The sequence below is a fragment of the Rhineura floridana genome, chromosome 22, assembly GCF_030035675.1.
Source record: "Rhineura floridana isolate rRhiFlo1 chromosome 22, rRhiFlo1.hap2, whole genome shotgun sequence".
Classification (NCBI taxonomy): domain Eukaryota; kingdom Metazoa; phylum Chordata; class Lepidosauria; order Squamata; family Rhineuridae; genus Rhineura; species Rhineura floridana.
Window position 1 is genome coordinate 17,211,513 of NC_084501.1, and position 272,524 is coordinate 17,484,036.

General features: G+C 48.6%; 10 protein-coding genes and 1 pseudogene across 26 annotated transcripts; 8 read left to right on the plus strand and 3 right to left on the minus strand.

Moving 5' to 3' along the window:
• Positions 1-5,185: 5,185 nt before the first annotated feature.
• Positions 5,186-12,425, minus strand: C22H1orf43 (chromosome 22 C1orf43 homolog). 3 transcript variants are annotated; one of them, XM_061606377.1, is made up of 7 exons: positions 12,260-12,421; positions 10,898-10,999; positions 9,418-9,535; positions 9,236-9,289; positions 8,149-8,315; positions 7,242-7,300; positions 5,186-5,647 (listed from the first exon to the last, which is right to left on the minus strand). In XM_061606377.1, the coding sequence occupies exons 1-7, from the start codon at positions 12,338-12,340 to the stop codon at positions 5,449-5,451; spliced, it is 780 nt and encodes a 259-aa protein (XP_061462361.1). In that variant the 5' UTR covers positions 12,341-12,421; the 3' UTR covers positions 5,186-5,448. The 3 variants fall into 3 exon arrangements, with proteins under 3 accessions (XP_061462361.1, XP_061462360.1, XP_061462362.1); XM_061606376.1 differs by lacking the exon at positions 12,260-12,421 and adding an exon at positions 12,207-12,229; XM_061606378.1 differs by lacking the exon at positions 10,898-10,999 and having other exon boundaries at positions 12,260-12,425.
• A 943-nt stretch (positions 12,426-13,368) lies between these two features.
• Positions 13,369-61,698, plus strand: UBAP2L (ubiquitin associated protein 2 like). Of its 10 annotated transcripts, none has more exons than XM_061605541.1 (29): positions 13,369-13,444; positions 22,301-22,424; positions 24,122-24,199; positions 24,493-24,603; positions 25,882-26,050; positions 27,271-27,366; positions 28,813-28,858; positions 29,579-29,694; positions 31,011-31,085; positions 35,522-35,574; positions 35,692-35,777; positions 36,349-36,520; positions 37,358-37,592; positions 39,240-39,517; positions 41,012-41,184; positions 42,367-42,556; positions 43,543-43,597; positions 44,831-45,008; positions 46,683-46,755; positions 48,101-48,296; positions 50,731-50,819; positions 51,945-51,998; positions 53,033-53,114; positions 54,572-54,789; positions 54,889-54,994; positions 57,265-57,332; positions 58,472-58,669; positions 59,022-59,057; positions 61,002-61,698. In XM_061605541.1, the coding sequence occupies exons 2-29, from the start codon at positions 22,341-22,343 to the stop codon at positions 61,095-61,097; spliced, it is 3,411 nt and encodes a 1,136-aa protein (XP_061461525.1). In that variant the 5' UTR covers positions 13,369-13,444; positions 22,301-22,340; the 3' UTR covers positions 61,098-61,698. The 10 variants fall into 10 exon arrangements, with proteins under 10 accessions (XP_061461525.1, XP_061461529.1, XP_061461532.1 ...); XM_061605545.1 differs by having other exon boundaries at positions 31,011-31,070; XM_061605548.1 differs by having other exon boundaries at positions 31,011-31,028.
• A 1,353-nt stretch (positions 61,699-63,051) lies between these two features.
• Positions 63,052-74,634, plus strand: HAX1 (HCLS1 associated protein X-1). Its single transcript, XM_061605813.1, has 8 exons — positions 63,052-63,174; positions 64,167-64,384; positions 66,011-66,174; positions 67,494-67,551; positions 68,634-68,743; positions 72,118-72,235; positions 73,290-73,396; positions 74,438-74,634. The coding sequence occupies exons 1-7, from the start codon at positions 63,122-63,124 to the stop codon at positions 73,385-73,387; spliced, it is 819 nt and encodes a 272-aa protein (XP_061461797.1). The 5' UTR covers positions 63,052-63,121; the 3' UTR covers positions 73,388-73,396; positions 74,438-74,634.
• Positions 74,635-76,615: 1,981 nt separating this feature from the next.
• Positions 76,616-86,972, plus strand: AQP10 (aquaporin 10). Its single transcript, XM_061605876.1, has 6 exons — positions 76,616-76,720; positions 78,591-78,717; positions 82,047-82,184; positions 84,393-84,511; positions 85,320-85,537; positions 86,485-86,972. The coding sequence occupies exons 1-6, from the start codon at positions 76,616-76,618 to the stop codon at positions 86,774-86,776; spliced, it is 999 nt and encodes a 332-aa protein (XP_061461860.1). The 3' UTR covers positions 86,777-86,972.
• Positions 86,973-91,074: 4,102 nt separating this feature from the next.
• ATP8B2 (ATPase phospholipid transporting 8B2) lies at positions 91,075-141,752 on the plus strand. 4 transcript variants are annotated; one of them, XM_061605810.1, is made up of 28 exons: positions 91,075-91,203; positions 101,690-101,757; positions 104,026-104,084; positions 105,741-105,854; positions 106,119-106,217; positions 111,074-111,135; positions 111,729-111,801; positions 112,727-112,797; positions 115,667-115,746; positions 118,080-118,238; positions 118,662-118,750; positions 120,599-120,795; positions 121,493-121,701; positions 122,552-122,595; positions 123,356-123,521; positions 124,351-124,539; positions 127,469-127,584; positions 128,340-128,504; positions 130,179-130,290; positions 131,113-131,218; positions 132,145-132,289; positions 133,491-133,674; positions 134,359-134,582; positions 135,159-135,242; positions 136,212-136,442; positions 136,848-136,986; positions 137,525-137,655; positions 138,446-141,752. In XM_061605810.1, exons 2-28 carry the CDS (start codon positions 101,727-101,729, stop codon positions 138,740-138,742), a joined length of 3,576 nt encoding a protein of 1,191 aa, XP_061461794.1. In that variant the 5' UTR covers positions 91,075-91,203; positions 101,690-101,726; the 3' UTR covers positions 138,743-141,752. The 4 variants fall into 4 exon arrangements, with proteins under 4 accessions (XP_061461794.1, XP_061461795.1, XP_061461793.1 ...); XM_061605811.1 differs by lacking the exon at positions 91,075-91,203 and adding an exon at positions 92,742-92,764; XM_061605809.1 differs by lacking the exon at positions 91,075-91,203 and adding an exon at positions 92,835-93,204.
• Positions 141,753-145,433: 3,681 nt separating this feature from the next.
• IL6R (interleukin 6 receptor) lies at positions 145,434-171,693 on the plus strand. Of its 2 annotated transcripts, XM_061606296.1 has the most exons (11): positions 145,572-145,657; positions 145,762-145,910; positions 156,206-156,454; positions 156,785-156,908; positions 158,749-158,927; positions 159,485-159,642; positions 161,035-161,182; positions 162,961-163,004; positions 165,475-165,556; positions 166,223-166,319; positions 167,348-171,693. In XM_061606296.1, the coding sequence occupies exons 3-11, from the start codon at positions 156,241-156,243 to the stop codon at positions 167,565-167,567; spliced, it is 1,266 nt and encodes a 421-aa protein (XP_061462280.1). In that variant the 5' UTR covers positions 145,572-145,657; positions 145,762-145,910; positions 156,206-156,240; the 3' UTR covers positions 167,568-171,693. The 2 variants fall into 2 exon arrangements, with proteins under 2 accessions (XP_061462279.1, XP_061462280.1); XM_061606295.1 differs by lacking the exon at positions 145,762-145,910 and having other exon boundaries at positions 145,434-145,657.
• Positions 171,694-180,745: 9,052 nt separating this feature from the next.
• Positions 180,746-197,758, minus strand: SHE (Src homology 2 domain containing E). Its single transcript, XM_061606429.1, has 6 exons — positions 196,152-197,758; positions 194,747-194,873; positions 190,545-190,820; positions 188,453-188,633; positions 184,910-185,029; positions 180,746-182,674 (listed from the first exon to the last, which is right to left on the minus strand). The coding sequence occupies exons 1-6, from the start codon at positions 196,635-196,637 to the stop codon at positions 182,482-182,484; spliced, it is 1,383 nt and encodes a 460-aa protein (XP_061462413.1). The 5' UTR covers positions 196,638-197,758; the 3' UTR covers positions 180,746-182,481.
• A 2,581-nt stretch (positions 197,759-200,339) lies between these two features.
• On the plus strand, positions 200,340-220,348 carry TDRD10 (tudor domain containing 10). 2 transcript variants are annotated; one of them, XM_061605965.1, is made up of 14 exons: positions 200,340-200,483; positions 201,273-201,487; positions 203,945-203,973; positions 206,832-206,902; positions 209,463-209,524; positions 210,512-210,582; positions 210,840-210,990; positions 211,616-211,658; positions 213,039-213,117; positions 214,403-214,550; positions 215,010-215,155; positions 215,581-215,735; positions 217,601-217,671; positions 219,935-220,348. In XM_061605965.1, exons 2-14 carry the CDS (start codon positions 201,371-201,373, stop codon positions 219,968-219,970), a joined length of 1,179 nt encoding a protein of 392 aa, XP_061461949.1. In that variant the 5' UTR covers positions 200,340-200,483; positions 201,273-201,370; the 3' UTR covers positions 219,971-220,348. The 2 variants fall into 2 exon arrangements, with proteins under 2 accessions (XP_061461949.1, XP_061461950.1); XM_061605966.1 differs by lacking the exon at positions 201,273-201,487.
• Positions 220,349-221,363: 1,015 nt separating this feature from the next.
• UBE2Q1 (ubiquitin conjugating enzyme E2 Q1) lies at positions 221,364-240,797 on the minus strand. Its single transcript, XM_061605964.1, has 13 exons — positions 240,029-240,797; positions 237,964-238,068; positions 237,592-237,696; positions 233,258-233,308; positions 229,708-229,848; positions 229,228-229,312; positions 228,328-228,388; positions 226,513-226,603; positions 226,347-226,405; positions 225,717-225,765; positions 225,497-225,592; positions 223,875-223,941; positions 221,364-221,898 (listed from the first exon to the last, which is right to left on the minus strand). The coding sequence occupies exons 1-13, from the start codon at positions 240,575-240,577 to the stop codon at positions 221,867-221,869; spliced, it is 1,491 nt and encodes a 496-aa protein (XP_061461948.1). The 5' UTR covers positions 240,578-240,797; the 3' UTR covers positions 221,364-221,866.
• LOC133375289 (5S ribosomal RNA) lies at positions 222,944-223,052 on the plus strand (annotated as a pseudogene).
• A 9,117-nt stretch (positions 240,798-249,914) lies between the features above and the next one.
• Positions 249,915-269,943, plus strand: CHRNB2 (cholinergic receptor nicotinic beta 2 subunit). The gene is made up of 6 exons (XM_061606759.1): positions 249,915-249,957; positions 257,266-257,411; positions 259,496-259,540; positions 261,079-261,188; positions 263,152-264,178; positions 269,767-269,943. The coding sequence occupies exons 1-6, from the start codon at positions 249,915-249,917 to the stop codon at positions 269,941-269,943; spliced, it is 1,548 nt and encodes a 515-aa protein (XP_061462743.1).
• The last annotated feature ends 2,581 nt before the right edge of the window (positions 269,944-272,524 follow it).

Consider the following 272,524-nt stretch of genomic DNA (forward strand, 5'->3'; position numbering starts at 1 on the left):
GGCAAACTTACCTAATTTGCACATTCCAAAACAAAGCGGAAACTGAAACACAGCCATCCTTCGAAATGTGCATTTCTCCAAATTATGCAATGCAGAATCCTCCAGCATGTGTAAATGTGTACAAAAAGTCAGGGTAAAGGGTACGTAGAAATGCCTATTTTGATGGCGGAAAATACATAAATGCATTACATTGGGGCTTGCAAACATGTGTTTATTTGTCAAAAGGGCATCCAAAAATGTGTTGATCGGGAGACATGGACACCAAAACATTGATGGATTTTCATTAAGATTTTAAAACTCAAATCACAGGTTGCTGCAGAAATGTGGAGAACTGAATTTTAAGACTGGAAAAATGAGAAGCGGAGAGAAATGGATAGATCTTTCCATCCCTGCTTCCAAGCCAGTGTGTATAGGATTGCAGTTTCAGCCTCATCCCAATCCTGAAAGGAAAGGAACAAATATTGCACGTTTTTCAGCATTCAGACATCCCATTACTGCACACCAAGTTTCCTCCAAACACTCTGACGGCTATATTCTGCTGGTTCACATTAGCATATCGATCCCTCTGCTGATGGAGATTCCCCTGGAGCGATGGGGCATGCTTTGGTGAGTACACAGTTAACCTTGAGAAGGGGGCAGCTAGCTGGGGAAAGTGAGGGGAACCTGAGCGACAGCCACTAACAGCGGGGAACTGCCCTCTTTCTGGGCATGTTTGCTCTGTGTGTTTGCGTGTTGGCATGGGTGTATGTTTAGGATGAAGTATGGACAAATATGGGTGAGCAATTCGATCCAGTGTGCATTTCAAGCCAAATCTATCCTATCCACGCTTTCCAAAACAACTTGGGAACTGAAACCTGGCCATCCTTCAAAATTCGCACTTATTTGAGTGTTGCGATGCAGTTCGCTGGCCTGTTTACAACAAAGTATATGTTAGGGGAAAGTAAGCATCATAATGACTATATGAGTGAAAATAATATGGGAAAAATGCATCGTACAATGAGAAATGGCTTGCAGAAATGTGTGCATTCGTCAAAACTGCCTACAAAAATGTGTTTATTAGGAGACATTTGCATTAAAATGCTGGAGAATTTTCATGATGGTTTTATTTTAAATCACAGATTGCTATAGAAATGTGGAGAACTGAAATTAAGATTGGAAAAATGGGAAACTGAACCAAAATTGACAGATCTTTCCATCCCTCCTATTTCTTGACAGGCGTGTATTTTAGAAGTAGACCTCTCATAGGAACACAGGAAGCTGGTTTCTACCAAGTTGGACAATTGGTCTGTCTAGTTCAGCGCTGTCTACACTGACTGGCAGCGGCTCTTTCAGGCAGGAACCATTCCCTCCCCTGAAGTATTAGACAGGCGCCATCTCTGCTATCTTTTCAGCACCTACTGAAGACCTTCCTCTTTCAACAAGCCTTTTAAGTAGAGACCTTATCCCAGTCTGTCGGAACTACTTTTTAAGATGTTTTAAAAGTTGTTTTATTTATATATGTTCTCAAGTCTTTGTTTTTAAGACGTTTTAAAGTGCTTTTAGTGTTTCTTTGTTTGCCGCCCTGGGCTCCTTTTGGGAGGAAGGACAGGATATAAATGTAGTAAGTAAATAAATAAATACGCAGCCCTGGAGATGGCAGGGATTGAACCTGGGACCTTCAGCATGCAAAGCAGATGCTGCAACTGAGTGGCAACCTTTCCCCATGAATGAAAAATGGATGAGAAATAGACATTGATATGCTACCACTGAGCTAAGGCTTTATGGGCAGTCCAGCAAGAACTGAGGATCTGATCTCTGGGCTTGACGGCCTGATCCGGTGCCATAGCGCTGCCTTGCTTGCTGTACATGGCAGGCTGATGTGATCCAAGGCGACAGGCTGGGTAATGAGCAATGGAGCTGCCCCCATTCCGCCCAGCCTTGTCAATATCCAGAAACATCCTGGGTGCTGATAGGCCCTAGGGCTGGGAAGCGTCAAGGTTAATGGGGAAGGCTGAGATATGGGGGGGACAGGGAAAACGGATACAGGGGGCATGTGGAGCATCTCAGAGGGGATGGGCGTGTCTGATCCACTCTACAACAGCTACAACTTCCAACCTGTCTTTAAAATAATCAAACAGAAGACGACAAAAATACCAAAGTGAAACGTCACAAACAAAACCACCCACCTTGAAAGCAGCACCATTAGCCACAAAAAGTTTGCTTATTTATGATGCAAAGATCTGTCAATTACGCTCCTCTTGGTTTGTTATTTATTCTAGTCATAAATTCAGTTCACATTTCTGCAGCAATTTGCGATTTTTAAAAAACAAGTCCTGAAAATTCCTCAGCGTTTTAGTGTGAATTTCTCCTAATAAACAAATGTTTGTAGGCGTTTTGACTAAAGCACACATTTTTGCAAGCCATTTCTTGACACATGATGCATTTTTGCACGTTATTTTCACTCACGTATTCATTTCTAGACATACTTTCCCCTAACATACACATGTCTGTAAACTTTGTTTGGTTGGCGAACTGCATTGCAAAGTTAAAATAAGCGTGAATTTCAAAGGATGGCTGTGTTTCCGTTCTCATATTGTTTCGGAGAGTGCGAATTTGATAGATTTGGCTTGAAATGTGAACTGAATCAAAATTCTCAGCCACCCCTAGCACTTACACATTTTTTTAAAATCAAATGCACAATTTCAGTAAGAAATCCACAAACATCATCAGCGACTGAAGAAAATAAATGGAACAGACGCTCTGCCCCTGAGCCCAGGCCTTCGCTTGTAGCAGTTATCCCCGATCACTGGCCACGCTGGCTGGGATGACGGGAGTCATCATCCCACAACACCTGGGGACTCAAGGTTGAAGAACTCTGCCCTGCCCTCCTACAGCTGGACCCATTGCTGTAGAGGTGAACTCCCTCCAGCATTTCTCAGGGAACACTGCCATCTGCTGGCCGCTGAAAGGACGGCAGCTCAAGTCCAAACCCCTGCAACAGAAACAAATCATGCCGGTTTGTCAAAACACACGAGAACCAGTGTGGTGTAGTGGTTAAGGTGCTGGACTACGACCTGGGAGACCAGGGTTCGAATCCCCGCATAGCCATGAAGCTCACTGGGTGACCTTGGGCTAGTCACTGCCTCTCAGCCTCGTGAAACTGTAAGTCGGAATCGACTTGAAGGCAGTACATTTACATTTATTGTTGGAACACACAGAAACATAGGGTGGTATTCAGTAACGCCCTGCTTGGAGATCCACTGAAAAGCATGAACCCGAGTTCATTAACTCTAGTACGTCTGCTTTGAAATTGACAGACTGGGACAGACTCATTTGGCCCCCGCTATTTAGACCCAATGGAGTGGGGGAACCTGTGGGGCCCTCCGGTTGTTGTTGGACTCTCCGGGAGTGGGAACCCCACAAAGCTCCCCAGAGGTATTTGCTTGGGTCCTGCACACAAGCAGAGAACATGGCTGTGAAGAAGTCCAACACTTTCCCTCTCCCCTGCAGATCTCAAGCACTCTGGGTGGCATCCATGGGTAAACCCCTCTCTCCCAGCAGTGGGGAGGAGAGCCTGGCTGGGAGTGTAGTCTGTGAGTTCCAATCCCCGCTCATGTCTCCTGGGCGTCAAGGGCCAACTAAAGATCACCCCCACAGTGAGTGGCTCAGGGGTTACGTGCCCTGCCACCTGTGCAGCCATGGGCAAGCTGCACAGTCCCAAGGATCCCAGTTGCCCCCCAGCTGGCAGTTGCGGACAAGGAAGGGGCTGGCTTGTACAGCTGTGGCAAGCTGAGCAGGCCCTCGCCAGCTGGGGAGGACTAGCCTCAGAGGGAGGCAATGGAAAAACCCCTCTGAATACCGCTTACCATGAACACCCTATTCGTAGGGTCGCCATAAGTCAGGATCAACTTGAAGGCAGGCCATGCTCTCCTTGCTGACCTCCTCTCTCCTTGGAGCAGGAACCAGCCAACAGCTGGCACCCTAAAACACATCAGACTAGGATGCCCCTCACTGCAAGTACGACTCCAAGCACCTGGAGACAGGTGAGAGAATGACCTGGCCGGTGACCTGGGCCCTAACACTCAGCAAGGCTCTTTTGCAGAGTCAGAGCATGGTAATGGTTAGGGTATTCAACTATGACCTGGGAGACCAGGGTTCAAGTCCCCATTCAGCCACAAAACTCCCTGGGTGTGATCTTGGGCCAACCGCTGCCTCTCTGACTAATCTGCAGTTGTTCAACCGCAGGTGCCCAGTTGATGATGAAGGACTACAACTTCCATCATCCCCGACCATTGATCATGCTGTCTGGGGATGGGGGGCGTTATGGTCCAACAGCTGTGACCCAGGGTTGAACAACACTGCTCTAGCCTGCCCTCACATGGTTGTTGTGAGGATAAAGTGGAGAAAAGGAGAACCACGTACACCTCCGAGCTCCTTGGAGGAAAGGCGAGCTATAAAGGTAAGAAACAGACGTGAGAAGAGACAACCAGGAGTCTGTGGCTGGGCAAGCATCTGTTTAATTAATGAGCCATTTTGGAGAAGAGACGCAGAGGCCTAGCAATATCCGTCTTGCCTCTTCCCCCAAGACACAAAAGGGGAGAGGCTTGTTGTGTTGGGATCCGATCTGGCAAGGGGACACCCCCCCTGGGTGGGTTGGTGCCACTCCTGTTTCGATTCAGCAGGCGCTCCCTGCCGTTTTGGCTCAGCAGCAGCAAGAGGGCGAAGGAGAGAAGTCCAGGGTCATCCACAGCAACCGGCAGCCTTCTCATGGCAACGCTCCGAGATGGCAGACTGCAGAAAAGCAGCTAACCTGCCTGATGGGGCTATTTTACAACCTGATCCATCTCTCGCTGCTTGTGGCTGAGGATTTGACCTTCTTCCTCGCTGCTTGGGCAGGTTGGAAGGGAAAGCACCGAAGACAGAATTCAGAGGGAGAGAGAGGAGGCCAGAAATAATGTTGGATGGAAGGAATACAGAGGAAGAAAAAGAGGAGAGGACAGAAACAGTGCTGGGTAGAAAGGAAGACAGAAATAACGCTGGGTGGGAAGTGAAGAGGTTTTAGTCTCCGTTGGGAAAGAGGGCAGGGGATGAGTTCCCAGAGTTAAAAAAGGACAAAGTGAAGTCCCTCTGCTCACTTTTGGCTCCTTCTGCAGGTGGTGGGAAGAGAGGAGCATGCCCAAAGGATTTCAGTCTTTTTATAAATAAATTAAAAGAGGTAACTGAATTGTTTATTTACAAAACTGCAAGGGTGGGGGTGGGTGGGGCCGGGAAGGGAGAATTCAAGACATTCCCCAGCTCAAAGCAGCAACATGCTCCACATCAAATGGTCCCTGGAAAGGCGCCTGCTGGCAGCAACCGCCAGCCAATAAAACCCAGTCTTCTTGGTCCCGGCAGGCAAACCAACAGCTGGCCAGGGCTGCCCATAAGGGGCAAAGGCCTCGAGCCATTTTGTGCGTCAAAGGTAGGAGATCACAGGGTGCTCTCCAAGGTGTTGTAGTTGTCCTTAAAGCTCTTGAGCTCCAAGAAGTGCTTGGCTCGCTTGCTCTTCTGGCTGGAGGGCAGGTAGGTGACCTGGATGGTGGTCGGGCCAGAAAGGTCCGGCGAGAGGGTCAGGTCCTTGGCTGCAGACTGATGCTGCCGCTGGCTGCTCCCTCCTCGGGCCTTGATGCTGCAGAGAGAGAGAGAGACGCACAATTGCCGGGCCAGAGAATGGCCAGCCCACCTGCACAAGGGTTGTGTCCGGTTCTAGCCCTGCTCAAAGTAGACCCGTTGAAGTGAACGGGCGTGACTCACGTCTAACTAACTTCTACAGGTTCTACTCCTGCCGATGGGACTTGTTAGGTTGCTGACAAGGCTTCCTACGGCTGCATGGGGGCATTTGGTCCTTTTATTCTTATAGTATATTTGTTTTTGTTTTTAACCGCGCTGCAAGTTGCTTCGAGACATGCTGGTAACAAGCGACTACTAAATATAATGATAATAAATAATTACCTATTTATTAGGTTTATTATAGTATCTAATTATTTATTATCGTATATATACTTATTTTTATAATAGAAGTGACAAGACTTCGGAGCATGGAAAGCCAGGATCGACTTCCTGCTCGGTAGCCTTCAAGATTCTTGGGTGACCTCCTGCCACACTCTCTCTCACACAGCCTAGCCTACCTCACAGGGATGGTGGGAGGATTACAAAAAAAGGGCAGGAGAACAGAGGATCATGCATGCCTTTCTTGAGAAAAGGTGGGATAAACATGAATAAAAGAATGCATGTTATGAACTTAAATTGGCTACTAGCCACAATGGCTATAGGCTACCTATAGGTGGGGTCCCCCGAATGTGGGACTTGTGAGCACTATGGCAAAGTCAGGCACACCCCCAACCCCCCGGGCAGCTGCCAAGTCTGCCCAAAATAATATTGTCTGGTTTACAAACTAGGAAGGAACATGCAGAGTCAGATCATTGATCTATCTAGCTCAGAACAGTCTAAATGCAGGGTTTCCTAAAGTGGTTGATATTGAGCCCTCTGGGGTTGATGGGACTGTGCAGGGGGTGAAGAAAGACACAGGGGTCGGAAGTGGGTCAAAAAGGAGTTTAGGTGTTTGTGAGGTATAGGGCCAAAAATTTAATTGGGAACGATGAATCTAAAGGGCGTGAGCATGTACAGAATGCACGTCCCTTGCCAATGAGGAACCTCAGTAGTTAATAAGATGATTTTCCACAATATAACAGTATTTTCAGACCATGTTGCTTCATTGCTAAAAAAACTCCATACAGGTGCAGAGTTTCACTTTTCAGACAACTGTTTTTTTACAACATCAAAAGAATAATTCTCACGACCCTCTTAGAGACTGGTATTTCTTGACTTTTTTTCATTTACATTCCAAGGAATTTGGGTTGGGGTCGATGACCCTTTGGAAGCTCATCAAGGGGTCAATTGACTCACCTGTTTGGGAAACCCGGGTCAAACACAAACTGGCCGTGACCCTCCAGGGCTTCACGCGGGGGCCTCTTCCCTGTCCTACCTGGAAACAGATGCTGGGGATTGAACTAGGGGCCTTCTGCATGCAAAGCAGGTGTTCTGCCACTGAACTACGGCCCTTCTACGCTGCTGGTGTCTCTTTGGGTTGGGGGGGAGGCCTCCCAGCATGTAATCGCTTGACTCCTACCTGCGTAGCCCTCCCAGTTCTAAGGCGGCTACCGAAAGGAAGATGAACCCCCCCACAATTGGCCGCCCTCCTTTGCCTCAGTCCCCTGACTCACATTGCTGCCAGCTCGTACAAAGCTTCCTGGTACTTGAGAAATTCTATCTTGCCGAAAGTCTACGGAGCAAACACAAAAAAAGAAAAGCAGGTCAAGTGTGGCTTAGCACTCTGGGCCGTGCCTGCCTTGGATCACCCCAACCCCACCCCACTTCCTCCCACCTAATTAAGCATCGAAGCAAAACTAGGAGGCAAAGACTACATCCACACCAGACATTTATTCCACTATTATTCCACTTTAAACAGTCATGGCTTCCCCCAAAGAATCCTGGGAAGTGTAGCTTCTGAAGAGTGCTGAGATCTGTTGGGAGACCCCTAATCCCCCTCACGGAGCTACAATTCCTGGAGCAGTACTGGCCCACAGAGGCTGGCCCATAAGGGCAAGTGAGGCACTGCCCCACCAAACTCAGTCTACCCTCAGCTGGCCCTCTCTCGCTTGCCCTTCTCGCTTGCGGCAACCCGTCCAGCGGTTGACACTGCCTGTCAACTTCCTCCTCCTCCTATCTCAGTGTTGCCCTTGTGGGGCAGAGGATGGAGACAAACCCAGAATGAGTTGGCTCCTCCTCTCACTGGCTCTGCCTCCACCTCCTGGTGGGCTCGCTGCCTTCCGCCCCACCAGCTGCCACTGTCCCGATGCAAAAGGAAAAGGGGGCAGAGCCGAACCTAAGGCTGTCTGTTACAGAAAAAATTAAAAAAGGAGAGAGAGCTGGATGCTTTCAGCGTTGGCATACCAGCCTTCCCTAACCCAGCGCCCTCCAGACGTTGTTGGCCTCTCATCTCCCATCAGCCCCAGACAGCACAGCCAATGGTCAGATATGATGGGTATTGGGGGCTGAGCAACAGTCCTATGGATGCTTTTGAACTCCCAGCTCTGTCCTGCAGTCCACCCAGGGCAAGAGAACACTCACCCCCGTGCCGTAGCGGGCACTCTCGTACCCGTCCAGGAGAGTGTCAATCAGCGTCTTCCGGATGCCTTTGAAAGGAGTGCTGGAGTTCCGCAGGTCCACCAGGTAGGTGCGGAAGTTCTTCCCTATCAAGGATTTGGGGTGTCTGCCTTCGGCGGAGAATGGGATCTCTATGGGGAGTGGGGGGGGGGAGTGAGAATGAGCAAGAAAGAGATTGAGCAGGCCGGACGGCTTAGCCAAGGGCCTCGACAGCTTGGTGCTAAAAGAAACATTCCAACATTCCAGACTGCAGCCCATCCTGGTGACAGGAGCAGATGGGAACTGGGCTCCAACATTGTCTGGGGAGGCTGCAGATTCCCCACGACTGCAATAGTTTCCTCATGAGAAAGCTTCATCCACATCTCTTGATTTCCACGTGGCAAGTAAATCAGCTTTAATTAGAGCTGCAGAGTTAACAGCTGGCTAATCGGTTAACTCAACCCTTCTCCCAGTCTGAGGCCTCCAGAGGTTGCTGGACTACAGCTCAGAGCTGTGGAGTCGGTACGCCAAACCTTCGACTCCGACTCCTCTATTTTTCTACTGTCCGACTCCGACTCCACCCAAAATTGCTTCCAACTCCACAGCCCTGGAAAGTGCTGTAAATGTCTTTTTAAATTGGAAGCTCTCATAGGAGCATTTTTATCGCTGCCTGAATATGCGCTGATCTTGGTGTCACAGCACTTGTCTTCATCTGGGTCCTGTGTCATGCACTGACACACAAAATGCTTTCCATCTTGAGTTATGGTGAAATGCTCAACCACAGCTGACGTCACGGGAAGCTTCTTTGACATTGTGAATTTATATTTTAAAAAAAGTGTCAATCAAAATTTATTTTGAAGCCAGAGTCGGAACATTTCTACTGACTCCGACTCCACCCAAGATTGCTTCCGGCTCTGACTCCACAGCCCTGCTACAGCTCCCACCATCTCTGTCTGCTGGCCATGCTGGCTGCGGGCTGATGGAAACTGGAGTCCAACCACATGGGGAGGGACACATCTATTCTCCAGCCCTTGCCCTGCTAAGTGTTCCATGGTGACGTCATTTTTTTTACCTGAATCTCTAATAGCATCCAAGGCCTTCATCCTGTACACGTAGTTATAGCAAACTGCAAGAAAGCAGATGGCCCAGAGGTGTGAGTCAGTGCAACATCCCATGCTCTGAGGCAAGACACCATAGGAGGAGCCCCACACCCATGCCCTCCCCCCCCCAAACATATATTTAGAGAGACCATACATGGGCTTCGAGGTGACTCCAGTTGAAGGAGGCGGACGTCGTTGTGGGACAACAGCCGGGGCTCATACTTGATGTCCTGAACCCGTGACAGCCGGATGTCAATCTCCTCCTTCAGGGCCTGAATGGGTAAAAGAGAAGGCACAGAGCTTAGTGCTAACAGCAGAGGCTTTGCACACAGAAAAATTCCACAAGCATCTGCAAAAAAAGTATCTGGCTAGCTACATGCAATAATAATAACAGCTAACCAATTTGCTGCCCTTTCAACAAAACAGAAAAGTGCCTGCCTGAGGCTGCCTCGCTCTACCTAATGGCAGGGCCGGCCCCGATTTGGAGGGCCATGAGTATCGGTAATAGTACAGCTGGGAAAAATCCTTGCTCGAGACCTGGGGGAGAGCATCAATCAAAGTTGGCAGTTCTGCGGTAGGTGGGCTAAGGACCTGCCTGGATATAAGGCAGTTTCGTTTTTATTTTCTTTTTCAATGTAGCTTCATGAATGACACAACAGGACCCCGAATCTCTCTTCCCCCAAAATCTCCAAGCTCTAACAGACATAAGGCAACAGCTTTGGTTCATGTTTAAAGATAGCCACTTACGGGCAGGAACTCAGAAAATCCTATATTCTCATTCTCCAATATATCAATATATGCTCCCAGGGCGGCCAACAAATGCTTCCACCGAGGGCTGGAGAATCCCTTTGAGCCCAAGGGCTGCCCTCCCTTTTGTGCAACCTTTCGGGGGCCACATGCCAGTGGCACGCCGGGCCAGAAGCAAAAGCGGATAGAGGAATGAATAGAAATGTTGCTTTTGGTACAATAAGCTAGTTTCTGTACACGCTCCCACAAACTGGAACAGGTTCAGAGGAGGGCAACAAGGATGATCAGGGGACTGGAAACAAAGCCCTATGACAAGAGACTGAAAGAACTGTGCATGGTTAGCCTGGAGAAGAGAAGACTGAGGGGACATATGATAGTACTCTGCAAGTACATGAAAGGTTGTCACACAGAAGAGGGCCGGGATCTCTTCTTGATCGTCCCAGAGCGCAGAACATGTAATAATGGGCTCAAGTTGCAGAAAGCCAGATTTCGACTGGACATCAGGAAAAACTTCCTGTTAGAGCGGTACGACAATGGAACCAATGACCTAGAGAGGTAGTGGGCTCTCTGACACTGGAGGCCTTCAAGAGGCAGCTGGACAGCCATCTGTCGGGAATGCTTTGATTTGGATTCCTGCATTGAGCAGGGGGTTGGACTTGATGGCCTTATAGGCCCCTTCCAACTCTACGATTCTATGACTCTTCTGGCATGATCAGAGTTCCAGGACACATTCCAGCCAGGAAGAAACACTCAAGGTTATAAAGCAAGGCTGGTGAGGGGTGTGTCCTAGGAAGAGAGGGCAGGGCTGTGGAGGGTGTGCAGCCTGGGAAGAGTCCCCACGCCTCTCTCCTTATCCTTAAAAAAAAAAAAGTTGCTTGCTGACAAACCTTTGGTGCATGTTGGCCAACTGGCACATGGGGGCCACGGCGGGACTTCATGGCAAAGCGCATGATCTGTCTCTTGACGAAAATGAAGAGGAGCACAAAGACCTCGAGAAAGGAGCAAAGAATGAGGTGCTGTCAGTCTTCACGAGGGAAAAAAAAAGCTGAAACAGGCTCACAGACCTGTCATGACCCCTTCCCCCAATCCATCCACAGGTACCTTCTCAAGACTAAAATATAGCCAGCATGCACTGTACATGAGCCAGGAACGTGATGCTGCAACGCAAGAGGCTAATATCATTGTAACTACTGCCATTCCCAAGACTTGAGACATTGAAAAAGGTATGACTCTATTGAACACTGGCACAACTTTCATCTGCAAGTAGTCAGTTCTGGCCAGTAAGGACCATTTAAGGAGAAATAGAAAGAGCAAGCTGGAAAGGACTCAACAGAGAACTCTGAGCAACAGCTTCACCCCTCTTGGATCTTCCCCTCCCGCTCCATAAAATCTGCAGAAGGATCCCTTCTGGGGATCTTTCATGGAGTTGGTGGAGTTGTTGGTGCAACCCGCTTAACCTACCTCACAGGTAAACCTACCAAACAGTCTTGAAGTACTTTAAAAGATTAACAAATCTGATTCTGCCATAGGTTTTTGGGGACTAGAGTCTACTTCTCTTGCCCAAGAATGCTTATCCCACAACAGAATTCTGGAAGCCTTTGCAAAGGGGCTGCAAGACTCCTTGATTGCTTTTTCCTGCAACAGACTAACACAACAATTTTTCCATTTGGATACTGGTGCCCCACAGGGCTGTTGTGAGGATGGCACTTGGCAAGTGCTACCCCACAGGGCTGTTGCGAGAATAAAATAGAGCAATCGTTACCCCACAGGGCTGTTGCGAGGATGACACTTGGCAAGGGCTACACTACAGGGCAGTTGTGAGGATAAAATAGCGCAACTGCTACCCCACAGGGCTGCTGCGAGGATAAAACAGACCACCTGCTACCCCACAGGGCTGTTGTGAGAGCGACACTCGGCAACGGCTAACTTACAGGGCTGTTGCGAGGATAAAATTCAGCAAGTGCTACCCTACAGGACTGTTGTGATAAAGCAGACACGGCTTAGAGGAAAAGCGGGCTATAAATACGGCACCCACGAGCGACGAGCAAAGGTATAAATAAACAGATGGGAAAGGGGAAGAGGGAAAGGGGCGCTTGTTGCCATGGCGACGCTGCGCGCCCTCGCTCAAGGGCCCGTAGCGGACCCCCAACCCCTCACTGCCCCCCCATCAGACGAGGCCACAGTTCCCAGCCGTGCCTTTCTCCGGCGCTTGCTTTGGCGCCTTCTCTTTCTCAGGCGCTTGTCCTCACCAGGCTCCCGTAGGCCATCACCAGCACCACGTTCACCCCCGAGAGCCACTTGCTGGACTCCGGGGAGGAGGAGGACGCCATCCCCGGCCCGACCACCCAAAGGGCCACGCAACATGGCGGCCGCCGAAGCCGAGCTGCGCCCCTGTCACGTGACGCCCGCGGGGTAGACGACGGTCTCTATGGTCCACGGAGGGCGGAAGAGAACCGTGGAGGAGAGGGAGGGAAGAGAAGGCGTGTCAGGTGATAGGAAGAAGGGGCAAAAGGGGTGGGAGGAGACATAGAAAGAGCGGTGTGAGGGAAATCTTTGGCGCGCCACATGTTTTGCTGAACTACAACTCCCATTATCCCTTGCCATTGGCCATGCTTGCTAAAGCTCATAGGAGTTGTAGTTCAACAGCATATAGAGGGCCAAAGAGGTCCTGCATCTGCCTGTGAAATGTTGGGGGCGGGGAAAAGAGGCTGCGTGCACCTCTGAGGACAAAATAATAATAATGCTAAACATAGTAGTGAAATGTAAGGGTTGTTTTTGGGGAGGGGGAAAGTGAGGGCCACGTGACTGTAGCTCTAAGAGCGAATGAAGGACTGGGATCACCCACTCAGTGGAATGCGAGCGACATTTCCGGGTCTTAATTGAACGACCCAAGCCAAGAAACAGGAAGGGTCCCGTACAGAGAGAGAGACTCACGCACGGTGTGTGAATTGGGACTGAGATCGCTTTCTTGTATTACGGGTGGGGAGCCGTTGCTCCTTCAGATGATGTGGAAAATCAGGAACCTTTCTTAATAAACTCCATCGAGAATAGAATTCGCAATAAAATACAAATAAAATCAGCACAAGGTTCCCCCCCAAATTACAGATAATTAACTCATATTTCGACACCGCTTTCCTCGCTAATGTCGTCTGCCACACGTTTACCCGCCATACGTTTAAAGCACCCCCCTCCCCAGGAATCCTGAGAATCGTAGTTTACCCTTACAAGCAGAGAGAGAGTTGACAGAGAAAGGGGGCGTTGCCCTCCCCATCCGTCACGTGAGACGAGGCGCCCGTGAAGCCTCGCCGGGGCCACGCCCCCTCCTCCCCCGCGCGTCACGTGGTGGGGGCAGAGGGGCGGTCGCGGCCGCGCTGGGTTAGTTGTCAGTGTGTGTGGCGGCGGCGGAGGAGGAGGAGGAGGTGGAGGAGACTCAGGTAATAAAGTTCGGCGGCCGCGCCGGGAATTGCGCGCGGGCCCTTTAAGCGGCGGGCCCCGCCCCCTTTCCCCCCCTTTCCTGCATATCATCATAATAAATTCCTCCTTTATATAAATATATAATTTTATTACGTTTTGTGAGGGGAAGTTTTTTTTTTGTGCGGCTGAAAGGTTTTGTGTGGAGGGTGAGTAGAGAAAGAAAAAAAGGAAAAGTTCGGCCGGGGTTACATTTATGTATATATATATGTTTATAGATATATGTACATATAATTTGTGGTGGTGTTAGTAGTTGTGGGGGGGGCGCTGGAGAGCTGGGCCTGAGGAAGAGGAGGAGGAAGAAGAAGGGGGCGTGAGGAGGGGGAGGGGGGAGAGTTCCGGTCTCGGACGCCACCGCGGCCTAGTCGGCCGGAGCGAAGCCGGGGACTTGCGTATCGCGCCTCGCTGGGCCAGGGAGGGTCTGAGTCGAGCTTAACCTTTTCCTTCGAGGTGAATCCTCTTTTTCTTCTCCTTGTTAGGTAGGCCGCTTTCTCCTACTCCTCCTTATATATATTTTTAAAAGCATTCCTTCTCGCCCCCACTGTGAAGGCCTTTGCTGGCTGTTTCCGCTTCTAGACCTTCTCTTCTTTCTCCACAATTCTCTCTCTCTCCCCCCACACACTTTCTTCCTCCTCTTCCAGCAAACAACCCCACCCTTTCCAAGCTGGTAACCGCCGATCCCTCTTCCCTGCCAGGCCTTTGGGCTTCCTGCGTTGAAGGAGGAGGTAGGGGTGGAGAAGATACTCTCTTTCCTTTCTAGGAACCGAATCCATTGTTTTTTTACTCCCTCAAGACCCGTTTCTTTCTCCCCCTCTTCCTACATTGTGTCATGATTGGGGGGGGCGAAGCTGGTAAGTTTGAAGGGGGGGAGAACAGATGGATTCCTTCCCCTCCCTACAAATCTGTAAGCATTCTCCCAAACTACACGTGGGAAAGCCTCCTTTTAAAATATATATATCTTGATCTCCAGGGTTTGCAAATGAAACAACGATTTGTGCCAAGGTCACAGAGCAAGCTTGCCCCTGCAAGTTTAGCGTGTCAAGGATCAGGCTGTTGGCTGCCATCCTTTGCATGCTTAGCTAGGAGGTTACTTCATCGTCCGATATCCCACATTGCGTAATGGAGCCTTTCGGTGGCTAGTAGTCATAATGGCTCTATATTGCCTCCGGTGCACCTCTGAAGACCAGTTGCCTGGGGACCAAGAGTGAAAGAGGACCATTGTGCTCAAGCCTTCCTTGCGGGCTTCCCATAGGCATCTGGTTGGCCATTGTGAGAATAGGATACTGGACTAGAAGGGCCTTTCGGCCTGATCCACCAGCCAGGCTCTTCTTATGTTCTTATTTCTGAGTAACTGTTCCAAGGATTGGGCTGCTAGGGTTCAGTGCATGTTTACTAGGGTGTAGGTGCCATGGTGCAAAGTGGGTCTTTTTGCTTCTGAGCAATGAAGTGGGCTGGTCTGCTAGGCTGCAGTCCTGTGCACACTTTCTATACAGTAAGCCCACTGCAGGCAGTGGTACTTCTGAAAGAACACAAATAGGATTGGCCTGTTAATTGGCCCATATGATAGCATCCATAAATCATTTTCTAAACCGCTATGGTGGATATTTTTCCCAAGTGTTTTCTTCTTTTTTAGTTTGCTTTTAAACTCTTTGCTTTGTTTGTAGGTTTTAATATTTTTGGTTGTGTCTTTTATTTAAGCAGGATGGGATACCCAGGTGTGTATGGGCTTACCCTGTTTTTTATTCTTATGCAAAAACTTGGGAGGGTTAGACTGAGGGGGTGACTGGCCTCGATGAGCGGCGTGACAGCACAGGGTTTCAAGTCTGGGTCTCCAAGTCCAGCTACATGCCGCATTGGTGCCAAAGTTTCCATCAAATCTCTATGCTGTAGGTTCGGCTGAAAGAAGGTGGTCAGTGAGCTACGTTAGCAGAACAGGCATACACCCTACTGCCGTTTGGACCTGATGTGAAGTCCTCTAGTGTCGTGCAGTCCCCCTGTGGCAAGTGGGGTGCTGAAAGAATTCCCTCGGAGCATTGGAAACTTTTGACCCAGAGGGTGTGGCATTTACTGAAAGAGGCACCAGGAATAACTTCAAACAGCTCTTGCTGTCCTGCCTTAAAAAGTCATCCGCCATTGTTCTCCAGGGGATTTGGTATCTAAATGGGGTCTTCATAAAGGTGTTCTGCTTGTCTTGCAGGACATCCAGCTTGGCTTTTCCTCCTCAAACTTTGTAGTTTGTGTTGGTTTTTCTATTTATCTCTGTCACTTGTCCTCCCCATGCAATCTCCTCCAGGTAGCCAATATGATTTTTAGGTCCTCTGTTTTCTATGTGGTTATTTCAGTTAGGATTTGGCAGCTGTGAGAGAGCTGGGCACCTGCAATTCCATTTCTAGCCCTCACCTGTCGTGTTGCTTCTACTTCCCACCCATGGGAAGTTCCTCTCCTTGCACCAGAGAACTTGGACCGGCCCAACACAACGAATGTGATTCTCCTGTTCTTGTTGGGCAGTGTCGTCTCTTGTGCCACAGTGCAACTGGCCTTTTCAATCTTACTTTGCAGGAAGGAGCTCAATAGCTTTCAGTGCAATCCTAACCATGTTTCCTGAGAAATAAGTCCTATTGAATTCTGTGTGGCTTGCCCCGACTTAAGTGGGGTTAGGATTGCAGCCTCAGTGCTTAGGCAATAGTCAATCCCTTTAACAACTCCTCCCTGAAGTGGACTGTTGTTAATTCCTGTTTTAGAGGCAAGGAACAGAAGCTATGAGCAGGGCTGTGGAGTCGGAGTCGGAAGCAATTTTGGGTGGAGTTGGAGTCGGTAGAAATGTACCGACTCCGGCTTCAAAATAAATTTTGATTGACAAATTTTTTAAAATATAAATTCAAAATGTCAAAGAAGCTTCCCATGAAGTCAGCTGTAGTTGAGCATTTCACCATAACTCAAGATGGAAAGCATTTTGTGTGTCAGGACCCAGATGAAGACAAATGCTGTGATGCCAAGATCAGCGCATATTCAGGCAGCGATAAAAATGCTCCTACGAGAGCTTCCAGTTTAAAAAGACATTTACAGCCCTTTCCAGGGCTGTAGAGTTGGAAGCAATTTTGGGTGGAGTCGGAGTCGGACAGTAGAAAAATAGAGGAGTCAGAGTTGAAGGTTTGGCGTACTGACTACACAGCCCTGGCTATGTGACTACGCCATTGCTTAGTTTTGAGGGTTCGAAGCTTCTTTCTCCTTTTTAAGGCTTGGAATTTTTGTTAATGTTCTGTTTGTCTCCCTCACTCTTTAGGGGCATGGATGGGTCAGCTGCGACCCTTTAGAAGTTGTTGGACTCCAACTCCCAAGAGCCCCAGCCAGCATAGATAATGGTGAAGGAAGAGGAGAATTGCAGTCCAGCAACATCTGGAGTGTCCCAGGTTCCCCACCTTTGTTTAGGGGTTTGAGGACTCAGGCCTCACGCAGCGAAAGTCAACACATTTGATAGTATTTGTGGTTCTTGCAGCTAATTAAAATAACATGGCAAACTTTTTCACTTTAAGAAGATAAAACTGAGCCCTTAAGAACCTTACCAGGTTTGATTGCAGCAGTAGTAGCAGCGATGGTAATAATAATAATGATAATAAATCTGAATAAATATAATTAACTGAATATATATATCACTTTGCACCCAAAACGAGTTTTAAGGTCTGTCTTTCTGAAAACTTCTTGGAGAACTCTGGCTAGAGGGTGGTATGCAAGTTTTATAAATAAACCTAAGGTCTGTTGTGGAGCATTTTAGTAAAGTACGTTTGTGTTGTAATTTCCTACGCAGTCTGGTCCTCGTGCATGTTGACTCCAAAGCAAATCTCTTTGACGTCAGTGGGAATAACTCCCAGATAACTATGCAGAGAATTGCAGCCTTAGAGAAAAAAAAATCCTCTTCTATTAAAAGCAGATCAGCTTTGTCTTTTGCATGTACCTGGGCTTTTCCGTCCATAGCTGTGAAGCCTTGCCTGCTTAGGTTGCCAAAAGCATAAATGCGCTGTCAGCATCTCTGGCTTCTGCCAGCGTTTATTCTCTCCAACAAAGAATAATCTTTCTTACTGCTTTGCTCATGGCATCTTGGAGACTTGGAAGATGCTGTGTGGGCCCAGCCCTCTTCTTTGACTATCCATCCCTAAAGGGTCTCTGGTAGACAAGTTGACAGCCTTTTCCTTCAAACTTTCAAAAAGGAGAAGACTGCCTATTCTTGGGCTGCTCGTTAGGAACATAATAAGGTGCCTTGTATGAAGTCAGGCCTTAGCCCATCTAGCTCAGTACTGTCTCCGCTGACTGGCAGTGGCTCTCTACAGCGGGACTGGGGAACCTTTGCTTCTCTAGATGGAGCTGAGCTACAACTCACATTATCCCTGGAAGTTGGAGTTCAACAATAACTGGAGGGCCAAACGTTCCCCAGACCTGCTCTAGAATTTTAGACGGGGATCTCTACCAGCCCTGCTTGGGATTAAACCTGGGACCTTCCACATGGACAAGATGCGGAGCTGGGCTCGTAAGCCATCTCTGGAAGCTTTGCTTGAACTGGCTTAGTGTGATGGTTAAGAATTCAAATCACGAGCTGGACATCTCTAGTTAAAATCTCAGCAGTGCTCTCGTTTGGATAATATCAAAACCCTAGAAATAATAAACAAAAAACTACTGTTCCTCTCCAATAGTAATATGAGAATAGTAACACTGACCTAGCTTACTGGATTAAGGATTCTTGAAATGGTGTTGGTGAAATGCTTTGAGGTTTAGGAGAATCGTATACATACCATTACTTCTAATGCTTAAATATTCTGACTAAACGGAAACCCATAGCTTTTCATCCTGATCTCAGAGAAGAACCCCCGTTTTCCTTTAAAGAAACTCTTATCGTGTTATGTCTCCTTTTCCAGCTGTATCACTGTTTTCAGAGTTTTTCCTCATATGGCTGTATCTTCAAATGTTGTTGCATTCCTTCTGAGTTTTTCGTTTGTCTCTGTAAAACCCTTTCCAATTTTGTCAGTATCCATCTTGAAATTTGGCATCCCGCCCTGAAGGTTGCTCATGGTAGTTTTCCAGACTGGCACACTGGGTTTCAGTGGTGTCCATTCTGGTGTGAAAACACCCAGATACCTCTGTTCTTGATGCTGTAGTTGAGACAGTGACTGAGAAATCTAGTAGAATTCTCCCTAAATTCCCAGTTGTGGGTTCTGGAGGGGGCTGAATCAATCCTAAAAGCCCCAGACCTGTGTGAACATTGGATCTTCTACTGTGAAACCAATGGAGACAACTCTAGATTTCAGTATCATTGACTCGAAGGCCTACTCATGTATAAACAGGAAGTTTCTTCCACCCATGAGATGGAAGTCACTGAGGTTGTGATACAGGAAGTACACTGAGGTTCTTTTCTTATGCTAACTGAGTGATGTGTTTATGGTCGGGACTTGACCAGGAGAATAAATAGCCCCATAGTGCTAGGTGGGGAGGGGAGGGAACAGTGTCATGTGATTCTGTCAAAGCTATGTTGTACAGAGTCAAGTGGTGGAGCCATCTGGTCCACTTCATAATTTACGGAATTTGCTGCCACAAGGTGTGCTGAAGGCCCTGGCTCAGATGGCTTTAGAAGAGGAGGTCCATTATTTGTGATGGTTAATTTGGAGTCAGGTTTATCTTTGCTTCCCAGTTGCTGTTACTTTTATGTCCTGTTTTGCGGGCTTTCTGAAAGTTTTGGGCCGGCCACTGTGGAAAGTAAAATGCTGGATTTCTGCTCTTATTTCATCAGGGTTGCTCTGACCCCTGGCAGATCCCCAAGGCTTTGGGCAATGAGATCTTTTCCAGTCCTTTTGGAAGGTTTAAAATTATAAATCATTTAAATCATATTGCTTGTGGAATAGTTCTGAATGCTCACTTATATTTATGTGTTTTAAAATTCAAATAAAGCTGTCTCTGAACTACAAAACCAGTTTATTTTATCCCCCACCCCCCCAGATGAACTCCAGTGGCTACAACCTTGTTGAAGCTGACATAATAGATATCAGTGTGTGGGGACTCTGTCCTGAAGCCGTCCTCCAGAATGGAGGTCTCAGAACTCTGTATTCTCTGTGTGCAGTTGCTTAGTCTGCCACTGAAATGCAATAGCTTAACTGCAGTTTGACCACATCCCAGTTTGGAAGATCATCCAGTCCAGAATTGTCTCCTCTGATGGACAGCAGTTCTCCAAGGTCTCGGACAGAGAAGGGTCCTTCACATCACCTGCTACCAGGGCCAACCCAAGATAGTTTTACTGCTTGAGGGAAAAGGATGGTGCCCCCGCTCCCTTTCCATATGTAAAACCCAACTGGACTAGCCGCTGAGTTACTTCAGCACTGGCAACAAGAGAACATCCTCCACCATACTGAAGGGTGGCAGCAGGCTTGCTTGGGGGTTGTGTGGCAGGCCACCTGTCACATGCATATCTCTGTCTTCCAACACCTTTCCAGTGTCCCCAGCACCCTCTTGTTCCCCGAGGCAACCGCCTCACTGCCCAATAGTTGGGCTGGCCCTGCAGCGATGGCTGCCAACTTGGATGGCTTTAAGATAGGATGAGACGTGTTCGTGGAGAATAATGGCTACTAGCCCCAATGACTATGTTCTTGTTGGAGGCTTTATGCCTTTGAATACCAGTAGCTGGAGATCACAAGTGGGGAAGGTGCTGTTGTGCCCAGGTCTCAGGCCATCCGTCCTCCATCAAACTCAGTACTGTCTACACTGACTGGCAGCATTTCTCCAGGATTTCAAGGCAGGGAATCTTTCCCCAGCGCTGCCTGGAGATGCTGGGGATTGAATGGCAGACCCAAGGCCGATGCTGTATTGCTGAGCGTTGGTCCTTCCCCCTTAACCTAATACGTGTGGGTTTTCTTAAGTATATGCTCTGCACTTTTCTCCATATGCTTGTGTTTGGAGGCAGTGGCAGCTGGTGCACACCAAGACTGGTGGGGTGGAAGACTGGGAGTCCTATAGTAGGCAGAGCCAGAGCCAATGGCAGGCGGAGCCACCGGCTGATTGGTTGTAAGTAAGAAGGCAGGCAGGTAAGGGCCGATGAGGTTGGTGAGGCAGAGTCCTATTCGCCCTAATGGACCAGCCTCCACCGGTGTAGGATGTAATGGATGTAAGTAAAAAGGCAGAGGTTGGTGGGGTGCTGCCCCATCTGCTCTAAAGGACAAGCCTCCACTGTTCGGAGGCCTGCTTGTGTGTGCTGAGTTGCACGCATCTACCAGGGTGAGGGGTGCAAGATTGTTTGTGCCATCGTTCTTAGATAGGCAGCGCAGATGCGCGAGAACCTCCTTGTGCTGCTTTTGACTTCATAAACCTTGGCCTCGTTCTTGTTGAGAGCTGGGATGATGTTGGGGCCAGAGCTTGCGAAACCAGGAAAGCCCCTGGTTCAAGCCTTGCTTCAAACTGTGGCCTTACCAAGGACTCAGCGGTGGCCAGTTCTCTGAGGGTTGCCAGATGCTACTCAGATGGAGAATATTGCTGCCCCCTCTGAGATGCCAGCTCATCAGAGTTCCTTTTTTTGGTGGTGTGTTGCAACATCAGTCTAACTTTCCATTGGTAATGGAAACTTTCCTTCGGGAGATAGGTTTTACCAAAAGGCTTTTTCACCTGGAGTTGAATGGCTGAGAACAAGCTGAGATGGGAACTCTTCTCTCTCTGTTTGGAGAACTAATGGATTTGAGGAATGAACTCTGAATCTAGGAGATGCAAATTCACACCCACAAGCTAATGGTGGATTCACTATGATTTTTTAAGGGGGAGGGAAAACTGGGGAAGGGAATGTGTGACCGCCGCAACCAAGGGATTGAGAATTACGTAGGTGTATAGCAGTTATTCTTAGAGATATGAAAGCTTGGGAAAAATGGGGATTTTTCTGGTGTTTTCTTTTGATTCTCCCCCCCCCCCAATTTTTCAGGGGGAAAAAGTTCTTTTCTAATTTTTTCCAGTGTTTTTCTGGACCTTCACATCTCTAGTTATTCCACATTAATCAGGGGATAAAGGGAAGTAAGAGGGAGTGTGTGTATTTGCAACAATTAAAATGCTTTTACTGTGGCAGGGCCATCCGCATGCTGGTTTCCATGATTTATAACTGCTTTTTTCTCTCTCATCCCCTCCAGAGTTCTACCTTGTAAATACTATTATTTGTAAATATTGTTATATATTAGCAACATTTCAGTTTTATTATATTTGTTGCTTTTCAAACACAAGACTGAAAGCAACTTACGGCATAAAAGACATTAATACTCTTTGTGTTTAGGATTGTTTTGCAGTGCTTAAACATCCTCATCCAAGAATGTTTATTAAAAATGACAAATGCTACCCAGCCCCACTAAAAGATGACCACTAGAAGGCCAGAAAACATAACCCAATGACCCTCCCAGTTAACTTGGATGGCTTCAAAAGAGGTTTAGACAAATTCATGGAGTACGAGGCTACTGATGGCAATGTTCTACCTCTGCTGTCAGGGGCTGTGTTGCTACCAGTTGCTGTGAATCGCAAGAGGAGAGAGAGCTGCTTTTGTTTCAGGTCCTGCTTGCAGGCTTCCCCAAGAAGCTCCTGGTTAACCGCTGTGAGAACAGGATGCTGAACTAGGACCCCCTTTGGCCTGACCCAGCAGCCAGGCTCCTCTTCTGTTCAGTCAAAGGCCTTGGCAAACAGAAATTATTTTAGCCTGAAGGGCTAAAATGGCTGAAGGGTTGTTACTGTGGCTGGGCCATCCCCTTGCTGATTTCTGTTTAAACAAACCAACCAACCTGCTCTTTCTTTCCCCCCTCCTCTCTCATCCTCTCCAGAGTTCTACCTTGTAAATACTGTTATTTGTATATACTGTAAATGATGACCTCGGTGGGCACGAACCGAGCCCGGGGAAGCTGGGAGCAGGCGCAGAACCAGGCACAGCACAAGCAGCGGCCACAGGTGAGGGCGGAGCTGGGTGGAGTCTCCATGGAAACCAGTCCGCGTGGTGGGAAGAGTCCTCTTCCTCCTCCTTGCTCCTTTTCTCCCCCCCCCCCGTGACTAAGAGTGCCCTGGCCCCAACGTCTTTCCCTGGGAGACAAAGGGAAACTCCTCCACACCCCTGACTGGCTGGTTCTTAGCTTGCGGCTTAAACTTGCATGCTTTGGAGATGAAGCAGCATTCTGGCTTTTGTGGGGCAAGCGCCAGAAGAAACAGATCAGAAAACTCTTCTTCCTCTTCCCCTTTATCTCTGCCTTTTAGCCGTTTCCAGATTTCTATCAGTAAGCAAGACAGGGCTGGGTTGGTGAAATCTCCAGTGTCCTGACCATAGCAATTTCCAAACCTCATTTAACAAGGAGGACGGGTGGGTGAAATTGTTCAGTTCCGTGGGCACCCGCTCTGAACCTCTTGGAATATCTGAGCACTTGTACCAAAACACCTGGTTACCTGGGCAATGAAATGCCTTGAAAACCTGCCACCGTCAACTTTGATAAGCTCGATGAGTTGGTTATGCAGGCATTTCTAAGAAACATGGTACATTATCTATATCTAAATACAAAGGAATACAAACTCAGATAAGGGAGCGAACATAGAGGGTTTGAGATCTTACCTTGATCCCCGCAGCAGCTCTTTTGGAACCATGATTATCCCAGTTTAACAGAGAGCAGAGCAAAAGCCTGGGTGAGATGATTTAAACTTCTCTTTCCAGTTTAGGCCATGCTCTGGATGATGTTGACCCTCATCTCTTTTTCACTGAGAGCTGAAAGCTATCTTAGTACTAGTAGTTCCAGGGTATTTATTTAAAGTATTAATACCATGCTCTTAAGTAAAAAAAGCTCACAAAACAGCTTACAAAGATCAGTGCCTGCCCCTTTCTGAAGACAAGGAAGAAGGGATGGGAAGGGGGGAAAGCAAGCTCAGGGGCCAGTATTTAGAGTTATAACATAGTTTTATAGGTCTGTCTATGCAGATTCTGGCTCTCTAGGAGAATAATCCCCTCTGGAAAAACTCCTCCCCACCCACCCCCAATCGGATCTGGAAGATGAACAGGTAATTAATGTAGGCTTGGGGGGGCAGTGCTGCACACATCTTGGCCACAATACATTTAAAGCAATGTTATACCACTTAAACCATCATGGTTTCCCCAAAGAATTCTGGGAGCTGTAGTTTGTTAAGTAGTTTGGGAGTTAAGTAGTTTGGGAGTTCCCTGTTCCCCTTGCAAAGCTACAGTTCCCACATTTACTTAACAATCAGTCCTTCTTCCCAGAGAACTCGGGGGTTGTAGCTTTGAGAAGGAAAGAGGAGTCTCCTAACAACTCTTAGCACCCTTCACAAACTACAGTTCCCAGGATTCTCTGGGGGGAAGCCATGATGGTTTAAAGTGGTATGATGCTTTAGATGTATGGTGTGAATGCGGCCCTCTTCCCTCGGAACTTGATGGCACTTGGAATCCACAAAGGAGGGGGCACGTAACAGTATCCAGGGCAGGAGGTCCTGGCTCCTTCTCCTGCTCTACGCCTCTTTCCTCAAACAGTTTCCCTGCTACTGGGTGATGCCTCACTTACAACGTTAACCTGTCACCTTCCTGCTCCATTTGGTGGTGTCCTTTTAAAAACGGAAAGTTCTAACGCTGCTGTCTCTGGCTCTCCTCCCTGCAGGCCACTGCAGAGCAAATCCGACTTGCACAGATGATATCCGACCACAACGATGCTGACTTTGAGGAGAAGGTGAAACAAGTGAGTGCTTTAGGATGCTGGAGGAACCAAGGAGAGGGGAGGCTTGGCTTGGGCGCAAGCCCCTGGCTGCCCACTATGCTGTCAGAGTGCTGGTGTGTTTGTGGCAGATCTGTGGGAAGGCATGTCTTTTAGTGCCTTTCCCTGCAGGTCTTCTCTGACATCTCCTGGGGAGAGGGCCACTCTTATGGCTGCTTGTGTGTGTGTGGGCACTGTGGGGTGGCGTTGCCGGGGTGGCGTGAGCGGCTCTGGGCCTTACAAGTGACTCTGTGCCCATTGCTTTCCCTCCTCTGCAGCTGATCGACATCACAGGCAAGAACCAGGATGAGTGTGTGATTGCCTTGCACGACTGCAACGGGGATGTTAACAGAGCCATCAATGTGCTGTTGGAAGGGAACCCAGACACGGTAAATCTGGTGGCTGCTCAGATGGCAAAGGGGATCTGGGGTTGCAAAGAGCCTTTGCTGGATTGATAGGAGAAGCACGCACGTGGAGGAGGGCAGCCCGTGTGTACGTTCCATGCTGTTTCTGGGGCTGTTTGGGGATGAGGCGGTGTGAGGTGTGCCTTTGCCCTCATTCTCCTAGCTGAGCCTTTCCTAACCTGCTGGTCCTCCAGATGTTGCTGGACTACAACTCCTATCATCCCCAATGATGGGTCACATCGGCTGCAGCTAATGGGTTTCAGTTTATTTTTAAGCGTATGGGAGCCAGGGACACAAGCTTGCAAAGCAAAAGAGCAACATGAAAGTGTGATATATATTTTTTGGAAATGTCAGGTTGGAGACTAAGCAAACCCTTGCATGGGGTCTGAGGCAGGAAGCCCTCAAGGAGGCTCCTCCTTAGAACTGTCACCAGACTGCACCTCTTCCTCCCTAGCCACGCCCCTTTCCGGCCCTGCATTGCACCCCACGTGTTTTTGTCTGGCCGGAATGTGTCTTTGAACTCTGGTCCTGTCTCTTGCTTGTCTGGATGGAGAGGAGAGTGTTGGGTGTGTAAAAAGTAGCCCACTGTACAAAGGTAACATATTTGTTGCTCCACCCACGTGGGCCTCCAGCCCCCCCCCCCGGTATGTGGCCCTCAGGCTGAAGAAAGGGTTCCCACCCTGGTCTAAGGTTTGAGAAGGCTGGTGATTACTGATCCAAGTGTGGCCCTACTCCCAGGTCTTGTAATGCTCCTGTCCTGGTTGTAGCACCTCTGCGCGGTACATCTGATGGGCAAAAAAGTCTGCGGTCTTCACACAAGCATTGATCGCTTTTGTAATTCCCATTTGAGAAATGAAGCCTAGTTGATACAATGATGCTTCCCCATAAAAAAAAAAAATTGAGTTCATAATTGAACTGGAATTTGAACTTTGGTTGATGTCTTCTGGATTTTGTTGCGAGGTAGCTTGGTTACATGAGTAAAGGGATATCCAAGTTTAGAGCATTGTAAATCGGTGGACTCTTGCATAGCTCTGGGATAGCTCTCCCATTGTCTTTGGCCATGCTTGCTGGGGCTGATGAGAGTTGTAGTTCAGCAGCGTCTGGAGGGCCAAAGGTTCCCCACACCTGATACACCACTTTGAAGGGGTTGAACGCAAGTAGGCATCCTCATCTCCTCCACTGTGTGTCAAGGATGTTAAAATGAATACGAGTGTGCATTCTGTGCGTTGAGAATAAACCTTTTCTTGCTTGCTTTCTTCTTAGCACTCTTGGGAGATGGTTGGGAAGAAGAAGGGTGTTTCAGGACAAAAAGAGAGCGGACAGACGGAGCCCAGCGAAGAAGGCAAAGAGAACCGAGACAGGGAGAGAGACTTCAGCCGGCGGCGGGGCGGATTGCCACGAAGGGGCCGAGGAACTAGCCGTGGAAGAGAGTGTACGAGTTGCTGCTTTACGTGGAATAGTGACTGCTCCGATGTGGGGTGGGGACAGTAGAAGAGAGGAAAGGCAGCGGATGGTTAAAACCTTGCGGCTAGAGGGGGGCAACTCAGAGGCAAAGTGGCTTCCCTGTCTGCCTGTTGAACCTGGAAGGCACCGCAATGCACAGAGCTGGGGGGGGAAGAACATAGTCACATTTTGAATTCCTGGGAGCCATCATCACTCTTTTTTTTTCTGAACTAGCCCTGCATGGGAAAGGACAAAACGTTTCAAATACCCAGGTGTCCTGAGTAATTGGGAGCCATATTTAATTTTATTTTTTTCCAAGACCTGCTCATGCAAACACTGTGTCACAGGCCAGCCGTTAAATATGTTTTGCTTGCGTGTTTGTGGCTTTTTAAAAGAAATGCCCACCGAGTCTCCCCCCCCCGCCTCTGCCATCTGTCCTGCAACCTACGGATCATACTATATTTTTATTTGAAGACCATGTATCTCTGTCCTTAAAGCAGCCGTTTCATTTTAAAGACCCTGGGGGAATTGAAGACACTGAATCTGTACAATCCAACATGAGTATATTAATTCACAATTGGCGGGGGCAGGGCTGGGGAAACTAGAGAGGAGCAGGATGGATTGCCTCTCTTCCGGATAACTGGCCTTGTTAACTGATGGCAAAAGGGAGACCTCCGGTGTAACAGTTTCTGATTAAATATACAGGAATACCCCGCTATACGGACCTTCACTTTACGGACACTCGCGAGTATGGACACATTTACAGTAGCACCGTTCCCCTGTTTATGTACGCTCGCTTCGCAAGAACGGACACTTAACAGCATGACGCCACCGCCCGATCAATTTCCAACTACAAACTTTTTCTTAAAATAAGGCCTGCTGTGTTTATTTTAGTTATAAATGCGTTATTTACATCAGTTATGCCCGTATATGACGATTGCAGTGCAGTACATGCATCGATAAGTGAAAAAAGGTAGTGCTTCACTTTAAGTACATTTTCAGTTTACGTACTCACTCTGGACCCATTGCGTACGTTAATGCGGGGTATTCCTGTATGTCTGTTTGGCGTAATATACGCCAGCCTGCCAGTGTACCCTCTTTATCTGCCTACTGGAATACCTTTGTTTGTCATTGCAAATGAGCTCCCCCCCTCTCCCAAACACATGCACGCACACTGGAAACGTACTAGTGCGGTTTTGTGTCTTCCAGTTCGGGGCCAGGAGAACGGACTGGATGGTGGCAAGACGGGTGGATCTACTGGAAGAGGCACAGAGAGAGGGCGGCGAGGGCGTGGGCGAGGCAGAGGTGAGCACGGGCAGCTGGAGGAAGTCACGTGACCTTGAGCCAGAGGATCAAATGCAAGGAGGAGCAGGCTATCCGCGACGGCTGTGTACTACCTCCACTTTGAGAGGCCGGATGCCTCTGGACACGAGTTGCGCTCAGGCGCTGCTTGCGGGCTTCCCAGAAGAGGCTTCTGGTTGGCTCCTGTGAGAACCGGACGTTGGGCTCGAGCGGCCCCCTTTCGCCTGGCCCAGCAGGACATGAGAGCTCTTAGGTCCAGCTGTGGGATTCGCTTCCACAACTGGCAGTGATGGCCACCAGCCTGCATAGCTTAAAGAGAGGGTTAGACAAATTCCTGGAGGATTAGTGGCTATAAGCCACAATGGCTGCGTTCTGCCTCCACTGTCGTGTGTGAATACTGGTGGCTGGGGATCCTGAGTGGGGGGAGTTGCTGTTCCACTCGGGTCCCGTTTGCGGGCTTCTCATAGAGCCCTGTGGTGGGCAGCCATGAGAACAGGATGCTGGACTAGATGGGCCTCTTATGAAGCCCTGAACACCTTTGGCCTTCTAGCTGCTCGAGTCAGCTGTCCTTACCAGGTGTTGTTTTTTAAATTATCCTAGTGTCGGACGCTAGGGCTTAAAAGGGTTGGTTTGTTGCATCCAGCCCTTGCGTTAAGAAAGCGTGTCATCGCTTCTAGTAGGCTTAACTGACATCATGCAGACTAGTATGTTCCAAGCCACACCATGCTAAACTATCCAGTGCAAGCGGAATTTTGAACGACCGGAGCAAGCAAGCTAAGCTTTCCTGGCCGACTCAACCACATAGCCCACATTGGAGTTATCAGCCGCCTCTAGCCCAGCAGGAAATCTCTCTTGTTGATTTGGATGCTCCTCCTCCTGTCCCTCTCAGTGTCTCCTTAATTTCTCTGTCTTTTGTTTCTGGCTTCCTAGTTGGGTTTTTGCATAAAAACTGTATTTGTGCCCCCTCCCGCTCTCCCTGTGGCCCTCCAGATGTTGTTGGGACTCCTAACTCTCACCAGCCTCAGCCAGCATGGGGGATAAAGGGAGTTATAGTTCCACCAACACTTGGAGGGCCGCTGGGTCCCATCCCTGATTTCACAGAGACAAACTGAAAGATATGAGAGAGAGAAAACTGATTAGTTAGCTATTGTGTCGCTTTTCCAGTGTTGTGAGCTGCTTTAAGCACAGCTTAAAACGCCTACTTGTTATGCAACATGCTAGGGTGACAGAAGGTGCTTACAAAACGTCACAGTCCTGTGTGGTCTGGTTAGACTGTTGGACTAGGACCTAGGTGACCAGGGCTTGAATCCCTACTCAGCCAAGGTCACCCAGGGAACTTCATGGATGAGAAATGGACAGCAACGCTCACCCTGTGTTGCAGGGTTCGGCTTAGTTAAAGGCGGGGTCTTTGGTCCGATCAGGTTAACAGCTGTCGGCTTCGTGTTGCAGGTGGATCTGGAAGACGGGGAGGAAGGTTTTCGGCTCAAGGCATGGGGTAAGTGTTTCACTTACTCTTTCCCCCCCCCCTGCTTTTTTTTTTTAGGGGGGGGGAAGGATAGAGCCAGCTAGCTTTTCTATACAGTAGGACCCCGCTTTTCAGTGGCCTGCTTTTCAATTAGAGTAAGGCCCCACTCATACGGCGCTTGTTCCGCTTTTACGGCGTTTTTTGGGCGTCGGGCACCATTTTATTGATGGAGTTCTGCTTTTCAGCGGGTTTCACTTGTAGGAGGAGGTCTGGAACGTAACCCGCCGTATGAGTGGGGCTCTACTGTACTAAGTGACACACGTTTGTGTGCCTAGAAGAAAACAAGCGGTGTTGCTTTTTATATGAATGTATATTTCTGAGAGCAGCGCTCTGGCTGTTAACAGGGAAGAATTCTTATTGTGCAAAAAAAAGTCGACAGTCTTGGGAGAGGGGAGAGAATCGGGAGCAGAACAAAGAGGATTGCGAGTTGTGGACCCGCTTTCTCCCTTCCTGTTTGTGTGTGTGTGTGTTTGTATATCCCACAGTTTCAAATTCTGGCATTCCTAAGTTTGAGCGCCCTGTAGAGAAGAGGGCCTTGGGACAGACGGTCACAGTTCTAAGCCTCATCAGGAACTCTGGGGTAGAAGGCCTGTCTGCGGCCAGGGTTAATCACTGTTTCGAATTAGCGAGGAAGAGCCAAGGCCAGGTCTGTCACAGGAGTGGTCCTAACCCCTCCCCCTCATCTTCCAGAACGTTCAACCCCGCGGACTACGCAGAGCCCACTAGCACGGAAGAAGGTTACGGGAATAGCACCAGCAATACATGGAACAACAACACTGGGAGTTTTGAGCCGGATGACGGGACGAGTAAGTGACTCAGGCCTCTGTGTGTCCTTTTGTTGTGCACCTGGAGTGTGGCTCACGTTGGGAAAAGCCCGGCAAGCGGGTCCTTTTCCTGTATAGCTTGCCATCCTTGAACATGGGAAGTTGCCTTTTATTGAGTGAGCCTGTTAGCCCCGCTGTCCCAGTATTTAGGCTGACAGGCAGTGTCACCCCAGCTTCTCAGGAGGGAGTCTCTCTCAGCCCTGCCACCTGAGATCCTTTTAACTGGAGATGCTGGGGGTTGGCCCCGGAACTGTCACCCATGCAAAACTTGTGCTCCTTCCTACTACTGCGCGGTAGAGGTAACAAAATTTTTGGCACATCCAGCCACTTCATGTCTGCCAGATTGCCCCATCGTCCCGCCTGTTGCATTTGTCCTTGATGTTATTGAACTGCTGTGTCTATTCCAGTGTAAACCTGCCTTGAGGTGATGGGCGGTTGCGGCTGCAATCCATGTTAAGCATTTTTAGTCTGTATTAGTATTTCGATTGTGAAACCTGTGGGAAGTCGCTTATTCCGTTCGGGTTCAAAGATATAGTTGGCAAGTCTAGCATGAGGGTGGGGAAGCCTGTGGCTCTTCGGATGTTGCTGGACTACACAGCTCCCATAATCCCTGACCATACTGGAGTTGGAGCCCAGTAGCATCTGGAGGGCAACACTATTGGTCCATTGAGCTCAGTATTGTCTACACCAACTGGCAGCAGCTCTTCAAGTTTTCAGGCAGCTGTGTTTTCCCAGTCCTACTTGCAGAGGCCAGGGATTGAACCTGGGACCTTCTGCATGCAAGGCAGATGCTCTGCCACTGAGCTAGGGACAAACTTCCCTTTGGAAGACAAGACCTCCCTACTTGAACAAAAATCCCTCTTGTGGGTTTGAGGGAAGATGCCCTTGTGCGGTAGAAATTTATGCTTCAAATAGCAGAAAATACAGTGCCTTTGCTTTCCTTTTGGAAATAGATTCCCCTGTTCTCTGTGTGTCCTAAGAAGGGAGAATTCTAGAACTTGTTACTGGAAGGGGGGGTAATAGTTCTCCCCCCCTGTTTTTATCCCCCCCCCAGAGGGTTTACTTGTTACAAACCACACACCTCATTTCATGCTCTCATGATTAGTTTGTAGCATTAAGCATATTTTCTTTAATTTTAACAATATCCACAGGTATGGTGGGTGGGCAGGCTAGTTTTTTGTGGGGAGCGGGGAAGAGGTGGTGGTAGCAGCGGCATAAACGCTTCACTTTCTCATTTCTTAAAATATAAAAAGTTTCACTGTTTTATTCCCCATTCTTTTTTTTCTGTTTTATTTCAGGAGTTGATTACATTAGGGGTGAGGGGTCTAATTATCCCCGAAAATTTGACACTGCTCCTGGTACGAGAAATCCAGGTGCACTAATTGCCCAGGATCTCTTTATTTATAAGTTGGAATCTATCTGTGGATATGTCATTGTCTTGTCCCTTTTATTACCCCCCTCGCCCCCCCATCCATCTCTTTCCATCTCAGTTTGATTTCACTTAATGATTGTTTGTGTGTTCTTGCCTGTGCTTTTACTAATGCTGACTCCCTGCCCCACACCCCGTGTGCTTTTTAAGAAGGGAGGGGATTTTAGATTCTTTGGGGGGGGGGAAACATGGATTTGTTTTCAGGGCTGTTTTGATTGCACCTTCCACTGGCCATGGCTGTTCTGTTGTGGCTTCCGTCCCCTGGGTCTATCAACCTCTTGCATCTTGATTTGAAAGCCCACCACCATCAAGGACATAAGACGAGAACTGGCTTGTCGGGTCAGATCAGGGAGTCCCGTCTGTCATTCCATTTTGGGGGGGGAAGGCCAGCCAGGTCTTCCCTTGTTCTTCATTTCCTCCCATTATCTGGTATCCATCAATACACTGCCTCTGGATGTGGAGGTTCCATCTGGCAAAACTGCTTGTTCAAGAGCCAGTTATGAGAACAAATTCTACTGCAGTGCCTTCCTCCTCTCCCTGCAAAAAAACCCAAAAATCTCCATGTGTTTTGCATGCAGCTCAAAATGCCTTAACACAGAGCGGGGAGAGATGGCTGGCTGGACTGCAGTCCCCTGGTGCATCACTGGCCAGTTGCTGGCAGGCTGCTGTGATACTTACCAAGAACATCACGGGCAAGGCCTTGGTCTGATCCGACTGGCAGCCATTTCTTATGTTCCTAAGCAAGAGTGCAGACTTGGGATCACTGAACACAGCTGAGTTGTGCCTTGACGATGAGGAGATCCGGAGTTAATTCCTTTGTTGCCTTTAAAATCCATTGATAGGCTCTGACGTGGGGGTGGGTCTGTTCTTTAACATGGGTGAAACACTAGGTCTTTTTTTAGTTTTCTTTTTTAGAGTCTTACTGCATTTTTATCCCGCAAGCAATTCAAGTGGCATAAGTGGTTCCTCCTCTTCCCTGTTAATCCTCACAACAGGCTAGCGAGGTAGGTCTAGGTGAGGAATTTCAGGCCTTCCGGATATTGCTGGACTCCTAAATCCCATCATTCCTGGCTGTTGGCCATGCTGGCTGGGGCTGATGAGAGTTGGAGCCCAGCAGTATCTTTTTTGGGGGGGCATTGGTTCCTCACCCCTGGATTATTAGGCTGAGAGAGACTGCCCCAAGGCCATTCAATGAGTTTCATGGCTGAAGAAGATCTTGGGCTTCAAGCCTACCTGGTCCTAATCTGATTCTCTCAGCTGTTGGCCACATTGGATGTCAAATATAGTGCCTTGCAGGGTTGTTTTTGCTTTTTTTAAAAAAAGGCAAAATGAGTGGCAATGTGGGCACAGTGAAAGAGACTGAATCGTTCAGCATCCTTTGTCGGTCAACATTTCATCCTCAGATCCGCATGTTTCCCCTGAGCCCTTTTTTTTGCTAATGAAGCTACGTGAATAAGATGCCCCATTATGAGTCTGTTTCCTGGGAGGAGTATCACGTGCCACTTGCCTTCTCGCCCCCTGTTTGTAGAGGTCCGGTAGCCGGTCTGAGAAAACGTAGATCTCTCCCCCCACTCTCAAGCTTGCTTACCTATGAAGGGCTCCGTGGCGCAGAAGCGGTGTTTGGTTTTTCTGTAAATGATTTTTGTTAGAATTTTATGATACAAAAAACAACAAGAAGAAACAATCCCCCAAATCTCTCTCCTCACCCCATTCCAGTTGGTCAGCAGTGTTTAGCACAGTATGCTGTTCCTTCCACCCAGGGCTGTGGAGTCGGTATGTCAAGACTCCGACTCCTCTGTTTTTCCAATGTCCGACTCCTTCATAAATGGCAAATGTATATTAATGTATTAATATTAATAAATTAATATTAAAATATTGATTTGATTTTGAAGTCGGAGTCAGTACATTTCTACCGACTCCAACGCCACCCAGAATTGCTTCTGACTCCACAACTCCGACTCCACAGCCCTGCTTCCTCCCCCATCATTTTTCAGTAGAGAGAGAAGTGGTGTGTTTCAACCCAACAAAATGCCCGTTTGGAAGCCCCCTCGGTTCACACAGGAGCGTGGGTCAGATTGGCTGCTGCAGCTGCCTGTTGAGTTGTACTCAGTAGCAAGCCTGGGTTGGCTTCTGCATAATGAGCAAAATGGAGACAACTAGAAGTGCCTCAAGACGGGGGGGAATTCTAATACACTGCTAGGAAGCAGCCTTATACTGAGTCATGCTTTTGGTCCATCTAGCTCAGTATTGTCTACACTGACTGGCAGCGGCTCCAGGTTTTTAGCCAGGAGTCTTCTTCCCAGCCCTACTTGGAGATGCCACCGGGGATTGAACTTGAGACCTTCTGCATGCAAGACAGGTGCTCTGCCACTGAGCTCTGGCCCTTCCCAAGTATTTATATAGGAAATTGCCTTATTATGAGTCAGACCTTCAGACCATGTAGCTAAGGAATGTCAACACTGACTAGCAGTGGCTCCTTGCTGGAAACATTTTTGTTTGGGCACGTCTATGCAGACATGTAGAATCTACATATGTGTGAGCCTGCTTTTATCTTGCTGATTTTAATTAGTTTTTTGAATGTTTTGACTATCTTTGATTCGTAATTTTAATATTTTGTTTTTATTTTTTTGTGAACTGCTTTGAGGCTTTATTACAGTCAAGCAGCGTATGAAGTTTGTAAAATAAATACTGGGTTTCAGGCACTTGTCTCTTTCCCAGCCCCACCTGAAGGTGCCAGGGGTTGAACCTGGGACCTTCTGCGTACCAAGCGGGTGCTCTGCCACTGAGCTAGAGTTGTTCCTGAAGGGAAAGATCACTTCACAGTAATTTCCTTGGCATCATTGTCCTGCCCTTGTTGCATTTCTAAAAATGTGGTTGCACAGGGAGGTGGAACAATTGATTCTATAGTTAAGTTATGAAAGGCGATCCAGGGCTCTATAGATTTTTGGCTTCTTGCTGTTCATTCAGTTGCCAGCAGTTACTTTCAGTTGCCGCCAGACCTCTTTCAAGTGCCTCCCTCCAGCAAGGTTTTGTGGCACGTTGAGCTTCTGTCACTCCCAAAGCTCCGAGAGGCATCTACTCCCCACCTTCCAATTCTGCTGTGATCTGTGGCAAACTTGGGGAAGGGCACTCTGCTTGCCCCAGGGCAACCTGCTGCTCATCAGGGCCCCTGGCATCTGGTGAGTGGATTTTGTGCCAGCTTCAGGGAAGGTTTTTCCATTCCAGCTTTAGCAGGTCCTCGAGGTGGTGGGTGGAAATCTATCCATCACTTGGTAAAACTCTCAAGCTAGATTCATCCCACTAGCTGTTTGTATGTATGTTCGCTGCTTCCCTCTTTCCAACATTTAATACATGGTCCCTGATTGGTTGGGACCTGTCCTTTTAGCTAATGAACACTCATAGGGTTTTTTTAATTGGCTTGCAGAAACCAGCCCATATGTTTTTAATGCCCAGGGCCATGTGGTGTATGACCCCTCTCCCGGCCCACCTTCTGGCTTTTCCTATACCCTGAAATAAGCTTTTGATAACTTCCTAAAGTGCTTGGTCAGTACAGTTATAAGGGGAGATATTTAGAGGATGTAGAAGTGGTTTATTTAATATCACCATTTAATGGGCAACTAGGCATCTCTGTTTGGATGGTTAGTTTGTTTGTTTTTAGTAAAACTAACTTTAAAAGTGAGAAAGAAATAAAAATACTTGATTCAGCTTTTTTTAAGAAAACATTTGTCACCTGACTTTTGGAGGCAGGGAGATGAACCACTTTCATTTTCCCTAGGTGTGGGCCTCCTAAAGGCAAACCTTGGCAGTGGGAGGCATCTGAATGTGTAGCTTGCATGAGGACGATCATGTCTTCATCTGCATACACACTCACATGCGCGCACACAGCCACCTTTCCTTGAGCTGAGGGCGTCTTTGGCCTCTTTCCATTTTGCCAGGATTCCTACTCTGGCGGCAATGATATTTTCTTCAGAAAAACAGGACTTTGACTGGGGGCAGGGGGGGAGAGTAACGGGCCTGGTGGAGAGATGCTGCATTTGATAGCCGGTGAGCTATGGAACTGGGCAGCATGTAGACCAGTGAGAGGAGGACAGGTATCCCAATTCTTTCCCCAAGGGAAGTGAGTTTCAGGGCAGAGTAATGGTGATTCCAGGGTCCAGCCTCTTTGCTTTGGTGTTCAGCGGGTCGGGGAAGCTTGTGTGGTGTGCCCATATTTCTTCTCCTCTTCCCTCCCCTTCCCCAGCTTGTGTCTGTCTGGGCAAGGGGTACAAACCTGCTTAGCCACTTGCAACGCTTCTTAAAACCTCCCTCCTTCAGCCTTTTCCTAAGAGGTGCCTAGGATCCGTTCATACCAAACACGCTCTCTGTTTGTTTTATGGTCAGGTGCGTGGAGGACGGCAACAGAGGAATGGGGGACCGAGGACTGGAATGAAGATGTAGGTACACCTCCTTCCTCCTCCTTCACTGCCTCACTTAGCTTCCCTCTTCGTGGGTCCCCCCCCTTGCCATCTCTTACTTTGGTCCTCCTAACTTCCTTTCCCTTGCGTCCCCAGCTTTCCGAGACCAAGATCTTCACTGCATCCAACGTCTCCTCTGTGCCCCTGCCTGCAGAAAATGTGACCATCACGGCTGGACAGAGGTGGTCCATTTACGTCTACAATAGTAGCTATGTTGTTATAGGACATGGGGTATTTTTTTTGGGAGGGGGGAAGGGCAGGCAGGGGACTAAAGGATGGTGTATGTCAGGGGTAGGGAATCTATGGGCCCTCCAGATGTTCTTGGGCTCTCATCAGCTCCAGCCATCATGGCCTTTGGTCAGGGGTGATGGAATTTTTAGTCTGGAAACATCTAGAGGGCCCTGCAGGTTCCTCAACCCTGTCTGAATGCATGTCCCAGCCAATCAGAGATCACATATTAAATACATTTACAGAGGTATAAAGCAGAGATGGAGAGCCTGTGGCCCTCCAGATGTTTGTTGGACTCCATCAGACTCAGCATGGCCCAGTGGTCAGGAATGATAGGAGTAGGAGTCCCGTGACATCTGGAGGGGGGCCCAGAGGTCCGCCCCCCGCCCCCCCCCCATTCAGGGCTATGTTGGGTCATCCTGAGTCTGCACTCTTGAAGTGCCTTGCTGGATAGGACCAAGGTCCAGCCCAAGTGGACAGGTGCAGAAATAACCAGCCCTCCTCCTCACATGTTTCCCTTCCTAGAATTGACCTGGCTGTGCTGTTAGGAAAGACCCCTTCCTCTCTGGAGAATGAATCACCCAACCTGGATTCCTCGCAGGCGCCGACTCTCAGCCAGCCGTTGGTGTTCAGCAATTCGAAGCAGAGTGCTATATCCCAGCCCAGTTCGGGGAACACCTTCTCCCACCATGGCATGGTAAGGAAATGGCAGCCTTCTATTGGAGCACCGTGTGTGTGTGTGTTTGTGGTGAGGGTGCCGTGCATGCATCTGCCGTGCATGCATCTGCCGTGCCAGACCCTCTCCTTGAGCGCCTTTGGAGGCCATGTGCTAGTTTCACTCTCCCTGCCTCTGTCCAACCTGTCACCTGCCACAGTTGCTAGAGAAATTGGGTCTAACTTCTTGCTGTATAGTTTCTCGCTGTGTTCTCCCCCGGTGCCCATTTCGAACACTGTGCCCGATTCCGGAGTAGTCAAATTTAAGACTGTAGCGGCAAGAACAACCAGCGCCCCTGTGGCTGTGGCCTTTTGTGGTCCACTTTTGTGGTCAAGTGCCTAGAAGTGTTATTCTTTGAGGGGGGGGAGGGATGGGAGTTGGGAGTCCCACAACATCTGCTCGAAGGGAACCTCGGGGGGGCAAATGAGGTCGTAGGAGTTACCCCATTTGAGCCTCCCAACAAACCTGTTGAACGAGGTTGATGTATGTGGCCTCAAAAAAAAAGGATTGGGCCCATTAACTTTGGTGGAGGAGGAATTATCTTGTCAGTGGCTATTGGCCACCATAGCCAACTGGAACCTCCATGTTCAGAGGCAGTCTCCCTCAGAACCAAGTGGTTCTGGAGCCAAACCTTCTCGCTTTGCTTGTGAGTCTTCAGAGGCTGGCCACAGTGGGAAACGGGTGCTGGTCTAGATGGGGGCAGCTCTGCTGTGTGCCCCGCCCTTGAGAGCGTCATGGCCAAGGGGGGATTTGCAGCTCAGAGCTGCTGTGTCCTGCACTGACCCGCCTCAGCCTGCCCTTCCTTTTCTGCAATTCCAGGTCAGCATGCTGGGAAAGGGGTTCAGCGAGGTTGGCGAGGCCAAAAGCAGCACCGGTGGCAGTGCCGCCGCTGCCACCACCACCACCACCGGCTCGCAGTTCCTGGAGCAGTTCAAGACCGCCCAGGCTCTGGCTCAGCTGGCAGCTCAACATCCCCAGCCATCCAGCGGCAGCAGCACAGCCACCTCCTGGGATACCAGCACCACGAGCCAATCCTCGTCGCTTGTGCAGTACGGTAAGGGGAGGGAAGGTGCAAGAATAAGAACAAAATTCATCATAAAAATCAGAAAACTACCTTAAAAATGCCTGCTGAAATAGGAAAGTACACTATAAAATTAGTAAAAATCAGATTTCTTAAAAAAAATGTTCTAAGTATTCTCCATAGAGTACATAATGCTCTGGTTGTAAATCAGCATGGTTTTAGTTGTTCAGGGGAAAGAAGTTGTTACCAGTGGAAAGCTTGATTTTGTTGCTGATTTCAAATCCTGATTTAAATCACCTTGCTTTGACTCCGTCCATCCTGTCTCAGAGTGGGCTGCATACCAGTAGACCCTTTCTGGCTCCCTCATAGCTACAAAGGGGGGACAGCGTATGCTACAGGAAGCCTTGGCATCATCGGCTGATTCAGTCATGCAGCAGTGGGTAGCTGCCCAGCTGCCTCTGGTGATCAAACAAACCAGCTTTCTGGTTCCAAATTCCACTCTGTTTAAAGCAGGGATGGGGAACCTTTTTCAGCCTTGGGGGCCACATTTCCTTCACAGGGGACCTTCTTGGGGGCCATATACCTGGGATGGGTGGGGCCCGAGGCAGAAGTGGGCAAACCAACAGTTGCGGATCCTACCTTTGTCCAGGAGGCTGCATTCCAGCCTTGCAAAAGTCAGGGGCTTCCCCACATGTGCCCACGCACACCTCTGTCATAACACTAGAACTTTGGGACAGAACTTTGTGAAGCCGAATGGTGGAAGATTCAGGACAGAGCAAAACAACAACAAGGAGTGCCTTGTTAAACTATGAAATTTGCTCCAACAAGGTGTTAGTGATTGATGCCAACTTGGATGGCTTTAAAAGAGAATTAGACAACTTCATGGAGGAAAAGGTAATCGTTAGCTACTAACCCTGACGGCTATGTTCTCTCCATACTGTCTGAGGCGGTGTGCCATTGAATACTGGTTGCTGGGAATTGCAGGGGAGGAGCGTTGCTCTTGCGCTCAGGTCCTGCGTGTGGGCTTTCCATAATGAGCATCTGGTTGGCCACTGTGAGAACAGGACATTGGACTAGGTGGGCCCTTCACCTGAACCAGCAGCCAGGCTCTTCTTACGGCTTTATGTTCACATCTACGTCCCCACAAGATGTAATAATGGCCACCAACTTGGATGGCTTTAAAAGAGGATTACCCAAATTCCTAGATGATAAAGCTGCTTTCTCCCTCCACTCTCAGAGGCAGGATGCCTTGGGATTCCAGTGGCTGGGAAACACAAGCCAGGATATTGCTGTTGTCCTCAGTTTCCTGCTTGGGGGCATCCCAGAGGTGCACCCAGTTGGCCACTGTGAGGACAGGAAGCTGGACTAGGTGGGCCTTTGGCCTGATCCAGCAGAGCTCTTCTCATGTTCTCTCCCTCCAAGGTAGCAAGAGGCCATGATCACAAGGACACATTTCAGCCAGGCAAAAGCACTCAGGGCTTGTCCATTTGGGCAGGCGTAGCCAGATTTCCAGACATGAAGGATCAGCTTTCTGGGGAGCCTTTAAAATACCCGACATTGCATCTCATAAGAGTGCTGGGTTGAAAAAACAAAAGTGCCTGGTGCTCCATACTGTGCAGCAGTTACTAGGAGCTGATTGTCCCGGGGCTTGACCGCCATCCTTTCCTTTCCGGCGTGCAGATCTGAAGAACCCCTCGGAACCCGCCGTGCACAGCCCGTTTGCGAAGCGCCAGGCCTTCCCGGCCCCATCCACCATGATGGATGTGTTCCTGCAGGAAAAGCAGCCTGTGGTGACCGCCTCTGTCACAGCCCCACCACCCCCGTCATCCCCCCTGGCCAGCAAAACCAACCCCGCTCCCCAGATGTCCCCGGGCTCCTCAGACAACCAGTCCTCGAGTCCCCAGCCAGCTCAGCAGAAATTGAAACAGCAGAAGAAGAAAGCCTCCTTGACATCAAAGGTATGAGGGCTAATAGCCGTTCGTCTTAAACTTGAGGTGTTGATGGGCCCAAAGCACCCAGTGGACTTCACAGGTGAGCGGGAACGGCCATGGCCCAGCGGCCAAGCATCTGCTTGGCACGCAGACAGTTGCGGGTTCAGTCCCTGGCAGCTCCGGGCAGGGCTGAGAAAAAGGCTCCTGCAACTGAAACTCTGGAGCATGGCCACCAGCCAGTGTCTGACTCTATACAGCAGCTTCCTGTGCTCCTACAGATGGTGACTTGTACCTGGATCTCTCTTTGGGGCCCGGTCAAACACTGTACCACACTGGCTGTCGTAGGGCAAGAGCTGCAAATAAGATGTGTGTGGGTGGGTTCTCCTGTCTCTTCCAGCCCCGAGAAAACGCAGAGAGCTAGGCAGAATCTCTGCCTTGTTACTGCAACCGAGATCTGAGCAAGCAGCTCTGCCAGTTTCTTTGGCTAAATGTGCAGCTGTAACACGGTGGCTTCCATTGTTGGTCCTTTCAGACTAAACAGCCATGTGGCATCCGTTCTGGACTGGCTTTTTTTTTAAGTGGTTTGAACACTCCGATGCTAACCCAGGGGGCAGTTTGCGCCTAGTTCTGAGTCAGTGGAAGTTTGCAAACCTGTCATTTTCCAAGGCGTGTAGTGTATCTGCAGGCTTGTCTTTTTAAATAGGGTTAGGGGTGTGTGTGTGTCTTTATACAAGCACACGGACGCACCAAGTGCAAGTGGGATGTCATCAGCCATTGATCCTTGTGAGAGCTAGTGGAGGGGGTGAGACTGAGCTGTGAATCAAGATGTCCCATTTCTGAGCCTTACTTTCCCACAAAGGCCACTAGGCAAGCTCTCCCCCCCCCTTTCAGCCTTAGGCCTCTTCCCGCTCCATTCTATAATATGGGGGTAGTAGTAATAATACTATTCACTAGAAAAAACAATGCTAGGAAAAACAGATGGAAGTAGAAAAAGAGGAAGGCCAAACAAGAGATGGATCGATTCCATAAAGGAAGCCACAGACCTGAACTTACAAGATCTGAACAGGGTGGCTCATGACAGATGCTCTTGGAGGTCGCAGATTCATAGGGTCGCCATAAGTCATAATCGACTTGAAGGCATATAACAACAACAACAGTAATAATATAGACCTCATAATTTCTGGAGGGGTTTATTCACTTATATCTATGGAGGAGTTTTCAATCATGTTAAAACCACCTGCAGACAGAAGGGGGGCAGTCAGAAACAAGCTGATGACTTCTAAACTGCGCCTGTGTTCACCCAAGGGTGACGGTGAAGTCCAGGCACACCTTCTGCCACTTGCAGGAAGCCTTTGGCAACCATGTCGCCATGAAAGGGGTTTCCCGAAAGTAGAAAGCTTTCGCCACCACTCCTCTAGGAATGCTAGTTGGTTGCCCAAGGGTGCCGAGAGAGAGCTCACCACCCTGGGGTTGTGACGTGCCACGTTACTGGCTCAACAGACGGCCTTTTGTCCTCCTCAGATTCCCGCTCTGGCGGTGGAGATGCCCGGCTCCGCGGATATCTCGGGGCTCAACTTGCAGTTTGGGGCGTTGCAGTTTGGGTCAGAGCCTGTCCTTTCGGAGTACGAATCGACGCCTTCCACGAGCACCTCTGTGAGCCAGCCTCCAAGCAGCCTGTACACGAGTACTGCAAGGTAGGCCTTGGCCCGTGAGTGTCAGTTGGGGAAGGGCCCTGGGGAGAGCCTCTTCCCTGCACACAGAAGGCCCCAGGTCCAATCCCCGGGCTGTCCAGGTAGAGTTGGGAAAGACTCCCAGTCTGAAACTCTGGAGGGCTGCTGCTGCTGCCAGTCAGTGTAATCAGTGCTGAACTAGATGGACCAATGGTCTGACTCAGCATGAGGCAGTTTCTTACGTTCCTTGTTAATTTCCTAATGCAGAAAGCACTACTTATAATCATAGGAAGCTGCCTTATGTCCCATCTACATCAGCCCTTTATTTAGAACCATGAGGACTGGAATCTTCCTGTATTGTTAGTCAAAGGGCAGTAGCTTAGTGACAAAGCATCTGCCGTGCATGCAAAAGGTCCCAGGTTTTAATCCCTGGCATCTCCAGACAGGGCTGGGAAAGACTCGCTGCTGGAAACCCTCGAGACCTGCTGCCAGTCAGTGTAGACATCACTGAGCTGGATGGCTCAAGGGTCTGACTCGGTATAAGGCACTTTCCTATGTTCCTGTCTGTGTGTGTAAGTGTGCTGTGGGGAAGGGAATGTCTGTGACAGCGCCGACCCCTCCTGCATAAGAGACAGGACAAGCTGAACTGCTTGTGCCATGTCGAGACAAGGAATGCTCGCTGTCCAGTATTAACTCCTCTTGCTGTGGGTTATTCAGAGCCAGCCAGCCACGTGGCAGGCCACCGACTGGGGTTGGAATGAGAGCCTCCCAGCGCTGGGGCTGTATTACTTATAGACAAGGTGGGGGGTGAGGGCCTTCACCTGCACCACTTAGCTCCCTAACCTACTTTTATCCTTGCTGTGTGTATAAAATAGAGGGAGGGCTCTTGTACTCGTGTCTTGAGCTCCTTGGAGGGAGGGCAGGTTACATATCGGGATGGGACACCTGCAGCCCACCAGGCACTGTTAGATTCCAGCTGCCATCCATCCCAGACAGCATGCAAACGGAGTATTTGGCTCTCAAATGTAATCTCTAGTATTACCCAAACTCCTCCCCAGAGCTGGGGTGAGCAGAAAGCCTTTTTCCTGGCAGACTCACCAACATAGCCTACCCACTCTGCAAGCCACGATTCTCCCGTTCTGGACATCCGTCAGGATTTGTTAACTTAAATCTTATTCTGTCACTTCTTTGCTTCCCCCACCCCAGTGAATCTCTGTCCACGATATCGTCCAATAAGAGCCAGGAGCCGGGTTACCAGAGCTGCACCATACCTACAGCAACATATACCTCCCAGAACAGCGCTCAGGGACCACTGTACGAGCAGAGATCTACTCAGACTCGGCGGTACCCAAACTCCATTTCCTCCTCGCCCCAAAAAGACTTGACCCAGGCCAAGGTAGGGTTTGCTTCCGGATGCCTAGTGTTGAGCGGTGCCAGATCTCAAAACACACATCCATCTCTACCTGCCGGCCTTCCCTGTTCACTGATAGTGCACATGCTCAAGGAACTCTCCTTGCCAGTTGCTTTCAGGCTCAGAGAGAATTGGATCTGGCTGATGCGTTGTTTTGGGAGACCACATGCTTAGTTAAGATTGGGCCATTATCATCATCGTCATCGAAACAGCTGCTGTTGGAACTCTTGGTCGCTAGACCTAGCAGCTTTCGGCCTAGAATGGCATCTTTACACAATGCAAAGGTGTTTTATAGAAGTCGCTGCAAACTGACCACCCAATTTGAAAACTTCAGAAGGGGGTTAGACAGTTTCATGGAGGAGAGGTCTGTGAGGAACTGTCCATGTTCAGGGGCAGTCTACCTCTGAATACCAGTCATTGTGGGGGAGGGCAACAGCTAGGAAAGGCTATTGCCTTCATGCCCTCTACACGGTCTTCCCTGTGATGTCTGGCTGGCCGTTGTTGGAAGGACAGTGCTAGACTGGATGGATTTGGGTCGGATCCAGCAGGGCTGCTCTTCAGAGGAAGAGGCCAGGCTGGGGAACCTGCGGCCTTCCCGATGTTGTTTGGACTCCCAGCAGCCAGCAATGCCAGTGGTCAGGGATGATGGGAGTTGTGGTCCAGCAACATTTGGAGGGCGGCAGGTTCCCCACCTTTGGCCCTAGTTAAACAGGTGGAATATGGGGAACAAGGGCAGCTCTTGGGTATCACACTCGGGACATCTAGCGAACTCCCAGCTTACTCACTGCATGTGACAAGCAACTCTACTAGAACTTTATAAAGTGTCCAGGTCTATTAAAAAGCAGGGAGATAACCTAGGAGCAGGCACCGAACTGGGCGGATTGCTTCATCTGTCCAGCTGAAATATTGGAACTGATAAGTGTTTCTGCAGCAGCTGGAGCTGATTCCTCCTCCTGTCTTTCTCTCCTTAGAATGGCTTCAGCTCGGTGCCGCCCACGCAGTTGCAAACCACGCAGTCAGCTGAAGGTCAGTGCCTCTCGAAAACGCCTGGGAGTTGGGGGAAATGTACGCTCGACTCTTTTTATGTAAACTTGTGAAGTGTTTGTGCAGTGAACAGTGTTAGAAGTACTCGTATTACAAACTCCTCTGCAGCGTGGTGGCTGTTGGCAAATGCTGTGGGGTGCACAAGCGCCCCCCTCCAGATTTCGCCTTGCCTGCTGTGTCGCTGAGTGGACTTAGGCAAACCTCTTTCGCCCAGCCACCCTGTCTTTGAGATGGGGAATGGCAGTACTGGCCTACCTTGTAGGGCTTTTGTATTGATCCCGGTAATCCCATATGCGAAGCACTTTGAATGTTTGAGATGCATCACAGAAACGCTCAAGACTGCTCCATTTCTGAGCCCTGTTGGTCACCCATATTTCTCTGTGGGAGGGCTGCTTTCTACAGCTGTTCTTAAAGATTCTTCATAGGTGCCCTGCTTCAAGCATCTCCCACTTCTGAGCCTAAGTCGGCGGCTTCTTACAGCTGGGCCTTCTTGAGTTTGGCACCTTGGCTGTGGAGTGACACCCGTAGGCACGTTCATTTGGCACTGGCATGTCCAGGACCGCTGGCCATACTTGCTAGGGCTGACAGGTGTTGGAGCCCAATGCCATCTGGAAGGCACCACGCTGGCTTCCTTCTGCTTTAGGGTTTGGTCTGTTTGAATGTTGTTATCCTGCTCCTGCTGTTACCATCTGAATAGCAGGAGGGAGAGAGAGAGTTGCTGCACTGCTCACATCATGCTTGCAGGCTTCCCATTGCAGCATCTGGTTGGCCACTGTAAGAACAAGAGGCTGGACTAGATGGCCCCCCTTTGCCCGACAGGGTTTCCTCCTATGTACTTACAGGACTGGATAAATCCCTGGAGGGTAAGCGGCCCGCCGGCCACAATAACTATCTCCTGCCTCCACTGTGGTGAGGCGGCATGCTCCTCAGCACCAGTTGCTGGACATCACAAGCGGGGAGGGTTGCTGCTGCCCTCGGGTCCTGCTTACGGGCTTCCCAGGAGAGACATCTGGTGGCCACTGTGAGAACAGCATGCTGGATTAGATGGGCCCCTTTGGCCTGATCCAGCACGGCTGTTCTTATGTTCTTAGTGTCTTGTGTTTTGCCTTTTTTTAAAATGCTGCTTTATAAGCCACCTTTGCTTGGAAGAAATCTCTTTAAATAATCTGCCCCTTAATATCATGTTTATCTTGTTATTCTCCTGCCCCCCAATAGGTTCTGCAGGCCCTGCTGTGAAATCTGACTCCCCCTCTGCCCCCAGCATTGCGACCCCTCTCAACGACACTGTGTCTGCGGCATCCTTGCTTACCACGGCTACCCAGCACTCCTCCGTGCTCAGCAGTCTGAATCACACTGAGGAGCTCCCTAGCACGGCCACCACGCAACACAGCAGGTAGCAGCAGGGGTGCATCGGGCCCCAGAAGCGCGCTCTCGCTTCTTCTGAAGTCGAGCGTGACCTGTCATCATGCTGATGTCAAGCAATTCTTGGGGTTTTTTGGGGGTGTGTGTGAATATCCGGCCAACCGGCCAGATATTGTTCCCCACCTTTGGAATTAGACCTAGGCTAGGTAGGGCCAGTGGTCTGTATTAAGGCAGCTTTTGCATCTTCAGCCACGAAGACTAGTAACTTGCTTTTCAGTTAAAGCTGAGGTTCTTGAGGATTTGTACTTCGCCTCTAATGACATGCTCTTTGCATTTCCTTGGGTGTCTTGAGTTGAGTTTTGGTTTTTAATCCACATTTCTGTTAAGGTAACCAAAGTGGCTTACAGTAAAAAATAAATATGTAGTTATATGTTCATCAAAAGAGAGCAATAGTGAGACACTTCTCCATCATAAAACCATAGGTTGCTGATTAAAAGCCACTGTTTTTTTAAAAAAGAAAATGGTTTTTGCCAACCGTCACAAGACAGGAGGACATTCCACTGGTGCGGGGCTACAACTGAGAAGACTCCGTCTCTTGTCCCTGTCCACCTGGAGGGGATAAAGAGCACAGCCTCCAAGGCCAATCTTGGGAGGCTAGATAGGCTCACATACAGCAGGGTTAGGGAACCTTTTTCAGCCTGAGGGCTGCATTCCCTCTTGGGCAGCCCCCCTTCCAGGTGCCCTGTGCCAGAGGTGGACAGGAACCTAGGAAGCTGCCTGATACCAAATCAGACTGCTGGTCCGTCTTGCTCAGGGGTTTCAGGCAGGGGTCTCTCCCTGCCCTACCTGGAGGTGCTGCTGAGGATTGAACCCAGGACCTCCTGTGGGCAAATCAGGTCCTCTTCCACTGAGCTGCAGCCCTTCCCCATTTTGCTGGATGGAGCAATGAGTGTAAATTTTACCGTTGTAGAACAGGCTAGTTTACGCACACCACACGCACACCTCTCTCTCCTCCACCAGGCAAGCAAGAAGCGTTCAGGGACACAATTCCAGCCCGGCAAAAACTCTCAAGAAGGGTATGAAGCAGGGCTAATGAGGGAGATGCCTTGGGGGGGGGTTGGCCTGGGGAGAGTTTCGGGGGGGCGAGGGCCACCATTGGCCCCCGGGCCTGTGGGTTCCCCATCCCTGATACAGAGGCGGGCCAGGTCCTGTGGAGCCAAGGCATCCATGCCTGCAGGATGGCTGGTGTTTCATATGCTGTTAGCAGGAGAGTGGTTTCTGTGTGAGGCATACAAAGATCATGAAACACTCGCCAAGTGGGTTATTTTATTATACAAATTTTGCATATTGCCTTTCAAATGTAATAGGTGGTTCTCACAGTGGTTCACAATAACAAATTGATTAAAAAAACACAAACCCACTATGGTACCAGTGACACAAATGAGGAGAAACAGGCTCTGAAACAATGGGATAGGGTTAAAGCTCCAAAGATCTCAGGTCACATGGAAATTTTCACTTGCAACCACCACAAGGCAGGACGGAGAACGTGTCAGCCTGACCCATGAGGGCCGGGAGGGAATTCAGAGGCTGCCACAAGAGGGACCCTCGCCTCTTTTAGGGTCCTGAGCCTGGCAGCGAAAAAATCGCTGCGTTGCCAGAAATTTGCCCCCTGGGTTGACCGGCGTTGTGCTTTCTCCTTCCTCAGCACGTTGCCCGCCCAGCAGAACAGCCTGTCATCATCAACCTCCTCTGGCCGCACGTCAACTTCCACCCTCTTGGTGAGTAGGAATCCAGGTGGGATGAGGGGAAGAACTGGTGGGGTGCCCAGTTACTATGCTGGGGGTGCCCGCCAGGGTTTGCATTCCCATCAGATTCCTTATCCACCCATCAGGGCTTAGATAGGGTGGGTTACAAACAAAGATGCAAAGGGGAACAAAAACAGAAAATTTGTGGGGGGGAATGTTTTTGTGCATTTTTTTCTCCCCAGTTTTTCAGAAAACAAAACAGGCTTGTGGGGGGAGAAAAGGGGGAAAAACACACCAAATTTTTCCCGAATTTTCCTGGGCCTTCCCATCTCTAGTTACAGCAAAAGCTGTGGGTGGCATTCATCGCTAGCCCTATTCAGAGTAGACCCATTGAAGTAAATAGACATGACTAACTTGGATTCATTCATTTCAGTGGGTCTGCTCTGAATTGGACTTGGTGGAATGCAACTCAGTACAGTTTAGAACAAAATAAAACCACCCCCCACCATGCGCTGCAATCATCAGGTTAATTTGTGCGTTTTCAGGCAGGGTAAAGAGAGGTGTCATCAGCCTATGACGAAAGCTGGGTAATGATGACGCACCTGTTCCACGGTGTTGTCGTTGGCGTGGCAGGCAGAGTTGCCCCAGGGTAGATTCAGTGACCTGTACACTAAAGCACTTTTTGGTCCATGGAAAAAAGTTTAGATGAATCCACCCCTGGCTCTTCCACATCCAACATCCACATCCAACAGGAGCGTATCTGTCTTCACTCCCATCCTGCTCCGAGAGCTGAAGGGGTTAAGGTTTTGTTTTAAACCAGAGCTGGGGAAGTGGTGGTCCTCCAGACGTGGTCAGGCTCCAGCTCCCATCATCCTTGACTACTGGCCATGTGGGCGTTAAGACTCCAACAGCATCTGGAAGATCAGAGGTTCCTCACCCCTGGATCTCCTGTTCGTAGGGTTCTAGGGTCCTGCTGCTTACAGCTAGCTTAGATGATGGAAGGAACAGCTGGAACGGGCAAGGTTGTGTGTACTTCCTGGTGGAAAATCTATGTGGTTGTGCTTTCTCCCCTTCTGTCTCTGCGTGTCCTGCTTGAATTGCTCTTTGTGATTTAACTTTGCGGCCTGCGATGGGCATGCTGCCCCCCTCCCTTCCTGCCTAGCTTGCCTCGTAGCTATTCAGGGGGGCGCCAAGCGTGCAAAAGCAATCCCTGAGCCGCAACCAGATGCAGCCAGCCCAGAACCAGTGGCTGGCTGAACTGCAGTGCTCTGACATGTGCCTTGCTGTGGGCAGCAACCTTTCTGTGTGGACGCTTCAGGCCTTGCCCCCCAGATCCTGACTACCTCGTTTCTCGGGCTTTCCCCTCTCGTTTTTGTAGCACGCCAGCGTGGAAAGTGACGCTGGGCTCCATTCTTCCGCAAGCACTTTCTCCACCTCCTCCAGCACCGTCTCAGCCGCGCCGCCCGTGGTCAGTGCCTCCTCGAACCTGAGCAGCGTCAGCAGCCTTGGCCTGAGCCTCAGCAGTAACTCCACGGTGACGGCCACAACCCGCAGCTCCGTTGCCACGACATCAGGTGCTTTTTCGAAGCTCTAGGCTTGGCCAGTGTTTACTGTTCTGTGTCCTTGTCACCATTAATCACGCCTAAACTCTGGCTTCTCCCATTCTGGTGGGCAGCGTCCTTATCTCTAAGACAAGGCAGCTGCACTCTGCTTAGGAACCAGTTGGGTGGGCTGTGGCTTCCTTCCAGCCTATCTTGTCTGCTTTGAGCATAGAGGCCGGTGCCTGCTGCAGCCAAACTAGATGTCACATGGCCGTCCATTCATATATAAAGCCTGTGTGTGTGTGTGAGAGAGAGAGAGAGTGACAGTGAGTGGGTGTAAAAGAGAGAGTGCAATGTGGCTGGCTGGCTGCCTTTGCAACTTGTTCCCTCTTTAAGAGCCCACAAAGCGGGCATGGGGGACCAGAAGGTTTTAGACTATAACTCCCATCAACACTGAATAAATGGAAATGGCCTGCCTTCACGTCGATCCCGACTTATGGCTACCCTCTGAATCGGGTTTTCATGGTAAGCGGTATTCAGAGGAAGTTCACCATTGCCTCTCTCTGAGGCTGAGAGGCAGTGACTGGCCCAAGGTGATCCATTCAGCTTCATAGCCGTGTGGGGATTCGAACCCTGGTCTCCCAGGTCATAGTTCAGCACCTTAACCACTACACCACACTGACTCACGCAACACTTTAAGAGCCCACAAAGCGGGGATGGGGGACCAGAAGGTTTTGGACTATAACTCCCATCAACCATTGGCCATTCTAGTTTGGGCTGATCGGAGTTGTAGTCCAACAACATTTGGAGGGCCACAGGTTTCCTCATCCCTGTCATAAAGCCTGCATTCTCCCTGCCACACCCTGTTCTTAAAGCACGGTTGTCCCTTACGGTGTTCACTTTCAGATCCCTCCTTTCAAAGTATGGATAGTCCCTGCGAGTACACTTTGGTTTAGAACAGGCGTGAGGAACCCCTCCGGATGTTGGTGAATGACAGCTCCCAGCATCCCTGGCCATTGGCCATACTTGCTGGGGTTGATGGAAGTTGTTGTTCCGCAGCATCGGGGGGGGCAAATGTCCCCACGCACTTGGTTTAGGAGGAGAAGTGAGCAGCCTGTGGCTCTCCAGGTGCTCCTGTACAACAGTACGCATCCCTCTGACTGTTGGTAGGAGCAACTGCCTGGAGGGCTACACAGGTGTCCTCCCAGCCCCGGCCTGGAGGACCTGCCCATTTTTAGAGCCAGAAGGTGAGAGGGATCCCCTTACACATGAGGCCATCTGTCCTATGGACACCCTTGCTGTCTGCAGGGGGAGCTTGGTGTCGTGTTGAGTCAGACCACTTATCCATCCTGCTCGCTATCTTTTCTATACTTAGCAGGCAGCGGCTCACTCCGGCAAAAAGAGGTTTCTCCCATTACCTGCTACCTGAGCTCCTTTTAACTCAGAGTCAGGGAACCTTTGGACCTCCAGATGTTACTGAACTACAACTCCCATCAACCGCAGCCAGCATGGCCAGTAGTCAAGGCTGATGGGAGTCGTAGTCCAATAACATCTAGAGAGCTGAAGGGTTCCCAGCCCTATTTACATTGGAGATGTCAGAGACTGAGCCTGGGACCTTCTGCGGGCAAAGGATGCCTTTAAACAAGGAGTCCTCCCCAAATAGGAATTTAGCCTGTACTGTTGGCCTGTCTATCCTAACATTGCCTGGTCAGGTGGGGGAACTTTCGGCCCTCCAGGTATTGCTGAACTCCCATCAGCCCCAGCAAGGATGGCCAGTGGCCAGGGATGATGGAGGGAACTGTAGTACAGCAACATCTGGAGGGCCAAAGGTTCCCCACACCTGCTCTATGTCAAACTGTCAGCAGCGGGAAGGGTCATCATTCAGTGGCAGAGCATCTGCGGTGCATGCAGAAGGACCCCTGCTCAGTCCCCGAGTGGAGCTAATAGAGAATCCTGTCTGAAACCCTACAGAGCTGCTGCCAGTCAGTGTAGAGTAGAGAGTACTGATGGGCTAACGGTCTGACTGGGTATAAGGCAGTGTCCTACGTTCCAGACAGAGGAGGCATTTCCCTGTCTTGCTCCTTGAGATTCTTTCTCCCAGGTGGGCAACCTGGGACCCTCCGTTTGTTGCTGGACTACAACTCCCATCAACCCTGACCACTGGCTGTGCTGGAGTCCAGTCACATCTGGAGAGTCGCCAGCTTCCCCATCCCTGCTTTTACCTGGAGATGGCAGGGGTTGGACTTCAGGGCCTTCCACATGCAACAAGCATGTGTTCCTCCACCTGAGCTACGGGCCTTCCCCTCGAACCATCTTCTTTCCGATCTGACATCACCAGCCACACAATTTAAATTTCCTTTTCAGTTCATTCTCTGTGTGTGTGTGTGTGTCTCCCTCTTATTGCAAGTCTCCTCGCTGGCAGTGTGTTGGCGGTGTCTGCTGTAACTCTGCCTCCTTCACCCTGTAGGGAAGGCTCCTCCCAACCTGCCTCCAGGCGTGCCGCCGTTGCTGCCGAACCCGTACATCATGGCTCCAGGGCTGTTGCACGCCTACCCGGTGAGTAGGCGCTCTCTTCTGCGGTCCTGCGTCGACAGAGCCGCCCATGCCAGTAGATCCTGCCTGGCTCTTGGCCGTAGCGTGGCAGGAGGGACAGAGCATGGGAAATCAACCCAGAGTCAGCACCAGATGCAGTCAAAGCAGCCCCTAGCCTGCTTGTGTTTGCAACATCTGACTCTGACAAACGAAAGCTGGCTTGCCTGGTGGAGAACCGTTGTTTGCCTCTTTCTGAACCTAAGAGCCCAGCTGGATCAGGGCAGTGGCCCAGCTGGTCCAGCATCCTGTTCTCACAGTGGCCCGCCTTATCATTTATTTATCTATTTATTTATTATTAGCATTTATTAGTCGCTTTTTTTCAACGATAGAACTCAAAGCGACTTAAAGAAGGAAGCAAGAACACAAGAATTGAAATAGCTTGCAACAGAAGCAAACAATGACAAAACAATTTCAAGCAAAATAATAGAACCATAATGGAAGAAATAGCAGATATTACAACACCACAAAAACTAATTCCGCACTATAAATATAACATAACGTATTATAGAAGACCGCATTATGCATCCAATCGGTACTGCAAGAGTAGGAGAAAAAGTAAAGCAATTTCAACTTGGCTACTAGAACACCCCGACCATGATGTTAGACGCAGTCTCATTGTTTCGAACGACAGAAAGTCCCTTTAGTCTCCACCAGTCTCTATCAGCCGCCACTAGGGTTCTTCCCAGCAGCCCGATCTCAAGCAGCGGCGTCAAGTGGCATCGAGTGGCCTGTGGGAAGCCCCAGAGCAGGAACTGAGCGCAACAGCAACTCTCTCCTCTTGCGATTCCCAGCAGCCAGTATTCAGAACCGTACTGGCCCCAGCAGTGGAGGGAGAACACAGCCATCGTGGCTAGTAGCCATTGATAGCCTTCTCCTCCTTGACTTGGCCTATTTGTCTGTTTTATGAATTTGTGAATCGCCTCCTGCATGGGTGTCAAGCCAACTTACAAACATATCACAAAAACAGCTAAAAATAGTTTTTAAGACCGGAACAGTTAAGATAACTGTAAGTGGGTTTAAAAACAGAAATGGACGTTGCTCCTGAGAGACTTGGCCTCTTTGTCACTTGCTTCTCTGCTTCTCTTGCAGCCTCAAGTTTACGGCTATGATGACCTACAGATGCTTCAGACAAGGTTCCCCCTGGTGAGTTAAATTCACTTGTCTCCTCTCACTTTATTATTAGTAGTATCACCATTGCAGATTACAAGACATGCCATCAGCCGCTCTTCTGCACTGTGTACCAAGCCATATTCATTCTTCTCTTACTTGGTTTGTAACACTTGATCATAAGTCTGCTACATGTGGAATTCTCCCAAGTGCAAATAAACCCCCATATCCTGGAATAACAGAGTGTACAGATACATGTTTATGATAATCCTATTGACTAACTATATTTGCATGCAACCCCGTAACAACAACGTATGTGGTGCACTTATAGACTTGTGAGCTGTGATTTGCCAAGAACTAATAAAAGGTGCCCAGTTTTTGAACAAAGGTGCTGTCTTCTTCTTTTCCCCTTCTCGAGTGTGGCAACAACAGCAGCCCTGTAACTTGTTGAGATGTTTGATTTATTTATTCAATTTGTTAGTCGCTTGTTATCCAAAGGTCTCCAAGTGAATTACATAATACATAAATATAAATACATGGTATCATTTAAGAAAAAACAGAGCAAAGCAACCTGCATAACAGATACATGAAGCTTTGGCAGCACACGAAATAACAAACGGCATCTTACTCTATCAAAAGGTCTGCGTGGGGAAAGATAGAGTCGTAGAATAGTAGAGTTGGAAGGGGCCTCTAAGGTCATCGAGTCCAACCCCCTGCCCAATGCAGGACTCCAACTTAAAGCACACTGACAGATGGTCGTCCAGCTGCCTCTTGAATGCCTCCGTTGGAGAGCCCACCACCGCCCTAGGTCATCAGTTCTGTTGTCATACAACATAAATCTTTACCTGGTGCAGAGAAGATGTCAACAAAGGCACCGGGCGGACCTTGATGTAGCTGGATTTTGACAATAACGGCAGGACTGTGACTTGTTTGGATGCAGCTCGGTTTTTGACAATGGCACTGGCCCTGTAACTTGATCTCTGGGTCCTTGTGGCTGGTTTCTTTCTCCTGTCTCTCCCCCCCCCCCCAGTCGAGACGAGCATTCTTAACTTCTCCCACCTCTCTTCCAGGACTACTACAGCATCCCGTTCCCCACCCCGACCACACAGCTTACTGGAAGGGACGCCAGCCTGAGCAGCAACCCTTACTCTGGTAGGGAGATGGGCAGAGAGCCCCACTTGGAAGGTAGTTGGGTTAAAAATCTGCTCTTTCTCTTGGAGGCTGCCTCGAAAAGAGCAGCTTAGTTGTCGTCATAATCAGGCCTGTGGGTATGTGTGTGTCCCTGTAGAATTCTGTGCTATGATTTCTTAATTATTTGCAGCATTTATAACCCGCCCTTTTGGCCAAAATAGTTCGAAGACAGCACATGAGGAGAAAGGAGCGGGAGGGAGGAGGGAAAAGCAAGCTCAAGGAAGAGATCTCAAAAGTTAAGACTTTTGGTGGTGGTGGTTCTGGCTGTCTTGCCCTTTGAGTAAGAGCAGTCTCTTCCCCTGAAGCAGTCTGCCCTCCAGATCAGATCCAGGCCAATACATGGAGGAGAAAGCCATCAGGGCTAGTAGCCATTGAGAGCCTATGGTCTACCTCCATGGTTAGAGGCAGCTGGGAATCACCATGGGGGGAGATGGGTGTTGCGATCAGGTCCTGCTTGCAGGCTTCCCATTGGAGGCCTCTGGTTGGCCCCTGTGAGAACAGGACTATGATAGGCCATTGGCCTGTTCCAACAGGCTCTTCTGATGTTCTCAGGTAATTAACTCAATATATACATAACACCTGCTAGAAGATTCCATTGCTGCCAGCGAGCTGGGTCCTTGGGGTATGGTGTGGTGGTCTCCCCCCCCCCATCTTTTATTTAAATGTTTGTAAACTGCACTTTCATAGAAAATATAACAAGGCAATGGACAACATAAAACATAGTACTACAGTAACATCAGTTTAAAACACATTGGTATCCAATTAAGTTCTGCTTCAGAGTAGTCCCTTGAAATGAATGGACCTAAATGAGTATTGTCACTTAATTTCTATGGGAGACTCAAACACTGGATACAACCCATTAAAAGCATATCAGTAAAACTGGCTGGCATAAAGAAATGTTTTTACCATGGTACTGGAGAACGTTGGTCCCCCCTATAGCGCAGCAGCGAGCCAGATCATCTGCTATCCAGGCGTTTGGAATTCCATGTATTTCAATCTACGTTCCGCTTATTATTGGTTTTTTAAATAATTGTTTGTATTTGCTTTCATAAAACATATAAACAGAACTGAGCAATACAGTTATGAACAAATCATATCAATCATCATATCAATTTGTTTACTATTATTTAAGGCTTGCTTTCTTTATCTTTACAATGTCACCTTATATAATCATTCCATAGGAGCATGTGATGTTTGTTCTTAATTAGTTTTTGAATGTTTTAATTACCTGTTTTTAAGGTTTTTTATTGGCCATTTTAATGTTTGAATTTTGTAAACTGTTCTGAGGTTTTGTTACAATCAAGTGATATACAAATCTTGTTAAATAAATAAATCAACTTCCCATGCAGCCATTGGGACCCCAAGAGGGCCACATTCTCACTCTGTTCTCCTCCTCCTCTTCCCCGCCTTGCTCCCAGGTGACCTCACGAAGTTTGGCCGAGGCGACGCCTCTTCCCCTGCGCCAGCAACAACCCTGGCCCAGCCTCAGCAGAACCAGACGCAGACACACCACACCACCCAGCAGACGTTCCTGAACCCGGCCCTCCCGCCCGGCTACAGCTACACCAGCCTGCCGTATTATACCGGCGTCCCGGGGCTGCCCAGCACCTTCCAGTATGGGCCAGCTGTGTTCCCCGTGAGTGCCGGCCTGCTGTGGAGCTGTGGGGCAGGGGTGGAGCCAGACCCTGCCTCTGTCCCCCACCCTGCTCACTCCCCAGCCCTTTGCTTTCCCCAGGTGGCTCCTACTTCTTCCAAGCAGCATAGCGTCAATGTCAGTGTGAATGCCTCGGCCACCCCCTTCCAGCAGCCCAGCGGGTATGGCTCCCACGGGTACAGCACTGGTGAGTATATAGGCAGGGTGAGCAGGGCAGGCGTTGGTTCCAACCAGGGGTTCTTCGCCTGTGCTCCATAGACCCCCTAGGGCAGGGTCCCCAGATGTTGCTACGCTACAACTTCCATCATCCCCACCCGGCTTACTCTATAACCAGGGATTATGGGACTTACAGCCCAACAACATCTGGGGACCCTAGGTTGAAGAACACTGCCCTCAGGTGTCAATGAACTGGGCGCAAAAAAAACCACCAGCTTCCAATGCAATAAAATAAATCATATTTATTTATTTATGGGGTCCACAGCTTTCATTAGATTCTCAAAGGGGTCCATGACCCCAAAAAAGGTTAAGAACTGGTTTGAATTGTTGTTGTTGTTATTTAGTTTTGTTCTTACCCAAAGGTCAACAAATGACTTAACATAAAAGTATAAATCCGTAACACCTTAAAAGCTGAACCGAACAACCTCTATAACAGCCATAGGATGCTTGGCAGCACACTAGTGACAAAGTGGCATCATCTCTGTCAAATGTCGGGGTGAGAGGGAGATGAGTCTTTACGTGGCACTGAAAAGATACCAACGAAGGTGCCAGGCAGAGCTCGCTGGGAAGAGCTTTCCCCAGACGGAGCCACAACTGTACAGGCCCTCTCCCTTGGCACCCCCCTCTGAGCCTCCCTCAGAAAGGGGGGGGCTGGAGAAGGGCCTCCGAACACTAAAGGAGGACATGAGTTGGTCCATGAAAATTTTTTAAATGGCGTGTGGCGTGGAGAAACCTGCAGCCCTCCCCCCAACTGGACTGAATCCCATCAGCTGGCCAGTCTTCTGGGGTTGATGGGAGCTATAGTCCAGCAACATCTGGAGGGCTGCAGGTTCCCCACCCCTGGAATAAATCCCCCTGAGTTGGATGGGGATCTGTAATGGCCTGATGCGGCAGCTTTAATATTCTCATAAATATTATGGTCTGTTAATAAAATTCAAAGTCTAGCCTGTGGATCCTCATAAGACCTTACGAGGCTGGTTCTCTTTTTGACCCATAATTTCTTCCCGGGTTCAGTCGTGCGCAGATCATGTCAACCTGTTTCAATGTGCCAACCCTGCCCCACTTAATGCTGAAGCCCCAGTAGAAATACACAAACACATCAAAATCGGTCCAATCTCCACTCATGCACGCTGCATTCAGTAGGCCCCAGGAGTTCCCAAATTGGTCCGCGAGCTTCATTTAGGTGGTCCGTGGCGTGTCTGTGGATTTGTGGTTGAAGAAGGCACAGTTGTCGCATTAACTATTCATATTTATTTTCAATGTATGTTTATTCCTTTTATCTCATGCACTGTATTTAATTGTCTTACAGTTTATATTCTGTGGAATTCATATTGTAGTATAGTAAAATATAAGGTATGAGAAATAAAAGAAGGAATAAAGCAAATAAAATGACATGGGGAGCACAGTCTATATATTTATTAACGCTTGGCACCCACTAGCAGACTCAGCTGAACAACATGGACTAGTGAAGCCTGCCGAGGCTCGCAGGTCCTTTTGGTGTGACCTTTTACCAAAGCTCTTATGGGTGTAATGGTTTAGGCATTAATACCTTCCTGAGAGACTCTAATTGTCCTCTTATTGCTGTACATTAAAGACATTTTTTCCCATGAGTCTATAGTACACTCTAGTTTATGGTTATGTGATGTGTTTCCTTGTCTAAAAAGCAATACATTTTTTAAAAAATAAAAGATAATTGAAATACAATTAAAAATCAGACAGCATCTAGCACAGAGCATTGCAGTTGTTGCACTAGGCAGAAAAATCATTAAGTTCTCCACCAAGACTCACTGCTATAGCCACCCTGGCTACTTTATTTCCTCATTGCGGGATCTTCATATAATAGCTCCATCGACATCACACTGAAGGTGGCACTGTCAGTGGCTGGAGATGATTGTGTGTGGGGAGGCTGCTTCATATGTCGGTATGCCACCCCCAACCTCTGGCTGCTGGTGGCTGTTGCTACCAGTACAGCTGCTGATGTATATCAAGCCATTTCTCCAGCCTTCATGAGGACTAGAAACTTGCAGGCCAGATGTGTGCACACGTACACCCGAGCCAGACTCGGAAGTTGCAAATGCATTAATCAAAACTTGGAGGCTGTTCTCATGCCTAGGTGGCTCTGGGCAGTGGCTGTGTGATGGGAGGGGAACCAAGAAGGGAGGGAGTTGGTGCTTTTGTGTGGTGCTGACCAAGCTAACCACTAACTCTGCTTTCTCTCCCCCCTCCCCCGGTCTTCTCCAGGCGTGTCAGTAACATCTAGTAACACGGGAGTGCCAGACATTTCTGGCTCTGTCTACTCCAAAACGCAGGTTGGTGTTGCAAGTGGCAGAGGTGGCTGCTGTGTTTTGTCAAGGGTGGGTTGTGTTCCTAGCTGCTCAGCGGTCTTGTGGGGAAGGCTCTTAGCTCAGTGGTAGAACATCTGCTTGGCTTGCAGAAGGTCCAAGGTTCAGTCTCCAGTATCTCCAGGTAGGGCTAGGAATGTCCCCGGTGTGGAATCCTGGAGAGTTGCTGCCAGTCAGAGTAGGCAGTACTGAACTAGAAGGACCAATGGCCTGACTCCGTATAAGCCAGCTTCCTCTGTTCCTACATCAGTCAGAGAGTAGGAACAAGACAGTGGCCCCAAATTCCCGCGAAAATTCCTCTCTTCTCCCTCCAGCTGAAAATATAAGATGTTCAGCGCAAGCACGCCGAGGCACATAACTGTGAAGGACTCTCCTTTCTTCATGTCATCCTACCCCATTGGCCATGCTTGCTGGGGTTGCGATGGGAGTTGTAGGTCAGCTGCATCCGGAGGGGCCAAAAGTTCCCCACACCTGGCGTGGGGGACCCTTCCTGACTCAACAGCTGAGCTGCCATAATAAAAATGGCACACTAAGCCTCTTCAGAAACATCTGTAGGCTGTCCTGGACCCAATGAGGTTCTTCGCTCCCAGGGAGAGTCTGAGGCTTGTCTGTAAATGGCTGATCTTTACTAGTTCTTAATCGAAGCCTTTCCTGACACACAGACACACTGCACATTTTCCCAGCCTAATGGGCCACTCGGGGATAGGCAGGTAATGGTCCATTGGAGGACTATTGTCCAGTTTTTCCTGGACTGCCTAGAGCAGGGCCCTTCAGATGTTGTTGGACTATAGCTCCTATCATCCCTGAACATTGGGCCATGCTGGCTGGGGCTGAGGGAGATTGTAGTCCAACAACATCTTGAAGCCGTAGATTCCTCATTCTTCTATTAACAGTCTCTGCAACATACTATAAATCTGGGATGGAGGAACCTGTGTCCCTCCAGACGTTGCTGGGCTGTAACTCCAGTTCCTAACCATTGGGCCACGCTGGGCTGGAACTGATGGGATCCCAGCGACGTCTGGAAGGGCCACAGGTTCCCCGTCGCTGTCATAGGAGAAGGGGGGGTATAATTTCTGTCCCTGAATGGTTCTCTCTGTGCCCAGCAGCAGTCATTTGAGAAGCAGGGATTTCACACTGGAACCCCAGCCGCCTCCTTCAACCTGCCGTCGGCACTGGGCAGCGGCGGCCCCATCAACCCTGCCACCGCTGCAGCATATCCGCCGGCCCCGTTCATGCACATCCTGACGCCGCATCAGCAGCCACACTCCCAGATCTTGCATCACCACCTGCAGCAGGATGGGCAGGTAAGCGCGTGCCCCCAAAATCTCCCTCCCTCGGGCAACCACTAGCTGTCTCCAGGTCCCGCTCATTTCTCCTCCCAACTCCCCCCCCCCCAGCACGGAGACGCAAAACAACACAATTTTCACACACATACAGAAGGAAAGACCTTGGGGTAATTTGAGAGATCCCTTCCTCCAGCCCCCATCTCCAGCCGCTGGGTCATACCAAGTCTGCTTGGATGATGATTCTCCCCTTCCGGCGTACTTTGTACATCCCAACCTCTCCCTTGCACACGTGGGTCCAGGGGGGCTGTCATAACGTCTCCTTATATCTTCCATATCCTCGGTCTGCCTCCACCTTCCCAAACACTTGCAGTCGATTCTGTACTTCCAACGCCAGCAGGAAGACCAGGTAACGAACCTCTCGGAGGGGGTAACATCTTGCGCCCAGCCTGCTGTGCCCTGGCTCTGGTCAACCTTTGCCCTAGACCAGGAAGGGAGGGACCCCATGGCCCCTCTGAGGCACTGCCGGACCTTATCTCCCATCATCCCTGACCATCAGCCATGCTTGGTTGGGAAGCTGATGGGAGCTGGGAGTCCCAGTAATGCCACAATGCCACAGGTTTACTCCCACCCTGCCCTGCTGCCCTAGGCGGACTGAGTGTAAGCACAAGCACACCCCCATGCACACGCACAAAGGAAAATGGACCCACACTCTGTAGAAAATTTTCCATCCCTGCTTCCTCCTTTGGTCCTGCTCGCACATAAACTGACCTTGGGTAGCCTCTCCAGGAAGAACAGGGGCAAAGATAGAGAATGTTGGAAGGTTGGGGCCAGCTGGCCCTCAGGCATAGAGTCAACCCAGTGCCTTCCAGATGTTATTGGACTACAGCTTAATGGTCATCCCTGACCCTTGGCCATGCTGGGCCATGCTAAAGGGAATTGGAATCCAGCGACATTTAGACCAGTGGCCTCCCATCCTTTTGGGTGTGGCGACCCATTGATTACTTACCACACGAATTTTGGACCGTAGGCCTTCTCTGTCGCCAGAGAGCGGTTCTCAAGTCTTAGAATGTAAGACTTGAGCCTTTCTGACACTCAGTCATGCAGCATCACAATGTGCCAACAAGCCAAACAACTTGTGAGAGGTATTCATCATGCCAGTTAAGTATTCCAAGCAATAATTATTTTGGGTTTAATTAGATGATGGCAGTGACCACCACTGCCACCATCCCTTCAGCAGCATGTCCCGGGACGGGTCACAACAGTATAAAATTCAATGTTAAAAACAAAACAGATTACAATCACAGAAATTGGGTGGGTCCTGAAAGCACACATCTCGGATGTCAAAGGCCGGGGGAAAGAGGTATATCTCAAAGGCTGAACAAAGAGACGTCTCCCAATTGTAGATGATGTTAGAACCAGGGGTAAAGTATTGACTATAATTTGATGGTAACGATGCTGTTAATGTCCTATCCCATCAAGTCGTAAAATCCTCCCAGCTCGGATTTCACAGCTGAAGTTTTAGAGTACCCTGGAATCCCACCAGATTTGTTTGTTTGTTCTCTCCTTTTCAAAGCTACGCAAAGGTACCATAGGGCTAGGGTAACGTGGAGAGGGTTTATGATGGTTTGCTTTGGTCCATGGCAGCTGATGATGTAGGCCAGGCTTCTCCTCCCTCGAGAACAGGGGCAGGCGAAGGGTAAATGGGTGAGGCCTACTGAAAAATTGCTGGATCATTTGTAATAGATTGACAAACGTTTCCGACCCCCAGTGGTTTAACTGCAGCAATAAACCGTGGTTTTTAAACCTTAAACTGGCATGCCTCATTTCTAGTGAACTCAGAGGTAGATTTGTACTTGTATGCGCAGGTCATCCCAGTGTATGGCTCATGGGGTGCAGTTGACTGCCATTTTATGTGTCTCTCTCCACCCACCCTGTGTTGCAACGGGCTCCAGCTGGAGAATTAGCAAGCCCCTACGAAAAAAAGCCTGACGTCTGCCTAGCTTTGCAACAGAGCAGGGCTGGGGGGAATCTGGGGCCCTCCTGGTGTTGCTGGACTGCAACTCCCCACCACCCCTGATCGTCGCCTGTGGGAGGTGGCGTCCCATCTGGAGGGCCCGCAGGTTCCCCATCCCTGCTTTAGCGGAAAGGGGGCAGAAGGAGCTGCTGATAGGAGAGAAGCGGCCCCTTCTCTGGAGCAGATTGATTGATTTAAAATGCTTATGGGAATATCCCAGAGCCTCCCCTCCTCCGTAGGAGCTGTTCCTTCCAAATAAGGCATGGGGAGCAGGACTGGTTGCTTGCGGAGCCTCACTCCCTCTCTTTTCTCCCCCCTCCTTTTCTTCCCACACAGAGCGGCACTGGTCAGCGCAGCCAGGGCACTTCGATCCCGCAGAAATCACAGGCAAACAAGTCCGCCTACAACAGCTACAACTGGGGCGCCAATTGAGGGGGGCGGCGGCTCAGAGGCGACTCTACACACTTCAACCAAGAGACGGACGGATGGACGGACGGACGGAAGGAAGGAAGGAAGAACGACAGCGACCTAATCAAGAAGGAAGGATACCCCCCTTTCCCCACGGGGAAGAGCTCCCCCTGCCCTCGGCACGGCCCTGCAACAGCCCTGGCAAACCCAGCCAGCACGGCTGGGCTTGCCGTTCTTCCCTCGACCCCAACTTCCCCCTATTGTATGTAATATAGAATTTGTATCTTTTTTCTTTTTTCTCTGCATTCATTCAGATTACGAGCCGTTCAGCTGTAGGGGCCTTTTATTTTGTTTTGTTTTTCTACTCCTTCACTCCTCCTCTTTCCCCCTCCAAAAATAAATAAATAAAAAAGTACCGCCTGGCGGATCCAAAGGAGTCAACATCTGGAATCCTCTTCCCCCTCCCCTCCCCGCCTACAATGCCCTCCTTTATTATTAGGAATAAGATCAGTAATTGATATGAACCGCATTGTAAGATTAATTAGTTGAAGTGTTTTTTTTGTACTGTGTTCTAAATTTAATGGATAAATGTGTCTTGTATATAAAAATGAAAATCCCAACTCTGTTCTCCGGGCCTTGCGTTTTCTATTCAGCTCTGACTGTGTGTGTACATACACCCACACACCCTAGGGGCTGCCCCTCTCCCCACCAGCCCCCCTCTCCCACAGCTTCCCTCTCCTGGCCCACAACATCTCTCCATGCTTCAGTTTCCCTCCCCAAGACCACAAGGTGCTCTTTATTTTTCTGCTTCCGAACCCACAAAGGGCTCCTTCAGAAGGAAGGGTGGGATATAAATCCAATAAATAATAAGTAAATACATTTTCCTACACACACGCCTGACCACCTCTTGAGAGCACCTTCTGCCCTGCTCTGGCTGATTAAAGAGATTGAAGAGAGAAAGTGCGGGTGAGGCACTCTTGCCTGCCAGGAAAAAGCTAGGGAGAAAGATCATGAGGTCATCTCCCCCTCTTCCTGAGGTGACCCATTCCTGCAAGGGCTAACTTAGTCTGTGTGCCTCTTGAGCCCCTTAGTGTGACAGACCAGCACAAAGAGAGAGGTATGTATGTGTGCCTGGAATGATCACAGCCTGCTGGTCTTGTCTGCCTCGGCTGTTGTATAGAACTGAACAATCAAGTCCATGCTTTTTCTGCGCTTTAAGTAACCGGGTGTCATGTGGTTGGGCCTGCCATCAGGCTTAAACTCAAAACAAATGTAAAGCAATCTGGTGGTAAGGGCTGGACTTCTGGGGCATCAACTTTTGTGCCCTAATACATTTGTGAGAGTTGGTGTTACTGCTGTGACAGACTTAAGGCTGCAATCTTGTATGTATTTACTTGGGAGTAAGTCCCATTGAACTCTGGAGGTAACACAAGTGCCCTGCTGGAAATGAGAAAAGCGCTTCACAGAAAATAAAAGCTGATTCAGAAATGGCAAAGGATTCTCTTTTGGAGAATCAGGTTTTATTTGGGGTATGTCTAGTAATCAGAGTTTTCTACTAGGACCTGGGAGACCCAAGTTCGAATCCCCACTCAGTCATGAAGCTCTCTGGGTGACCTTGGGCCAGTCACTGTCTCTCAGCCTAACCTACTTCACAGGGTTGTTGTAAGGATAAAATAGGGAGGGGGAGAACTATTTATGCCATCTTGAGATCCTTAGAGAATCCGCGGGTTATAAATGTCACAGCATTAGTTAAAAATCACAGTTAAAATACTGAATTTCTTTATTGGTATCAAAGGGTTTCACTCTTGAGGGAATTAAACGCTACAAAGTTCAGTTGAACACGGAAACTTGCTCAGTGCATCAGTATTTTATGAGTAACTATGAGCTGCTGAAGAGAAGCGTCGGCTCTACGTATTTCTAGAGCGTCGTTTAGAAACAATGTCGTGAAATCTGCCTCACTTTACGACATAAGGGACGGCAGTGGACGTTTCACAACAGAGTGGCGGAAGCGGGTAGGGGAGGAGCGGCCTCTTTACGGCTTCCGTGGAATGAGCTTCTACGACGTGTTTCGGGGTTTCTTCGGTTTCCGCGGGGAGCGGAGGTGAGAGAATGGCAGCCCTTGGAGATCAGAGTCCCCTTCCCACCACCTTATGGGGTGGGGAGGTCTATATCGATTGCTTCTTTTCCTCTTTTGACCTTTTCAAAGCTTGACACGGCGGCAGGCAGAAATCCCACTGGTGTAGCTTCCCCAACAGTCTTAAAACAACGCCGGTTGAGTTTCTGCCTGCTTTGCAGCTGATAAAGTGCTCAGGTGCTTAACCAAGCCCTTATTCTATATGCTCTACCTGTTTGCTTATGTTTTAAACTGCATTTATATCCCCCTAGCAAATGGAGGCAGTGCACATGGTTTCTTTCCCCCTCCCCTCTGGCTGCTGTCATTTTAACCTTTACAACAACCTTGTGAGGTAGGCTGGACTGAGAAATGTACTGGCCCAAGCTCCGCCCTTTATCTTTTGTGGCCAAGTGGAGATTTGAACCTGCACCTCTTCATGTAATCGTTTTAGCAATTTTTATGTTGTTACAAGCGGTGGTCACGCCATACATTATATCCTGTTTTATTTTTATGTATTTATTTAATGAAATTTGTGTACCACTTCACTGTAATCAAAATCTCTAAGCGCTGTACAAAAATATATAATATGTGCTAGAGCAATAGCATAATATAAAATACCTATCGATATTCATGATTAATCAAATAGTAATTTAGTTGAATGATAGTACAGAGAGGGTCGCAGCTCAGTGGTAGAGCCCCTGTTTGTGTGCAGAAGGTCCCTAGTTCAATTTCTGGAGTCTCCAGGTAGGGCAGGAAAGAGGCCACTGCCTGAAACCCTGCAGAGCTGCTGCCAGTCAGTATCAACAATTCTGAGTTAGATGGATCAATCATCTGACTCTTAAATATTAGACAGCCACCATCTCTGTTATCTTTTTGGCGCCTACTGAAGACCTACTCTTTTCTACCTTTACTACCTTTTCGGCGCCTACTGAAGAGCGAGTGATATCAATGAGATGTTATTCTCTCCATTTTTGCCACAGGCCCCATGACCGCTTTTTGGGGGGGATCACGCAGGATGATGACGATGAAGACGATGAAGATTTTGGGGAGAGGCACCCCGACGACTTTGGCTTCGGCTTCACTTTCACCCCGGGCGGGATGCGCTTCCATGACACCTTCGGGTTTGACCAGCTCTTCCGGGATTTCAATGACCTCTTCAGCGAAATGGGTGCCGGGAGCTTGCCTTCACGGCCTTTGGGTAGGCAAAGTCTACCAGGAGGGGTTGGGGATCCTGCAGAGGAATAATCCGGTTTGGAGAGAAATGGGCGAGTGGGGAAGCCGAGAGCCGCTTTTCCTAAGAGGCTTGTCCCTGCCTGAGTCCTGCTCAGAGTAGACCCATTGAAATTGATGGACTTAAGTTCACACCATACATATAGTCTGCAACTACTCCACTTTTAAGCAGTCCTGGCTTCCCCCAAAGATTCCTGGGACGCGTCGTTTGCGAAGGGTGCTGAGAGTTGCTCGGAGACCCCCAGTTCCCCTCCCAGAGCCACAATTCCCAGAGTTCCCTGGGAAGGATTGTTTGTTTATTTATTTATTTATTTATTGAATTTCTTAGTCGCCCATCTAGCTGACTATCCAGCCACTCTGGGCGACGTAAACCTCTTGGGGAATTATAGCTCTGTGAAAGGAGAACGGGGGTCTCCTAATGACTCTCGGCACCCTTCATAAACAACATTTCCCAGGATTCTTTGAAGGAGGCCGTGACTGTTTAAAGTGGGATCATAGTGGAATAAATGTATGGTGTGACGTGGGTTTAGTCATGCCCATTGATTTCAATGGATTGTGTTCAACGTAGTGATAAGTTGCTGACTCTGCAACAGAATGTTCTCTGTAATCTGTTCGGAGGGGGGTTTCCCCAACCCTCAGAGCAGATTTGAGGACCGTGTGGGACACGCGTTTGGGAAGGAAGGGGGGAAGAATCCCATGGCGCTGGGGCAATTATTTAGTCGACTGCCACCCAATGGATTTGGCTAGAGGCACCCCTGTTATTACATCAGATTATCATCTGTGCCAAGGTGATCCAAATCTCGGTCCTGTCAATACGACATGCATTTAAGAAGCAATGTGCAGGTGTTAGATGCTGCTGCGCGCTGCGTCAGACTGTTGGTCCACCTAGCTCAGTACTGTCCACACTGGCTGGCAGCAGCTGTCCAGGGTTTCAGGCAGGGGGCATTCCCAGCCCTACCTGGAGGCGACAAAAATTGAACCTGGGACCTTCTGCACACGAGGCAGTTGCTCTGCCACTGAGCTATGGCCTTTCTTTGACTCCAGTCCTTGTGGTACTGAATCACGAGCTAATTTAAATAGGAACCTAGAAAGCTGCCTTGTGCAGAGTCAGAGCATTGGCCCATCTAGCCTAGTAGTGCATACTCTGACTGGCAGTGGCTCTCCAGGAACATAGGAAGCTCATTATGCAGAGTCAGAGCAGTGGTCCATCTAGCTTAGTAGTGCATACTCTGACCGGCAGCAGCTCTCCAGGAACATAGGAAGCTCGTTATGCAGAGTCAGAGCAGTGGTCCATCTAGCTTAGTAATGCATACTCTGACTGGCAGTGGCTCCACAAGCCTCTTTGGCTGAGCCAGACCACTCGTCCATCTAGCTCAGTATTGTTTACACTGGCTGGCAGCAGCTCTCCAGGGGGTTCTCTCCCAGCCCTGCCTGGAGACGCTGGGACTGAGCCTGCATGCAAGGCAGATGCTCTGCCGCTGAGCTGCAAATAAATATAATTGATTGTTGTGACGTTCAAATAGAAAGGGAGTCTGGGGGTCTTGATGGGGTAACAGCTAAGCTAAGGCCGATCGCTCTCCCTCTTCGCTCACAGATTTCCCAGGCTCAGAGCCGCCGACACCACCCCTTGAGAAGAGGCAGACTCTGCGGGATTTGATGCTCAAGTATCCGGACAGCCAGCGGCCCAGCGGCGGAGTGCTAGAGGACAGCCCGGGTCCCACAGCACCAGAGGGGAGGCCCTGGCAACCGTTCCAAGGGGTGCGTTTTCCTACGGACCTGGGACCATCGCCGATACGAGTGCTTGTCTTTGTTTAGGGCTGAGGGGAGGGGGTGCGCGGTCTGCTTTCAAGCGAAACCCCAAAGCCCAGGGATTGGTGCGAAGGAACAACGCTGACCTTTGTTCGGCCTCTTCTACCTATAACGCAGAACGAGGCGGAAGACTGAGGTGGTAAGATTCCGAATGGCGTTACTTCAGATTATAAATGAGGAGTGTAGAAAGCCACCTTCTGCCGAGTCAGGCCAGTGGCCCATCTAGCTCAGTATTGTCGACTCTGACTGGCAGCAGCTCTCTGGGGTTTTTCCCCAGCCTTAGGTTGAACCTTGGACCTTCTGCATGCAAAGCAGCTGCCCTACCCGCTTTTGGTCCTTCGAGAAATAAAGTAAGGTTCCAGTCCTCATGGTTCTGGATAAAGGGCCATCTTAAACAGGAACGTAGGAAGCTAGCTCATACTGAGTCAGGCCATTGTCCCAGCTCAGTATTGCTGACACTGACTGGCAGCATCTCTCCAAGGTTTTCATACAGGGGACGTTCCCGGCCCTACCTGGAGATGCCAGGGATTGAACCTGGGACCTTCTGCATGCAAAGCAGGTGCTCTGCCACTGAGCTATGGCCTTTTCCCTTAAAGTCTGAGAGGCAAGATGATATTTCTGTACAATTCCAGAGCCAGTGTGGCATAGTGGTTAGAGTGTCAGACCAGGACCTGGGAGACCAGGGTTCGAATCCCCACTCGGCTATGAAGTTCCCTGAGTGACCTTGGGCCAATCGCTACCTCTCAGCCTAACCTACCTCAAGGGTTGTTGTGAGGATAAAATTGAGAGGGGGAAGAACTATGTATGCTACCTTGAGCTTCTTGGAGGAAAGGTGTGATGTAAATGCAATCATAAATAAATAAATAAATCACACACACACATCGCTAGAGATGTGAAGGCCCGAAAGAAAAACAGAAAATAAAAAAACACACATTTTTTTCTTTCATTTTTTCTGTGCCTTCACATCTCCAGCTGCACTTTAAAAAGCCCACCCACAGGAGGCTATTGTAGGCCTTTCTCCCTGATAGGCTATTTTTCTACATGCGGAGAGCAATTTCCATTTGGTTTTGGTTTGGTTTTCTGATGCAGGGAGCATGACAACAAAATGGCTATCCTGTGCCTGTGTTCCAAAGTAGCTTAGTCCAGAAACTCTGCCACGTCGCCCCACCACCTCATTCCGCATTTGTTTTTCGCCAGCTCCCATCGCTCGCCACGCACACTCGCTGACCTTGCTGACCACGTTTTCTGTTTCGCCTTTGTTTTTACAGCTGCCGGAGACGGATTCACCCCTGTCAGCCGTGAAAGACGCCCCCAAAGAGGACAGAGGTCAGAGGGTGACTGGAGGGGAGAGGGCCGTGGTGATCTGGGGCAAAGCATCAGAGCAGCCGCATGCCTGGGGGATTTTGCGCCCACCTGGGTTCTTTGCGAGCGTTGAAAGGACCGGGTGGACAGAGAAAAGTTATTCCCCCTCTGTCATAACACTAGAACTCGTGAACTTCTAATGAAGCTGAACGTTGGAAGATTCAGGCCAGGGGAAAGAAAGGACTTTTTCACACAGCGCAGAGTTAAGCTGTGGAACTCGCTCCCACAAGAGGCAGTGATGGCCGCCATCTTGGATGGCTTGAAAAGAGGATTAGACAAATTCTTGGAGGATAAGGCTGTCAGTGGCTACTAGCCAGGATGGCTGTGCCCTGCCTGTATGGTTGGAGGTGGCGTGGTGCCAAATACTCGTTGCTGGAAACTGCAGGAGGGGAGAGCTGCTGTTGCGCTCCTGTTGCAGGCATCTGGTTGGGTACTGTGAGAACAGGACACTGGACCATATGGGCCACTGATGTTTCTGATGTTCTTACATTCTTCTATATGGACGTCACACTTGGCACTGAATTTGCCGCGTGAGGCGATAATCTCCCTTTTACTTTTGGGAAAAGAAACCCTCCATGTTCGGGAGCAGGATATCTCCGAATACAAGTTCTTGGGGGGGCGGGGGGGGCGGGATCAACAGCAGCTGAGGGCTGTTGCTTGCGAGCTTCCTGGAGGCATCTGGTTGGTTGCAGTGGGAAGCAGGAGGCTGAACTTAGATGGATTTTAGGTCTGATTTGGCAGGGCGCTTCTTGTGGGTTAAAGTGTCTAGTCCTTATTGCTATAGCGAAAAGTGTAGAAGCATCTCTTTTGGTTAACATGTATTTCTGTCTAAGCAAGAGTGTTTTCATTGTGCTAAATGTGATTATTATTATTTTTTCCGGGGGGGGGTGGATTTGGGGAGGGTGTTGTAGAAATGTGAGCACTTGACACCTGTGTCTGGAAACCCTGTGCAAGTCATATGGATTCCTTCGAACAGGGCTGGAGAATCGTACGCCTTAAAGCCAAGAGGGACCCGCGGCTGATGCTCAGTCTTGCCTTCCTTACAGATCTGGACTCACACGTTACATCGAAAGGGCTCGAGACTATTCTTCCACCAGCCCAACCTCGGTCTTATTTCAAAAGTGTCTCGGTCACGAAAGTGGTGGCACCGGACGGGGTGGGTGCCAACGCTTTTCTAAGGCGTTAATGGGTGTGTGCATGAAAGAGGGTCTGCTCCCATTGATGCCTGACTGGCCACAACTGTGCTGCAGATGTTTCAATGGTACCTCTAGCAGATTCGGGGGGGGTGTGTGTCTGAAATGTGAGTTTATTAGCTTGCGTGTTTGTTTTTCAAAAAGCATCATGTTTCTGGTCCTCATTTGAGGGGGGGAGACGTAGGCAGTTCACGCTTAGAAATGAGAATGGGCTTGGGTGGGACTCGCAGTGGTTGGTGGGGGGTTCAAAGGAAGGTGTGTCTGAACTCTGAAAAGATTCACTTGCAATTTATTTCAAAGAAATCAAGTTTCCGGCTCTCGTGATTTCCAGGCGTTTCCCTATCAAAGTAGTTTCCCCAGCTTGAAGGATTAATCTTGTTGCAAAATCTATGTCCACTGAATTTTTAGTTCAGAAATCTACATTCTTTACCAAGTAAAGATTTAGAAGAAATTTGATGGACACATTAATTTCATTGCATTAAATACTTCATTGGTATTAGCATTCATTGGCTTTAGGTATCATTTAAAAGGTAATGTTTGTATAATACGTAATATTATAATAGTAATATATGTATCGTAGTGTACTGATAATGTAAGACAGAACAGAGTGTTAGAATGAATTAAACAACTTTATAGTGCATTGAGCGAGAGCCAGTGTGGTGTAGTAGTTAGAGTGTCGGACTAGGTCCTAGGAGACCAGGGTTCGAATCCCCACACAGCCATGAAGCTAACAGAGTGACCTTGGGCCAGTCACTGCCTCTCAGCCTCAGAGGAAGGCAATGGTAAACCCCCTCTGAATACCGCTTACCATGAAACCCCTATTCATAGGGTTGCCATGAGTCGGAATCGACTTGAAGGCAGCCCGTTACCATTTTCCATAGTGCATTGAAGTGCATTGTGCAGTTAACTTTTTAAATTGACAGCAGGGGTGCTGTTGCTTCATAGGACCTCCTCTGGCTTTAAACTAGAACAACTGATGTGGCAAATAACACACCCAATTTTGCAAGTGCTTGATCATTTTTCCTCCAAACAGTTTAGGAGGAATTGACTTCAGGAGTGTAAAGTGTCCCTTTGAATGTCATGATGCCATTCCTCCCGCCAGATCCACTTCTTCCTTTTTTTTTTTTTCCAATTAATTTTTATTCTAATTTTCAAAACCAAAATAATACAAAAAGAAAACAACACAAATCAATAACTAATACAATACAAAAAAAATACATATATATAAAAATATTGACTTCCGATTTGTCATAGTTCAGCTATAAATCTATAATATATAACAAACCTATCTCTTAATAGATTATAAAATCACCTTCCTCCAGCGGTTATCTTAGTTGGTTTCAAATCTCATTAACATCATATCATTTTAATATTCCACAAAAAGTCAAAGAGAAGTTTCCAATCCTTGAGATATATATCAATCAATTTTTTTTCTAAATAAACATGTCAATTAATCCAACTCATCAAATCTACTGAGTCCAGTAATTTCAAAACACTATAATTCAACTATAAATCTATAATATATAACAGACCTATCTCTTAATAGATTATAAAATCACCTTCCTCCAGCAGTTATCTTAGTTGGTTTCAAATCTCATTAACATCATATCATTTTAATCTTCCACAAAAAGTCAAAGAGAAGTTTCCAATCCTTGAAATATATGTCAATCAATTTTTTTTTCTAAATAAACATGTCAATTAATCCAACTCATCAAATCTACTGAGTCCAGTAGTTTCAAATCGCTCTTCTGTCATTATCCATATTGGGTCCATCTTCCATCTTTACGCACCCAAAAATCTTGCTGTCATAGTCATATAATAAAAGTCTGATAGGAATTTCCTCCATCACAGATATTTTCTTACCATCAAATCCAAACGTAACACTGAAGTATTGTTTCAAAGCCGCATCTCTGCTCCTCTTTTCCACATGATACACTAGTACATTTCTTGAAGGTTTTTCCATTGACACAAAACAGGGATTAATTCGATTAACTTTCTCCATTTCAAGTTCCATGAAATCCTTCCAGCCCAGGAATTTTTTTGAACCGATAATATCTTTATCTCCAATTTCTTCAATTCCTTCAGAGACAGCGCTGTATTCCAAACTGTAATATTTATCTCCAGGATCCGTCACAACCAGGAAATCCAAATCTTTTTTCATGTCCATATTTAAGCCAATCTCCATAGATTGAACCTTGCCTTTAATTTCTCTTTCATCCTTTTTTTGTTTTCCAGATCTATCTTTATTCTCCTTTCTCATAGAATCCTTTCTTTCAGCTCCTGTCTCATTTCATGAAATTCAGTTCTCCACGCTTGTCTATTATTTCTCAGTTCTTGTTTTATTGAGTTAATCCCATCCATTATTTTCTGAAGCATGTCTAGAAATAAAGTCCCTTCTTGTACATCCATGATCTTCTTAATTGCCATTCTTAAAACCAAAAGAACAAAACTCCTTCAATTTTCAATGTCCCAAGCAAAGAGCAGTTTATTTCTTTATCCAGTTACAAAGGAGTTAATCTTTCCAACCAACTAACGTCACACGCTAGACAGTCCTTATCTCTTAAATGTCCAGAAGTGCAAAAACAGCTTTTAGTTCACAGCGTTCAAATAACTAGTAGCAGAGAGAATGAGCAGATTCGTCAACAACAACAACAAAAAAGTAGATCAGAAAAAATAGTCCCTTATATATATTACACAAAAGTCTTGTAAATCAAAAAGATTTCTTATCTCTCCCAATCAGAAAGCTCTCATCCGTTGTAATCTTTAAAACGCAATTTTCCATGTCAGCTTTCTGCAATAAAAAAAAAAAGATAAGCTATTTATATTTTCTTCCCCCTTAGTTCCGTAAATAAAGAAGGAAAGTCTTACCTCATCTAGGTTATCTTAATTGCTGTTACTTTGACAAATCTCTTTAGCTATATAGATAAAAAAATAATAAATGTAGACAGGAGGTTTGCCTGCTAGTCCGTTAAAAAAAAACGGGTCACTTATCCAGCTGAGCTAGCATAAAATCCTCGCTCTGTCTGAACTGCTGGAAGACAGACAATTCTGACGAATTCCAGGCTCCAACAATCAAAACAAAACTATGTGGCAGATCTCACGCTTCTTCCTTATCCGGAAGAAATCATCCCCAGTCAGAAAAAACCCTTCTGACTGAATTTAAAACTGGATAAGTTTCATCCAAGACGGGAGCCCGTCTCAGAGGCAGCACAGGCGGAGGGATCTCCTGGGAAGTCCCAGATCCACTTCTTCCTGAATGACCAGAGACAAGTCATACCCCAAAAGCCTGCCCCGAATTTCAGCCTTTCAGCCCTTACTCTTTGTCTTGTTGCTTCAGACAGTTGAAGAACGCCGGACGGTGCGTGACAGTCAGGGTCACGAGGAGACAGTTGTCACCCGCCGGAGCAGAGGGGATCCAGTTCCGGGTCTTGACAGTGGCCAGCAGGAAGGCTCAGGTGAGTGTGAAAACTGTCATCTTAAAAGAGCCTTGGAAGCAAACAGTCCAGAGAGCGATTCAGAGTAGGGTGCATTCTGTGATTCCATAGAAGCATGGATAATTGAGCCTCCCTAGAAGCTCAACTTTCACTTTTCTTTGTGTGTTTTTTTTTTTTTAAGTTTCTAGTCCTTATGCTTGAAAATCTAGAGTTGTAAATGCATTGATAACGCCTGGTGAAATCTCAGGTTTGAAATATAGTATTGGATGCAGAAGTTAGGTTCCTTAGCACCTCAGCTTGCTTTCTTTTCTTTTTAAACTAAGCTTCTAGTTCTCATTGCTACAAACATAGGTGTATATGTGCGGAGGGGTGTCTGATGAAATCCTGGAGGCACAGAATGCAGTGTTTAGTCCCAAATGCAGCGTCCCGAGCATTACAACATTTTTTTCTGTCTTAAAAAGTAACTCTATAACAATCTACAAATCTCATGCAGACAATGTTTAGCATCAAATACAGAATGCACTTTTCTTTGTATCTTTCTTTAAAAATAAAATCCAAGTTTCTAGTCCTTACCGCTGCAAACATAGGCTTGAAAGTGGGTGGGTTTTGCCTGTTGAAATTTCACAGGAGCAGATTGCAATGCTGGGTTCAGAATGCTAAACATCTCTTTGCCTTTTTCTTTCTCAAGTTTTTTTTTCTTTTAAAAAATCAACTTATAGTTCTCATGGTTGCAAAGAGAAGCTTGAAAGTGCATGGGCAACACCGGGGGAAATTTCCAAAGCTATAAACAGGACTGAATAGGATTTCTAATATTAGGTGATTAGGCTGCAGGGATCTGTGCCCCTCCCCACAACTAGCAGACGATGCTGCACCAAATTAGCAAACGAACATAATTTATTCATGTCGCGGAACTTGGCTTTCCTCGCTGTGGAATTACCGTGTGCCGCAAGTGCTGGCTGTAATTGGGCAATGAATGAGATGAGAACTGTCATGCGATTGGTGTGCTGGAAACGAAAATGCAATGGAGATCATTGGAACTGCCGCCTCTAGCTAACCGGGCTGATTCCTTTTGCAGGAGACCTGACACCCTTCGTCTCACGCCACAGAGATGACATGAGCGACACCTCTTCCATCCTGGACACCTTTTTCCGCCGCTGGTTCCCAAGCAAATAGTCCTGCCTGGTGCGTAGCATTATCTCTCACCTCTGATGCCGAATAGGGAGGGCGGGGGGGTGTCTTCCTCCCACTGAGTCCGCCTACCCTTCTCAAGTAGTACCTTTTGGGTTTTCTGCCTTCAGCCAACATACCCCTGCGTGTCTTGGAGCAAGTGTGGGGGACCTGTGGCCCTCCCAGACACCAGCTCCCATCATCCCCAGCCAGTAAGGCCAGTGGTCAGGGATGATGGGAGCTGTAATCCAGCACCATCTGGAGGGCCACGGGTTCCCCATCTGTGTCATGGAGGATTCTGGGCAATGTTCAAGGAGGTGCGCTGTCCCTCGTGTGACCCTCTGTCGTATGTCCTTGCCATTTTACAGGCCCCCACCATCAGTGCCTGTTCCTTTTGCCACAGTGGGTCTTCTGGTTCTATAAAACAACAGCTCCCCCTGCTGTCTGTTTTGTGACATTAATGGTACAGTGTGCTTGGACATGCTTTAGCGCTGTCCAGTCGACTCTAAAGCGCTCTGAGCGTATCTAAGGGGATTGCCCCTTCAAGAAATGGATCGCTCTGGACGAAAGATCAACGGCCGGTTAAAAGACCTTCAAGCGCTTTCTAGCACAAATAGGTTTCCTTAAAGCCTGAAACTCCAGGGTTCCATTGCGTCATTTGTCCAGGCATAGAGGCAAGGGGTGTGTGGCTGCGGAGGTTGGTCTACTAGGGCAAACGAGGCACTGCCCTACCAACTTCATTCTGCCCTCAGCCAGCGCCTGCCTGCCTGCCTCCTCCCGTACAACCAGTAGTGTGATGGCAAATTCAGAAGTGCAGGGTCCCTTTATGATAGTCACAGCCATGCCCCCTCGTAGCCACACCCCCTTCTAAGATTAAACAACCTTCCAACTCTACTATTCTATGATTCTATGCTTGTCATTGGCTCAGACTCAACTACTCTGGGCTCCCTGCCTTCCCCCCCGCTAGTCCCGGTCAGCACCAGCCGCCCCTGGGGTGTGGGGTTTTTTTCCGCTCTGTTTCATTGGCTGTGCTTCCTTTTCTTCTTATTTTGACAGGTTTGTTCATGCCTTTGTCACCAAAGCCCCCGTGGGGGCAAGCTGTTGCTGCGTCTGGCCCCCCGCCCCGGATATCACTTCCTTCCTGCGTGGCGTCAGCTACTGTTCTGCACACACACACACACACACCTTGTGTCTTCTACAAAAGCCCAGTCGCCCAGAAACAAACATTAAATAAAGCCTATATTTATGCGTAAGGCTTGGCGTGTGCTTTCATTTGTTGTCTAAAGCCTCCAACAGGAGGAAAACCTTCTGCCAGGTCATTCCTCTTAAGAACTGAAAAAGAATCCCATTGGATCCATCCAGTCCTGGTCTACCCACACACACGCACCAGTAGGAAGCTGGTATGGCACAGTGGGGAGGAGAGCCTGGCTGGGAGTCCAGAGTCTGTGAGTTCAAATCCCTGCTCGTGTCTCCTGGGGGTTAAGGGCCAGCTAAAGATCACCCCCACAGGGAGTGGCTCAGGGGTCACGTGCCCTGCCACCTGTGCAGCCGTGGGCAAGCTGTGTAGTCCCAAGGAGCCCAGTTGCCCCCCAGCTGACAGTTGCGGACAAGGAAGGGGCTGTCTTGTGCAGCTGTGGCAAGCTGAGCAGGCCCTTGCCAGCTGGGGAGGACTAGCCTCAGAGGGAGGCAATGGGAAACCCCCTCTGAATACCGCTTACCATGAAAACCCTATTCAGAGGGTCACCATAAGTCAGGATCGACTTGACGGCAGTGCAGTGCAGCGTAGTGGCAAATTCAGAAGTGCAGGGTTCCTTCGTGATAGTCGCACCCCTCTTTTGTGTGAGTGTGTGTGTGTTGCTGAGAATGAGATCCTTGTGAATGCAGGTATCCCTAGGAGCCGAAAAGCATGGAAGGGGAGTGTGTTTGGCTCCAGATCATACGGCTTGGACAGAGAACTGTATTGCAAAATTCAGAGACGTGCAAATTTTGAAGGGTGGCTGTGTTTGCATCTTGTTTTGGAAAGTGTGACATCGGTAAGTTTGCCTTTAAATGCCAAGTGAATGGAATTTTTCTCTCTCTAACCCTAAAGTTAAAAGTTATACGAATATAACTTTATTGTGTCTAGCCAAAAGCCTTAACAGTATAAACAAAAAAAGGATAAAATGAATCTTTCTAAAACAATGTTCTTGTTAAAATATAACAAGATTTTATCCATTGTTATAAGACTGTTTGCTAACCCTTGGTGAACCCTGCGTGCGGACAGCTCTGTGCGTTGGTTCAGAAACGGGCAGCCCGAATGTTCAAGGGTATGGAGCAACTTTCCTATGAGGCAAGGTTGCAGCATTTGGGGCTTCTCAGGCGAGCCAGAGGCGACATGATAGAAGTGTATAAAGTGACGCATGGCGTGGAGGAAGCCGGCCAACAAAAGTTTTTCTCCCTCTCTCATAACACGAGAACTCGTGGACGGTCAATGAAGCTGGACGTTGGGAGATTCAGGGCAGACAAAAGGAAGGTCTTCACGCAGCGCAGAGTTAAACTATGGAACTCACTCCCACAGGAGGCAGTGATGGCCGCCATCTTGGATGGCTTGAAAAGAGGATTAGACAAATTCATGGGGGAGAAGGCTATCAGTGGCTACTAGCCAGGATGGCTGTGCTCTGCCACCATAGTCGGAGGCAGTATGCTTCCAAAAACCAGTTGCCGCAGGAGGCGAGAGTGCTCTTCCACTCGCTGGTTGGCCACTGTGAGAACAGGATGCTGGATGGGTCCAGCAGGCCCTTCGTCTGTTCTGATTGACACGTCAACCATGTCTGCTGGGCAGGACGGCGCAGGGAAGAGCACGGAGGCACCCACGTGGAGCCACTAACATTTTTCTCTCTGGCAGTGACCCCTTTCCAAGGGCGTGTGCAAAACTCCAGCAGAGCCTCACCGTGCCGGCAGCATGGACTGGGGTTCGTAATTCCAACTTGAGGAGAGGCTGTGCACTGCCATACCTTGGCCATGCTCCCAACAACTGATCCCACTGGAGTCCATGACCTTTTATTTTTTTTTACCCTTCACTGTGTCCTCCCCGCCCCTTCCCTCTTATATAACCTGCCCAGGCAATTAATCAGTAAAGCCTGAGAATAATTAGATATTATCACCGGTAGCAATAGAGGAACACGCACATCATCCGTCTTGGGAAAGGCTTTCTCTCTTGGTCTCTTCTGGCTCCTTCCCTGTGCTCAGTTGGCAATGATTTACGCTCGCTTCTTGGCCAAGGCACGAGGCTTTCTACGGCTTCGCAATCTCTTGCTTCGCCAGTGCCTCGCCGAACTCCTGGGAGTCTTCGTATTGATTGTGAGTTTCAAAGGTTTGCTGGGGGAGGGGGCAGGGATGGCAGAGGGGATGCAATAGACCTTTTTTGTGGGAGGGGTGTCTTGAAGGCAGTGGGAACTAACAATGGCATGGGATCTATGGTTTGGGGGGCTTTTTAGTTTGCAGAAAAGGCGAGTAAAGGGAGACGTGACGGAGGTCTATGAGATTATGCGTGGCATGGAGAAAGTGGACAGAGAGGAGTTATTTCCTACCTGTCTCATAACACTAGGACTCAGGGTGTCCAGTGATGCTGAATCTTGGAAGATTCAGGACCAATGACAGAAAAGTAGTTCTTCACGCGGCGCACAGTTAAACCATGGAATGTGCACATCACAGGAGGCAGCAATGGCCAGCAACTTGGACGGCTTTAAAAGAGGGTTAGATAAACTCATAAGAGGTCAGGCTATCAGTGGCTGCTAGCCACAATGGACATGTTCTCCCTCCACTGTCGGAGACAGTATGCCTCTGAATGCGAGTTGCTGGGAATCACAAGTTGACATCTGGTTGGTCAGTGTAAGATCAGGATTGTGGACTGGATATGCGTTTGGCCTAATTCTTGGCGTGAAAGTGTGTTACAAGACAATCCCTATTTTCATCTGGAAAACGCTTGGGGAGATTTTGACACATCCTCCCAAAAAAGTATGAGATGTTAAGCTTCTCTATAGCAATCATCATCATCTCCCTCCTCATAGAAATCTAGCATTTCAGGATAAAGGTTTCCAACCTAGCCTTCTTCCTAACATGCTAGTCTTCTAAGTGTAGGGATAGAGATGCATTCAGGCATGCCACACGCACTGCCTGCAATCTGGCCTGTTTGAGCCCAAGTGCTGTAGGGGTACATTTCTGAAGTGCAGGAGCTCACCGTGACAGCATCTCCTCCTGCCCCCAGCTATGCCCCCAAGGAGAATCAAAAACTGCAACCCCAGTGGATTCTCTGACTTCCTCCATGCTAACCTGTCACACTAAAAACAGTTAACTTGAAAGACTCGTTATCGCCTCACTCGCTTGCCCGAGAGCAATGGGAGTCCATCCATTACCCTGGCGCTCTGGCAAATGGGATCTAAAAAGTTGTAGAGCTTTGCTCCCTAGCACTCCACTGCAGGTTGATTGCCTCTGCGGATGCTGTCTGTGCGATTCTAGATCCCAGTGTTGTCTCTGAAAGTGTGTGTTGAGCAAAAGGGCTGGAGAACCCAGGACGCCCAGGCTCTGCCTCAGAAGCTCTCGGTCTCTCAGCCCCAGTTGCCTGTCACGCTTTGATGCCTGGCTGTTAATGCTGAACCTTCCTCAATGCCGGCCAGGGCAGTGGAGCATTTTGCTGAATGCCATTGCGCCTGATCGCAGAGCGGAGGAACCAGAAAGGCAAAGTTCAGGGTCCCAAAGGTTTGTTTTGTTCCTCCTCTGTAATGGCAAATAGCCGAGAAGCTCAGATCCCTTGCTTGGAAGGTGCTCTGAAGCAATGGCGGCTGGTGCACCCTGGGTCTGGAGGGGCAGAAGGCAGGGAGCCCGACAGTAGGCAGAGCCAGAGCGAATGAGAGGCGGAGCCAACTCATCCTAGTTTTGGCCCCATCTTTCTCCTCCCTGCTGACTTCTACAAGGGCAACCCTGAGAGTCACATGGGTTCCCCGCTCCAAATCCTTTTTGGATTTAACCCTCATCTTGGAAGACCTGTGGCCTGATCCAGACAGGGTGCCATCATGTGCCATGCTGCACTGGGAAATTCGAAGGTCCATGTCTAGTGCCCAGAAGAAAGTCGCAACTTTGGGTTGGGAGGTTTGGGGAGGTTGGGTGGAGAGGATTGGGCCGTAGCCAGGATTTGCTCAAAAGACCTCCCTGCTCTTTTTCTGCCTCCCAGGTGATAACCCTGAGTGCGTCTGCGCAATCCGTCACTAGCGAGGGGAGAAAGGGGGGCTATTTCAGCTCAGCCCTGGCAGGCGGGGTTGCTGTGATGGTTGCTATCCACATTTCGGGCGGCGTCTCCGGTAAGAAAAAGGTGTGGGTGTGTCTAGGGTAGGGATGTAAAAATCTGTCAATTTCAGTTCTCTTTGCTTCTCATTTTTCCACACTTTAATTCAGTTCTCCACATTTCTGCAGCAATTTGCGATTTTTTAAAAAAAAAACCTCCTGAAAATTCTCCATCGTTTTCGTGCGAATGTCTTCTCATAAACATACTTTGCGTAGGCAGTTTTGACTCACATGCAAAGTTTTGCAAGCTTTTTCTCACCATACAATTGATTTTTGTATGTTATTTTCATTCATGTATTCATTTTTAGGCACACTTTCGCCTAACATGGGCATTTTTGTAAATGTTCTTGGCAAACTGCATCACAACATTCGGATAAGTGTGAATATCAAAGGATGGCTGAGTCTCGAAAATGAGAATCTGATCGTTTCAGCTTGAAATTTGAACTGAATCAAACTGAATCATCCCTGGTCTAGGGACGGGGAGGAGAAACTGGTTTCAGTTCACATTTGAAGGTGAACCTACCAACTTCGCACTTTCCAAAACCATACACAAACCAAAAGACAGTCTTCCTTCGAAATCCACACTTCTCCGTGTTTTGCAATGCAGTTCTTCAGCTGAGTCACGTGTACGCGAAGGCATCATATTGGGTGCAATTGCTTTGCAAAAAAATGTCTTTACTTTGGCAAGACTGCATACAAAAATGTGTACATTGAGCCAAATTTGCACCAAAATGCTGGTGAATTTTCATGAAGTTTTTTAAATCACAAAAGGTTGTGGAAATGTAGAGAATTGAACTCGAACCTGGAAAAAACAGAAAGAAACTGAAGTGGACAGATTCGCTGCTCCCACCCTTTTGTGTTTTAAAGGCTTTGCACTGGAGCTCCGCGAGAGCTGTTGTTTCAGCAGGGACGCAGGTCAGCCAAAAGCTTGTATCAGCCATGGGGAACCGCAGGCATGCGGGTTAAATGTGGCCCTCCAGGCCTCTCTGTCTGGCCCTCGGGACTCTCTCCAGGCCACACCCCCTCTCCCCAGCCCTGGTGCGCACCCTCCTCAAGAGTTTTTTCGCCTCTTTTTTGGAACGTGTCCATGAATTCTAGTCATGCATCTTGCTGCCCTGGGTGGAGGCATGCCAGCGTGTGTAGAAACTAGCCTCCTGTACGATGGCAAAATTCACACTCATTGCCCTGCCCACTTTGCCTCTGGGCTTGCTCGCTGCTGGCATGTGGCCCCCGGAAGACTGCCTAGAGGGGCATACGGCCCTCAGGCTGAAAAGGCTTCCCCACTCTTGCGACTGGTTTTTTTTAAAAAAAATTACAACTGATTTTATTGTGTGCCGAAAAAGGTTCTTTTTGAAAAAGGGGGGTTCATTAAACGAACGAACGAATAAAGAGGAGCTGGAAGGTCCATCCCTTTCCTGGCTCTCCGCCAGGCCTTGATCCATGCAGGTGCTTACACGCACTGCCCCTCCTCCTAAGGAACCCCACGTGCAGCTAGTCAAGCCTTTTGCTGGTGGCCCCGAATTGTCCCCCTAGCTCCTGGGCTCGTCTGTCCCTGCAGGCCTGAGTGCCACAAGGGCGGGACGGTGTCGGCCTCTGAGCTGGCTAGGAACCCGGCAACAGGTCTGCAGTGGGGATGGTTGGAGAACAGGCCGTGGCTCAGTGGCAGAGCAGCTGCCTTGCATGCAGAAGGTCCCACGTTCGATCCCCGGCATCTCCAGGTAGGGCTGGGAGAGACTCCTTGCCTGAAATCTTGGAGAGTTTATTTATTATTTATTTATTATTGGATTTATATCCCAGCCTTCCTCCCAGTCAACAATACTGAGCTAGATGGGCTGTGCTGGTGCTCCCGAGGCTCCTGTGACAGTTGCTCGGGGTTGCACGCGGTGCAGAGATCTGCAGGGCAGGGCTAAACCCTGACAGCCCCGTGGAAAAGTTTGCGCTGGCCCGTGCCAAGGATCCATCCCTGTCGTTCTGCTTTCTGCTGACGGCAAGGTCCTTATCTACTCTGATTTGGTTATCTCCGCTGACCTTAGCTCCTGGAGTTACCCAGCTCCTGACTCAGCCGCCCCACAGCCAACTCTCGTTGGCTGTGAAACCTGACAGCTGAATGGAACTTCCATGGTCAGTGCCAGCGTACCTTTTGAAGCTCGGATGCAGGGAAGCAACAGCTGGGGGGAGGGCTGCTTCCACCGTGTCCTGGTAGCGAGTTTCTCCAGGGACATCCGGCTGACCACGGAGGGACGGACTGGACTGGGCTGGACGCAGCCTCAGCCAGATTAAGCAGGGCCCTTGTCGGGTCCTTCGTGACCATGCCTCTCTCGCCCCCCATTTTTGATCCCCCTCTTGGGGAGGGGGATTAAAACGAGCAGAACAGAACAGCTGCAAACAGCGATGGATGCCACCCGCACAGCCCAATGTTGAGCTCAGTTGAGCAAGCTTTGTGTGCACTGCAGACTGTCCCAGGCTCAGTCCACAGTGGCATCCCCAGGTAAGGCAGGGACAGACTCCCTGGCCGAATCCTTGGAGAGACGCTGCCAGTCAGGGTAGGCTGTACTGAGTTAGATGGACCAGGGGTCTAAGGCAGCTTCCTTTATAATCCATCCCTTATTCAGAACCACCCCATGGCCCCTTTTGTAGGGAGACTGTGGCTGAGTGGCAGAGCATCTGCTTTGCATGCAGAAGGTCCCAGGCTGGGAATATCCTCTGCCTCAAAATCCTGGAGAGAAGCTGCTGGTCAGTGTAAACAATATTACACTGGCCTTCCGATTTGTGATCTAGCTCAGACAGAGAGAGAGCTAAGCATGTGACAGCAGTGGCAAGCAGGACAGCCCACGTAGGGCATCTTGCCCAGACACAGCAACCAAATTTGGAGCCAACCACCGGGATCGCTGCCTGTTTCCTCTCCTTGTCACTTTCATTCCTTTTTAAAAGGGGAAGTTTCTAGTCCTCCTTGTTTGCAAATGCAGGCTTGTAATGAGCTGTGTCTGGTGAAATCTGCAAGGCACAGTATGCAGGACTGGATACAGGCCTCAGCTTGCTCAGCATAGCTGTTTTATTTTTTATTTTCTCAAAATGCGAGTTTCAAGTCCTTGCCACTACAAAATTTGTTTGAAAGTGTGTGGGTTGCAGCTGGTGGACTCTCACAGGTAGATTGGCTTTGGAATGCTGTGTAGCCCATCTGACTTTTTTAATTTTTTGAAAGACCTACGTTTCTAGTCCTTGTGGCTACGACGATTGGCTTGAAAGTGCACAAGCAACAGCTAGTGAAATGTTGGAAGTGAGGGATGTTACTGAATAAGATGCCTAACATTTGGGAGGATTCTCTCTCTCTCTCTCTCACTTACAGGGGGCCATCTCAATCCGGCTTTCTCACTAGCCATGTGTCTTCTCGGCCAATGCCCGTGGTGGAAATTGCCCATCTTCTCTGTCGTTCAGACCTTGGGGGCTTTTTTGGGGGCAGGCACAGTCTACACCCTCTATTATGGTAATGTCTTCCAGCTGTTTTCACAAATGAAAATAAGGGGAGTGTTTCTTGCAAAACTGCGGGATGACTTCACGAGCCCTCTTATTACACACTCACCCTTCCCCTCTGTATTCATGGACGCTGCAACAACAGCTTGCCCTCCGCTGATGTCAAACGCCAAGAGGCTGTTTGCTCTTTGGGTTAAAGGTACACTAGGAGGACCGCCATTGCCCTGCAATCATCATTATCAACTCTTGAAAGCATTCCTTGACAGCTCCAGATTGTGAAATGGAAGGCTGCCTGGTGCAGGGCACTTTCATTTATTTATTTCAAGCATATCAGCCAAAAGGGCTCCTGTGAGATCAGTAGCAAACAAGAAAATCCCTGCCTCTAGGCTCTCCATCGAAATAGACATGACACAAAAGGGGGGAAAGGAGGAGGAGGAGGAGGAGGGAAGAGGATAACCAAAAACCCTCCAGTACCAATGCTCAAAGTTACATGTTTGTTCTTCAGGCAGAAGGGAGGAGTCAAATGAAGCTGGTTTTTTAGCAGAGATGATGGAGTAGCCCTACTTCCTTTGTCTTCCTCTGCTGCAGCCTGACGAAGCTGACAAGACCCTGCAGGCTTACGAGGAAAGGTTGCAGCATTTGGGGCTTTTTAGTTTAGAGAAAAGGCGGGTCAGAGGAGACATGATAGAAGTGTATAAAATTATGCATGGCATTGAGAAAGTGGATAGAGAAAAGTTCTTCTCCCTCTCTCATAATACTAGAACTCGTGGACATTCAAAGAAGCTGAATGTTGGAAGATTCAGGACAGACAAAAGGAAGTACTTCTTTACACAGCGCATAGTTAAACTATGGAATTTGCTCCCACAAGATGCAGTAATGGCCACCAGCTTGGATGGCTTTAAAAGAAGATTAGACAAATTCATGGAGGACAGGGCTATCAATGGCTACTAGTCATGATGGCTGTGCTCTGCCACCCTAGTCAGAGGCAGCATGCTTCTGAAAACCAGTTGCCGGAAGCCTCAGGAGGGGAGAGTGTTCTTGCACTCGGGTCCTGCTTGCGGGCTTCCCCCAGCCACCTGGTAGGCCACTGTGAGAACAGGATGCTGGACTAGAGGGGCCACTGGCCTGATCCAGCAGGCTCTTCTTATGTTCTTATGTTCTTATGTTCTTAGCTGCTGTCAGGGGGTAGATCAGAAAGGGAGGAGCCTGATGGACCTGGTCTCTCAGCTGAGCCAGTGGAACTCACTCCCACAAGGAGTAGCGATGGCCACCAGCTTGGAGGGCTTTTAAAGAGGATGAGACAAATTCATGGCTACTAGCCACAATGACTATGCTCTCGCGGGTCACATATTGCCTCCAATACCAGTTGCTGGGGATCACAAGTGGGGAGACTTGCTGTTGCGCTCAGATCCTGCTTGTGGGCTTCCCAGAGGCACCTGGGGTTGGCCACTGTGAGAACAGGACGCTGGACTAGAGGGGCCACTGACCTGATCCAGGGGGTCTTTTCTTACCTGATCCAGGGGGTCTTGAAACATTAAAGAATGGGTCTAAGAATGTATGGTACAGTCAAATCCGCTCCGTAGCTGAGAAATTAACTAAAAAAATGTTTAGCAGAGGGCAAAAACAGAGAGAAAAAATTGTTTTCCATCCCATGACATTGATTTTCTGCATAAATGATGACAACTGTGCTCAAATGTCTCCAGTGAAATAAACCACGATTTGGAATTCTTAGTAACTCTTCAGCTCCAACCAGGAAAATCGTAAGACCCCAAGGACAACATCCCGATACTTACAAACAAAACAAATCTTTACAAAGGACGCACTACTACCCTTCAGTGCCAGTCCTTATTCTTCTTCCCAGGGATGGTGAATCCAAGACCCAAATTTGTACTCTCTGTTTTTTGTATGTTTAATTTTAATTCTCACTCAGTTTTCCTCTTTATTTTCTGATTTCTGAAATGTTACCAAATTAGATGTTTTTGATTAAAGAAATCATTTTTTTTAAAAGGATGGTATGCTACATGCTTGCTATCAAAAGTGGTGCAGTCCTTCCCCTTAGGCTAGGACTCTACCGCCTCACTGTGTCACACGAGCAGGACCAAGCCCATGATATCACAGCTGTTGGGGAAGAGTAGGAGGCTTCCTGATTTTGGGGGTGAAAGGAATGGACAGATTAAGCTATGTAGCTAAGCTTCACTACCTCTGGGTTTTCTCTCTGCAGACGCCATCCACAGTTACAGCAATGGGACCCTTGCAGTCACCGGACCCCAGGAAACTGCCTCCATCTTTGCTACCTACCCGGCACCCTACCTGTCTCTAGGCAATGGCTTCTTTGACCAGGTACGTCGAGCCATCCTCAGAAATCTCAATCCTGCCATGAGACGGAGGCATCTTTTACCCAATGCAATATGTACGGTTAATTCACTTTGCAGTTCGTTTATTCATTTGTGGGAAGGCCTACTATAGCTCAGTGAGTAGAGAGTCTGCTTTGCATGTTGAAGGTTGCAGGTTCAATCCCTGACATCTCAGTTAAAAAGCATCAGGGGACAAGTAAGTTTTGGGGAGAATTTTGATGCTCTTTGCATTTAAAGGCGAACCAACCTAATTTGCACTTTCCGCACACTGAAACACAGCCATCATTTGAAATTTGCCTTTCTCTGAATTTTGCAACGCAGCTCTCCAGCCAAATAATGTGTAATTTTTTTAAAAAAGCATATACTAGAGTGAAGTATACATAAAAATCCATATAATAGTGAAAAGCAACATATAGTAGGTAAAACTCTTTTGCAAAGACGTTGGACAAAATTAAATGCAACAATGTGTACAGCTGGAGAAATTCAAGCTTTCAGGAGGAATTTTAAAAAGGATTTAAATTTTCAGGAGGATTTTAAAAAAGAAATTCACACGCAGACGCGGAAATGTGAACAACTGAAATTAAGATTGGAAAGATTAGAAAGCAAGCAAAACCAAAATGGGCAGGTTTACCTACTCCTAGTAGCAAGTGACACGGAAGACTTTTTTAAAAGACTGGTGGTGAGCCTCCAGTGTCTGGACCTGATGAGCAACTCACCTGATCTGGGAACGTAAGGCAGATTCGGATGACATCCCATGCGTTGGTTGATGCCCTGTTCTCTTTCCCCCTTCATAGGTTCTGGGGACCGGGGTGCTGTTGGTGAGCATCCTGGCCATCATCGACTCCCACAACAAGCGCATCCCCCAGGGGCTGGAGCCGCTCGGGGTGGGCTTGCTGGTCACCTCTCTCGGGCTGGCAATGGGAGCCAACTGCAGCTGTGCGATCAACCCAGCCAGGGACTTAGGGCCGCGACTCTTCACCTACATGGCTGGATGGGGGCCTCAGGTGTTCAGGTGAGTGCATAGGAGGCAGCACCTTGTCCCTGGCACGCTCGACACCTCTCACTGCTGATGAGTATTTATTATTAAAAGTAATTAATTAATTGCTTTTTAATATGTTCTTAAACTTTTTTAAAAAATGTTTTTAATCTTAGATGATGTTTTTAAAACTTTTTTAATGAAATGTTTTTAAAGCTGTTTTGTTTTAATGTGTTTTAAAGTTTGTTTTTATGATGTTTTAAAGTTTTTTGGTGCTTTCGTTTGCCGCCCTGGGCTCCTGCCAGGAGGAAGGGCGGGATATAAATCAAATAATAAATAAATAAATAAACTAATTAATTAATTAATTAATTAAAGATTTATATACCGCTTAATCATTCACATTTCTAAGCGGTGTACAAAAAAACAATAACAAGCCATACAGAAAATAAAACAACCCCCCCCAAATATCAGCATAAAACCAAACGCAGACTGGTGAGATGCATTAAAAGAAATTCTGCCAGCAGGTGGCGATAAGAGGCCTTTCCTTCGCCTTGATTCACCATTAAACCTGAGAAGACAGCCCATAGTCACACCCGCAAGGAGACTCAATATAGCCACACACTCCCAAGGAAAATGTATCGCCACACTCCCCAAGGGGACTCCATAGCCACTCCCCCGAGGAGGGTCCAAGAGACAACCACACTCATCCACAGAGGAGTCTGCCCACAGCCCCTCTGTGTGATCCATTTTCCTGGGTTTGCTCCTCTTAATCATACCCCATTTCTGCCGTGTCTCAGCAATGGATGGGAACAGATCATTCACTCACTCTCCATCCAGAGTAGTAGCTTAACGACCTTTTCTCTGGGGAGTCTTCCCATTGCATCTCTGTGTGATCCTTTGCCTCCTTTCCAAACAGTCGCCACCATAGGTGGCTAACCCTGCCTCATCTCTGAAACAGGTGAGACCCTGTTTTGTCTTTCCAGCGCCGGGAACTACTGGTGGTGGGTTCCGATCGTGGCCCCGATGGTGGGGGCAGCAACCGGTACGGCTGTGTACCAGCTTGGGGTGGAGTTTCACCACCCCACATCCCAGGACGAGGAGAAGATCCCAAGCACAGAGGAGCCTTGCCCAGGGACGGAGAAGGATATTGAAATCCCGGTTTACGCTGTGAATATGTATGCAGAGACCTGGACAGACAGGAGTGCCGGGATCCTCCCAGCCAGGGACCACAGCAAATGGGAAACTGTTAAAGCCAGAGAGACAATGGAACAGTGACGGAGATGTCATCCTTTCGTTTTTATAGATGGGGGAGTTGATGTTACTGATGTCATGACTGACGTGGATGCATGCATGGGTGTGTGTGTGTGTGAATTCCTCCCCCAAAACAGATTTCCTGGGACTCACAAAGGATCAGTTTCTCTCACATGAACTTGCCTGCTTCTTAAGAGCAGCATCTGAGGTCCCACTCCAAAGGACACCCACCTTCGGAGAGGAGGCCAGTGTGGCAGCCAGAGACAGGACCTTTTCTGTGGTGGCACCACTGCAGAACAAATCTGAGAGTATTTGCTAGGTGCCAATCTTTTTTATCATGGGGAAAAACTTTATTGCTCAGAACAGGGCCTGTCACTCAGCGCATGCAGAAAGTCCCAGGCTTCTCTAGGTAGGGCTGGGGAAGTCTTCTAGCCAGCGTAGGGACCTCTGGCCCTCCAGATATTATTGGACTCCAACTCCTAGCAGCCCCAGACAGTGTGTCCAATGGTCAGGGAAGCCGGAGGTTGTTTTCTAGCAACCAATGGAGGCTAGTCTGTTAGGGCGAGAGGGGCATTGCCCCACCAACCTCACCTAACTCACAAGTAGACCCACTGAAATTAATGAACCTATGTCGGTCATGTCTATTGACTTCAGTGGGTCTACTCTAAATAGGATTAGCATGGAATACCACCCACAGATTCCCTGTCTCTGAAGACAACATTGAGTCCAACTGGGACTCGGACACAACTTAGATGACTTCCTTATGTCACGAGACTTGTTCTTTGTGCTTGAGTATGCGTTCGCTTTGTTTTATTTGTCTTTACCTTGCTGTCCGTTTTGACGGACGGATGCTTTAAGGGTTTTATATTGCTTGCTATTTCGTCACCACATTTTGTCCGAGGACGGAATAAAACCAAAGATATTTTTTTTTTAAAAATGTGTAAATAAATGAATGGTGTTGGGAAAAGCCTCTGACATAGCGATGGGGGGGGGGACGGACTTCTGGCCTTCCAGATGCAGTCAGCCTCCAACTCCCGTCATCCCTGATGACGACTGCCTGTCTGGGCTAGGGCTAATGGGAATTGCAGTCCAACGATACCTGAAGAGCTACAGGCTCTCCATCATTGCTTGCCTGGGTGGCGGAGAGAGAGGGGTGTGCGAGTGCGAGTTAGAAACTAGCCCATTGTACAAAGGCAAATGGTTACATTTATTGCTCCACCCACTTTTGCCTCTGGCCCCGCCCACCACTGCCATGTGGCCCCTGGAATGTTGCCCAGAAGCGAGTGCGGCGGCCCTCATCCTGGAAAAGGTTCCCCACTCCTGAAGTATATAAATCCTCTCAAAAAGAGATGAAATAAAACGGGGATTAGATTCTTTGTGTGACACTGAAGAATACAGAAGAAATGAACTCATATCGCTGCACCCCAAAATTAAAAGGAATAGACTGAAAATGCAAAATTCTCCCGTGACACTGAATGAAGAATGAATGTATTGTAGAGTCGTCGTGGAATCGTAGAATAGTAGAGTTGGAAAGGGTCCTTATAAGGCTATCGAGTCCAACCCCCTGCTCGGTGCAGGAATTCAATTTAAAGCATCCCCGACAGAGGGCTGTCCAGCTGCCTCTTGAATCCCTCCACTATTGAAGATCTCACCACCTCCCGAGGTCATGGGTTCCATGGTCGTACCACTCTAACAATTAGGTTTTTCCCAATGTTCAGCCAAAATCTGGCTTCCTGCAACTTGAGCCCATTATTCCGTGTCCTGCACTCCGGGATGACTGAGAAGAGTTCCTGGCCCTCCTCTGTGTGGCAACCTTTCAAGTGCTTGAAGGATGCTGTATCTCCCCTCAGTCTTCTCTTCTCAAGGCTGAACATGCCCAGTTCTTTCAGTCTCTCCTCATAAGATCTCTGGATTAAATCTTGTTTCATTCCTTCATCAAAACAAACTCAGAAATGAAGAACTGATTGCGGTTTGCAGCTGAAAATCATCCTCCAGCCTGTAATGTGTTTCTCCCCCCCCAAAAAGCATTATCTTATGAGCCTCCATGTAAAGGAGCAGTCTACCTCATTTATGTCATTTACTTGGGCCGACAGGAAATGCTCTGCTTGTGGGGCTGCCCAGAAGCACTTGACTGGCCACTGTCAGAAACAGAATTCTGGGTGGGCTAGTTTGATCCACCATGGTGGTTTTCGTGTGCCGTTTTAACATTTTTGTTGTTAAGATTTTTTTTTTAAAAGATGTTTTGTTTTTAAGATGCTTTTACAGATGTTTTTAGTGTTTTTGCATTTTGCCGCCCTGGGCTTCTTCTGGGAGGAAGGGCAGGATATAAATTTAATACATAAATAAAAATTTAAGTGTCTTGTTAAATGGCAACATTAAACTTGCGAGGTGGAGTGCTCATTCACGGAGGTCCAGGGTGGATGGGTTAACTAAATCACCAAAGTGTCTGTTATTGTTGCTGGAGAGATCAGCTTACACAGCCTCTCCTGGAACCGACGTAAGCGAAAAGATGTTGGTAAAAAGACTCATTTAGCAGAGTGTACGGAAAAGAAAAGTCCCAGCATGGAAATACAAGACGCTACACTGCAAGATTCTACAAGCAGCGTTTCATGTATTTCTTAAATGCGTAGAGCCACCCACCAATAAACATTCCCTGGGTATGGCTTACAAATGAAACCATGTTAAAAATGCAGTTTATAAAAATGGAAATCAACAAAAATAATGATAATACAAGACAGCAAGAAACAAACCAACCTTTCCTTGCTACAGAAACAGTGCAAAACAGCCAGGACTGAATGCAGAACTTACAATCAAAAAGGGTTGTATGCAGCTGAGTGACATTCAGAGAGCCAATGTGATGTAGTGGTCAGAGTGTTGGACTAGGACCTGGGAGACCTGGGTTCAAATCCCCACTCAGCCATGAAGCTCACTCGGTGACCTTGGGCCAGTCACTGCCTCTCAGCCTGACCTACCTCACAGGGTTGTTGTGGGAATTAAATGAGGAGGAGGAGAACCACGCACGCCCCTTTGAGCTCCTTGGAGAAAAGGTGGGATATAAATGCAATAAATAATAACAGTAATAATAATCATCCCACTTAAATTGGTTATCTAAGTTGTGTTCATTAACTGGAATGGGTCTACTCTGTGTAGGACTAGCATTGGATGCAGCACACCTTTTTGTTTTGTTTTTGTAGTGTCTCCTCTTTGCAAAGACTGCTCTGAATGGTTTGCCGCTTGGCCTGCAGCCAGGCAGTGGAGCCCACCCAAAAGGCAAAGCTGGTGCCAAGTGGCATTTCTGCCACTAGAGGGCACTGTCGGATGGGCTTGTAAGCACATGTCAGCCGCAGCCGCCTCAGGCCGCTACCAGCGGGCCCAGGAATGCAGGCTGGCAAGGTCTGGGCAGGGCCTGGCTTGTCCTGGCTCTCAAGATCTAGGGCTGGGCCAGCGCTGAAGGGATCCTCAGACATGCCCTAAAGAGATCCCGATCACCTCATGTACTTCCCAGTATCGACCGAGGACTGAATTGCCAGACAAGGGATGATTTAAAACAAATATATATATATATTTTTTAAATTGTATGCCGTTATTTATGAACATTGTGTCGCCCAAAAGCGGTAGAAACCGCAGCGAGGCGAGAGTAGCGCTATGAAAGACCGGCCTACAAACACAAAACAACATAAGGTGAATCTGTTGCATTGAGAAAAGGAATTTTTGTCAATTTCAGGGCAAGAGCTGTAAAAGCCTCTCTCTGGAGTTTCAGCGCTTCGGGGCTGGCACCAAAAAGGTCCTGCTGCTGATCTCTCCATAAAGTACAGCAGAGTCTTATTAGTACAGCACTTTCCTTGGAGCATTTCTGTCATATGTTGAAGATGCCTTGGCCTTTGACGCTTGAGATATGTGTTTTCAGGGCCCTTCCTATTCCTGTGATCGTAATTTGTTTTAAACGGTTTTGAATATTGAATTTTTAATCTGTTATAACCTGCCCTGGGTCTCTGGGTGGGTGAGAAGTCACATAATTCATCATTATCGGCAACAGCAACAGAGGCGGAGAACCTTTTTCAGGCCAACAACCACATTCTCCTTGGGGGGACACATGTCAGTGGTGGGCGTAGCCAGAGGCAAAAGCAGCTACTTTTGCACCATCACTGGCGTGACAACGCATTGAGGTTTTGAGGGCTCAGGCTCGGAGAGGAAAAAACACAGGATGAAGATCAATCTGACAAGGGAGGGTTCTCTTGCCCAGAGCCAAACACCGCAGGCTGGTGCCAAGTCAAATCGCAGAGAGCTGATCAGGAGGAGGAAACGATGTCTCAACTTGTTGGGAAGAGTTAAGGGAGTTGACCGGCTCCTAAGTTGCCGTTTGGGGCTTGCACCATTTCAGTCCGAGGAAAAAACGGCCTGGCTTGCTAGAGGGGTCAGTTTGCAGCCTCTCCTGGGGGAAGGGGGGCAAGGTAAGTAAAAGAAGAAAATAAAGAGCCACAATAGGCGAATGTGCCTATTAGTGAAAACAGCCCACAAAAATGCATTAATTAGGAGAAATCAGCACTAAGATACCGGAGGATTTTTCATGGGGATTAAAAATGAGTAAATAAATCGCAAATTGCGGCAGAAATGTGGAGAACTGAATTGAAGGTCGGAAAAAATGAGAAACTGAGACAACCAAAACAGGCAGAAATTTCCATCCTGACTCCAGAGGTTTCTGGACTCCATCTCCCATCATTCCTGTGACTCCTTGGCCGCCCTGGCTGGGGCTGATGGGAGTTTAGAGCCCAGCCACAACACCAGAGGTCTGCGGTACCAGAAGGCTGCCAATCTGAGCAGGCCTGAGCAGTGTCTGGAGTGGACCCACGTGCATGACACCTCTGGGGAAGGGCCGTAGCTCAACAGGAAGAGCACCAGCCTTTCATGCAGAAGGTCCCAGGTTCAATCCCCAGTGGCATCTCCAGGAAGGCTGAGAGACATGTCCCTGCCTGAAAACCTGGACAGCTGCTGCCAGCCAGTGTCAGCAATACTGAATTAGATGGGCTGCTGGTCTGACTTGGTATAAGGAAGCCCCCTCTGCTTCTGTGTTCACAGCTGGCTCCAGTTCGTCAGACTCAGAGCAGACCCACTGGAATGAGCGGGCATGGCTAAAGTAGGTGCCTTCATTTCAATGGGCCTACTCTCTGAGTCAAACAGAAAAAGAGCCTGCTGGATCAGGCCAAAGGCCCATCTCAATCCAGCTGGCTACAACCCATTTTACATTTCAAGCACATTCTTCCTCCGAACGAATCGTGGGAACTGTAGTTTTGCCCCTCCCAGAGTTACAATCCCCAAGCACCTTTCACAAACTACAGTTCCCAAGATACTTTGTGGGAAGGAATGCGCTTGATACGCACAATCTGTGTGCAGCTGGGTTCTATCCCATGTTAGATCTACTCAGAGCAGGCCCAACGAAATGAACAGGCATGGCTATTAAAGTGTGTTTCAAGCGCACCCCCCAAAAAATATAATCCTGGGAACTATAGTTTGTTAAGGGTGCTGGGAATTGTACCTCTGTGCAGGTTAAAGGACAGGTTGTTTTATTTATTATTTATTTATTAGATTTATATCCCACCCTTCCAGTAGGAGCCAGGGCGGCATTTTGGCCAAACTGATGTACTTTAAATTAATAATAATAGTAATAATAATAATAATAATAGTAGTAGTAGTAGTAATAGTAATAATAGTAACAGTAACAACAACAACAATAATAATAATAAATCAAAAAAAGATTCATAGGGGTGGCCATAAGTCGTAGTCGACTTGAAGGCATATAACAACAAAACAATTCCCAGGATTGTTTGGGGGATGGGGAAAACAATGCGCTTTCAATGTACCCAGTTTTACTTAGGTTCGTTCATGTCAACGGGTCTACTATGAGGAGGCGCGAGTTGCCTACTGCAACCCAAAAGTCTTCCGTGGGGTGGAAAGAGGCGTCCTCCCGGGTCAAAGCGCCCCGGATGGGTCAGCCCTTGAGCCCGATCCTCCTAGGTAGCGGCGGCTTTCTCCTGAGTAAAAAAACCCCCAACAACCCCAAACACACCCAAGCCAAGCGGGTGACGCCTCCCCGCGGGATCGGGAACTCTCCACCCGGAGCTGCTTTGCCGAAGGAGCAGCCCCCGAGCTCGGCGGCCCCTTTCATCACTTCCGTCCCCCCCTCCATCCCCGCTTACTCCTCCTCCTCCTCTCCATCCATCCCCGCCTGGGGGGACAAGAGCACAGCCCCAGCCAGCCGAGGCAGGCAGCAGGCATCAAGGGCCGGGCTGGGCGCACGGCGGCGGCAGCAGCGGAGCCAGCATGGGCCAGGGCGCACGGCAGGCCGGCGGGCGCGGAAAGGGCGCAGGGGCGCCGGGCGCCGGGCAGGCGTAGCGGCCCTGGCCGGGGGATGGAGCGCGGCGGCGGCGAGGGGCGCCCGGAGGCGGCTCGTTAAGGTGCACCAGGCGGCGGCGAGGCAGCGGGGATCGGGCGGAGGCCCGCGCTTGGCTGCGCCGCCTCTCCAGGGGAAAGAGAAACAGGCAGGGCGGGAAGGGGGGTCCTCTAAGTTATTGGCGTTTTGGAGATTCCCTCTTCCCATCTCCCCCTTCCCCAAGAAGTATTTTAATGTTATTCCTGTTTTTTTTTTTAAAAAAGTTGTTTTAATAGACATATATTTGGAGGAAGGGGTGCGTTTTGCAGACTGATATCTTCTTATCCCCCCCATGAATATTTTTGTGTTGTTTCTGTTTTCTTTTGAGTTGTTTTAATCTGCATATATTTGGAGGAGGAGGTGCGTTTTGGAGACTAACCTCTCTCCCCCTGGATAAATGTTTTTATCGTTCTGTTTTTTAAAAATAGTTGCTGTGTGTGTCTATCATCCATCTATCTATCTATCTATCTATCTATCTATCTATCTATCTATCTATCTATCTATCTATCTATCTATCTATCTATCTATCTATCTAATCTTTTTGGAAGAGCTGGTAAATTTTGGAGACTTCCCTTCTACCCCCACCTTTGATCAATACGTCTATGTTATCTCTATTTTTTAAAGTTATATAGAGGAGGGGAATGCATGTAGACTTCGCCTCTCCCTTCAATAACACAGAAGCATTTGTCTCTATTTTCATTTTTTTTATTTAGAGGAGGGTGCATTTTGGAGAGTTTCCTCTTGCCCACATTTCCCCTTGATAAATACTTTTCTCTCTCTCTCTCTCTCTCTCTCTCTCTCTTAAGTTATTTACATTTTGGAGGAGGGGGTGCATTTTGAAGATTTCCTTCTCTCCCCCTTGGTAAATATTTTTGTATCTCTATTTTTTTTAAAAAAAAAAACCCTCTCTCTCTCTCTCTCTCTCTCTGAAAGGGGGTGAATTTAGAGGAGGGGATGCATTTTGGAGAGGTTCCTCTTTCCCACCCCTCCCCTTGATAAATACTTTTACATTTATCTCTTTTTTTATATAAAAGTTAGTGACATTTTGGCAGAGGGGGTGTGTTTTGGGGACCTCCCTCCCTGCCCTTGAGAAATACTTGTCTCTTAGGGTCCCTCTGCACACCTTTCCCTAGGCCTCTTTAACACCCCCCTAATTTTACCCCTATGGTAGAGTGCAATCCCCTTTCCCTCCCCCAAGGAATGCCTTGGGCAGCTTGCAGTGCAAAATCCTAAGGAATGGTGTCTACTCAGAAGAAAGTGCCATTGAGTCCAATGGGGTCTGTTTCCCCCAGGAAGTGCACAAAGGGTTCCTGCCTCTTCCTCTCCCAGCCTTGTTTTGCTTCTACATTCTGGTTCCTGATTCCCCCAGACTCTTATCTAGGTTCCCACTATCACACCTGTTTCCAAATACTAATGCATAAGTCTCCCCCCAGCCCCTGGCATAGTGGACCCTCATTTCCCTATTGACCCTTGGGCCTCCCCGCCAAAAAAGAGAAGTCCGTTCAGGTGCTGCTCTACATTTAAAGCACATTTATCTCCTCCCCCCCCAAAAAAGCATTCCTGGGAACTGTAGTTTGTGAAGGGTGCTGGGAATTGTAGCTCTGTAATGGGTATACTATCGTTCCCAGGATTCTTTGGGGAGGGGGAATTTGCTTTAAGGCTGCATACACACTGTACGTTTGAAGCACATCGCACGCCCCTTGGGGAAAAGAAACAAACAAACCTGGGAACTGCAATTTGTGAAGGGTGCTGGGAACTGTAGCTCTGTGAGGGGTAAACTACAGCTCCCAGGATTCTTTGGGGGAAGACTTGGGCTTTAAATGTATGGTGTGTATGCCGCCTTAAATGTTGAAGCCTAGATCTTTCTCTCCCCCTCCTTTGGCACAATAGACCTCCCCTTTCTGTTTTTACTCCATCTTCTAAATCCTGCTTTCCCCTCCCCAAATCTCAGTCTAGGTCCCTTCCCACCCCCAAACACATGCACACGCACACACAAATGCTGCTATCTGAAAACTTTATTCCTTCCTTGGCCCCTGCTCTAGGGTTGCCAACCTGGTGCCCCCCCCACGTTGCAGGACACCAACTCCCAGCATCCCTGACTGTGCTTGGCTGGGGCAAGTGCGATTCGGAGGCTGCCAACAACAGCTAGAGCGCTCTTCTTCAACCGTGGGTCCCCAGATGTTGTCGGACTGCAACTCCCATCAACCCAAGCTGGCTTAGCCAATGGCTAGGGATGATGGGAATTATAGTCCAACCATATCTGGGGACCCACAGTTGAAGAAGAGCCCTCTAGAAGGCACCGTGTTGGCTACCCCTGGCCGCGTGTAAGCCCCCCAGCCCCCCTCGCCGGCTTCACTTCCTCTCCCACGCTTTTTCCTTGGCATGATGCCCCCTGTGTCCAGATGTTGCTGGCCAGAGAGCCGAACCTTGCTTTCGTGTCATTTTTGCAGCGTGGCCTTTGGGAGCCAGAACCTCTAACAGCGACTCTCCCTCCCGCCCTTGGCCCCAACCTTAGCCAGATACCCCAAACAGCCAGCTTGGCACATAACGAGAGCTGTGCTGTGTTCCCTTGTGAGCTGTGCTTTCCCCCTAACTGGACAGGCCTGGTTATTTTTGAGGCCGCTTTGCCCCAAATATCCCCCCTCCGCACTTTCCAGCTGCCTGTATATGTCAGGCTGTGGCTCAGCGGTAGAGCATTTGCTAGCGAGATGGACCAGTGCCTCCGCTTTGCCTGCATTAACTTGGCCTCCCTAAACCAGGTAAAGTCCTGTCGAATTTGCCAGCTTTTTCCCTACCCCTTTTTGGGGGGCATGTCTCTAACATTTTGGAGGGAGCAACTGCCCACAGAAGTACGGTGTGGGTCTCCTCTCTCTCCCCCCAAGTCTTTGCCCCGGATCATGAGTGCTTTATCTTGATCCAAGGGCCCTGGGACAGTTGCCAGGGGCGGTGGGTGGGTGGGGGGAAAGCCCCGGATTCTATTGTCATTGTTTACATCTGGAGTGTGTGAACTGAAGGGGTGGGGTACAGTGCTCTGGAGCTCGTGCAGAGGGCTTTTGTTATTGTTGCTTGTAATCTGAGGGCTTCTGGGTGGGGCAAAGGAGGGAGTGAGGCCTGGGACTGTTTTCTTTAGAAACGGCGAAGTGGTTGCGGTGTCTGTGCCTGTTCCTGTCTGGAAACTTTTTTTGTGCGTGTGTGGCTTCAAGAGGTAAACATTTGCTGGAGAAGTTGTGGTGGCTCATATTAGGAGCTGATCACTCCCTTCTCCACCATCCCAAAAAAGTCCATCCGGGACCCCTGGCCGTGTCAGGGTCAATGAAATGGCTTGTTTTGCTGTTTCTCTCTTTCTGTCGTTCAGTGTTGTGATGCTTTGCTTCCTGCCTGCACAATAACAACAAACTAGATGAGACAAAGCAACACCTCTTCTTCCCCCCCCAATCTCGGTTTTGCGAGTGAGAGGGCCACCTTTACATGCCATACTTCTCCTGTTCGCCTGTGGCGAATGTGAATCAGTTCCAGGGGATCAGAGGGGGACCCTTTTCAACGTTGAGAAGGTGCTGCTGCTTTATGCGTCTGGGCTGGTACCATTCAAATATATCTCAGGTGGATCGCCTTGAGTTGTACGCTGCCTCGTGAGGGTTGTGCCTTAAAAGACAGCGCATAAATACTTGCGTCAGAAGTTGTCCGCGTTTTTAGGCCATGGATACATTTGGGATTTTGACAGTGCTGTAGGTACCACCTCTCTTTTCCTTTCCTCCAGACAGATGCAGAGAAACCGTGTGCATGTGCGTGTGATCACACACATACACACACACACTTTCCTTTTCTGTAGGATCTAGGTAAGATCCAATAGAATTAAAAAGGATCCCCCTTGAATTTGCGTGTTTTTACTTGGGGTCCCCCTCCCCTCAAAACCACCATCAGATTAAAGTTTATGGAAGCAGAATACATAGTTTTTTAAAAATAAAAAATCGTAAATCTGGCGCTTTACAGCACCACAGAAACTTTGATCCAAGGCACAGATCCTACCCGATCGTCGTAATTCTTAACGTAAGATGACTACAAAAATCGCAGCGCACATTTGTGCACACTTGTGATTTGATGGTGGGGGTTGTTTTTTTTTTTAGGGGATCCCTTGCAAAAGGGTCCATTCCTCGCATCCGTGTTTTTGCACTGGGGCAGCACTGACCAGCACCAGATCTGTGATTTTCATGGTTCTGTGATTCGGTGGTGCGACCTGTGAAAAAATATGCAATTTCAGTTGAAGCTATTATACTAGATCCGACTTTTGTGCACCTGTAGGTGTGTGCATGCCATCTCTCTCTTCTGATTCCTGCAGCACCCCCTTGCCCCCCTCATTGCTCTCCCCCCCCTCCAGTCTCTGGGAGGATAAGGCTATCAACGGCTACTAGCCCCAATAGGTGGGCTCTGACTCCATAGCAGGAGGGGAGAGTTTCTCTTGCGCTCAGGCCCTGGTTGTGGGCTTCCCATTTGGGCATCTGGTTGGCCACTGTGAGAACAGGATGCTGGACTGGATCGGCCACTGGCCTGATCCAGCAGCCGGGCTCTTGCCTTCTCAAAACTCTCCCTTTTCCCTCCTACCCTTTCGGTCACTTCAATCTCTGTGCAGCCGCTCAGGTGCCGAGCTGAGCCTTGAAAAGCCCATAGATTTGAAACAGGAAGTGGGAAAGGACGCCCTCCTTCCAACTTCCTCTGCCACCTCCAAGTACTTTCTCTGGAGGTGTGGAGGGAAGGTAACCCCCCCTTCGCCACCTCATGAGCATCAGAGAAAGTCATCAGGAACGCTCTTGTGCCCAGAGGTTCCAAGCTGATGTCCCCAGCTTTAAATAAATAAATGGGTTCTTGAGTCGACGTCTTTTTTCAAAAGCTGCCACACTTTCAGACGTGGGCTTCCCGGTCTGCGGCAGAACCCCGGGATGCTGAGAGACAGCGTGCCATAGTGGCTAGAGTAGTGGTGGTGGGAAAGAAACCTGTGGCCCTCTAGATGTCGTGGGACTCCATCGCCCATTATTCTTGACCACTGTCCAGGCTGGCTGAGGTTGGTGAAACTTGGACTCCAGCAACATATGGGGGGCAGGCACAGCCTCCCCTTCTCCTGGGTTGGAGGAACAGATTTAGAACAAGGGAGAGGTTGGTTCGAATTTCCACCTTGCCACATTGCATCTTGGGCCAAGATTTGCCTGTGGTGGCTAGGTAGGACTTTGAACCCACATCTCCCAGAGAGGGGGACACATAAAAAGCAGGGAAATAGTCCTGAGCTCCTCTGAGGAAGGGGGGGGGCTTTAAAAAAACCCAGTAAATAAAAAGGAGAAATAGATTTGTTTTTCTCCTTCTCTCATAACACTAGGGCCACATCTGCACTATACATTTAAAACATGATGATCCGACTTTAAACAGTTTCTTTAAACACTTTAAAGAATCCTGGAACCTGTGGTCTGTGAAGGGTGCCGCTTCTGTTCCCCCTCACAGTACTGCAATTCCCAGAGTTCCCTGGGAAGAGGGATTGATTGTTAAACCGCTTGGGAACTATAGCTTTGAGAGGGGTCTCCTAACAACTCTCAGCACCCTGAACAAACTACAGTTCCCAGGGTTCTTCAGGGGAGGAAGCCGTGACGGTTTAAAGCGGTGTGATACCGCGTTAAATGTCTAGTGCAGAGCGGGCCATTTGGCAAAGAGCACGGGGAGATTCAGGAGAGAGACAGCTTCTTTACACAGCACATAGTTAAGCTATGGAATTCCCTCCCACAAGAGGCGACGATGGCCACCAACTGGAGGGGGATTTAAAAGAGGATTAGACAAATGCACGGAGGAGAAGGCTCTCAATGGCTGCTAGCCACCATGGCTACGTTCTGCCTCCGCTGTCGGCACAGCTGGGAGGGGCATTTGCAGGGGAGAATTGGCAGGTGCCCATGAAGTGAAGCACCTTTCCCACCTCCCAGTTGCCCCCTGTCCATTTTCTCTCGCCACCCCCAGATCATGTGTTTATTTTGGCAGACATGGAGCTGGGGCTTCCAAGTTTCCCAAGGGCAGGCTGCTTTTGACAGAGCATCTCCTGCTAACCTCTGTAAAGCACATCCAGACTTCAGGCCCTTCTCTTCCTCTGCCGTGATCGTGTCTCCCCAAGCGAGGCAGGAAATGCAACAGGAAACACTTAGCAGAGGTGTCTGTTGTGGCTGGGGTGGGGGGCGGTGGCAGCTTTCAGCACCGGCGTTGCTGTGGGTGTCCGAGGTGTCATTTTGCTTTATTTATCATTAAAATCCAACAACATCTGGAGGGCCTTGCAGGTTCTCCACCATTGCTGCTGCTGCAGCTATTATTATTATAGAATCATAGAATAGTAGAGTTGGAAGGGGCCCATAAGGCCATCAAGTCCAACCCCCTGCTCAATGCAGGAATTATTATTATTATTACCACCTCAAAGTGTTTTCACCTGCTCACATCTGTAGTCCGAGTGCCTTCTATTTCTTTCTTTCTTTGCTCGTCGTTAGAAGAAAGGATTTTTTTCCTCACAAGTTTTTGTTCATTAGTAATTTTTGTAGTTATCTTTTTAGCTATAACGAAACAGCCAGAACAGCAGCGTACAGAAACAGGAAATTAAAAATATCTTGGCAGTGTATTGAGAATTAGCAAGAGTATATCGAAAAATGGGTTTTTTTCTGCACCTAGATACAAAGAAAAAAATGTAGTTCCAAAAAAAAAGAAAAAGTTATTCAGCTTTACAAAATCGATAAATTGTGGAAAGGGTTGGGGACCTTGGTCTTGCTATCTGCCTCATGAGTGCAGGAAATAAAACTCTGCCGTCCTGCAACAAATGTGCCGTTTTGTATTCTGCCTTCTGCAGTCGTTGTCTTTTGTGTAAGTCTTTCTATCAGCGCTGACTGCCAAATTTTTATAAGGAGCAGAAGAGATATAGCAAACGGAAGCCTTTTGTTGCTCGCTGAGAGCCAAACCTACCTTGCAGAGTTGGTATGAGGACGCTACCTTGAGCTCCACAGGGCGGAAAAGTGCTTGATGATGATCAAGCTAAGATAGTTTTATGAGGCTCTTTTGGAGGTACCATTAGGTGGGGAAGTGCATGGATGAGGAAGAGGCGGCTTTTGTTAGGATAGCAGCCTGACTTTGAGATCAGTGGTGTGGGCTTTCTAGAAAACTTCCTGATGCTCTAGAGGAGGGGTGAGAGGGAGCTGTGGCTCTCCAAAGGGTGTGGGACTCCCATCAGTGCCGGCCAACATGGCCAATGGTCGGAGCTGATGGGAGTTGTAGTTCCGCAACATCTGCAGCGCCACAGATTCGTCACCCCTGACTTAGATAGTGGTCAAACCTAGCATTTTAAAGATTTTACTCTGTACTTAGTAAACAAAACTATAAGCTTTGACACTGCCGTAGACATCTAGCATGTAGAGAGACCTCTAGAGAGCCAGTGTGGTAGTGGTTGGAGTGTCAGGCTAGGACCTGGGAGACCAGGGTTCAAATCCCCACTCGGCCATGAAGCTTAACGAATGTGGCCTTGGGCCATTCTCAGTCTCTCCGCCTCACCTGCCTGACAGGGTTGCTGAGAGGATAAATTGCCAAGGGGGCAGATCTGTATATGCCGCCTTGAGCTCCTTGGAGGAAATTACATTATATAAATGTAATTGTAAATTGGCTTTGCAATTGATACTCCGTTTGTTGTTACTAATGAATGTATGCAATGGAATCGAAATCCCATGGGCAGCCCCACACGGCATCACTGCCGGGAATACTCTTCCCCCTCCCTGGGGAGGTTTGGCACGAAGTTTTCAAATGCATTTTTATTTCCCTGGTTGTTGTTAAATGGGATTGATGGCCCAGGTTGGCTGAACAGTTCAGTCGCTGCAGGTGCAGCCTCTCAACTCTGTTGCTTGTATGAAAAAGAATATGCCTTGTTTAATTAAACCGTATTTTGGGATGATTGGACCCTGCTCTGGAATTGGGGTGGGTGAAGGTCAGTTTAGGCATTTTTAAAAGAATATATACAGAAATAAAAATAAGCAGAGGACAGATTGCTCCTCTATAGGAGTAACGCATAGCGCAGTGGCAAAGTTCTGACCAGTCTTGGCAACATAACCATGGTTTCTTGGTTTATTTCAAGAGCGGAGAACCTTTTTCAGTCCGTTTGCCCTTGTGGGCAACCCTTCAGGGGCTGCGTGCCAATGGTGGGCGGGGCCAGAGGGAAAAGGTGGGTGGGGCATGCGAAAGGTTTCTATACGGTCTCTCTCTCTCGTGCGCGCACACACTTTGCTGACCTGGGTTTAACCCAGGCAAAAGCATGTGAAGAAGGTGCAGAACAGAGTCTGGGAGGGTGAGTGTGGCCTGTAGAGAGTTCCGAGGGCCAGGCAGAGATGTTTAGAGGGCCGCATTCCGCCCACAGGGGAAGTTCCCAAACCTTGATTTATTGTACGTGTGCGCATGCATATTCTGATGTTTTTCTCTCCCCCCCCATTGCCATTATTTCCTCCCCCCCCCCAATACAGCATCTCCCATGGGCCTGGTTAACTGCCATCGAATGTCATGGAACTTTGTGCTACAAAACATCCTCCAGGTAAGACCCTCTGATTGGAATATTCTTTTTTTGGGGAGGGGGGAACAGTAGGACTGGCCGGTGCTGCTCCCCCCAGTTGGCCATGAAGCTTGCCAGGTGACTTTGGGTTTTTTGTGCGTGTGCTCTCTCCCTCTCTCTCTCAAACAACGTTGGGTTGCCAACTTTTCCTCTGGTCCCTGCTCCTGCGCCTCAACCAGTAACGGTTGGCAGATGCCCGATGCTCCTTCTCCATGCTGCGTGAAGCTATTGTTTAGTTACATTTCATTCCATTTATGAATCGCTTCCAGTTGGAGATCTCGAAGCAATTTAATAGTCAAAACCTCAGCAATCAAAATGACTGTCAAAACATTTCACACGTCATGGCAATGAAAACAATTTCATGTATAAAAGCCGTTTTGTTGGCTTTGCCTGCTGATGAGACGTGACTGCGGTTTTCAGGTGTCTGAAGGGGACGTAGGGTAGGTTTGTTCCCTGTTGGTCCAGAGGGCAGGACTAGAACCGTATGTATGGAAATTGCAGAGAGGTGGATTTTGGCAAAACGTTAGAGGGAAATTCCTAAGGGTTCTGAGCTGATCAACAATGGAACAGGCTCCCTCGGAAGGTGGTGGGCTGTCCTTCACTGGAGGCATTTAAGCAGAGGCTAGCCAACCATCTGTCCGTGACGGTGTACATTGCAAGGTGCCTGCATTGAGCAGGGGGTGGGTTGGACTAGCTGACCCCCCAGGGTCCCTTCCAACTCGACAGTTCTAAGGATTGTATCTAATGCCCGTCCTGCTCAGAGTAGACTCGCTGAAGTTAATCGGCGTGACTAACTTTGATTCATTTGTTCCAGTGGGTCTGCTCTGAGTAGGTCTGTGACTTTAGGTCTTTTTAGTCTATGTCAGCATCCTGTCTAATGCTCAGGAGCAAGTTGCATTGCTTGTTTCATTCTGGGTCAGTTGGCAACCCAACGGCTTAACCTACCTTGCAGGGTGGTTGTGAGGAGAGACATCCTCCTTGGTGGAAGAGGAGGAGCAGGGTAAAAATAAATTTAATAACAAGTGGAAAACTAAGCTGGTGTTTTTTTTGGGGGGGGGGGTACCTTGCAGACCCGTACTGAGAAAAGGGTGGGAAAATATCTGCTGTGATTCTGCCTTACTCTCAAGGGGGGGGGGAGAGAGACTTGGGAAGCGAAGCAGCAAGGAGAGAGGTCTGCCCCCTCCTCGCCCCCCATGCAGCGGTTGCCTAGGCAACGTCGTCCCAGCCCTTCATTGGCTGCCGCGTGGCGGTGGGCGGCCCCCGTCTCCTTCAATGTCAGCCTGGAGTTTTCTCCTGCAGCGAGGGGGGGGGAGCCGTAGGAGAAGGGGATGAGGTGGACGGGCCGGCGGGGGGCGGCCGCCTAAGCCCAGGGGGCCTCCTGGACAACAGCCCCCCTCCCCATAACCCCCTCCACAAATCCGGGCCTGCCGTAACCATGACGATCCCTAAGGAGATGCCCGAAAAATGGCCCTGGGTCACCGTAGCGATGGGCAGCCGCGGACAGGCACCTGGGATGACAGGTATTTATTTTTTGAGCGGGGGGGTGTTGATGACTGAAAGTTTGGGAGTTGACGGGGGCTTCTCCAGAATCCGGGTCCGGCCTTTGTCCTGTCACAACCTCCCTGGGGAAGCTGTCATTGCGGCTCATGCTCTCTCCAAACATTACCTCATACTCTGCCGGCTTCTTTCTCTCCCCCCCCCCCAGCCTCCTCCGATTCCTCTCCTTTGCATGATATTTGGAAGGGGGGGAAGAGGAGGGACCTCCCCTCCCGTCTTATTCAGAGGGCAACCTGCCTCCTCTTCCTCCCCCATGCCTGAAAATGATCTTGCTTTTGAGGCTGTCAGGAGTCTTGAGTTTGGAAAGCGGGGGCCGCGTTGGCGAGGTTGCCTGTGGGCAACGATGGACTGGCGGATTGAGAACGACAAAATCCAAAGCAGTTTTCTCTCTCTCTCTCTCCCCCCTTTCTTTTGGTATTTGGGACAGTCTGAAAAAAGCTACTGCCACAAGTGTGTGTATGAGGGCATGCAAAGAATTAAAGAGGGATGCCCTCCCCAAAAGTCAGTGTTTTCTAAAAAAAATTTGTAAACCTGTGTGTTTGAGATACGTTACCGCATCTGTTGTCCTTTGTGACAAACTTGGAACAATCGGGAGGAAATGGCAAGAGGCCTGGCGAAGAGGGAATGATTTTTTGGGGGGAGGGAGGGCAGGTATGCCAGTGGCTGATTTGGGTCTTGGGTCTCTCTTTTCAGAGGAGGAAAGGCGGGTGAAAGCGAATGCCCGGGAATATAACGAAAAGTTCCAATATGCGGTGAGTACAATGTTGGGAGTTGGAGTCTGAGATTTTGTCAGGAGAGGAAGGTGGTTGTGGTGAGGTTGCAGCAGTGGGGAGATGCTGTTGGCAGGACATAGAAGCGGAGTGTATGTGGGGGTTGTCCCCCCCCGGCCCCCATCATTCAGAGGACGTGTGAAGTGTGCATGGTCTTGTGCTTGGTTAGGTTATGGATAAAGGGGGTTGGAGGCCAGGGTGGTCACTCAGGAATGGAAGAGAAATTTGATTCAGTTCGCCTTGAAAGGCAAACCCACCTCATTCACACCCTCCGGAATGAGGTGCGAACTGAAATCCAGCCATTCTTCTCCAAATTTTGCAATGTGGCTCTCCAAGAAATGTGTAAAAAAAAAAAAAAACCCACAAAAAACCCCGCACAAGTTGGTGCACAGCATGTACAAGAATACAGTCTATTGGGGGAAATTGTTTTGCAAAACCTATGCGTAACGGGGGAAATTGCTTTGGGAACACTTGTGCGTTAGGAGAAATGTGCATTAAGATGTCGACGGATTTTCACTGGGGCTTCTTCCCTTTTTAGAAAATAAATTAATAGATTGCACACTGAAGTGAAGATGTGGAGAACTGAATTTAGGACTGGACAAATGAGAAAATGAAATAGTCAGATTTCCCTTGTCATTTGGTGGGAGGGGATATCAGAGAAACTCCTCTGCAAAATGGAAGCTGCCTTTCAAGGGAGAGCTGTCGGTGTCCCCCTCCAACTCGGCTTGACCCCCTCGTATCTTGGCCAGGGTGTGCCTATGAATAGCTTTTTGTCCAAGGCCAACACCCAGCCAGACTACAGAAGGTTATAAATAGATCATAAGTGTGGAAGGCGGACAAAAAAATCCCTATGGAATATTTTTCCTCTTTCTGGAGTGAAGGTGTGGCGATATACAAGCCAGGGGGCATGGGGACTACAGGCGAGATTCTGAGTCACTGCCCATCACCACCAATAAGTTGTGTTCCTCTCCGTTTCCCCGCACATGATCTCAAAAGGCTTGCTTGCATCCTGGGTTGTGAATGCGCGTGTGTTGATCTGTAACTAATCAGAGGAAAAGTGGAACGAGGCTGATTTCTGCAAGTTACCTTGTGTGCTGAGTCAGATCCTTGGTGTCGACGCCAGGGTCTCCCAAACGGTGGTCCGCGAGCCACCAGGGGTCCACACACTTCAGTCAGGTCCTCTGCGAGCTGTCTGTGAGGAGACCATGTGCAGCACATGAAACATTCGTGTTGCTTTTTCATTGCTTCTTTGTTTTCTCGTGCTGTATTTTAATCATTATTGTTAAGCTTTAGATTGGGTTCTCGGGGGCTCAAGTTGCAACACAATTAAAATGCAAGACACAAGGAATGAAAGGAGCAAGAGGAATGCAATTAAAAAGCATGCAACATCTCGCACAGCGCCTTACAACAGCTACGACAGGCGGAAAAATCATGCAGAGGTCCACCGAGACTCTCAGCAATTTTCAAGGGGTCCACAGGGAAAAAACGTTTGGGAGCTGCTGGTCTATGCTCACCAGCAGCAGCTTTCCAGGATTTCAGGCAGGGGGCTCTCCCGGCCCCTACCTGGAGATGCCTCTAGCATGCACACCTGCAAGTACAGTGTCTCTTTTTTATTTTTCATTATTTTCTCCCTTGCAGAGTAACTGCATCAAGACGTCCAAGTACAACGTGGTCACGTTCCTGCCCATCAACCTCTTTGAGCAATTCCAGGAAGTGGCCAACACTTACTTCCTCTTCCTTCTCATCCTCCAGGTGGGGCCTGTTCATGGACTCTTCTTCTGTGGGGTGGGTGGGAAACTCCTCTCACTCCTCAGCCGAGCCACCACAGAAAACACTGGGACCTTTCCTTTAGGCAGTGTTGTTGTTGTTAACTGCGGAAAGTTGTAGAGCTGAGTAAGATTCCATAGAATCACCCTGCCATCGCTTACCCTGCCGTCATTGACCCTGCCTTCACTTACCCTGCTGTCAGTGACCCTGCCGTCACTTACCCTCTCTCCTATTTCTTCCTCCACCTAGCTGATTCCACAGATCTCTTCCCTTTCGTGGTTCACCACCATAGTGCCTTTGGTTCTTGTGCTTACCATCACGGCGGTCAAGGATGCCACGGACGATTACGTAAGGAATGTGGGGAAATTGGGACGGGGGTGCCCAGGTTGGGGCCGATGATTTGCACCCATATTAGTGATTTATTTTATTTCCTTAAGTTTATATCTCAGCTTTCTTTCTCCAAGGTGTGTGTGTTGGGGGGGGTGAGTGTTACTTTCTAGGGATATATTTAAATAAATAGAGTGGAAGGGACATTAAAGTTCCTCTAGTCTAGCCCCATGAATAATGAAGGATGCAACTGCAGCAGAGGTGGGGAACCTGTGCCCCTCCTCCAGATTTTGGTGGATTCCCAATAGCCCCAGACTGCATGGCTAACGGCCGGGGAGTTGGCGTCCAACAACATCAGGGGTGTCTGAAGGTTCCCCAACCCTGATTTATAGAGTGCCATAACAACCCTCATAAGTAACAGAGTGACAACCAACAATACTGGAAGGCAGCCTTCCTGGGCTCCTTCTATTTATTTATTTATTACATTTATACCCCGCCTTTCTTTCCACAATAGAAACCCAAGGCAGCTTACAGATGGTTCCCAGGTGGCCTCCCATCCAGGCACTGACCAGACCTGACCCTGCTTAGCTTCAGCAGGGTGGAAGGGCGGGATATAAATGTAATAGTAAAACAATAAATAAATGAATAAGACTGTTATCGTGTCTCCTCTGAATGGGATACCGGCCCCTCCCTGAGTGCCCAGCCAGCGTGCCAGTGGGGGATTTGCATTCCAGCCCCGATGAGCCGAGCATATTATTTAGGGAAGGGCTATAGTTCAGTGGTAGAGTGCCTGCTTTGCGTGCAGACGGTCCCAGGTTCATTCCTTGACATCTCCAGGTAGGGCTCAGAATGGCCCCTGCCTGAAATCCTGGGAAGCCGCTGCCAGTCAGGGTAGACAGTGCTGCGTTAGATGAATCAAAGGTCTGATGCGGTCTAAGGCAGCTTCCTTTGTTTTTGTTAAATTTATATCCCGCCCTTTCTCCCAGAAGGTGCCCAGGGCGGCAAACAAAAACTCTAAAAGCACTCCAAAACATTTTAAACACAAAAGACTTCAAAACATATTAAAACAAAACATCTTTAAAAACGCATTAAAACAAAACATCTTAAAAAGCAATTCCAGCACAGTCGCAAACTGAGATAAGGCCTCTACTTAAAAGGCTTGCTGAGAGAGGAAGGTCTTCAGTAGGCGCCAAAAAGACAACAGAGACGGCGCCTGTCTGGGGAGGCAATTCCAGAGTGTCGGTGCCACGACACTAGAAGTCCGCTATGTTCCTATCTCGGTCATAAGAAGAGCCTGGTTGTTGGATCAAGCCTAATAATAATAATAGCAACAATATTTATTGAATTTATATCTTGCCCTTCCTCTGAAGGAGCCCGGGGCAGGAAACAAAACAAAACAATTTACCCAGAAAAAGAAAAACATACTAAAAACAGTAAAAAAAACATTCCCAAACACAGTCACAATTGAAAACATTCTAAAACAGTTTAAAAATATTGTAAAACGCAGTGTAAAAACATTATTTCATCAGTGATCTTTGGAGTAAACGGGTGTTAAAATTCCTCCTGAAACTTAATAGTGATGGAGACAGATAGACCTCACTGGGGAGAGTGTTCCACAAAATGGAATCCATCTAGTCCAGGCTTGGTAACTTATGGAAAACTTTAGCGGGGGGTGGGGGGAATCTGAAAAGCCTGCTGAGCTCCCCATCTTGCTGCCCTCCTCTGATGACCCACCACACCCTGCCTCAGTCCCCGACTCCCCCTCTGACGTCGCCCAGGAAATGCAGACCCATGTGGAAGTGCAGAGCCAAGTGAGGAGGGCACGTCTAGTTTCCAGAAGAGTTCTCCATCAGGAGTCTTAACGTGGGAGGAAGGGTCTACTCAGGAGGAGGGGGAGCGAAAACGGGCCAAAGTGTACCTTGTGAATCAGCAGACACCCTCCCTCCCCGCATCTGGCATTTGCCAGAGTTAGACTACTTCTGATGATGGAGGCTCTCTTTAGTTATAAGAACATCTGAAGAGCCTGGCTGCTGGATCAGGCCAAAAGGGGCCCATCTAGTCCAGCATCCTGTTCACGCAGCAGCCAACCAGTTGCCCCAATGAGAAGCCCACAAGCAGGATATGATCACAACACCAACTCTCCCCACTTGCGATTCCCAGCAACTGGTATTTATTTATTTATTTATTTGTTTGTTTCATTTTTAAACCGCCCATAGCGAATAGCTCTCTGGGCGGTGTACAAAAGGATTAAAATACAAAATATCATAATAAAAACAGCCGAACAATAATAAACACAAACAGAAATCACAGAAATATAAAAGTAAACACATTAAAATGCCTGGGAGCATAGCCAGGTCTTAACCTGGCGCCGAAAAGATAGCAGCGTAGGCGCCAGGCGTATTTCTTCGGGGAGGCTATTCCACAATTCAGGGGCCACTACAGAAAAGGCCCTAGATCGTGTAACTGTCCTCCGGGCTTCCTGATGTGTTGGTACCCGGAAGAGGGCCTTAGCTGCTGAGCGAAGTGACCGGGTAGGTTCATAGTGGGAGAGGCGTTCCACAAGATATTGCGGTCCCACGCTGTGTAAGGCTTTATAGGTCATGACCAGCACCTTGAATCTGGCTCGGAAACAGATGGGTAGCCAGTGCAAATGGGCCAGAACAGGTGTTATATGTGCTGACCGGCTGGTCCTTGTCAGCAGTCTGGCTGCTGCATTTTGCACTAGCTGAAGTTTCCGAACTGTCTTCAGGGGCAGCCCAACGTAGAGCGCATTACAGTAATCCAACCTAGAAGTTACCAGAGCATGAACAACTGAGGCGAGGTCATCCCTGTCAAGATAGGGGCGTAGCTGGGCTACCAGCCGAAGGTGGTAGAATGCATTCCTTGCCACCGAGGCCACTTGCGCCTCAAGAGACAAGGAAGGATCGAAAAGCACCCCCAGACTACGAACCTGTTCCTTCAAGGGGAGTGTAACCCCATCTAGAACAGGGTAAACATCCACCATCTGAACAGGGAAGGCATTCACCAACAGTGTCTCGGTCTTGTCTGGATTGAGTCTCAGTTTATTAGCTCTCATCCAGTCCATTATCGCGGTCAGGCAGTGGTTTAGCACATCCACAGACTCACCTGTAGAGGATGAAAAGGAGAAATAGAGCTGCGTGTCATCAGCGTACTGGTGGCAACGCACTCCAAAACTCCTGATGACGGCACCCAGAGGCTGCATGTAGATGTTAAAAAGCATGGGGGACAAAACCGACCCCTGAGGGACTCCACAATGGAGAGTCCAAGGTGTCGAGCAATGTTCCCCAAGTACTACCTTCTGGTGACGATCCGCCAAGTAGGAGCGGAACCACTGCCAAGCAGTGCCTCCAACTCCCAACTCCGCAAGCCTCTCCAGAAGGATACCATGGTCGATGGTATCAAACGCCACTGAGAGATCAAGGAGAATCAACAGAGTCACACTCCCTCTGTCCCTCTCCCGACAAAGATCATCGTACAGGGCGACCAAGGCTGTTTCAGTGCCAAAACCAGGCCTAAAACCGGATTGAAACGGATCCAGATAATCGGTCTCATCCAAGAGCGCCTGGAGCTGACCGGCAACCACCCGCTCCAGCGAGCTTCAGATGTTTCAATGGTATCTTGAGGACCTGAATGTAAGAGTCCTCTTACAACCCTAAAAAGCTCTGCTGGGCGGCAAAGAGATGTCCTAATAGAAGCAGCGAAGTAAGACTTCTTCGCCGCCCTTACCGCTTTTATGTACGACTTAGTAGAGGCACTTACCAAAGCATAACTGCATCCGTCTGGAGTTCGTCTCCATCTGCACTCCAGCCTCCTTCTCTCTTGCTTCATCGCTCTCAGCTCCGGGGTATACCACGGAGCTGTATGAGCTCTGCAACGAAGAGGGCGCGCGGGAGCGATCGTGTCAATAGCCCGGGTCATCTCCGTATTCCACAGTTCGACCAAGGCCTTGACAGGAGCGCCAGTACTATCAGCCGGAAAAACTCCCAGAGCCCTCTGAAAACCAGTAGGATCCATGAATCTCCGGGAGCGGACCAACTTAATAGGTCCTCCACCCTTGCAGAGGGAAAGAGTCGTCGTAAGTCTAAAACTCAGCAGGCGATGATCTGTCCATGACAATGGGGTAGATGAAAAACACCCCACCTCCAGATCACCATCTCCATGACCAGTGGCGAAGATCAAATCAAGAGTGTGACCCGACACATGCGTTGGGCCAGTAACAAATTGAGACAGCCCCATGGTTGTCATGGAGGCTATGAAGTCCTGAGCCGCCCCAGATAAGATAGCCTCGGCATGAACGTTGAAGTCCCCCAACACCACAAGTTTGGGGGACCTCAACAACACCTCCGAGACCATCTCTGTCAGCTCAGCTAGGGAAGCTGTTGGGCAGCAAGGTGGACGGTACACCAACAGGATTCCCAGTCTGTTTCCTTGGCCCAGCACAAGGTGGAGGCACTCTAGACCAGTCGCCGTCTGGACAGGATGCCTGGTGAGTGAGAAAGTACTCCTATAGACCACAGCGACCCCGCCTCCCCGGCCCTCAGATCTACCATAGTGCTGCACCGAATACCCAGATGGGCAAAGCTGAGAGAGGGTAACTCCTCCCTGCTCACCCACCCAGGTCTCGGTTATACATGCCAGGTCGGCACCCTCATCCACAGTTAAATCGTGGACAAGGGAGGTTTTATTATATACCGACCTGGCGTTCAAAAGCAGCACCTGGAGATCTAAGGGCTGGCTGATAGAACAACCAGCGGAGGGAGAGCTTAGCCACTCTGGCTAGTACCCATTGACAACTTTGTGCCATGGTTGTATGGGGGGGATCTTCCTCTCATTCTAATGCTGCTGTCTCTCCACAGTTTCGCCACAAGAGCGACAACCAGGTGAACAATCGCCAGTCTCAGGTGCTGATCAGTGGGATGTGAGTATTGCTATGGTGGATCGGTGGGGGGATTTCTGGGGAGTGTGTGGGAGGGATGAGAAAAATGTCAGACCCATCCTGGGTGTGCTTAGTGCAGGGATGGGGAGCCCGTGGCCCCTCTGGATGTTGTCAGACTCCAACTCCCATCAGCCCCAGCCAGCATAGCCCATGATCAGGGATTGATGGGAGCTGCACTCCCCAACATCTGGAGGACCACAGGTTCCCAAACCCTGTCCTAGACAAATGTCCCAACCAATCAGGGACGCCACATGTTAAATGCCCTTACAGAGGTGTAAAGCAGGGATGGGGAGCCTGTGGCCCTCTGGATGTTGCTGGACTGGACTCCAACTCCCATCAGCCCCCGCTAGCATAGCCAGTGATCAGGGACTGATGGGAGTTGCAGTCCAGCAACATCTGGCCATGCTTACTGGGGCTGATGAGAAGTAGTTCAGCAATATCTGGAGGGCTGAAAGTTCCCCACAAACTTGATCTGAATAAAGAGATTTACGCGAAGGGGATATGCTTGTATGCGTCTTCTGATCTGACATCTTCTCTGCACCTCCACCCCGGCCTTCTTGACCCGGCTCATGCAGCCTCCAGCAGGAACAGTGGATGAATGTTCGTGTTGGTGACATTATCAAGTTGGAGAACAACCAATTTGTGGCGGTGAGTCTTTGGCGGGGCGGACTTGGGTGGTGGCACTTGGGGGGCACCAACCTATCAGGGACCACGTATTAAGTGCATGTGCAGAGATGTAAACAGCGGAACAGTGATTCAGAACTCGTTTTTTAAACGTTCACCTGCTGTCGTTTCCCCCCGATGCTTCTGCTGAAGTTATTGTATTGCTGCTGATGTTTGACTTTTTAACATTTGTCGTGTTAATGGCTATATCATTTTTCTATGTTTTATTACATTTTCCTTTTTTAAGTGGAAAGCCACACCGGCAATTATTTTTTAAGCAGCAAAACGGTATAAATTAGGGATAGGATCCCTTGGCCAGTGCCGATCTCAAAAGCATTCCATCAACCTAACAGGCTGGCATCGATTCAAATCCGTTCTTTATCCTCTAGCTGCTTCTTTTACCAATTCATGTTTTTTTTGGCTCAGAAAAAAATATAAATATTGATAGCGATATTTTAAAGGAAATACCAATATTTTAAAAGGAAATATGGATAAATTATCGTTCTTAAAATCAATGTTTTAGAGGTGTATTTTTTTTTAAAAGTCCATTTTTCCAAAACAGCCACAGAAATTTGCTACATTAAAATCCGACCCTCAGCGATCGAAAGTAAGCGAATTAATGGAAAATTCGATACCCAGTAATATAAATATTAAATTAGGGATGTAGGAAGCTGTCTTGCACTGGATGATCTGGGTGGGGATTATGGGAGTTTCCCCGGACCCAGTATAGACAATACTGATCTAGATAGAGCAATGGTCTAAGTTTCCTATGTTCCTAAATTGTAATCCACTCTGTGGTGTTCCAGTTTTGAGAGATTAGAGATATAAAGGATACTGCCTTCATATGTGTGTGTGTATCTCTGTGGCTGACATTTGCTGTTTCAGCCTCCTTCCTTCCTCTCTCCCCCAGGCTGACTTGCTCCTCTTGTCCAGCAGTGAACCTCATGGACTTTGCTACATCGAGACTGCAGAGCTGGATGGGTGAGTGGCGGACCGTTTTGCGCACGCCGCTGTTAAGCAGCTGGGGCATCTGAGTGTCCCGCTGCGCTTTGTCTCGGAAAGCCATCCGTGGAGTTCGCATGTTGAAGCAGATTTGTACTGTGACTTCTGGGAAGGGTGACTTCGCTTGTGCCTGCTTTTGAGACGGGCTCCCGCCTCAAAAGAAGCTTATTCAGATATAAATCAGTCAGAACATTTTTTTTTGACTGATGAAATTTCTCCCGGGCAGGGAGAAACGTAGAGATCAACCTCAAAAGCCTGTTTTTGTTGGGAGGACTGGATTTCATTAATTTATGAGAAAAGGTCCAGCCAGCAATGCCAGACGGACTTCCGAACAAGCTCTATCTGATTAATGCGATACGTTTATCTTTTCTTCAAAGAGAAAACGGACTAACAGGCAAGCACCCTTCTTTCTATCATTTTTTTTACTTGGTTTAAATTGTTGCAGCAAAAAGAGATTTGTCAAATGAATCAGCTTTAAAGAACTTCTGGGTGAGCTATAACTCTTCTCTGTTATTCACGAAATTAACAGCTTATCTCTGTTTCTATTGCAAAAAGCTGTCCTGGAAGTGCATTCTAAAGAAATAAACAGAAGAGGGATTTCTATTCCGAGGAACATTATATTGTCTGGGACTATTCTCTTTTTGGTCTATTTTATTTTGACGAATCTGCTTCTTCACGACGCCACTAACTGTTTTGATGCTGGGAACTAAATTTGTTTTGTGTTCTTGAACATAGAGAGATAAGGCAGGCTGCTCTGTTTATACTGTGATGTCATCAAGCCTGGAATATTAACCCAATTGTTGCTGAAATAAGAAGTGGTTCTTTATTTTTGTTTTGTTTTGTTTTCGTGGTTTTAAAAATGGCAATCAAGAAAGTGGCTGAGAATCTGGAAGTAATTATGTTTCAGAAAATAATGGATGAGATTGAGATAACGAAACAAACCCTGCGACAGGGCAGTAAGGAGCTGAAAATGGAACTGAGCAAAATGACGCAGGAGCTTAAAGAAATAGGGGATCCTGTGAGAGAGGAGAATGAGATCAGAGATGAGAAAAGAAAAAATAAAGGGAAGATACAAGCCCTGGAGATTGGAACAAATGTGGAATTGGAAAAAGATCTGGAGTTTATGGATATTAGAAATAAAATCTACTGTTTGGAATTTAACGTTATCTCTGAAGAAATTAATGAAGATATTAGAGATAAAGTTATCAATGGCTTGGATAATCTTCTGGACTGGAATGACGTGATGGAGCTTGATATAGAGAAAATCTATGGAATTAACTGCAGCCATGTGACAATGGAAAAACTCTCAAGAGATGAGCCAGTGTATTTTGTAAAAAAGAAGAACACAGATATGACTTTACAACAATATTTCAGCAACTTATTCAGAATTGATGGCAAGAAAATATTTGGGATAGAGGAAATTCCCATCAGACTCTTATTATATGACTATGGCTATGACAGCAAGATTATTATGGAATACTGATAATGGAAGATTGGACACTGAAATTACTGGACTTAACAGGACTGTTGAAGATGGAAGATGGAATTAATATGGATAATGGAATAATGGCTATTGAAATTATTGGACCTAACAGATTTTGATGAGATGGATTAATCGATATGTTTATTTGGACTATGGTTATGACAATAAGATTATTATTATTAACGAGATGGATTAATCGACATGTTTATTTGGAGAAAAATTGATAGATATATTTCTTAAAGAATTGAAACCTCTCTTTGACTTTTTGTGGAAAGAATAAAGTAATGTTTATGAGATTTGATGATTAATTAAGATAACTACTGGAGGAAAGTGATTTTATAATATAATTTAAGAGACAGGATTGTTATATATTGTAGACGTACAACTGATTTGATCTGCGACAAATGGGAAGTCAACATTTTATTTTTTTGTTTAATCATTTTTGTTTTGTTTTGTTTTTTGTCTTTGAATGTTTTATGATTTTGTTTTGTATGTTTTATGAAAATTTGAAAAAATTATTGTAAAAAAAAAAAAAGAAGCAGATTTATACTCATTTTAGGGGGAGGCGTCTCTGTCAAGGCAGGACAGCCAGCGTGGTATAGCGGTGCTTATCTTTTAGTGGAGCGGGTAGGACCCGATCCTCGTTGCTGGATGAGCATTTCTGTGGATTATGTGTTGTCTCTGAAATCTGCTTTTAATTTTTAATTTTATTTTTCCTCTGAGGCTTTTTAATTGTATAAAGTGACTGATAAAGGAAACAAGTGTGATAGCTATGCTCCGTCTCCGTAGTCAGACGTGGTACGCTCCTGAATCCCAGTTGCTAGAAACCACAGGAAAGGGAGAGTGCTCTTGCACTCGGGTCCTACTTGCGGGCTTCCCATGGGCAACTGGTTGGCCACTGTGAGAACAGCAGGCTAGATAGGATAGGCCATTGGCCTGATCCAGCAGGCTCTTCTTATGTTGAACAATAATAGAACGTAAGAACACAAATGGAGCCTTGCTGCTGGATCGAGCCAAGGGGCCGTCTAGTCCAGCCATCCTGTCCTCACCAGTGGCCAACTGGATGTCCCAATGGGAATCCCGCCAGCAGGATTCGAGCGCAACAGTGACTCTCCCTACTTGGTTTCTCCCAGCAACTGATATATTGAGAGGCGTATTGCCCCCGACAGCGGAGGGAGAACATAGCCATTGTGGCTAGTAGCCATTAATCTAGTCCAGCGTCTTGTCCACCAACCTGATTTCCCCAATGGGAAGCTTGCAGGCAGGACCTAGACACAAGAGCGCTGTCCCCTCCTACAGTTTCCGGCAACTGGTTGACTGTTGAGGCAGAGGATAGCCATCATAATATGCTGCTTTTGTCACCAGGGAGACCAACATGAAGGTCCGGCAAGCCATCCCCGTGACCTCAGAGCTGAGCGACACCAGCAAGCTTGCGCACTTTGATGGTGAGTGGGGCGTGGGATGGAGAAGGGAGGGGACCGGCTTTGCGTGGGGGACAGAGTGCACTTCCATGTAACCAAAGGTAGGAAGTTGTTTAGGCCACTGTTCTTCAATCTTGGGTCCTCAGATGCTGTTGGACTACAACTCCCGTCATCCCTGACTGTTGGCTAAGCTGTCTGAGGATGATGAGAGTTGTAGTCCAGCAACATCTGAGGACCCAAGGTTGAAGACCACAGGTTTAGGCCCCTTCTACACCATCCATTTAAAGCATTATGGTACCACTTGAAACAGTCATGGCTCCTTCTCCCCCCTCCCAAGAATCCTGGGAACCGTAGTTTGTTAAAGGTGCTGAGAGTTGTTAGGAGACCCCCTATTCCCCTTACAGAGCTCCAGTTCCCAGAGTGGTTTAATGATCCTCTTCCCAGGGATCTCTGGAAATCGTAGCCCTGTGAGGGAAACGGGTCTTCTTTAACAACTCTCAGCAAACTTAAACTACAGTTCCCAGGATTCTTTGCGGGGGGAGGAGCCGTGACTGTTTAAAGTGGTATCATAATGCTTTGAATGGATGGTGCAGATGGTAGACAAAGATGCCACTGTTTGGACCCCATACGGAGTTGCCAAAGCAGCTGACATATATAATAAAACGATAACAATAAAATCAAAAGTTATGGGGAAGAAAGTTACTGAAAACAGCAGCGTCCTACCTTCTTCTATTCCCGATGATCAGGAGTGACTGCCGTTCCAAATGGCACCACTGATGCAACAAGAGGGTGGATTTACAGAAGTACAAAAAAAATATTTGGGAAGGGAACCTAAAAAGGTGGTGGTGGGGAATCCCCGATGCAAAATAGCCTAATGCAGTCTGAGCATGCTCAGTGACCATGAAATGCTGACTGTTGGGAGGAGCGGGAATGAAATGGAGTGGCACATCGCGCTGCAATGCTTTGCTGCAGGCCCTGCTTCTTCGTTTCTATAGTGCATGATGCTTTACAGAGGACAAGAGCACTGGTCTCTGCCCTGGGAAGCTTACCTTCTAGAATTTGACAACTGGAGGAGGGAACGAGGGAGAATTGTAAATAAATATCTGGTTGATGACTCGTCCGTGCCTTGCGGAACTTCCAGATCTAAACATTTTGGCTGCAGGGGTTCCCAAACGGTGGACCGAGAGCTTCATTCAGGTGGTCTGCTCCATGTCTGCGGATTTGTGGTTGAGGATGGGAAACGGCACATCCATCGCGTTAAATATTCATATTGATTTTTCATGGTATTTTTACGGCTTCTTTTTATTTCTTGGAATTGTATTCAATTGTGGACAAATTGCGATGAATGAAATACAGTAGATAATAAGTCTCCTGGTTCTTCGACTACCTTAACGACCATTTGCACATCCATTGCATTAAATAGTCATCTTGATATTTTTTTTGCAGAAGTATTTCTTACGCTGTGTTTTATCATATTACAGTTCGGATGCTGGGGGATTCAAACTGTAAACACGACGAAAATATAAAATGAAAAGAAGCCATACAAATGCGGTTAGAGAAAATCAGGCAGCATCTGGGACTGTGCGTTTCAATTGCTACAACGGGCAGAGGAAATCCTTAGGTGGTCTGCCGAGACAGCAATTTTCACGTGGTCTGTGGGAAAAAAATTGGGGGGGGGAGAGGGATCATTGGTATCGAGAATTGAAAACAGACTTTTGCAAGCACAGCAGAAAAAACAAAAAGGGAAAAAGAAAATACGTGTCTGTGCAGGGACTGTTCAGACCTTGCTGCCCTTGAGGGAGGAAATGGACTGGGCACAGCTGGATCCAGTGGAGTCTAGTTTGCTGGGGTGAATGGGGCACAGTCCTGCCAAACTTGGTCTGCTCTCAGCCATCCTTCGCCTGCCTGCCACCTTCCTTACAACCAGTCCAGGGGGTGAGCCCATCCAGAACTTGGAAAAGTTACTTTTTTGAACTGCAACTCCCATCAGCCCAATCCAGTGGCCATACTGGCTGGGGCTGATGGGAGTTGTAGTTCAAAAAAAGTAACTTTTCCAAGCTCTGAGCCCACCTGTCACCTTCCCCCTCTTTAGTGTCAGCGTTGCCCCTTGTAGAACTCAGCAGGGAAGAGGAAGATGGCGGACAAAGCTAGGATGAGTTGGCTCCGCCTGTCATTGGCTCTGGCTCTGCCTACCGTCGGGCTCCCTGCCTTCTGCCCCACCGGTCCCAATGGGCGCCAGCCGCCACTGGCTGGACCTAGCAAAGCGATTGTTGCATTCCTACATTTGGTGGGGGGCGGAGGAAGCATCCTTCTGGCTGGGGATGCCGTATGATGTGATACTGCCCCTTTGGCTTTAGGGGAGGTGATCTGTGAACCACCCAACAATAAACTGGACAAGTTCAGCGGGACCCTCTACTGGAAGGAGAGCAAGCACCCCTTGAGCAACCAGAACATGCTGCTGCGCGGCTGTGTCCTCCGCAACACGGAGTGGTGTTTTGGCCTTGTTATCTTTGCAGGTGGGTGAGCCTGCTGGCTCTTCCTTTCCTCAGGCACCAGTTCTTAAAATTATACAGTTATATCCGGTGTCAGTCCTACTCACAGCACACCCAATTTCAATGAATGGACCTGGCAAACTTGGTGTCAGCAATTTTAGTGGGTCTCCTCTGAGTAAAATTTAGTTGAGTATAACCCAGTGAGTTTACTCTTGAGTATGATTTAGTTGGAAAGAGCCCATAATTAGTATTTGCTTTTTATATCTCACCTTTCCTTCAAGGAGCTCGAGGTGACATATATGGTTCTTCCCCCTCCCTGTTTTAGCCTCCCAACAGCCCTGTGAGGTTGGTTAGGCTGAGAGACTGACTGGCCCCGGATGGAGGGGAGAGATTCAGAGCCTGATGCGAAGTTGCACCAACCTCCTCCCATTGGTTTTCCTCCCCCAGGCCCGGACACCAAGTTGATGCAGAACAGCGGCCGCACAAAATTCAAGAGGACAAGCATTGATCGTTTGATGAACACTCTAGTGCTTTGGGTAGGTAAAAACCTCCCTCCCTCCCTCTTTCTTTTTTTCTTTCTCTCTCTTTCCCCACCTCCCACCCCCCAGTTTCTAAAACACTAATCAAACTAGGAATCACCCCTCCAGGTCCTCTTCTGTCTGAAAACATTCTCCCCGCCGTCCTTTCCACCCTCTGTTTTTCTCAGCTGTTTCCCAAACGTGCAAATGCCACGATTGAGTGTGTGCAGCCGTGTTTATCAGAGGCACTGATTTTAATATTGTCAAGGGGGTGGCAGGAAGCCAAGGGATTTCCCTTGCGAGGGTGATCCGGTTCTGTTAGGACGGGGTGCCGGGGTGGGGAACCTGTGGCTTTGTTGATGTTGTTGGATGCCAACTCTCGTCAGCCCCAACCATCATGGACGTCGGGTCAGGGATAATTGGAGTTGGAGTCCGGCTACATCCGCAGAGTCACAGGTTCCCCCACACCTGCGCTAGGTGAACAGTACAGTGTGCTTGGTTGGCTTTGCAGGGTCATCGCTTCTGCAGGTGAAGGCCAACTCAGACCATTGGTCCGTTTAGCTCTGCGCTGTGTACAATGAGGGACGGGGGACCCTTGGGGCACATTGCTGGGCTCCCAGCACCTTTCAGCCTTAGCCAACATGGCCAACGGTCCAGGATGATGGGAGTTGGAGTCTAGAAACATTTGGTTCCCTGGTCTACTGTGACTGGAGGCCTTCAAGAGGCAGCTGGACAGCCATCTGTCGGGAATGCTTTGATTTGGATTCCTGCATTGAGCAGGGGGTTGGACTGGATGGCCTTATAGGCCCCCTGCCAACTCTACCATTCTATGATTTTATGAACCAGATGGTCCAAAGGAGGCATTCAAGAGGCAGCTGGACAGCCATCTGCCGCGAATGCTTTAATTCGGATTCCTGCATTGAGCAGGGGGTTGGACTTGATGGCCTTATAGGCCCCTTCCAACTCTACTATTCTATGACTCCAGCGTTTCATACAAGAGTCTTTCCCTACCAGAATATGCCAGGCAATTGTACTTGGGACCTCTGCCTGCAAAGCAGGTGCTGCAGTGCTGAGCTATGCCCCTCTGTATATTGTTCAACAGGAGTGGGAACCTCCAGCCCATGAATGCCCCCCCAGGGGGTCCAGTTTGGTCCAGGAGGCTATTTTCCTCAAACCACACAACCCCCCCCCCATCACTGGATGTCACCAGTGATGCCCGCTGATGGGTGGGAGGATGGAGTTTAATCCTGGGTTGGCTGTGTGATCTTGTTCCCAGCAGGACACAAGATCCCTCGCTGAAGGCAGCAGGATTTAGCTGCCGCTCGTCAACTGATAAGCAGGTATTAAAGCTCTGCACAAAAGTGCCCTTTGAAGTAGCTCTCACACACGAGCAACTTCAAAGAGGCTTTTGTGAAGGCTTTTAGACAGCTCCTATGCTCCCATTTACTCAGACGGGAGTATGAGGGCTGTCTAAAAGCCCTTTGCGAGCCTCCCTCCTCATGCCACCTTTAAGTCCCTCGATCGTGGAGACTTAGAGAAGTACAGGGGATTTTGACGGGTGATTTATGTCACCTGTTAAATATGATCTGCGACGGAGATCCTGATAAGGATCAGGCCCATGGAACCAAAAAAAAGTTCCCCACTCCTGTTTTATCAGGGGAAAATGCCCCTCATTATGACAGACGAGGTCCGTGCATGAAGGAAAGGGATTGTGTGTTAGAAAGACCCGAGGGTGCAGGTGTCCTCTTCGTAGATAACGTCTCTCTGTGGATGACGTAAGTCCTTGGTGGAACCGATACTGGATTGTTTAAGCAAGCCTACGTAGGGCAGTGTTATTTTGACATGCATTTTCACATTCCCTGGCAGATCTTTGGCTTTCTCGTGTGCATGGGGGTGATCCTGGCCATCGGCAACTCCATCTGGGAGTACGAAGTGGGCGCCTGCTTCCAGATCTACCTGCCCTGGGACGAGGCAGTCGACAGTGCCTTTTTCTCTGGCTTCCTCTCCTTCTGGTCCTATATCATCATTCTCAACACTGTCGTCCCCATCTCTCTCTACGTCAGGTATTTGGATGTGCTTCCCCGACTCCCCATCTTCAGCTCCATGCGTCTGTTTGGCATAGGAAGAAAGGATAGGATGGGGAATGTATTGTCTTTCTAGTAATATATTTGTATTCATAATTACATTCGTTTTTCACCTTTCCTCCAAGGGAACGTACAAACAAGGTTCTCCCCCCCCCCCGGTTTTATCCTCACAACAACCCTGTGAGGTAGGTTAGGCTGAGAGAGACATTGACTTGCCCAAGATCACCCAGTGAGCTTCATGGCGAAGCGTGGATTCCTAGTGATTTATATCGGTGGTTTTGGATATGGCGACCCACGAGTCCCAAATTTTCTTGGGGTGGTGACCCATCGATTTATAGTCACACGTATTTTGGACTTTAGGTCTTCTCTGCCGCCAGAGAGCGGTACCCAAGTCTCTCTCTCTCTCTCTCTCTCTCCCTCCCTCCCTCCCCCCCCCTCACACACACACACACACACACACACTCTGTCTCTATTTTCCATCTAGGCAAGCTAGACGCATTATCAGAGTTCAACGGCACCTTGCAGCCGCGCATACGCTCTTGAGGAGGGTGTGAGGCCGGCCAGTAGGGGGTGTGGCCTAGGGAGAGTCAAGGGCCGGATAGAGAGGCTTGGAGGGCCTTATTCAGCCTTTGGGCCTGAGGTCCTCCACCCCTGATCTAAGCCCTCTTCCACACAGCGTGGAGGTGATACGTCTTGGGCACAGCTACTTCATCAACTGGGACAAGAAGATGTATTGCGTGAAGAGGTGCACGCCAGCCGAGGCCCGGACCACAACCCTGAACGAGGAGCTGGGGCAGGTGGAGTACATCTTCTCAGACAAGACGGGCACCCTCACCCAGAACATCATGGTCTTCAGCAAGTGCTCAGTGAATGGGCGCAGCTACGGTAAGCCCAGTAGCCCAAAAGTTACAGACGCCGTGTCCATTCCTCGTTTGGCGGGTGGCTGTGGTGGACATTAGTTAACGTTTATAACAATGATATTTGAACTTGTTGGTCTCTTGTTACTTAAAAAGGTCTCCAAGTGACTTCAAACGTATTTAACAGCATAAGCGTAACAAAAAAATGTATTCCGGTACCAGGGGACGCTCTTCCCGCTCCACTCGCCAACCTTGCACACGCACAGAGGGACTCCCAAACAGGTCACCCTCCCCCCCAAAACAGGTCATCAAGCTTCCTCTTTTCTTCCCCTAGACCTTCTCCTGTAAGGAGGAGGGAGGCGGCCGGCTGGGGTGAGCGACACAGGAACAGTAGGGAGTGGCTGGAGCAGTGTCTTAGCAACTGTCCTCCTCTCCCGCTACTTCCGGCCTCCTTGCCTTCCACCGCTGAGGCTGTCGGTGAGGGAGTGGGGGCAGCAAGAGCAGGGCAGGATGGTTGATAAGGAGCTACCCTGGGGCTGTCCCAACTGTTCCTCCGTGGCTCGCCAGGTCACCTCGCTCTCCCACCTCGCTTGCCCGCTCACCTCACACCTGCCCGCTGGCCTGCCGTCCTCGCTTGCCTCACCCCCATGGAATGCAGCCGCCCCGCTGCATGATGGCTTACAAAAATATTACACGTATAGAAAAACCTGGTTATGTAAAAAATGCATAAGGGTTTTCTCCAAGGATGGTGGGAGTTGTAGTCCAACAACATCTGGGACAGCCTTAGGCGCCTCATCCCTGGTCACGGTGATGCGATTGTACCTTCTCCCTGGCTCTCCTGGGTTGTAACACTCGTGTTGTTATTCTCTCGTTCAAAGGTGACGTTTTGGATGTCCTAGGTTACAAGGCTGAGCTTGGAGAGGTAGGAACTGGTGGGGTATGCTGGCGATGAGGTGGATGGCAGAATGGAATGGGAAAAACAGCTTTATTAAGGAGCCTTTACCTGGGAGGCATGCAATGCAGAATGCTGGGGGAGGGGGAAAGGAAAGTGGTCTCTTCTTCACACCCCCTCCCCCCCCAATACAGTCATCACCGTGCTTGCAATGGGTGGCAGTGCTTCATTCCCAGCATCCGGATTTTTCCCTCTTCCATATTGCTGTAATTTGGGGGTCACCCTGTGAAACCGCTGTGCAGTAAGTTAGGGGCAGATTTTATTAATTTTTTCAAAAAGGCTCAAAGAGACATACAAATTACGTAAGCAAATGTAAAAGCGACAGCGATCTAGCTGTCCGTCAAAACACGAACTTGTCACAGCGTGTCAAATGTGGAAAAGTGCGGAGACTGAAGGGCAGCTGCCTCTGCCTGCCTGAGTTTTTTAGATTGTAAGTTCATTGGGGCAGAGTCCTCTCTTTTTATGCTTTTTGAAATGACATGCATGCTGATGGAACTGTATAAGGTGATTAGTAAAATAATGATGGGGTGGTGATGATGATGATATAAATTAGTAAGATGAATCATAACATTTATTATTATTATTATTATTATTATTTCATAATATTTATTTATTATTTGATTTATATCCCGCCCTTCCTCCCAGCAGGACTCTGGGGCAGCAAACAAAAGCACTAAAAACAGACTTTAGAATAACCCTTTCTTCTCTTCTCTCCACCCCCTCCTCCCAGAAAACGGAACCGGTGGACTTTTCTTTCAATCCCCTGGCTGACCCCAAGTTCACCTTCTGGGACACGGGACTCCTGGAAGCAGTGAAGCTTGGCGATCCGCACATGCACGAGTTCTTCCGCCTCCTCTCCCTTTGCCACACGGTCATGTCCGAAGAGAAGAGCCCAGGTTGGGGTCAGGACCGTAAAAATTGGGGTTGTGGGAAGGGGAAGGAGGAGAGCCTATTGCAGAGGTGGGGAATCCCCCAGAGCTACCATTCCCAGCACCCTCAGCAAACTACACTCCCCAGGATTCCTTGGGGAAGCCACACTCCTTAAATGTGCAATGTGTACGCAGCCTCACTCCAGCCAGGCGAATGTGCTGGAGGAGGGCATGGAGCAAGGCTGATGAGCGATGGGGCCTGGGAAGCAGGGGTTTGCTGCCTGGGGAAGGCTCCTACAGGCTGGATAGGGAGGCCCCTGAGCCTTTCCTCTCCCCTGTTTTATCATATATCTTCCAAAGGATGCAGGCCTCGTATCTACTTTCATGTGTGGGGAGGGGCTGTCTTAGGCCACATTCACGCCGTACATTTATTCCACTTTAAACAGTCATGGCTTCCCCCAAAGAATGCTGGGAAGGCTAGTTTGTGAAGGGTGCCGAGGGCTGTTAGGAGACCCCCCTCTTCCCCTCACAGAGCTACAGTTCCCAAAGTTCTGTGGGCAGAGGGGCGGACTGTTAAACCACTCGGGGAAATGTCGCTCTGTGAGAGGAAGAGGAGGTCTCCTAACAGCTCTCGGCACCCTTCACAAGCTACCCCTCCCAGGATTCTTTGGGAAAAGCCATGACTGTTTAAAGGGAAATAACAGAATAAATGTACGGTGTGAATGTGGTCCAAGGATCTGCATACGGAGAATGGAGTCCGCTGTTAGAATGTGGGTCGAAGGTAACAGATTGTCAGCCGAGTTCGGAAGCGTGGATTTCATTTTCCTCTTCTCTCTCCCCTCTTTAACCCGAAAAGGGGAGCTGTATTACAAAGCCCAGTCCCCAGACGAGGGAGCCCTGGTGACCGCCTCGCGCAACTTTGGCTTCGTCTTCCGCGGACGCACCCCCAAGACCATCACCGTTCAGGAGCTGGGGCAGCCCGTGACCTACCAGCTTCTCGCCATCTTGGACTTCAACAACGTTCGCAAGCGCATGTCGGTCATCGGTGAGAGAAGAGGAGGGGAGACAGTAGTGGAGATGGGGCACGAGGGGAGGGCCAAACCTCAAGGACCGCCTCTCCCCACCGGAACCAACCCAGACCCTGCGTTCGGGGGCCCTTCTCCATGTGCTCCCGCTCCCCCAAGGGAGGTGCGGAGGGTGGCAACAGGAGAATGGGCCTCCTCAGTGGTGGCTCCCATTTTGTGGAACGCTCTCCCCGGGGAGGCCTGCCTGGGACTATCACTATCTGTTTTTTAGGCACCAGGCAAAAACATTCTTATTCACCAGGCTGTTTTCTGCTTATCTTTTAGTGGGTGAGGTTGAGTTGTATCTGCTCTGTTTATTTGTGTGTGTGTGTGTATAATACATGTGTGTGTGTGTGTATACACACATGTGTATATTGTACACACAAACAGGCTATATACGCACACGCACATACATCTACAGAGTGCATTTTAGATTGTTTTTCCACTTTTAATGTTTGTTTTTGTAAGTTGCTTTGAGTCCACCTTTCTTTTTTTTTTTCAATTAATTTTTATTCTAATTTTCAAAACCAAAATAATACAAAAAGAAAACAACACAAATCAATAACTAATACAATACAAAAAAAATACATATGTATAAAAATATTGACTTCCGATTTGTCATAGTTCAGCTATAAATCTATAATATATAACAAACCTATCTCTTAATAGATTATAAAATCACCTTCCTCCAGCGGTTATCATAGTTGGTTTCAAATCTCATTAACATCATATCATTTTAATATTCCACAAAAAGTCAAAGAGAAGTTTCCAATCCTTGAGATATATATCAATCAATTTTTTTTCTAAATAAACATGCCAATTAATCCAGCTCATCAAATCTACTAAATCCAGTAATTTCAAAACACTATAATTCAACTATAAATCTATAATATATAACAGACCTATCTCTTAATAGATTATAAAATCACCTTCCTCCAGCAGTTATCTTAGTTGGTTTCAAATCTCATTAACATCATATCATTTTAATCTTCCACAAAAAGTCAAAGAGAAGTTTCCAATCCTTGAGATATATGTCAATCAATTTTTTTTTCTAAATAAACATGTCAATTAATCCAACTCATCAAATCTACTGAGTCCAGTAGTTTCAAATCGCTCTTCTGTCATTATCCATATTGGGTCCATCTTCCATCTTTACGCACCCAAAAATCTTGCTGTCATAGTCATATAATAAAAGTCTGATAGGAATTTCCTCCATCACAGATATTTTCTTACCATCAAATCCAAACGTAACACTGAAGTATTGTTTCAAAGCCGCATCTCTGCTCCTCTTTTCCACATGATACACTAGTACATTTCTTGAAGGTTTTTCCATTGACACAAAACAGGGATTAATTCTATTAACTTTCTCCATTTCAAGTTCCATGAAATCCTTCCAGTCCAGGAATTTTTTTGAACCGATAATATCTTTATCTCCAATCTCTTCAATTCCTTCAGAGACAGCGCTGTATTCCAAACTGTAATATTTATCTCCAGGATCCGTCACAACCAGGAAATCCAAATCTTTTTTCATGTCCATATTTAAGCCAATCTCCATAGATTGAACCTTGCCTTTAATTTCTCTTTCATCCTTTTTTTGCTTTCCAGATCTGTCTTTATTCTCCTTTCTCATAGAATCCTGAGTTTCTTTCAGCTCCTGTCTCATTTCATGAAATTCAGTTCTCCACGCTTGTCTATTATTTCTCAGTTCTTGTTTTATTGAGTTAATCCCATCCATTATTTTCTGAAGCATGTCTAGAAATAAAGTCCCTTCTTGTACATCCATGATCTTCTTAATTGCCATTCTTAAAACCAAAAGAACAAAACTCCTTCAATTTTCAATGTCCCAAGCAAAGAGCAGTTTATTTCTTTATCCAGTTACAAAGGAGTTAATCTTTCCAACCAACTAACGTCACACGCTAGACAGTCCTTATCTCTTAAATGTCCAGAAGTGCAAAAACAGCTTTTAGTTCACAACATTCAAATAACTAGTAGCAGAGAGAATGAGCAGATTCGTCAACAACAACAACAAAAAAAGTAGATCAGAAAAAATAGTCCCTTATATATATTACACAAAAGTCTTGTAAATCAAAAAGATTTCTTATCTCTCCCAATCAGAAAGCTCTCATCCGTTGTAATCTTTAAAACGCAATTTTCCATGTCAGCTTTTTGCAATAATAAAAAAAAAAAGATAAGCTTATTTATATTTTCTTCCCCCTTAGTTCCGTAAATAAAGAAGGAAAGTCTTACCTCATCTAGGTTATCTTAATTGCTGTTACTTTGACAAATCTCTTTAGCTATATAGATAAGAAAATGATAAATGTAGACAGGAGGTTTGCCTGCTAGTCCGTTAAAAAAAAACGGGTCACTTATCCAGCTGAGCTAGCATAAAATCCTCGCTCTGTCTGAACTGCTGGAAGACAGACAATTCTGACGAATTCCAGGCTCCAACAATCAAAACAAAACTATGTGGCAGATCTCACGCTTCTTCCTTACCCGGAAGAAATCATCCCCAGTCAGAAAAAACCCTTCTGACTGAATTTAAAACTGGATAAGTTTCATCCAAGACGGGAGCCCGTCTCAGAGGCAGCACAGGCGGAGGGATCCTCCTGGGAAGTTGAGAGTCCACCTTTCTGAAAAAAGCAACTAATAAATGCTGTTCTTAATAATAATAATAATAATAATAATAATAATAATAAACAACCTTGAGCCATTCACCCTCAGCCTACCCTATCTTACAGGGTTGTTGTAAGGATAATATGTAGCGGTGCGGCTGCTTTATATTTCACCTTGAGCTCTTTGGAAGAAGGCTGGGCTTATATTGGTCATAAATAAATGAATGATATGTTCTCTCGCTTAAACTCTGGGTTTCCCCCCCTCCTCTTGTTCTCTTCTAACCCCCCCCCCCATAAGTACGGAACGACGAGGGGCAGATCCGTCTTTACTGCAAAGGAGCAGACACCATCTTGCTGGAGAGGCTTCACCCAGGCAACCAGGAGCTGTATAACATAACCACCGACCATCTGAATGTGAGTGGAGTGGCGGTGAGATAGACTGGGATGGGCAAGGCTGCTCGCTTGCCAGCAGCCTTGGGAGAGGATGCCCCCCATTAGAACAGAGACACACTTTTTTACTTTGGGGCGGGGTGGGGAGGTAAAAACCACATTGAAAGAAAGGTAAGCGAAGAAGGAACGGGATGCCTCAGGGTGCAGACATCCTAGGCCAGCGATTCCCAGATTTTCCCTTGATGGCACCACTGAGCTTCCTCTGTAAGGAAATTCCAGAGCTTTGGTGTCTCTGTTAAGAGGGTCCTTTCCCTGATGAGTAAGGCTGTGTATACACCGTACATTGCAAGTGCATCTACAGCACATGGCTTCCCCCAAAGTACCCTGGGAGCTGCAGTTTGTTAAGAGCTCTGGGAATTGAAGCTCTGGGGGGGGGGTTGACTGCAGCTCCCGGGATTCTTGGGCAGAAGTCATGTGCTGTAAATGTGCTTTAAATGTATGGTGTGTCCATACACACAGCCGAAGGCAAGCAGATCCAAGGCAGACACGATTATGAGCTGTGTAAGGAAGTCATTTTCTGTGCTGGCCTGAATATATCTAACAATTTAATGAGGTGGTGCTCCCATATAGACATAATAATGCCAAGAAGAGGCAAACCACAGTAATTGCAAAAGTTGCTCTGGGCTTCGAATGTTAAGAAGGGGCAAACCACAGTGATCTGCGCAAGGTGCTCTGGGCTTCTCTTGAGTTTCCTCTCTACTTTTTTGCTCCGCTCCCAGGAATATGCCGGGGAAGGTCTCCGCACATTGGTGCTGGCTTATCGCAACCTCGAAGAAAGCTACTACACAGGGTGGGCCGAGCGTTTGCACCGAGCCAGCTTGGCCGGCGAGGGCCGCGAAGAGAGGTTGGCCCGGCTTTACGAGGAAGTGGAGAACGACATGATGGTTGGTGTTTTTAACCAGGCTGGAGACTGCTATGTTTTTGGTTCTTGTTTTAATTGGTTGTCTGCTTTTTTAAAACATGTTGATTTATTTATATATATATATATATAGTGGGTTTGTATCTTGAAAGCCCCTTTGGGAACTTTGATCCTAAAAAGGTGCCTACAGATATTTTAAATGGGAGGGAGCCGACTTGATGCCCTCCAGATGTTGCTGGACTCCCAACTCCCATCAGAGTCCGAGCCAGCTTTTCCAATCGTCGGGGATGATGGGAGGTGTAGTCAATAATATCTAGAAGGCACCACATTGGCTACTCCTGCTCTAAATAAATAGGTACCCCCTTTTTATCTGGGGGGATTAATGTTTTAATGGGGGATTTTAATTAACTATAGCACTGTAGTTGGTGAGAGTCCTCGGCAGTAGTGTAGTAGCAAATTCAGAAGTGCAGGGTCCTTTAATGATAGTTACAGCTATGCACACCCTTTTTGGCTGCTGAGTTGAGAATGAGATCCTTGCTAATGCCTTCTCCCACAAAAGCAGACGTCCCTAGGAGCCAATCAGCATGAAAGGGGGGAGTGTTAGCTACTGAGAAGAGTCTTCTCAGTGGCTGACTCGCCTCCTTTCACTCTGATTGGCTCCAATCAGCAGGAAAGGACAAGGAAGCATGTTAGAAGACTCCTCTCAGTGGCTAACATGCTCCCCTTTCATGCTGATTGCCTTGTAGGATACTAGAAACATAGGGACACTGCAGTGACCCTGCTCCCAAAAAAGTAAAGGGTCTAAGACCCCCTGAGACCCTAGATGACTACACCCCTGGGCCTCGGGAAGTATTTTAGACTCTTGTATCACATCCAAAGAAGGCCCGAGTGCCAAGTTTCTTTGGCCTAACAGCCTTGTATTTATACCCAGGGTGACAGGCTGGATCCAACCAGCAGGGCGAGCCCTTGGTCTCCCCCCACAACAGACCAACTTTGATGGTTGGGCGGGATCTCCCACTTTGTCATGTCAGGTGATAGACGCCTGTCCAAGTTCAAAGGGGATCGCTGCAATGGCCGATCAGCTGATGGGCCGTTGCAGAGACCTCCTTGGAAGGTGCATTTCCAGCACCACTCAGCTGATGGAGGGCGCGCTCCTACTGCCAAAGAGGCTTGCTCTGTGCGCCAAAAGGCAGTTTGCATTGAAACTGCTTGCTAAAATGGGAGGGGAAAGGTGTACAAAGGAGCTATCAGGAATTTATATTTTATGCTCCCTATGGTTCCTTTGCCTATGGCCATACTACCCTGAACATGCCTGATCTCGGAAGCGAAGCAGGGTCAGGCCTGGTTCAGATGGGAGACTGCCTGGGAATACCAGGTGCCGTAGGCTAAGAGGAAGGCAATGGTAAACAACCTCTGAACACCTCTTACCATGAAAACCCTATGAATATATATCCAAAAAAGATTCATAGGGTCACCATAAGTCATAATCGACTTGAAGGCACATAGCAACAACAGCCATGGTTCCTTTGTAGCTATATTCGTTCCTGCCCCACATATGATCTCAGATGTAGTGCATGTAGTTGTGGTTTGTGAGGGATGGCCCGTGGGCCAGAGGTTCCCCACCACTGATGGATACCCTTTCACTTGGGAGGCCAGTGGCAAGTAACCAAGACCCCATCGTCTTTGTGTCTCCCTCCAGCTCCTGGGGGCCACCGCCATTGAGGACAAGTTGCAACAGGGTGTCCCCGAGACCATCGCCCTTCTCACGCTAGCGAACATCAAGATCTGGGTATTGACGGGGGACAAGCAAGGTAATGGCCTTCTAAATGCTAGCGAAATGTGTTCCTGTTAACAGCCTTGACACTCAGGGATGGTCCCCTCCAGATGTCGTTGGACTCCCAAGTCCTAAAAGATCATCTCACCCCTTGTATACCCAGGCAATCGCTACGCTCTGCAGATAAGGGCCTAGGTCCGTCTGCTTGCGTGCTTCCCATTGGACTAGAAGGGCCATTGGCCTGATCTTGCAAGGATTTTCTTATAAGGATACACTTATACACCCAATTGATCACTACACTCTGCAGGTGAGGGCCTCCCGCAGATACCATCTCTATCAGGATGTCCGCTCCGCACAACATAGGTAGCGGACCTTTAATGTTGCGGCACCTACCCTTTGCAACTCCCTCCCATTAAATATTTGCCAGGCTCCATCTCTGTTGTCTTTTTGGCACCTGCTGAAGAACTTCCTGTTCTAATAGCCTTTTCAGTGGAGATTTTTCCTAGTCTGCATCTGCATTGGAACTTCTTTTTTAAGATGTTTTGAGTGTTTTATCGCTTGTGTGTTTGTCGCTCTGGGCTCCTGAAGAAGTAAGGGCCGGTATATAAATTTAATAAATAAGTAAAGTAAGTCCCACTGTCCTTGAACCCTTGACCGTGCTGACTGGGGCTGATGGGAAGTGGAGTCCAATAATATCCAGAGGGCCCAACAGGATTCCCATTCGTGACCCCCACCACCCCAGTGTTCTAGGGTTGAGCTCTGTCATTCAAGGTAGGTTGTTGAGGCCTGTTTTGAAATTAAGATCTGGAGTTCCAGTTTTGATTCGGGACTTGCCTCACCTCTCACTCTCCTTCCTCAGAGACAGCTGTGAACATCGGCTACTCCTGCAAGATGCTCACAGACGAGATGACAGAGGTCTTCATTATCACGGGGCACACGGTCCTGGAGGTGCGGCAAGAGTTGCGGTGAGTGGAGCCCTGTTGGGCATGGCTTACTTGGTAGTGGCTCCTCCGTTAGGGATCTTTGTCTTCCTTTCCGTTTCCCTAGCACCAAGTTCGTTTAACTTTAGTTTAGGTGCAGGCAGAAAGCACTGCTCTGTTGGCCAGTCAAAAGTCATACATGTTGAGGGCTCTGTTACCCTGGGGATTATCTCTTGGGGGCTACATTCCAGACGTGGGCAGGGCCGAAGTCAGCAGTGGGTGAAGGCAGAACCAAAAGGGGTCATGGACACCTCTCTCTTTCTCTCCCTGCCTCCTCCTTCTCTCTCGCTGGCTGTCAAGGGCAGGACAGATCGCTCTTGTCATAGAATAGTAAAGTTGGAAGGGTCCTATAAGGCCATCGAGTCCAACCCCCTGCTCAATGCAGGAATCCAGATTAAAGCATAGATCTCTGATCGCTTGCAGAGGGCTTTTAAAACCAGGCTGAGGGCCGCGTGTGGCTCGCAGGCCACCAATTGCCCTCTCCTGCTGCGGTATTTGTATCAGGCACAGCCAATCCAGCGGCTCCATGTGGCTTGCATTTTCGGGGCGCTCCAAAGAACCTAGGAGTGTGGGAAAGCTCCCGTATTCTGAGTCAGACGATGGGTCCATCTAGCTTAGTATTGTCTGCACTGACTGGCAGTGGCTCTCCAGGGATTCAGAGATGGGACACTCCCAGCCAAGGATTGAACTGGGGACTTTCTGCAGATCCTCTGCCAGTGAGCTACGGTGCTTTCCGTGTCGCCCACCCCCAAATGGAAAGCTTTATGAAAAACGTAACAGATAAATAAACCCATCGGGACAGTTTGCTGTCTCCTAGGCCACCAAAGCCATTTATCTCTCCCCAAAGGGTTTGGGAACAAGGCGAATCCTCAAATCCTCTTGTTCTTCCTCCTTCCCACCTTCTCCGGCAGGAAGGCCCGAGAGAAACTGATGGACTCTTCCCGGTCTGTGGGGAACGGGTTCACCTACCAGGAGAAGCTCTCTGCCTCGAAGCTGACATCCGTGCTGGAGGCCGTTACTGGAGAGTACGCCCTGGTGATCAACGGGCACAGTCTGGTAAGTGGCGTACCTTTTAGAAGAACCTGGTCTGCATTGATTTGATGACGGAGAGGAAGGATGCTTCTCTGGTTAGCAAACTCCACATGTGTGTTGCTCCCTCACCAGTCATAGAATGGACCAGAATCATGGAATTTAGATCATAGCTGGAAGAGTATCTTGTGAGGTCATCTAGTCTAAACCCACCCCGCTTGTTGCCGAAATCTTGCGACTTCAGCATCCCTGACAAGAGGGTCATTCATCCTCTTTGCTTAAATATCTCCAGCGAAGGAGAGTTCGCTGCTTCCCAAGGCAGCTTGTTCCACTGAAGAGCAACTATAAACAGTTAGGAAGGTTTAGCCAGGGGAGGGGAACCTAGGTCACAGAGGCCTAAAGCGGCCCTCCAGACATCTCTGCCCTGCCCACGGAAGTCTCCACAGGCCACACCCGTCACTGGCCTTTGCTTTGTACCTCAAGCATGTTTTGCCTGGTTGGAATGCGGCCTTCAAATCTGAGGCTACGTCATCTGCACTACACCTTTAAAGGACTGTGATACCACTTTAAAGAGCCAAGGAATCCTGGGAACTGTAGTTTATGAAGGGGGCTGAGAGCTGTTAGGAGACCCCTCTTCCCCCCACAGAGCTACAGTTACCACAGTGGTTTAACAATCCATCCCTCTTCCCAGGGAGCTCTGGGAATGGTAGCTCTGTGAGGGGAATAGGGTTCTCCTAGCAACTCTCGACACCCTTCACAAACTACAGTTCCCAGAATTCTTTCAGGGGAAACCATGATTGTTTAAAGTGGTATAATGTTGCTTTAAATGTACAGTGCTGATGAGGCCTCTTGGTTTGTCTGCGTGGAGAATACAGAGAGAGATGTATGAGTGTCTATAGCAAGAAACTAGCCTTCTGTACAAAGGTAAAATCCTCTCACACATGGAAGTTTGCTTTGTTTATCAGCATTGGATCACCATTGGCAGGCCTGCCCTCTCCAAAACAGTCTAATCCAGGCGTGGGGAACCTTTGGACCTCCAGATGTTGCTGAACTACGACTCCCATCGCCCCAGGCCACGCTTGCTCGGGCTGATGGGAGTTGTAGTTCTGCGTCGTCTAGAAGGCCTAGGTTCCCCCCACCCCTGGCTTGATCTGCTTCCCCCAGCTTGGTTTCTGGCAGGAGCCGCAAAAGCGCCCCCAACGCATAGTTTTTCTCCTTTCCCCTGTAGGCCCACGCCCTGGAGGCCGACATGGAGCTGGAATTCCTGGAGACGGCATGCGCCTGCAGAACCGTCATCTGCTGCCGCGTCACCCCCTTACAGAAGGCCCAGGTGGTGGAACTGGTGAAGAAATACAAGAAAGCCATCACGCTGGCCATCGGCGACGGGGCCAACGACGTCAGCATGATCAAGAGTGAGTCCTCGGCTGTGAACTCTCCCAGCGGTTTCCTTTTTTCTTTTTTTTTAATGTGGTTCCATAAATTCATACTTGCACAGAGCAGGCGTGCAGTCAAGCACAGGCTTTGCGTAGGAACGTAAGAGCAGTCTTGCAGCTGGATCAGGCCAGTTCGCTTATTTATTTAAAGCGTTCCCTTCCCCCACCATGCCTTCCACTCTTCAGACAAAAAAAAAAAGAGGGTGGGAAGGCTTCCAGAAGTTAGTTTGTTTTTTGCTTTGCAGATCACTAAAATCAACACAGGGGCTGCCCTTCAGGCTTAAAGCCTTAAAAAAAAAAAAAAAGGCACGACACAAAAGGAAAATGCACTCGGGAGGAGGAGGAAATCAGCAGACTTAACTGCAAGTGTATCAGAGGCGAGGTCTTCCGATGACCAGCTGGGGGTGAGGAAAAGTTCAAGGAGACGCAGAGCCAAAAGTTGCTGGTCAATTGGCTGTGCCGATGGAGTGGCCCTGCTTTCCTCCTCCGGCCCTGCCCACCCCTCGGAAGCGAATGCTGACCTCAGCCTGAAAAAATGTTCCCCACCCGTTTTAGAGGATAAAAAAGGCAAAGAACTACTGAATGTTTTTTTTTGTTTCTTTCTAAGATGGGAGCGGGGAATCTGAGATTGGCCTCCCTAATTTGTCTTTCCACTCCTGGCAGCGGCCCACATCGGCGTCGGCATCAGCGGCCAGGAAGGCATCCAGGCGGTGCTGGCCTCAGACTACTCCTTCTCGCAGTTCAAGTTCCTGCAGCGCCTCCTGCTGGTCCACGGGCGCTGGTCCTACCTGCGCATGTGCAAGTTCCTTTGCTATTTCTTCTACAAGAACTTTGCCTTCACCATGGTGCACTTCTGGTTCGGCTTCTTCTGCGGTTTCTCTGCCCAGGTGACACCCCGGGGAATTGAAGGGGGAGCAGAGGAGGAGGAGAAGGAAGCCCAGGATTCCTCCTGGCTACTGCTTTGTTCTCTTTCCTGGATTAATCCCACATGAGTGAGCTCAACCTATCGGGGTTAGGGAATGATGTCACAAAGCTATCTAGCCAGTTAATTTGGCTATATGATTAAATCACTGAAGGCAAAGGAAGTTATTTGAGGGGAGGGGAAGGTGTCCTGGATTAGTCACACCAGTTATCTCTTTCAGTGTGTGATCCCTGATAGAGTGGAACGATATCACCATGCTATATAGTCAGTCTGCTTTAATATCACTGAGGGCTGATGAAGTTGGTAGAGCAACAGTGGGGTGAACACAGGAACTGAACAGGGTGGATGTTTCTGCAAGGAGCATCTAAAAGCCCCCCTTCAATGCCACTGGAAAACATTCTTGAAACGTTCACCCTGTCCCGGCCAATTCCAACTTTACCCCAGTAGGCCTGTAGGGGGCAGCAAAGACTATGAGCCTGGCATCTAAGAGCCTTTCGTGCTCCTCCTGATCTTTTGATTTCTCTTACCTTTCTTTCCGAAGACTGTGTACGATCAGTATTTCATCACGCTGTACAACATTGTCTACACCTCGCTGCCTGTGCTCGCCATGGGTGTCTTTGACCAGGTCAGTCCTGTTAATTCTGCCTCTGCTCACCATAAGGCTGGGGGGGGGGTCAGTGGTAGAGCACCTGCATTGCGCACAGCAGGTCCAAGCACCTCTAGGGAGAGCTGGAAAAGACCTTTGTCTGAAACCCTACAGAGCCACTGCAAATCAGCATAGAGCAGACCAGACCTGTGGCTCTCCAGATGTTGCTGGACTACAACTCCCATCATCCCTGACTATTATTGGGCATGCTGGCTGGAGCCAGTGAGAGCTGTAGTCCCAACATCTAGAGCAGCCTTTCCCAACCAGTGTGCCTCCAGATGTTGTTGGACCACAACTCCCATCAGCCTCAGCCAGCATTGCCAATGGCTGAAGCTGATGGGAGTTGTGGTCCAACAACATCTGGAGGCACACCGGTTCGGAAAGGCTGATCTAGAGGGCCACAGGCTCCCCAGCCCGTCTTTAATAAAGCGCACACATATTACACACATATTAAAGTGCATTTGACATGCGGTCCCTGATTGGCTGGGACACGTGTCTAGGACACGGCCGTTTGATATGTGATCCCTGATTGGCCATGCTGGCTGATGATGGGAGCTGTAATCCAACAACATCTGGATGGCCACATGCCCCCCAGCCCTGCTTTACAACTATTAAAGCTCACATATATTATACACATGTTCAAGTGTGGTTCATGTGTGGTCCCTGAGCTAGATGAACCCCATGGTCTGACTCAGTATAAAGCAGCGGTGTCTGGTGGTTCCATGCCAGTGGGGCGGTGGAATCTGCTTCGGGTTTTAGTCTGAACTTTCAAGGAGCTGAAGCACCTTGGGCAGTCCTAGAAAGGTCGGACTAAAACCTGGAGCGGCTTCCAGGAGCCACTGGTGCCACGCCCATGTTTTGGCCATGCCCGGCACCAGCATGCAGGCCCCTCTTGGGGTGACAAAGACTTTAGGCCTGAACGGTCCCCCTTCCCGTTCCCCGCTCTAGGACGTGCCTGAGCATCGCAGTCTGGAATACCCCAAGCTGTACGAACCGGGGCAGCTGAACCTCCTCTTCAACAAGCGGGAGTTTTTCATCTGTATTGCACAAGGGATCTACACCTCCGTCTTCATGTTCTTCATCCCATATGGGGTCTTCAGCGACAATGCCCACCTCGCCGACTACCAGTCCTTTGCCGTCACTGTGGCAACTTCCCTCGTCATTGTTGTCAGTGTGCAGGTAGGCTGCCCTGCCCCAGACAATATCCTGCTGGCCCTGGGGTTCCCCTTCTGTCTCTGGCCGCTACATATGAAACAGCTTCTGAGCCCCAGGAGCGTTTGCATTGGAGTTGAGAGGCGGTGGCTTGGCTCTGTCTTGAGTGTAGGAGCTGAGGCTCATGGGTAAGAGCCATTGAGGGCCTCTTTAAGAGGCACTGGGTTCAGGCATGCTGTGGAAACTGTACTCCTTAAATCTCCGTGGGGAGAGAGAGGGATGGTGGGTTTTCAGTGTTGAGGGGAAAGCACTCCGTACATGGTCGGTGGAACCTTTCTCCAAGAACAATGGCGCATGTTGTAAGAGACCCTTGTGCTATCCCTTGCCAATCCCTGGTGCTCTGCTGACCTCCTCCTCCAAATCCTTCCACAGATCGGCCTGGATACAGGATTCTGGACGGCCATCAACCATTTCTTTATCTGGGGCAGCCTGGCTGTTTACTTTGCCATCCTCTTCGCCATGCACAGCGACGGCCTCTTCCAGCTCTTCCCCAACCAGTTCCGTTTTGTTGGTAAGTCCAAAGGCCCCATAAAGCGCAAGATTCTCTCTCCCTCCTTCTCTTGCCTGCCATCTCTTCTTTGCCTAGCCACTGAGCGGTTAAAACTTCCTGTTGGCAAAGGTGGTGCATTATGGGAGAAGCACCACTTCATGGCCAAGAGCAATGCGTTACGGGAGGATTCTGCTACATTGCCAAGAGAAGTGCATTATGGGAAGATTCTGCTACGTGGCCAAGAGCAGTGTGTTATGGGAAGAGTGCTGCCCCTTCTAGAGAGGAGGATGGGGGCAGAACTAGAATTAGTTGGCTCTGCCTGTCACTGGCTGTGGCCCTCTCTGTCTTCCATCCCACCAGCCCCAGCGGGCACCAGCCACCACCATTTGTTAGAGATTGCTACTGTGTGGCCAAAAGCAATGCATTATGGGAGATCTCTACTATTTGACCAAGGGCAATGCACTATGGGAAAGTTCCGGTCCTTTTCAGGGGACCAGTGGGGTCCTAGAGTCCAGGCTGTACCCCAGCCTCTGAATCTCTTGCTCCTTCTGCTGACCAGGCAATGCCCAGAACACCCTAGCCCAACCCGCCGTGTGGCTGACCATCGCCCTTACCACTGTCGTTTGCATCATGCCTGTGGTCGCCTTCCGTTTCCTCAAGCTGGACCTGAAGCCTGAGCTCTCGGATACGGTAAGTTTGGGTGCAGACAGCGAGGGCTGCCAACACAAGGAAGGGGGGCACTTCCTTGCCTTTTCCTGTGACAGAAACCCTGCCTGTCCCATTCCCCCCCCTCATTGGTCATGCTTGCTTGGGCTGATGGGAGTCGTAGTTCAGCAACATGGGATGTACTGCTGCAGGACTAAGACTGTCCTGGGACCACCAAGGGGCAAGTTTGTCTACCTGCTTTGCCCCCTCACCCCTGCTATTGTGATATTTTTATGTCCTTTACCAGGAAGACGAGTGCTTTTGGTTTTTAGCTGTTGCTCCTTGTTACAAATGCAAGGATTTTGTTGGCTTGAATTTTTGTAAATTGTATTGTTTTTATTTGTATTTTGTGTCTGTGTTTTTCTATTTGTGTGTAAGCTGCCTTGGGGGCCTTTTTGGCCAAAAGGTGTTCTAGAAACAAAAGATAACATCTGGAGGGCCAGAGGTTCCGCAAGCCCAGTTTAGGGCTTTAAACACTTACGTGCGCACCTTGAATTTGTCCTAGAAGCAAACTGCCAAACATCGCAGTTGGTTATACAAGTACTAAATGGGACTAACGTGGCTGGTGCACTTTGGGCCAGTCGATGGCTTCCGAATCGTCTTCAGTTAAAAGGCGGCTAATGCTAAATCGTCACCGGTGGTAGAAATAGTTGGCCTCAGTGTAGGCCTTTCCCGTTAAGTAGTGGTGGTAGGCAGGAGAGCAAACAGAGATCTTTTCCATCTTGCCCCTGATTTTTTTTTCCCCCTCTGTCTCCCTCTCTTGTTCCTTTCTCAGGTGCGCTACACCCAGCTGGTGCGGAAGAAGCAAAAGACTCAACATCGCTGCATGGGCCGGGTCGGCCGGGTTGGCTCCCGCCGCTCAGGCTACGCCTTCTCCCACCAGGAGGGCTTCGGCGAACTCATCATGTCGGGCAAGAACATGCGCCTCAGCTCCTTGGCCCTGTCCAGCTTCAGCGGCCGGCCCAGCACCAGCTGGATCGAGACCCTCCGCAAGAAGAAGAGTGGAGGTGGCGATAGCAGCGTCGCCAGCAGTCCCAGCGGGAGCGGGCCTGACAAGACCCTGAAGGTGTGAGAGAGAGAGATGCTGCGATGGACTGACACATAAAGGATGGGACTTGCCGCCTCCTGGGGTTGGGGAAAGGCCACCCCTCATGCTAGAAACAGGCCACCGTCCCGTGCTTGCCGTGGGAATGCGGAACCTTCCAGATGGATCTTCAAGAGTAGGCCTGAGGCCTAGGCTGTTGCCGTACAACCAAAAAAAAAAAAAATCTGACTGCCAGTGTATAGTGGCAACACAACCTGCTGGCTGGCTGGGACAAACGGGGTGTAACCCCCCCCACACACACACACTATAGACACCTGAGAGTGATGTGGCCCAGAACTGTTGCTCGAAAGGGGGCCTTTTTTTAAAAAAAAAAAATCCAGTAATATCTACCCAACTAGCAGGACATCACTTTCCTGAACTGCGTACGAACGTATCTGGCTAGAGGCGTGAGAAGGTTGGGCCACACAAAGGTGCGTTGGAGGCTGGAGCCTCATGCAGAGGCACCAAGAGGAAAGGGGGGTCCCTTGCCCCGCCCTTGACCCACCTCCTTGCCTCTTCCCCCATCACCTATACATCTTTTTAATATATATATAGATATAGTTAGATATATATATATATAGAAAGAAAAGAATCCATGTTTACAAAAAGGGGGGGGGAAAGACTTTTTTTTCTATGCCCTGTTGGCAGTGGAAGTTCTCTGTGGGTGCTCCTAGGGCGTGGAGCAGCAGAGTTTATATAGAACGAGGCAGAAATGGCACGGCTTGGAAGACCCTGGTGCCCGCTGAGATCAGGACCCCCGCGCCGTGGAAGAACTTGGCCAGAAGAGGTTGCGAGCTCCGTCGAGATGCCTGGTACATGGATCCCGTATTTTTGTTTGAGTTTTGGCGAGGCCATGGGCTCGCTTCTCCTGCCCCTTCTTTGAAGAACCTGCTTGTTGGTCTGCACCCTTGGGACTGCTTCTTGAGGCGGGATGGTTTTAAGAAAAGAAAGAAAGAAAATATTTTTATATAATGTAGAACTTTGGCTTGCAAAGAGCTGTCTCCTCTTACCATCCACTTCCTCCCTTCCCTGTGCCCATGTCCTGAAGCAGCGTTCGCGCAACAGAGGTGCCGCTGGGGGTGGGGGCAGCCCACTGAACGCAGCAGAGCTAACCAGAAGGGGAGAACGTTTTGCTGGGAAAGATTTTTGGGGCTTGCTGAGGATGGGGAACGTGGGGCCTTCCAGGAGTTCTTTGACTCCAATTCCCGTCGGCCCCGGGTGGCATGGACAGGGATGATGTGAACTGGAGTCTGCCAACATTTTGAGGGCCGCAGGTTTCCCATCTCCATCCTAGGCGCAGGGCTGCTGCAGTCCCAGAGGAAGGGCATCAAGCTGCCCTCCGGAGCAACCCAGAGCTGTTGCCCCCCATTTTTTTTTGCCTCCTTTGTGAATTTGTTGAGGCGTTGTCCCGACAGCAGCTCATCCTGCCAAAAAAGGCTTTGACAACTGTGGCGGTTGTTTGGGGCTAGTTGTCGTCGTGGACCACTTCACAAGATGAGCACAGGCCATGTGGGTTGCAGGCCACGGCAGTCCTACTCAGCATCGACCACTGGTTTTTCACCTTCTCTCCCCAGATGATGTTGGGACTACAACTCCCATCAACCCTGGCCAGCTTGACCAATGGCCAAGGACGATGGGGTTTTTAGTCCGACAACATCTGGGGACCCATGGCTGAAGAACAGTGCCGTAGACCCATTGAAATGAATGGATGTGACTAATGTAGGCCCATTCATTTCAATGGGTCTGCTCAAAGTAAAAGTTGGATGCAATGTGCCTGCTGTCCTCTACCGCACAAAGAGGGTCGTCAGTATGGTACGCCGGTGAGCCATGCATCAAGGAAAGGATTTGATGACGTTAAGAGTGACATCTGGCTTAATCCCCAATAAGCATATTTAAGCATATCCTAGCCAGCAGATTTTAAGTGTGTGTGGCATGTATGTGTGCATTTATAATATAATCACACAGACGCCAGGCAGGGGGGCCCTTTGACCCTCCAGATGTTGCCAAGCTATATTCCCATCAGCCTTTGCAAGGCCAGGGATGATGGGAGTTGTACCTGAGCAACAGCCGGAGAGCCAAAGGTTCCCTACGCCTGACGCATACATCTCTAGGGTGGTGTTGCTGGTCCTGATCAAAGTAGACCCCTTGAAATTAATGGATGTGGCAACTTGGGTTTGTTCATTTTAATGGGTCTACCCTGCATAGGACTCAGTCGAATAACCCATGCACACACAGAGCCCCTGAGTCAGCTCTGAAACAGTCGGCTTGACCAACACCGCAGCCGCGTATGACGTCGAGCGTGCAGGAGGTGCGTGTGGTAAAAACGGCTTTGCAGGCTGGACAGTGGGGGCTTGGGGGGGCAGTTTCCTCACCGCTGCTGGGATAGAGAAAAGCCTGTAAACTTGGGTGTGTGTGTGTGGGGTATTCTGCCAAAGCTTCCCCCCCTTGCTCTGCTGTTTGACCTCGAGCTGGCCCCCTACATCTGGAGATGTGAAGGCTGGGGGGGGGAATGGAAAAATTGGGGGAAGGCGTGAGGGGGGTGTCAATTTTTTCAGAAAAAACAGCTTCATGAGAAGTCTCCCCTCCCAGTTTTCACATCTCTAGCTTCTCCCCTATTGCCAATTTTGGCAGTTTTCTGTCACGTTGCCCAGCGCCAGCCCCATCCTGACCTCAGCGGCACAGGCAGGGGACTGTTTTTGGACAACCGCGCTTCAGGCAGCAGCTGCACCCCGTCTCACCTGAGTCTGACTTCGATACCAAAGAGAAAATGTTCAGAAGGGAGGGAGGGGGGCAGGCATGCTGGTTTGATCTGGACTGTCATATATTTTGGGGGGAGTGCAAAGCAAGAGACGCTTTATAAACAGGGCAGTCGTGCCATGCACAAGAACCGAGGAACATTCCGTATAATTTATTACACATTTCTATACTTGGCAGAATTGTTATCATTTTATGGGTATAAAGAGAAAATTGCATTTTCTTAAAAAAAAGAAAAGAAAAAGGCTTTCATTATGTCTTTTTACGTTCTGTGCTTAAATAAAAGGCCGAAGGGGAAAAGGTGGTTTGCAGGGGTCGCACATCTATCCTGCGTCCCAGACGGCCAACTCTGCGACCGGTAAAGCATCACTTCTGTAGTCGGCATACGTTGGCGGGACTTAAATAGTTTCAGCTGGCATTTAGTTTTCACTAAATGAGAGGTGCCTCTATCAGTGAGGTTTTCTCTTAATTTTGTAAATCTTTAGGAAGGAAGCGATGGAAAGGAGCTGCAGTGGGTTGTCCCAGCTTTTTTCTTTTACCTTGCCGTCTTGACAACTAGAACCTTGGTTCCTTTAAAAAAAAAAAAGGAGGTACGCCAGGTGATCAAATGTTCCCATCCGCCAGAGAATGTAGGTGTGTGAGTGTCACGCATAACCTGCACATAATTAAACCAGGGTGGGGGGTGCAGGGTCCACCTCCTGCTTTGCCAACACAGATATGGGTAGAAAATCTTTGACCGGTGCGTGGAAAAAGATGGAGGACTGAGCAGGGGGTGGGTGGGAGTCATATTATTATTATTATTGTCTTTATTTATACCCCGCCATTTTTCCAAAACGAACTCACGGCGGCTTCCAGATAAAAATGCATATAATTAAAAACATACAAAGTCTACATTAGAAATGGCATCCAGTTGCCTGGAGCCAGAAAGGGGCTTCCTTGGAAACATTCTGTTTTGGAGGTGTGCCAACTTGGGACGACTTCGAAAGGAGTCATAGAATCATAGAATCGTAGAGTTGGAAGGGGCCTACAAGGCCATCAAGTCCAACCCCCTGCACAATGCAGGAATCGAAGTCGAGAGAGATCAGGCTAGCGAGGGCCGCTTGTTGCGATGAAGGAGCAGGAACTGCAGACCCAAGTGCCGAATGTGATCTTCCAGGCTTGTCTCTCTGGCACCCGGGACTCTTCCCCATCCACGCCCCCTGCTGGCTGGCTGGCTTGGCTTTGAACCCTCCTGGAGGTTTTTTTGTCCTTGAACTCTGATCACCACACTCTTGCTTGTTTGAATGAAACGGAGAGAGAGAGAGAGAGGGTGTGAGTAAAAGTAAACTATGGATAAAAGGGTGAAATTTGCCTACTTTGCCCCCCCCTGCTATTGGCATGGGGCCCCCCAGAAGGTTGCCCACAAAGGATTGCAGCCCTTGGGCTGGGGAAGGTTGCTCACCTGCCCCTGCTGAGTGGGGCCGGTGGGAGCTGTAGGTGAAAAACAGCCATAAGGGTACAAAGGAATCCCCCCTGATCTAAAGAGGCCCCCTCCCCGGTCTAAAATTAAGACATCTGGGCCACAGGTTGAGTTGACGTCCTGCTCTCTCCAGTGCATGAAAGAAAGCAGCCCTGTTCTGAGCAGGAATGAGTTAAGCGCCCAGCTGCAGGGCGAAAGACCAAGTTAGACATTGCACATGGGTTAACCCTTTGAGGGCTGCCTTTCTTGGGCAGGCACCTGCGGCATAAACTGATCTGCCTGCTATATTGATCTGGGGAATGCCAATCTTTTCCCAGCCTTGGAGGGTGAAGGGCATGTTTTGGGGGAGGAGGGCATAGATGAAAGAGAGCTTTACCTTCACACATGATGTGGAGACGCATGCTGGCTTGCCGCAGACCATATCTTTGACAGCTAACTGCAGTTGCATTCCTTTTAGTGGGGGGGGGGAAGCCCGTGGCCCTCATATCATCCCTGACCATTGGCCATGCTTGCTGGGACTCATGGGAGTTGGTGTCCAAGAACAGTTGGAGGGCCCCGGTTTCCGGACCCTTGTTTTAATACATCTGTACATGTATTTAATATGTGATCCCTGATTGGTTCAGACATGTGTCTAGGACAGGGGTGAGGAACTCCAACTCTCATCTGGAGGACCATGGGCTCCCCACCCCTGCTTGATCCCTCTGTAAGTGCAGTTAAAATATGTGACCCCTGATTGGTTGGGACATGTCTAGGGCGGGTGGGGAACCTGTGACCTTCCAGCAGTTGCTAGACTCCAATTCCCATCTTCCCTGACCATTGGCTATACTGGCTGGTGCTGATGGGAGTAGGGAGTCCAGCAACAGCTTGTTGAGCTTGTAACTGGGCAGGTGGGGGCTGTGCTTTGGGTTGAGACTGGCACACCCTTACAGTTTTGGCTTGATGACTATGAAGCTGGCTTGAACAGAAGCTCAGACCATCCTGACTAACTAGCTCAGTCAAGGAAGCCCATCAAAAGTGTCCACCTCCAAGAATGTTAATTCCAGAGTCTAAAATAGGAGTGGACAACCAGTGGCCCTCCAGCTGTTGGTGGACTCCAACTCCCTCAGCCCCAGCCAGCAGGTCCAAGGGTCAAGGGGGGATGGTGACAGTTGGAGTTCAGCAACATCTGGAGGCAACAAGTTTCCCACCAGCGCTGTAGACATACAGGGGAACCTATCAGGGATCACATATTTGAACTGCACTTACAGAAGTGTAAAGCTGGGATGGGGAGCCCCAGCAGGCAGCATGGCCAATGGTCAGGAGTGATGGGAGTTGGGGTCCAGCAACATCTGGAAGGCCACAGGTTAGCCACACCTGGCCAAAAGTTACCTAACTGCACCACTGAGACAATTATTGTCTTATCTGGCTGGCTGTGTCTCTCTAGGGTTTGGGGCAAATAACAGTCCACTGCATCATCTCCTACTTGTTGCGATTTTTACAGAAGACATGATTCACTAGAAAAGATAATGCTGGGGAAAACAGAAGGGAATAGAAAAAGAGGAAGACCAAACGAGAGGTGGATGGATTCCATAAAGGAAGCCACAAAAATGCTGGAAAAAACAGAAGGGAGTAGAAAAAGAGGAAGGCCAAACAAGAGATGGACGGATTCCTTAAAGGAAGCCACAGACCTGAACTTACAAGATCTGAACAAGGTGTTTCATGACAGATGCTGTCGGAGGTCGCTGATTCATAGGGTCGCCATAAGTCGTAATCGACTTGAAGGCACATAACAACAACAAGCGGTACAGAAATGGTTTTAAATAATATTTGATCCTTTAGATTCAGTGCTGGGGAACCTCTGCTGTCCTCCAGACGTTGGACTCCAAACTCCCCCGGCCATTGGCCATGCAGGCTGTGGCTGATGGGAGCTGGGAGACCAGCACTCTCTGGAGGTTCTTTCTTGTTTCAAGTGGATTGGCCACAGAATTGAACCCGGGACCTTCTACATGCAAAGCAGATGCTCTGTAATAGAGTTGCTGTCCTCCTAAAAAATCAAGATTCCAGTCCACGTGGTTCTGAATAAAAGGAACACCGGAAGCTGCCTGAGAAGACTGGTCCATTTAGCTCAGTATTGTCTACATTGACCGGCAGCGGCTCTCCAAGGTTTCAGGTGGGAGTGTCTCGCAGCCCTTCCTGGAGATGCCGTTGGGGACTGACCCTCGGACCTTCTGCTTGCACGGCAGGGACTCTGCCTGAGTTAAGAAGCTGCTTTATTCTGGCTGGCAGTTCTCTGGCTGGCAGTTCCTTTCCTGAGATCCAGCGCCTTTCCTTTTAATTTAAAAGCAAGCCAAGGGCAGGGTGGGGATTTCTGTGAGCTGCCCTCCCTTGTAGGGTTGTTCCCCCCCAGCTGTCACTTCCTCTCTCTCTCCTGGCCCTTCTGCCGCCGGCTCCACCTCCCCTCTTGCTCAACCTCCCCGTCTCACTTTCACAACCAGCCAGAACACCCGCTCGGGACAGTTCCTCAAATGCTTCTTCGCCACTGGAGGGCCCGACCACCGATGCCAAGGGGCAGCAGAGAGTGGCAGGAGGACCCGGGGAGCCTGGCTGGCATTTGGCTGGCATCATGTGGCTGGTTGGTGCCTCCTTGGTGGCCCAGCTGATCGTGGCCACAACCAGCTCGGTCTATCCAGAGCTGCCGTGCGAACAGCCAGGTATGGAACGAAACGGTGCCTGTCTCTGGGTCCGGGCGCGGGAGGCGTGAATTAAATATGAAATATTCGGGAAGTCCCATTCAACCAATTTCCTTTTGCTTTAGGGGTATTTTTCCGTGTTTGCGAACAACCAGATCCCTGTCCTGGAAGGAGGACCCTTATTCATTTGTCGTGAGATTTATATCCTGCCTTTCCTTCCGGCTGGCCTACAGCCCTTCTCCCTTCCGTTTGGTCCTCACAACAACCCTGTGAGGTAGGACAGGCGGAGAGAAACAGACATGGTCTCACACCAAACATTTAAAGCACATTGCCCGCCCTCCCCAAAGAAGCCTTGGAACTGTAGTTTCACCCTCACAGAACTACAATTCCCAGCACCCTTTACAAGCCACAGTTCCTGAGTTTATTTGGGAGGAAAACGTGCTTTCGATGTACAGTGTGTATGCAGTCTTAATTAGCTTCCCGGCTGGGTGCCCGAGGGTGTGGATGGGATTCTGGCCAGGCTCCTCAGAGTCTGGAACTCTAACCCAGGGGGTGGGCAAATCTGTGACCCTCTAGATGTTGCCTGATTCCAGCTCCTACCCATCCCTGCTCTAACCACTTTACCGCCCTGTCCTTCAACTGAGTTCCCCTTTAGTTGAGTATTTATTGGAAGGACAAGGCAGCAATAGGGAAGGGGAAGCCTCTTGCTCTTCTGCTGCAATCGACATGTTTTGGACACATACTGATGTAAAGTTGAAGATAAATCTACAGCTTTCCACTTACGAGCACCACCTTGATTTGGGGGGAATCAGCTTGTGCTGAGCTGGATCTATGTTCTCTCCCCAGAACAGGATTGGTCTTTTGTGGGGACTGGTGGGTGTCTTAAGGGGCTAGATGGAAGAGGGTGTCTGCACAGAAGTGATCCCTAGTGGTTAGTAGGGATGGGACGATCTGTCAGTGTCAGTTCTCTCTCTTTTGTGTTTTTCCAATCTTAAATTCAGTTCACATTTCTACAGCAATTTGCAGGATTTTTTTTAATCCTTGTGAAAATTCTCCAGAATTTTTAGTGAGGATTTATCCTCTAACAAATACATTTTTCTCTGCAGTTTTTGACTAATGTACACTTTTTTTTTGCAAGCAGTTGATCTAAATATAATGCATGTTTCTGTAAATATCGCTTGGTTGGAGAACTGAATTGCAAAATTCGGATAAGTGCACATTTGGAAGGATGGCTATGTTTTGGTTCTCGGATTGTTTTGGGAAGTGCGGATTTGATAAATTACCTCTCTTATCTAACAAATACATAACTACCTTCGGGATAGGTAGAAGCGGGCAGATCTTTGGGCAGTCTGTAATAGATCGGCAAAGGTTTCTGACTCCTGAGCTGTTTAAACAGCAAATCTACTTCCCCCACCTAACTGAGCTGCTGGAATGAGGGGCCCTAACCAGGGCTGTGTGTGTACATCCCATGCATTTAAAGCACACACACACACCACAGAATCCTGGGAACTGTAGTTTGTTAAGGATGCTGGGAATTGTAGGTCATTGAAGTGTAAGCTACAGCTCCCACAATTCAGGAGTGTGTGTGAAAATGCGCTTTCAATATATGAGCATTCGCTTGCGAAAGGATTACAGGCTCTGTAGTTCTGGCACTGAAAATAAATCCCTCAGCTGAAAAAGATCTCCCCTCCTCCCAATAAGTCATCTGGCACAGTCTGCGTCTGTGTTAGAATTGCTTTTAATAATATGTTTTTAAACCTTTTTTTAAAAAAAAGATGTTTTTAAAACTTTTTTCAAAATGTTTTTAACGTTTTGTTTTAATAATAATAATAATAATAAAATTTTATTTATGAGTCGCCTATCTGGCCGAATTAACGGCCACTCTAGGCGATGTACAGTACACAATAAAATACAATATAAAAGTACCACAATCAATTATTAATCTAAAACCCCATTCCAGTTAATACAGCATAAAAATTAATCACCTCCAGAGATCCTGTAGGCCTGCCTGAATAGCCAGGTCTTCAAAGCCCGGCGGAACCCCATCAGGGAGGGGGCATGGCGAAGGTCAGAAGGCAGGGAATTCCAGAGGGTGGGGGCCACAATTGAAAATGCTCTCTCTCTGGTCCGCACCAGTCTAGCAGTTTTAACTGGCAGGACTGAGAGAAGGTCTTGTGTGGCTGATCTTGTCAGGCGGCATAACTGATGATGCTGGAGGCGCTCCTTCAGATAAACTGGGCCGAAACCGTATAGGGCATTAAAGGTCAACACCAACACCATTTTAAGGTCTTCTTATGATGTTTTAAAGTGTTTTTAGAGTTTCTGTTTGCTGCCCTGGGCAGGAAGGGCGGGATATAAATCAAATAATAAATAGATATAACCTTAAAAGTGACCCCTTTACTTTAGCCAGTGAGGTATTTAACCCACTGGCAAACCTATGGGTAGTTTAAACTATGGGTAGCTTCACCCAAAACAATTCCAAGTGATGTGCAACTGCTCGGACTACAGTTGCCCTGATGATTCAGATATTCTTCTTGTTCCAGTTTTGTAGAAAGCAAGAGTGAGCAACCTGTGGGACTCTCTAGATGCGGCTGGACTCCCAATTCATATCACCCCCAGCCAGGCTGGCCAATGGCCAAGGCTACCATTCAACACCACCTGGAGAGTCACAGGTTCCCCATCCCTGGGGTAGAAAGCACTGATTTAGGCAACAGTGCAGTTGAGTAATTTTAGACTCTGGACTTCATGATGTTACTGGAGGAGGGGGGAGCTCTTTAGATCTGGCATGGGGGAATCTGGTTGCCCTCTAGATCACACTTCTTCAACCTTGGATCCCCAGATGTCCTTGGATGACAACTCCCATCATTCTCAGCCAGTTTAGCCACCAGTCAAGGGATCGTGGGGGTTGTAGACCCAAGGTTGAAGAACGCTGTTCTAGATCTTGCTGGCCTCTGACCCCCATCAGCCCCAGCCAGCACAGCCAATGGTCAGGGATTAATGGGCTCAAGTTACAGGAAGCCAGATTTCAGCTGAACATTAGGCAAAACTTCCTGACTGCTAGAGCGGTACGACAAGGGAACCAATGATCTAGGGAGGTGGTGGGCTCTCCGACACTGGAGACATTCAAGAGGCAGCTGGACAGCCACCGGTCGGGGATGCTTTAATTTGGATTCCTGCATTGAGCAGGGGGTTGGACTCGATGGCCTTATAGGCCCCTTCCAACTCTTATGATTCTAGGGATGACAGGAACTGTCGTTCCACCACCCTCAATAGCTCAGGGTGTGTGGTGGCCTTGAAGAGGGCCTTCTCTTTGGCAGCCCCTAAGCTGTGGAACTCCCACATGCACAGACACACAGAGCTGCATCTGGCAACCTCACTGTACAGCTTTAGGTGAATGCTGAAGATGCACCTTGTTACCCTGGCCTTTGACACCTGAGATGGGTATTTTTAGGACCCACCCTATTTTGTGATTCTGGTTATTTTTAATTGTTTTAAACACTGTATTTTAAGGTTATTACGCATCCTGGGACCTCTGGGTGAAGGGCGGGCAATAAATGCTAAAGCTAATAATGCTAATGCCTTATTTTTATTATTAATAATAATAATTCTGCCACATCTGGAGGGGCCCACAGGTTGCTCGCTCCTGCTTTCTACAATATCCTCTGTCTGCCAGGATCAAGGCCCAAATCTTACAGCAGGAAACTCCTCAATGTTATTTCGGCCCTCCTCGTTTTCCTTGAGGGGCAGGCAGTTCATGGGGCAACTCAACAGGGCAAATGGATGGATCTTCTTCATTCATTGGTTGGGCAGAGAGCAGGCAGAAAGTGGGAGGACACCGCCTCCGTCTCTCATAGCTTGAACCCAGGGCCACCCACTGAATGTTGGAGGATTTGGGGCAGACGAAAGGAAGGACTTCTTTGCACAGTGCGGAGCGGAACTTTGGAACCCGTAAGAGCAGAGCTTGGAAAATTTACTTTTTTGAACTACAACTCCCATCAGCCCCAGCCAGCATGGCCACTGGATTGGGCTGATGGGAGTTGTAGTTCAAAAAAAGTAACTTTTCCAAGCTCTGCGTAAGAGGTAGTGATGATGGCCACCCACTTGGGATAGCTTTAGAAGAGGGTTAGACGAATTTGTGGAGGAGAAGGCTATCTGTGGCTACTAACCCTGTGTGGTTATGTTCTATGTCCACTGTCGGAGGCAAGATGTTTCTGAGTACCAGTTGCTGGGGACTGCAAGCGGGGAGAGTTACTGTTGCGGTTGGGTCCTGCTAGTGGGCTTCCTGTAGGTATCTGGTTGTCCACTGTGAGAACAGGAGGCTGGACGACGTGGGCCTGATCCAAGAGGGCACTCCTGATTGATTGATTGATTGGATTTATATCCCGCCCTTCCTCCCACTAGGAGCCCAGGGTGGCAAACAAAGCACTAAAAACACTCTGAAAAGCATCCCCAAAACAGACTGTAAAATATATTACAACAAAACATCCTTAAAAACATATTAAAACGTCTTTAAAAACATCTTTTTGTTAAAAAAAAGCTTTAAAAACATCTTAAAAAGCAATTCCAACACAGACGCAGACTGAGACAAGGTCTCTACTTAAAAGGCTTGTTGAAAAAGGAAGGTCTTCAGTAGGCACCCAAAAGATAACAGAGATGGTGCCTGTCTAATATTTAAGAAGAGAGAATTCCAAAGGGTCGGTGCCACCGCTCTAAAGGCCTGCTACCTATGTTGTGCAGAGTGGGCGTCCTGAATAGAGATGGTATCTGCAGGAAGCCCTCACCTGCAGATTGCAATGATCGACTGGGTGTATAAGTATATCCTTATAAGGAGAGCCCTGCTGGATCAGGCCAATGGCCCTTCTAGTGCAGCATCCTGCTTGCACAGGATGCTCCAATGGGAAGCATGCAAGCAAGACCTGTGCACAACATCAACTCCTCTCCACTTGTGATTGACGGCAACTGGCATTCAGAGATCTACTGCCTCCAACCAGAGCCGTTGCTGCTGGGAGCATACTCTTCTGTTTTGTTAAAAAAAACACCGTGTTTGTCTGTTACAGCAAAAGAAACAACCAAGAATCCTGTAGCGACTAACACACTTCTTAGGGTAGTCATCATTTGTGGAGTCAACTCCCCTTCATCAGATGCACGAAGAGTGATCCTTAGCCAGCAGGGTTTACTCCTGCACGTGAGCATTCCATTGCTAGTTCTCTCCATGTGCCCCCCCCCATTTGCAACATTTTATTTCCTTCTAAATCCATAGGGCTGCCAAGTGAAGCTAACCCTTTGCGTATCTGGTGACCTCGGCTTGAGCCCAGGCGAGCCATAATAAATTTCATAGGTTCATAGGAATTGGCAGTTGTAAGGTGGCAGTGGGTCTTGTCCCAGGCATATCTGGAGATGCCAGGGATTGAACCTGGGACCTTCTGCCGATGAGCTATTAAATTCCTTTGTAATTAATATGTGAATTGTTAAGCTGATCATTGGGGCTTGCAAAGCACCGTCTAAGGGCACCATTGGCAGTGCCTGCAAAGCCCCGTTCAGCCCAGCCACATCTTTACCTGTCCCACACATGCCCAGTGAGATTCATGTCTGAGTGCAGATTTAAGCCTTGGTCTCCCCAGTCCTAATCTAATGCTCTAACCCACTGTTCTTCAACCTTGGGCCCCAGATGTTGGACTACAACCACAGATGTTGTTGGACTACATCCGTGGTCACTGGCTAAACTGGCTGGGGTTGATGGGAGGTATAGTCTGACAACATCTGGGGACCCAAGGTTGAAGAACGCTGCTCTAACCACTAGGGATCAGGGAGAAATTCAGTTCACGTTTAAAAGCGAACCTACCTTTTATACTTTCTGAAGCAACACTAGAGCAGAAAATGCAACCATCCTTCGAAATTCGTGCTTCTCCAAATTTTGCAATGCCGTTTTCCAGCCAAGAAATGTGTGCAAAAAGCCATATGCTGGGTGAAGTGTCCAGAAAAGTGCATATGAAGTGAAAATAACATAGAAAGAAATGCATCATTTCAGGGAAAATGTGCATAGATTAGGGGAAATGGCATACAAATATGTCTATGTTAGGAGAAGCCCACACTAAAATGCGGATGAATTCTCATAAGGACTTTTTAAAAAATAAATAAAAATAAACCGGAAACCAATGTGGAGAGCTGAACTTCACAATGGAAGAATGAGAAAGGATGAGGAACCAAAACGGGCAGGATGGTCCATCCCTACCAGTGAGGTTCATGCCTGAACGGGGATTTGAACCCTGGTTGTCCCAGTGTAACGCTCTAACCACTATGCCACGCTAACGTCAGCCGCAGTAAGCAGAACAAACGAGCAAGCAAACAGCAGCAACAAGAAGTCCAAAAGGAACTCAGCAGATCAGGAATGGAGTTTCATTCTCAAATGATGCCTGGGAGAGGATGGCTTTTGTGTGACATTGACACAGCTAGCAGCGAAATGTCAGAAGTGGTGGCACAGTTAGGCAATTTTAAACTCTGGACTTAATGGTCTTGGGGGCCCCAGGGGAGCTTTAGATGGGGCTCTGTGCTACTTTGCTTCCTGCAAAATGTCGCCAGCCACCAGCCCTGCCGGAGGTGGGTCCCCTCGTTCTCATTTGGATGAGTGGGGCCCTGGGCATCAGCCCCCCAAGTCTTGCCTTGATGGCACCACTGAGCTTCCTCTGTAAGGAGATTCCAGTGCTTTGGTGTCTCTGGTAAGAGGGCCCTTTCCCTGATGAGTAAGGCTGCATTTACACTGTACATTGCAAGCGCATCTACAGCACATGGCTTCCCCCAAAGTACCCTGGGAGCTGCAGTTTGTTAAGAGTTGTGGGAGTTGTAGCTCTGTGGGGGGTTGACTGCAGCTCCTGGAATTCTTGGGCAGAAGCTATGTGCTTTAAATGAACTTTAAATGTATGGTGCGTGCATATACATAGCTGAAGGCAAGCAGATCCAAGGCAGACAATTACAGGCTGTGTCAGGAAGTCATTTTCTGTTTAATTAGGTGGAGCTCTGATATTCTAAGGTTTTTGAGAAGGTGAAAAATGGCTCTATTATTATTATTATTATTATTATTATGTCCCACCTTTCCTCCAAGGAGCTCAAGGTGGTAAACCAGCCCTGGTCTATAAGATGGGAGGGTTTTTGCTAGTGTCCAACACAGCAATTACTACCCCCATCGCTGTTGTTTTTACAGTTGTAATAGTACAGCTTTCATCCAAGGGCCACAGGGTTCTCCTCTGCCATTTTATTTTCACAACAACCCTGTGAAGTAGGTTATGTGTGGCTGCCCTTAATCAACCCAGTGAACTTCATAGCTGAAGAGAGGATATGGGCCAGCCTCTCTCCAATCTAAGGGCAGTCCTGCACTCTACAGCACCCTGGCTGTCCCCTACCCTCTAAAAAGGAAAAAAGTGTGCATCTGAGCATGTACAGTGTGGATCTTCCCTTGTCACTGGGTTTAACCACTACCAGCCCTGACGCATAATGGCATAGGCAGGAAGGTCCTGGTATGGCAGACCAAAGAAAAGAAAAGAAAAGAAAGCCTCTGAGCATATACAGTGCGCATCTTCCCTGATCGTCTATTTTGACCATGACCAGCAGTCCCAACCAATAGGCAGGATGGGCCTGTTGCAACACACAGTGCAATATAGAGGGATGTCCACCACCTTGCCGATTAATTAGCCCTGGTTGTGGGCTTCCCGCGCACACCATTCATGCAACGCAAACGCTGGGATTAGCAGAGAGCTGGGAACCCTGAGTGCCTAAGCACCAACTGTTCTTGGCAAGGGACCAAGACAGGCCAGGAGGCCAGGTCAGGGAGGAAGCAGGCGAACGGACTGTTTGCTTTGGGCTGTTGACATTTCATCGAGTTCCAGTTGTTGGCCATACAGCATAGAAAGTGAAGGGAGGGAGCAGTGTTGATCGCTCAGCGATACATCTGCTAGTGACCTTTTCCCAAGCTGCGTATCACAAACACCCACCCCAGCCCAGGCGGGTTCTCCATTCCCGAAAGCAGATTAATTCGACCCGGAGAGATGGAAGAAGAGTTGCATAAGTGGAGAAAATACGCAGGCCTCCGAGAAGGTGCCCCCATCTGCACATACATTTAAAGCACTATAATACCGCTATGAAAGCCCTAGGAACAGCCATGGCTTCCTCCAAAGAACCCTGGGAAGTGTAGCTTGCAAAAGGTGCTGAGAGTCATTAGGAGACCCCCCGTTCCTCTCGCAGAGCAGCCGTTCCCAGAGTTTCCTGGGAAGAGGGATTGACTGTAAAACCACTCTGAGTTTTGTAGGTCTGTGAGGGGGTCTTCCCTGGGTTCTCTGGCTGATGCCACATGAATTTTAAAAAGTATTTATTTGAAAGCATTTATGAACTACATCATATTTTAGAAATCTCTAAGCAATGTATGGCGTAGTGGTTAGAGCATCGGACTGGGACCTGGGAGACCAGGGTTCACATCCCCACTCAGTCATGAAGCTTATTGGGTCGGCTGCCAACTCTCAGCCTAACCTACCTCACAGGGTTGTTGTGAGGATAAAATGGGGAGGAAGAGAATCACGTGTTCTGCCTTGAGCTCCTTGGAGGAAAGGTGGGATATAAATGCAATAGATAATTGTTTAAAAAATGGTTGTGTCCAGGGTTAGTCCTACTCAGAGTATTAATATTAATAATTATTAGTTGCTTTTTTCAGAAAGGGGAACTCAAAGCGACTTACAAAAAGAAACACGTAAAAACAAGAGAAAAAGTGACCCAATGTGCTCACCATGTAAAAAAGAGCAGATCCAACCCCCCCAAATAAAAAGCACTGAATATGCCAATCCAACTGAGCCCCACCCCACTAAAAGATAATACGTCCATACATACATGCACATATACATCATACAGTAAATAATCAAGGTCCAAAGGCCTGGGTGAATAAGAATGTTTTTGCCTGGTGCCTAAAAACAGATAGTGATGGCACCTGGCGGGCCTCCCCAGAGGCAGCATTCACCAAACGGGGAACCACCACTGAGGAGGCCTGCTCTCATGTTGCCACCCTCCGCTCCTCCCTCAGCGGGGCAGATGGAGAAGGGCTTCAGATGGGGAGCGCCCTCTGGTTGTTGTAGGATTCCCAACGTCCATCAACCCTGACCGTTGGTCCTGCTGGCCAGGAGGCTGATGGGAATTGGAATCCATCAACATCTGGAGGGCGCCACGCAGTCTATTTTTTTTAACGAGGTATCCCTGACAGTTGAACACAAAGAGAAAAGTGTGATAAGTTCAAGGACCAGAAATTATAGGAACCCAGCTGGGAAATAAGGATTGTTGGAGTCTGTGTATATCTCTGATGAAACCTGGGTACCACGCACACCAAGAGGTGGATTTTGCCACGGACCGCTGGAGGGGCCTGGGGAAGGGGGGGGCTCTTTTTGCACGCTGTGTCCTTTTGCGTTGCTAGGAAGCCTCTGCTGGATGGCTAAGGTGGCTTTTTGTCAATATTTGCTGGACCAATGAAGCGGTGCAGAGGTGAGCATGCCTCTCACACACAAAAAGATTACCAGCCAGCCAGAATGAATTCATCCGCAGGCCCTGGTTATGTGACTGCGTGTGGAGCCTGCAACAAAATATTGCAGCATATCCTCACGGGAGAGCTGCTGTTTCAGGGTTCCAAGCTTGACATGGGAGAGAATTTCGCACCTAAAAGCAAATCTACCTAATTTGCACTTTCCAGAGCAATGGCCCCATCTGCACTATACATTTAAAGCAGTATAATACCACTTTAGCCAGTCACGTCTTCCCCCAAAGAATCCTGGGAAGTGTACTTTATCAAGGGTGCGGAGAACTGTTAGGAGACCCCTGTTCCCATCGCAGAGTGACAATTCCCAAAGTTCCCTGGGAAGAAGGATTGGTTGTTAAACCACTCTGGGAATGTTTTGGACTACGACTCCCATCATCCCTGAATGCTGACCATTGGCCACAGGTTTGACCTGGAAGAGCCACAGGTTTGGAGAAGGCTATTGTGGACAGTCCTGAGCCAGACAGACCAACTCAGCCTAAGATACAGAGCTATGAATGACCATGGTCATGTCTATCTTATTTACATGAGTTGCTCCACCCACTTTTGCCTCTGGTCCTGCCCACCACTGACATGTGGCCCTCAGAAGGTTGTCTAGAAAGAAATGTGGCCCTCAGGGCTGAAAATGGTTCTGCGCCCACTTTCCTTATAACCTTTCCTCGCAGGGGAGTTGTTATTAATTTATTAATTAATTAGTTAAATGTCTATCTGGCCCTTCCGCCCAAAGGGAGCTCAGGATGGCAAACAGCAAGCAATAAAACACTGAGAAATGTCTTAAAAAGCAGAACATCTTCAAAAGAATTGCTCCCGCTTCTTGATAATTTTGTCCGCTTGCCCTTTCTCCCGTCTTGTATCGATTCCTGTTTATTTGGTTGAGTTGTATTCATGCATATCCCTGGGAGTGGAGGGGATGGGTGTGAGAGAGAGAATGAAGAACTCTGGAAAAATAATCTGACAGCAGTTTGATTTCCCCTTTCCGTTGTTTTTTTTTAATCTTTTAAATGCAGTTGTGCCTCCCAATGTGATTCTGGGCCAGCCGGGTATGAACATTACCTTACCCTGCCTACAAGGGGAGCTAGAGAACATCACTCTTGTGCACTGGGCGTTTAATGGGCAGAACCTGAGCTCATCCCCTGCCCGGCAGGTGGTTCCAGGGCCCAGTCTTTTCCTGCCATCCGTGTATTACAACGATTCCGGGCGCTACAGCTGTCACTCTGGTGGCCGCCTCCTTTCCTCCCTGCGCCTGATGGTGGAAGGTAAGTGACGTTCTCGGGGGTTAGGAGCGGGGGGAAGTGGCCTGTTCATTGCCTGTTTTTCCCCACCCGTCTGGTTGCATCTTTTACTGTGCCTCTTTCCCTTCTTTTCCCCAAAACAGATTTCCCAGGGCCTGAGCTGGGGATGGAAAGATCTGTCAATTTTGGTTCTATCCTCTCCTCAATTTTTCCAATCATAAATTTGGTTCTCCACATTTCTATAGCAACATGCCATTAAAAAAAAAAATCCTCCTGAAAATTCTTCAGCATTTTAACGCAGCTTTCTCTGAAGAAACCCCCTTTTTGTTCCACTAAGCTCTTCTTATGTTCCAGAACCTCCTCAGGAGCCAAATATCACCTGCTTCCGTAGGAGCTTAGCCAAGGACATTTTCTGCGAATGGAGAACATCGCATTTGATGTCGATCCGCACCAAGGCCAAGCTGTGGGTGCGAAAAACGTGAGCAGGGGCAACGTTAAAGCTGTGGGTGGCCTGGAGTGGATCTGGGGGGGGCCTTGTTCGGATATTACAGATGGGGAGGGGAAACCTATCAATTTCCCTTTCTTGTTTTTCCAATCTTAAATCCCGTTCTTCACATTTCCACATCAGTTTGCGTTTTTTAAAAAGAATCCTTGTGGAAATGAATCAGCATCATGGTACGAATTTCTCGTAATAGGTTGGGATGCCATTTTGTCCAACGGACACATGTTTTGCAGTGCTGTTTCCCCTTGAATGTTTGTTTGCACGTGTGCTTTGAATGCACATCTAGGTACACCATATCTGATACCTTATCCTAGTATATGCATTTTCGTATGTGCTCCTTGTGTGCATTGCAAAATTCAGAGGAGTGCAAACTTTGGAGGATAGCTGTGTTTTTGTTTGCATATTGTTACAGAAAGTGCAGATTAGGTAGGCTCACCTTTAAATGTGAACTGAATAGCAATTCTCTATCCCTAGCTGGGTTTTTTTTTTAATTTACGGGATTTTCCCTGGAAAGGGTACATCAGGATTAAATTGGGGGGGGGGCAGAGAAATACCAGCTGGCGTTTTGATGCCAACAATGATTCTGTAAAAGGCTGTCATGCATGAAGAGCATCCATCCCATAATAAACACCAGTCTGGAAACAGCCATTGTCTCTAGCACGCACATCGGTTGTATCCAGCAATGTCTTACTCAGAGTAGACTCATTGAAATGAATGGAGTGAAGTTAGGCATGTCAATTAATTTCAGCAGATTTATTTTGGGTGGTATTTAATGTTAGTTAAACCCAATTAATTAAATAGACATGACTAACTTAGGCTCATTCATGTCAATGAGTCTACTCTGAGTAGGGATGGAAAGATCTGTCAATGTTGGTTCTCTCAGGTTCTCATTCTTACAATCTTAAATTCAGTTCTCAACATTTTTGCAGCAATTTGCAATTTTTTAAAAAAGAACAGTCCTCATGAAAATTCTCCAGCATTTTAGTGTGAATTTTTCCTAACAAATGCAGTTTTTGTAGGCGGTTTTGACGAATGTACACATTTCTGCAAGCCACTTTTTGCCATATAGTGCATTTTTGCTTGTTAATTTCACTCATACGTTCATTTTTATGCACACCTTCCCCTAAAATATGCATTTTTGCATTGTTGGGCGGGCAAATTGCATCGCAAAATTCACGTAAGTTTGAGTTTCAAAGGATGGCTGCATTTCGGTTCTGATATTGTTTTGGAAATTGCGAATTTGATAAATTCGGCTTAAAATGTGAACTGAATCGAAATTCTCACCCATCCCTACCTTGGTTGAATACAAGCCTCTGAGGCCATATCCATAGCCTTACCTTTAAAGCACTATGATATCGTTTTTAAGCAGTCATGGCTTTCCGCAAAAGGGGACATAGCTCAGTGGGTAGAGCAACTGCCTTGCATGCAGGAGGCCCCAGGTTCAATCCCTGGCATCTTCAAGTAGGGCTGGAAGAGAGTCCCTGCCTGAAACCCTGGAGAGCAGCTGCCTGTCAGTGATGACAGTACTGAGCTAGCTGGGCTATTGGTCTGACTCGGTATAAGGCAGTATTTTCCTTAAGGCAGCATTTTCTCATTGGCTATGTTTCATCGTGATGAGACTGAGTGGTGGTCTGAAGGCACGTGAGGCCAGCTCCCTGCTGAAGCAGGGTCAGGTCTGGTCAGTGCCTGGATGGGAGACCGCCTGGGAACCATGTGGAAGCCGCCTTGGGTTTCTATTGTGAAAAGAAAGGCGAGGTATAAATGTAATAAATAAAATAAGTAATAAATAAATGTCTTTTGTGTCTGTCCCTGCTAGGTTTGTCGGGGTGAACCACACCGAACAGCAGTGCCGCTATTACACCAAGTCCCGGAAATTTTCTTGCCGCATCGGAGGGCTGAACGACGACAACACGTTCTTCTTGCTGGTGTCCATCTGCATCGTCAACTTGGCGGGCGCTCTGAGGAGCCATACTTACATCAGCACCGACATTCTGTGTGCGTAGGCCTGCTGTCCTATGAATCGGGGCCAGAATGTCACGTGTTTAAACCGTGCTTGTGCTGAAGCGGATTGGGTCCCCCCCCCCAAGATTGTACCCTGCGCATTCAGGGGCTTGCAAATTCTCCAAATTATTTGCCAAGGGAGTCAAATCAGGAGTGCAGAACCTCAGGCCTGGGCAGAGCTTGGAAAATTTACTTTTTTGAACTACAACTCCCATCAGCCCAATCCAGTAGCCATGCTGGCTGGGGCTGATGGGAGTTGTAATTTAAAAAAGTAACTTTTCTAAGCTCTGGGCCTAGGGGCCAAAGGCAGCCCTCCACCCACTGTATCTGACCCTCGGACCCTCCTCAGACACCAATGATGCGCTTACATTAGGGAAACATCGCAAAACAGCTAACAAAGCAGAATAATATGTGGATGGTCCAGTATCAGTCCATTGCTAATGCACTCCTATCGCGTCAATGACGTTGCAAAACAAACCCACGTACAATCTGGAGGGGCCCTTTCTCTCTCTCCTTTTAAAATATTTCTGGCTGATTTCTTCCCCCTGTAGTGAAACCAGATTCCCCGGTCGATGTTGTGGTGAACGCCATGGAGAACAACCCCAACCAGCTGTTTGTGACCTGGCGTAAACCACCTTCCTGGGGTTCTCTCTTCTATCGTCTTCAGTTCCAGCTCCGCTACAGGGCTGAAGCCTCCAGAATATACGAGGTCTGACCTTACTTTGATTTTGAAATAATGAGTGGGACAATCATCATCTGCTGAGAACTGCTTGAGATGGAGCAGGGGTGTGTGTGTGGACATGTACAAGCTGTGGCACCCAATGTCAGGACACCCTGATTGGTTTTTGCCATTACTTGCTATGTGTCTGTCAGTCTCATCTTTGGTTAAACCAGAGGTGGGGAACCAGTGGCCCTCTGGATGTTGTGGGTGTACAGCTCAGAGCAGCCCCAGTCAGCAGGGACAGTAGTCAGAGTTGAAGGGAGTTCAGCAACATCTGGAGAACCACAGGTTCCACGCCTGTGTCCTTAACACATGTCCCAGCCAATCAGGGACCACATATGAAATGCACTTTAATATGTGTGTAATATGTTTTTAAAGATGTTTTGTTTTAATATGTTTTAAAGTATTTTTTTAAAAGATGTTTTAAAGTGCTTTTAGAGCTGGTATAGCACAGTGAGGAGGAGAGCCTAGCTGGGAGTCCAGAGTCTGTGAGTTCAAATCCCTGCTCGTGTCTCCTGGGCATCAAGGGCCACCTAATGATCACCCCCACAGTGAATGGCTCAGGGGTTACGTGCCCTGCCACCTGTGCAGCCGTGGGCAAGCTGCATAGTCCCAAGGAGCCCAGTTGTCCCAACTGACAGTTGCGGACAAGGGAGGGGCTGGCTTGTGCAGCTGTGGCAAGCTGAGCAGGCCCTCGCCAGCTGGGGAGGACTAGCCTCAGAGGGAGGCCATGGTAAACCCCCTCTGAATGCCGCTTCCCATTAACACCCTATTCATAGGGATTGACTTGAAGGCAGTCCTTTTCCATTTTTTCAAAGTGCTTTCAGTGTTTTTGTTTGCTGCCCTGGGCTCCTTCTAGGAGGAAGGTTGGGATATAATAATAATAATAATAATAATAATAATAATAATAATAATAATAATAATAATAAATGTGTGTAATATGTGTGCACCTTAATAAATCAGGACTGGGGCGCCTGTGGCCCTCCAGATGTTGTCGGGACTACAGCTCCCATTGGCTCCAGCCCAGCATGGCCAATAGTCAGGGATGATGGGAGGTGTAGTCCAGCGACATCTGGAGGGCCACAGGTCTACTCTGCTCTGTGCTGATTTGCAGTGGCTCTGCAGGATTTCAGATCGCATACCACTGAACTCTGGTCCTTCCCCAAAAGATCAAGTAAGCTTCCAGTCCTCATCGTTCCATGTAAAGAGTTGGCTTTCATAGGCAGCTGCCTTATCTAGCAGCAGATCTCCAGCTTTTCTGGCAGGGGACCTTCCCAACCCTCCCTGGATATGCTGAAGTTTGAATCTGGGACCTTCTGTGTGCCGAGCAGATGCTCTCACCACTGAGCTACAGCCCTTTCCCTTTCCCTTGGCTTATAGGTTCACCTGCTGACTGACCTCACTTCGTACACCATCTCTGACGCCCTGCCGGGCCTCTGTCACACCGTTCAAGTGCGGGCGCAAGAAGAATTTGGCCTCGGAAGCTGGAGCGAATGGAGCCGGGAAGCTTTCGGAACACCCTGGACAGGTTGGTGGTGCCCTCTGCACGGGTGCAGGAATGCGTCCTTCAGTCATCTCCTGTGCTTCTCCTTATATGGCGGATGACAATTCTGCGACCTGCTTAGGGGCAAAGCAGCTCATCTTGAGTAATCCACTCATATCAAGGGACCTTTTTTGAGAGGGGAGTTACCTGCAGACTGCCTATAGCCCTGTAGCTCAGTGGCCGAGCCATTGCTTTGCAAGCAAAAAGGTCCCAGGTTCCATCCTTGGCGTCCCCAGGTAGGGCCCGCCTGGGGGACCTTTGGCCCGCCAGATGTTGCTGGACTACCTCTCCCATCAGCCCCAGCCAGCACGGCCAACGGGAAGCTACGACGGGAGTGGCAGCCCAGCAACATCTGGACGGCCAAAGGTTTGCCTCATCTGAGGTAGGGCAATGAAAGACTTCCTGCCTTGAAAACCTGGAGAGCCTTTCTCAGTCAGTGCAGACAACACTGAGCGAGGTGGAACGATGGCTTGAGTTGGTATACGGCCATTTCCAAAGAGTTATCCCCAGAACCCCACAAATTATTATTTTGGTTTAAGTGACTGCTGCTCGCCCTCGAGATGCCCTGAAGGAAAAAGTTTTCTTGTCCCCCACCTCCTGAATAAAATTATTTCTTTAAAGAATAATTTTTAGAAATATTTCCTTTACTGGGTGCTTCCAAAGGTCTCTTGCTGAAATACTGTGATGCCAAAGTGCTTGGGTGGCCCCTCAAGGTCCCCCCCAAACATGTCCATTTTATTTTTAAAAAAATGATTTAAACAAATATTGTCATTCTCTTGAGAGCCCTTATGATGGCAAAAGTTTCTCTGCACACAACAGGTCCTCCACATTTATCAGTTGAAACAAATACATATTTTGTGTGTGTGTGTGTGTGCATGTGTGTGTGTTGCCAAAAGGTTTTTGGACACCACCACCCAAGACCCCCAAAATGTGCTCTTTATAAAAATTAAGCAATAAATTTGGGCCCTACCCACTTTTGGCCACACCCACTTTGATAGACCGGGCCCGGAGGGTTGACCATGGGTCATTTGCAGCCCTCAGCCTTAAAAATGTTAGCTAGCTCTGGGTCAGCTTGGAAGCCATGACAGGGTTGGGGGAACCTGCGGCCCTCCAGAAGTGGCTGGGCTACAACACCCATCATTCCTCGCCACTGGCCACGCTGGCTGGGGCTGATGGGAGTTGGAGTCCAACAACAAGTGGAGTGCCACAGAATCCCTATCCCCACTTTATACCTCTGCAAGTGAATTGAATGTGTGGTCCCTGATTGGTTGGGACAAGATTGATCTAGGACAGGGGTGGGGTACCTGTGGCCTTCCAGATGTTGCTGGACAACAACTCCCATCATTCCTGGCCATTAGGCCATGGTGGCTGCAGGGACTGATGGGAGCTGTAGTCCAACAACATATGGAGGGCCACAGGTACCCCAGCCCTGCCCTTTGACATGAAAAACTCTGACCCCCTAATATCAGATTGTGGAAGTTGGCTATAGTTGCTGAGGAACTGGAAGAAATGCATTTTGAACGAGCTCAGAGGTATTCTTGTAATAAAATAATTGTAGGAGGGCATAGCATACACACAAGGCTGAGTCCCTTGCATTTCCTGATGTGCAGGCTCTGAGGCTGAGCTGTGGGTCCAGCTTCAAGGAATGATTTTGGCCTAGCACCCCACCAACCATCGCTAGCCCTCTGTCCCTTGTGATGCTCCTCTTCCCCAACCCAATTTTTCTTTAATTCAATCCCCTCTTTGTCTCGTTGGCATTTCAGAACCCAGGGACCCCGAGTCAGAAGCCACGTCGGACATCTCAGAGGTAAATAGTGCCCACAAGAAGCAGAACCTTTTTGATTGTAGCTCCAGAGCTCGCTGGAATGCCCTCCCCACGAGCAGTCCATTTATCCCTCCACCCATCTCTGGTATCATTTCAAAAGCAAGTACAAGAGTTTCTGCACTTCCACCCTCTGTTGGGGGTTTCATGAAATCCTAGCGATGGAGAGGTCTTAAAGGTCATCTAGACGAACTCCCAATCAATGTATGAAATCCAGAGCTAGAGAATCTCTAAGAAGCGGCTGTCCACCCCTTGCCTGAAGACCTCTAGTGAGGGACAGTCCACCTACCCCTGTAGGGAATGGTTCTGTCAAACAGATCTTACCGTCAAAACGTTTTCCTAGAGTTCATCCCAAATCTACCCTCCCGGCTGTTACTCCAGATGTTTTCATTTTTCCAGTCTAAAGTTCAGTTCTCCACATTCCCACCTCCGTTTGACAATTTCTTCTTAAAAGCCCTCCTGAAGATTTGTCTGCATATTAGTGTGTTTTTCGCTAAGCACACACATTTTGTTTGCCATTTTGCTTAATTGGCACAGTTCTGTGCAAACAATTTCACCCCAATATAATGCATCTGTCCTATGTTATTTCCACCAGTGGATGGATTTCTCGGCACGCTTTACCCAGTGTTTTGTCCTACCCCATTTTGGCACACTGCTGGCAAACTGAATTGCAAAATTTGGAAAACTGTGAATCTCACAGGATGGCTATGTTTTGCTTTGTGGATTGTTTCAGAAAGTTATGGCCAGTTAGGCCTTTAGATGAGAACTGAATTGAATTCCCCCCCCCAGCTCTGCCTCTCACTTAAGCCTAAAGGTGGAGAACCTGTGGCCATTTGGATATTGTTAAACTACAGCTCCCATCAGCCCCAGCCAGTATGGCCAACGGTCAGAGATATTATTATTATTATTATTATTATTATTATTATTATTATTATTATTATTATTATTATTATTATTATTAATTGAATTTATTAGTCACCCATCTGGCTGGTTATCCAGATAATGGGAGTTGCAGTCCAGCAACCTCTGAAGAGCCACAGGTCCCCATCCCTGTCCTAGACACATATCCCAACCAATCAGGGATCATATATTAAATGCACTTACAGAGGTGAAAAGCAGGGACGGGGAAGCTCATGCCCTCCAGATGTTGTTGAACTGCAGCTCCCATCAGCCTCCCAGCCAGCATGGCCAGTGGTCAGGGATGGTGGGAGTCATAGTCCAGCAATATCTGGAGGGCCACAGACTCCTCATTTTTGCAAGCAGGGTGATGTTTTTTGATTCTGATGGAGTCTTAGGTCACATCCACACCATACGTTTCAAGCACATTTTAAGCACATGGCTTTCCCCCCCCAAAAAACCCGGGGAATGGTAATTTACCCATCACAGGGCTACAATTCCCAGCACTATTAGCAAACTAAAATTCCCAGGATTCCTTGGTGGAAGCCATGTGCTTTGAACATACGGTGTGGATGTGACCTTAGTGGTCATGCATGCACATTTATCTACATTATCAAGAGAAAAGGCGCATGTATTCCCCAGTAAGAGGTTTAGCTTCAGTAGACCCCAGGGATGGCACTGAAGCGTGAAGAATAACGACCTTACCAACTCTTGCATGCTGGCCCCTTTTGCATGAGGCCTCCCCAACCGTCAACAAGAGGAACCAGGATTTCTTAGAGACCAGGGACCAGGCAACAGGGGCTGTCCCTCCTAAATAGAAACTGTTGAAGCACATACATTTTGCTAGCGGTGCTCTTTTGAATTCTATCCCTCTCATTAGAATTTGTTTTAAAACTGTTTTAATATTGGATTTTAAATGGTTGTCATCTGCCCTGGAACCTTAACGTGAAGGTTGGGTAAGCAAATTATTATTATTAGTGATAAAGATCAGGTTTTTTTGATAAAAAATGGGGCGCCGGTACTTGTATCTTGATAAAAACTGTGTAGGTGAGAGCACAAAATGGCTGCTATGAGCAGCAGAGAAAAAGGTGCCAGTAGTAGTTCTGTCACAAAAAAAGCCCTAGTAGTAGAAGTAGTAGTAGTAATAATAATAATAATAATAATAATTAATACGCTATTATGGTAAAAATGAGGTGCCTGTGTTCAGCCACAGCTTGACAAAAGTGCCATGGGCGCCGGCACAAAATGGCTGCCATGGGCAACCAGAAAGGTATCTTGGTGAGTACAGTCATAAAAAAAGCCATCATCATCATCCTAAAAAGGTGTACAGGAGCCTTGAAGTTGCCTGTCAACAGTTACCAGTGCCTGGTTGGCAGACACACACATCTCCCGTGCAAAGGGATCCGCTTGCTTTCCTCCGGAGAGATCCTTCCAGTCAGAGTCCACAATACTGGATTCAGTCAGCCCATGCTCTGATGTGGCATAAGGCCATTGTGTTCCTATCCTTGCTCAACAGCCAGCTGCTGAACTGAACCCTTCTCTCTTCTCTCTCTGGAAGGTCCCCTTTCATTATGAAATTCTCAGTACCATTAAACCCTGGGAGACTCCTGAATTCCCTCAGATCACGAATAAGCCAGCAGGTAAGCAGGTGTGCTTTTGTGGTCTTCCTCAGGCAAAGGTGACTTTATTGTGCGGCAAAGACTACCCCAAAGGGGTGGGGGCTGTTGGAATGCCAGCGATGGTGGGAGCAAGGCTCTTCAGTGAGGCCCCTTCTGTGTGGGCGTGCACTGGTAGTCTTACATAGTGGTTGCAGCAGGCAGCGATAATGCTCCGGTTGCTGCCACCATTTTGATTTCCCATCATGGGAGGGGAGATGGGGAGCCTTTTCCAGCCCAAAAGCCACATTCCTTTCTGGGCAACTTTCCGAGGCCCACATGCCAGTGGTGGGCAGGGCCAGAGGCAAAAGTGGGTGGAGCACCGGATGCAAATTTCCCCCGCTTTTGCTCACTAAGCTAGTTTCCACCCGCACTCGCACAGCCCTCTCTGTCCTCCAGCCTGGAAAGCAAGAGGCATTCTGAGAGTTCAAAGGGCCCTTGCAGCCAAGCAATAATGCTCCAGCAGGGTCAGTGAGGGACATGGCCTGGGGACAGCCCCAAGGGCCAGATACAGAAACTTGAGAGGGGTTCGGGTTGTTCCCCAGACCCAAAGTTCCCCACCCTTGTCCCAGAGTAGTGCTCAATTGTAGGCATTGTGGAAAAATGGAAGAGTTGACATGACTGTGTTCCCTGATTGTTTTTCCCTTGTAGTGGAAGATGCTGCTGCACCTGTGCCTCTGTACACATTCCTCATCATGGCAGCCACCGTGACCGTGGGCCTTGCCCTGGTTGTCGGAGTCATTGTCCGGTGAGGAAGAACATCTAATTTTGAGGAGCAGGGAGGATGTTCTTGAGCGGGGACAGTGGAGCTATGTAACCCTGCTTTGCATTCTGTCCAACTCTGCATTTGGATACTAGACCAACCGCATGTTTTTGAAAAGCCCTAGGAGGGGCAGAGAAGTAGATTTGGGGATACAAAATTGGTCTGTAAGTGCCTTTTGCTCAGACCCAGTAACCCACCCTGCCGCTCTGCAGAATCCGCGTCAGGGGTTGGCACAGTCAGGCATCTGCTGGGGGCCCTCCATCATGATTCAGAATGGCATCCAACTGTATCCAAGCATAGACAAAAATCTGCTCCTTGGTCTCAGGAACTGCCAAATTTGGTAATCTAAGAGGTGTCCAAATGCATAGCAGACAAACAATGTTCCAAAATATTCAGGGTTGTATGCCATGCTAGCCTTGCTCAGAGTAGACTCATTGAAATGAATGTACATGGCTAACTTTCTCCATTACAATCAGTAGGTCTACTCTAACTTAGCTGGAAACAACCCTATGTAGATAAATAATAATGGCAGAAACTTGATCTCAAAGCCTGCCATTTTTGGGTGCAATTTAAGGTGCTCAGGCTAATATTTCAAGCCCTAATAAGACTTAGGCCCCAAATATCTGACCCTCTCGGGTGTTAAGATCAGCAGAGGCGGGGCCCTTTTTGTTGTTCCACCGCCCTCAGAAGTTCAGGATTGTGATGGTCCAGGAGAGGGTCTTCTCTGTTGCAGCCCCTAAGTTGTGGAATCCCCTCCCCACGGAGGTACACCTGGGCCCTTCGCTGGACAGTCTGGGGCCAATGCTGAAGATGCACCTCTTTACCCTGGCCTTTGGCATTTGAGCTGCAAGTTTTCAGGACTTACCCTATTCCCGTGGTTCTGATTTGTTTGCATTGTTTTTAAGACCGAATTTGAAACTGCTGTAACTTGCCCTGAGACCTGCTGGTGGAAGGTGGCTTAATGATAACAACAGAACAAGACAACAACAACAATAATAAATTTGTTGTTCCAGGTACAGGAAAAAATGGGGGACGTCGCCTTCTGGTGAAGAGAAGCCCGGCTCCGTGCCACCCCACTCCCTGACCCTGCTGGCCCCTGAGCCCCCCCTGAGCTCATCCCCCCTCCTCTCCCCTCCTGCATCCCCCTTCAGCGAGAGCTCTGTTGACAGCCCGAGCATCTTGGACCACAGCCCTTACGACGTCTCCAACGCAGACTATTTCCTGTTGCCCTAGTAGCCGGCAGTTGTTGGATCAGAGAGAGTTCTCAGTGCCATTGCTTCCCTGGGCCCGAAACAGGGCGTAAACACAGTTCGCACCCTAAGGACGTAGTGCGTCAAGGTCACGACCGAGCCCCCTACCTGGACAGCTGTGAGGTTGTTAAGAGCCCCTCTGGTGGTGCTGATGTTGAAGCAAACTCGAGGCGAGCCCCACACTGTTGAGATCTAGGGAAAGTGTTTGGTCTTTCCATCCAAAGTTTTCCATGCCATCTGGAAGATGCTGTGTGTTCAGGATTTTATTGTATCGGTCCCTGAAAAGAGTTCAACGTCCTCGAAAGCAAAGGCGGTGGCTGTCAACATCAGCCCGCCCAAAAAGCTCTGGCCGGTGATATGTTGTATCTCTCCCTGCGGGGATTCTCAGAAGGGGACGATGTCCCGCGAGGTTCCGTCCAGTCTGACATATCAGCCCACGGAGGTTGTCGGGAGAAAATGGCTGGAGGCATCACCACCGAACTGACCCTTGATGGAACGTGCGAAGGTTCCCCTTCCCCCAAGCCAATTACATACCAGAAGTTGTCCCAGGAAGCTTCACGCTTCCTTGATTCACGAGATTAGGGAGGTAACTGTTGGCTGTGGGATCCATCATCCCCCCCCCAAGCTGCAAATGATAGAGGTAGCATTTTTAGGGTACCCAGAACTGTTTTTGGCCTTTTTCACACGCCAGGGCTGTGAGCACACTAGTTGCCTACAGCAAAGTGTTCCCATTGGCCGCATCTGGAGGTGGAACGGGTTGATCTGCCGATCAGCTGCGAAATCTCTTTGAAGCGAATGTCAAAAAACTGCACTCCAGCTGATCCTACCAGGTTTTACAGTCAGAAACGGGCAGGGTTTGACTAGCGTCATGTGCCCCCATCTTCAGAAAAGAGAGGTGTAGACACATTGGAACCAGCAGAACAGTAAGTGTGTCTCTACCCCAAGGAAGGATGTCCTGCGTCTAGGGCTGGTTGAAGCCTAAGGGGGAGCAGATGTACTTGGAAAACTGCCTTCTACCGAGTCAAACCATTGGGCTCAGTATCGTCCGCACTGATTGTCAGCAGCTCTCCAGGGAGAAAAACAGGGAGTCTTTTCCCAGCCCTGCTTAGAGACTGAAACTGCGCCTTTTTTCTGGCAAAGCAGTTGCTTTGCCACTGAGCCACAACACAAGGTGGCTTTTCCTCCCTTTCCTGATTTCATGTACAGGAGCTGATTCGGCAAACAACTCCTACTGGCAATGTGACAGTCTCCTCTTGAGGAGAAAAGACTAGCTGGTGTGTGAGTGTGTGGGTGGGACTCTTTGCCACCAATCCATGCCCTCCACCAATCTGCCGCCCAAGGCGGCTACCTCACTGTGCCTAAGGGTTGGGCTGGCCCTACCAGAGTCCTGCTGTGCATTGGAAGGTGCGGCTCGGAAGCTTTCTTTTAACCGCATTGGCTCATGGGCCCATGTAGCCCACCATTGTCTTTTTCATTACCTTATCACGGAAAATGCCTGGGATTGACCATCAGAAGTGCCCTGCTAGATAGGCGAAAGGCCCATCACAGTCCAGCATCCTGTCCTCACACTGACCAATCAGATTCCTCCGGGAAGCCCCCAGGCAGGGCGTGAACAGAAGCGCCCTCCCTCATAAGAACATCAGAAGAGCCCAGCTGCTGTTTTCACAGTGGCCAGCCAGATGCCTGTTTGGGAAAGCCCGAAAGCAGGGCCTTGGCGCAACAGAGTGCGGAGCATGCGTGCTGTCACTGAGTCATGGGTCCACTCCCCACATGGGGCGTGACACAATGCCGTGCGCTGGACCATCGGTTCCATAGCGCTATATTATAGTGCACGGGTAAATGTGGACCTTGCCAAGTCAAGCAAAGAAAGCAAGGCACTTGTTGTGTTACCCATGGTGCTTTGTATCAAGGGGACAAGGGAAGGAAGGGCTCTTTTTGCACCCAAGTGTCCAAATAGCTGCATCTGAGAGGCAGAGCTGCCCCTACAAAGGACTTTCTTGATGCTGAGTGTTACAAAACCCAACCTTTACTCTGACTCTTTGCTGCAAAATAATAGGACAGAGATTTTTTGCTTGCTTGCTTGCTTTCTCTCTAAAGGTCATGGTGTGGGACAGATATTGGGTGAAATGTAGTGTGTGCATCATGGATGTTGCCCACGTAGGAGATTGTGATGAATCTGGGGGTTTGGGAGAGGCAAAAAAGCTAAGGCGATCCTTGCCGGGGAAGGCCAGCCGGTGGTTATGCCAAAGGACCCATTCTGATGTCTGGAATGGGTTCACATTCCTGCCATCAGCCACTAGACATCTTGCAGCCAAGGGAGTCCAAGGAGGCAGAGATTGCTTGCAAAACAGCATGTGTGTGGGCGCACATACACACACACACACACACACACACACCAAGAAGAAAAGATATCCGGGCAGACCCACAAGTTTCAACTCAATTGCATTAAGTTTGGGGCTTTTAAAACTATGGGATCCGCTCCTTGCTGGAGGCCGTGATGGCCACCAATTTGGATGGCTTTTGAAAAGGATTGGACAAATTCATGGAGGCTATCAATGGCTAGTAGTTCTGATGGCTAGGCTCTGCCTCCACGGCCGGAGGCAGGATGTTTCTGAAGACCAGTTGCCGGAAGCCACAGGAGGGGAGAGTGGCTGTTGCATTCAAGTCCTGCTTGTGGGCTTCCCATGGGGGCATCTGGCTGGCCACTGTACGAACAGGACACTGGACTAGATGGGCCCCGTTTGGCCTGATCAGCAGCCTCTTCTGATGCTCTTACGCACTTCTTCTCAGTGTGTCATTAGGCAGATCCTGCCTCCACGCATTCCCTCTATGTCTTCAGAAACAAAAGAGACTAGAGACTTGATCTTGTTTCTGTTTTTTAAAATTTAAAGTAAAGCTGCCAATTCAGGGTAAAGCCCCCACTGAGCGTTCCTAATGAGGCCCCACAACCCCCCTGCGGTGATGGCCTGCTTGGCATCATTTCTACTTTTGGTTCTCTCTTAATGATGCCTCGGACACTTTGCATTGTGGGCTACTTTACACCCAGTGGAATTATGTGTTGCAATCAGGAGGGCACACATAACCCTTTCCCCGCTGCTTATAAATAGCTACTTGCCCGTTTCCCAAACCAGAATCTTCCCTAGACAAGCCTCCTGGAAATCACTGCCTTAAGCAAAAGGCATGACACTAAGGTACTGTTGTATGCTCAGCAAAGCATCCCTTACGATGCCCCAAGGGCAAATAGATTGATCGTAACCACTAGTGCGGTGGTTAATTCAGTACAGGGTCCCTTCATGGTAGTCGCAGCAGACCCCCTCACAGCCAAGCCTCCTCTGCTCTCCCTGTCATCTTGTGAGTCCACACTCCACTACAACAAACATCCCTGGGAGCCAATCAGCATGAAACGGGATGCTTCATGTTAGCTGCCGAGAAGAGTCTCCTCCGTGACTGACTCCCCTCCTTTCACTGTGATTGGCTGCAATCAGCACGAAAAGACAAGGACTCTTCTCAGTGGCTAACATGCTCCCTTTTCATGCTGATATATAGGGACCTGGCTGGGACCCTGCTCCTAAAAAGGTAATGGGTCTATAACCCCCTCTGTACAACCCCAGATGACTGCACCCCCAACTGTAACCCAAGGAACTTCAAAGGCCATTGCCAGCATGTGACACTCTTGGCCTAGAATGTGTCAGCGAGTTTGATCCACCTAATTTTGGACTCAATCTAGATCAAGGGTTTTCCATCTCTTACACCCCCACCCCCACACACTGTACAGGTGTTAAAATGAGCAGAGCAAAGTTAGGAAGCTTGTGCTATGGCCAGTTTGCTGCTCTTGGGAATGGCGGTTGTCCTTTCGTTGTGTACATGTTGTCTGCTTTGCATAGATGCATTGCTGGCTTGTCCCACTTGAGTTTCATGGCCTTGACTGCCCTACTTGTTTACAAATTTTCTTCTAGGCTTCTTGTACATGTCTGTGTGTGCATCTCTACTAGGGATGGAAAAATCTTAATTTCAGCTCTCCCCATTTCTGCAGCAGTTTGCCATTTCTTAAAAAAATAATCCAGCATTTTTGTGCGAATTTCTCCTAATAAAACATATTTTTGTAGGCAGTTTTGGCTCGTGTGCATAGCGTTGTGAGCCGTTCCTTACCATGCAATCCATTTGTGTGTGTTATTTTTACAAGCGTTTTCACTTTTATGTGCATCTTCCCCCAACACAGGCATTTTTGCAAACCTTGTTTGGCTGGCGGACTGCCTCGCAACGTCCGAATTTCAAAGGGTGGCTGTGCTTTGCTTCTCGTATTACTTTGGAAAGTACAAATTTGTTCGGTTCTGCTTGAAACAAGAATTGCGTTTGTCCCTAATCTGTACACCAAATGCCTAGCGAGTGGACAGCTTTCCAAAAATACCCGGCCGATGGATTAAACCCCCTGGTACGAGAGGACGTTTTCTCGCGTGTGCATTATTTGGCATCTGTCTTGCCCTCTTTCTCCCCTTCTGTTGGCTGCCTGTGCCTGTGAGAAAGAGTAAGAGGAAGAAAACAGTTGGGCAATCTTGGGGGAGAGGGGCCCCCGGCAGGTTCATGGGGGGCAGGAGAAGGAGCAGCTGCTTCCCTCCATCTCCCAGTTCTCCTTTTCGGCCTCTCCTCGGTGATAAACAGAGGAAGTTCACGTTCCCCTTAGGGGCAGAGGAAGTGAAATCCCCAGGGTCGTTTGGAGGCCCGAAACCTCTGTTTCTGCTCTCTCAGCCAACTGTACAGGGTTAGGGTGTCTTGGCCTCATCCATGCCATGCTTTGAAAGCATCACCGTGCCACTTTAAACAGCCGTGGCTCTCCCCCACCAAAGCATCCTGGGAGCTGTAGTTTGTGAAGGGTGCTGAGAGTTTTTAAGTGACCTAAATTCCCCTTGCGGAACTACCATCCACTGGGGAAAAGGATTTGATTGTTAAAACACTCGGGAAGCTATGTGAAGGGGTCTCCTAACAGTCTCTGACCCAGCTGGGTTGTTCCAACAGCTTCTTCTCGTGTTTTCAAATGACCCAGAGAGAGTTCTCTGGGATAGGTGGCATCTTTGGATAGCACCCCTTGAATCTTATGCTCAGCGCCGGTGCCAGAGGGCGGCCAGGTCGGGCCCTGGACGAGGACCCCTGTGGCCCAGAGGGGCCCTTGAAAGGCCCCTCCTTAGGGTTGGAGGGTGGCACTCCTGTTCCGTGGTCCGCGTGTTGGGTCCTGCAAGGCGACACCGCCACGGATCACGGAGAGGGAGCTCCCTGGCACCCCCTCAATGCAGACAGCATGGGCTCCAATAAGCCTGCCCGCATGCCCCACCTACCCTTCCCATCAGTGTGAATGCTGTGTGTGCATGCCTACCTGCCATCACCCAAGATGGCAGCGGGGGCTTCCCTAAGGGGCTGATTCCCCCCCCCATCTTGGTTGATGGTAGCATTACGCCATTCATACAACGCAAGAGATAGGTAGGGCGTGCAGGCAGGCTTATTTGTGCGCTGCGTGTAGTGAACCAGCGGCACTAATCGTCCAGTAGCTTCTTAACTTGTCTTGTATTGCCAGCTGCTGAATGAAATAACAGACCGACAGCCGAGGCTTCTGGAAGTTGAAACTTTACTGTTCCAATAAAGCAATTCATTACACCGTGCTCTCCGTCTCTCTCCAACAACACCACATTCTAATTACCCCCCACACCATTGTGTGCTTACCCAAGCTTGTTATAGCTGAGCCTCTGATCTGCTGCAGCTGCAGACTGACCTTGGGCGTTCCCTTCAATTAAACACTTTAACTCTTGCACTGTCTATTCTGGAACTGGCTGTGTGGCTCACCGAAGCCTGACATTATTAGCCCCTAGCCTGTATGGGTGTGTGTGCTGGGCTATGGCGCCATGGGCCCAGGGCAGGCTGGTGCCCAAGGGCACAGTCATGCCTGGCGCCGGCCCTGCTTATGCTTCATTTTGTTCGATTATTCTGGCTGAGCTTCAGCCCAGGTCCTGGGCAACAGGAAAGATTCAACCTGGTCCCACCTGGCTGTGGTTTTCCTGTGACAGGATCCCCCCTCGGCGGCGGGGCAGCCCCAAAGGTCTCTTTTCAACCCTGCTGAGTCAATTTTAGATTTGATCAAAAGAATAAGGGACTTTTTTTCAGTCTCTCTACCAGGCTCCACAGTCGGCTATCTATTAATAGGTGGAAGTACCCGTTTTCGCAAAGCCATCGCAGGTGCATAACTTGTTCCTACCCATGACGATCATGACACGATGGCGCAAGCGAGGGTGGGAGGGGGAATTAAACCGTGGAGCGGCTCTGCAAAGAGCAAAGGGGGAAAGCGAGGACAGAATATCTTGGGCGGGAAAATCTCTGTGCTGCCCAGTAAATCACAGGCAATGTGATACAGAAAGGGTCTTCCTGCTTCCTGGTCCAAAATGGGACTCCTGGTCCAGAGGAGCTGCTTATTGGGCATTCATCCTGATGTGCGTGTTGTTACATTCCCCTCCACACATTTAAAGCCCATGGCTTTAAAGCCCTGAACAGGGTGATTTACAACAGATGCTCTTGGAGGTCGCTGATTCATAGGGTCGCCATAAGTCGAAATCGACTTGAAGGCACAAACAACAACCACCACCTTCACCCCTAAGAATCTAAGATGAGCCTTGCAGTTGGATATTTCTAACTTTTCTAAATATTTGAACATTAGAAATATTTCTGAAGGCCCATCTAGTCCAACATCCTGTTCTCATAGTGGCCAACCAACGGGAAGCCTGCAAGCAGGACCCGAGTACAGCAGCGACTCTTCCCTCCTGCGGTTTCCAGCAACTGGTATGCAGAAGCATCCTGCCTCCAACAGGGGAGGGCGAACATAGCCATCGTGGCTAGTAGCCATGGATAGCCTGATCCTCCATGGGAGTTGTTGTTGTTGTTGCTGTTGGTGAGACATAATGGGGCACGTGAAGGCCCGATCCCGCCCACCATCAAATGGTTGTTGCAATGTTTTTTTAAAAAGAGAGATTTGTTTTGCTGTCTGTTTCCCTCTGAAACACCGCTTCAAAACATGTGCACTCATTCTTCCTGTCTTCGGCCTCAGCAGCCTGCTAACTTCTCTGAAGGCAGCTCGTGTTGCAATAGGGTTAGTTCCCCAAAAGCGCCTTGGGAACAGAGAGTCACCTCTTGTTTTTGACATTTCTCACACACAAATCAGGGATGGGGCAGGGGGAGGCGGAGACTTCTGGCCAAGGGTTCTATGTGCTAGTTACAAAAAAAACCCCAAAGCCCAAACCCTCAAGTGTTCAAAAACCAACGAAGGGGAAATAAGGCATGCAAACTGGGGAGACTTGAGTGAAACCAAAAAAAGAGAAGTCTATCTGCCTGCCGGGTTTAGCTGGAGGAAGTCTATGTTGATTGGCGTGGGGGGTCGGGATGGGAGGGTTGGCAGGGGTCTGGCTTTGGGGGGGCAAGCAGGGGTGTAGTTGTCCAGAGACTCAGGGGGTCTGAGACCCCTTACTTTTCTGGGAGCTGGGTCCCAGCAGGGTCCCTATGTCTCCTGCATCCTGTGAGCCAATTAACATGACATGGGGGGGTGTTAGCTACTGAGAAGGGTCTTCAGCAATTTGAGCAATGTCCCGGATAGGGAGAAAACAAAGTCAAATGGTGACAGTGACAGGGAAGCAGAAAGCGGTATTCTAGCCTGGCCGGATGATTCTATAATCTTAGAAGGGAGTGGGCCGTGAATATCATGAAGGGATCCTGCACTTCTGAATTTGCCACTACACTCCTGGGCCTGCGATGCAGGTTTTTGGAGACCGTTCTCTGTGCAGTTTCCAAGTTGGAAAGATTAAATTTCCAAGCTCAGAACTGGGGTGGGGGGAATGCCCCAAACCTTAGGTTTTGGAATCTCGCAACCCTTTTTATTTTAAAACACTACTTTGAGAAGAAATCATTTGCAATTCTCTTTGTAATAATTAACCCCACAAGAGACGAATGAAGTCTTTGCCGCGAGTTTCTCTTTCGTTGTGGAATGTTAAAGCTCTTGGGTGTGCGCCTACCCCTTTCTGCATTTTCTTTGAGCTCTTCATTTCTTTGGCGTCCGCTTTTTTAATAGCTTATGCCACTTCATCTCGACGTCTGCAATAGACATCATGCGATTATAGGGGAGGAGGCAACTGTGGGTCACAGAGGTTGTTTTCAGATACGCAGATGTCCAGGTCCCTCCGGACGTGTTAGGCATATTCAGGTGATTGGCCATTTCCATACGTTGTTTGGTAGCCCTCACTATTGGTGGATCAGCTCGGGAGTGTCTCTGTAAACTGGCATTGCCAGAACGAACATGAGAGGTCTATATGTTAACCTGTTGTAGCTTATATAGGGGTGTCAAATACCACTGAGGAAGACATGAAGGGTTAGGCTGGGCACACCAGGAATGGAAAGGTCTGTCAATTTCGGTTCTCTCAGTTTCTCTTTTTTCCAGCCTTAAATTCAGTTCTTCACATTTCTGCAGCATATTATGGATTTTTTTTAAACCCTTATGAAAATTGTCCCGCATTTTCGTGCGAATTTCTCCCACAAAACACAGTTTTGGAGGCATTTGACTAATGCACACGTTTCTGCAAGCCATTTCTCATCATATAATTTTTTTGAATGTTATTTTCACACACATATTAATTTTTATGCACACTTTTCTCCTAACATAAGCATTTTCGTAAACATTGTTTGGTCGGACAACTGTTTTGCAAAATTTGAATAAATGCATGTTTCAAAGGATGGCTGTTTCCCAGAGTGGTTTAACAGTCAGACCCTCTTCTCAAGGAACTGTGGGAATTGTAACTCTCTGAGGGAAACAGGGAAGTCTCCTAACATCTCTCAGCACCCTTCACAAATGACACTTCCCAGGATTCTTTGGGGAAAGCCATGACTATTTCAAGTGGAATAACAGCGGAATAAGTGTATGGTGTGAATGTGGTCCACGTTGCTCAAGTGCTCTGGAAACCGAGAGGGGTGCCTGAAAGTAGTTTTGCAACAGGGCACAATCCTTAGGAGCAGAACCTCCATGATCAGGCGCAGTCTATCTAATTTTTAAAAGCGGCTGGGGAATGCAGAACTGTTGTTGACCTGCCCCTTAAAACAAACAAACAGCACACACTCACACAGAGAGAGAGAGAATTCCATGGGATGTATAACAAAGTAGCTTGCTGAATCCCAGCCTTAGTTTTTAAAAATCTGCAGTTAACCCAAAAGTGGTGAACCCCTGAGGCCTCTTCCAGCTACCCTGCAGCGTCCCCTCTTTGCCCCTTCCTCCCCAACTGCAATCAAGCTTGAAAAAAGTCTTCTACTTGAGGCAACAGGCTTTGTTATGAGCCCAATTTGGGGTGAGGGGCGGCTGGAGAAAGGTTGTTCATTGGATGGTGTAGCCAGAGTTGCTATTTTACTCCAACTTCATACTCCAGACTGCAATCCACAGCTTGGCCACACAGGGTCAGCATTGCTTTGGACTGCAGGTTTTTCCGCTGTGTGACTTGGAAGATTATCAGGGTGTTATCAGTGAGAAAAACTGTGAATGCAAAAACCCAAATGTGTCTCTCCTTTGGGGGGGGGGTATGTTTCGTTTACATTTAATTGTATTTTTCTTTCTATTTTTCCTGTTTCTTAGATGTTATTGAAATTTTACGTCTGTGATCAAAATAACTGAAAATAATTTTAAGATCAACGAGAAAAATATATAATAGATAGATGTAAGACTCTAAGGAGAGCCCTGCAGCTAAATCAGACCAGTGGCCCATCGAATCCAGCCTCCTGGTCTCACAGTGGCCAACCAGATGCCTCAAAGGGAAGCCCACAAGCAGGACCTGAGTGCAAGAGCAACTCTCCCCTCCGACGGCATATGGCAACTGGTTTACAGAGGCATCCTGCATACTGCTTGTGGTAGCAGAGCACAGCCATCATGGCTAGTAGCCACTGATCCTCCATGAATTTGTCTTCTTTTAAAGCCATCCAAGATGGCGGCCATCACCGCCTCCGGTGGGAGTGAGTTCCGTACTTTAACTATGGGCTGTGTGAAGGAAGTCATTTCTTTTGTCTGTCCTGAATCTTCCAAATTATTATTATTATTATTTATTATTTATTCAACTTTTATACCGCCCGACTAGCGGTGAACACAAGTACAATAAAATCACAAGTACAAATTCAGCTTCACTGGATGTCCTTGAGTTCCGGTGTTATGAGAGAGGGAGTAAAACATCATCTCCCTCTCCACTTTCTGAACACCACGTGTAATTTTATATATTTCCATCATGTCTCGCTTTGCTAGCTGTTTTCTAAACTACAAAACCCCAAACATCGCAAGCTTTCTGCATAAGGGAACAGACTGGTAGACTGCCCCTGAACATGAAGGTTCTCCCCCTGACATGGTGACTTACTAATATAAGAACATCTCCCTTGGAGCCTCATGTACCCCAGAATCCTGTTCCCCAAGGCGGCCAATCAGAGGCTTTCAGACAACCCCGCACAAGCAGGGCTCCAAAGAAATGGCTCCTCCCCTGCTGCCTGTCTCACAGCAAGCATGGCCGGGATTCAGAGGTTAGACTGCCACTGGACATGGAGGTTCCGATTTCAGACTACCATGCCTGTTAACGTGAGAAGAGCCTGGCTGAATCTGACCAAGAGGGCCCTCAAGTCCAATATCCTGTTTATTTTGTCAAGTCACTTTGAGACTTGTTTATTGTATAAAGCGACTAATAAAGATAAATAAATACGTAAACAACCCAGTGGCCAATCGGCTGCCTCCGGGAAGCCCACAAGCAGGGTGTGGGGGCAGCAGCCCTCTTGCGTTGTTGTTCCCACAGCAAATGTCACTTGTGGGTATGCTACCCACTCTGCTTAACAATACTGACAAAAATAGCTTTCCATAGGTTCCTCCCCCCTACATCTTTTTTTAAAACTTCAAAGAGGCAGCCGGTATGGTGTAGTGGTTAGAGTGTCGGACTAGGACCTGGGAGACCAGGATTTGAATCCCCACGCAGCCATGAATCTCACTGGGTGACTTTGGGCTAATCACTGCCTCTCAGCCTCACCCACCTCACAGGGTTGTTGTGGGGATTAAATGAGGAGGGGGAGAACTATGCTTGTACGCCACCTTGAGCTATGATTATTATTAGCACAAACTCAGAACTTTGTGTGTGTGTGTGTGTGTTAGCAGTGGAAGAATAGCCCACTAGGGAAACTGGGGCAGTGCCCCACCAATCTCAGGCTGGCAATCAGCCACCCCCCACCTCCCTGCCTTCTTGTTTACAACAACCAGTCCAGGGGTTGGCCCTGCCTGTCACCTTCTTCCCCCACCTTAGTCACAGGGAGGAGGAAAGGGACAAAACTAGAATGAACTGGCACTGCCTCTGATTGGCTCTGGCTTCAGTTCCTGGTGGGCTCTCTGCCTTCCGCCCCACCAGTCCCAGTGGCCACCAACCACCACGGATGTGGCGGTGGCTAGTAGCAGCGGCAGCCACTCTCTGCCGCCATCTTAGCTCCCCACAACGCAGCAAGGAGGGGAGCGTGGCATAAGGGGCACAGCAGGAAATAAAAATGGGAATGAGACTCAGCCGCCTCATGTTGCTCGCGGCATCTGTCTGCAGGCAGGGGGGAAATAAAGGGAAGACCAGGCCAGGCAATGGTCCCAACGCCAGCCCTACGTGCGTGGAGGCTTACTCCCTGAAAAAGGGCAGAGCATATCTCAGTTGTTGTTTTTTAAAAAATAAAAAAGGAAGTTGAAACAATTCTGGGATTTTCTTGCCTTTCTCACAAAGTCTTCCTCCCCAAGCGGCTCTGCCCAGCTGCTTCAAAAAGAGGAAGGCGGCATGTGTACATGATACAACCTTCGACAGGCAGCCGCGCCCATGAATCACACAAACCAAACCAAGCCGGACTGTGATCAGTCCTCAGAACTGTCCCCTCTGACCCCAACAAGCAGCCATTGGAAGACAAGAACATAGGAAGGTGCCTTATGCGAAGTCAAATCCTTGGTCCATCAAGCTCAGTATTGTCCATTCTCACATTGTTTTGGAAAGTGCGAATTTGATAAATTCGGCTTGAAATGTGAACTGGATTGGATTTCTCCCCCCAGCCCCTAGCTCAGACACACCTGGAATCTCATTTCTCCTTGTTCGAAGTGCCCAACTTCATGGCCACTTCTGTGAAGAGTGGCTATGGCTCGCCATGAGTAGAAGCCCCAATTCTGCCCATTTTATGATCTGCTTGAAATGGGGTGTGGATTGGTGTCACACCAAACCTGAGTTTCCCAATTTGACCGTGAGAAACCTTGGCCCAGATGACACTTTGAACAAAGGCAGTCATCCTAGGTCACACAGAATATATGTTAGGCTAGAGTGTGTCCTCGCTTTGATATTCTGCACAGCTCTGCCCCCCCAAAGCAGGCCATTGGCCCATGCTCACCCCAGTTGCATATAAATATGTCTAGGGCAGCTTGAGTGCTCCCCACCCCAACTAACCTGCCTCCTTTTTTTTTTTTACAGAGAGGTTGTGCCTCTTCAAATCTTCGCGCCTGAATTACAGCAGACATGGGGAACCCCTGGCCCTCCAGATGTTAGTGAACGCCAACTCCCATCCTCCCTGGCCATTGGCCCTGCTTGCTGGGGCTGATGGGAAATGGAGAGTCCAGCAACATTTCCAGAGCCATTGGTGTTGCACCCCCACACTAGAGCAAGGACTCTGTGGCCCTGCAGTTGTTTGTTGGCTAGCATCCCCTTCATCGCTGCCTTCTTAGCCGTGTTGATGCAAGTTGGAGTTTGACCACATCTGGAGGGCCACAGGTTTCCCCACCCGTGCTGGAGGGTGACTGACCTACGGGGAACTCATTTAGGAATAAGTACTGCGGTGCGGGCGACACCTAGTCAGAGCTGCCAGATCAGCCCGGAAGAACAAATAAAAGCTAAGGTGGGTGTGGGGGAACCTCTGGCCCACCAGATGTTGCTGAACTACAACTCCCATCAGCCCCAGCAAGCATGGCTGACGGCTAAGGAGGATGGGAGTTGGCGTTCAGCAGTGTCTGGAGGGCCACAGCGTCCCCACACCTGAATTACAGGAAATCAGCAGCGCTGCCCTTTGACCCCGCCGTTGCACTGATCAGTCTTACATGGGACAGCACCGTTAAGATGGCATTTTTATTGTGAATTTTTCTCCGTTCCCATCGACTTCCTCATGCCTCCATAGCTGGGATGTCACCTGGATGACGCTGCGGTGGGCGACTGAACAGAATGAAGGCTGGAACCGGGGTGCGTCTACACCACAAATGGAAACCACTTTTACGTCCGTTTTAAGCTTGCATGGCGGCGTATTTCAATACAGGGAGGCGGAGATTCTCTTGAACATCGCAAGCCACAAGCACGGGCATCCCTTGCCTAGGCCTCCTCTGTGTATACCCTTTGCTGTCCTCCTCACAAGTCTAGGGACACTCCGCGATTGCTTCATAGGAAACGTTGCTATATGCGGACGGGGTGCATGGCCATAGGTGCAGACTATACCTCAGGTCCGTTGTGCAGATATATGATGACTCCACTAATGGGGCACTCAGAGGAAGCCGTCTTATACAGAGTCCGACCATTGCTCCATCTAGCTCAGTACTGTCTACTGTTTCCAAAGTTCCAGACCTGGAGATGCCATTGGGGATCAACCCTGAGACGTTCTGCATGCGAAGCAGCTGCTCTACCACTGAGCGACAGCCCTTCCCCTATGCCTTTCTGCCGTACCTCTTCTACTACCTAACCATTTCCTGTCTCTTGGCTCCGCCCCTTCCCTTCCCATCCACCCTGCTTCAGCCTTGGCAGCCATATTGGCTCAGTGGCCAAGTGTCAGAATTGGTGGGAGCCTCCATCGCTAGGCACCCCCACAGCACCCTTGCAGAATTACAATCCCTGGGGATAATTCACCGTAGGGACAGCCTAAACAGGCCATCCGCATCCTTTCCAGAAGCAAGGGTGCCATCTTGGGGTTTGGGAAAAAAATATAGGCAATTTTATACGAACCCTCCAGGATGCCAAAATTTGATGCTAGATCCTTCCAAAAAAAAGAAGAAGAGGGGGAAACAACGAATTTGGGTATTTTAGCTGTGTGGTTTTTAAAAAAGAACTTGGAAAAAAGCAAGCTATTGGGTCAGGATTACACTGTTTGGCTTCCTTTATATGACAACGACATATTACTCAAATTCCTACCACATTGATGTGGATGTGTATTTTCTCTGGAAGAATGAATGGCACCCATTCACTCCTATGGAAGAAAATTAAGGAGGATATTTGAGAACAGTATTGGGGTAGATGAAAAGCTTCCTCCTGTCCCTGTTGACCCCGGAACCTGAGATGTGATTTCACCGAGTATCCCACACATTTCAACCCTTCTTATTGCGTCCAATACAACTTATATGGGAGCCCTTGAGGATCAGGCCGCGCTTCTGTCGCGGTAGTCCTGCTCTTTCATCTGCACAGCTAGATCAGGCGAGGGGAACCTGTGGCCCTCCAGATGTTACTGAACTGCAACTCCCATCAGCCCCAGCCAGCGTGGCCAATGGCCAGGAACGATGGGAGCTGTAGGTCAGCAACATCTGGAGAGCCAAACGTTCCGCCTGATCTAAGGGAAATGCCCGAAACTGACGAAGGGTGGTGAACCCAGAATAATTGGGAAAGAGTGACTCGCTACGCCAGAAAAGGTCTTCGTGGGAAAGAGTGTCTGGGGAGGTGATGAGTGACAAACTCAAGAGTCTGGGCGCAACGAGGAGGAGATTCCAGGTAGAGTTGTGGGGGATCTTCTGTTGATCCGTGGTCTTTCCATGCGTGCAAAGGCGGTCCAGCGCTTCATCAACCAGATCACAGTTCCAATTCCAGGTATGCGTGTATGGGGGCATGCTAGTGGGCCTTGCTGGGTATAGCGACCGGGTAACGTAGCGTCATATGCTCAGCTCCTTTGAAAGGCAGCTTCTCCCTGGAGTAGTAGCTGACGACCTCCGGGACGCTGTCAAAGAGGCCGCCTGTCTGGTTGAGTGTGTATTTGTGATCCTTCGTCTGGGCCACGATGATGTGGACACATCCTTGGCTCGTCCTGGGCACAGAAGTCAAATGGGGGGGGGGAATGGAAGATGTTTGAAATGATGGTCACTATTTATTATGCATCAGAATGACAAGATACAAGATAATAGGCAGCCACACAACGTAATTACACCGCTGTAATAGGGTATTAGTTCAGTCTAATAGATCTCCATGTATTACTTTAGCTTAGTATCTTTTTATAAATTATATTAGTCAGGAGACTGTAAAGTGGAAATCGCTATGTCATATACAGGCATGGACGAGAAATTCGATAGTTTGCATTTCAAGCCGAATCTTATCAAATTCGCACTTTCCAAAACATGAGTACCGAAACACGGCCGTCCTTCGGAATTTGCACTCAGTGGAAGTTTGCAATGCAGTTCGCCAACCAACGTTTACAAACATGCATAGGTGAGGGGAAAGCGTGCCTCGGAATGAATACATGCGTGAACATCGCAGACAAAACGCATTATATGATGGGAAGCAGCTTGCAAAAAAAAAAATGTGTACGTTAGTCAAGACCACTTGCAAAAATGAGGAGAAATCTGCACTAAACGTTGGAAGAATTTTCAGCAGGGTTTTGAGAAAATGAGAATCTGAGAACAGAAACTGACAGCTCTTTCCACCTCTAATGTGTATTCATATATATGGAGCATGCCTGGCAGAGACGCTTGTTCTTTTTCATATCCCCACCCCACCCTAATCCTTCCTGCCGGATGGAAAGGGCACCCAGTAGGTCTGGAACACCCCAAGCCGTCTCCCCTCCCCGCCAACATCAGCTGGAACGCCCCACCTCACTTGCTTCCTTTTAACAGTCCTTTTAACAAAAATCCGTAACATGCTTTTCACGCCGTTCAGAGGGCCCAGGCGACATGGCGTGGATGATGTGACTGGTGTTGCCTCTTCCCTTCCAGGTCTGCGGCTCGCTTTGCACCAACTCAGCACCCCCCCCAAAATCTCCCAGCAAAGCACCAATCCCTTGTTGTCTAATTTTATTCTATTTTCTTGAAAAAAATACCTTCCCCGCTCCAATTGTTTCCACTCCAGGGGCCTAGCATCCTGAGGAAGGAAGCGCGGGCCGCACCCGGCCAAAGATCATCTACTCACTGGAGAGGGGGGTGGAGGCGGCAGAGGCAGAAAGGCTGAGAGATGAGGAAGGGGGGAGGGGAGAGGAGGGGGTGGGGGCATGGGGTTATCTTGTTTTCCTCCTCGACCACCTAACGAGCACCCCCTCGCTTTTCACATGTCCCTCCCGCAGAACTCTGCTTTTGGTTTTACGGAAACACGAGGGAGCTCAATTGCGGCGATTTGGGCAGGCGAAACAGAAGCAGCGGTGGCCTAGGTCAGTGGTACACAGTGTGCAGAAGGTCCCAGGTGCAATCCCCAGGTAGGGTTGGGAAAAGACTGCCTGAAACCCTGGAGAGGCGCTGCCGGTCAGAGTAGATGACACTACTGAGCGAGATGGACCAATGGTCTAAGGAATCTTTCCTCCGTTCCTTTTTAATTCAGTTGCTTATTCAGAACCATGAGGACTGGAATCTTCACTTGATTTTTGGGAGGAGGACAATAGCTCAGGCTCAGGGCACCTGCTTTTGCAGGCTGAAGGCTCCAGGGTCGGTCCTTGGCATCTCCAGGTACAGTTGGGAATGTACCCTGCCTGAAATCCTAGAGAGCCACTGCCAGTCAGAGTAGACCACTGTTCTTCAACCTTGGGTCCTCAGATATTGTTGGGCAACAACTACCATCGTCCTGAGCCAGCATGGTCAATGGTCAGGGATGATGGGAGTTGTAGTCCACCTGGGGACCCATGATTGAAGACCAGTGATGTAGACAACAGAGAGTTTTGGAATGAAACAGCTTCCAACCTTCCTGTTTAAATTGGCCTTCTATTCAGAACCATAAGGACTGGAATCTTACTTTACTTCAAAGCAGAGAGTCGTAGCTCAGTAGCAGAACATCTGCTTTCCGTGCAGAAGGTCCCAGGTTCGATCCCTGGGATTCCCAGGTTGGGCTGGGAAAACACCCTCCCCCCCCACCTGAAACCCCGGACAGCTGCTGCCAATCAGTGTAGACCATACTGCGCTTGACAGATCAATGGCCTGACTCAGTATAAGGCAGTTTACGGGGCTGTGCCAGTGGCTCTCGCGTGAAGGACATGATGTCACAATTTGGAGCGGGTTTCGTGGAAATCAGAGCCTCTTTTGCCCCATCTGGCCCAGCCCCCCAGCCCCCACCTCCGTGAACTCACTTGAGGGCGATGGAATACTTGCTGGTGCCCGTCTCACTGGTGCGCACGAGATATCCGGCTTCCCGACACGGCTGCAACCGGCTTTCCGCCTCGGCTCGTGTGATGGCACCATGAAACCAGCTGTGTGGGAAAAGGGCAGAGTCAGCTCCCAAATGGGGTGGGCGGCTCCCGGATGTGAAATGGCCTAGCTTCCCACACACACATACTGGAAACCAGAGGTGTAGTCATCCAGGGTCACAGGGGGAGTAGACCCCTTACTTTTTTGGGAGCAGGGTCCCCGCAGGGTCCCTATGTACAAGCCAATCAGCATGAAAGGGGAGCATGTTAGCCATGGAGAAGACTCTTCTCACTTGGCTAACGACATGCTTCCTAGTCCTTTCCTGAGCCAATCAGAGTGAGGTGATTCAATCACTGAGAAGACTCTTCTCGGCAGCTAACGCATCCTTCCTTTTCCATGCTGATTGGTTCCTGGGATAAGTGGGAAGAGAGCTTCATGGCCAAGTACCCTGGTCTTCCAAACCCTAGTCCCACACTTGGCTTCATCTCAGACTTCTTAAAACCAAAAGCTTTCTGGTGACATTTAGCCCCCGGAGAGAGAGTTTTTGGGGGGCGCTATGCACACAGCAGTTTTATTCTGGTTCTATAATTCTGTAATTGCAGAAGAGATGGTGAATTCTGGGGGCGTGGTGTGACTATCATGAAGGGACCTTGCACTTCTGAAATTTGCCACTACACGACTCCTGAAAACAGGGCGCAGTGGTGGTGCGGAACGGGATCCTTTTATGCGTCAAGCCATACTTTAGAACAGCGTTTCTTCCCCAACCTGGTCTCTCAATATGCGGCTATAAGAGGATGAGGCAGACCCACGGAGGATACCACAACTCCCCCTACAAGGAAAGGTTACAACATCAGGGGTCTTTTTCATTTCAGGGGGAGGGGGAAAAGGTTATTTAAGGCGGGACACGACGAAGGCTATATAAAATTATGCACGGCACAGAGAAAGCGAATAGAGATAACACGGGGAAGGCATTCGCTCCCATCAGAGGCAGTGAGAGCTGTCAACTTGTACAGCTTTAAAAGAGGATTCGACAAATGCATGGAGGGTAATAAGGGTATATCCATGGCTAGTAGCCACGATGGCTATGTTCTCCCTCCACTGTCGGAGGGCTGCAGGAAGGGAGAGCACGCCATCGGGCTCGGGTCTTGACTGCGGGCTTCCCACTGAGGAATCTGGTCAGCCACCGTGAGCCCCTTTGTGGGCCAGAGCCCCTCAAGAGCCTCTGCCACATCAGAACCTACCGCACTGGGCTAGACAGAGGCAGGCAACCTTCCCGTTCTTCCTGGCGGCAGATCTTCCAAGGTAGACTGCTCCTGAACAGGGAGGCTCTTCCGAGCTATCATGGCCGCACAATAACTCAAGGACAACTAGCCCCCAAGCGCCCATTGGGGGCACAGAGCCGTGCAATGCTCAACAGCCACCTGCTGGTGCAGCCCTTCCATTGTGGGGCTCCAACTCCCATCAGGCCCTGAGTCTGGGATGATGGGAGTTACAGTCCAACAACAGATTGAGGGCATCAGGCTCCCCACCCACGTGTTGAAATCATACCTAGTGGACACATCCTGTGTTACAAGGGAGTACTGTCCAGAATTGGCGGCTGGTGCCCATTGTGACTGGTGGGGCGGAAGGCAGGGAGCCCAACAGGAGGCAGAGCCAATGAGGAGTGGAGTCAGCTCACTCCAATTTTGCCACATCCTCCTCCTCCCTGCTGAGTTCTACACTGAGGCTAAAGAGGAGGAAATGGACAAGCAGTGCCACCCCATGGACTGGTTGTTAAGTCAGCCAGGCAGGCAGGTGGGGGCTGGCTGACAGCAGACTTACGTTGGTGGGGCATTGCCCCCTGTGCCTTACCAGACTAGCCTCCACTAGGGAAACAGATTTTACTAACAAGAACAGAACAGAACCACTCTACCAGATGGAGCCAATGGTCTATCTAGCCTAGCGTTCTGCTTCCAACAGTTTACGTGCTTTTGGGAAGCCCCCAAATGAAGCTGGGGGGGGGGCAGATGTTGCTGAACGACAACTCCCATCAGTCTGAGCAAGCAGGGCCAATGGCTAGGGTTAATGAGAGCTGTTGTTCAGCAATGTCTGGAGGGTCAAAGGGTCCCCAACCCCTGTCATGAAGGCAACAAACAACCCTCCCCACTGGTTTAGGTTCAGCATCTGGTATATTGCTTTTAAACATGGAAGCTTCCCTTTAAGCTATCATGGAGGAAAGATGTTGAGCTCCTATCATTTTTATCATAGATTTTTCTAATCCTTCCCTTTTTTAATATATATAAAAAACCCTAGCTATCCTAAATCTCCATAGCAACATCCCATGGAAATTAACTCCATGGGTTTGTTATGCATCTCATGAAAGGCTTCCCCTCGCCTGTCCCTGAAAGCGGCCTGCCAATCAATCCTTTCATTACACGGACCTGCGGCTTTGTGTTTGGAGAGAGAATGAACAAAAGCCTCTCTAATTCATTCACCCTTTGCTTGGCGTTCGCCACTTTATAAATCCCTAAGGGGCCCTCGTTGACTGTTTATTAAGGCCTTTTTGTTTGTTTGTTTTCATTGAGCTGCATCCCTTCAAACTGCAGGTTGGGAGCTCAGAGGGATGACTTATAGAAGCGTAACACCTGGAAGGGACCTTGTGAGGTCATCCACTCCAACCCGCAGGTGAGTTCAGGAATACTGCAATGTGTAGTATCTCTGACGGATAGCTATCCAGCCTCTGCTTAAATCACAGCTGGGCACGGGCCAAAGATGGCCTGCTAAGCCTCCACATTTGTCCTGTGAGACCTTTTTTCCCCTTAAACCATGCCCTGCTGCCCACAACTGAAATCAGGTGACACAGCTGCAGAAAGCAGGATTGAATGGGAGTTCATGCTCAGTCCTGGTGCGCCTGACCCCTCACCGCCCACTGTCAATCGACTGATGCCAATATGATGTCTGGAGTCCAACATGGGAGTCCAACAGATGACAGGCAGGTGGGTGGCCCTGCTTACCTGTCAAAGTTTGCCCGTCAGCGCGGGGGGAGAGAAAGATCTGCCCCTCTCCCCAGAGCCAAAAAGATTCCCCACTCCTGGCTTAAATCTCTCCAGTGCATTAAGGCTACCCCTGCCTGAGACAGCCAGTCAAACAGCCGAATGTTCAACCAAAGTCTGTTTTCCTTCCATTTCCACCTGTTAGGTCAAGTCCTGCCTTCTGGAGCAACAGCCCAGTTTTCTCATTTTAGACTTTCTTATCATTTGGCATTCATTTTGCAGGGTGCGGAGAGGCAAGAAACAGGCCTGGCCAGATTCACAGGCAATTTTGTGCAATTCAATGAGGACTAGCAACTTGATTTTTTTAAAAAAAGAGAAAACAAAGAACGAGCACCAAGACACTGAATTCCATTGCCAGTCAATCAGGTTCTAAGGTTTGCATGCCAACGCCTGTGGATGTACAGAATACACACAGCAATGGGTTGAGGCCAACTTTGGTTGCTGGGGGCTTACGGCTGTTTTTCCAAGGCAAGGGAAGGGTCCACGCGCTCCCCATCCATGCCCAGCTCTGTAGCTGCCGTGGGCTTCACCATCTTGGAAGGCCAGCTGCGTTGGCGCCGGTGCTGCTGCTGCCACGGCGGTGCTGGCGCCTCTTCCTTGGACACTGGGGGTCTCTCACATCCGTCAAACTGCACTGGAAGGACACGAGAGGAGCCTTCAGGGATGGGTCACACCTACCCACCAGGGCTACTTTTAGGCATGGAACCAGACTTTCGGGGCTGTGTGTTACCCCCTTCCCTGGTCTCTTGCCTTGCCTCTATGCCCTACAGCTGTTTAATTGGCTCCAGGCTGTCGGCCGGACGGCACCATGGCCACTATTACTGGGAGCCATTTCCTTCTCTAGGACAAAAATAAGGGGGTATTGCTTACACACCGCTGAGAGCCGGCAAGCGAGTTCAAGGACCCTCTTGCTCCCCCTTCATAGGGCTTTTCACCTTTAAACCAGACTTGGACTGGGACGGGAACCTCTGGCCCGTAGGCCAATCACGGCCCGCTAAGCCTCTGTTTGGCCCACGAAGCCATTTCCCCTGAGACCGTGCCCACCTGCCCCACACCTGACGTCACATGCAACAAGGCTACAACCGGGGACCAAACTGGGCACTTGTTGGTGGCAGCCCAGTTAACCATTGCTAAACACCAGGAGGATTTCAAAGGTGCAATGCCAGCATATGGGTACCGTAACGTTTTGGTATTTCGCTTATATGGAGAACCCGGCTAACCCTATGCGGAGTTTTGCACGGAACTTCAAAAACAGACAAACGCGGTCGTGTTTGGTATGATTTCATTGCGTTTGTTAATAATGTAAAGGAGAATTACAAACATCCCCCATCTCACGATGCAAGAATTTGGAACGAATCGCTTTTTATTCTTTCGTGTCTTAATGCTTTTGTCATTTGCCGTCGTGGCCACTGCTTTCCCGGTTGGACTTCTTAATATCTCACCCTCCTTGTTTTCCCATTGCCTTCATCATCAGGGTAAGGAAGGCGTTTTGGAGTTGGGGATAGAAACGTTTATATACAGTATGTTTCCTGGATAGCTGTGCTCTTTGTGTTCCTTAAACCGAAAATATCATTTTTTAAAAAATGAACAAGCAAACGAAAAACAGCAACGAAAGAATTTCAAAGCAAGCCCGTGCATGTTCCTTTGCAAGTGAGCCTTGCTATCAGTGCCAATCAGCTGACGAGCGGAGGAGGGAGGAGCCAGCTTTGCTTCAATAGCTCCAAGTGTTTTGCACTGAAACCCCTGCCCAAATGGTTTCAGCCAGCTAGCCAGCCACACCCCATTGTGGGATCTTCAAAGCCAGCCTTCCTCTAACCTGTGGCCCTTCCGATGTTGCTGGACTCTAAACTCCCATCAGTCCCAGCCAGCAAGGTCAATGGCCATGGATGATGGGAGCTGGAGTCCAGCAACATCTGGGGGACCAAAGGTTGCCTGACCCTGTCCTAGACCAGTCACGTCCCAGCCAATCAGGGATCACACAGGAAATGCACTTAGAAAGCAGGGGTGGGAAATCCATGGCCCTCCAGATGTCATTGGGCTCCCAACTCCCATCAGCTTCCCAGCCAGAGTGGCCAGTGGTCAGGAATGACAGGGGGCGTAGTCCAGGGCCCATATTCCAGAGTTGGGGAAGGCTGCTATAAGTGATAAGGGGGCTCAAGGAGAGCATTGCACTCTTCTGCATCTTGATGCCTGGGAGCACTTGTCCTGTTGAATACCTGTGTGTCATGCTGGTGTTAAAGGCATAGAAAAAGATGGCAACTCTCTGTACACGATCTGACTTGGATAATAAATCTATGGAAGTTGCGAGTCCACAATACTAGCCTGGCTGTCCACATTTACTGACATATGTCATTTGGGACCCCCCAAAAAATAGAAGGAGGGGGTGGGTGGGGAAGGAAACTCCTTCTTATTAAATTCTGCCTCATCGCCTGGGAAAATTTCTTAACTCACCATAGATGATCAGACAAGTATCTATGTATACATCTGATACAAGCCATCCTACCCCTTCCCCAAACACATACACAAAGATCCTCCTGTCTGATACCTGAGAGAGCTTTCACAATTTGATCCTTTTTCCATTCCCAAGGCTGTTCGTACTCAGCTGGCGGTCGCTCGTCATTCTCCGGGAGCCGGGCCTCCGGCTTGGGCCCTGTCTCTGCCGGTTCATAGGGGGTGTCATAGAGTTGCGGGGGTTTGGCCCCTTGGCGCTTAGCAGTAGCAGCAACGGCAACAGGGTCTCCCTTGGCCCCGGGCTCCGCTGGCTCGTCCAAAAGCAAGATGGCTTTGACGAGAGGGTCCTTGGAACCCCGCCTTCGGATCTCTGGAAGGGACGCAATGCGGAAGAGTCAGGGCACTTCCGCACCCGTCAATGTTCCCGTAAAAAAGGACCTAGCAATTTGTCACTTGGATCCCACATCTGCGTGTGGATGCGCATGCTCCAAACATACCACTGGGGCTATTCTCCTGCCTTAACACATTGTGGTGTGAGAGTGAGAGACAGCAAGAGAGAGAGAGAGAGAGAGAGTGCAAATGTGCACATTTAAAGCACATGGCTTGCCCCAAGGAATCCTGGGAACTATATTTGTTAAGGGTGCTGGGAATTGTAGCTCTGTGAGGAGTGAACTACATTCCCCAGGATTCTTTAGAGGGAAGCCTTGTGCTTGAAATGCATGGTGCATATCCTGAGTCAGACCTTTGGTCCATCTACCTCAGTATTGTCTACCCTGACCGGCAGGGACTCTCCAGGGTTTCGGACAGAGAATCCTTTCCAGCCCTACCTGGAGATGTGAAGGATATTGGAAACTGTACCTCTTAGAGGGGGTAAACTTGATTTTTTATATACAAAAGTTAATTTAAAAAAAATGTTGCAGGCAATCTGGTGACTGGTTTCATAACATTATCCCTAGTTTTGCTCTCTATCTTAAAAAATTTTTTTAACACGGTATCCCCTCAAGGGGGGAAAACATAGGGATACCAGTAAATAGAGACTGTCTGTGGTGATCAGGGTTAGTTTTTATTTTTAATTACTAGCAGCCTTGTATCTGATGTTGTTCAGAAATTCTAAGAAACAGAAACATCGGTGCAGTTTCGAAAGCTTCAGTCCGCCATCTTGATTCAAAATGGCATCCAAGCGTATCCAGACACAGACAAAAACCTACTCCTTGATTTCAATAACTTTTTAAAAATTAGTATCATTTTATCTATTTATGTACATTCCATTCTATTTTCTAAAATGAGGTTGTAATAATATTAATGTGGGGGTTTTCCTGGTGATTCAACAGTCTGTTGACTGTAATAAAATTTGATTTGGTTTGGTTTGATCTCAGGAACTGTCATGCAAAACGTGCTGACGATCTCTTAAGAGGTATCCAAATGCACATGAAACAGACACCTTTCCAAAATATATAGTGGAAGATGATGATGATGATGAGACTGGGAGTTATGAGACTGTTTGCAGCACTGCCTGTGGCGTGGCTGGGAAGAGCACTTTGCACGTGTCCAGAAACCCTGTGTTCAGTGGCAGAGCATCTGCTTTGCATGCAGAAGGTCCCAGGTTCAAGCCTCGGCATCACCAGATAGGGCTGGTGAAAGACTCCCCGTCTTAAACCCTGGAGAGCTGCTGCAAGTCAGAGTCGACTGCACTGAGCTAGATGGAGCAATGGTTTGACTCTCTAAAAAGGCAGTTTCCTATATTCCTAATGGGAAGGAATAAACTATCCCCTATCAAGGTCAGCCTGTAGTAATGGGTCAAAACCAGGGACTGTAGGATCTGGGAAATTCTCGCACTTGAACCCAGCGTCGAAAGAAAAAGCTCCCAGGCCACATTAACGCCACCTCAGCCAACAATGCCCGACTTCATCTCGGCTTCCGGAGCTACAATTTCCTGTTATTCTGTGTCAGCTCCGGGTGGGAACGCGGAGAGCCCAAGGGTAGGCATGCGGCAGGTTGCTAGGCACCCCGGCTGTGTTTTAGGCTTGTTTGTTTGTTTAAGAGGCAGACAGTACCCTCAGAGGAAGGCTTCGAGGGCAGACTGCAGGGCCCCACACAACCAGGAGGGTCCCCAGATGCAAAAAGGCTAACTTAACCATATTTTTTTAAGTCAGGTCACATCCGCCCGGTACATTAAAAGCATTCTCGTGCCAATTTCAACAGGCATGGCTTCCCCCAAAGCATCCTGGGAACAGAAGTTTATTAAGGGGTGCTGTTAAGAGACCCCTGTTTCCCCCACAAAGCTACAATTCCCAGAATTCCCTGAGAAGAGCGACTGATTGTTAAACCACTCTGGGAACTGTAGCTCTGTGAGAGGCAATAGGGGTCTCCCTAACAACTCTCGGCACTCTTCACGCAGTTCCCAGGATTCTTTGGGGGAAGCCGTGACTGTTATTGTGGTGTAAATGTGCTTTAAATGTATAGTGCGGATGTGACATAAGTGAAGTATTACACGCATTACTGTCTGCACGGCTGCAGATGCTTTATACCGACTCGGACCATTTGGGATCTCCAGCTTAGCACTGTCTGAAACAGAGGCGGGGAACCTTTTTTCAGAGAGGCGCATTCCCTTCTGGCCAACCTCCCGAGGGCTGCGTGACAATGGAGGGTGAGGCCAGAGGGAAAAGTAGGCAGTGCAACGGACATGACTTTTTACCGCTGCATCCCAATGAAACAAAAGTCAGACACGCCCAAACAGACAGGCCCCTCTCTGCCCTCGCATCGAGGATAGACATAGTTGGGGGGGGGGGAGAGAAGTGGGACGTTTTTATGTAGTTTTAAGTATTTTCGGATGTTTTTATTCTTGTTTTTAATGTGGTAAGTCGTTTTGAGTTTTAAATAGTAATAATAGTAACAACAAGAGATACAGTCACAACACCTTAGCCCGTGTCCACCTTTCCTGTTTTGACTCCCTGCTTTTTTGTACATTACTCTAAGCGTATTGTTCAAAAACTGTAAATGAAAAACTTCTGCTTAAATGTAAATAATGTTAGTAATTTTCACAAAAACTAGGTATTAACAAAAGCACCACTGGAGTCTAGCACTCTGCCCTTGCCAATAAATAAATAAATAAATAAGGATAAACACACGATTGTAAAGCACGCCTTCTACTTTTCATCGGACAAAATGCCCTTGGAGGCGGAATAGCACATTTTCAGCCTGCCTAGGAAGGCAGGGCACCAACTTTGTGGTGGTTAGGGTGCAGGCAAATGGGAATAAAAAACGACAACACTAGACCAGGAAGCTAGCTCTCCTGTTTCCTGCCTCTCTGCTGGAAGAGATAAGGCTGGAGAGGGGTGGCAGGGCTGTTTTGTTTTTATTTCGGTAGGAGGAGGAAAGGAGCAGCTGCATCAGAGCGACCCTGACAGCAGGTCAAGAGGTCCCGACCTCCCATCGACGACAACGTGGGGAATGCAGAGTTGCAAGGGAGGTTGGCAAGCTGGAAATCTGAGTCAAGGGAGGCTCGGTAGTCAAAATGAAATCCTGCCCACTTATGCTGCTTTAGGGATGGGGGAGAAACTCGACTCAGTTCGCACTGGAAGCGGAAGGATCCAAGGCGCCCTTTCCAAAACAAAGCAAGAACCAAATCACAGCCATCCTTCAAAGTTCACACTTATCGGAATGTTGCAATGCAGTTTTGGTTCTTCCAATCTTAAATTCAATTTCTGCAGCAATGTGGAGATTTTTTTTAAAAAAAAATGCTCGTGAAAATTCTCCAGTGTTTTACTGTGAATTTCTCCTAATGAACACATTTTTGTGGGGCGTTTTGACTAAGGTACACATTTTTGCAAGCCATTTCTCATCACATAGAGCATTTTTGCATGCTATTTTCACGAGTACGTTCATTTTTATACACACTTGTCCTTCACATAAACATTTTTGTAAACACTGGCTGGCGAATGGCGTTGCAAAATTCAAATAAAGGCAAATTTTGAAGGATGTTTCAGTTCCCATATTGTTTCAGAAAGTGCGAATTTGACAAATTCCGCTTGAAATCCCAACTGAATCAAAATTCTCACCCATCCCTAACTGGTTTTGGTCTCTCCAAGAGGCACTTGACTAGAGTTTCCAGTTTTGAGCTTCACATGCTGGACCGGGAAGGGTCAGGGCAGGATTCAAACCTAGCACTCCTAGTCAGGCGGATGCTGTAATGAAACTGCAAAGGCATTACCAGGCCCGACTCCTTACAGGAGGCCAGAAAGGTGCATGGTCCGTAACATTGGCTTTCTTGCCATCTAGAGGCTCCCACATGCTTACCAGTAATCATCTGCTGAGCATCGTACGGCTCCATGTACCCATCATTTTCTCCTAGCCTCTCTGCATCCCGCTGACCTTTGGTACGCTTGGCATCATAAGGGTCCGCGTAATCTTCCAGAATAATAACCTTGACAGCAAAGGGAAGAGGAAAAAACCAAAGTAATTAGATTACTAAACAAAGTAATTAGATTACTTAATGTTAATAATGTGCATGTGTGCGCGTGCGCCACAGAACTACAATTCCCAGAGTGGTTTAAGAATCAATCCCTCTTCCCAGGGAATCTGGCAATTGTCGCTCTGTGAGCGCAAGAGGGACTCTCCTAACAGCTCTCAGTTCCCAGGATTCTTTGGGGGAAGCCATGTCCGTTTAAAGTGGTATGATCCTGCTTGAAATGTGTAGTGCGGATGGGCTCCCTGTGGAGATGCGCCCTTGATTTCTGCGTTAATGCTTGAGACGCACATGTATTTTTCTTTATTTAAAGAGTTTATATACTGTTCTTTGAGCAAATGGGTGGAAACTGCCGGGAAGCAGATTTTAGCTAAACATGAGGAGGAACTGATGATTCGATGTGCTTGACTGTGGGATAAGTTGCCACTTGAGGCTGTGGGCTCTCTTTCGCTGGAGGTATATATATGGAGAGGCTGGATGGCTTCCTGTCGGCTTCCAGTTCGGACTGAGTAGGGAAGGTTGCTTATCACATTCTACACACTGATGCCACTGGATGAATAAAGAACAGAAATATTTGCCTTGGCATATACTGGATTAAAAACCTCCCTACATAGAAAGTTCTGGGAGGATGTCCTTCAGAATGGAACCCCAGGAACCAGATTGATCACTGGAGTGTGACGAACCCTTTTATCATTTCCAGACAGTTGCATCTGCAGGCGACAGCCACGGCTCATCCCTGACCGGAGGACCCCCTCGTCTTCAGACTCCCGCGGCTCAGAGCTCCGGACAGCCCTCCGCTTCTCTCCCCCGCTTTCATCCTCACACTTATTCCTCTGCGGAATAAGAATCTTGCCGTTTTAAAAGCCTCGCCAAATTAGGCTGGGATAAGATCAAGAGGCTCATGAAGGAAGCAAGCGCTTATATATTTTGGGGGGGATACGATTAATTAGCTTTTGGGGGGGTGTTGGAAGAGAAGGGGAGGAATTACAGAAGGAAAGAGAGCCACAGCAGATGAAAGATGTCAGAGCTGGGGTGCCAGAGGGGTTAATTGGGCAACACAGCCAAAAGGAGCTCAGTGACGCCAAATTGGTGTAGGCAGAGAGTCATTCAAAGGTCATCGTATCTTGACAACCGAGGAAGGACACTGAGAATGAATGCGGCCTACCCATAATAAGTCTGCCCAACCGACATAGGCTGGCACCTTAGAGAGAGTGTTGGCATGAGCAGAGTCCTTACCGTCTCCTGTCTCGCTTTCTCTGGCTCAGGCGCAGGAACTGGGGTGGGATTTGTGGCAGTTCCGGCGTACATTTTCCCATTTTTTTCGTGGGCGTCCACTTTGATGAGCCGGTTGATATAGGTCCCACAGCTGGCGTTGCCCTTGGGAGCCCCCCGGGCCGGTTCCTCCGGAGGGGTCCCATCCACCCGGGAATTCTTGCGCATCTTCCCTGCGGCAGCTTGCAACAGCCCTTGAAGGTTGTCCCGTGAAAGCCGGCTGCTTCCACCATCTTTCCCCGGCGGGAGCAGCGTCCGTGGGCTGCCCAGCTCACTGGCTGAATTTTTGCGGTTCTTCCCGGGCAGCGAAGCCGTGCCCACTTCGGGTGGACTCAGGCCCTTGCGGGAGGCACTACACAGCTTCCCCAGATTGGCGGCACTGCCTGGCTTGGCGCGTTCCGAAACCGTTTTCAAGCTGGACGGAAACTCCTTGAACCACTTGGCCGCCATGGAGGCAGAAAGCGCCAGGCGGCAGCGGGCCGACGCCAAGGAAATGCCAAGTTTGGGGTACCACAGAGGGAGCACCAGGGGCTTAGACCCAGACTGGCAACAGCTGTCTTTGGAAGCTGGGATGCAGGCCTCAAACAGGCAAGCCAGCCACGTAACTCAGAGCCAGGTAGCAAACGGCATGGGGAGGCACAACGCCCAGACGATAGGAAAGGCATTCCCTGGGCAAAGAGGTGAGCAGTTGGCCAGGATCGAGGCCAAACTGGACACCCCGCCCCCTGCCTCTCCGCCCCCTCCTTCCACCGAGGAACTGAGTCTACCACCTCTGAAGAAATAACAAAGGCTTTAAAAGGGAGTGGAACTGGCCTGAGGAGAGGGGTACCTGGGTTTGCAAGGATGGATAAGGCTGTTGTACATGTTGAAAATCAAGCTCATCTAAGGGGAAGGGCCAGTGGGGTGTGTGTGCAGTGACCTTTGAATGGGGTCCACAGGTGCAGCCACGTTTTTTTTTAAAAAAAATGCCACAGTGTTTTTCTAGCCAGCCCAAAAGTGGGTAGACAGTGCTGGTCTCTCCCTGCCGAGAGGGAGGTGGGCTTGAAATTTAGAGAAATCTGAAATTGGAACTAGGAGGGCTTTCGAAGGGAGGGTCCCTAGTCCTTTCCCACTTGGGGGATTCAGACAAATCTAATCTTGCAGAGAAGGCCTTGCAACAGAGGGAAGGGGCCTTAATTCATCGTTCTGAAGGTAGAAACTGTAGACTTTTCCTAAACTTTAAAGGGGGGGAGGAATTAATTGGGGAGGGGGATTCTTTCCCAGCTAGGGGCGGTAGGCAGGCACAATTGGGGGCTTCTTGGTCTTTTTTGGGGGGGGATTCAGAACACCAAAGGAAGGCTCCCTCTCAAGTCTATTAGGGGCGCAAAACTGGAGACGGGAAGGACTCTTTCCAAGTAGGGGGTCCTCTACCAAGGGATTTTTGGAGGGGGGCGGCGGCAGATGAGAATCCCTCTCCCCCTCTCCTTCACCCAGCCTTGGGTTGGGGTCGCCCCATGGTGCCTTCCGGCTCAGTTTTTACCTGCTGGCGTTCCTCCCCCCCGTTCCAAGGCGCCTCTCTCGCTGCTGCCGGACAGGGAAGGCGACAGAGGAGGGCTGGCGCTCTCGAGAAGCCTCCCCGCCCAGATCCGGAGGGGCGGCCCGCCCTAGCTGGGCGCAAGGGGTCCGGACGCGCTGGCGCGCATCCAGCTTGCGCATTTTACCAGCGCGCTGTGCGTCCCTCCTTTTTAAAACAACAACAACAACAACAATAATACAAGGCTAGGCAGCAACTACAATGCCTATTAACAAACGTTCCCCAAACCCGTTTTTCCATCCTCACCTTTCGCCTTCCGTTTATTTATACGGCTTGTCGCCAAATAAGTCCCATTGAAATGAATGGATGTCAATTAGGCATGCCCATTAATTTCTTTGGGGGGGGGTTCCTCTTGAGTAGGATTAACACTGGAATACAACCCAAATGCTGTCTGTCCGTCCGTACATCAGTTGCCCGTTCATCCAGGTAAGTTTCTATCTGTTCCTCCGTATATACACATATTTCCATCCAAGGACATGTCTCTCCTATTGGCCATCCATGGATAGAGGTCTCTTCATATACCTGTTTTCATTATTTGTATTATTAATAAGAACATTTAATAGTATTGATTATTATTAAATAATAATCGATATTAATAATGTAATAATATTTCTATCTGCAGATTTAACAAAGAAGGAAAAGATAATGATAATAAGAACATAAATAAATACCTATGTTAAAAATAACATAGAAAATAAACATAAAATAGATAATACATAAAAATGCTAATAACGGTGACAGTAAACCAATAACAGTTTACATTACAGATATGAAAACCCTGGGTACATGCATCTTAAGTGAAACATACAAGTTCCTATCATTTGCTTTTATTCATTTCGTATTTCTTACATTTCTACCCAGCCTTTCCTTCCCCCTCCCCATTTGATCCTCACGACAACCCTGTGAGGTAGGTTAGGTCGAGAGCCAGTGACTGGCCCAAGGTCACCCAGTGAGCTTCGTGGCTGTGTGAGAATTCGAACCCTGGTCTCCCTGGGCCTAGTCTGACACACTGCACACCCTCCAGATGTCCAAACTGGTATCCATGTGAATCTTCATCCTTATACTGTACATATCTCCTCAACCATCCTTTCGCCTGTCTGTCTATGTGTAAAATGTCTGCCCTTTCTTCAATAGATATCCCTCCGTGTCATGTGGACGCCTGTCCATCCATCCACGGAATGTCTGCCAGGTGTGTAGTCATCCGAGGTTGCACGGGGGTCGTGGACCCCCTACTTTTTTGAGAGCAGGGTCCCAGCCAGGTCCTTACATACAAGCCAATCAGTATGAAAGGGCAGTATGTTAGCCACCAAGAAGTCCTTAGCCTTTTGTGCAGAGTGGAGCCAATCAGAGTGAAAAGAGGTGAGTCAGCCACTGAGAAGACTCTTCTCAGTAGCTAACACACAGCCTTCCCTTTCATGCTGATTGGCTGCTAGGGACATCCATTATAGTGAAGGGTAGCCATGGAGACCAAGGGAGAGAACGGGAAGTGGGAAAGGGGGTGTTGCTGTGAGGGGGCATGGTGTGACTATCAAGAAGTGACCCTGCACTTCGGAATTTGCAACTCTACTACCCTGTCCATCCAGTGGAGGCTGGCCCATTGAGGTTATCAACCCTTGTCTGCCCTCAATGCGCCTCCATCCTGGGGAAAGCTGCACCAGCTGAATTTCTGCCTGCTGTACATGATGTTCAGTGCACAGGGTCTTTGTGATGGAGGAATTGCTATTAACCCAAGGACAGTTGATTTCCCACTTGTCTCCCAACTAGGTCGGAGGTTCCCAAACTGCGGTCCAAACTGAACCGAAATGGACAGATCTTTCCATCCCTACTTCTGGGTAAACATGCACAGGCTGCGGGTGTCGGGCTCCGATCCTATGCACGTGTTTCCTTGGGAGTAAAGCCATGGGTTGTAGCCAGTGCTCGTTCTACTGAAATCAGACCCGCTGAAAGTAGTGTTCACGGCTAACTTTGGTCCCTTAATTCCAAAGGGTCTACCCCTAAGCAGGGCTTAAGTCAGCTACAACAACCCCCTGCTTCGGGATCGCATTGCACGGGATGCGATCGAGCAGCTGCAAACACGTCCCTCGTTTTCAAGGAAAGTCCCGCCCTTCCTACACCAGAAGCTCCAGCGGGGAAAAAAACAATCTCGGCTTTGCAAAACTAAAATGGCACACACAACAGTTCTATGGCTTTGTGCGTTCCCTAGATCTGGCCCGCCACTTTCAATTGCGTTTCATAAAAGGGCCGGTGGGAGGGGGGATTGAATTCTCTCCCCGTTGCCTGCATCGGTGGTGGTGGGGATACAGTCTGATCCACAGCTTGCAACACATGCACACGCGCCGCGCCACTGGGGCTAAATCCAAGTGCATTTATTAAACCAAAGCACCATGCAACTGCTTCATGTCTGTGCGCGCGTGCATAGTTATCTGTGCCGGGTTTTGTTTTGTTTTAAAAAAAGATGGCACGGCACTTTCCCCAAACGGGATCCTCGGGACTGATTCCAAATCCAAAACGGGCGCAGGTGCTGCAGCCCGGCGTCGACCTCAAGGCCCGCCCCGGGCGCGCAAGCCGCGCAAAAAAAGCACGGGGAGACGTGCGCATGCGCCAGAGGAGGACGAGTGGCCGCGCGGAAAGGGTTTCCCACGTGGGTGGGGGCTGGCTCGCGGATTTGCGCGTTCCAACGGGGCGAAAGCAAGCGATCCAAAGGGATTGCTTCTGAAACTCAGGTACCCCGGGAGGGGGGGCTGATATAGGGCTTTGGAGTCGTGCCTTTCTCTTCCCCTTAAATTGCTAAATATCTCATAAAGATGCCCTTCTTTTTAATTTGCTGTGGGAGTGGGAGGGAGAGGTTGTGGCTCTCGTTTGAATAGTGGGTGGGAAAGGGGCTTTCAATATTTCTCCTGTTTCGTCTTCCCCGCCTCAGGTCCTGGCCCTTACCCCCCCCCGGTCGTTATTATTTATCTATTGCATTTATAACCCACCCTTTTGCTCCAAGGAGCTCAAGGTGGTCTCCATTGTTCTTCCCCTCCTCATTTTCATAGAATCATAGAGTTGGAAGGGGCCTTGTAGGCCATCGAGTCCAACCCTTTGCTCACAGCAGGAAATCCACAGCTAGAGCATCTCCCGCAGATAGCTGTCCAGCCTCTGCTTGAAGACATCCAGCGAAGGGGATCCCACCACCTCCCTAGGCAGTCGGTTCCATTGCCGAAGTGCCCTTACTGTCAAGCAGTTCCTTCTAATGTCCAATCTGAATCTACGCTCCTGCAACTTAAAACCATTAGACCGAGTCCTACCCTCTGGGGCAGCAGAGAACAAGTCTGTACCCTCCTCTATGTGACAGCCCTTCAGGTACTTAAAGAGTGCAATCATGTCGCCCCTCAGCCTTCTCTTCACCAGACTGAACATGCCAAGTTCCTTCAACCTTTCCTCATAAGACTTGTTCTCCATACCAGCTATCATCCTCGTCGCCCTCTTCTGAACCCGCTCTAACTTGTCTATATCTTTCTTAAAATGAGGTGCCCAGAACTGAACGCAGTATTCCAGATGAGGCCTGACCAATGCAGAATATAGTGGGACTATTACTTCCCTCGACCTGGAAACTATAGCTCTGTTTATGCAGCCCAAAACCACGTTTGCCTTTTTTGCCGCAGCATCACACTGCTGGGTCATGTTCAACTTGCGATCCACTACAATTCCAAGGTCCTTCTCACATGCACTACTGCTAAGCCAGGTATTTCCCATCCTGTACCCGTGCATTTTGTTTTTGTGGCCTAAATGCAGAATTTTAATCCCTCCCCCACCGCTCCTTCTGGAAGGAAGGGCGGGATAGAAATTTAATAAATAACAATAACCCTGTGGGGTAGGCTGAGAGGCAGAGCCTGGCCCCAGCTCATCCATGGCTGGGTGGGGATTCAAACCCTGGTCTCCCAGGTCCTAGTCTAACACTCTTTATGTTGCGTTCTAGTATGAATGACGTGCCTTTTTAAAAAAAGACGTTTTAAAGACTTTTTTTTAAAAAAAAAATGTTTCTTTTTAATATGTTTTAAAATATGTTGTTGTTTTCATACGTGTGGAAAGTCTCTTGTCCTTGAGACGTTTTGAAAGTGCGTTGGTTTGCCGCCCTGGGCTTCTTCTGGGAGGAAGGGCAGGGTACAAATTGAATAAGTAAATAACAAATTGATAAAAAGAAGCAATAAATATGCAATTAACATTCATACAGCTATGAATGTATGAGAAACATACATTCTCTAGCTCAGTGCATTCCAATTGCTGCAGCAGGCGGAAGAATTGCGAACCGGTCAGCCGAGACCCTCAGTGGTTTTTGAGTGGTCTGTGGGGGGAAATAGGTTGGGAACCCCTGCTTTAGCCACTGTGCCACCGCTGCCTCAGCACACTTATTCTCTTTTCCTTTCTGTCTAGGGCCGGGGTGGGGACCCTGTGGCCCTCCAAATGTTGCTGGATTGCAACTCCCATCATCCTATTGGGCGTGCTTGCTGGGGCTGATGGGAACTGGAGTTAAGCAACATTTGGGGGGCCACAGGGTCCCCACCCTTGCATTAGAGAGGTTAGCATTCTTTTTTCCCACTTCTTAAGTGTGTTTTTTGGGGGGTGGGGAGTTACAGTGCCCAGAGCTCTCTGGGAAGAGGGGTTGATTCTTAAACTATTCTGGGCATGTAGCTTGTGTGTGTGTGTGGGGGGGGGACATGGGACTTTTTACGTGCAAAGCTGGTGCTCTGCTGCAGAGCTGTGGGTACAGTCCACTCCAGTAGAGGTTCCCAAACTGTGCTCCGCGGGCCACCAGTTGGCCTGTGCGCTTCCTTCAGGTGGTCTGGGGCATGTCCGTATTCAATATTCAGATTGACTTTTGATTGTGTTTTTTTTTAACTGCCGCTTTTTGTTTCTCTCATTTTGTCCAATTGTGTTACAAGCAGAATGCTTCAGAATGCACATTGTAGTTCAGTGAAATGCAACGTGTAAGAAATGAAAGGGAGGCAATTAAAACCCAACCAGCACCTACCGCAGCGCATTGCTAAAACAGGCAGAAAAATCATTAAGTAGGTCTGCCGAGACCCTTGGCAGTTTTCGCGTAGCTTGTGTGGGGGCCACTGCACCGAAGTGTGCGTGTGTCTAACATGCATAAAGAAGAGAGAGAACTGTATGCGTCCGACACTTAATCGCCCAACCGTGTATGCCGTCTGAACAAAGGATAAAAATTCATACTGCTCTCCAGCGCAGGGAGGGTGATTTTTTTTAATGACTAGCATCTCTCCCCCCCCCATACTCCCCCTCTCCCCAAAGGACACTTGGTATGAGTGCCAAGAGGCTTGTGCCAGCCCCGTTCCTGCAATGAGTGGACAGGAGCATATGTGGCAAAACATTCTGCGTCTAAGTGGCTTTCAGTTGCTAGATCACGCAGGCTGCCGAACTTTGGGTGTTATTTTGCTTGAAACTATTTACATACTACTCATAGTTCAAGCAGTTTACTACAAGTTGAAATACAGATTCATTGGAAAAACAGCACATCACATAAGTAACAGCAATTTCTGCTTTCTTTAGACCAGAGGGGGGCACCTTACGGCCCTCTAGATATTGTTCGATTCCAGCTTCCAACGTTCTTGACGGTGGGCCATGCTAGTTGGGGTATGAGAGTCCAAACAACCTCTAGATGGGAGGGCTGCAGGTTCCCCACCTTGGTGTTTGGCCACTTGTTCCTCTCTAGGTTGAGCTGTTGTAAGCACAGTCTACCTTTTAGAACAGGTATGGGGAACCTGTGGCTCTCCAGATGTTGCAGGATGCCAACTCCCATCGGCCCCAGCCAGTGTGGCTAATGGTTAGAGAGGATGGGAGTTCAATCAATCAATTATTATGGTCAAAGACCAGCACTATAAGAGGATGGGAGGTGTAGTCTAGTAACATCAGGACGGCCAAAGGTTCTTCAGCCCTGTTTCAGAAAATATGCTTACAAAGTTAAATGTTTCTGCGTACCTAGAGAGCCTCCCCTGACTTTTTAGAAACCACTGACTTGTTTTTTTGGTGGGCCATTTTGCTCCCAAAGTGATTGGCACTCTGTCGCACGAGTTTTCTCTTATAAGGAATGATGATGATGATAAACCATTCCAGTTGCTTTCATTTCTTCCTTCTGTTCTTTTTTTTAAAAAATTATGCTAACTTCTGGTCTCATTTTTAGGTTGCTGTCTCCCCAGACCCCTTGAGGATGTGAGTAAATGGAACTGGGGGTGAGAGGGATAACTGGAAGGGGGCAGGGGAGGCCTTGGATGTCCAGTCAGTGGTTGAACATGAGCCAGTATGATTACACATAAACGTAAATTTCGTAGATTTCATTTCTCCATCTGAAATAAGGAGGGTGGCTACAAGGGAGAGGGTCTTTTCAGTGGTGGCTCTGCAATTGTGGAATTATCTTCTTAGAGAGGCTCACCTAATGTCTATGTAAATGTCTTTTGGGTGTAAGATGGAGACTTTTCATTATCCCGAGCCTTTTAATCATCCTAAAATATTGATATTGAAAATATTTTAATGTTTCTAAATCACAGACAGGAAAGGAGTGAGAGCCCCTCCTTACAAGATGATAATAGCCTGGTTCACACACAAATGCTTATGCTGTGGTTTGTTTAGTAAACCGTGAATTAACCACAAGTAGTCCCACAGATGATCGAACAACCCATGGTTTGTTTTGTTTTCTAGCTGCTCTTAGCTTGTGCCTTCATAGATAACATCCCTGCCGAGCTATTACAGAGCTTCCCAGACTGGTGGGCCCCTTTATTAGCTAGGATGTTTACTAAACTTAACGAAACGGGTTGCTTCCCAGCTTCATGGCAAGACGCTATAGTAATTCCCATATTTAAAAAGAGAAATCGACAAGCTCCTTCTAATTACCGTCCCATCAGTCTTCTTTCAACAATAAGTAAACTGTATGCCTTATACTTGAAAAATAAATTACAAGCCTGGATAGATGGGAATAATATTCTTGGCATAGAACAAGTAGGTTTTGGAAGAGGCTCTTCAACCTTAGATCATTGTCTCATTTTACACCATTTAGCAGAGAAATATAGCAAGTATAAGAATACTAGCCTTCATGTTGCCTTTGTCAACCTAAAGGCAGCATTTGACTCTATACCTCGTGATAAACTTTGGTATAAATTAATGAATACAACTATTGATAAAAGACTGCTATATTTAATTTATAACCTACATCAGCACACGTCACTCTGAGTGTCGTGCGACAAGGAGGGTGGGTTAACAAACTCCATCCCAACGTTTACAGGAGTAAGACAAGGCTGTGTTTTAGCCCCCCTTCTATTTACCCTTTATTTGAATGATCTGAAGGACTCCTGTCTCTCCCACGATTTCCATATTCCTAAAATGGCTGATGTTAGCTGTCCCCTGTTGCTTTATGCCGATGATGCGGCACTTTTGTCCTTTTCTAAGATTGGCCTTAAACGGATGATAATGTCATTTATGACTTATTGCACTGGGAACCAATTATCTATAAATTATGGTAAAACTAAGATTCTCGTGTTCTCAAATCAAAGAACTTTACCCGTTTGGACAATTAATGGCCACCATATAGATCAAGTTGCCCATTATAAATACTTAGGCATAACTTTTCACTCTTCTATGAGCTGGTCCTGTCATATAAGAGAGGCAATCTCGAAAGCTAGATACTCTCTTAAGAGTCTTCTCCGCTTCTATTATTATAGAGGGGGCCGCTTTGTGCCAGCGATTATCAAATTATTTAATTACAAGATTGTGCCCCAACTCTTATATGGAGCTCCGATTTGGATTCACTCTATCAACTCCACAGTTGAATCGGTCCTCTCTAGCCTATTACGCTGTCTCTTGGGTTTACCTAGATGCATCCCATCAGCGGCAGTTAGACTCGAATGCGGAATTCCATCATTGGACTGTCAGGCCTGGCTAATGACCGTTAATTACTGGGTAAAAATCTCGACTAATATTTCGCCAGGCCTTCTCCTTTTATTTTGGGGAGACTCTAACCCTTCCTCTTGGAATAATAAAATAGAACTGAAACTATTGAAGATAGGTCTATCCAAGGAATATCTGCTCCTTCACTCGCCCAGAGAAGCGGTAACCTTAATTCGTTCCCGCTTAAAGGATATTGACTATCAGCTCTCAATAAACCAGGCCTCGAAAACATGCTCTCCCTTACATTTAAATTTAACTTTTGAATTTGAAAAAATTGCTCCCTATTTTTATTTTCTCATTGTTCCCAAACTACGTATAGCATTCTCTAAAGCGAGATTCAGTTCTCTGAACTTGGCAATCCTTGAGGGGCGATTTAGGGGAATACCTTATAATCTCCATACTTGCCCGTGTTGCCCAGATAGTATTGAGACCCTTCGTCACTGTATTCTTGATTGCACTTTATATTCTCAGATCCGTTGCAAATTTTTAAACTTTATCTTATCGAACCCGATACATAAATATAAAACTCCTGATGATATAGTTGCTTCTATTTTATCTGGTATAGATAAACGAACCACTATCCAGGTGGCCAAGTTCATATATGCGGCCCAATTAATATGTGCTTCTGTGTAATGTTCCTGTTTCTCCTTATCTATGTATGTATATTGTACACTACTTGTATATCTTAATCGACTGGATTGTATTCTCATTTGGGTCTTTGACCGTAATTAAACTTATCTTATCTTTTCTATCTTGTGCCTTCATAGCTTGGGGAGCTTCTGGCTAAACAAACCATGGTTAAAGAAGGGCGGCGGACTTAATGGCAAGCCAGCATTTAAACAAACCAAAGTTGCATAAGCCAGATCATGGTTTATTGGCATGAAGCAAGCCATAGTCACACCTCTGGGCAGAGTACACTCTCTCTCTCTCTGTCTCTCTGTCTCTGTCTCTCTCTCTGTCTCTCTGTCTCTCTCTGTCTCTGACAGCATTATGTGTGAACCAGGCCAAATCAGGGGTTATCCTAACAATAACTTTCTCCTTCAAAATGATTCTTTTATCAATATGCAGATTTAACCAGTAAATTGATGCAAATGCGTGAGATTTTACAGTTTCTCTGATTCGGTTCTCAGGTCAAACCACAACACTGAGAGGAATAATCCCAAAACTCACAAGAACCTTGGGAATCCACCCAGGCATCCTGGTAACTTGACGTTGCTTAATTTCTGAAAATGTTTGTGCCGGGAACTCGAGCGTGTCCAGATGTCCCCCTGCTGCCCCCTCCCCTGCTGATTCCAGATGTGTGGTCCCTTGCTGTGGCTCACCAGTGCTAGGAAAGCCAGGCTCAGCTCCTTGGATGACAGATGCAGAAAATAGATAATAAATGGAAGCTGCAATGTAATGTTGCAGCATGAAGAATGGTGCATTGTGGAGTGCTCCTGTTGAGGGTGTCAGCCACATCTCCCCCCAAAAAACATACCAGCTTAGCTCCACTTGCCGCAAACTTTCAAGCTGCTGGCCTGATCGAAGTGCTTTGAGTCCTTGCTCCTAAAATCTCATCTTTTTCCCAATGCAAGCATGTTAAGGAGGGAGACCGTGTATTTCACACCCATTCCAGGAAAATGGGAGCCATAGCAATCTTTTTTCCTCCCACCCCCTCACCTTGGATTTTCTAACGCAACGCGACTTGTAGGCTCCTGGGAAGAATATAATCCTTTACGGCAAAATATTTTTCCTCTCGCTGGGGTCAGAAGTCAGAAAGCCATTGTCCGGTTATTTATAGCCGTGTCCTGTCTCTGAATTATCTTTGCTCCTTCGGGCAGGCACAAACCCCAGATTAGGAAAACAGCCAGCAAACGGCGTGCTGGAGGTTTTTATCTGAGGTTTTCTTTCTGTGTGCTGCGCCACCCTTTTTTAATTTATTAAAAGCGTGGTAAAGCTTTGCAACATCAAGAGTTCTTTTTCTCTCCATCTGGTGCTGGTGGGAGCCCAACAGTAGCCGGAGCCAGAGCCAATGACAGGCAGAGCCAATAAATTCTAATTTTGTCCCTCTTCCTCCCTGGTGAGTTCTACAAGGGCTGCACTGAGACTGAGGAGGAGGAAGGTGACAGACAGGGCTGTCCTCTGGACTGGTTGTAAGTAAACCAGGCAGGCAGGTGGAGGCTGGCGTGGTGGTGCCGCAGTTGCCCTAATGCACCGGCCTCCAGTGTACGTATGCCTTTAAGGAAGACTTGCTTACTCAGGCTGATCCAACATAGATTGGTTTTGCCTGAACTGCGATCCTGTGCCTCTTACTACATAACGGGCAAAACTCATCACCCAAATCAAGCCTAAAAGCACCCGCCCCTGAAATAAAACACATATTGCTCCCCGTTTAACCCTACACTTCCTTCCCCCTTCATCTCTGCTGTTTCCCTGTGTTTGAATTTTTAGATTGCAAGCACCTCGGGGCAGAGGTCTGCCTGCTTCTGTAAATACACTGTAGAGACAGATGGGTGTTATATACAGCAGGGCCCCGCTTTCCGGCGTTCCGCTAATGTAGCGGCGGGAAATTCCCCATTTTAAAGCCAGTTTTGGGCTTTTGTGGCATTTTGCTGCATTTTTGCGGCATTTTTGCATGACGCGACGCATTATCCTCAATGGGTTCCGCTTTACGGCAATTTCCGCTTTACGGCAGCAGTCCGGAATGGAACCTGCCATATAAGCAGGGCCCACCTGTACATAATAAATGATGATAGCAATTGTAGTAAAGAAAAAAGGAAGACTAGACTAAGGCCCTATCTGCACTGTACATATAAACCACTGTGGTCCCACTTGAAGCCCTCATGGCCTCCCCCCTCAAAGAATCTTGGGAATTGTAGTTTGTTAAGGGTGCTGAGAATTGTTAAGAGACCACTACATTTCCCAGAGTTCTCTGGGAAGAAGGATTGATTATTAAACCGCTGTGGGGACTGTAGCTCTGTAAGAGGGAATAGGTGTCTCCTAACAACTCAGCACCCTTAACAAAGCACGGTTTTCGGGTGTCAACAGTGGCTGTAGCACTTTAGAATTACCTCCCCTTAAAAATTGAGACAGGCACTGTCTCTGTTATCTTTTCATTTATTTTATTTATTATTTATTTATTACATTTATATACCGCCCATAGCCGAAGCTCTCTGGGCGGTTTTCAGTACCTATTGAAGACCTTCCTCTTTCAACAAGCCTTTTAAGTAGAGACCTTATCCCAGTCTGCGTCTGTGCTGGAATGGCTTTTTAAGATGCTTTTAAAGATTTTTTTTAAAATATGTCTTGCTTTAATATATTTTAAAGTCTTTTGTTTTTGAGATGTTTCCAAGTGTTTTTCATGTTTTTGTTTGCTGCCTTGGGTTCCTTCTGGGAGGAAGGGTAGGATAATAATTAATTCAGTGGTGTCATACTGTTTTAAATGTATAGTGCAGATGGGGACCCAGTAATTGTCCTTGTTAGTCATGTTGATTTTTTTAATGGGCCTACTATGTGTAGGACTAACATAGTTGAATGTACCTTATAGGGTTGAATCCAAAGCCCTGCTCGGAGTAGACCCACTGAAACCATAACTTAGTATAAATAAATAATAATAATTAGTGGTGTCTGTTCCCTTCAGTACGTCTATTCTAAGTAGTGATAGCGTTTTTTCTTAAAAAACAAACAAACCCTGAAACTTTGTTGAAACTTGGCATGTCAAACCAGATTCTTGGTGTGTGGTGGATCTCTCTCCAAAATTCCTTTCTCTTTGCTCTTTCCAGGGTCTTTCAGGAAAAAAGATTCAGAAGTTTTCATCGGTAATCTCCCACTGGATGTCAAAGAGGTGATATTTTGGTGTTCGTTTTTCAAGACGTTTCTCATGAAAGCTTTCATGGTCTGTCTTTTTCTAACAATGCATATTAAGCCCGGGGAAATGAGTCCGTTATAGCGATAGTGACTCCAAATACTCTTTGCTTTAGCTTTGAGAAAAGCTGTCTTCTGGAGCCGTCCTTGTTTAGACAAAAACACCAAGAATAAATGTGTCTCACGTAATAATGTAAGAACATTGGAAGAGCTGGCTGGATCAGGCCAGTGACCCATCTAGTCCAGCATCCTGTTCTCACAGATGAGAGAACTAGATGACCATGGGAAACCCACAAGTAGGACCTGAGTGCAAAAGCACTCTCCCCTCCTGAGGCTTCCGGCAACTGGTTTTCAGAAGCATGCTGCCTCTGACTAGGGTGGCACAGCACAGCCATCACGGCTAGTAGCCATTGATAGCCCTGTCCTCCACGAATTTGTCTAATCTTCTTTTAAAGCCATCCAAGCTGGTGGCCATTACTGCATCTTGTGGGAGCAAATTCCATAGTTTAACGATGTGCTGCGTGAAGTTCCTTCCTTTTGCCTGCCCTGAATCTTCCAGCATTCATTGGATGTCCATGATCGGTGTTACGCAGGGGAGATGCTATTTCTGTGTCCGCCTGCTACCCAGGCCAGGTGTGGTCATGTGGTCCAAGTTGCTTTGTAGGCATCATCTAACCCAGGAGGCTCCGCCCACCCCACTTCCTTCCCGTCCTTCTCATCTTCAATTTGGATTCCGTTTGGGGCCATCCGCACTCTACATTCAAAGCAGAGTTGTACCACCTTAAGCAGTCATGGCTTCCCCCGGAGAATCCTGGGAACTGCAATTTGTGAAGGGTGCTGAGAGACTCCTCTTCCGCCGACAGAGCTAAAATTCTCTGGGAAGAGGGATCGGTTGATCAGCCAATTGTTAAAATGGCTGGCTTGGTTCAACGTGTCGTGAACTCTTTTCCTCTTGTTTCCATCTCAGATGGAAATGGTGCTCTTGCTGAAGGAGTTCGGTGTGAAGTCCGTCAAGAAGTGCATGTCGCTTTGTAGCAGGTGCGTGCCTTTCCTGTCAAAAGCAAAATCTGCATGCAGTGCTCTGCCTGCTTTTTGCCTGTGGCCCCTCCCACTATGGGCATGTGGCCCCCGGAGGGTTGCCCGGAAGGGGATGTGGCCCTCAGGCTGGTGACTGTTCCCTGTCCTGAGCCACGTTTGGCGGTTCTTGGTACTGGCTGTTGTTTTCCTCGAGATTAATCCTCCATTGCGGTGCAACGAACAACATTGTGTTGCATTCTTTTGAACCCCCCTCTTAGTTTTGTGTTTCTGGAGCTGGCGTCCCCCGAGGCGGTGCAGCTAGCTGTCCAGTGTCTGAACGGGAGCCTGGTGCGCGGGAGGCGTATAACTGTGGCCGTTGCGGAGGACAGGCGGCCCCACGAGCCGGCGAAGATAAACACAGGGATGCCGGTAAATATATCTGCTTCTCTATTTAAAAAAAAAACAAGTGGCGGGGAGCCTTTTCTCCTGCCCTTGAAGCAGGCATGGGAACCGTTGGCCCTGTAGATGTTGTTGAGTACAAATCCCATCATCCCTTGCGATGCTGTCAACAAGCCTTTTAGGTGGAGACCTATCCCAGTCTGCATTTGTGCAGGAATGGCTTTTTAAGATGTTTTTAAAGGTGTTTTTAACACGTTTTTTTAAAAAGATGTTTTGTGTAATATATTTTAAAGTCTGCTGTTATGTTTTAAAGTGTTTTTAGCGTTTGGTTGCCACCCTGGGCTCCTACTGGGAGGAAGGGCGGGGATATAATAATAATAATAATAATATTTAAATAGGGACATAGTAAGTACCGAGTAAGATCTTTGGTCTATCTACCTTGGTGTTGTCTACACTGATTGGGGGGCGGGAACAGGGGGATTCAAGACCTGGGATATTTTCTCCAGCCCTACCTGGGGACTGAACCTGCGACCTTCTGTGTGCAGAGTGGGTGTTCGACCTCTGAGCTGCGGCCCTTCCCAACACTCAAAGCCATGTCTTTTTTGCGTTTCGCTTTTTGGATGATGGGGTTTCAAAAACGTTGTTGTTGTTGCAGGATTTGGAACTTGTCCTCTGCGAAGAGCTTGGACTGAACTCTGGTATGTTGCATTTCTTTTGGGGTGGGGGTGTTCTTTTTATTTCATTTGATTTGAGAACCCGCTGTATCCCGTAGGGTGAGAGCAGCTTTCCAGGAGTCCTTTTTTCCCCTCCACCTCCCTTAAATGTTAACGGTTTGATTCTCATAGGGCTCGCTGCCCAAGGAAATCTAATTCTTTGGAGGCCAAATGAAATAAAAGATGGCATGGCTATGTTCTCCCTCCGCTGTCGGAGGCAGGATTCTGCTGAATACCAGTTTCTTGGAGTTGCAAGTGGGGAGAGTCGCCGTTGCGCTCCGGTCCTGCTTGGGGGCTTCCCATTGGGGCATCTGGTTGGCCACTGAGAGAACAGGACGCTGGCCTAGAGGGGCCTTTAACCTGATCCAGCAGTCAGGCTCTTCTGATATTCTGAGATATCCCTCCAATCGCTCTTCACAGATGCATCCACGCCACACTTGCAAAGCGTGGCAGCGCTAAAAGTGGGTGCTCTGCCTGCCGCCCCCCTTGCAGTTTTCAAACTGGCCCTCGACATTCCGTGGCTACTGAGCAAGCTCAGTCCTCATGGGACTGAATTTTGTGCAAGTTGCCCCACTAGTTGTTGTGTTTTTATCAGTAGTGTAGTTGCAAAAGATGAGAGCCGTTGTGGTGTAGTGGTTAGAGTGTTGGACTATGACCTGGGAGACCAGGGTTCAAATCCCCACACAGCCATGAAGCTCCCTGGGTGACCTTGGGCCAGCCACTGCCTCTCACCCTCAGAGGACAGCAGTGGTAAACCCCTTACCATGAAAACCCTATTCATGGGGTCGCCATAAGTCGGGATCGACTTGAAGGCACTCCATCATCAGCATCATCAGTTGCAAAAGTGCAGGGTCCCCTCATAGCCACGCTCCCTTTCGCTCTTTCTCTCATCTCCCTTGCTCTCTGTGTCGTCTTGCGAGTCCACATTCCATTACAGCAGATGTCCCTAGAAGTCAATGGGTATGAAAGGGGAGGCTGTGTGTTAGCTACTGAGAAGAGTCTTCTCGGTGGCTGACTCGCTTCCTTTCCCTATGATGGGCTGCAATCAGCATGAAAGGACAAGGAGTCTTTTTTTCCAGTGGTTAACTTGGGCTCATACATAGAGACCTGGCTGGGACCCTGTTCCCCCCAAAATAAGGGGTCTACGATCCCCCGCAACTCCTGGTTTTTATAGCGGGAGCAGAGTTCTTCTGCAAACCTTGGGATTTCCCCAAGCATATTGAGACCATCCTCTTACAGATATTTTCTTCTCAGTTGGCTTCATTTTGGTTCCATTTCTGTCGGTACGTTTGCCACCTGAGGTTGGTATTAGCAGGTGCGGTGCCTGCCTTAAAAGCTTCCCCCTTTCCTCCTTGTTCTTGGCAGATCCTGTCCCCAAAGCCGACACCCAGATCTTGACCCCTTCGAAGCAGAAGGCTCTTTACGCTGTTCCCATTGAAATGAGGTGAGGAGGGATACTGACGGGCAGGTCTTGGGTTGGCGGAGAAACTCGATTTTTGTTTGCATTTCAATGAGACGCTGCCTAATTTGTACTTCTCAGGCCATTATGCAAACCAGAACACAGCTATCTTCTGAAATTTGCACTTTTCTCCAACTGCACAATGAGCACAATATATATATATACACATTGGGGAAATGTGTGCATGAAAACTTATATGAATGAAAACCGCATACAAAACCATAGTGCTAGGGGCAACTGCAGGTATACCCCATAGCTATCTAATACAAATTTATTATATGCTGTTATATACAGAGTAAACCCATTGGGTTTTAGCCAACTAAGTTCTACTCAAGAGTAGACCCGTTGAAGTTAATGGACCTAACTTGGCCATTAATTTCAGTAGGTCTATTCTGAGCCAGTGTGGCATAGTGGTTAGAGCATTGGACTATGACCTGGGAGCCCAGGGTTCGAATCCCCACCCAGCCATGAAGCTGACTGGGTGACCTTGGGCCAGTCACTGCCTCTCAGCCTCAGAGGAAGGCAAAGGTAAACCCCTCTGAATACCGCTTACCATGAAAACCCTATTCTTAGGGTCCCCATAAGTTGGGATCGACTTGAAGGCAGTCCATTTCCATTTTCATTCTGAGTCGGACTACCATTGGGTACAACCCCTTAAAAATAAAAGACGCAAGGGACTCTGGTCCATTCTTTTCAGTGGGTCTCCTTTGAGTAAAACCCTGTTATGGAAATATGTATGCAGAGTGATTCAGCGTCTGAGCTGCGTGTGTGTGTTTACCTAAGTGGCAGGCTTTTACCCTGCATTTAGATCACTGAGACTTAAGACTTAGTAAGATAAGAAAAGCTACTTTATTTGTAGAAATGCATAGTTGATAGGAAAGGCATACCTAGTTAACTAAGTTGGAGGCACAACGCCCAGGCTTGGGTCTTGCCCTCATGGCTCAGGAGAGAGCAAAGACAAAGATGTCTCCTCTCTCCTCGGACAGTCGAAGAAGATGGAGGGGCAAATCAGCTTTCCAGAGCATATCGGTTTACAACGGAAGGAAGTCAGGTAGAGAACAGCACAGGTAAAGTAGGCAAGCCTGGCCAGCTGGAGGACCCTCACTCTGTCTTCCTTCTGGAATGCAAACGAAAGAACCCAAACCGGAGTTGCTGTTGCCCCACTTCCAACAAACCCACGATCACAGACTTGTGACTTATGCTCTCTTGCCAGTTGTTTTTAATCGAGTGAAAGAAAGTATTTTACGCTGTGTTTGGATTTTCCTTCTAGAACCTCCTTCCTGGTGCACATGTTGAAAGATTGCTTTCAGGAGGTCAGTTGGCTGCTCTCCATTGCGAAAGTCACTGGAAAAGTGGGGCTCCTGGTGATGGATACCATTCCACAGTCCCCTTACTTCTGGGCCATCCACCTCACGAAGGTTTGTGCAAACAACAAACTCTTGTTTAGTAGAGCACCTCCATTTGAGAAAACAGCATGCTAGTTTGTCAGCCACTGCTTACCGGGGCTGTAGTTCCATTCAGCCTGCAGAAACAAAGCAGTTGGTGCCCCCTATTGGCAGTGGGGGGGAAATGTAACCTCATAATGTACTGTAATGCAGTTGATTGTTGCTCATTGAGCTCTAACGCACTTTGGCTGGACTCTGCTGGGCGAACCAACCTCGTGTGGCAAAGAGAGTAAACGGAAGCGAGTCGCTTCTGATGGCCTCCGTGCACATGGGTTTTGTAGGGCAAGAGGGGAGACAGGGAGAGGAACTGAAACGTTCCTTTTTAAATGGAGGGTGAATTTCATGAGGGCTACAAGCTTGATTTGTGTCTGTGTGAATCGTCCAACGGGAGCTGAAATACCCATACTGCTGTTTTTTTTGTTAAAAATGTAGGAATGCCATCAAAATATGCAAAAGCTGTTCACTGCCTTGGCAGAAGTTGAGTCTCAGGTTCCCTTTCTGATCAAGCAAGACGTCCACCAAGGGACACGGTGCCTGGCAGAGTGCGTTGTAGGGAACGAAGGCAATGCCTGGAACAGGTTAGAGGAATGCAGAAACAAATGAAGACACGTTCTCTCCGTTTGGGTCAAGAACAATTTATATACAGTTAGGCAAATGTGGATGAGGTATTTTTGCTGGTGGCTAATTGTGATGATAGCTGGAGAACCTCCCTGTGCTGTAGCAGTTCACCTCTTGGCTACCACAGTCTGGGGGCCAACTATAGGATCTCTCACAGGCACCTGGTTGTCCACTGTGGCAACAGGATGCTGGACTAGATGGGCCATTAGGCTGACCCAGCAGCTGGACTCTTACTATGCTCTTAGGAGAGGGCTGTCTTCATCACGCCATGCTTGTGAGTTTCCCGGGAGCTTTCGGCTGTCCCTCATGGGAAACAGAATACTGGATTGGGCAGTCATAAAAATGGAGGTAACTCTTTTTGTTTTGGTCCCTTCCCCTCTCTCAGGTGCTGGGTTTTGGAAAAGGCGGAGGATCTGGCAATGGTGTTCTTTGTGGACTTTGGGCACTCCGCCACTGTCCCCTTGAATTCCCTGCGGAAGCTGGACAGAGATGAATTCTGGAAAATAAAACCTCTGGCGCAGCCGTTTGCACTCCAAGAAGGTAACTGAAGAAGGGTGGGCAGGGGCAGAGGCAGAAGTGGGTGGAGCAGTGAATATAAAAAGGCCAGTTTCTCTCTCACACACACCCCTCCCAGAACCCCAGGAGGGGTCCCTGAGCATGCAAAGGGATACAGTGTCTGGGGGAGGCGGAGACAAACAAAATAAGCCAGGGAGGGTGAATGGAACGGAGTGGGGAGTCCCAAACTGGTCCACGACCTTCATTAGGGGGTCCACATTAAATATTCATTATTGATACTTAATTGTGTTTTAATTGCTGCTTTTATTTCCCATACTGTGTTTTCTTGTATTAAGATTTGAATTCTGTGGGATGCAAATTGTAAACGGCAACACAAATCCAAAGAATAAAAAGAAGCCATAAAAATGCCATTAAAAATCATCCTGCGCTTAGCAGGGCACAGTTGGTGTAACCGGCGGATCATGACATAGTCTGCTGAGATCATTGATCATTTTCAGGTAGTCCCTGGGGAAGAAAATTTGGGGAGCTTCATTCAGGTGGCCCACAGCAGGCCCCCGTTAAACATTAGTGTTGATTTTTAATTTTATTTTCATGGCTTCTTTTTATTTCTTAGTTTGCATTTTATCAGATTGGGAACCAGTGGCAGTGTAGTGGTTAGAGTGTCAAGACTAGGACCTGGGAGACCAGGGTTCAAATCCTCGCTCAGCCATGAAGCTTGCTGGGTGACCTTGGGCAAGTCACTGTCTCTCAGCCTTGAGGGCTGCTGTGAGGATTAAAATTATTTATTTATTGCATCTGTATCCTGCCTTTCCTCCAAGGAGCTCAAGGTGGCATACAAATAGGTCTCTCTCCCTCCCAATTTTATCCTCACAACAACCCTGCGAGGTAGGTTAGGCTGAGAGACGGTGACTGGCCCAAGGTCACTCAGTGGAGTTTCATGGCTGAACGGGGATTTGAACCCTGGTCTCCTGGGTCCCATTCTGACACTCTAACCTCTGCACTACAGGGGGGAGGGGGGAGGCAAGACCCATGCATGCCACCTTGAACTCCTTGGAGGAAAGGTGGGATATAAATGTAGCAATAAACAAAAAAATTGTGCTACAACAAAATGCAGTGTGCAAAATAAAAGCAGCAACGAAAATACAGTTAAAAACCACACCACATCTAGTGCAATGCTCTGCAATCGCTACAACAGGGAGAAACAGGCGGGTCAGAGGAGACATGATAGAAGTGTATAAAATTATGCATGGCATTGAGAAAGTAGATAGAGAAAAGTTCTTCCTCTCTCATAACACTAGAACTCATGGACATTCAAAGAAGCTGAATGTTGGAAGATTCAGGACAGACAAAAGGAAGTACTTCTTTACTCAGCGCATAGTTAAACTATGGAATTTGCTCCCACAAGATGCAGTCATGGCCACCAGCTTGGACGGCTTTAAAAGAAGATTAGACAAATTCATGGAGGACAGGGCTATCAATGGCTACTAGCCATGATGGCTGTGCTGTGCCACCCTAGTCAGAGGCAGCATGCTTCTGAAAACCAGTTGCCGGAAGCCTCAGGAGGGGAGAGTGTTCTTGCACTCGGGTCCTGCTTGCGGGCTTCCCCCAGGCACCTGGTTGGCCACTGTGAGAACAGGATGCTGGACTAGATGGGCCACTGGCCTGATCCAGCAGGCTGTTCTTATGTTCTTATCATTAAGTGGGCCACCAAGACTCTCTCAGCAAGGGGGAAAAGGTTTGGGAACCAATGGAATGGAGTATCCTGCAGCTGGGCTCTGCTGGCTTGATCCCTGAAGAGGAACACACTCTCCATGTTGCAAGATTCTTGTTTTCAGGCCCCACTTGTCTACTGAAGGGTTCCTTTGGACTGTTCTCTCTTTCTCCTGTAGGTGTTTTCCCGCCTCAAGTCATGATGCGACAGATTCTGGAAGGGAAGGTGGTCGGCCAGTTGCAGAGAGAGGTAGGAAGAGGAAGTGGTTTGAAGTGGTTTGCATTTTTTGTTAACGCCTGGAGGGAATGCTTTTCTTGTCTTCCAAACCCTGATATCCATGGGACTGATTTTTCTCTTTAATTGACATTGGTGACTCATTGAATGCTCCGAAGGGTTTTAAAGTGGTCAAGAGGATGAGTGACCCAGTGGTAGGGAAGCCCTCTTTGTTCCTTTCCGAGTCACTCCCCTGGACGTGCTTCCTGATGGGAAGCAAGCCAGCAAGCTCTAGAACAGTGGTCCACGTGTTGTATTAAACCGTAGCAGAAAACAAAACTGTGGTTTAAGGTGAACCGAAAAGTGCCTTGCCATGCTCTCCCCCTGGTTCTGTTGCCGCTGGAAGTCTGGCTTCTCATGACTTCGGAACCCATGGTTTGTTTCTCTGCAAACAAACCATGAACTCTAATGTTTGTTTTTTTGCTTGCTGCCTATAGTTTGTTCAGGGGGAGACAAACCGCAAGCTCAGGCTCAGACATCATTGTTGTAAACCACCCAGAGAGCTTCGGCTGTGGGGTGGTATACAGGTTTAATAAATAAATAAACAAATAAATCATAAAATAAATCATAACAAGAGCCCTGATAGATCAGGCCAAATGCCCATCTTGTCGAGCGCCCTGTTTTCACAGGGGCCAATCGGATTCCTCTAGGTCCTAGAGTCTAGGCAGGGCATGAACATGAGCCCTCCCTCACTGTTGCTCGTAAAAGAACATCAGAAGAGTCTGACTGCAGGATCTAGTCCAGCCTCCCATTCTCACAGTGGCCAACCAGATGCCCCGATGGGAAGCCCGCAAGCAGGAACAGAGTGCAACAGCAGCTCACCCCACTCTAGTTCGCCAGCACTGGGGGGTCGTCCACAGCCATCACGGCTAGTAGCCATTGGTAGCCTTCTTCATGAATTTGCATAATGCTTTGTTAAAGCCATCCAAGTTGGTGGCCACCCCTGCCTCCAGTGTGAGTGAATCCCATAGTTTAACCACGTCCTGTGGGAAGAAATCCTTCCTTTTGCCTGTCCCGTTCTCATGACTTCTGAACCCATGGTTTGTTTCTCTGCAAACAAACCATGTACTCTAATAAGGTTTGTTTCAGCTTCTCTGGATGGCCCCGAGTTCTAGTCTTATCAGAGAGGGAGAAAAACATAGTGCGCAAATCTTGTACGCCTTTTGTCATGTCATGGAATTGTAGAGTTGGAAGGGACCTAAAAGGCAATCGAGTCCAATCAGTGCAGGAATCCAAATGTCCATTCCCCCCCCCCGCCTGCCCACCCCCCATTACTCTCCTGTTAAACTAAAAAGGCCCAAATGTTGTAATCTTTCCTTATAGGGAGATTGTTAACAACAAACCAGACCCTGCTGATTTCCTGGCAGCAGAGATGCACGACGAGAACTCTTCAGCCCCATGCAACAGCAGTAAAAGCACTTACATTTAAACCATCAGTTTTTAACTGGTTTAATGTGACGGGGGGCACCAAGCAACGGGCAGACTCCTCCCCGGTAGAGAATTCTGCTTAATCTCTGCAGCAGAAGTGGCTGATCCAAAGAAAGTTTTTTGGCTCCCCAATTCCTAGCAGAGGCAAGCACATCATACAGAGATATTGCAGTCAGGCTCACCGGAGCGTTTTAATTCCATGCAGCGCAGAGTTCGGGGAATTACTCAAAGGCCACTTTCCTGCACATGCATGTTCTGAGGCTAACGCCTGTTGGAGATTGCACCGTCCTGAATCTAAATTTGATGCCAAGAAAAGTTGAATTTACGAGATTGTTTAAATCTATGGAATCCATAAGTTCAGTGTAGTTTGAATTCTCCAGCTGATAGGGGTGATGGCTTAAAGCGGGGAGCTTGGGACTTCAGTAAAGGATTGCCAGTGCTTCTTTCCTTCAGGCATCTGGTTGTATCTAACTTAAGTTTTACTCAGAATAGACCTATTGAAATGAATGGACCAGGTAATCGCTCATTAACTTCAATGGGGTCTACCGAGAGTAGGACTAACATTGGATACAACCCTTTGTCTTTGCCATCTTTAAGGTCTAGAAGTTTGCTTGCTTTTAATTTTTAAAAATAAACCAGCTTTCAAGCTGCTGGGTTGCTACTGAAAGCCCTGTTCAGCTCCTGAAAGCTGGTCCATGCAAGGTTACAAGAGGCTATGTGGTGGCGATGAGGGTGGATGTCTGTAAAATTAAAACAAAAAAAAACTTTAAAAAAACAACAACCAAACCCTTCTTTTTTGAAACTCTTACAGCCGCACATTTTGAAGTTCGCCCTCGAAGCAAACTAGGAAGAAGTCGTTCAAAGGAACTGGAGAGAACACTGATGGGACGAGCTGCTGGGAGAAGGGATTATAAATGTTGCTTTTGATGGGAGATGGATGAGCGTAAAGATATTTGGCTTTAGAGTCTCGCCCCCCCCCCAATTCAATTCAGTTGTTTTTGCTTCTGGATCTGCTTAAAAGCAGTTTGTTGAGTTGCGTTCTCTTTAAAATGAAGAAGATGAGACTGCTTAGTAGATGCTGTGACAGGAACTAAAATATCATTGTGTTGAGATAAAGCACTTTGCATCTTAAGTTTCTGGATAAACTCTTGATGCTGAGGTGGGGCTGTCCTTCCCACCTTGTTTCTGAATTTAGCATGTTACAATTAAATGTCTATATCCAAAATGTGGCTCATTTTTAAAAAAAAGAAAATTAAAATTGGGGAGTTGCATATGTGATGCTGAGGAAGACAGGTACTTGATAGTCTTCCTTCTCCCAGCCACGTGAAATTTTTACTCTGAGAAATTACTGCTGAGTTCCCCCACTTCTGTTCCTTCTCCCTCCAAGATCTGCTAACTTTAAAATAATGCACTAGACTGAAAGAAAAATAACATTGGGACTGTGGATCTCTGAGGGCTGCCCTGGCCTGATTCTTTAGGGACAGGAGTTCATTTGTTCTTTAACCTAGTGAGAGTATATAAGGTGATCCGATACTCACAGCTATTAACCTGGCATTGAGGAAGCTTGACCCTCTGGTGCTCAACTCTCATACTGGCCAGATTCTTGGCCCAGTTGCTTACCCCATATTTATATCCTTGCAGGATATTGCATGCACTGAGCCTACTTCTGAAAGAAAAGTGCGTGCAAGAGGAATTAAATCGCATCACAACAGGCTCCCCAAACCACACCTATCGGATGATGTCATTTGTGACATCATGGATTTGGCTGCACAGGCCTGTTCCCAGCTGACAAGTGGGGGATTAAATCCTGATTCAGGAAAGCGGAGAAAATAAAACCTTGGCTTTAGCAGTGCCAGATTTGACAGTGCCCTGAAAAGTGCTTTGAAATCCCAACTTTGGGACCCCAAAGCACTTTGTGTCATTGTGACATCAGGTAATTGTCAGATTTGGCCATAAAGAGTCAACATCCCTGATGAGGATTCCAAAGTAGTTGTTCCCATGACTAGCCTGAGCTGGGACCATTTTTAACAATACAGGTGTTGTGTCAGGATCATGTGGAATGCCAAACAGATACAGAAAAATCTAGTACGAACATCCTATGAACTCAAGAGCCTAAGAATATTTAGGAAGTGTTTTTTTTAAGCTTCTAGACCTCATTGATTCGGGGGGCAGGAATTAACCTGGCTGCAACACCTAGCTGCTCCCCTGCTTTGCAGACAGAGAGGTAAGACCAGTTCCCCTTCAAATTAACAAATGTAATTGTTCTCCAAAGATACATTTTCCCCCATACACATCCATCATACACTGTAACCCAAAAAAAAAAAGCAGTGTACATGAAAATAGGAAAATAAATTAAATCCGTAGCAGAGGGAGAGGCAGAGGTGCTCTAGACTGCAGCGGAGCTGGACGCTTCCAGCGATAACAAGAGAATCAAGAGTTTTGCTGTGTGTGTGTGTGGTTTTTTTTAATAAGAGTGACTGCCAGTTGCCTGCTAGCGCGGGTCCAAGCAAGGCCTGGAAGGAGCCTAAGGAGGGGAGGGGTCCCGGCTGCTCGCAACAGTTTTTATAATTCCGTAAAAGTCTGTCGGAGCCGCTCGCTAAATCGCCTTGCAAAAATGGGCGGCGGAGAGAGAGGAAGTGTCCTGCTCCTAGGAGGAAGAGCAGGCATCCTTGCGATCCAAACGCAGCGTTCAGTAGGGAAGTTGAGACCGGACCTTGGCTGCCCAAGGCAATCGTCTCCATGCTTAGCCGTCTTCCTTAGGGGGCGTGTACCAGCCTGAGAACAAGAGAGTAAAAATCGCGGTGAGGAGAGGGGCGGGACACGCAACTCAGTGTGACACAAAGGCTAAAGAGAGGCTGGGTGTGGCACTTCGACAAGCATCACATCATGTTCATACCGCACTTGGAGGGAATTGATCCAGCACCTACTCTCTGGAACACCCCGCCCACTTACTAGGCAGGTACCTTCGCAGCGCTGTGTTCCATGCCTGCTAAAAAAATGAACTGTTTGTTTCAGGAAAGCCTACCCATACATCGAATGTTGACACTTTTTTTATCTTGCGTTCCTTTTTTAAAAAAATGGCTGGTTTTACATTGCGCAGAGATTTTTGATGATCAACAGGGTTTCTATACTGCTTAAATAAAGTTTACTTGGGTTGAGTCACACGACTGGTCTACTCAGCAGAGTACTGATTTACTTTGGTGGTCAGAGAACCCTTCCCAGCCCCAGATCCTTTTAACTGGAGATGCAGGGGACGGAACGGGGTACTTTTTGCATGGAAAGCATGCCCTGCCGCTGAACTATGGGGTCTCCCTCTTCAGCAGAGATGGGAACCCTGTGGCCTCTCAGGCTGTTGCCTCCCATCAAGCCTGATTCACTGAGTGGGCTGATGGGAGTTGAGAGTTCAACAACAGCTGGAAGGGCCCAGGACTCCCCCTCCCTGCCCTAGAGCTGGTGGTTTTTCAGTAGTGAGCAGTCTTGAGTCCTGAGAGACAGCTTCTCTGCCACTGCAGTAAGCATCTTCAGGACAAATGAGTGCCACTGGAGGAGGGCGGGGGGAGGCAGATGGTAAGCTGGGTATTATAGGTTGTTTGCTGGAAGATTTGCCACCACTTGGGAAGGGGTTCTGACCCACCCACCCCCAATTTGTTGTTAACAATAGCAACAGCACACACCCCTTTCTCGATCCCTTGATTAGGCTTGCCAACTCAGAAGTGGATTTACTGCATGGAGTAATTAACCCCACCCACATCATTGTGTATTTGGCTCCTCTCTTTGCGATTTGTTCTGCACCTGTTTGTGGGGTGACACAGGTTGTACAGCCTAGGGCCATACTACACTGAACATGCCCGATCTCGGAAGCTAAGCAGGGTCAGGCCTGGTTAGTCCTTGGACGGGAGACTGCCTGGGAATACCGGGTGCCGTAGGCTTAGAGGAAGGCAGTGGTAAACCACCTCTGAATACCTCTTACTATGAAAACCTTGTGAATACATCCAAAAAGATTCCACTGTACGTTGTAATTGACTTGAAGGCATATAACAACAACAGGTTGTACATAATGTATCTTGCCAGTGTTGTTGTTGTTGCTCCCTAGGGATTTCTCAGCTCATTTCCAGAGCGCAGGCATAGGGAACCTGTGGTCCTTGCGTTTATATTTATTTTATTTATTTATTTTATTTAATTTTTATACCGCCCATAGCGAGGCTCTCTGGGCGGTGTACATCAAATATAAATATATAAACAGTCAATTTTAAAACCACCTAATCATCAAGACAAGTTTGTACATACAACAAAGACAAAATTAACATAAAAACCCATATTAAATACAAATCAAAAGTAAAAAAATTCAGAAAAAACATATAACTATCTTTACAACATTAATACAAATACTAAAATACTAAAAGATAAAAATATTAAAATATTAAAATGCCCGGGCAAAGAGGAAGGTTTTCACCTGGCGCCGAAAAGATAGTAAAGTAGGCGCCAGGCGTACCTCGTCAGGAAGGGTGTTCCATAGTCCGGGGGCCACTATTGCTGAACTACAACTCCCACCGGCCCCAGCGAACACGGCCAATGGCCAGGGATGATGGGAGCTGTAGTTCAGCAACATCTGCTGGGGGCCAGCAATAGCTGGCGGGCATCAGGCTGGTCCCCCAGGCTTGGTTTAAAGACTTATTAAATAGGCTCCCCTGCCTGTTTGCCCATCTGTCTTTGAATTCCACCTTGCATGCTCCCAAGTCGCTAGTCCTTACCATTCTTCTCGTGAATCTGGACCAGGGACTTGTAGGACTGTTGCGCTCTTGTCAAGCTGTACTGATTCTGGGGGAAGAATGAGGTCAGCTTTTTATTACTAGTCACTTTTTGTCAGGAAAGTGAACTCAAGCAACTTGCATGAACAACCCAAAATGCTTACCCAACGTAAACAGATCCAACTCAACCCCACCCCCGCTAAACAGGTAAGCAAAAAAATCAAGGTCCAATGGGTGGGACGATTTAAAGTGCTTTGACCTGGCACCTAAAAACAGGCAAGTAACAGCATTAGGTGGGCCTCCCTGGGGGGGGGGAGCATTCCGTAAATGGGGAGCCACCACTGAAAAGGCCCGTTCTCATGTTGCCACCCTCTGCATCTTCCTCAGAGGTGGCACCCGGAGAAGGGCCTTGTGAGGAACAAGGGTCCAAGTTGCTTCAGGGGCGGAGAGGCTTTTAATGTTGAGAAAGGTCCTCCTCAGCAACCTAGTTCCCCTCCCCCCCCCAAAGGCTGAAGTAACTTCTGAATATTGGGAGTGGCTCCCCGCTCCTGGCTCACAGAAACACTAGCCCCCCCCCCAAAGCCACACACGCACCCGTGAAAGCAAATGCCGTGCCCTGAAAATAGAGGCCGCTACTTTCCCAGAGCCCTGCTGGCCTGCAACTCTCGCATTACTTAAACCATGAAACATCACTCACTGGGCCGACTGTCTCGTAAGCATTTTTTTTTAAAAATGAGGCTATCCAAGGCATGGGTGCCCACAGTACCCTAGAACTGTATGAATCTGCCTTCCCCCCCCCCGTTACTGCCTATATTTATAGCCTGTCTTTCCTCAGGGCAGGGGATGGGGGAACCTTAGGACCAAATGTGGCCCTCCAGGCCTCTGCCCTTGGGGACTCTTACCAAGCCATATCTTCCCTGAGTGCTTTTGCCTGCTTAGAATGGGTCCTTGAACGCTGATCATGCCTTTTCTCCCTGGAGGGAGGTGTACGCGGGAATACAGAGTCCTCTGACTCTTGTGTGGTTGAAATGCAGCCTACTGTTAGAAAGGTTTACTGTGTCACATCTATCGCTCTGCCCGCTTCTCCCTCCAGCCCAGCCTCCCACTGGACACAGCTCCCAGAAGGTTTCTCACAAGGGGGTGCAGCCCTTGGGCCGGAAAAGGTTCCCCACCACACTGCTGTAATGTGCACGGTTCTCAAGCCCAACTCCGGTTTATCCTCGCAAGCGCTTTGTGAGGTAAGTTAGGCTGAGAAACATCAGTGGTGGTCAGAGTATCAGACTAGGAGCTGGGTTCACGTACGCACATGACAATAAATACAATCTCTGACCCACAGGGCGTGCAAAGGCCGCCCACTGGATCAGAGCTGGAGGGCTTTAAAGCTTGGTTGGCTCTTTTCCTCCAGAGCAGCCTTTCCCAACCGGTGTGCCTCCAGATGTTGTTGGACCACAACTCCCATCAGCCTCAGCCAGCATTCCCAATGGCTGAGGCTGATGGGAGTTGTGGTCCAACAACATCTGGAGGCACACCGGCTGCTCCAGAGCTTGGAAGGGCTGACAGGTGGCTCCCCACAGCACCAGTGCAGGGGGGGGGGGAAGGTACACTGAGACTGGCCCCCAAGTTACCTTGTTGGCACCAAACTGGACCCTGGCTTTGCCTTTCACAAGTGTGGCACTGATCTGCATGATCACTGACTCCACCGAGTAAGCGCTGCTCCATCCCTGAAAGGATACAAGGGAGGGGGACACGTCTTAAGCACGCAGGCCAACCTCCGGCCCACTGGCTGCCCAAGCAGGACTCGGCTGGGCCACTGGCGGGATTGACGAGGTCCTCCCAGACGCTCACCTGCTTTGTTAGAAGCTCCATGCAGATAGCTCCTCCGCCCAGGACGTACCTTGAGAGAAAGCAGCGTGGAAACTACAGGTTAACCAAAAAGTCATCTACGTGCACGTGCATGTCAACCCAGTTCGTTCACAAAGACCCCACACAATTGTAAATAGATCCGCAACTGTATTTTTACATTAATTAATCTTATCAACAAATTGATTTATTAATTACTATTAATTACATTCATATTAAATTTATTACTCTCCCTTTGCCACACAAGGCTCCAGGGGTGCATCACAAGAATGTAAAAGCACTGAAAAGGGCTTAAATCCGCCCTAGGTTAGAAATCACAATTTCATGGAGGACAGGGCTATCAATGGCTACTAGCCATGATGGCTGTGCTGTGCCACCCTAGTCAGAGGCAGCATGCTTCTGAAAACCAGTTGCCGGAAGCCTCAGGAGGGGAGAGTGTTCTTGCACTCGGGTCCTGCTTGCGGGCTTCCCCCAGGCACCTGGTTGGCCACTGTGAGAACAGGATGCTGGACTAGATGGGCCACTGGCCTGATCCAGCAGGCTCTTCTTATGTTCTTAATCCAATTCTTCTTCGTCATCTAACCGAAATCCAGGCAATAGGGATCAGACACTTACCCTCCCGACAGCACGGGAGACACGACCCTTACGAAGGGCGGGTCGAAGGGGAAGTTATCCTGAAAGGTGAAGAGAGAAGCTGAGTGCGCCTCCCTTTGCAGTCCCTGCCACCGCCCACCCCACTCGAATGCTGCCGCCGCCACCGCCTCCTTCTCACCAGCCTGACCTTAAATGTGAAGTTGAGGAGAATGAAGTCCGCCCCCTCTTTCTCTTTGAGGATCTGTAGATCGCTGTGCAAGGCGCTGTCCTCGTCCACCCTGAAAGAGAGACGGAGGCAAGTTGGGCATTGAACGGGGGGTGGGGAACCTTTCAGGCAAAGGGCTCTGCCAAAGCCTCTTGTTCACGTTGGAGAAGGAGGGCCGCCTTCCCGCATGGGCAATCATCCGAGGGCCGCGTGCTAGCGGTGGGCAGGGCCAGAGGCAAAAGGGGCGGGGCAACTAATGTAAATTTTACTTATGCAGTTCTCTTACCCAGGCAAGCAAGAGGCACAATCAGAGTTCAAGCCAGAGAAGAAAAAAAACTCGAGGAGGATGCAAAGGAAGGCCAGACAAAGGGCCAGACAGAGAGGCCTGGAGGGACGCATCGGGTGCCAGGCCCGCGATTCCTCACCCCTAGCCTAGGCATAACTACTCGGAGGCTATCTTAACTACAGGCAGCTAACCTACCTTGGCCTGTATTGGGCAACCCTCCAGGTGGGGTTGGGTACTGTCACATGCCAACAACGGGGATTGACAACTTTTGTACGTGCGCACCCCCCCACTGCCCTCTCCCCACTCATCAAAGGATAGATCTGATGACCAGGGAGGGGCACAACTGTGTCTCCCTCAGGACAATGGGCTGCATGGAGACACGTGAGCCTCTCCACCCACTGCAGCAGTAGCTCTGTCTCACGGGAAGGACCATAGCTTAGCGGCAGAGGATCTGCGTTGCACGCAGAAGGTCCCAGATTCAGGCCCCGGCATCTCTAGGTCGGGCTGGGGGAGACTCACGGTGGAAACCTTGGAGAGCTGCTGCCAGTCAGCGCAGACAATATTCAGCTAGATGGGTCAAACTGTCTGATGCAGCTTCCTACGTTCCTACTTCTTTTTGGCAGAGGGGTCAGGCAGAAGAATTTGGTCAGGGGACCAGATTATGCCCCCCAGGACAGGGTTGTGCCACCCCTGCTCTGGACAAACCAGCTCATTGTGTGGTTCCCCCCCCCCCAATGAAACGATGTTGGGGTTTGCTTCCATCTCCTCTACTTTTGTCCTTTTGTGCTGTGCCTTTTAGACTAAGTCTGAGGGCAGAGACTGTCTTATCATTGACATCTGTAAGACCTTCTGGCAGCTGGAGAAAAACAGTTGCAATAAATAAGGGGGGGCATAAATAAACTTTTTTTTTAATGTTTCATGCTTGGAAGAAAGCTGTGGAAGGCAAAGGGCTCTGCCAAAGCCTCTTCTCGTGTTCATGTTGGAGGAGGAGGGGACAAAAGAGCCCTTTGCCTGCCTTTAGCTTGGGAGAAAGGAGAGCAGGCGTCTTAAGTGTGTGCACGTGCGTGTGTTTCTGAAGGGGGTCCTTGAGATCCGGGACTACTGCTGTGGGCCGGACGGATTGCCAGGGCCTCACGACTGCCTAGCCCAAGCCCAGACTTCTTGTTAAGTTACTTTCCCGCTTCTAGTGGTGGCTCTTGGGATACGATGTGACACACACGGAAAAAAAATGGAAATGGACTGCCTTCAAGTCAATTCCGACTTATGGCGACCCTACGAAGAGGGTTTTCATGGTAAGCGGTATTCAGAGGGGGTTTCCCATTGCCTTCCTCTGAGGCTGAGAGGCAGTGACTGGCCCAAGGTCACCCAGGGAGCTTCATGGCTGTGCGGGGATTCGAACCCTGGGCTTCCAGGTCCTAGTCCAACACTCTAACCACTACGCCACACTGACTTTGCCAGTCACACACACACACAAATTGTATAAAACACACATGGGCCAGTCAGATCCTTACTTCAGGAGTTTGACGTTCCAATCATAGAGGCTGTCATTCACTAGTTCAACTGCATAGTTTCCTGTGGGAGAAACAAGAATCAAGGAATAGTCAGTACGGCCAGAGACATGTGTACATGCATACAGATCAGAAGTTCCCAAACTGACGTCTGCATGCCACCAGGTATTTGTGAACTTCATTCAGGTGCTCCGCAGCGTGTCGTTGGGTTTGTGGTTGAAGACGGCACATCCGCCATATTAAATATTCGTACATATTGCTTCTTCTAATTTCTTACATGTTGTCTTACCGTTTGAACGTGATTGGAATTCAACGATAAAATACAACATGCAAGAAATAAAGGCAGCAATAACAACACGGTTTTTGAAAAAATGGACATCGCCTCGCATGGCGGATTACAATTGCTACGCCAGGCAGAAAAACCATTAGGTGGTCCGCCAAGACCATCAGCCATTCTCAGGGGGTCCGTGAGGAAAGAGAGTCTGGGAACTGCTGATACAGAGAGGTGACAAACAAAATGGTATTATGATTCCCCCCCTTTTTAAAACAGTTATTGTAATACGATCAAAAAGCCATGCGATACAAAAATAAGGGGATGACAAACTAAATTCCAAATTCCACAGTATGGACACCAAGTGGGAAACCCTAAGAAAACGAGAGCATACCGGTGTATTTAAAAGCCACGTTACATCACTGTCGTATTAACTCAGTTTCCGTATCTCCCTTACAAAACAGGCTTTCAAGAGTCTCCCCCCACACACACACACACCCCAAGGCTTTCTGACCCAGGACAACCATCTTGCCTGTGGCAGAATCAAGGCTAGGCTTCTGATGCTCTGCTCCGCAACCCCCAAGCACCCCCCCACCTCCCTGCATTGGGGTCTTTCCAGGCCAGGTACTTACCACCCTTGAAACTTGCCGATCGGTAAATATCCCTGAGCTCCTTCATTAGCCGGTCGGTGGCCTGCACAGACCCAGACACTGCCCCCTGAGAGAGGGAGAGAGACGGAGAGGGAGGGGAGGAATTTCACTGTTACACCTGCACTACTAAAAGAAAAAGCAGACAGCCCGTTTATTCCATCCCTCCATCACTGGCAGCATGACACAGGCCTGCCTCCTCCGCCGTTACGCTTGGTGAGGACGCGGGGAACCGAGCAGCTTTTGCCAACCTGGTGCCCTCCAGAGAATTTGGACTCCCAGCTCCCATCAGCCCTCAGTCGGCCTAGCCAGCGATCAGGGAGGATGGGAGCCGTGGTCCAACAACGCCCCAGTCCCAATGCTACAGGGAGAGGCAGGCTCTGAAGGGTTGGCTGGGCAGCCTTCCTTCCCGTCCCCAACCCCTCCGCTTTTCCCCGCCTCGCCCTCCCGCCTGGCGACACGTACATTTAAGTAATCTTGCCTCTGGTTCTTTTTTATTTTCTCGAGGATGGCCAGGTTCTCCTGGCCGATGCCATCGTCTTCGGCCTTCTTCCCTTCTGCCGGCTCCTCCTCCTTCATCTCGTAGTGATCGAGCTCTTCCGTGTCCTTGGGGGGGGGGGAGGAGACCAGAAGTGAAGACAGAGCTCATAAGGTACTCCCATCCAGTACCGAGCTGCTCTGGGATTTCTTAATCATATCATCTGGTTTTTAATACAGTAGGGCCCCGCTTTTCGGCATTCCACTAATACGGCGCCGCCAGTGGAGTGATCAGCTGGAGCGCGGCAGCTGGAATACAGTAGGGACCCACTTTCTGGCGGTTTTCGCTTTTTGGCGGGGGCCTGGAACGTAACCTGCCCTACTGTATTCATAGGTGTTTATTTATGATTTAGAAAACTCTTTACATTCTGCCCCCTCGCAAAACAACAGCATAAACACTTTTAAAAGCAGTACAGAACCATCATTAAGACGACTGGCTACTCAAGTACGTTTTCAACAACCGCACAGGCCTATTGGCATAAGTATAACAGTCCCACACTCAGTCTCTCCATCTTAAATGATCTCTTCTCTTGGAAACCTGCACACTGCAGGTGCCTGGCCTGCTTAAGCCTGAAGGGTGGATTGTGCTGCCTCAAGTTTGTTTTAACAACTGCAATTGTCACAAAGCAAGGGCAAGGGAGCTTTTCAATCTGAGGGCCACGTTCCCACACGGGCAACTTTCTGGGGGCCACGTGCCGGTGGTGGGCAGGGCCAGAGGACAAAATGTGGGTGGAGCAACAGATGTGTGACTTGCCAGTAGGCTACATTCAATCCAAGCAAAATCCAAAGGTTTCTACATACACACACCTCCATCCAGGCAAACGAGGGACCATCACAGTTTAAGGAGACGTTCCAGCCTGGCAAAAGCAGGTCAGTAAGTGGTGTGACTTGGAAAGAGTCCTGAAGGCGACTTCCGGGAAGGGTGACTTAGCCTGTGCCTGCTTTTGAGACGGGCTCCTGCCTCAAAAGAAGCTTATTCAGATATATCAGTCAGATTTTTTCTTTTTTTGACTGATTAAACTTCTCCCGGGTAGGGAGAAACGAAGAGATTAACCTCAAAGCCTATTTTTGTTGGGACGACCAGATCTCATTAATTTATGGGACGAGGTCCAGCCGACGAAGGTGGGACGGATTTTTAACAACAAGCTCTATCTGGAAAAGCGAACGTTCATCTTATCTTCTAAGAGAGAACGCACTAACAGGCAAGCACCCTTCTTTCTATATTTTTCTTTTACTTGACTTAAATTGTTGCTGTTTAAAAGAGATTTGCCAGATTGATCGGTTTTTGACATCTCACTGGGGAGCCATAACTTCTCTCTGCTACGCACTAATTAATAGCTTATCTCTGTTTTTGTTGCAAAAAGCTGTCCTGGATTTGCATTCTAAAGATATACACAGAAGAGGGATTTCTATTCCAGATTTTTATTTTGAAGAATATTATATTGTCTGAGACTACTCTCTTTTTGGTCTATTTTATTTTGACGAATCTGTTTTCCGACGACCGCCATTAATTGTTTCGATCCTGGGAACTGCATTTTGTTTACTTAAGCAGGAGAGATAAGGCTGTCTGCTCTGTTTATACTGTGATGTCACCAAGTTTGGAGTATTAACCCAATTGTTGCTGAAATAAGAAGTGGTTTTCCTATATTTTTCTTTTAAAATGGCAATTAAGAAAGTGGCTGAGAAGCTGGAAATAACTATGTTTCAGAAAATAATGGATGAGATTGAGATAACGAAACAAAACCTGCGACAGGGTTGTAAGGAGCTGAAAATTGAATTGAGTAAAATGAAGCAGGAGATTAAAGATATAGGGGTCCCTGTGAGAGAGGTGACCCTGGAAGGGGTCCCTGTGAGAGAGGAGACCCCGGAGATTGGAACAAACGTGGAACAGGAAAAAGATTTGGAGTCTATGGACTTTAGAAACAAAATTTATTGTTTGGAGACACAGGAGATTAAAGACATAGGGGTCCTTGTGAGAGAGGAGACCCTGGAGACTGGAACAGGGGTCCCTGTGAGAGAGGAGACCCTGGAGACTGGAACAGGGGTCCCTGTGAGAGAGGAGATCCCGGAGATTGGAACAAACGTGGAACAGGAACAAGATTTGGAGTCTATGGACTTTAGAAATAAAATCTATTGTTTGGAACTCAATGTTATCTCTGAAGAAATTAATGAAGATTCTAGAGATAAAGTTATCAATGGCATGGATAATCTTCTGGACTGGAATGATGCGATGGAGCCCAATATAGAGAAAATCTATGGAATTAACTGCAGCCATGTGACAATGGAAAAACTTTCAAGAGATGACCCAGTGTATTTTGAAAAAAAGAACAGAGATATGATTTTACAGCAGTATTTCAGCAACCTATTCAGAATGGATGGCAAGAAAATATTTGGGATAGAGGTAATTCCCATCAGACTCTTACTATATGACTATGGCTTTGACAGCAAGATTATTATGGAATACTGATAATGGAAGATTGGATACTGAAATTACTGGACTTAATAAGACTACTGAAGATGGAAGATGGAAAATGGAACTAATAGGGATAATAGAACAATGGCTACTGAAATTACTGAACCTAACAGATTCTGATGTGATGGATTAATTGAAATGTTTATTTTGACTATGGTTATGACAACAAGATTATCATAATTAGTAATGAGATGGATTAATCGATATGCTTATCTGGAAAAAAAAAAATTGATAGATATATTTCTTAAAGAATTGAAACCTCTCTTTGACTTTTTGTGGAAAGAATAAAGTAATGTTTATGAGATTTGATGATTAAGTAAGATAACTACTGGAGGAAAGTGATTTTATAATATGACTTAAGAGACAGGATTGTTATATATTATAGACTTATAACTGATTTGATCTTTGACAAATGGGAAGTCAATATTTTACTCTTTATTTTTTATTTTTGTTTTTTTTTTCTTTTTTTCTTTTTGTTTAACTATTTTTGATTTTGTTTTTTGTCTTTGAATGTTTTATGATTTTGTCTTGTATGTTTTATGAAAATCTGAATAAAAATTATTGAAAAAAAAAAAAAAAAAAAAAAAAAAAAGAAAGAGTCCTGAAGGCCAGACAGAGAGGCCTGGAGGGCCGCATTTGGCCCCCGGAGCCTGAGGTTTCCCACTCCTGTCATAAACATATAGGCTGTTTTTGAATATGCCCTATGGCTCGCTGAACACAAAACATTCACCTCCAGGTACCTTTTAGCAGATGGTTTTGTAACCAATTCTAAACATTATTAAGGGTTTGGATGTGCCTACTTTTTACCACCGATGCAGCCAAATCCTTGTCCTTTATATTAAAATCTCCAGCCAAATTCATCTCCTTTGAAGGGAGGTGGAATCCACATTTCTGAAGCGAGGGAGAGAGCTGTGGAACTGAGGGGACTGATGTGGCTCGCAAACAAAAACTGGGAAACCCTGAAGGTTTTAAACAAAAGCAAGAAAAAAGAATGGACCCCCTTACCTCCGGCATCTCCTCATCTTCCTCTTCTGAGGACACTTCTTCCTGTGTACTCTACAGGACAAAAAATGAGAGGATGATTTGTACCGAGGTCTTCCAGAGGGCACAGTTTGTGAGCTCGACAGCCTACACAGGGTGTGGTCAGTGCTCAACTAGAAACAACCGCTGTCACCTTTAGACCGGAGATGGGGAAGCTATGGCCCTCCAGATGTTGTTGGGCTCCAAGTCCCATCACCCGTGACCACCGGTCAAACTGGCAGGGGCTCGCGAGTTGGAGTTCAACAATGTCTGGAGGGCCACGTATTCTCCAACCCTGCCTTAAGAGCTCAGAAGAGCAAACGGCCCCCCTTTGCCTCTCTGGCTGTTCCTTTGTCCCCCCCTTTCTCCGAGGGAGAGGTAGCACCCCCCAAGGCGAGCAGTTGGCAACCCAGCCTCCACAGGATGCTCTGATTCAGATATCAAGACAGCACCCTCGTATTCCACAATAATCCAGAGTAACTAATATTCCTTACAACCAACGTGGATAAAAAGAAATGGAACTCATCACCCACGTTAAGAACTTGTGGATCAGGGATGGTGAACCAGAGGCCCTCCAGATGTCGTTGGACTTCAACTCCCACCAGCCCCAACCAGTAATTACAACGGACAGGGATGTTGGGAGATACAGCTCAACAACACCTGCTGGGCCACAGATTCACCAGCAGCTGCCTGGGGTGTGTAATGACCTCTCCCAGGCAGGGACATCTGAGATAAGAGCTTGGTCATCTCTTTCTTACTTCCCACCCTTGCCCATCATGACTGCAAAGGCAGCACGGCGGCCAGAAATCTACCATAGGCTACTTTTAACCAAATCCTTCCCTGTCTCAGTGAGCGGCTTGGCTCACTCTTGTAAGTCACCTGGAGCTATCTGCCTGTCAGGCACTGTTAATGCCATACATGCTCTCTTGACAGTGTGGTCTTAAGTTTATGGTAAGTCATCACTTCCCCATGTCTCACATGATTATTTTTTTTTAAGAATCCCTGTGGTCCACCAGCATGCGTTTCAATTACAAAGCAACAGCATACAGCATGACTTAAGAAAGCTTAGTTAAACCCAAGCTGTCAAAAGAGATCAACAACAACAACAACAATAATTTATTTCAGTCATTGACCAGATACATAGAATACAAAAAATAAAAACCAATAAAATGTAATACAATTTAGAAATAGTACATCCAATCAAGATCTTACAAGCATTTGACCTGTACCTTCCTACAAGAAATAGAAGCCGCAATATATTTGGCGACTTTATATGTAACTTGCGGAGAGTAATCTCCCAATAAATAATCAGCATAAAAGGATTCTGGTCTACCTGGGAAGGAAATTAAAATAGGGGAAATTAGCTGTTGCCTTAGATCACGATAAAAAGGGCATCTCAATAGAACATGCACATTGGTTTCAGTTTCACCTTCGCCACAAGGGCAAATTCTATCACTGTATGGGACTTTATTAAACTTGCCCTCTAAAAGGGCAGAGGGGAGAGTATTCATCCTCACCAGAGTAAAAGCCCTTCGATACTTAGGGAGTGTCAAATCCGTTAGATAGGGCATGGGAGAAAAACATCTAGGATTGTACCTATGTTTTCTTACAAGCATCAAATGGTGTTGGAAATCTATGTCTTTGATGTGTTGCCAGATGACCACTCGGGCTGTGTCAAGGCCCATTTTTAGAATTATCGGGACAGAGAAGCCCAAATTAGCTATTTTATCTAAAATCTGCTTTTCCCATATTGAATTAAAATCATCGACTAAAATAAAAGGGGAAAGACCTTTTGGCTCAAAAATCAGTTTTAACCACGCATTTATTTTAAGGGCCCAAATGCGTGATTCAACAGATTGCAATCCCGTTTCTAGTCTCAAAATAAAACTAGGTATACAGGTAGAAACAGCTAAAACAGCTCTCATAAAAGTGTTTTGAATAGATTCCAGAGCCGAAAATTTCTCAGAGATGAAAATTTGAGAACCGTATAGCAATTGGGGAATAATTTTCGCCATAAATATTTTAACAACTGATGGGAAGGATTGGCCACCTCTCTGATAGAAAAAGGTCATTAATGCCTTCATAGATCTTTTTGCATTTAAAGCGGCTACACCAGTCTGCAGCCGAAAGGATCCCGAGGCTTGAAAAGTTATGCCTAGATATTTATAATTATTTACCTGCTCAACTGCCTGGCCATTAATACGCCAGAGATGTTTTGTTTTCTTTTTGGAGAAGACTATAACTTTCGTTTTTGCATGATTTATGGTTAAAAATTCTGAAGAACAGAAAGATGTTAATGCGGCTAGTAAACGCTTTAAGCCGATGGGAGCCCTAGACATTAAAGCTATGTCGTCTGCGTATAATAATAGAAAGCGCGGAGTTCCAGCTAACCTTGGAGGGTGCGACACAATAGGAGCTAGCTTGGATACAACATCGTTAATGTAAATATCAAATAACAGGGGCGCTAAAGGGCAACCCTGTTTTACACCTTTAAAGTTGTAAATAGGGTTTGAAAGATGTCCCTTGTTGGAACATCTAACTTGGAGTGATGTATTTTCATATAGGCCCCTTATTAATGCTAGAAGACATTTATCAATACCTAGATTGTTTAATTTCTCCCAAAGTCTTATTCTGGATACGGAATCAAACGCCATTTTTAGATCAATGAACGCAACATATAGGGCGTTACCTTTTCTGGTGGTGTATTTAGTTATAAGATGGTGCAGTACAAGAGCATGATCCGTGGTGGAGCGACCACTGCGGAAACCAGCTTGCTCTTGTGCTAAGATGTCATTTTGATCTATCTAGGTTATAAGCTTCTTGTAAAGATGTGCAGCATAGAGCTTGCTGATTATGTTAAGCAGGCTAATAGGCCTATAGTTGGCCGGGTCAGAAAAGGAGCCTTTTTTATGAATAGGAATAATAATAGCTGATTTCCAATCATTAGAGATCTGCAACGAAGCATCAATGTATGTAAAAAGGGTTGCAAGAATAGGAGCCCACCAAGCTGCGTTGGATTTATATATTTCGGCGGGAATATTATCAGGCCCAGGTGCTTTGTTTGATTTTAACGCAGCTAGAAGCTCAAGTATTTCTTCAGTTGAAACTGGAGGCCAGTTGGGAATTTCATCTACCAGACCGAAAGGTATGGTGTTTAAACCATGTCCTGTCTGATATAGTTCCCCAAAGAATTTTTCCCAAACCGTTGATGAAATGCAACAGTCGGGTTTAGCATAAGGCTTTGGCTAATGATGTGCTATAAGGTGCCAGAAAGTAGAAGGATTTTTCAGTTTAGAGGCCTGTAGCAGATGCTGCCAAATGACTCTTTGTTCTAAACTCGTCAAAAGAGATCTTCAACACAGGCTTGTAAGTACCGCCTCATTGGATTAGATCAAGCATTGACTTTTGGGGATTATTTTACAAGGCTGCCTTATTCCAATTTCAGAACACTTAACAACAGAATCTTCTCCACAGAGTTAAGGAGACTCAACTCCAAAAACTACATAGTGAGACCAGCCTCAAAACAAATTTTATAGAAGTGACTGCACTCAGAGAATCACAACTTGGCTTAGTAAGCTGAAATACAAATGGGCCTTTTGCTTACATACTTTTCAGGACCAAACCAGACATTTTCCACTAACTACGAACAGGCCGCAATCCTAACTCCACTTACCTAGGAACAAGCGCTACTGACTTCAACAGGACTTAAGACTTCTTAGTGGACATGACTAGGGGAGGACTGTAGCTCAGTGGCAGAGTATCTGCTTTGCATGCAGAAGGTCCCAGTTCAATCCCTGGAATCTGCTGGTAGGGCTGGAAAAAGCATCTGCCTGAAACTGCCAGTCAGAGTAGACAATACTGAGCTAGATAGGCCAATCGTCTGACTCGGTATACAGCAGATTTCTATGTTCCTAGGATTGCACTGTAAGATATTAAACAACTTCAAACTGTAGTTTAATATCCTGGCTTGCTCCAAAGCTGTTACTCATAGTTTCGCCATCTGGATAAAATGGGAAACAAGAGCTAAATGGAAAATCCCTTGGTTTCTTTGCCAGATTGCATGCAGACAGTCCCAGGTTCCTGACATCACTGAGCAGGGCTGGGAAACTTTCTCATCTGAAGCCCTGGACCGCTGCAGCCGGTCAGTACGGATGATACTGAGCCAAGTGGGCCCAATGGTATGACTAGGTATGAGGGACTCTGTTGTCCCTTGCTCACAGAGCCGACCGCTCAGGTAAGGCATGAGCTGTAGCAACTGCCATGATGGCAGGAGGCTACCTGGCCTGGGAGGCCCGCTGGGAGCTGTTGGGCTGGCTTACCTGCTCTGCAGGCAGAGGCTGGTCCAGCATCTCAACATCCGGATGCTGGGGGAGGTTGTAGAGTTTGCAGAGGTCGGAAATGATCCGCTTCAGGTGCTGCAGGAGCTTCTCAAGGAGAAGAAAGGGGACACCAAAAAGGTTAGAGAAGGTGGGGGGGACCCTGTGGCCCTCCAGATGTTGCTGAGCGTTCTCTGCCACCATCCCTGGCCATTGGCTGTGCTTGCTGGGGCTGACAGGAGCTGGAGTTCAGCAACACCCGGAAGGCCAAAGGCTCCCCACACCTGAGTCAGAGGAAGGAGCCGTGCCGTTTACCCTACACAGCTCCTCCAACAACCCCACCCCACAAAAGAGGTGGCATTTCCCCCGCCTCACCAACGTGTTTCCTTTCTTCACGTCAGCTAGCCTCTCCAGGATCGCCGCCAGGTTGGGGTCGTCCGATTCCACGGACCATATCGGGGGAACAGCCGGATAAGACTCCTAAAGAAGGGGAGAAAATATTAGCTGGAGGGGCTGCACCTAACAGAGGTAAGGGGTACGTGGCAGATGTTGTCACGCTCCCATCCTTTGCAGCTCCTTGTCACAATCCGTTATGCCAGGGATGGGGAACCTTTGGCCCTCCAGATGTTGCTGAACTACAACTCCCATCGTCTCTGACCACTGGCCTTGCTGGCTGAGGAGGATGAGAGCTGGAGGCCAACAGCATCTGGAGGGCCAAAGAATCCCACCCACGTTAAGCTAGGAAACAACCATGATGCCGTTAATAAAGTCAGCCAGTCCAAGCCCAAGGACTGTTTTGTCAGGGAGGATCAGGGTACCAATAGCTAATAGCCACAATGGTTGTGTTCTCCCTCCGCTGTCAGAGGCTGTATGTCGCCGAATGCCAGCTGCTCGGTGTCACAAATGGGGAGAGCTGATGTCCTGCTTATGGGCTTCCCACTGAGGTGTCTGGCTGGCCACTGAGCGCACAGGATGCTGGGCCGGGCAGGCTGTTGGCCTGATCCAACAGGCTCTTCAGGTTCTTAAGGGAACCCAAAGAAGTAATCTCAGCTGGGTCAACTGACCTCCCTGTTCTTTTCCCCCCAGGCATCTGGTATGTCAGAGGTGGGGAACCTGTGAGCTTCCAGATGTTGCTGGACTCCCAACTCACACCAGCCCCAGCCAAGGCGGCCATTGGTCAGGGATGATGGGAGCTGAGGTCTAACAACTGAAGGACTCTTAGTTCCCCCACCCCTGCAGATGCACAGGTAGGTTACCTCTGAAAGAGCTGCCAGTCTGAATTTTAAGGGTAAACAATAGCGCTATAGAAGCATAACCTCGATACCTCCCCAGCCTCCCAGCTCCTTCTGATCGCTTCCCAGCTTTTTCTTCCTATGCCATTTGAGCATCTGAGCAGCCCATCACACTGCCTGCAGCCTCACTCCCTCGGTTTCTACGCCACGCCCCCTTTCAGCAACACACAACACTGTGTTACTCTGACATCTGCCCTATGACTCACCCCCGGCTCAATCAAAGTGTGTAAGAATGTAAGGAAAGCTTTGCTGGATCAGGCCAGCGGCCCATCGCAGTCCAGCCTCCTGTTCTCACAGTGGCCAACCAGATGCCCTCAGGTACAGCCAGAGCACAACAGCGACTCTCCCAACTTCTGATTCCCAGCAACTGGCATACACAAGCATACTGCCTCAGACAGTGGTGGGAGAACATAGCCATCGCGGCCAGTGGCTGTTGACAGTCTTATTCTCCTCCGTGCATGTCAAGGTGCCCAAGTCGGTGGCCGTCGCTATATATAGTGCTGTGTCGAGGAGGAGTTTCTTTTATCTGCCTGAATCTTCCAGAAGGAAAGGCCTTGTTCCGCCCCATCTTCTATTTAAGGACTAGCCTGGTCGCCACAGGTGACCAGAAATCCCTTGCAGGAGAGTGAGAAGGCCAGCGGAGGAAAGATCCTCCTCTAGGATCCCATTTGCTAGCTACAGGGGAGAGGAAAGTCTCTTTCTCCACAACCAGCATGGAAATACAGCATTCAGGCAGAGGGTGGGTGGGGCAGATGGCCTCATCCCTCTCCTCTTCCTTCCCCCAGCTCAGCTGTGACCAACACAAAGACATAGGCTACTAAAAAACAACAGGCTAGTAACTTTTGTGGGCTTAAGTAGCCAGCCATCATCTCTCTCTTTACCTTGCCAACCACCCCATCCTAAGCCCCGCCCCCAAAAGAAAACGCCCCGCCCCACATCTTCCCCTCCTCCTTCAGGCCCCGCCCCACCTTCCCTTGCCCACCGACCCCGCCCCTCAAGCCACACCCCCATCCAAAGAGAAAGCTCCGCCCCCTCTCCAAGCCCCGCCTTCTCATAAGGAGTGAGAGGGGGGCCTCTCGGCCAATTAAGCGCGCCCGTCCCTCTATCTCGTTTCTCCCCCCAGCACACACACCGCCGCAGCGTCTCACCGTGATGTTGCCATGGATACGGACGGGCCCTCCGCCGCCCGGGCCGGGCAGGAACTCGCAGCCCAGCTCGTCCGGGCAGGCGCGGGCGATGCGGAAGCGCTCGTGGCCGCGGTGGAAGATGGATTCGAGCAGCCGCAGCTCCCGCCTCAACAGTGCGCGCCCCGGCCCCGCCCCCAGCGCGGCGCCAGGCCCCGCCCCGCCCAGCCCTGTGCGCTGCATCTTCCCATCGAGCGGCCCGCCGCGGCCCCCGGGCCCCCCGCGTCCCCCCACACCGCAAGATGGCGGCCGGGAAGGGCCCGCAGTCGGAAGTGACGACCCGCATCCTGCTCCTCCCCCCATCTGCGCGGGGGAGGGGGGAGGAGGAAGAGGAGGAGCCACTCCGGCAGCGCGGGACGGCGGGGATCCCCCGCGCGCGCACGCACAAACGCCGTCGTCATGGAGACGGGCACTTCCGGTCCCAAGAGGAAATAGATCGGTTTCTCCTTCCTCTCCTCCAGTTTTGGCCATAGAAGCGGCGAGGCCTAGAGCAGCACCGCAGCGCGCATCCATAGGGAGTCGGGGCCGGAACTGTCGGGTTTAGATAGGTGTTTGTTGAAGTCTCAGCTGCTCCTCCTGGTGCTTTTTAGGCGCTTTAAAAACAAAGATGGGAGACTTCCACCATAGAGGTGGGAAGGCGCAGAATGGTGTCACTAGGCTGGCTTTGAGGGAATCATGCACCATAGAAGGGCTGGTTTTGCCTAAAGCGGCGCCACGCCGGTCCATACGCAGCGGATCTTATAAGCAAAATGGCTTCCACCGGATGTTTCGGTGTTGTTCGCCCCCAACGTTACCGCTCCTCCTCCTCACAGGAATTAACCTTATAGGAAAGCGGAGGCCAGTAAGGAATTAACCGGAAGTCGTGGCAAGGAAACGGGCGGAAATGAAGAAGAAAGGCTTCACCTTACTCCGATGTAGTACAGAAAAGGGGAGGAGCGCACTTTGATTGGCTTGACACAGTGAGAAACTCCCTTCCTATTGGCTGGTTGAAGTTGACTATTTTAACATTGCACCGAGGGCGTTACTCGTAGAGAAGGAAGGAGAGACTGCTCTGTGGTGACGCCAGGACACGAGTGGCCAATTGCGAGGCGAGAATGCCTGAAGAGCAGGGGAGTAGACCCGCATGGTAACGTCATAGCTAGGGATTCCCACAAGATTTGATCTCTTTTTTAGGGTTATAAGAGCTGCTGCTGCTACTGCTGCAGCATCAAGATTGGCTCCCTCGGCCCTTAGTTCCTCCCCCTCCCCACCGCTGCAGCTGATACCGAACGGTAGACTACCACTGGCCAGGGAGGCTCCATTATTTATTTTATTTTAAATAGTCCTGTTTTCCTCTATATAGATTACCAGGGCAAAGTACAGAACATAAATAAAATCACACACACAAAAATGGCAAAACAACAAAAACACACTGTTCAAAACCAAAATAAAGACGTCAAAAAGCAACTGAGCAGGCTGCGCAGCTGTCGACTTGAAAATGTCTGTGCAAATATATATAGGTTTTAACCTGGCGCGAGGATGATAACGACGGTGGAAGCGGAGAGCATCTCGTTCAGGACTGACGCTCCAGAGGACACTGTTCCTGTGTCAACCTCCATGGGAAGCATAGGGAGCGTTGGGATGGTGCTTCCAGTTCACCCAGGATTAAGAGGCGCGTGATGCCCTTTTGGACCAAGGCACAGAACAAAGAAAGCTGCCTCATGATGAATCAGTCCATCTGGCTCAGTGTTGCCGACACTGGGCAGCAGCAGCTCACCAGGGTTTCCGGCAGGAAATCTCTCCCAGCCCTACCTGCAGACACTGGGGACTAAACCTACTGCATGCCACTGAGCAATGGCCCCTCCTTAAATAATGTTTCATTTTCTCCAGGCCTTTTAAGCTGCTTCTTGGTTTTGTCTTTCTCTCGCTCCTAATGCTCTTTTTCATTCTTCTGCTGTTTTATGATTTCATATCCCGCCTTTTCTCCAAGGAGCGTACATGGTTCTCCCCCTCCTCATGTAATCCCCACAACAACCCTGTGAAGTAGGTTAGCCTGAATGGCAGCGGCTGGCCTAAGGTCACCCAGCAAGCGTCATGGCTGAGTGGGGATTTGAACCTCGGTCTCCCAGGTCCTACTCTGACATCTAACCACTACACCAATTTAAATATTGTAATAGTGGTTTTATAATGTTATCATGCACACCTGTTCCTCTGTCTGGTTATTCAGAACAAAATCCCACTGAATTCCGTAGGATTTATGAATTACTGTTAGGAGTGTAGCCGTTCAGTGCAATCCTATGCGTATTTATCCAGAAATCAGTCCGCGGAGTTCAGTGAGACTTTCTCTCACGTCAGTGTGCATAAGATTGCACTGTAATTTTGTGCCTTAACATGTGTTTCTAAAAAGGATGTGCATGTGGAATGATTCACATCTACCCCAGCTTCCTTGACTTGACTTTTTAAAAATAACCATAGAGGGCAGGTGTGGGGAACCTTTGGCCCTCCAGATGTTGCTGGACTACAACTCCCATCAGCCCTAGCAAGCATGGCCAATGGTCTGGAACGATGGGAGTTGTAGTTCAGCAATATCTGGAGGGCCAAAGGTTCCCCAATGCTGAAATGGGCTCAAAGGGAGGAGCTTGTTAAATCTGAGCTGCTGAATAGCTCACATATAATGTCTGGCAACTTAAGTAGGGCTGGGCTTGGTGTCCTGGCAAACAGCTATCCTTGCTATCCTCTGGAGCTAGTCCTAATTGTACGGTATCTTCTAGAAGGATAGCCATGTTAGCGTGTTTCAATAAAAAGAAGTCCTGTAGCACTTTAAAGACCATGGCTGCGGTCCTGCATTTATGTGGAAATAAGCCTCATTGAACTCACTGGGACTTGCTACTGTGTAGGAACATATAAATGTGCACTGTAACACGTATTTTATATCACAAACTTTTGCAGACACTTCAGTTTTTTAAATTATTATTGTTATGTGAATTGAGAGTAAAAGAAGGGAGGCATAAATTTTTAGATGTAGACCTTTGAAGTTGTGTTTGTGTACAAAAACCATGATCTGTGTTTGTGTTTTAAGTTCATAGCTAGAGGGGGTTTGAGAATGGAAAAAGCATTTGACTCCTCAAACCGAAATCTGTACCCTTCACCAAAAGATCCTCACCCAAAACAGTTCAGTTGTTTTTTTTTTAAATTATTGTTATATATTTATATCCCATCTTTCTGTATCTGTGTTTGAATTGCTTTTTGAGATGTTTTTAAAACATTTTTTAAAAGATGTTTTGTTTTAACATGTTTTTAAAGACCTTTTGTTGTAATATATTTTAAAATCTGTTTTACGATGTTTCAGAGTGTTTTTAGCGCTTTTGTTTGCCACCCTGGGCTCCTGCTAGGAGGAAGGGTGAGATATAAATCAAATAAATAAATAATCTTTCCTCCAAAGAGCTCAATGTGGCATACGTGGTTCTTCTCCCTTTCCCTCATGTTTTATTGTCACAACAACCCTGAGAGAGATAGGGGAATGACCCAAGATCACCCAGTGAACTTCATGGCCGGATGGGGGATCTGAACCCGGGACGCACAGGTCCCAGTTGGACACCACTTTTATTTCACTTGTACACTGCTTTTATATGACTTGATACTGCTCTTGGTTTTGAGAAATCTTCACTCTATGCCACACCAGCAATTACTGTCCCATTCTGAGGGAGATTGAATGGAGAAAAGAACGGGAAGGGAGCAGAAATGTGGTCATCTCCCCTCCCTTTAAATTAGGTGTTCCCCCTGTGAGTCAAGGAGGCCAGCTTGCATAGGGAAGGCCCAGTCTCCATGGCTCAGAGGCAGGTGTCTCAATCACAAACATGAGGAGGCTGCTCTGCTCAACCCCTCCAGTTTGCCTTCCTGCCATGAGGAGCGAGGCAACCTTCAGCAGTTGCAAAAGCCTCTCACGTTACATAAAAGTAACTTTAAGAAGAAGAGAACATCAGCAGTAAGAGCCACATGGAGAAGCAGCTTCATCGGGGAATGGCGTTTTTATTCTTCACAAGCACTGACCGTCCTGCGACACACACAGGGAGAATAGGTCAAGCTGCACACCCATCGCTAGAGGCATGGCTGAGGGGAAGCTGGCAGTCACTAGATGACTGTGCTTCCATCTGTTACTGCTGGGCTCTGAACGGTGGGAAGAACCCTTGTAGTCCTGGACAGGCACACCTTGGCAGACCAAGCAGCTGTGAACCTACCACAGTCGGTCTTCTCAAACCACAGGAATGGAAATGGCCTGCCTTCAAGTCGATCCAGACTTATGGTGACCCTATGAATAGGGTGTTCATGGTAAGCAGTGTTCAGAGGGGGGTTATCATTGCCTCCCTCTGAGGCTAGTCCTCCCCAGCTGGCTAGGGCCTGCTCAGCTTGCCACAGCTGCACAAGCCAGCCCCTTCCTTGTTGCACCTGCCAGCTGGGGGGCAACTGGGCTCCTTGTTGGATTATGTGGTTCAACTCCAACTTGTGGGTTGAGGCTGCATGGGGTTAAAAAGGGTAGCCAGAGAGGAGACCTCCTGATTGCTAGGCTAATACCTATCCTTTGATCTCCTGCTGTCTCTCCTTTCCTGCTAGACTATGCAAAGGATGTTGACCACATCTCCTTCCTTCTTTCTCTTGAGAGGGAGAGCAGACATCTTCTCTTTGTCTCTCCCTCTCCTCCAAGCATGAGAGCAAACACTAGGCTTAGTGTTTGCATCTCCAACTTAGCTGGTTAGCTAGATGTAGAACTCTTTCCTATCAAGTATGTACTTCCGGAATAAAGTAGTTATTTATTATTTTAAAGCTCAAAGTCTCTGTCTGACTAACTTGCAGGGAAGGTGTAATCTTTAGCAAAGATTCAAATACACAAAGCTCACTCAGACATTCAATACCCAATTTCACTACTTTGCAACACTCCTTGGGACTCTGCAGCTTGCCCACGGCTGCACAGCTGGCAGGGCATGTCACCCCTGAGCCACTGGTGTTGGGGGGTTTTCTCCTCAGAGCCAGCATGCACTTCCCTGGTGGCTGGACCACACAGCTCATGCATGCAGCCACATATTCTGAGGTGCAGTTAACAGTTTCTGTGAGATCCCTGGACCCAGCACCAGGGTCCGAGGGCAGTCCCAGACAGCCCTCAAGAGGTGCTCCAAGAAGGCATCAAGAAGCAGGTGTCATTCTCCTATATTCACTCTAGGGCAGGGGTGGGTAGCCTTTGGTCCTCGAGATGTTGCTGGACAGCAACACCTGTCATCCCTGACCACTGGGCATGCTGGCTAGGACTGATGGGAATTGGAGTTCAGCCACCTCGGGAGGGCCACAGGTTCCCCAATCCTGCTGTAGGGTCAGCCCCTCCATTAAGAGTACCTGACAGCATGGCTCCCCACTTCAGCAGCAGGACCTACAGAAGCGGCCGCTTAAAAAGTGACAGACCCCTTTCTTCCTCTCCCCACAGATGCAGGCATCACTCCCCCCCTTACCATTGGTGTTGCCAGGCTCATCATAGAGAATGTGAGTGGCAAAGCCTTGAGGAGGACCGGCCTTCTAGGGGTTGAAAAGAGGAGCCGGAGTTCCCCCAAGAGGCCCTTGTGTGCTGGTCTTTGTCCCAGCAATCACTCAAAAGTTTCCACTAAGGCCATTCAAGATCCCTGCACAGGTCTGGGTTGCTTTCACACAGCACTTCAGGCTTCGAAGTTAGGGAGGAAGAAGAGGTCTCCACCTCGGACAGTAGACAGCTCAGGGAAGGCTTTTTCTTCATGAGGCTTTTAACGCGCTCCTTTCTAGAGCACTGGACTCAACAACCACCAGTGGGTAAGGCGGCCAAGGTAACAGGTTTGGTAGGCGTTACTCTGGAGTGCAAGGAAGTTGTTCCTCGCCTTTCCCCACACATCTCTGCCCCTTTATGAGAGATGCTGTCTGAGGAGGGAGGACTGAGAGAAAGGGGGCAGGGAGGGAGGAGAATTTCCCTCCGCATTTTGGCCTAGATAGGCAAATTCTGCAAGCCCCATCTTGGCTGGGATATTTTGTTGCAATACCCCTTCCAGCCACCAGAGGGCCACACCAGGCAGAATCTAACTAATTTGCTTCAGCCCCTGCCACATACCCCCTTTCTGGATCAAGGCTTATTTGGCTTCCAAGCACCCCCCCCAACATACACAAGACCGAAGGGTCGATCTACCCAGGTAACAACACTCAGATATACAGCTGCTGATTAAGGAAGTTTGTTTGCCTTCCATTTCCCCCGTACTGTGAGGTCGGATCATTAAGGCATCCTTGGCGGCAGCAGGCAGCAGATAAACTACTCAGATATACTACTGCAGCTTGAGGAGGCTTTGTCTCAAGGGGAGGAGTGTAGCTCAACTGTAGAGCATCTGCTTTCCATGCAAAGTTCACACCTTGACATCTCCTGGAAAGGCACCTATTTGTAATAATTCTGGTTGTAAAAGGGCAGTGAAGTCTAAGCAGGTCAACTCCTCTGTGGAACTGGAAGAGGGCCCTGACAGGAGATGTGCTCTAAGGCTCCTTTCTGCGAGGCCAGTTCTCCTTCAGCACAGTGGAGAAACAAACTCCATCTGGCTGCTAAGAGTCCGCGGTACAATTTGTGTCAGTTAGCTCAGGTTTGTACATCGTAAAAGAAAAATGTACATTTGCTCCTTTATTTGACAGACAATATTTGACAGCCTTTTTTGGTGGCTGGTGCTCCCGATCTAGCCAAAGGGGTGCCCCTCATGGAACCATCCAGAACAGTCCTTTCCACTGAAGCCAGTCAGGACTGGGGAGGGGGCTCATTATCAAAGTCAGCTAATCGAGGGCCACTGGGGGCCACACAAAATGGCTGGTGCTCTGAGCCATTTGGCTTGCTCACCAATCCTTGGCCAAGTCTTCTCCAACTTTGCCATGTGTTCGTTTACAGGGACAGCACATTGGTGAAGGCAGGGCTGTTCCCTTCCTGGACGGGGACCAATCTCCTGTTCCTTTGCACAAAGTGCATCCAGAACACACAGGTGGAGTACCTGAGCCACTCCCATCCTTAAACTACAGTTCCCAGAAGTTCTTTCAGGTATCCAAACCTGCGTTGAATCTCTCTGAAGACCCTCAGATTTGGAGCCTGCTGTCTTCGGAATCCTTGTGGCTCCATCCTGGCCCAGGAAGTCGTGGTTTTCAGAGCTCTTCACTCCACTGAGGGGGCATTCAGCAGAAAGCTTCTTCATAGTTCTTGCCCCCTAGGCTGCATTCACACCATACATTTAAAAGATATCCCCCCGCAAGAATTCTGGGAACTGTAGTTTAAGGGCACTGGGAATTGTAGTTCAATGTGGGGCAAACTATGGTTCCCGGGATTCTTTGGGGCCAGGGGAAGCATACTTTAAATGTATGGTGTGTACACAGCCAGAGAGGCAGTGTGGTGAAGTGGCTAGGGTGTCGGACTAGGACCTGGGAGGCCATGAAGCTCCCTGAGTGGCCTTGGGCCAGTCACCTAACCTACCTCACAGGGTTGTTATGAGGATAAAAATGGAGAGGCTGGAAAAACACATAGGCCACCTTGAGCTCCTTGGACGAAAGGGCTATTCATACATGATTCACTTATCGTAAATCCCTGCCCGCCCTCGAGTGCAAGAGGCCAGCTAGGCCCACCGTGCAGGCGACCAGCTCCCTTTCTTGGAAGCAGAGGAGTTTTGCCTGGTGGGGGGGCGTGTCCTGGTGGTCCCTGTAACTGAGTAGGAACGCAACTGAATTAGAAATAGCTGTATGGGGGAATCAGTTGGGGGTGAGACCAGCAGGAAGAGGGGAGGCAAGAGCCGTCTGTCTGGGCTGTTCCCCCTGGAGACGCCGTCCCCTGCTTCCCTCCGGAGGATGAAGTGACTGGTGGCTCCCTCCAGCCTTACAGAGTGCCGGGAAGCGAGAGAGGCGAGGCCGGCTGTGGCGCTCATGGGCTCCCCAGAGGCCGAAGGGGTTGGCTGGCGTGGGGAATGGTGTGTGGTCCTGGGGGCTCTTCCCATGCCTCCCTGTGCATGGGGATGCACTTCCCTCTGTCTCCCCACCTCCCCCATTGGTCCAGGGCCATTCCCAGACCTGTTCTGCTGGTACCGGAGGGAACCGTGGCTGTCATTTATTTATTGAGTTTATACCCCTATGGAACTCCCTTCCGTGCGATTAGCTCCCTCCTTGCCGTCTTTCCGGCGACAAGTAAAGACTGTTTTATTTCAACGGTCATTTGGGATAGAGAACGACCAAGATTAAATGTCATAGGATTGGTGTCTACAGTATATGATTTTATTATTTTAAATTGTCCGCTGTTTTTAATGTATGTTTTATGGTTTTTAATTTTTCTCATAGTTTAATTCTATTTTAATTGTATATTTCTGTATGTTTTAATGGTGTTTTTAGTTGTAAGCCGCTCTGAGCCCTATTGGAAAAAGGGTGGGGTAGAAATAAAGTTTATTATTATGATTACCCCGCCTTTCTTCCAAGGAGCTCGAGGTGGTGTACATGTTCCCCCCCCCTCTATTTCATCCTCGCTAAAACCCTGTGAGGCAGGCTAGGCGGTGACTGCACCCAGGGAGCTTCGTGGCTGAGTGAGGATTGGAACCCTGGTCTCCCAGGGCATAGCCTGACACTCTCACCTCTTGGCCACATGTAAAGCGCCATCCCTGTGTCAGTTTGCTTCACAAAGAATGAGAGGCCCTTGCCCCAAGGGGCTTATGACCTAGAAAAAGACCCGTGGGAGACAGCAGAGGAAAGGAAATGTTGATAGGAAAGTGGACGGAGAAAGGATAAGGGAGTGTTTCAACTAGGTTTCCTTAAGCAGAGCCCCCTCCCATGGATGGAAGCTTTAAACCTTTCTCTCCCCGCCACTACCTACTCCCCACACACATACCTTTCTGCCCACACCCCAAAGGAAATAGCACCCCTTGCCTATCTAAATCAAAGCATCTTAGCTATATCACGATGGGAGTCCCATTTTTTCCTTCCTCCTCTTTCAGATTTTACTCCGCCCCGCCCCCCAAACACAAGGCAGAGTGAGCCCCACCCCGCTTCATCCGGAGAGCTGGTTCTAGGACAGCCCTAATGTTCCTGGGTCGGCCCTCTCCATTCTTCTCTCCAAGCCGGCCAGCGCTGGCTTCCACGCCCCAGCACTGGGGAAAGTGCCGCCACCCCTTGAAGGCCCCGTGCGCCTCTCGGCAGACAGCGGATCGGTCCCGGTGGGCCCGGATCGGCCCATGTAGCCAGCTCCTCTGCGTCAAGGAGAGGCGCTGAAGCCAAGGCGCTGAGGAGAGGAAGCCTAACGCAGAGAGCCAGGAGCATCTACTCTCCTCTCGCCTCGGCCCGCATTGCCATTGCAAGCCACTCCAGGCGGGGGCGGGTGAATGTGTTTGTGCTTGTGCGTGTGGGCTCTCTCCCGGGCTTATTATTATTTCTAATTCCTTTTTTATTTGCGCATGGCTCTCCGGCGGGGCTGATGGGCAATTCAGCACCAGGGACAACCACATGAGCTTCAGCACCACGGAGAGCGCGCGCCGGTTCGCTTCAAGGAAGCGCCGGCTTGGGTTTCAGCACCGCGCACAGCGGCCGCAAGGAAGAAATGAAGAAATAAAGGCTACTTAGGGGGAACTTGGAGCGTCTGCGGGCGAGGTTGCAGGGCCCCCCCCCCCCACACCTCACGTCTCAGAGAAGCGTCCATTCTCCGCAGACTCCACACACACGCGCCATTCCAACCTAGGAGCTGCCGGAACCACCAACACCACTTCATTCTTACCTTGTAACCCACCCACTCCCCTTGAAGTGGGAAAGGGTGAAAGAAGGAAAAAGGACATGTCTTTCTCTTAAGAAGACCCATCAGCCACCCGCCTCAATGGCTCTTCTCGTCTGCCTCTGCCTCGTTGGGATCCTGAGAAGTAAGTGCAACAACAGGAAAAACAACAACCCCGCGTTCGCCTCCTTCCCTACACCTTTGGGGCTTTGTCTCTGACATTAACATCCCAATAATCTATCCCCCACACATACACACACATTCTAAAGGAAAGACGAGGGCTTTGTTTGAAGCAGACAGGGTGTCCTCTTGCCTCAGCTTTGTGCAAGGCACGGGAGGGAGGGGAACTCATTCCCGGCTGCGAGGACGAGGTTCTATTTTCGTTGTGTCTCTAAACGATGTTCTTGAAAAAATACGTCATTTACTCAGCCGGGCAGCGATTTGACAGGCCTCCGATGTTCAGCGGTGAAGCCAGCTCGCCCTCCGCCTCCAGCCTAACCAGGGCTTGCGGTGGCTTCCATCAGGCCAACTCACGCTAAAGTCCCCCCCCCCAAAAAAAGAAAAGTGGAGGGAGGATCTGGAAGGGTCATTTCTCTGCCCCCTCCTCTCCGTGGATATTCAAGCAGCGAAGGGCCCCACTAGGCAAACTGAGAGATTGCGGAGGGGTGTGCTTGGAGGGGTCGTGAGATGAGGTTTTCCGCAGGCATGGCTGTTTACAGCTAGAGGGTTGCTCCAGGGAAACTTAAAGGCCCAGCACAAGAATTGCAGGACTGGGTCTGTCTGACCGTTCAGCTAGTTCCATCTGCCTTCCCACGATGGAGAGCTGCAGGCAAGGAGAAGTTTGTAACCAGGGCATGGTGACAATGAGAGAGAGAGAGAGAGACAGGTGAGATCCGCATAAGCGGAGGGATCCTCTGCTATGAGCACTGGGTGTATTTGATTTTCTTGGGTACCGACAAACCTTCTGCAAGAGGAGCATTGTGACTGTTAAGGCAGAATTGTAAAGGGGGCAGCTGGAGAGGATGAGCTGATGCTGTATAACAGGAGACAAGAGTCTGTGGCCCGTCATATGTTGCTGGACTCCACCCCCCATCATCCCCAGCTAGCATGGCTGATAGTCAGGAATTATGGGGATCATGGTCCAACAATATCTAGACAGCCACAGGCTCCCCACCCCTTTATTTGGTATTTGGGCAGTGTAGTTGGACCAGATGGACCTTATGAAAAATGGAATTGGACTGCCTTCAAGTCGATCCCGACTTATGGCGTCCTTATGAATACGGTTTTCATGGTAAGCGGTATCCAGAGGGGGTTTACCATTGCCTTCCTCTGAGGCTGAGAGGCAGTGAGTGGCCCAAGGTCACCCAGTGAGCTTCATGGCTGTGCGGGGATTCATCGTCCAACACTCTAACCTCTACACCACACTGGCTCTCACATGGACCTTATAGGCCTGGAATAGTATGGATGTCACTCTGTTGGGTTAGGAACATAGGGAGCTGCCCGAGTTAGACCATTGGCTCATCGAGCTCAGTACTGTCTACACTGACTGGCAGCAGCTCTCCAGGGTTTCAGGCAGGGGGCATTCCCCGCCCTACTGGAGAGGCCAGGGATTGAATCTGGGGCCTCCTGCATCCAAGGCAGATGCTCTAACACTGAGCTAAGGGGTTTCATTGAATTTATTATGTGCCCATTTTTTTATTTTTTAAATTGCAAACTGGTTTGAGACAGAGGGGGTAAGGAGGTATTAATTGCTTCAACCCCCCCCACAATTATTAAGATGAAGAATTTTCAGAGTAAGTGTCCAGAGGACAGACTCTCCCACTGCAGCAGTTTTCACTTCTGGATATTTTGCAGCTTTCTGCAGATAAGTTAGACTCCTTGTATTTAGTTGTTTTGCTATTTTGTGTTGACTTGTGACTTGTGATTTTCCACCTCCTACACATTTTCTAGTTAAGAGGCTGCCTAAGGTCCTGTTCTCCGTGGGTGCAATCCACCTCCTGCAGTGGGGAATAACAAAACTAACACTGCTTTCCAACTCTTTTTTCCAACTCTTTAAAATAAAGCCATGAAGCTGAATGCCATAGGTTACATTCCCCATATCTGCTCTAAAATGAAATCCTCCTATTTGACTGAAATCTAATGCCTATCGCATTTCAGGGGATAGCTCTTTGAGTGAGTAGAGAGAGAGAGAAGCATGCTTTTTTCACATTACACTCTCTTCACAACACATCACTCCAGATCTTATAAGCCTCTGTCACATTCCTGATGAGGACAGGATAATGCTCATGCAAGCAGAACGTTATAAACATTGTGCAGGTAATTTCAGTGTTGCAATGCCTGTACTGGCAAGCAAATAGCATTCAGTGTGCACCATGTATAAAGGCAACTTACATTCTTTCCCCTCTCATGCATGTCAGGGAGAATCAGATTTAATCATGTAACTATGACAATACTGAGAAGAGTCTTCTCAGTGTCTGACTTCCTGCCTTTCACTCTGATTGGCTACAGTCAGCAGCAAAGGAAAAGGAAGCATGTTAGAAGACACTTTTCAGTGGCCAACGCATTCCCCTTTCATGCTGATTGACATATAGGACGCTGGAGACATAGGGACCCTGCTGAGCACATGAGGCCACCACTTTGCTGAAGCTAAGCAGGTCTGGGTCTGGTCAGTGCCTGGATGGGAGGCTGCCTGGAAACCACACGTATGCTGCCTTGGGCTCCTTGATGAAAGAAAGGCGGGGTATAAATGTCATAAACAAACAAACAAACAAACCAGCGTCATCCAGGCATGGGAGGGAGGTTATCAGCAGCTACAGGAGAACTCCAAGGTTAGCAGAAGTGCAAAATAAATAAAAATAAATGGAACCCTAAGTGAGGTGGGGTGGAGGGAGCCCAAAGAGCTTCAGTTGCTGTGAAATGCAGTAGCTGGAACCTTGAACAAAAGCACTCCCTGCTGCACGTGGCAGAGCATCTGCCTTGCATGCAGAAGGTCCAAGGCTCAATCCCCAGAGGCATCTCCAGGTAGGACTGCGGGAGACTCCCTGTCTGAAATCCTGGAGAGCTGCTGTCAGTCAGTGTAGACAATACTGAGCAAGATGGACACCGTATAAGGCAGCTACCTATGCAACATGGCTAATAATAATAATAATAATAATAATAATAATTAGAATTAGAATTAGAATTAGAATTAGAAAATTAGAATTAGAGAATCAGAATTAGAATTAATTACCTACTCTTCACCCACAGGTCCCAGGGCAGGTTATAATTTTAAAAAATATAATTAAAAACAGTTAAAAAGAACCTAAACAATAGCCACAGCAACAGAGGCTTCCTGCATGCGTTTCAGGAAGGGAAATCATTCACAGCTGAGGAGCTGGGTTTCTCGGGCACAGAAGGTCCCACATTCAATGCCTGGCATCTCTAGTTTTAAAAAAAATCTCAGCAGGGCTAGGAAAGGCCCCTTCTCGGCCTGCGACCTTGGAGAACCACCACCAGTGAGAGTAGACAGTTCTGGGCTAGATGAATTGAGGGTCTGACTCAGGTTATGTTCCTATTCAAATCAATTATTTCTTCAGAACCATGAGGACTGGGATCTTACTTTGTTTTTAGGGGAAGGACTACAGCTCAGTGGCAGAGCACCTGCTCTACATGCAGAAGACCCCAGCTTCAATCCTTGGCATTTCCCGATAGGTCTGAGGCAGACTCCTGCCTGAAACCATTCCAAGGCTGCAGGGTTCCTAATCTCTAGCTTAAACTAAGCACAGTTCCCTTCAGTTCTGCCATAACAAGGAACTGTGGTTAGTTTAAAAGCAGAAACAGATATTTCCATGTTTCTCCACACAAACACACTGGAAGAGGGGAGGAACACACGAGTCTATAGCTTGTGCCAGCTCATGCCAATTGCATTTAGCATTATACTGGGAAATGCCCAACACTTCAGATGTAAAAACAAACCGCGGTTTGGGGTGATGTTCAAACGCAACCCAAACTGACCACCATTGGAAGACACAATGGAGTTTTTCTAAGTAGGAGGGAGAGCAGGGTCGCCTCCTCTGGGCACAAGTGCCTCCCCTCCCCCAGTATTGTTCATCATTCAGTCCCTAAATCATACTGCGACCTACACTGGCACACAGACAAGTTGGCACGGAGATCTGCGGTTAACTGAGCAAGCTATCTCTCCGGAAAATATATTTTCCGTACTGTACATTATCCCCTTTCTCTCTCTCTCTCTCTCTTGATCGATACTTCCAAAGACCTCTTTACTTAAGTCATGCCTCTTGTTTTCTAACGCCTGTCAGCTACTTCCCAAAACTGCAATTAAGCTGTCAAGAAGCAAGGAAACGTTTGCAGCCTCGGCAGGAAAGGGAAGGTGGATTGCAATGCATTGTGATGGAGCTAAGGCAGGGTTGGAGGAACCTCTGGCACTCCAGATGTTGCCGAACTACAGTTCCCATCAGCCCCAGAAAGCACGGCCAATAGCCAGGGATATTGGGAGTTGCAGTTCAGCAATATATGGAGGGCCAGAAGTTTCCAACTCCTGAGCTAAGGCTTTTGCTGCTGCTGCATGCACGGTTGGGGAGTTAGAGTTAGCCACTTCTTTTCCTGAAACCCCCAGCCCCAGCCTTTCACACCAGTCTGATACACAAAAATCCAACCGGTGCGGCTTGGGCCAGAGACTATGCTGAAGGGATAGGGCAAAGCTGAACCTGTTGAATGTCTGGTTCTTATGCAGCTTTTCTTTTTTGGTACAAACACACTATGTCATTTTTTTTAAAGCCCCACATCCTAAAAGCATAATGCTATATAGACAAGACATACTGACAATTCAGTACATGGAAATGGAGACAAATAGGGAGGGGGCGTGATGCAACAGGTAGACTGTTGGGCTTCGATGGCTGGGGAGGCAGACCTGCATTCAAATCCGCACTCAGCCACAAAGCATTCCTTTGTCTACCCTACTGTACAAAGCTAAAATCTGCATCTGTTGCTCCACCCACCTTTGCTTCTAGCCATGCCCACCACTGGCATGTGGCCCCCTTGAAGGTTGCCCAGAAAGGAATGTGGCCCTTGACCTGACAGTTTCTTGTCCCTGTGCTAACACCTCAGCACCTGTTGCGAGTAACAGATAAGGGCTTTATTTAAAGAATATGTGAGCAATCACAAAGAGCACATCTGAGCCTGTGCAAAGTGCCTTTCCTTCCTGGGGGCGGGCGGGGAAGGAATGTAGTTCAGTGGCAGAACACATGTTTTGCATGGAGAGGGTCCTAGGTTCAGAGAGTTTTAAAAAAGATTAGTCTGGCCAAGTATAATGCTCCCTGTCGAGTAAATGCACACGTCCCAGGTTGGGTGCAAGAGCTTCCTTATTTATCAGACTAGGAATTGACTAATGGAGAGGAACCTATGGCCCTCTGGATGCAGCTGAACTACAACTCCCATCATCCCTGACTGTTGCCCATGGTGGCTGGGGCTGATGGGAACTGGAGCCCAGAAAACATATTCCCTACATCTCTGGTGGAGAAAGGTGCCATTGGTGGAGATACAGGGAAGGCAAGAGCCTAGTGCTGCTCTTGAAGGTGGCAGCACAGGGGCCACTTAGGAAAGAGGCTTCTGAAATAGGGCTCCGTTGCTTGTAGCAGCTGCACAACAGGCAGCAACTTCCTAAGAAAGGTCTGCTGGATCAGGCCAGTGGCCCATCTACTCCAGCATCGTGTTCTCACAATGGCCAACTGGTTGCCCATGGAAAACCTGCAAAGCATGGCCTGTCCAGCTCAGCTGGTGGAGCTTTCTCCCTGGCTATGTCTCCATGCCAGGTCAATCTTTACCTGTTGGTTTTCTGCCCATTGTGTGGCAGCTAAAGGCAACAAGGAGCCCAGCAGGAAGGAAGGACAGATAGTTGAGACCTAGCTCAGATACAAAACTGGGGATTCGGGGGCGGGAAGAACAGAACACGCACACTTTCCCTGCTCACTCAGCTGCAGCCTTGGCTCTGCCCGAGGGCTGCTGGATCACAGTGGGCTGTAATTCTGAGCAAGCTGGGAGCTGGTGCCATTTTAACAGCCTGCCAAAATGGGCTCGTGAATGGCTGGGGTGAGCTCTCCGTCAGAAAGCAGGTTTGGAAAGGAGCCCGATTGGAAGGACATTGAGCTTGCACTGGTCAGACAAGTTGGAACAGCTCCGGACTAGCAGAAAGGAGGAAGGGGAACTGGCAGCAGGACAACCCCCCCCCCAAGCAAATGCCCTTCTTTGTACAAGGCTGTTAATTGATGTAGGAAATTCACAGATGTAGCGGTGGCCATCGATTCAGGTATCTCCGGGAAAGGGACTGGACACCTTTAGAGAGTGGGAACGAGACCTCCCATCAGCTAATATAGCTATGGTAGCTAAATGGATCCCCCTGATTCAGAGGCAGTTTACCTCTCAATGCCAGTTGCTGGAGGGCAACGCCAGGAGAGGGCTTCTGCTTTCATGCCCTGCTTGTGGGCTTCCCAGGAGCATCTGGCTGGTCTCTGGTTGGGGAGTGAGGTGGGGAACATGATGGTGAACTAAATGATCTGATCCAGCAAGAAGGAATCAGGTGATTTGCATTTTATATTTCAGGGACATAAAACTCTGCTTTTTGATGCAATTTCCAGGGCAATGGAGAGGTTGGCTGCCCCTAAAGCTGGAGGATCTATCATTACAGTTATTAACCATGGTAGATAAACACACATCACCTCCACATTCAGGGCCAGCAAATGGATTCCCTTCCCTAAGTGGTTGAACAATCAATCCCTCCTCCCAGGGAATTCTGGGAATTGTAGCTCTGGGAGGGTCTCCTACCAACTCTCAGCACCATTAACACACTACAGTTCCCAGGATTCGTTGGGGGGGGGAGCCAGGACTGTTAAAATGGTATAACAGTGCTTTGAATGTAAGGGGCAGATTAGGGATGGGAGAAAATTTCAATCCAGTTCACATTTCTAGCCAAATCGACCAAATTCACACTTTCTGAAACAATATGAGAACGGAAATGCAGCCATCCTTCGAAATCTGCACTTATTTGAATTTTGCGTTGCGGTTCTCCAACAAAACAATATTTATAAAAATGCATGTACAAGGGGAAAGGGTACATAAAAATGAATATATGAGTGACAATAACACGCAAAAATGCATTACATGGTGAGAAATGGCTTTCAAAAAGCAGTGTGCACTAGTCAAAACTGCTTACAAAAAAGTGTTTTATTAGGAGAAATTCACACTGAAATGCTGGAGGATTTTCATGAGTGTTTTTTTTTTTTTTTAATCCACAAATTGCAGCAGAAACGTGAAGAACTGAATTTAAGATTAGGAAAATGAGAAACTGATGGATCTTTCCATCCCTAGTGCAGATGTGGCCCTTGTCTTGGGTGTGTGTGTGTGTGTCTGTCCTGAATGGTCCTCGCTCACTCTGTCCCCCTTCCTTGCCCTCACCCAGGGACCCTGGGCACTGACACCGAAGAACGACTGGTAGAACACCTCTTGGATCCATTGCGGTACAACAAACTGATCCGCCCAGCCACCAATGGCTCCGAGCTGGTCACGGTACAGCTGATGGTGTCGCTGGCGCAGCTCATCAGCGTGGTGCGTACCAAAGGTTTTTTTGGGGTGTGTGCGGGGAAGCAGGCATTTGGGAGATCAAACGATGGTCCAAGTAGAGGCCTTCTGTAAGTCTGGAGAAACCCTTCTCGCTGGGGCGACCCACATGGGGCAAGGATGGCTGACAACTTGGATGGCTTTAAACGAGGCTGAGACAAATCCACGGAGGAGAAGCTCAGGCACTCAGTGGCTCCTAGCCACAATGGCTACGCTCTGCCTCTGCAGTCAGAGACAGTATGCTTCTGAATTCCCTGTTGCTGGAAACTGCAGGAGGGGAGAGTTGCTCAAGTCCTGCTTGCGGGCTTCCCATTAGGGCATCCGGCTGGCCACTGGGAGAACAGGAGGCTGGACTCGATGGGCCAGTGGCCTGATCCAGCCGACTCTTCTTAAGGTCTCACTTTCTTAATACTTTACCATCAGAGATAGCCAACGTAGTGCTAGGGACCTGGTGGCTCTTCAGATGTTTGTTGGACTACAGGAAGGGCCAGCGATCGCTTAGTGGCAGAGCATCTGCCTTGTACACAGAAGGCCCTGGGTTCAAATCCCAGGTAGGGCTTCTGCCTGAAACCCCGGAGAGCCGCTGCCAGTCAGTGCAGACAACACTGAGCTAGACTGTCTGGCTCAGTATAAGGCAGCTTGTTCTGTTCCTACAGCTCCCACGATCTCTGACCATTGGCCATGCTGGCTTCTTGGAGCTGGGCAACAGCTAAAGGCTCAGCCCTGCACAACCCCAGGAGGCTGCTGGACTCAGACTCCCATTGGCCCCAAGCCAGCATGGTCAACGGTCAGGGATGATGGGAAGCGAGAGGCCCACAGCGTCATTTGCACCACGTTGGCTAGCCCTGTTTTACGTAAGAGTTTGATGCCCCTATTGCAGCGGAGTGCAGAAATAAGTAGTCTGGTAAGACTGGTGGTTGGAAGAATAAAGTTTTATTACTACTGGGAAATAAAGTCTCATTTAACGACAGACATCCATGTGGCCGTTGCAGAGCCATGAGGCTTGCACTCAGAGGAATTGTCTTTGAGTAACTATAACGGAAGAGGAAGGAAGTCAAGTCTGCGGAAAAACTAACAAGTAGTTACTAAAGAAGGAATCGGTGAGGGAAGGACAGTTTGTCTTTCTGTCTATCACCCCCTCCCCACTGGTTCAGGTTACCGGTTATAAGCATTGGCGCTTTACCCCCAACAAGATACAATATTACCGTTTTGCCAAGAACGGACATCTTAAGCAACTCCTCCTGCACCACCCAGGGTGAAGCAAAGGACCAGGTGCATTAGTCTACCATCAGGAGTGTGTGAATGCAAGGCTCCTCTTGGATCAATGGGTGAGCCTGACCCAGGTGGAGTGCACTAATTTCCCAGCATCCCCAGGAAGCACAGAAAGGGACACTCAAGAGGAGCATCCACGATTGCTCAGAGGTGGCTGGTGCCCATTGGGACTGGTAGGCCAGAAGACAGAGAGCCCAGCAAAGCCCTGTTGGCTCCCAAGTAAACAAGAGGCTCGCCGGCAACATGAACAAGGTGAACTGCAACCAAAGCAGGATCCAGCCGACTCCTATCAATTCCCTCCAGCCAGAGGTTTCCTCAAGAGGAGAGTCTTACTCCTGAGGAGCCCTTTCCTCCTGAGGAGTCCTTGCCTGCACTCCGGCACTTCTCCGGATGGGCTGGGTCTCGCTCTGGCATTTGAGGTGATGCCTGTCCCTTGGGCTCGGGACTCAATGTCAGAGGCCAAACTCGCCATGGGCGCGGACGTCCCTTCCTCGGCCTTGTCGCAGGACCCTGGCTCCTCACCTCCAGATGGAGGTTCCCCCAGGGCTGGGAGGAGGGCCAGAGAGTCCCCCGGTCGTCCTTCGATGAGGACTCCCCCAGCAGTGCTGGCAGTGAGGCAGTGCTGCATCCGCCCGAATGGACCAGCCTGCAGGGCATGTTTGGCCATTAGCACCAGGGCTCCCGGACTGGCCAGCGGCACAAGACCTTCGGACTGGCCAGGCTTCGTATGAGGACAATGACAGTGTCCCCTCATCCCTTTCTTCATCCGTTGACACCTTTTATTTCACTTCTGTTCACAGCACGAGAGGGAGCAAATCATGACCACTAACGTGTGGCTGACACAGGTGAGCTACAACTCCGTTTCTTCCTTTTTTCATTCATATACTCACTAGGGATGGGGTGAGAATTTCTATTCAATTTGCATTTCAAGCAGAATTTATCAAATTCATAATTTCCGAAACAATATGAGAACCAAAAACACAGCCATCCTTTGACATTCACATTTATCAGAATTTTGGGATGCCGTTCGCCAACTAAACAACATTTACAAAAATGCATATATTAGGGGAAAGTGTGCATAAAGATTAATAAATGTAAATGCACTGCCTTCAAGTCGATTCTGACTTATGGCGACCCTCTGAATAGGGTTTTCATGGTAAGCGGTATTCAGAGGGGGTTTACCATTGCCTCCCTCTGAGGCTGAGAGGCAGTGAGTGGCCCAAAGTCACCCAGTGAGCTTCATGGCTGTATGGGGATTTGAACCCTGGTCTCCCAGGTCATAATCCAACACTCTAACCACTACGCCACACCGGCTCTCATAAAGATGAACACATGAGTGAAAATAACAGGCAAAAAGGCATGAAATGGATGTTTATTTGAGAAATTCCCGCTGAAATGGAGAATTTTCATGAGGATCTTGTTTTTAAAAAAATTCGCAGATCGCTGTAGAAATGTAGAGAATTGAATTTAACGTTGGAAAAAGAAGAAACGGAGAGAACCGAAAGAGACAGATCTTTCCATCCCTAATACTCACACACAGAGCCATCTCTCCTCCTCCTCCTAGTATAACAACATTTCTATCCCACCTTTCCTCCAAAGAGCACAAGGTGGTGTCCCAACACAGCTCTCCCCCTCCTGATTTTGTCCTCACAACAACCCTGTGAGGTAGGTGAAGCTGAAAGACCATGATTTGCCCAAGGTCACACCCAGGGAGCTTCATGGCCAAACAGGGATTTGAACCCTGGTCTCCCAAGGCCCAGTCTGACACTGTAACCACTACATCACCACCGGCTCTCTTTTAAAAACGGATCTTTATAAATATCTTTGTATCCCGCTATTTTGTTAAAAGCATCAAAGCGGTTTGCAAGAACTTAAAACAGACATATGATAAAAACATCAAATATACAATAAAAACAAAGGCCAGCTGTTGCAAACAGGCATATTTTCAACTGCCTGCATAAGCCTGGTGGAACAGAAAGGTTTTCAGCAGGCATTTTAAAAGTTAAAACAGAAGGCGCCTGCTGAATCTCTGTTGGCAGAGCATTCCGGAGAGCTGGGCCGAAGACACTGAAGGCTCGATTTCGTGACGATGTTAAATGAGCCTCGCCAACTCTGGGGATGGTCAGAGCTGCTCCTGAAGATGATGTCAGTGATCAAGCTGGGATATAAGGGTTCAGGCGGTCTCGAATCTTCTCATATCTTATCCAGACTAGGTGTTTTTTTTGGTAGGGTGGGGGAAGAAGAATCCAAAACACAGCATTGAAAACTATTGCATCTGATAGTGTGGAAGCTGGATGGTGGGAGGGGTGGGGGGGAAAGAACCTAAATTGTGTTCAAGCCTTGACTGGCTCTCTTTGAACCCCACCCACCCCCTGCCTTGCAGGAGTGGGAAGATTATCGCCTTACATGGAACCCAGAGGAGTTTGATGACATGAAGAAGGTGCGCCTGCCATCGAAACACATCTGGCTTCCGGATGTTGTGCTCTACAACAAGTAGGTACCCACTCATCCTCTGCCCCCTTGAGTTGCCATTCCTGATCCAGGAGTTTAACACTTACAGAACTAGGACAGCGGTGATAAACCTGCAGCCCGCAGGCCAAATCTGGCCTGCAAGAGCCATTTGAATTGGCCCGTCACAGGCCCTGCGTTCCTCACCATCACAGTGTTGGGAGAGAGGTTTAAACCTAGCCCAGTGCAAGATGGTAGTGTTAAATGGTGATGAAGGAGGAAGGGGTAGGGGTATGTGTGTGTGTCAGAGAGAGAGAGACTGCATTTGTATCGGATTTGAAATTGCTTTTACATATTACATTGCTTCCATATATAGGATTGCTTTCAAAAACACAATCGCTTTTCATTCTTTTTATTGCTGATTTTTGTTTTTATTGCTTCTACTGTGAAATTGCTTGGAGATATTTTATGGGAAGCAATTAATCAATGGGATCAAATAAATCAATTCCCCATTATTCTCATAGGAACAGGGAGAGGGCCGTAGCTCAGTGGTAGAGCATTCCCCACGTTCAGTCCCTGATGGCATCTCCAGGTAGGGCTGGGGGACAGAGAGAGACTCCTGCCTGAAACCCTGGAGGGCTGCTGCCAGTCAGTGTAGACAGCACTGAGTTATATGGCACACGGGTCTGACTCAGTCCAAGGCAGCTTCTTAGGTTCTCATCATTATCCCCCTTGCCTTGATGACAAGCACCCCTGCTCTCCATTGAGAATACGCTGAGGAGGAGATTGCCAGAAGGGGCGGCAGTCTGTCCTTCAAGGACATTTGTCTGCCATTCATGACCTTTTCAAAGAGGAGCGCCTGCTCAGTCAGATGTGGGGACCATTTGGCCCTCCAGATGTTGCTGAACTACAACTCCCATCTGCCCCAGCAAGCATGACCAAGGGCCAGGGGTGATGATGAGAGTTGTAGTTCAGCCACATCTGGAGGGCCAAAGGTCCCCCCACTCCTATGATAAACTGCCAAGGAATCCCAGTCTAGAGGTCTGGATCTCCTTTAACTTGACAAGCCAGGTGTGGGGAACCTTTGCTTTCTAGATGTGGTTGAACTACAACTCCTGTCATCCCGGGCCGTGCTTGCTGGGGCTGATGGGAATTGTAGTTCAGCAACACCTGGACGGCCAAAGGTTCCTCATTTCTGCAGTTAGTTATGTGGCTCCAATGTTTACACTCTGAACCGTGTAGCACAGTCTTTGTCAACTTGATGCCTTCCCATGTTCTGGACTACAACTCACACCAGCCCAAGCCAGCACAGCTCTGCCATCTGTCCTGAGTGCCGAGGCATGTGTGACATGTGTGCAGAAGCTATCTAGAATACGTTTTCCTTTAAAGAAGGGGCGTGGCCAGAGATGGGAAGGGGCAGGGCTAAAGGGGAACAGTTAAAACATGAGGGCCAAAGACCTGCACAGAACCTGTGAAGAGCATTTAGTTGGTACGGAGAATGTCCCAGGTTCACCACCAGGCATCTCCAAATAGGATTGAGAGAGGCCAATGTCTGGAAGCTGCTGCCAGTCAGTGTGGACAATACCAAACTAGATGGAGCAATGACCTGACTCTGTATAAACCAGCTTCCTGTTTCCCTCTAAACAAGGATCTCTGGCCTTAGGAGGATCCATTATGACAACAGCGCATAGCAAAATGCCTTATACAGAGTCAGCCCAGTGGTCCATCTAGCTCAGCACTGACAGGCAGTGTCTCTCCCAGGTTTTCAGACAGAACTTACCTGCAGATGGCCAAGGAATGAACCTGAGACCTTCCGCATGCAAATCGGGCTCTTCTCTAGCCTCTGAGGGAGCTCCCCTCCTCCCCCTCCCCCAGTTAATGGGTCTGATCCTCTTTCAAAGTCATCTAATCTTGTGGGCGCAGCCTCGTCATGGGGTGGCGAGTCCCAACGGTTCCTCGCTGAAACGGCCGGATACATCCAACAACACCGTTTCCACTTTTCCCCCAGCGCTGACGGAATGTACGAGGTGTCCTTCTACTCCAATGCCGTGGTGTCCTACGACGGAAGCATCTTTTGGCTCCCTCCAGCCATCTACAAGAGTGCCTGCAAGATCGAGGTGAAGCACTTTCCCTTCGACCAGCAGAACTGCACTTTGAAGTTCCGCTCGTGGACCTATGACCGCACTGAGATCGACCTGGTGCTGAAGAGTGAGGTGGCCAGCTTGGATGACTTCACCCCCAGCGGGGAGTGGGACATCATTGCCCTGCCGGGTCGCCGCAATGAGAACCCCAACGACTCCACCTACGTGGACATCACTTACGACTTCATCATCCGGCGCAAACCCCTTTTCTACACCATCAACCTGATCATCCCTTGCATTCTCATCACGTCGTTGGCCATCCTGGTCTTCTACCTGCCCTCTGACTGCGGCGAGAAGATGACCCTCTGCATTTCAGTCCTCTTGGCCCTCACCGTCTTCCTGCTCCTTATCTCCAAGATCGTGCCGCCCACTTCGCTGGATGTGCCGCTGGTAGGCAAGTATCTGATGTTCACCATGGTCCTGGTGACCTTCTCCATCGTCACCAGTGTCTGTGTGCTGAATGTCCACCACCGCTCGCCCACCACCCACACCATGCCGCCGTGGGTCAAGGTGGTCTTCCTTGACAAGCTGCCCGCCCTCCTCTTCATGAAGCAGCCTCGGCAGAACTGTGCCCGCCAGCAGCTGCGCCAGAAGCGGCAGAACCAGGAGCGGGCCACCGGGAGCTTCTTCCTGCAGGAAGGTGCACGGTCCTGCACTTGTTACATCAACCCATCCACCGTCAAAAAGGCTGGGACAGGGGGCAGTGGTGGCAATGGAGGTGGGAGCAGCAGAAGGCGCTTTACGGAAACATCAGAGCCTGGGCTGAACGGCTGTCCGGACAGGCCAGGAGAGACGGTGCCGCCGCCTGGCCACTGCTGCTGCAGTCTGGAGGAAGCTGTGGATGGCGTGCGATTCATTGCAGATCATATGAAGAGCGAGGACGATGACCAGAGTGTGAGTATCTGGGAGGGAAGTGGCAGGAGAGAAGGGGGAGCGATCTTCTCAGCAGTAAGGCAGCCTTGTAAAATAAGCCCACAAAAAGTGACTAGCTTGCAAAAGCAATTAGAAAATAAAGCATGTTGGGGGCTGGCAGAAGAGGGACAGAGAACTCTGACCCCCCCCTTCCACCATCGTCACTCACTTGCCTGTGTGCAGTTCCTGATCGCCGATGGTGACCAATCAAGTGCTTAAATATAAGGCTGCCTTAAAAGACAGGCCCAGAGGGTGGCTTGGAGGGTGGTGGCTTGGAGGGTGGTGACAAGGGAAACTGCCTTTTCAGTTGTGGTCCCCACCTGTGGAATACGCTCCCTTGTGAAGTCTGCCAGGTGCCTCCCTTGACATCTTTTTAGGACCAGGTAAAGAGTTATTTTTTCCCCGAGGGTATCTGATAAACTGAGATGATGCTTGTATTAGAGTGCTGTTAAAGCTTTCTGCGGCTGTATGGGGTGTGTGTGATTGTTTTATTATTTTGTTTTATTTGCTAGCTGCAACCCAGAAGCATAGAGTTGGAGGGGACCTTGGGTTCATCTAGTCTAACCCCCCACTCAGTACAGGAATCTTGAAACTGCGACATCCCTTTAGGATGGCCATTCAGGCTCTGCTTAAATACTCATCCCGAAGGACAGCACACCACCTTCTGAAGTGTCTGATCTATTGGCAAACAGCTTGGACCATTAGGAAGTTTCTCCTAATGTTTAGCCAAAATTGACTTCCTTGCAATTTCCAACTGTTAGTTCTAGTCATGCTCTCTAGAACAACAGAGCTCAACTCTGCCCCATCTCCTGCTGGAAGGGTGGGATATAAATCAATTAAAAAATAAAAAATAAATAAAATAAATCTCTGGCATGACAACAATTCAGATCTTTAAAGAAAACTATTGTGTTCCCACCCACCACCTTCTCTTTCCTAGGCTAAACATACCCAACTCTTTAACACATTCCTCGTAGGACTTGCTTTAGACAGACTACCTCTGAACAAGAAAGTTCTGTCTCTGAATGCCAGTTGCTAGGGGACAAATACCAGGTGGAGTAGTGTCACCTTTAGGGCTGCACTCAGAAGCATCTAGATGGCCACACCATGCACATCATCCATTTAAAGCCCACGGCTTCCTCCAAAGAATCCTTGGACATGTAGTTTGTTAAGGGTGCTGAGAACTGTAGATCTGTGAGGGGGTAAACTACAGTTCCCAGGATTCTTGGGGGAAGTAATGTGCTTTAAATGTATGGTGTGCATGTAGCCATAGGCACTTGGGTCTGGTCCAGCTGGGATCTTACGGTCTTACTACACATTCTCGTTATACCTTACATCACCTTCCAAAACAGAATGCACTGAGAGCTTTTTTTTTTTTTTTAAAGGCTCTGGCAATTTCCCCCATCCGTGAACTCCTTGATGCTTGTAGGGGCACATGTGTCTTCCTCTTCCTCCCTCCCCGCACACACTCCTCCACCAAACCGTGAGTCAGAGCATTCTGTCCTTTGCAGACCTCTTGGCTCTTTAGCCAAGCCGCCCAGCCCCAGAATCATTCATTCATTTATTATTGTAGTCACAGACCCGGTATACAATACAGATTAAAATAAACAATGTCAATCAAGATACAGAAATAAAAATAAGAATAAAAATGGGGGCGCCAACCTGAATTTATGGGACTTGGTTTTTACGTATAAGTTGGGCTGCGTGGAGGAATTTGGCCACCCCAATAGTTAAAAGCTTGTCTGTGCCTGAAAGGAGAAGTTTCAGCTTCTCGGCTGTTGAACTTCCCGGCAGTTTCGCAACCACAGGGTTTAAGAACCTGGTACGTTCATTAGAATAAAATGGGCAAATAAAAAAAACATGAAACACAGATTCAATGTCCTTCTGACGGCAGGGGCAGAATCGGTTATCGTAGGGTACCCCGCGATAGCGGCCGTCAAGAAGGGCAGATGCAAGGCAATTAAATCTGGCCCTAGTAAAAACCAATCTATAGCGTGGGAAATCTAAAAACTCCAAGTAGTGAGCTTGGAAGGGGGAATGAAACTTTAGGGCTAAATGAAGTGGAGAACATATTTTGGCGGCATTTGCTACATCTCGTTGGAGGTCAATGTCCTTTATGCGATTAACAATGATCCTTTTGGCTGAACAGTAGTCAAATAAGGCTAAGAAGTCCGAAGAAAGACCGAGAGAGGATAATTTATGCTGAATGGCTTTAGCCCATGAACTGACAAAACAGTCTTTCTGAATGGCATTGAGATAGCCAAAGGAGGGGGTTGCTTGAGCCACCTTGAACCAAAAACATAAAGTTCGAGTCCAAGAAAGGCAGTCTAAGGATGGAAGACCAGCTTTCAGCCGTAGTACTGCATTTGTAACACAACGGGGGACTCCAAAAATTAGGCGAAGAAAGCTGGAGAGAACAGCTTCGATTTTGGGGCCAAAGTCCTTTATCCAAATTGGGGCACCATAGAGAAGTTGTGCAGCAATTTTGGCAAGAAAGACTCTGGTGGCAGCAGGAATATATTGCCCGCCTTTGGAAAAAAACAAAAACAAAAGAGGGCCTTAGACATGGTCTTCGCGGAAGCCACAGCTGTACGGATATGGAATGACCATGATAGAGAGGAGTGGAATAAGATCCCCAAATACTTATATTGTTTAACTTGGGAGATCCGCTGGCCACTAATTACCCAATCGGACGTAGGAGAGCGAGAAGGCTAATATTTTGGTCTTAGTGAAATTAATGCGTAACATGTTATCTGCACAATAGGCTATGTATGCACGGAATAATCTCGTCAGGCCTATTCTCGATAGAGACAGTAGGACCCTATCATCGGCGTACAGCAAAAGAGGGCAGGCATGATCAGCTATTTTGGGAGGATGGAAGACAGGGGAGTGACAGATTTGACTCAGATCATTAAGATAGAGATTAAATAGGGTGGGAGCTAATATACACCCTTGTCTCACTCCCCTGGCAACAGAAATAGGATTGCTTAAAGAGCCATCTATGCCACATCTGACCCTAAAGGTAGAGGGTTGGTAGAGTTGGTAGATGAGGAAAATAAGCCTTTTGTTAATGCTAGAGTGAAAAAGCTTTGTCCAGAGTCTGTCTCTGGGGATGGAATCGAAAGCAGATTTCAGATTGATAAAGGCCACATACAGGCCATTTCCAAGAGAGCCAGAGTATTTTTCTGCCAGGTGGTTTAGCAGGAAGCAATGGTCAAGTGTGGATCTATATTTTCTAAAGCCTGCCTGCTCCGGACCCAAAATATTTTCCTCCTCAATCCAAGTGGATAGTCTACCATTAAGATGACCTGTGTATAATTTCCCAATTGTAGAGAGCAAGCTAATAGGTCTAAAATTTTGGCAGCCCCAGAATCAATATTTCCTTCTGCTCGGCTGGATCCCTGTGCTGAAGGCACATGAAAAATTCATGCATGATGAGATGTGGGTGTGGGGGGAGAGAGAGGGAGAGAAGTCAGGAAGGACAGATTATTCTTTTTTGGCAGGGTTTATTCCAACGTGCAGCTAGACACATTTCATGCAATGTCCTCAAAAATGGTGCAGTGTGACGACGTTTTTGTGAAGTTGAACCTACGGGATTTAATAGTTTCTAAAAACATATCAACTCAGTTGAAATGTGGCGTTGGAGGCAAGCTTTGTGGATACCACTGACCACGTAAAAGACCAATAATTGGGTGTTAGAACAAATTAAACCAGAACTATCACTACAAGCTCTGCACCTTGAGTGTTTCTGCCTGGCTTGAACGTGTCCTTGAACGCTGATCATGCCTCTTGCTTGTCAGGATGGAGGATAGACAGGATGTGTGTGAACGTGCATAGAGAGAAATTAGCCTGCTATATAATGGTAAAATTTACATTAATTGCTCCTCCCACTTTGCCTCTGGCCCTGCCCACTATTAGTATGTGCCCCCCTCAAAGGCTACCCAGAAGGGAATGTGGCCTTTAGGCTCCCCAACCCTGTTCTGGCCTTTATGAATTGCACAATTCTTTTTAGTTATTCATCTCTAAAAATGTACACCACTTATGAAAAGAAAAATTTCTAAGATAAAGACTTTTAAAAGCAAAGTTGTGGGAAACGAATAATGAATGAGCTGGAGTGGAGCATAAGTATATTCTGTAAAAAACAAATGGGCAGCCTCGGAACTCGAGGTTTCGTTTAAAAATGCAGCCGAGGTTCTAGCTCTCATGGTGGTGAAGATAAAATTGATCCAGTGCAGAAGCTTAAGGGGCTTCCAGTTTGCCAGCAAATGTGGCTCCAGATAAGCTCCAGGGAACTGGCATTTGTTAGATGCTCTTCACAGTTAAGGATCCATCTACATGATCACTCGTTTGTTGGCTTGTGTCATACTTTTCTATTCTGCCTTTCATTTCAACATTGGTTTGTAGTAGTGCACTGGCAAATTCAGAAGTGCAGGATCCCTTTATGATAGACACAGCCACACCTCCTTCTAAAACTATACAACGTTCTAAGATTATAGAATAACCTGGCCAGGCCTGAATATTGCTTTTGCTTCTCTATTACTTTCCCCATTTGACTGTCCTTTCTGTCAAGAGATATTGCTTGAATTACTGAATTTAGTCTACACACTTATCTCCTGCTGACACCAAATTTACTTGATGATGTAGATGGGATGCTATCATCCGGATTCACTGTCTTTTTGCATTCTCCACAACTTGGCTTTTGAAGTAGGAACTATTAGGAACTCCTTTCTGATTGACTCCAATCAGCATGAAAAAACATGGAAGCAAGTTAGAAGACTCTTCTCAGTGGGTAACACACATCCCTTTCGTGCCAATTGGTTTATAGGACGCTGAAGATATAGGGACCCTGCTGGGACCTGGCTCCCAAAAAAGTAAGGGATCTAAGACCCCCAGACCCTGGACGACCACACTCCTGTTGGTTTGGAGGCAGTTTGCAAAATTCACACACACAAAAAACACATCCTAAAACAAAAGCAGCAATCAGAATTAGCATGATAAAAATGGAGGGAAGCCAATCTTTAAAAGCAGACTAAACAGTCTCCCCAGGGAAGTTTGGCTCTGTAAAGGTAAGGGAGGAATGCTAAAACTGACAAAAGGAGAATTAGCAAAACCCCACTGAACTACAGGCCCGCGGATTCTTCGGTGTTGGCGGTGTAGGTGCATCTGTTAAATTGGTCTAAAACCAATGACTGTAGTGATTAGTGCCCATTGGGACTGGTGGGGCAGAAGACAGGGAGCCCAACAGTAGGCGGAGCCAGAGCCAATGGGAGGCGGAGCCAACTCATTCTAGTTTTGTCCCCATCCTCCTCCCTGCAGTGTTGTATAAGGGCAACCCGGAGACCAAGGAGGAGGAAAGTGAAAGGCCGCCCCCCCTTGCTGGACTGGTTGTAAGCAAGAGGGCAGGCAGGTGTGGGCTGGGGTCAGTGGGGCCTCCCATGTGAAAAATAATACAGATCTGGCAACCCATTTGGTCAGAAACAGAGAAGGTGGGCCATGGACAAGAGGCGCTTACCGAACCCAAAATGGGCTCCGGCCGACAGGCACTAACCCCTGCTCCCTTGCTCCCTTGCCAGGTGAGCGAGGACTGGAAGTACGTGGCCATGGTCATCGACCGCCTCTTCCTGTGGATCTTTGTCTTTGTCTGCGTCTTCGGCACCATTGGCATGTTCCTGCAGCCGCTCTTCCAGAACTATGCCACCAACTCCCTCGCGCACATCAACCACGGCGGCGGCGGCTCCGGCTCCAAATAGCAAGCGGGATTGCTCTTCTTCTCTGTGTCCAGAGGAGAGAGACAGACAGACAGACAGACGCCCTACCTGGTCCTTCTATGGACGCCGCCCCAAGGTGCTGTCAAGAGGGACCATGGGCCCTTTTCCTGCTCCCCCATCACCTTTGGCTCTTTGCTTCAGGACCAGGAACATAGCCTGCTTGGGGAAGGGAAACAGACCAAACCAGGACACCTAATGGCCGCCGGAGTGCACCGGTTTCTTTGGAATGGGCTACCGGATTGATAACGTAGTGAGGAGGTGCTGAAACACAAAGGCACTGCTTTGCATGCAGAAGGTCTGATGTTCCATCCCCTGGCATCTCCAGTTAAAAAAAGGATCCGGTCACAGAAAGTTATGGGACCCAGAAAGGCGGAGGGGGAACCTTTCTCTGCCCAGGACCCTGGACAACTGCTGCCGGTCAGAGTAGGGGATCAGCAGCAGGCCTAGCCAGCCAAATTGTCTGGCCTGCCTACAAGGCAGCTTTGCATGTTCCTGGTGATTGATGGATGCGCCGTAGGCATGAGTTGTGCAGAACTGCCAAACAAGCCGGTAGAGTGAGTCGGTTCCTCCCAAGTGGCCACAGGAGCACACTGGATTTCTGAATAGCAACAGGGACGCGTTAGAAAAGCAAGAGAGGGGGATGGTGGGCTGCTTAATGTGGGGAAAGGGGTCTTGCGGCTGCAAGGCCATTTCGGAGGAGGACCTCGGCTCCCTCCCTCCCCGCCCCAAGATGCTCTGGCTTGTGCCAATTCTGAAGTACCAGCTCCCAACTCAGGGAAAAATAATCTCTGTATCGCTAATTACATATACACATACACCCTACATATTTCAGGAGCAGCTGTACTGTGGGACGACACCCCCCCCCCGGCCACATGTGAGTGCAACCCTGATGGGGGCAGGAGAACTAATTGCAGAAAAGGACATTTCACAGACCCGTCAGCCTGCCTTCAAGTCGATTCCGACTTATGGGCGACCCTACGAATAGAGTTTTCATGGTAAGCAGTATTCCGAGGGGGTTTACCATTGCTTCCCTCTGATGCTGAGAGGCCGTGACTGGCCCAAGGTCACCCAGGGAGCTTCATGGCTGGGTGGGGATTCGAACCCTGGTCTCCCAGGTCTTAGTCCAATACCTTAACCGCCACACCACACTGGCTCTCCAGCTCCAGTTACCACCCAGAATATGACAAATACATCCACAAGCTCAGGGATGTGTGTGTGTGTGTGTGTGTGTGTTAGTAGCCAGACGCCAACGCAAAGAAGAGCCTAGTCGTTCCCCTTCCTTCCCTTTCCTGGGACAGATGGGTATGCCAAGACTAGCTTCCCAACCAGCGTGTGTGTGGCCAAGGGGGTCTGGAGCACAGATGGGCGCTCGGGGCACCCTGGAACAGTATAGGAGGGGACTTTCATGCTGGATAACCACCAGCGGCCTCAAGACCAAAGCCATGTCACCATGTAGCCACTGACTGTCTTCCTGGCCCTCGGTCTCTCCACTCCTGAAAGTCAATGCTGACACGACAATACCAATAAAATAGGTCGCATAGATGGGAGATATCCTGTGCTTCAGTTCAGGGGTGGGTGGCTGTTTTCAAGTGTTCCGTGTGTCTAAATCCTGTGGGTAATCTGTGGATGTGAAACCTGCATCCTGATGAAGCCACAAACAGAAATACAGAAGGATGTCTCTTTGCTTTTCCAGGAATGAGAATCTTTAGAGGGAACAGGTGGTGGCTCAGAGGAGCAGAGCACCTAATCCCCAATGGCATCTCGAGGTAGGGCGAGGAGAGGCTCCAGGTTGAAACCCTGAAGAGCAGCTGCCAGTCAGTGTAGAGAATACTGATCCAGATGGACTAACGGTCTGACTCTGTATAAAGCAGCTTCCTATGTTTCTATCTTTCGGCTTTCATTAAAATAAACTGCATACAGTTGCTAGTCCTCAGTACTGCAAGAAAATACCTGAAAATATGGCAGTGAGGGGAGGGAGTAAGTGACTGGTAAGGAAACTGTGACCCTCTAGGCATTGTCAGACCCCAGCTGCCATCAGCAAAGCCAGCAGTCAGGGATGAAGCACCCTTTTGTGCAGGAGCAACATTGCCAGCAATGGTGGCTGGTTCCTACTGGGACTGGTGGGGTGGAAAGCAGGCAGCCCAACAGGAGGTGGAGCCAGAGCCAATAGTCAGACAGAGCCAACTCATTCTAGTTTTGTCCCCCTCCTGGCTGAGGGCAGTCTTGAGGTCGGTGGGGCAGTGTCCCATTCGCCCTCATGGACAAGCCTCCGTTCAGCAACACCCCCCACCTGCCCCCTCCTTCCCTTCTGCAAACGGAGGTCTACAAAATGACTCTCTTCCACTCGTTTCAAGCCTTCAAGGTGCCGCACTGTCCGCTTCCTTTCAGCTCAGTCCGTACACATCATCCTCAAACACTTAGCGAGCACCAGGCAGCCTGGATGGTGGCCCGCTGCCCTTCCTTTCATTAAGGCAAGGCCTTGCTGCAGAGTTTCCTGGCCCCTCTGAAACGCACCAGAATTGCAGATCGGCAAGACTCCAGGCGCTTTGCAGGCGCTTTCCAC

Excerpts from the sequence above, each read along its gene's own strand:
- HAX1 (XM_061605813.1), top strand. The coding sequence starts at position 63,122 with ATGAGCTTCTACGACGTGTTTCGGGGTTTCTTCGGTTTCCGCGGGGAG. Across the intron at positions 63,175-64,166 it reads GGTTTCCGCGGGGAGCGGAG|GCCCCATGACCGCTTTTTGG; the intron begins GTGAGAGAATGG and ends TTTTTGCCACAG. Across the intron at positions 72,236-73,289 it reads TGGCCAGCAGGAAGGCTCAG|GAGACCTGACACCCTTCGTC; the intron begins GTGAGTGTGAAA and ends TTCCTTTTGCAG.
- C22H1orf43 (XM_061606377.1), bottom strand. The coding sequence starts at position 12,340 with ATGGCGTCCTCCTCCTCCCCGGAGTCCAGCAAGTGGCTCTCGGGGGTG. Across the intron at positions 11,000-12,259 it reads TGATGGCCTACGGGAGCCTG|GTCTTTGTGCTCCTCTTCAT; the intron begins GTGAGGACAAGC and ends TCCTTTCTCGAG. Across the intron at positions 9,290-9,417 it reads GGAGTCACCTCGAAGCCCAT|TTTGCTATAACTACGTGTAC; the intron begins GTATGGTCTCTC and ends GCTTTCTTGCAG.
- UBE2Q1 (XM_061605964.1), bottom strand. The coding sequence starts at position 240,577 with ATGGATGCGCGCTGCGGTGCTGCTCTAGGCCTCGCCGCTTCTATGGCC. Across the intron at positions 229,313-229,707 it reads AGAGGCAAGATTACTTAAAT|GGGGCAGTGTCTGGGTCTGT; the intron begins GTACGTGTCGCC and ends TCCCTCTCTCAG. Across the intron at positions 226,406-226,512 it reads TCCTCAACTTCACATTTAAG|GATAACTTCCCCTTCGACCC; the intron begins GTCAGGCTGGTG and ends TTCACCTTTCAG.
- TDRD10 (XM_061605965.1), top strand. The coding sequence starts at position 201,371 with ATGCAGCCCAAAACCACGTTTGCCTTTTTTGCCGCAGCATCACACTGC. Across the intron at positions 206,903-209,462 it reads GAATCCACCCAGGCATCCTG|GGTCTTTCAGGAAAAAAGAT; the intron begins GTAACTTGACGT and ends TGCTCTTTCCAG. Across the intron at positions 217,672-219,934 it reads TCGGCCAGTTGCAGAGAGAG|CCGCACATTTTGAAGTTCGC; the intron begins GTAGGAAGAGGA and ends AAACTCTTACAG.
- AQP10 (XM_061605876.1), top strand. The coding sequence starts at position 76,616 with ATGATTTACGCTCGCTTCTTGGCCAAGGCACGAGGCTTTCTACGGCTT. Across the intron at positions 76,721-78,590 it reads TGGGAGTCTTCGTATTGATT|GTGATAACCCTGAGTGCGTC; the intron begins GTGAGTTTCAAA and ends TCTGCCTCCCAG. Across the intron at positions 84,512-85,319 it reads GCAATGGCTTCTTTGACCAG|GTTCTGGGGACCGGGGTGCT; the intron begins GTACGTCGAGCC and ends CCCCCTTCATAG.
- ATP8B2 (XM_061605810.1), top strand. The coding sequence starts at position 101,727 with ATGGAACTTTGTGCTACAAAACATCCTCCAG. Across the intron at positions 115,747-118,079 it reads CAAGCTTGCGCACTTTGATG|GGGAGGTGATCTGTGAACCA; the intron begins GTGAGTGGGGCG and ends CTTTGGCTTTAG. Across the intron at positions 136,987-137,524 it reads CAACCAGTTCCGTTTTGTTG|GCAATGCCCAGAACACCCTA; the intron begins GTAAGTCCAAAG and ends TCTGCTGACCAG.
- UBAP2L (XM_061605541.1), top strand. The coding sequence starts at position 22,341 with ATGATGACCTCGGTGGGCACGAACCGAGCCCGGGGAAGCTGGGAGCAG. Across the intron at positions 28,859-29,578 it reads TTTTCGGCTCAAGGCATGGG|AACGTTCAACCCCGCGGACT; the intron begins GTAAGTGTTTCA and ends CTCATCTTCCAG. Across the intron at positions 45,009-46,682 it reads GCCACCACGCAACACAGCAG|CACGTTGCCCGCCCAGCAGA; the intron begins GTAGCAGCAGGG and ends CTCCTTCCTCAG.
- CHRNB2 (XM_061606759.1), top strand. The coding sequence starts at position 249,915 with ATGGCTCTTCTCGTCTGCCTCTGCCTCGTTGGGATCCTGAGAA. Across the intron at positions 259,541-261,078 it reads CTAACGTGTGGCTGACACAG|GAGTGGGAAGATTATCGCCT; the intron begins GTGAGCTACAAC and ends CCTGCCTTGCAG. Across the intron at positions 264,179-269,766 it reads GCGAGGACGATGACCAGAGT|GTGAGCGAGGACTGGAAGTA; the intron begins GTGAGTATCTGG and ends CTCCCTTGCCAG.
- IL6R (XM_061606295.1), top strand. The coding sequence starts at position 145,570 with ATGTGGCTGGTTGGTGCCTCCTTGGTGGCCCAGCTGATCGTGGCCACA. Across the intron at positions 156,455-156,784 it reads CCTGCGCCTGATGGTGGAAG|AACCTCCTCAGGAGCCAAAT; the intron begins GTAAGTGACGTT and ends CTTATGTTCCAG. Across the intron at positions 163,005-165,474 it reads CCACGTCGGACATCTCAGAG|GTCCCCTTTCATTATGAAAT; the intron begins GTAAATAGTGCC and ends TCTCTCTGGAAG.
- SHE (XM_061606429.1), bottom strand. The coding sequence starts at position 196,637 with ATGGCGGCCAAGTGGTTCAAGGAGTTTCCGTCCAGCTTGAAAACGGTT. Across the intron at positions 190,821-194,746 it reads TGCTCAGCAGATGATTACTG|AGATCCGAAGGCGGGGTTCC; the intron begins GTAAGCATGTGG and ends CGTCCCTTCCAG. Across the intron at positions 182,675-184,909 it reads AAGTATTCCATCGCCCTCAA|GACGAGCCAAGGATGTGTCC; the intron begins GTGAGTTCACGG and ends TTCTGTGCCCAG.